This window comes from Python bivittatus, unplaced genomic scaffold (assembly GCF_059951505.1).
Source record: "Python bivittatus isolate LINGU-HERP-01145 unplaced genomic scaffold, Pbiv_v1 ctg000580_np1212, whole genome shotgun sequence".
Classification (NCBI taxonomy): domain Eukaryota; kingdom Metazoa; phylum Chordata; class Lepidosauria; order Squamata; family Pythonidae; genus Python; species Python bivittatus.
Window position 1 is genome coordinate 19819106 of NW_028277087.1, and position 288358 is coordinate 20107463.

The 288358-nt window shown below is 38.6% G+C and overlaps 6 protein-coding genes and 1 long non-coding RNA gene across 18 annotated transcripts; 4 read left to right on the forward strand and 3 right to left on the reverse strand.

Moving 5' to 3' along the window:
• The first annotated feature begins 1150 nt into the window (after positions 1-1150).
• On the forward strand, positions 1151-66608 carry LRRC9 (leucine rich repeat containing 9). The gene is made up of 32 exons (XM_088149718.1): positions 1151-1207; positions 3735-3953; positions 5687-5827; positions 6756-6819; positions 7714-7784; positions 8582-8764; positions 10686-10871; positions 11999-12207; positions 13410-13541; positions 15263-15439; positions 17925-18036; positions 19135-19249; positions 23150-23323; positions 27733-27860; positions 29951-30163; positions 32328-32447; positions 35036-35227; positions 36281-36406; positions 38705-38836; positions 39524-39701; positions 41590-41810; positions 43264-43386; positions 44917-45047; positions 46382-46490; positions 48783-48922; positions 51165-51301; positions 53209-53426; positions 54651-54719; positions 56035-56160; positions 61916-62099; positions 63333-63470; positions 66289-66608. The coding sequence occupies exons 1-31, from the start codon at positions 1151-1153 to the stop codon at positions 63449-63451; spliced, it is 4506 nt and encodes a 1501-aa protein (XP_088005844.1). The 3' UTR covers positions 63452-63470; positions 66289-66608.
• LOC112540727 (uncharacterized) lies at positions 56258-95516 on the reverse strand. 2 transcript variants are annotated; one of them, XR_015797663.1, is made up of 4 exons: positions 95137-95369; positions 94198-94331; positions 67222-73680; positions 56258-57340 (listed from the first exon to the last, which is right to left on the reverse strand). It is a non-coding gene; the product is annotated as an uncharacterized LOC112540727 (long non-coding RNA). The 2 variants fall into 2 exon arrangements; XR_003084810.2 differs by lacking the exon at positions 67222-73680 and having other exon boundaries at positions 95137-95516.
• PCNX4 (pecanex 4) lies at positions 95386-114052 on the forward strand. Of its 10 annotated transcripts, none has more exons than XM_088149727.1 (12): positions 95386-95434; positions 95995-96083; positions 98150-98877; positions 99077-99256; positions 100093-100604; positions 101696-101796; positions 103249-103371; positions 104337-104700; positions 105953-106056; positions 107620-108665; positions 111311-111497; positions 113595-114052. In XM_088149727.1, the coding sequence occupies exons 3-12, from the start codon at positions 98186-98188 to the stop codon at positions 113844-113846; spliced, it is 3561 nt and encodes a 1186-aa protein (XP_088005853.1). In that variant the 5' UTR covers positions 95386-95434; positions 95995-96083; positions 98150-98185; the 3' UTR covers positions 113847-114052. The 10 variants fall into 10 exon arrangements, with proteins under 10 accessions (XP_088005853.1, XP_088005850.1, XP_088005848.1 ...); XM_088149722.1 differs by lacking the exon at positions 95386-95434 and adding an exon at positions 95509-95861 and having other exon boundaries at positions 97905-98877; XM_088149726.1 differs by lacking the exon at positions 95386-95434 and adding an exon at positions 95509-95861.
• A 1254-nt stretch (positions 114053-115306) lies between these two features.
• Positions 115307-132428, reverse strand: DHRS7 (dehydrogenase/reductase 7). Its single transcript, XM_007429120.4, has 7 exons — positions 132180-132428; positions 126194-126346; positions 121335-121441; positions 120705-120944; positions 119449-119571; positions 116911-117126; positions 115307-115520 (listed from the first exon to the last, which is right to left on the reverse strand). Exons 1-7 carry the CDS (start codon positions 132307-132309, stop codon positions 115485-115487), a joined length of 1005 nt encoding a protein of 334 aa, XP_007429182.1. The 5' UTR covers positions 132310-132428; the 3' UTR covers positions 115307-115484.
• A 16874-nt stretch (positions 132429-149302) lies between these two features.
• On the forward strand, positions 149303-185622 carry PPM1A (protein phosphatase, Mg2+/Mn2+ dependent 1A). 2 transcript variants are annotated; one of them, XM_007429122.4, is made up of 6 exons: positions 149303-150023; positions 168892-169745; positions 170933-171050; positions 177815-177923; positions 179053-179110; positions 182738-185619. In XM_007429122.4, exons 2-6 carry the CDS (start codon positions 168912-168914, stop codon positions 182765-182767), a joined length of 1149 nt encoding a protein of 382 aa, XP_007429184.1. In that variant the 5' UTR covers positions 149303-150023; positions 168892-168911; the 3' UTR covers positions 182768-185619. The 2 variants fall into 2 exon arrangements, with proteins under 2 accessions (XP_007429184.1, XP_025023000.1); XM_025167232.2 differs by lacking the exon at positions 149303-150023 and having other exon boundaries at positions 168896-169745; positions 182738-185622.
• Positions 185623-225575: 39953 nt separating this feature from the next.
• Positions 225576-261880, reverse strand: CUNH14orf39 (chromosome unknown C14orf39 homolog). Its single transcript, XM_088149910.1, has 18 exons — positions 261871-261880; positions 259844-259900; positions 259147-259203; positions 258345-258471; positions 251206-251295; positions 248919-249106; positions 247888-247930; positions 246272-246392; positions 242368-242480; positions 236250-236368; positions 234387-234466; positions 233747-233826; positions 233580-233641; positions 231225-231286; positions 230668-230819; positions 230407-230545; positions 226207-226264; positions 225576-225766 (listed from the first exon to the last, which is right to left on the reverse strand). Exons 1-18 carry the CDS (start codon positions 261878-261880, stop codon positions 225576-225578), a joined length of 1749 nt encoding a protein of 582 aa, XP_088006036.1.
• Positions 261881-274414: 12534 nt separating this feature from the next.
• On the forward strand, positions 274415-284569 carry SIX6 (SIX homeobox 6). Its single transcript, XM_088149930.1, has 2 exons — positions 274415-274986; positions 284392-284569. Exons 1-2 carry the CDS (start codon positions 274415-274417, stop codon positions 284567-284569), a joined length of 750 nt encoding a protein of 249 aa, XP_088006056.1.
• Positions 284570-288358: the final 3789 nt, after the last annotated feature.

Below are 288358 nucleotides of genomic sequence, written 5' to 3' on the forward strand. Positions count from 1 at the left end.
ACTCTATACAATGTGACAAGAAAGGAAGAAAAATCAAATTCTATGGCAATATTTGAATGAACTAAAGATCAAGACTGTTAGAAGTAAAAGGAAGGAATTTAAAGTTGGTTTATTTGATCAAGGTCAAAACAAGATATGTTGTTACCTCTGGCAACCCTTGATGGACTGTCTTCTGACACTAGGACTGAAAAGATGATGCTTTATAGATAAGAGATGTGATATGGGATGAAGAGATAAATGTTTGTAACCTTAGAGAGGGTGAAGAATCACTAAATCTGTTTATATCTGTTGTGGTGAAGGTTGGAAATCAATTCTTCATATTTTTCTTTTTTCTTATTCTTACTTTTCCTCTTCTCTCTCTTTTTTCTTTTTTCTTGCACTCCTCCTTTTCTTTTAACTTTAGTTTGTATTAGATTTTAGTAGTATATGTATGTATTAGATTTTAGTAGTATAATCAAAATTATATATATACATTCATATATATTCATATATATATATATATATATGAATGAATATATAATTTTGATTATACTACTAAAATCTAACATGAATGAATGAATGAATGAATGAATGAATGAATGAATGAATGAATGAAAAGTCAGTTGTGGGGAACAATGTTTACTCTCCTGGTAAATGGGTATTTTGTGGTTGCTATCTCTCACCTTGGCAAATATTTTGTGAATAGGCACTCTTTATGTGGAAGCCATTTGCTGAGAGCACCATGACATTATCTTAAAATTCTGAAAGTGCCTACTCATCCTAAAGGGTTGGAAATCCCTGAACTGGGCTATGCATTTGCTAGTTTAAGATTGGCTCTAGAGCAGTATTTTCTAACCTTGGTAACTTCTTGATGTGTGTGGTCTTCAATATCTTGAATTCTTCAACAACTATGGCAATTACTGAGAATTCTGGGAGTTGAAATCCATGTATCTGAAAGTTGCCAAGGATGGGAAACACTGCTTTAGAGTTCTGAAATGCTCTAGAGCTTGGGATCTGGTATCTTAAAGTTTATCTTTTACCATTTGTGTCCTCTCATATTCTCCATTAACAGCTGAGTCCTGGATTTATAACTCGTTTCTTAGCAAGTTATTGCATTTTTATTCTTATCTCTAGCTGTGAACTATGTCTGTTAAGCTGAAATGCTCAGAAAATGATACAGAGTGAATCTCAAAACCAGATTGCTTCTGATGAAATAATTAAAGAATTGGTAAGTTTTAGCATGTCTTTAAAAACCTCTTTGATAGTCTAAATATTTGGAAATACATAAGAGCAGTCAAATAAAATGACATACAATAATTACCTTCCCCTCTGATCTTACAGCTGGGCCTAAAAATGTCATATTTGTCTCCTCTGATATCATATCCCTTCAATTCACTGTTCAGAATTTGTGTAAGGTTATTAAATATTTATTTTTCAGTGTTGTACATGAACCAAACCTTTAATTATGGCAGGTTAAAATGAATTGTATATATTACATACAGGCTTTATTGGCAGTACAAGGGAAGCAAATTAACTCTTGTCATTATTGCTACATACACTGCCTATCTTTCTTTGTTGTTCTTTATTGTTTAATAGGATTATTTGGCACCTTTTACAATATGCAATATATATTTTAATTGATTATCGCCCTTGTAGTTTGCACTTGCATGTATAGGAGGAATGTTCCTTGTTACTGTATAATCTGTAAAGGGGGCAGTCTTTAGGAATATAAAATCAAGAAATCCTAAGAATACTTTTCAGGGCTGTATGCAAATAGGATAGGTTTATTAGTGGATATTTTTATGAGGACTATACAGAAGCTGCAAGTTCAACTATTGAAGTCTTTAGGGAGACTGTGGTGGACTATCTGCTTTCATTCTTCCTTGTAAGCATCCCTCTGTCATTGTGAGGAGCAGGATACTCAACTGAATACTTCACTGGTCTTAAGCAGGCCGTGATCATGATATTCATTTCACTAATGTCATTACCCTGTTTCCGATAAACACGTGTTCTCTACCTGTGCTTGCATGGCATGCTAAATGTGGTTAATTCTATAAACTGATTAAGGTAATGATTGATGAGCATATGGTGTGAACACATTACTTTTGAAAATTGTGATTATTTTTTATTAACATATCAGGTCATCATGAATAAATATGGTTTTCCAGATTTATTTCTTAAGTATAAAATGTTAATGGGCTGACATGCTGTGTTTGATCTATGGATGTGAGTTTTAATAGGGGCTTCAATGTTGTCTTTTTTGCTTTAATTATTTTTGATAATTTTATTGTGTTTTTATTGTTTGCCACTCAGGAGTTCCTTTTGGTAGATGGGTGGCCATATAAACTTTTAAATACATACATACATACATACATACATACATACATACATACATACATACATAAAATGGTGATAGACAGCAAAGGAGGACTTCATGCCTGTTGTGAAATAAACAGAAGCATATAGTTGCTGGAAACAGGACTTTGGCTTCCTAGAGTAGGGTAGTTCTTGCTATGTTCTACTCTCCCTCCTTGGGAAGTTGCAAGGGTGCAATGTTATTGAGGTTTAGTTTCCTTTAGTTTCATAATATTTGAATTTATTTACAAACTGGTATGCCTTCAGCATTCCAAGAAAGACTGTTTCTTTCTTACATAGCTCCAAATGCAGTTTGAACCCTGTCATATTTGAAAATCGTTCCATATGTTTCCTTTTATAAACACATAGCTTACCCTTTCCTTCAGGTTATAGATAGTGGTGATAAGTATTTTTCTTTTAAATTGACCAAGGATGGAAGGGCCAGGTGTATTTGCTCTACTACTCTGGCTTAGTTCACACATCATACAAAACCATTGTTTAACTATGGCTTATTGATGAAACCATAATAAGATAAATTTGCACAATGTTTTATACCATATACTATAGTTTACAAATCATAATGACTGAGTTCAAACATTGCACTAAGCATGTGAGATTTATTTTGTTTTTACTTAATTGAGTTGTGTAAACCTACCCACTGATTCACTTCCCTCCAAATTCCTGCAAATCCCGGAAGTAATAGCAGCAAGGATCTTTGGCACAATTCTCCCCCTGTGCAGTTTTACTACTTATTCCTATGTTTTACTGCTCATGATTTAGTTTAGCTATCACATGACTATAAGGGCAGATGGCAAAGCCTTGTATAATATAAATGAGATTTTCTCAACTAAAGTGAAAATCATTGAGATGCATGTGAAAAATCATTGAGATGCACGTGTGTGACGGAATGGAATTATGAAGGCCAAACTCAGGGAGGGAAACATGCTCTTTCGTCTCCTGAGGGGTGAGGAAGAGATAAGAGGATGAGGTTGGCACCTCCCTGAGGAATTCACTCTGTTTTGACTGGCTGACTTTGGGAACTGAGGTTTCAGTCTGGGAGGATTCTTGCTAGAGGTTGTAGCTAATAAACATTGCTGAACTGGATCTACATGGTCTCCTGGAGTTCCTTGGGCTAGGCCTGACAACGTGGTCCTTGCAGTCTTGGAAGCCAAAAGGGATGCAGACTGGACTTCCAGTTGGTAAATTGCAGTGTAAAAGACTAGTTTTTAAAAAGTCAAGTCAGTGAAGTAAGCAACTTAAGGGCTCCCTGCATTTAGTATTGGATCAAAATAAATACTTACGTAGTTCCTCTGGATATTTCAATCTAGTTTGAATTTACTACTAGTTTTCTCTCTTAATCATGAAGAAAAACATTAACAATCTTTATCTGTTTCTTCCAGTGTACGAGTAATGGATTATCTTATGAAAGAATTGAGCAAGAAGGAACTTCAGCAAAAAGCTTGGAGATGTTTTTCTCTGGCTACCCCAGAATAGTAGGCCTGTCTCATTTCCCCAATTTAACAAGACTGACTCTCGTTAGACAGAACATCCAGTGGATTTCTGATTTAGAGAATTGTCCGTTTCTTAAAGAGTTATGGATAGCTGAATGCTGTTTGACAGTAAGTATGACTTAGAGGTTAGCATTTTAATCTCCAGTGGATCAGGAAGTCTTCATTTAATTTGTACTCTTCTGCAACTTTTTCTGAGTTGAAGATTGCACTAAATCTTTGGGTGGTACACCCAGGACTGTGCTAGAAAAAGTAGTATGTGAACAAGAAGAGATTTTATTTCTTTTTCATTTATTTTTATTCATTATTTTTTTCCATTTTGAGGTAAACATTGGTTGAAAACTAGAATGTTTTGGATTAAGTACAAAAGTACTTGAGAGCAGGCCTGGCTTCTGAAGAATACAATTGTCTAATGAGGCTCTACTTCCTGATTCTATTCATCTTCTGCTTTGGGTTCCTGCTAAGTTATGCCACATGAACTTTTCATGTTTTTTCACAAATTCTAGTGGAGATATTGTTATTCATAACACACCCCACAACCATTTTTCCACCCAGTTTTTTTATTATTATTGTTGTTGTCTTTTTGCCATCCCAGTGTTGTACCCGATTGAGCAATCTGGTGTCATGATACTCTTTACTATTTGCTCATCCACTGTGTGTTCTCATCAATTTTTTCTCCCAGCTTGAAAAAAACCTCAGTGTTCTTCAAACTGTTCTCTATGTTGGTGGTTATAACATCTTCATTGCAGCTGATAATTACACTGGGCTTGGCAGCACCAGTATTTTCCTAGCAGCAAAGCCTAGGACTAGGATTTCTAAGACACACCAAACACCTTCTAATAGCCTCAGTGAAAACACCAACTCTCTTAATTTTACTTAACACTAGTTATAGTCAAAAACATTACTTTCTAGACATGTATTTAATAATTCCCCCCTTCTGTCACGTTAACAATTAAGATATGGTTGCAATATGGGGTGTCCAAAATATTTTGTCACAGAATGTTCTGACTCAAAAGCAGGCCATTCCAACCTTAGCGTGGGCCTTTCCAAGATTAGAATGTTCTAGGACATAGTATTTTGCACAACATATTAATGAATTTATAGGCCTCACCTAAGTATTTTTTGGACAGAATATAGCCCTGAAGCTTCAGCTTGTATACTTAGATTTCAAGTCTGACAGCAGTCTCAGCAAAGGAAAGAGAAGTGTTGCCAAAGTAAAAACTCTCAACCCATTTCTCATCCACAAATTTGCCTTTCAGCTCATACCTCACCCTCAGTGTAGAAATTGATGCTGTCCAGCTACCTGTTCAGCCTTTGCTGATCTTGAAAAGCAGGGCCAGATCTGATTAGAACTTGGATGGAAAACCACTAGCAAATCCTAATTGCTTGAAGAAGGGAGCATTGAACTATTTCTGTATTGTTGCCAAGAAAATTACATGGATGTATCTGAATTTTTCAGAAATCAAACTTGACTCAGGAAAGACTAACTTCTCCCTTGTTTCAGATTTATATTTGCACATTAGAATCCTGAATTGCAGACCTACTGCAACATTAAGACATTTTGAAAGCAATAATAGTTCATTTTAAGTGGTTAAAGGTCTTTACATTATCCCAGAAGTATTTGGAAAAGCCCAGGTCTGTGTATATGGGGAGAAGGGGGACTCTGAGAAAATAGTGGTTTGTTTATGTTCATCTAATGAGTTGCATGACAGTGGAATTAAAACTTCATGTGCCCAGGTTCAGATGACACTGTGTCAGTGTGGTTAAGGCATTTCCCCTTAACTCCAGTTCAATTTTCTGGAAATTCTGCAGTTTCCTCATTTGTGACTTTAATTTCTTTGCAGAAAATTGCTGGCTTGGAAAAATGTGTTCTTTTGCAAAAACTTTACCTGTATTGCAATATGATTTCAATTATTGAAAATCTGGAGATGCTAAGAAAGCTGGAGGTACTTTGGCTTAACGGGAATCAGATTAAAGAAATAAAGGTAAGATTGGGTTTTGCGGGGCTATTGATTCTCATCTGTCTCTTCTTTGTAGGGTTAGGCAAGTGGGAGAAAAGATAATTTAAAGATTGTGTAGGAAGCAGTAGAACAGCTTGTCCACTTTATTCCACTCACACCAAAAGCATTTTCTGATCAGAATATTTAGCAACAATACATACATAATCTCAGCAATACTAATCTCTTAAGTATCCTAGTTATACAGTTGATTAGTTACATTTTCCAATCAACTAATAATTGTAAAAAACCCTGATTCTTCCTTCCCTTCCCTTTTTTTCTCTTCCTTGTTTTTCTTTTTTTCCCCTCTTCCTTCTGAAGGAATGAAGAATGGTGAACCAGAAGATAAAATCAACATTAAAGTTACCTATTCTAAAACAAGTTAATAAAATAACCACCCAACCAAATATTAAAATAATATTCATTTGAAAAGGATACTCTAAAAGGATCTTGTTCTGGAGTAGAAATAACTCTGCAAGTGTCTGGATGAACCTAGGATGTCTTCCATTGTAATTTAAAACAGCATAAAAGCTAGCTGTACTTTTTCTTCAGAGAGAGTTCCACAATTGCAATGCTATTAGCCATGCTAAAGGAAGAAAATTATTAGGAATCTGCTAAATAAAATAGCTGTAAAAGGCCTGCTGTCCACAGATTTGACAATGGTTGTAGGCTGAATATAGTTTGTCTTACTTCTGAGGAAACACGTTGAAAATTAGACAAAATACAGCTTAGTTTAAAATTGTTTTCTAAAATAATTTGCTTTATGCAACATAATCTAATGTATGTCTGGTTTGAAGAATAGCTAAAATTAACTTATAAAATCTTACTATTCCTTGATCATTCACCCACAACATTTATTAAGGGTTTGCAATGTTCTATGATTCTAAATACAATATTCTACTGTATTTTTTTGCAGGGGCTGACCTCATTGGTGAGACTGAAGGAACTCAATCTTGCAGAAAACAATATTAGTAAAATTGGTACAAGATACATTGTATTTTGCATATTTTGCATATCATTAATGGGGCAAACAATAGTGAATAACTTTTCTACCTTGGAGCCCTTCTCTTGCACAGTGGCTTGTCATTTAGTGTGAAACTTTTGTGTTCCATGCTATGTAGTGGTACAACTAAGATTTTAGACCTTAGGCTAAATGGTCTTATCTAAGTGGGATTTCTTCAAGTGATTGTTCTATTACCAGGGAATAAGTTCCATTTTGTTACACATTTTTTTCAATATGTACAAATAATAAGCATAACAGGAACTATGACCATTCTGGATCAGAGGTGTCATATTTCTGAATATTATTAGCATTAATGGGTGTAGAGAGTAAGGAAGATGACTGGCAACAGATCTTGCATATCTCTGTCAAGGTCATCTTCCTTACTGTCTACATCAGGAGAGGGCTTTTGCCTTCAGGTCTGCCTATGAACTTCCAGAGGCAGCTGGTTGGCTGTTGTGGAAAACAGAATGCTAGATTGGCAGGCTGATCCAATATGTTTTTGAAAAAGATTTGTCCCTGTATGGACAAATTTATTTTTCTATAGAAATTGTTCTATTGCAGTTGCTTGAATGCTATTACAGTTTACTAGAAATCCTTGAAAGAAAAAAAAGGCCTCTCGAATCAAACTCTGTTCCTAATTCTTCCATGGATATGTCCATGCAGTTTTCTTGGCAACAATATAGAATTTATGAGACCATCTTCTTCCCTGGGATTTTTTCAAACTTCCCAATCTAGCCTATAGCCTTGGGTTTCCAGGTGTCCTTCTATCTAACCACTAACCAGATCTCACCCTGCTTAGCTTTTTGAAGAGCAACCAAGATTAGAACAGAGGGAAAAGTTCATGAATGATTTTGTTCCTTTTCTATTTTAGGAAACTGCTTGGATCCAAGTGAAAGCATAGAAAAATTAAATTTATCTGGGAACAGAATATGCTCATTTAAGGTAATTGCTGTCTTCTCATTCATCCCCTGGACCCAATTGCCACCTATTCCTGATAGGAGCTCTGAGTCCAGAAGGATCCGTATATTGTACACTGGTTCTGTTTGGGGTAGTGCAACCCCATACAGAACAAGAAATGGAAGACTACCTATGTAGTCTTGTTGGGATGTTGACTACCTCAATCTAGGTAGTCTTTATTATTTTTATAGATAACTCAAGGTGGCGAACATACTTAATACTCCTTCCTCCTCCTATTATCCCCACATTTTCTCCTATTTTCCTATTATAATCCCCAATTTTTTCCTGTTTTCTTAAGGCATGAAAGCCGGCTGGGTGACTTTGAGCCAGTCTCTCACTCTCAGCCCAACTCACCTCACAGGGTTGTTATTGTGGGGAAAATAGGAGGAGGAAGAAGTATAACTTGAGTTATTTACAAAAATAATAAAGGTGGGATAAAAAAAGGATGTTGACTACCTCAGTCTACAAAAATATAGCTGGGTTTAAAATGTGTGTGGAATGATTAAAAAGATGGAATGGGTGGTGGTATAGTTCTTTAAATTAGAATTGCTAGGAATGGAATCCAAGACCTTTTACATGCATAGCAGATTCTGTGTCATTAAGTTAAGATCATTCTGTTACCCTAATGCTGCAATATAGAGAAAGGTTATTTGGGGCTAAGAAAGCTTAACATTGGACTATTTAAGTTTGTTTTTATTCCTAACTTCCTGTAAGTTTTCTCTGAATGGTGAAGCCCAGAGTAGTTCTGGAGATTAAAAGTTTCACTTTTTTCTTTTGCAAAGGAAATTACCAATTTGGCAAGGTTACCTCGTTTAACAGACCTGTGTTTGAATGACCCCCAGTATCAAGCCAACCCTGTTTGTCACCTTTGCAATTACGCAACACATGTGCTATATCACATTCCTTTGCTTCAAAGGCTTGACACCTATGATGTATCTTCTAAACAAATCAAAGAGCTGGCAGAGGTGAGTGCAAATATAAAAATCAAAACTGAAAGGGGTTACTATTAGCAAATTATATTAGTGTTCCATCATATGAGTAAAAAAGAAAAATTGCATGTTTTCTCTTCTTTGTATATTATGATCATCCACATCTTAACACTTACTGGCTGAAAAGTAGGAATTTTCTGCATGTGAGATGATGAAAAATGCCAGCTGCCTATGAGTTATAGTATTAGAAATAATATAATTGTAGAAGTTAATGCTCAATTATTTTTTAAATTAATAAACTATTTCCTCAGTTAATTATAAGTTTACTTGATTACCCAACTTGTAGTTTAATCATAACTTCGAATAGGGCAGAAGAGTTCTTTGCCAGCTGAGAGTAGCTATGTTAATGGGGCAATCCCTATTGCTAATGCAGAAAGCCTACAGAAATAACTACCTCCTGGGCTACATCTTAAATATTGCCTGGATTCAGTAATGAAGAGCAGGAAAGTGAACCACCTGAGGTTATTTCAGACTAAATATTAGCCAATTCTCTGGTTTGGGGCTTAGTATTTAACTTGTTCTTGAAGAGCTGTGCTATTCCTGAAAGGTCAGGTTCATGGTTTTCAAGTGTCTCCCATAATGTACACTACCAGATGTTGGTGATGGAAAAGAGCGTATTGTGCAAGTATTTTTCCTATGCTAACTGAATGTTCTAGTGTCTGTCTGATCCCAGAGGAATTATCCATCCATGTCTTGGTTTCATCACCTTGAAATTATTGCTGAATGCTTTAGCGGGGAGAAATTTAATAAATAAATAAAAATATATATAGGCTATTTTTGAAGAGTGTGCGGCAATCTTTAATTGCCAAAAATGAAACAAATTGGCTGCTAACAAGTGCACAGCACCACTCCAATATTTAAAAATCTGCACTGCATGCAAGTTGTTTTCCAGATTCAATTTAAGATGTTACTTCTGACTTCTAAAGCTGCAAACAGCTTAGAACTTGCCTTTTGGAAGGATGCCTGTTTCATTATGTACTTGTAATATTCCAAGGAAATGAATCTGTCCTAATATTAAGATCTGCAAGAGAAGTCCTTTCCAGTGACTGCCATTTGCAGAAGTTAGTTTATTAGGCTATATGTGAAAAAACATTACTCCTTATTTGCAAAATGTTTTTTTCCCATAAGGCTGAGAGAGTGGAGATTAATCTTATCTCTGACTCTCTCAGGTTTTTGAGAAGAAAGGTGCATTGCTTTAATTTTCCCTGCTTTTTAAAAACAAACCCATAGAGAGGAAAGGGGGAAAAAACTAATAAAATATTTTGGAAATTACTCAAGATGTTGTCTTAGCAACCTTGTGGATATGTGTCATAGCAAATAACCTTACTTTACTTGTTACTTTTTCTTTAAATGATCCCACTGCACATCTTGCTGAAATGCAAGGGTTTTTTATATTGGATCAGAAGGAAATTAGCCTCCATGCCACTGAACCATGGATGGGCTAAGCATATTGCCTTTCAAAAGTCTCATCTCTCTTAACATCTATCCATCCTTCACCTTAGAATATCAAGACCCTGCCCCTGTTCTGTAAATTGATATATTTATCTATAATAATGTTAGTCTACTATTCATTAACAGTTCTTGATATCATTTTATGGGGCTGCTCACTGTAGAAGCATTGGAAGACAACCTAGACAAGAGCCGATTATTTACACTAAGGAATGGTGTAAAAGCACTACTATTTTGTAGGAATGGGCCCGCTGAAGGTAGAGAATGTAGAGAAGGGACATTCAACTGCTTTCCTGTAAGAGGCTGTTCTATATCTTGTTCACCTTGTTCAAACTTTGGGACTATAATCCAAGAATGGCATGATGATATTTTAGAATTGTAATTTATTATTGTATCCTTAAATGCTAGCATTCAGCTCCTTTCTGATTTTCCCTTTTATCTTTTAAAGACAACAGTGATGAAAAAAGTGATGTACTACAATATGCGAATCAAGAGTGTTCATAGACAACTGAATGAGGAACTTGAAAAGCTAAAAGAAAGAAAGTGCAAACTACAGAAATTGCCAGAAGATCGCATTAAACATTTCAGCTGCAACATGAAACATGTAAGAAAGGCAGATCCTGGCATCAGCAGAGTAAATTCTGCTGTTGGAATCCTGCCATTGAACCTTCAAGTGCCTGCCCACAATCCATTCTTAGACTTTCAGTAATTCCAGTTATGGCAGCAATTATACTAGGCACGTCTTTCCTTCAGTAATGAATCTTTCTTCCTTAAAAAGCTGTAACTTGGTAGAATACAGGCTTTGCGCCCAGAAAGTTCCAGATTCAATCCCAGGCTGAAGATTTCATGAAAGGGAAGTTATTTATAGACAAACCCAGTTTGATGACTTGAGGTGTTTAATAAAATCAATAATAAAAATTGTACTTAATATTATTATTAAGCAATAATAATATATTTAATATTAAATAAATGATTAATAAAAGCATACATAATATTTTGAGCAAATTGTTAAGTCTTCCTGATTTAATATTGAACTCCAAACACAACCCAAAGGAATAGAATTTGGAGTGTTTCTGAAACATACTTGGGCTTTGCAATTGGTCAGTAAATCAGTACATCTGAATGGTATGTTTAGCATGCCTTTAAAATAAAACCCATGCTTAGCCTTGGCAAATTATTTTTTTCCAGAAAAAGTATCCATATGGAGGCCCAACACAGATCAAAACCACAGTATAAAACAGGAAAGGGGGGTTAATTCTTTTCATTCCTATGCTTGCTATTTCCTTACTGGCCTCTCTACTCCCATTGCTGATTGCTCTTAAAAGTCCAGTTTGTTTTTGTGGAAGCAGATACTTGGGAATGGGCATTTTTGTGTGGAAACTGTATTTGAAGGAAAAGGTTATATCTGTCTCTCTGTACTCTGCATCACAATCTACAACATGACCTTACATGACTATTTTTTCTGAAAAATTAAGTGATGAATATTAGATATAGTTTTAGAAATGTGTGCCTATAAGATAATTTTGCTCTAAGTGTTGTTGTGTTTTCTTTTTCATTGTGGAATAACATCATTATTTGTATTTTCTTATTTATGCAATGGTGTGCAGCTAAACACGTACTGGGTTTTTTACTTGTCATATTTTTGCACATTATTTTATTTATACTATTTGGACTTTAGCTTTTCATTAAAAATGTTCATATCCTGCTTCATAGATTTCAGCCAAACTCTGATGCATTTTGTTGCTTTTTGTCTTAAAACAGGTAGAATGTGAACTGACAGAACTTCAAGCATGTGGTAGAATACGAGCTAGTAACGTTTCTTCAGGCTGGAACTTTGAATATGAAAAATCAGATGGGGAATTTGAGAGCCCAGATGAGGCCCCAGAGGACTCCAGTCTGGAGCAGCAATTTCTTCATAAATTAGATGCCCTCAAAAGAAGAATAAATTTCTGGAACAAGAAACTGCAGGAGTATGTACATCTTGTGAAAGGTGCAAGGGCTGCTGTTTGAACGAGTAGGTTTGGGACTTGAAGACACTGAGTTCATTGCTTGAGATAAGATCCACTTTGGGTTTGGGGTTTGCATGCTGGTCCTCAGTTCCTTCACATTTGCCTGTCCTCTGGAAGAGCCAGATAGGATGCTCTTCTGTATTTATGGGAAATACTACTCTATTGTGAAAGAATTTGTAGCAAGGTGAGAATAATTCAGAAAATCCATAAAGTGCATAGCAAGAGGACTTGAAAGGCTATTTGTTATAAATTCAGTACATAATAGCTAGAACCTAAATGAGAAAGTTGAATTGTTTAATTGCTGTATTTTTTTAAAAAGTGCTCAATATTTAAATTTGTTTTAATTGAGCAAAACTCTTTCATCAGTTGAGCACTTTAAAAAGTATTCCTAATTGGAAGGATAGCAGGGTTGTTGTTTTTTTACATTAATGGTCTTAATGTCACTTTTTTGGATTCATAGATGTCAGGTGCCCTCTAGGGGGAAAAAAACATTCCTTCTTTTGCCTTTTGTGAAATAGTTTCTGCTGGGACATTAATGTGCATTATCAAAGCAAAAATACTGTATTTACCTGAAAGGAAAGTGGGTATTTCCCCAAATAATTTACCTTTATAATGGCAGGGCTCTCTTCCATTAGCTGAATATGGGCAATGGAAGTGATGAAGGAGGTTGTCTAATTTCAAGGATGCATGAATTGTCTTAAATTCAGGATCACATTCCTGTCAGGTAACAAGGATACATTCTAGCTGGGAGTAACTTTGAACTTTTGATAAGTCCAGGATTTCTTTAAGCAGCATCTTTAACATTCTTATAACATTACGCATTAAAAAAGAGGCCTTGTGTTTATTATTTATTATAGCAACTTTACACCCATTAGCCAAAACAATGGAGTGCAGGTACAGATTTAGTTCTTGCAGAGCACCTGACAGAATTTGAATACTGGTTGCTTTTGCATTGTATCTGTTTAAATTAAATAAGACAGATACATGTATTTCTGTAGATTAAATTTGGAAAAATCAGAAAAAAATAACTTCATTAGGACCACCCTGAGCTTCTGCATAATCATAAAACTTGCTATGCAGCTCTTCAAATCATTGCCCTTTTCTGTACTTTGCCATTCACTGTGAATCTTCAGCTAAGGTGTATCCTGTGTGTTATATTGCAGAATTGAAACTATTTATCAAGCAGAAGTCAAGAAGAAGAAGAAAATCAGCAATTTAGCAGTACAATTTTTGCTTACTGAACTGGAAACGGTGGGAAACACACGATTTGAAGAAGGCTCACCAAATGACGTTTGGTACAGTTGTTTTGCAATGTTCTAAAACTTTATTGTTTAGTAGGTTGGTCCTTTCCCAACCCCAAGCCCCATTTATTTATTTTGAGTATGTTGTTATCTTACTATAACAATCTTCAATCTTGCAGTGTTATAATGGCTTCAAGTAAGCACCAGGACTAGAAGGGGTCGAGGCCACTGGCTGTAGAGCTTATCAACATGCACTCATGATATATCTAAATGCTATTGCCTGTCTGAAGGCATGGAAACTGACAGCAAGTCAGTGTAGGCAATAAGAAAGGTAATAGCCCAGTGATTTGTAAAAGACAACTTCCTATGTTCCATATACAATCTTGGCAGCTGGAACATCACAACAGCTTATTATTTAGGGAAACAGGAAGGTCATTTGTATAGGAAACAGAAGGGAGGAAAGTTAGATAGGATAAAGGAAAACAAATTGGTGATTAATGCAGATTAAACAGATACTCTTGGTCAGTCAAAAAGCAAATAAAGGAATTGTGAACTGCCTTAAATACCATTTTGGAGTAAAAAGCAGGACATAAATCAATATACTCTCTTTCCTTGAACTCTGTAAGCCACTCAGTCTAGCTAACACTAAAGAGAGACTCACATATTGTTACCATAAAGTTGCTTAACTATGTGGGAAAACACTGATTCCTAAAAGAGAAGAGAAGCCCCATTCAGGAGAAAGCAGAAAAAAATGTGCAGCCTTGTACAATATATATGTGTACAGGAAATCCCTCCAATAATGCAATAAAACAATAAGTTGTATTGCTACTGTTCTCAACCAACCAACATGCCTCCTCTCTGCTGTGGCTCCCTCAATAAACGTTAACCTACCAAATACTCTACAGGTTGTCATTCAACCCCCCACTACCACCACCACATAGGCATCACAGTCACAATACTGAGTTACCTCTACCACAGTCTGTGCTTGGAACACTTTTATATAATAATGATGGATTTTAAAACACAGAAAAGTTATATTTTTTGCAAAATGAGATTTGAATTAGAAGTAATACAAGTTTTTTTTGGGGGGGTCAATATACTAAACTTTGGAATTCTGATTTGTTTTAATAGGGCCACCCAGCACTTTTTGTTAGGGAGGATATAAAAAAAAGTTTTCCAAGAACTTCTTCAGATAATATGAATGGAAATAATTACTAGGTCAGTTCATTGAAAGGAAAGCAGGCTTTTCTTAGAAAACTGGGACGGAAAAAGTGTATATAGTAGAATATCTCAGGTCCAGTCTCCAGCATCTTCAGAAGGTTTGCCAGGATTACTTTTCAACTCTGAAAGTTAATGTCAGTCATTGTAATCAGTATTACATGTTACATGTTATTAGATGAACTAATGGTCTGACTTGCTGGAAGGCAGCTTTCACAATTATCATGTTTTGTGCTCAAATCTGTTATATTCAAAATAAAGGAATATAAATTTAGTGTAAGGTAGTGATAAAATTTGAAAGCAAATTTGAAAGTAAATTTCAGTTTCTTTCTCCCCTCTCCACCTCACACAGATTATTTTTAGGGAAAATAGTGAGGAATCCTACTACTGTTTTTATCTGAAAATAAGACTGTCTTCAAAATGGAGAGATTGTCTTAGATTTGCTGTAGTGTGATAAATGGAGGCAGATTATTCTTTTATTTTGTCTAATCTATTTGGGGAGGGCAGCTTCCTATTGGGTAATTATAATGACTCAAAATCCTCTTTCTTAACCACAGGTTTAATTCATGCTATGAATTAATTTTATCCCGATTTTGTGCCTGGGACTTCAAAGTATATGGCATTACTGGAGTGAAAGTAAATCGTGTCATTAGGGTGCACAACCGGATTTTGAGGCTGAATTTTGAGGAGAAATTCCAAAACTTTTTGGATAAAGAAGATTTAAATGAGTCCATGTGAGTCGATTTTAAAGAAAATTCATCCAAAAAATATATATAATTAACTGGACTTCAGTTCTTTGTAGCTTTTACTGTGTTATCTGGCTAACAAACTTATCCATCTGAAAAATGAGTTCAACAGATTGCAGCGAACCTACTGTAAGGATGGATTCAATCCAATCAATATTATTAAATGTGAGAGCAGGAATATATTGTGATTTTATGAGATGTGTGGTTATTTTAGGGGTCTTGTGGGGCTTGAAATTTAGGTGGTTTTTATTTTTCATTATTGTGAATCACCCAGAGTTCTATGATTGGGGCAGTATTAAAAATTGCAATAAGCAAAGATATATAAATACAATTTTGCTAAGTGCAAACAAGGATTATCCTAAACCAGGATCTGAGATAATTTGAAGTAGGTTTACCTGGTTACCCAGTAATCTTGTTCATATTAATACTTATACCATAATCAAGCATTTCAGCAATTAAAGCGAATTATGAGATGGAGTGGGAATTTATGTGGGAAAAAGGGAGGGAGTGCAACCCCAGCATCCTCCAGTCTCAATCATCTTACCACAGTTGGGGGGTGAAAAAGGAAGGGTTCCTATTATCTCATCAGAGTCAAATAGTACATATTGAAGAAATTATGGTGTTACCTGTCAGAAACACTGATGTAACATTGTTCTTCATTGGCATACTGCTGCTCATCAACCCAGTTTGATAGACTTGATGAATCTGCTAAGTAAATTAATGAAAATGAGCAGTAGAGGTATGAGAATACCCAATGCATGGATATATGTCCAATCAGTGTATTTATAAAGCCTTGAGGCACTTGATAGAGTTAACAATTTATTATTACATTAGCATGGACCACAACTTAGTTGCTGCCTCATCAAGTGCAGGGGCTATGATCCTTAAAAGCTTATATGATAAGTTAGTTACTTCTCTGTATTTGGGAGACAGTATTAAAAAGTTTACTACAAAAGAAGAGATTTTTAGTGTTGGGAGAATTAAGGGATTTCTGCATTAGCATAGAAAAATAAGATAAAAACAAGCAATCTGTAAAAGAAATATTAAAATATACAAGGTAGGATAAAACTAAAAAAAATCAGTTTTTTAAAAAAATTAAAAAATACTCAAAAGACATCCAACTGTTGCCAGATGAATTTCTCAAGGGGAGCATTTTAAACCTGGAATGCCACAACTGAAAAGGTCCTTTCCCACCAAACCTCTTGTCATATCAGGTGATGGGGGAATCTGGAGAAAAAACACTAAAGGTGTTCCTTAAGAAAAAAATGCTTAAGTTCTTATTATGTATTATGTGCATCTTTATATGAAGGTGTCATGATGCATGCTTCTAAAAATGAAATATGAAGCTTTGGGCAGGAACAATTCTGAACAGAGAAATGATGAGGGAATGAATGTTTAAACTTTTCCCTAAACAGTGTTTCCTGGCTAAACATCCATCAAGTTGCTTCTCATTCAAAATGAAGGTTCCAATTATGTTTGTTTCATTTTGATATTGTTAGCAGATAGCACACGTGAATTACAGTGATATTTATTACTATACAGGCTTAGTGCAAAGTATATTTACAATCATTCTAGTGACCAAATAGTTATGTACCTAGTGACCAGGCATCTATATAAGTGTGTACACTAACAGAATTCTCCTAAAAGTACACTAACTGAATTCAACAATTCAAACTTCTGTCCTTAATTCTCCTTTGTGATTCAAAATGCTAGCTGCTCCTTTCTCCCTCCTCCCACCCTCATCTATAGCATGTCATAGAAATCCTAATATCTTTTCCTGCCTTACCAGAGTTGACTATTTTCTCTCCTTCTTAACCCACTCTTGCTCATTTTTCTAGCATCAGAACCACCTGGTTTTTGCTTTGCCACCATTTAGTCCTGCACTCTCCTTTCTGTCACCTCTTTGGTCTTTCTCCTTGGTCTTCAGTTGCCTCAGGCTTCTTCCCAGTTTCTTCTTCTCTCCTGTGGATCATCTAGTTCCTAGCTCCTCCAGTCACTGTTCCTCTGGCCCACATCTTACACATTTGCCTCTCACTCTAGCAGTGTCTCTTGTCAAACCAGGTGGTTCAGGTGTTGGAAGAGGCTCTGTGGGGTGGTAAAAGCTGTCTTTGCTTTTGAGTGGGCTTCCAGTGGAATTTCCCAGTATCTTTTTGTTAAGTCCAAGGAAGGCAAATATTTGGCTCCACCTAGGAGGGAAGTAGTAATGATGGCTTTATCAGTACTTATTAGCCATGATAACACCTTCCAGGTATACTTGTAATATACTTCTTGTGGATCAGAAAGTTGGAGCAAACAGGGAATGTCATAATCTGTAGGAGGCCTTGGTATGAGACAGGATAATAAATTAGTTAGACCTTGGTCTTATCCTGCAGAATAACTCTGTGAGTCAGGGAATTAATTATTATGTCCCATACAAAAATTATTTTTTAAATGTATTTGTTCTTTCTCGTCCTGTCTCCCTTTTTCCCTTCAGAAACTTCAGGAAGATGTTGGAGTACCTCTTCTATGTATCTCCCCTTGAAATGCCCTTGAAGAAAAAACAATTAATCCAAATTCTGGAAGAAGGCTTTCAGGAAGCAAAAACAGTAAGTTTCAAAACAGCAGGACCTAACTCTCTTTTTTCCCTGTTTATGACCTGTTATCACAGCATTTTAGAAAAAGATGTCCAAATTATAATCATCACATTCAGAAATGCACCATGATATAGTGCAGATAAGAGACTCATCAATAATTAGCTGATCTTTTCTGTATTAGAAAGAAATAAAACACCTTCCTATAGGGAAGGAATAGTAATATTATTGAATAATAACATTACTCCAACATGCTTCTTAGCTTTTTAGGTGTTTTTTTTTTATATTGGATAACATTCACTTTATTTATGAAATGGTAGGTCTTAAGGAAGATTGTGCCTTATCACAATTCTTGAGGATTCTTATTACTTATTTTTAAAACAATTATGCCTCCAGGAAATACCAGTTTGGTACATTAAGAAAAGCAGATTTTTGTAGCCTGAATAAATTATGCAAATCCATGTTTTTAAACATTTGTCTTATGATGGTTAAAGAAATGCACAAGACTAAGCATGCACCCAAGGTATTCCTCTCTTTATGTGCAATTACAGAAAAGTTTGTTCAGCCATCTGTGAGCAGCATAAATGCTAGAAACCTGCTCCTTAAGAAAAAGGAAGAAAAATGCTGATTCTAAAGGAAGTGAATTTGTTAGCCAATAGTAAATCTTTTTCTGTGTATTGTCGAAGGCTTTCACGGCCGGCATACGATGGCTGGTGGGGGTCTTCCGGGCTGTCTTCCGGGGCACAGAGAGAACTGCTCCTGTCTGTGCTCCTGCACTCTGAAGATGCCGGTCACAGGTGCTGGCGAAACGTTAGGAAACAAAACTTCAAGAACACAGCCACACAGCCCGGAAGACCCACACCAGCCACCAAATCTTTTTCTGTTTTCCCACAGAAGTGTTATAAACAGAAAGATCACAATCTGTAATCTAACATTTCTCATAGTTTTCTTTTCTCATCCACCCTTCTGTTGTGCTTGCTTATGTGTTCCACGTGCTCATATACTTGCTAATTTTTAAACCATTAATTAAATATTTAGAGAGAGCTTTGTGAGGCAGTGACACTGATCAGACTTGTGGGCTGTTGAATTTTTTGTTTTATTTTGTTATTTTAGGAACATGAAGTCATTCTACTCTCGAACAGTCTAAGTATCTGTGAACATCCAAGAATTGAATACCTGCAAAAACAATCCCGAAGTAAAGGAGATTTTGAGGAGTCGTTCAGATATGGTAATGTTAAAGAAGTTGCCATATGGATTTAAACATAGTTTTAATAGTCATTTATTTAAACTAAATAAATAAATAGAAGGATCCAACACCCAGCATAGATTCAGTTATCAGTGCAAGTGGTACACAGACTTTGATACTGATGGAGCACCCAGTGGTCACTTATTCTTCAAGTGGAAGGTTACAACCTAATAACATAAGAGAGCCAGTTTGGTGTAGTGGTTAATGTGCTAGACTATAAACCAGCAGACTGTGAGTTCTAGTCTTCTGTTAGGCATGAGAGCCTACTGGGTGGCCTTAGGCCAATCACTTTCTCTCCGCTCATGGGATGGTTGTTGTGGGGAAAATGGGAGGCAGGAGCATTATTTACACCACCTGGAGTTGTACAAAATAAAGATGGGATATAAATCTAATAATAAATGAATCAAATAAGAAGAGACCCATTGATCGGGTCACAGGTCTGTATCATATAGTGGCCACCTAGATGCATGTGGGAAGGTCACAAGTCTGAACTGATGGGTGATACCCACTTTCCAGTGTTGTTCACTCATTAAGTCATGTCCAATTCTTTGTGACCCCATGAACCGTATCGCAGCAGGCCTTCCTGTCCTTCACTGCCTCCCTGAGTTTGCTCAGTTTCATGCTCATTGCTTCAGTGATGCTATATAACCATCTCGTCCTCTGCCGTTCCCTTCTCCTTTTGCCTTCAATCTTTCCCAGCATCAGGGTCTTTTCCAAAGAGTCCTCTCTTCGCATTAGGTGACTGAAGTATCTGAGCTTGAGCTTCAGTATCAATCCTTCCAATGAGCAATCAGGGTTGATTTCCTTTAAGATTGACTGGTTTGACGTCCTAGCAGTCCAGGGGACTCTTAAGAGTCTCCTCCAGCACCACAGTTCAAAAGCATCAATTCTTCAGCGCTCAGCCTTCTTTATGGTCCAGTTCTCACAGCCATACATTACTACTGGAAAAACCATAGCTTTGATTATGCGGATCTTTGTCGGCAAGGTGATGTCTCTGCTTTTTAATATGCTGTCTAGGTTTGCCATAGCTTTCCTCCCAAGGAGCAAGCATCTTTTAATTTCATGGCTGTAGTCTTCTGTGGTGATCTTGGAACCCAAATAAATGAAATCTGTTACTGCTTCCATTTCTACCCCTTCTATTTGCCAGGAATTGATGGGTCCAGATGCCATGATCTTAGTTTTTTTAATGTTGAGTTTCAAGCCAGCTTTTGCACTCTCCTCTTTCACCCTCATCAAGAGGCTCTTTAGTTCTTCTTCACTTTCTGCCATTAGGGTGGTATCATCTGCATATCTGAGGTTGTTGATGTTTGTCCCTGCAATCTTAATTCCAGCTTGTGATTCTTCCAGCCTGGCATTTCTCATGATGTACTCTGCATGTAAGTTAAATAAGCAGGGTGACAGTATACAGCCTTGTCGTACTCCTTTCCCTATTTTGAACCAATTGGTTGTTCCATGACCAGTTCTAACTGTTGCTTCTTGGCTCACATACAGATTTCTCAGGAGACACGTAAGGTGGTCTGGTAGTCCCATCTCTTTAAGAATTTGCCACGGTTTGTTGTGATCCACACAATCGAAGGCTTTTGCATAGTCAATGAAGCAGAAGTAGATGTTTTTCTGGAACTCTTGTGCTTTCTCCATGATCCAGCGAATGTTGGCAATTTGATCTCTAGTTCCTTTGCTTCCCAGCAATTAGTATTGAAAGCATGGCACTTGTGCTTCAGGAGATAGTAAACCGCCATCAATACAGATAGTCCTTGCTTAATGATGATAATTGGGACTGGAATTTCTGTTGCTAAGTGATGCAATCATAAAGCATGACATCATGTGACTGCCCCGCTTAGCAACAGCAGTCTGGGCAGTTCCCAGTTACTGCCATTAAGTGAATCACCATGGCTTGTTAAGCGAGGACCTCAGGTGATCACGACTTCCGACTTTTTGCCAGCTTCACCATTGACTTTGCTTCTGAGAAGCTGGCAGGGAAGGTCCCAAATCATGATCATGTGACCCTGGGACGCTGTCATGGTCGGAAATCCGGGCCAGTTGTTGAATGTCTGGATCATGTGACTATGGGGGCACTGCAACAGGTGAAACTTTTAGGACTGGTTGTAAGTACCACTTGTTCAGTGCCATCACAAGTTCAGGCAGTTGCTGAATGAGTGGTCATTAACTGAGGACCACCTGTATGGCAGCCATTAATCCTCCATGAATCTCCATGAACACCATCCAATTTGGTTGTCATTAGCACGACTGCTGATAGTGAATCTCAGAGTTTAACTATTGAAAAAAATTACTTCCCTCTGTGAATCCTGAATTTCCCTGCATTTAGTTTCCGTGAATGACCTCAAATTCTAACATGAGGAAGGAGGGTTTTTTTTTTCTTTCCCTCGTTTTAAACTGAAATACCCCAGTTGTTGCTGGTAATACATGTTGATTGCCCTCCCCTCTTTTGGGAGGCATTTTTCTAGTTCTCACATATCCTTCTTAAGATGCAAATGGCCAGAGCTGAACATAATTCCTCCAGGCATATGGGCCAGATGGTTCAATGAGCTCTGCTGGCTAATGTTGGTTAATATGTTTTTTGTAGTTGGATTATGTGTGTGGCTTCAGCATCATGGTTATGGTTTCATTGTTGCTGTTTTTAACTTGTACACCTCCTAGAATCAATTTTTTGAGACAGGCAGCCATATAAATTGTTTCACCATAGCTAAGGCAAAAATCTATGAAGAATGGCTGTATTAAGACAAAGAGAAGAAGAAAGATCAAGCAGGAACGTGGAGTAGAGTTGCACAATGGGACGTGAACTTTTCCAAAAGATTTTTTTTTTTTAAGAACAAACCCATCGGCCTTGCATGGTGTCTAAGCAGAATCCAAGTTCATCTTTCAGGAGCCATGTAGCTGAGTAGCCCTGCAGACAAGTTGTGCAATTTTGGGGGGCTGAGGGCTGTACTATGTCTTGGGTGATCTGCCTGTGCCCACATTCCCAAAAAGTAGGCGAAGACAGGGCAAGGAAGTAGGTGGCAACAGAAGAAAAGTGAACTATATTCAGTTCAATGCAATTAAATTAAATAAATTAAAATTATGGGTCCCTGTGTATTTAATGATTTTCATCTTTTGCCAGCTCAGGGGCCACCTCCAAGGTTTTAGTCTCATATGTGGCTTCTGGACCTTAGCTTATGTATCTATGATATAGAGTGATTGTATGCCTATAAATACCCCGAATCAGAATTTATTGCTGAATAATAATAATAATATATTATTATTATTATTATTATTATTATTGTTATAGATTGCAGAATCTATTATTATTATTACCTATATTAGGCAATAATATATGAATGGCCATACAATACTGGGTTTACTTGGAGTTCTCTGAGCTTGGTTGTTTTCTTGCAAACGTTTCATTACCTGGCTAGGTAACATCTTCAGTGCACTGAAGATGTTACCTAGCTAGGTAATGAAATGTTTGCAAGAAAACAACCAAGCTCAGAGAACTCCAAGGACTCCACAGTTCAACCCTGAGCTACACACATTGGCTTCTATTAGTACTGGGTTTAGCAAGGTGACTACACATTTATGGCCTCATGTATTCCAACTGAGTCTATTCTTTTGAAAGTCCATATTGATTTCTGTCCAAGTTAACAGTTTGAGTTATGGTGTTATTTTGGCAACACTGGATACTGTGTTACCAAAACACTGGATTTCACATATTAATGCTAAAATATGTGTGGACTGTTAATAACATTTTGACTGAAGTAGGGAGCTGGAATTTTTTTAAACACTTTTTTATTATGTGGTTTGAGTGTTCATTCCATTTGTTTGGAACTCTCCATTAGAATTCCAATTGACTGAATTCATAAATAAGACTCTTTATTCATTTCCCAGGGAAACTTGTAATTGCAAAAGTCTTTCTTGGACATAGTGCTGAAGCCCTTGACACAGATTCAATCACCCCAGCCTGCTATCCTGGGATCGATACTGTATACAGGCCTCGCAGATCATCTCAAAACAGCACTCATACGTCCACCAACGGGACTGTGGAACCAGACAAAGCCAAACGTGAGTTAGTGGCTGCAGCTGAAGTTCCATCTCTACAGCTTTCTCAAGTTTTGATACTGAGAATTAATAACAAACATGATTGATGTATCTCTCTCCACTAATCCAGCATTTTATGAGTAAGCTCAACAGTTAAGGTCAGAAGGCATTTCGAGGGGCAAATTGCTATTTGCAAATATTTCTGTGATTGTTGTGTATGTGTGTAGAATGCAAACCCAGACAAAGCTGAGGAGTAATATCAGAAAGTAGTATCTTAACTGCAGATGAGAAAAATAATATGTGGTATAGTGCTGAATTTTTATCTTTCTTTTCATATAATTTACATATGATTTTGTACAAACCTATTGCAGCCCTTAAAAACCCTGATTATGTCCTAAGAATTAAGCTAAGGTTTAAGGCATCCATATCATCTTTGAAAACCACTCCAACACAAAAAGATTTGTATATTCTAATAATCTGTTTATATTAGGAGCCAAGCTCTTCCAAGGCAAAAAAAACCCTTGCTCACTCTGTACTAAACATTAAGAATTAAGAATACAGTGGTACCTCGAGTTACAAACGCCCCTCCTTACGAATTTTTCGAGATACGACCAGCTCCGGCCCCAAAAATTTACCTCAACTTGCGAACTCCGCCTTGAGTTACGAACCGGATCCGTGGCCATTTTCCCTGCTGCCACACGGTCACGGCTTCCTGTGGGTGAGATCGCGGTAGCAAGGAGACATTCGGTGAGACTTGTGGTGTGTTCTGTGACGTTTGGAAGGTGTTTGGTGTGCTTGTCAGCATGGCTCCAAAGAAAATGCGGAGCAGGCTTGGCAAGAATAAGGCTTTGAAGAAAAAAGTGACGATCGAACTTAAGAAGGACATTATAGAAAAGCACGATCGTGGTATTCGTGTGACTGATCTGGCCTTGGAGTACAAGATGGCGAAGTCGACCATCTTGACTATTTTCATGTTTTTGTGGTTTAAAAATAAAATGCATATGTTTCAGAACTGTTTAACCATATGTATTTACATTGAACCTTATGGGGGAAATTTGCCTCGTGGTGCGACCAAATTCGGAGGGCGGATTAGCTGTATTTACATTGAACCTTATGGGGAAATTGCCTCGTGGTGCGACCAAATTCGGAGGGCGGAACGGATTAACCGTATTTACATTGAACCTTATGGGAAAATTTACCTCGAGTTGCGACCAACTCGAATTGCAATCAGAGTCACGGAACAGATTAAGTTCGTAACTAGAGGTACCACTGTATTAACTGTTAAATACTCCTCATGTTTCTAGTCCTTATCCTTAGACCTACTAAGATAGATTTGATAGTTATGTACAATGTTTAGGTTTATTAAAATCTCTTTCTAGTGACTAGTATTCAGTGCCTCCGAACTCAGCATGACTAGAATGAATTATATCAAGTTTAGAAAATTGTATTCTGAATTAGCATAATTATTGCAGAATTCAGATGTATCAGGTACCTAAAAAGACTTCTTTTACTTCTGCTACAAGTATGTAATTTGGCTTCTAGTTTGCATGATTCAGCAGCATCAGGATTGCAGTAAAAGTCCAGGACCAGCAGGAGGTATGAATGAAAAAAGTCACCTGAGATTTTTTGTATGACTGAACTGATTTGGGACTATCCAGTAGAAGAACCCTAAATCTATATGCATGCTGAAATTTACTTTTCAGACTTTTGCAGTACTATATAATGATAAGGGGGGGAAATGCACAAAGATACGTAAGTAAGTGGATCCTCGGAAAGTGTGCCTTTTCTGTTGTATCCCCTGCCCTATGGAACACCATCCCCCTGGAGATCCGACAGGCCCCACCCTTTTAACCTTCTGGAGAGCACTCAAGACCTGACTCTTCTCCCAGGCACTGGGATAGGGTAAGGTCATAGCAGGAGGAGAATGTGATGGGTTGCATAAGTGTTGTGTGGTTGCGATGCCAGGTTTTTCTGTTTTTCATGTTTCTGATTTTCCTGTTTGTGTTTTGGCTGTATATATTGCTTTTATTGTTGGTTTGTAAGCTGCCCAGAGTTTGGTTTTAAGATGGGCAGCTATATAAATGTTTTAAATAAATAAATAGCATACGTTTTGTGCAGAATATACTGTACATATTGTGGGAAAATAGGCACAGAAGGGAGATTACTTTTCACTGGAATTGAAATGAAAAATATATGAAAATGAAAAATATGGAAACTTTAGGCTTTTCATTGCAAAAATTGAATGCAAAAGTGCAAACAGGGAAATATGTAGAAAAATGCAAACATTAGAAGTATATGTGAATATTTGCATACTTTTTTTTTGCTAGATTTGTAAATAATGGGGCTGTTGGCAACACAGAATTTGTGGTTGGATATATAAGAATTCTGGCAGATTAAAAAAATCACCCATCAGCACAGTTGTTGCAATCTTCATGTAGTTCTGTAAAGAACATCTTGTGAATGGAATGTCTGGTGTGATAGAACCTTATGGATGTACTGTATGCCAAGATAGTCCACAGAAGTAGAAAGTTGTTCTCCAGAATCCTGAATGCAAAACTGGGATTGTTGCAAAGAGAAAAATTGTGGATTAGAATTATATAATGTGCTTCATCTGATTACTGAACTAACCCTTTTCTGTGTTGGCACAATATGTTAAATCATTAATTAACCAAGTGGGCTAGGTCCACACAACTTGCTAACCTTTAAATCAAGTTTAAAACTAACCAAGTTTATTTGTAATTATACACATGCAGCCACCAGGTTTTTAACATACCTGGCTGGTTTTTCATGCTGAAAGTATATAAAGGAGCTCTAAAGAACCAGAATGCCTCAAATCACAGTTTCGATACGATGATGGACATTCAGGTATATAAAGTCTTAGAAATCATTATTATTTATGAGTTGGAGAACTTGGCAGTGGAATCAACAATGTACAATAGTTTCTGGGACTCTCCAGTTCTCTCAGTAATAGATAAGTGCCCCTCATTTTACTAGTTTCTACACTTTGTGGCTAAAGATTTATTACTAAAGGAATATGAAAACAGCACCACAAATTTCCCCAAAGATTTGAAAAGATAATAACTTCTCTTCCTCCCTAAAAAGAAAGGCGTGAATAACCACCAGATGGCATTCTAATCACACATATGCATGCTGAATTCAAACTGAGACACAAAAAGGCATTTACAGTATATTTTCAGCCCAGTCTTCAGTGTTCTGCAGTTTGATCATAGTTATGGAAGAGGATGCCAGACTAAGCAGTCCAGAATTGGCCTACTGTTGGCAGCATTTAAGAGAAGAGATGGAAGCAGGCTTTAATATGGAAATGGTTCACCAAGATTTTTTTTTCAAGTATTGGTTCTGTCATGGCATGGTGGTTCATGTTTTACTCTGGCAGTAAAATACCTTGAGTGAGCACCAAGAAGACCTTTGGAATCCTGGATACTGGACCTTTAGAGCAGCAGTGCTCTGCAGGGGTGGCCTGATATATAGGAGTTCTAGAGAAAGTAACTCTTAGGGTAATTTGCAATAGATTAGCAAGGATTTCTGAATTCCTATAGCAAGAGGTGGGGGAGGGGTGTCCCATAAATTAGGCTGCCGAAGTTCTTGGGGAAAAGTAGGATTAAGTACAGTGGTACCTCTACTTACGAACGCCCCTACTTACGAAATTTTCGAGATACAACCAGCTCCGGCCCCAAAAATTTACATCTACTTACAAACTCGTCTCTACTTACGAACCGGATCCGCAGCCATTTTCCCTGCTGCCATGTGGTTGCGGCTTCCTGTGGGCGAGATCACGGTAGCAAGGAGACGTTTGGTGAGGCTTGTGGTGTGTTTTGTGGCGTTTGGAAGGTTTTTGTGGCGTTTGGAAGGTTTTTGAGGTTTAAAAATAAAATGCATATGTTTCAGAACTGTTTAGCCGTATTTACATTGAACCTTATGGGGGAAATTTACCTCGGGGTGCGACCAAATTCGGAGGGCAGATTAGCCGTATTTACATTGAACCTTATGGGGAAATTTGCCTCGTGGTGCGACCAAATTCGGAGGGCGGAACGGATTAACCGTATTTACATTGAACCTTATGGGAAACACTACCTCGACTTGAGACCAACTCGAGTTGCAACCAGAGTCACGGAACAGATTAAGTTCGTAACTAGAGGTACCACTGTATATGCACTAAAGAATTACTTAGCTCACCTCTTGTGTGGTGAGCTTCAAAATTTTGAAACAAATTCTGAAGCTTAGCATGCATCCCAAGGCATTCTGTTTCTTAATTTTACCTGTATGTCAATGATTACCCCTCCCAGCCAGAAATTTTTATCTGGAAGATCTTTGAATTCTAGTAAAAAATATCCACACTAGCCCTGTTCTAAGTTACGTTGTCTGTATAAAAGTAAAATCAAACAAGAGAACCATTATTGTCTCCTTTTCCTTAGCTTCTGAAACATGTTCTTCTGTGGAATACAAGAATTGTGACTGTAGCCTCCGACAGTGTGAATGGTTTGTGTTTGATCATGAGGTTGTTTTGCCAGAGTACATCATTGAATTTGAGTACATCACACAGGTAAGGACTGCCTATTAGTTAGCAGTTCACTAATTATGATTTCACTTATAGAATTAATTAGATTAACTCTGATTCTGCAGTGATATGTAGTCAGATGAAATAGAGAATTTTCTTCCAAAGAACCTCACCTTGATGCTGGAGAAAATCGCTTTAATTTAATAAAGAATTATTTTCCAGGCTGCAGGCAGATAGTAAATTATTCAGAAAGATAGTGATAAATGTCAGAAACGGAGTTGATTACAGAGTGAATACTTACGTTTCTATTATCAGTATTCATAGGTTTTGTATTGCAATCTTATTATAACACTTTAAAAACTTATAAATTTTCTTTGAGAAAGATGATCAAAACACAAAAATAAAGAAGCTGCATATCAAAAGATATGATTCCCCTTCCAACATCTTTTAGTGACATTGTTCTTTCTCCAGTATCAAAACATTACTGTTTGCTTGCTTGATTTCTTCTCTTAATTTATCTCCTATCTTTCCAATCCAAACTAATTAAGTCAAATAAATATCAAAAGAGAAGTTGTTTAATAATATATGGTTACTATAACGTAAAAGGTGGCCTGAGTCCCTTTTATGAGAAGATGAAGTTTAAAGGGGCATGTTGATGCTTGGTTTCATTTATAGAGTATTTGGAATCTAGTGGTTATCGTGGGGAAACAATTAGCAAAAATAAAGAGAAATAAGAACTTTATTTAAACAAGCCAAGAGTACAAGATTGTTGGACTAGATGCTCCCTTGGTTTAATCCAGCAAGGCTTTTATTAGATTTCCTGTGGAAGACCCATTGATTATGGATTATGAACTGTTACAATTTGCTCTTGTTTTAATTTTGTTTGTTGTCTTTTGGCAAAAAAGAATAAGAATTTTGATAAAAAGAGATTAAATTAAAAATACTGATTGAACTAGGATAGGTTCAACTTCGGTTCCTTGTTAACCCTGTTTCATAAAACCAAAGCCAGTCTTAAATATGGACATTTCTTCCTGGAGTTCACTGAACCTCCAATGGTAGAGCAGAAAGATGGAGATAAATAATAAAGATAAATGCAACTTGTGCAGCTATGCTCACTGTAACTATGATTAAAATTAGACAGGGTTCCTTTAACTTTGAAGCTAAAACCTGTTTCAAGCTATCATTTTAGAACCCTGTTAAGGGGATCATTTTTAACTGTGATGAACATTAGCACTAACATTCTGCTAAATTGAGGCTAAAGAGGAAAGTGTTGGGAGGATATTGACAAATTAATAACAAATTAATAATGTTCATTGCATTTACACAACAGACCTAATCTGATTACTGAATAAACCCATGTACTGTGTGAATGCAACCACTGTGTTCACATCAGCTAACAATGTTTCTTGCTATTGGGAAGAAGAGCAATTTCTAACCTGGAATTTGTAATTCCAGAATTAATCCTACGCTGCTACTTCTCCCTTCTAAATAACTTTCAGAGTATAGGAACCATACATTTCTAAGCTGTGCATTGAGACAGACTAATCTAGTGCAAGAGGAACTGAACCTCACCTTGACAAATTACAAAGTCTTCTTGTACCTTAAAAAGTAAACGTTTATTATGGAATACCATTCTGTTGACTATAGTCCACTTTTCAAGAAGTATAGGGTATGTCCTAAGTGAGAAAGTATGATATGTACATACACATATATCATTACAAACATTCTCAGGTTAATAATCCATGCATTTTATGGTAAAAGGGACTGCATGAAAATGTGTACCTTCATGAATGCATTCCTCTCAAGTGCCACAAGACTTTCTATGATTTAGTTGCAAATATTTACAAAATTGTATGACTGTTGATTTCCCTTCATTCCTTGAAGGAGGAAGGAAATTCATTATTTTGTCCCCTTGCAATATATACAGTATTCTATATTATAGATGTACAGTAAAGAAAAATTCAAATATGTTAGTGGTTCTGAGCTTTTATTTTTTGTTCCTAGACTAATGTGAAAACAATTCATTTTGAAAGTACAGTTTTTCCTTCCACCAAATATTATATTGAAGTATATTGGTTGTGTCTCTGTTGTTTTAATTACTGAGAAAGAAAAACCTTTTCTGGTATTTTGTGCAGGTCAAAGTGGAGGCTTTGTTCTCCTCGCTCAGCAATGTGATTGGGGAGGATGGAAGGCGAAATTCGGCAGGCTTTGTGTTTTCTCGGGATCTGCAACGTGATGATGAAGTTTTAAGCATGGAGCCGATAATTAAGCCCAAGCCCAAAATTATTTGCTTGGATGAAAAAACTGTGTTGGCAGTCTCAAAGGCCAACGTTTATAGTCAGATTGTTGTGAGTAGCTTCTTTCATGTGCCTTGCTACAGAATGAAAATTAGGTTCTGCCTTTCCCCACTGCTGAGTTGAAGGTTATCCACTGCCCTGAATAGGCAGAAAAGCATACAGTATTGACATTAAATTTGCCGTCTCTGTGACTACTCCGTATCCTGTTTGTATTGCTTCTATTCCCAATCACTGCCAATCACCTGATTTCCCTCCAAGGTAGTAGGTGAGAAAGGCTAACTGATTTTATTTATTTTGAGATGCCTTTGGAAGGAATATGGAGAAAATGCTTTTTTAACATCAATACAACTGACAACTTAAGTCTGTCTCATGTATGGGCTGGGGATAAGATGAAGGAAATGTCATGGGGATTTTGTAGAATAAATATGTTCGTGTCATGTTTAGATACACAGGAGAAAAGGCCCACAGCCTCACAAGAAAACAATATAATACATTAGTCTAATTTCTTACAATACTGCCTGTCTCTGCTGAACCCATAAGATCTGACAGAGTAGGCATGTTTGGGAGCCTTCCAGGAAACAGTGTCAACTAGTGGGACCCAAGGAATATAGTTTCTCTATTGCAGTGCTCACCCTATAAGAACATCATTCCCCCTGAGGTCTGGATGCTTCTGTCTTTACACAAGGCCCTAAAGACCTGGCTCTTTCCCTGAGCATTGGGCTAGATTGTGGGATGAACCCATGTATAGTAGAGTGTAGAACTCTTGTTCAGGATATGTATTGATTAGTCTGTTGCCTTCTGTTGTTATTTTTGTTACTTCATTTTCCTGTTTTTTATGCTCTGATGGTATATTGTATTGCATTGTATTTTTAATTCCTTGTTTTAATGTTTCTTCAAATTGTAAATTGCCCATAGTCGCTCTTACAAACTGGGCAGCAATATCAGTCAATCAATCAAACAAATAAATAAATATTATAGTACCAGCAGCCAGGATATTTTTCAACACCATGATATGGGTTGTGTAGTTCTGGCCCACCAATAGAAGAGACCAGGCTTTTTTGAAAGTAAAATGAGATCTGGAGAACTCTCATCTCAGTAAGCAGATCTTACCTCCTAAGCTACTGTTCTCTTTTACTCTTTTACTATTACTTTTATAATCATTTTACTAATGACTGGAGTTTCAATATCAGAAGTGAACCTAACAGAAAAACATGTGGAGGAAAGAGTTCCATGGAAAAGGGATTGTTTAGCTCATTCCACCCACATGAAAGATTTGCAATAGAAGGATAAAGTACAAAGAAATGTGTTTTCCCAAACTCAAGCTTATTATTGTCTTCAGTGTGTCACAAATCACAAAAAAATTTGGAAGTAAGATTGAAGAAGAATTGTTCTTTAAGACTTCAGACTTGGTTTTGATTACATCATGTTCAGAAACTATGTAATAAAGGCAAAACACTCTTTATTAAGAATCTGAGGCAAGCATAAAGGTAGAATTGGTTCAAGTAAGCCTGCCTTTCTACCTATATTATGTGGTCTGGACTTTAACTCCAATAGTAGCTTTGGTCACTTAAATCATAGCGGTAGAGGGATTGTTATCTTGGGTCTTTTTAAGAACACTGAATGCTTGTTAGGAAATTACCATCTTTCATGAGTTGAATATTTCCAACTGAGAGGCAATGTCTTAAAATTAAAATGCTGGTTTTGAAAATACATCAAGAAAACTGTTCCAGGAATGCATAAAACTTTATTAGAATTATATTATTGAAAAGAGCTAGCTCTTTAAACATAAATCATTTCACATGTTGAAATGAAAGATAGCATTTTTAAGAGATGGGAGAGTTATTTAATAAATCATAATTCTTACTTCAATAGTTAATAATCACTATGGCTGTGCAAACAATTAAAAGGGAGGGATTGTAAAGTGCTTTGATATAAGCAAAACACTATTCCTGAAGCATTAAAGCAGCTACATCCTCCAGAGCATAGCTGCTTTGAAGACTTTCTCCGGCTGCCTGCATGTGTGTTGCATGCACAGCTGTTTCGCTACTTTCTGCATGTCCAAGCATGCACAAATGTGTAGTCCCCAGGGAAACTTTTAAAGCAGCTGTGCCAAGATTTTCAGACAAGGTGGCTCTGAAAGCTTTGCACAGCACTCAACCATCATCCCATAAATACTAAAAATCAGTAAACAATCTCCATTTTTCTACTAATACAGGTTCTGAATCTACACGGAAACCGGCTTAGCAAACTCCGAGACATCTCCAGACTCACTGGCCTTCGCAAGCTTATTGTCAGTTTTAATGAATTCACTTGCTTAGATGATGTTTACCACCTGGTAAGAGAATTTTTTTTTTTTTTTGCTTCATAAAAAATACATTTAAGGCTCAGGTAAATGCCTCTCTCTATTTTGGAAGGCAAAATGATGGAGGCATTTCAGTAGTTTGGGGGGAGGGAAATGGGGATGAAAAGGTGATAGCAGTACCAAGGAATCTTTTTGCTTATTTTTCCCCAAACGTCTTCTGAAGAAAAAACAGCAACATGATTTCATGTATTTACAAGTAACCTCTGGGGAAGAAAAATTGCTTTTGCTGAGTGATATTCTGGAGTATGCTCCCAAATTGGGACAAGGATATGGTGTTTGGTTCAAGTAATATAATTATCTGCAATGTAACTAAAACAAATCTGGCCAAAAGTTGCCTAATACAGGCTTTTGCCTTAAGGGCCAGCATTTGTTTTCTATAGCTTTCATATCTTGAGCTACAAGCCTAATGTTGCATTAGCTCAGTCTGGTGAAAGTTTCCTTTCATTTTAATGGCCCTGACAGTTTTCTGGAGGCCTGCAATAAAAATGCAGTATTATAGCTCCAGTGTAAATTGTAAGAATCCTTTTATAACAATTCCCAGCATAGCTCATTCATAATAAGTTAGCATGCAACACTGATTTAGCACCTCATCTTCCCCTGTCACTTGAAAGGTCAGAAATTTCTGCTTCCACTTATATTTAGAATAACCTTATCCAAATCTGAATGAACTATGGTTAAATAGTTGGTAGCAACAAGCAACTTCATGAGGAGCAGACTGAAATTGGCTTATTTTAAGAATTAACTATGAGTTTGGATATCGCAATATTCTGTGGTCAAAAGTAGAAGCAGCTGAGCTCCTTTCAGTCATGCTGGAGAAGAGAGGAGAATGCATGAACCCAAGGCCTCACAGGCTTATAGAGGCAACTGATGGCCTTTAATGTTGTCGTCAGCGATAAAAGTCAAGAAACCAGTATCCATTTACTGCATTTGGCTGTACCATTTTCCTCATTCGGTTATAAAAATTGAGCAATGCTAAACATTCTTGATGGCAAAACCCATGTAGAAAAACAAAGCAGTTTCACAAAATATATATTTACCTGAAAGAAAGACAATGCCAAATTTAAAACTGTTCCATCAAAAAGGATGAATAGACAAATTACAAATGCAGACAAAATCCTACATAATACCTAGCTTGTCAAACTAGGTATCAATTCCAGATAAATCCAATCTTGGAGATTTGTCTCCCACCACTCAGTAAATGAATGCATGTGATGTACTTGTATATACATATTTTTGATTACCTGCTATCAAGTCAGTGTTGACTTTTAGCTACTATGCAGATAGACTTTCTCCAAGGTGATCTGTCCCCAGCTTGGTTCTTCAGAGCTTCAATGGTGCACCTATCACTGCTGTAATCAAGTCCAGCCATCTTACTGCTGGTCATCCTCTCCTCTTTCCTTCTACATTTCCCAGCATTATAGATTTCTTAAGAGACTTGGGACTTTGCATATATGCATAAGCATATATGAATATCTGCATATATACTGTACATGCAGGAAAGCATACTTCAAAAAAAAAGGAGGAGCAAGGCCAGAACAAAAATAATAAATCACAGTCATAAAATGTAAGGATTGGGAGGGACTATGGAGATCATCTAGTCCAATTCCCTATTTAGTTCAGGAATCCGTTTCTGTAGCATCCCTGACAGATGGATCATCTCTGTTTAAACACCTCTAGCAAAAAGAATCCAGTAATTCCTGAAGGTGAGAGCCAGTTTGGTGTAGTAGTTAAAGCATGGGTAGAAACTGGAGGACTGTGAGTTCTATTCCTGCAGTAGGCATGAAGCCAGCTGGATGACCTTGGGCCAGTCACTTTCTCTCAGCCCTAGGAAGGAGGCAATGGCAAATCACTTCTGAAAAACCTTGCCAAGAAAACTGCAGGGACTAGTCCAGGCAGTCACCAGAAGTCAAAAAGTGACTTGAAGGCACACACACACACAAAAAAAACCCACCTTCCTAAAGGCAGTCTGTTCCACTGTTGATCAGTTCTTATTGTTAGAAATTTTGTTCTGATGTCCACTTGCAGTCTACTTTCTTCTAATTTATACCCATTGTTTCTTGCCCTGTTTTCTGGAACAACTCTGCCTTATCTTTTATATGACTGTCTTATACAGTCTTATACTTACTTCACATACTTAAAGATAGCTGTTGTGTCTCCTAGCAATCTACTCTTCTCTAGACTAAATATTCACTCAACATTTTCCTCCAGCCTCTTGATTAACTGAATAAATAACTAGTTATTAAAATTAATTGCCAGTAAAGTAAGATAGCTAATTTACAAAATTAATTGCTACTTATCTGCATTGTAGCACAGACAGATATTATACGCAAACAACATTCCTCTCTATTCTTGTAGCAGAAATAGCAGGAAAGAAGGATAAAAAATCATGATGGAGATGGGCTAAAAGAAAGGGTAGGAACACTGGGAAGGAAATTAAAATGGAGAATAGAAGAGATGAGGGGAAGTGGTGACAGGAAGAGAGGGAAATAAAAGAGATGGAAGCTTTGTTTGTTCATGACAAAAAGTTAAATTCACCATCTCCTTTGAATACTGCATTATAGCCCAACCTGGAATATTTTGATGCCAGCCATAACCATGTCATAACCCTTGAAGGCATTAGAGGATTAAACAAACTGAAGTATTTGGACTTGAGCTGGAATCAGCTGAAAAAGGCAGGGGAAGAAATCAGTGTCTTACGTAAACATACACCAATGGTGCTCAGCTTGGATATCAGGCATAATCCATGGCATAAGGTACACTTCGATCAGCTGTAGTTATTATTATGTTACATGTAAATCTGCTCTGATTAGAGTTTGTTTATTGGATTTCAAGGCTACCCAGTTCCAAAGAGACTAGGTGGCTTACAATATTTTAAAAAATTAATTTAAAGAAACATGACCTCATAGGCAAAAGCATGTAATAACACTCCCTGCCCCCCAAATTGACAGGGGCTCCCCAAATACCCTAACCCCAAGTCTGGGAACAGAGCCAGGTCTTAAGAGATTTTTGGAACAATTGAAGGATTAGAGCCACGTGTATCTTGGTGGTGGGGGAGTGCTATTCCAGAGAACAGGGGCCGTGACACAGATGATCACTTCCTTGGTCCCACAAGATAACATCTTCTCATTGTCACAAGTATGGTACAATCATTTCTGGTTCTTCTGTCTGTTATTCATTCTGTAAGTATTAGACAGAACAGATGTCTTAAAAAATCTTCTGCAATTGGAAATATCCAGTGCATGAATCATAAAGCAGAGGATTTGCATCCCAGCAATATATAGCTCTTTAAAAAGAAGCTTGAGTTGGTCCAACTTGTGATGTTATCTGTTTCTATCATGAAGTACAGGTGTGAATAGATTACAGGACACATGCAGCACTCTACCCTTTGTTGGTAATTTTAAACTGCACAATTTTTGTCTTGTTTAAAATAATGTAAGACTAAAATAGGTGTATCAAACCTGTAGCAGTGAGTGTTTCAGCTCCATCCACTTCTGAAAGATGAAACATTTTAAATGTGTGGTTCCGGAAGTTGTTTTTCTTATGAAACTGCCAAAGAGGCATTCAAAGTAGTGTAATATAGAAGCAGAGAAGAACTGCAACCTGAAATCAAAATGAAAATGAAACAGTGTTGAAGACTTTTTAAAAGATTTTGGTGTAGGGAGGGCCATAGAGCAGTAGGAAGAGAGAAGGGAAGAGAAGCAGGCTGTGGAGATAGCCAAGAGCTGATTACTCCTGGCAGAGGTGATTACTGAATAGTTTGAAATTAGAGCAGCATCATCCCGTTCCCTGATTTTCTTCTCCCAAAGCCAGCCTCTGTGCGCCTGAGTGTGATTGGTCAGTTGAGAGCTCTGACACACCTTGATGGAATGTTGATTACTGAGGAAGAGGCAGCAGCTGCTATTCAATTTATAACAGACTCCAGAATCACCCAGGTTTGATGGTTCTTTGTTTCTTAAAATGATAATTTTACACTGATCAGCTATACATTATAGGCAACTTGAAATCTAGTCTTACAGTGGGGCAAAAAAGTATTTAGTCAGCCACCAATTGTGCAAGTTCTCCCACTTAAAAAGATGAGAGAGGCCTGTAATTTTCCTCATAGGTATACCTCAACTATGAGAGACAAAATGGGGGGGGGAAATCCAGAAAATCACATTATCTGATTTTTAAAGAATTTATTTGCAAATCATGGTGGAAAATAAGTATTTGGTCAATATCAAAAGTTCATCTCAGTACTTTGTTATATATCCTTTGCTGGCAATGACAGAGGTCAAACGTTTTCTGTAAGTCTTCACAAGGTTTTCACACACTGTTGCAGGTATTCTGGCCCATTCCTCCATGCAGATCTCCTCTAGAGCAGTGATGTTTTGGGGCTGTCGCTGGGCAACACGGACTTTCAACTCCCTCCAAAGGTTTTCCACGGGGTTGAGATCTGGAGACTGGCTAGGCCACTCCAGGACCTTGAAATGCTTCTTACGAAGCCACTCCTTCGTTGCCCAGGCGGTGTGTTTGGGATCATTGTCATGCTGAAAGACCCAGCCACATTACATCTTCAATGCCCTTGCTGATGGAAGGAGGTGTTCACTCAAAATCTCATGATACATGGCCCCATTCATTCTTTCCTTTACACAGATCAGTCATCCTGGTCCCTTTGCAGAAAAACAGCCCCAAAGCATGATGTTTCCACCCCCATGCTTCACAGTAGGTATGGTGTTCTTTGGATGCAACTCAGCATTCTCTCTCCTCCAAACACAACGAGTTGAGACCAAAACATTCTACTTTGGTTTCATCTGACCATATGACATTCTCCCAGTCCTCTTCTGGATCATCCAAATGCTCTCTAGCAAACTTCAGACAGGCCCAGACATGTACTGGCTTAAGCAGGGGCACACGTCTGGCACTGCAGGATTTGAGTCCCTGGCAGCATAGTGTGTTACTGATGGTAGCCTTTGTTACTTTGGTCCCAGCTCTCTGCAGGTCATTCACTAGGTCCCCCCATGTGGTTCTGGGATTTTTGCTCACCATTCTTGTGATCATTTTGACCCCACAGGTTGAGATCTTGCGTGGAGCCCCAGATCAAGGGAGATTATCAGTGGTCTTGTATGTCTTCCATTTTCTAATGATTGCTCCCACAGTTGATTTCTTCACACCAAGCTGCTTGCCTATTGCAGATTCGGTCTTCCCAGCCTGGTGCAGGTCTACAATTTTGTTTCTGGTGTCCTTCAACAGCTCTTTGGTCTTGGCCATAGTGGAGCTTGGAGTGTGACTGTTTGAGGTTGTGGACAGGTTCTTTTATACTGATAACAAGGTCAAACAGGTGCCATTACTACAGGTAATGAGTGGAGGACAGAGGAGCCTCTTAAAGAAGTAGTTATAGGTCTGTGAGAGCCAGACATCTTGCTTGTTTGTAGGTGACCAAATACTTATTTTCCACCATGATTTGCAAATAAATTCTTTAAAAATCAGACAATGTGATTTTCTGGATTTTTTTCCCCCATTTTGTCTCTCATAGTTGAGGTATACTTATGAGGAAAATTACAGGCCTCTCTCATCTTTTGAAGTGGGAGAACTTGCACAATTGGTGGCTGACTAAATACTTTTTTGCCCCGCTGTAAGTGTATCATTGTCATTGCTATTTTTAAAAATGTAGGGGTTTTTTTTACTACATCCTAGAAAACATAATGTAATGTGCCCTGAGCTTTATTTTGATGGAGTAGCAGTTAATTGGCATTCTTCTCAGTGTTGTTTGAAATAATACGTTGGTATCACATATTTAGTAATTCTGTTGCTCACTCAGAGTTCACATTCACATTACTTTGCACTTCAACCTTGTGTAATTTTTGTAGGAATGTTAATTACTTTATGGACATTCATTTTTGGAGTCAGGCACAAAATAATAACCTGTTTCAGATAATTACTGCCTTTTAGAGTCTGTATATAGGACTACCATTTATATTATCTCAAAACTGTGAGCTACATTACTGTAGAATGCAGCAATAACCCTTTGAGATAAAGGGAGATGAGGTTCATAGGTGGAGAGTTTTATTCCACTTCACAGATAGAATTGAAGGCAGAGTTAGCAGTGCATGTATAGAATGCGCTTTAATGCAAAAAAAAAAAAAAAGCCACTGGAAATTACAAAAGTGGGTAATCTTATAATTAGAATGTGTAAAATATGCTTTCATTTTACATTTAATGTACCATTTAATCTGATTGTCTTTATTCTCCAGATGTCTCTGATAGAATATTCTCGGACAGATCAGGGGAAGCTGCATGTCCTTAGCATCCTGCCTTATGCCAAAATCTTGAGTCAGATAAGCAAGAAGAAAGTGGATGTATTTCAGAGCAACTGGCATTCTAGTGTAAGGGGTGTGGAGGGGAAGTGGGAACTCCACTACACAGTGACTCACTTTTCATTTTCATTACAACAGCTTTGTTGTTAATATTCCTATCTCTCCTGCTCCTCGTCCCCAGTTTCCATTACTTGGAAGAATTTTACACTCACACCATCATCTTTTTCAGGATGCCACATCTTTTGCTCTTATGTTCACTTTTGCTCTTATGTTCACTTATTACATTTGCTTCTTTACTTGTAATTTTTGTTTGTTTAATACACATATATCCCTCACTTCCTCCCTCCCAGAAGCTCCAGCAAAGTGCATATGTGTTACTTTCCATTCTCCATTCCCCTATTATTAGACTGAAAAAAAAAATGACTAACTTGTGGGTCTTCCTCAGCCAATGCCCAACATTTGAATGATTATATTACATTGGCTGTTTCCTACTCTGCTGTCCTCTAACTTGCTGGAAGCCCAGAGAGAAGCTGGTGTCAAAATTAAGAGGAGGGGGAGATGAAAGGAACCAATGAAGAAGGCAGACTGGGAGAGAATGGCTGCAGTGGAGGCTGGCTAGTGATCAGAGGGAAGGGGATATGCCTACACCATCCAACATACCCAAAGCAGCCCCCCACCCCTTTATTTCTCCTTATATTATAGTTGCTTAATGTTTATAACAGAAGGAGTTGCATGTGGCTCTTTTCCCCCAAACAGATTACTGTATTAGACCTGGATGGCCAGCATCTCTGCAAAATCAGTGGGTTAGAACAATTAGAGAATTTGCGATGGGCATCATTTGGCAACAATAATCTCACTAAAATAGAAGGTTTGGATCGTTGCCTTAATTTGGAGGAACTCACATTAGATGGAAACTGCATTGTAAACCTTGAAGGTAATGAATTTCTGTTTTCAATTCTGTATAGCCATACTTTCGGGATATACATAGACCAGACTTTGCTTCTAGATGGCTTTTGCCTGAAGACTTTTTCCAGCTGCAGTTTATATATCAATGTTTCCCTATTTTTGAAAACATCTCTAGCACTGCTGCATACATTTCTTGTTTGGACTATAGGTAATCCTCGACTTACAACCACAATAGGGAATGGAAAATTCATTGTTAAGCAGTGCAATCATTAAGTGAGGCATCACGTGACTACACCTGATTTTATGACATTTTTTGCAGTGGTCATTAAGTAAATCACATGGTCATTAAGCGAATCACACAGTCATTAAGTTCCCCATTGATTTTCCTTGTTGGAAGGGATTTGCAACAGGGAAGGTTGCAAATGGTGATCACATGACTCTGGATGCTGCAGTTGGTTGCCAAGTGCCTGAATTTTGATCAGGTAACTGCAGGGATGTTGCAGCAGTTGTAAGTGTGAGGACCGGTCGTAACTCACTTTTTTCAGCACTGTCGTAACTTCAAAGAGTTGCTAAACAAATGGTCGTAAGTCGAGGACTACCTGTATATGATATCTTTCTTTGGCGGAATGGGGGGTGGCATCTGAAGCATGATGTAAATGGTGCTGTTTTGAAAAGTGGTATCCAACAACTTAAACTGGTGTGAAATGTAGCAACACTTTGCTTTTGGAGAACTATGTATGAATCATAATAGTTTATTGCTATTTAACCCACAGTGGCAATTTAAATACTTCCAAAAACAATTCAGAACTTTAAAACAATGTAAGATTTGAGTCCACGTGAACTTGTCCTTCATCATGTAATCTTGCTCTATCATTTTCAACCAATCTAGTTATCTGGACAGTTTATTTTATGCTTCTTCCTTCACATGAAATTTGAGGTAGGCTCCTACTCTTCTTATTTGGACCTTGTCAATGTGATACAATCATACTAATCTGGAACAAGGAACAAATCTGTCAAAACTTTCAGGACACAGAATCTTTTCAGTGGCTGCACAGAGATGAAATTTCCTGCCACCAGAACTGGATTCACAACTTTTGTTCACCTTAGGGTTAAAGTAACAATTCTTGTACCAGGGACTACTCTGCATAAGGAGGTCTAGGAACATAAAAAGATGTTTAACTATATAGCAAATTAAAATTAAACTATTAAATTGTAAGACATATATGCTTATAGTGATTACCCTCCTCTCATACCTCACTTGATTTGCATACTTAAAATTAACTGAGTAACGTCTGAATTGGATCTGTTCTCTCATACAGATGCTTTTCCATGAATACACATTCATCTCATATACAGAGGAGGTAGAAAGAGAGGGAGGAAAAGGGGGGGGGCGGAATCTGTTAGTAATGGGCAAATGCAGCTGAGGGGACGGAGTTAATTGGAAAGTGGTTTGCTCATAGCTCATAAATCACAAGTTAGGCTCATGCCCTAGCAACTCATGGGAATCACATATTACAGAATTTCCACTGTGTTGCAGTGTGTGCCCTATTTTGTCTGACATTTTGGCCTTAAATTAGTTTCAGTGCCTGATTCTTTTTTATTGGTTTCATTATTGCATTTTATTTTGCTGAGATATCTCTCTCCATGTGTGTGTGTGTGTGTGTGTATGAGATAACATTTTATATGTTTTAATACATAGGCAACTTAAAGGTGTTTTGGATGCAAACATAGTCTGTAAATACAAGTAGACTATAAACATTTGTTTTGGGGTATTAGTTGACCTGGAACAGCAGAGCAGATGATCTGAAATTGTGGACCAACATGATTCCTTGTTTATCTGCTCTACCAGCTGTGATATTTTTCTCTTGCTGTTTCCTGCCTGTTCTTCAGAAGGGCTGCTCTTTTCCTTTCCTCAGGCATTTCAAAACTCTCCAAACTCATGCGACTGAGTGTCAACAACAATCACCTCACCAGCCTGGAGAGAAATGTTTTTGATAACCTGTCACACCTCCATTACCTCTCCCTTGAAAACAACCGGATCACATCATTAGTAGGTTTACAAAAGGCCTATGCACTCATTGAACTCTACATAAGCAACAACTATGTGTCCTCAAACCAAGAAATATATCAATTAAAGGTAACATTTGTATGTTAAAGTAAAGATGTTGCTCCTTTAACCCATGAACAAAAATCACACTAGTGTGCTGCACAGCTTATTCTTACCTGGCATCCTACAAATGCATTAAGAATGCAGAATTTGGGGACAGCATGCTGATTGAGAATTAGGAAAATAGTAGCCCCAACGCATCTAAGAATGCATTAATGTACAGAAGCCTGATACTGCCTAAAAATGGGGTTGTGAGCTTAGGAGAATAAAGTCCTGTTCAACTAATGAAAAATTAACAGCCTGCGCAATTATTATTTAACAAATAATAGTTCATTAAATGTGAGTTTAATGTGGCATACTTGCTTTAAATTATAGCACTCTGGCCTTATATTTATTGAGGTGCAAGGGTTTGTTTTTTTTCCCATCCACTTTTTCCCTTTACATTTTTCCTTTTACATTTTCTCACCCATTAACCAGAAAGGAAAAAATTAAGGACATCAACTTCAGTGGAAGTTTGTTGGCAGAATAATATTTGGATCCAACAGTTCCAAAGCATCTCCCAATCTCTCTCTCTCTCTCTCTCTCTCTCTCTCTCTCTCTCAATCTATCAATTTGATATGGCCGCCCATATCACAAGAAGTGACTGGGTGGCATACAACAAAAAAATATAAAAACAATAAACATGTCACACACAGTCATATTAAAAAAAAAGTTTATACACACACACACACACAAGGTCTGATCAGCAATGAAGCCATCTTAAGATCTCACTGGTCCCCTGAGACCCCCAGTTCTGATGACAAGGCCAGGTCTTGAGAGACTTCCAGAAAATAAGGAGGAGTGGAGCTGACCTCACTTTGTGGGGGAGTATGTTCCATAAGGCAGAGAAGACCCCACCTCCTTGGGCCCACCAAGTATAGTTCCATGAGAGATGGGACCCACAGCATGCCTGTCTTGCTAGATCTGATGGGGCAAGCAGATGTAATCGGGGAGAGGTGGTCCCTGAAATAACCCAGCCCCATGCCATGAAGGGTTTTAAAGGTCAAAAACAGCACCTTCAGCATGCTTGAATGTGAATATGCTTCGGTGTTCATTTCTTAACCTCTTTTAATTATTTTCAGAGCACTAAAAGTACATGGCAGCAATGGTTTCCACTAGGGTAATAAATCATATGTCTGCCTGTAAAGAAAGAATTATTATCAGGATTCAGTGTTTTTCCTAGAAATACAGATTGCTCCCTAAATAAACAGCTATGGTCTGTGTAGATGCCAAGGAGATATTAACCATCTCTGTTTTAAAACATGAATGTGCTTAAGATATTTTGAGGCATAAAAATGTACGAGAATTCCAAATTTCCATATAAACTCTTTTACCATAAACAGTAATCCTTATTACACATAATCCACCTTGAAAGCATTATCTCAGGATTCTTCCTTTTCTTTAATTGCTTGTTTAATTTAGAGTTGATTTACTTGCTTCCTAGGGGCTAAACAATCTGGCCATACTGGACTTTTATGGAAATCTGATTGTTTGGAAGCAAGAAAACTACCGCCTTTTTGTCATTTTTCATATTCCTTCTCTGAAAGCCTTAGACGGTGTTGCTGTGGTAAGTTTCAAATGCCTAGTTTGAAAGGGAAGGAGAGAGGGAGGAGAATGAGTAGATAGATGGACAGACAGACAGATATGAATAAATGTATATATATTCTCTTACAAGTAATAATAACACTGTATGATGGAACTAAAATACATGTGGAAATAAATGGGAATGCTTCAGTATAGAACAGGGAATAAGATGAGGATGTATGATGTTCCCTTGGTTGAATAATATATTTATGGACAAGTAAATGGCTTATTAGAGGTACGCTGGTTGCTGTCAAGCCCACGTAGCTGGGCAAGATCAAGGAAGCAAGAATACACAGATTTCAGTAAGATATCTTTAATGCTAGTCTGGAGTAAATACTGTATAGAATCTTGAAATCTGTAAGAGGAATCTGCTAGCTTCATTTATAGTGACTTAGTTAAGACTGAGTCTCTTTGAATTATTTGAAATGCTTCTCCCCAAATTTCTTTCTGTTGGGCTAAATTCCTGCCCACTCTGGGGGATGCTGCTGCTCTCACATTTGGGAACATAAACATACCTGTATTTTTGTTGGCAGATGATGCTGGCTGAAAGCCAGAATGATTTGCAGGAAATGTTAGATTGTATGATGCAATGAAAACTATGGATTTGAAAAATAATGTATCTTTTGCTCTTGTCAGGGAACTGAATTAAATGATTGCTAGTTATGTATAGATGGTAAAAAAAAACCCTGAAAAAGTAGATAAATTTGTGTACCTTGGTTTATTAAAATGGGAAAACAGATAAGAAAAAATTTAAGATGTGCAAATGTTGGTAGAAAGGTTGTGGGTAGCATATTACAAAGAATAAATATGTGTTGAAAGAAACAAAAAAAATGATTATTTTTACCGACTTTGTTACATGGAAATGAGACTAGGTATCTCAAGAGAAACAGTACATAACAGTAAATTGAATGCAATGAGAATGGAGTACTTAAGAAGTGGCCATGGTAAAATAAGATGAGATAGAGTCATGAATGAATAACTGCTGAATGAAAGTGGTTTCAAGACAAAAGTGAATGACCAGAATGAAGAAAATATGTTGACATGGTACAATCATATAAAGATAATGAAGATGATTGAATTGCATAATAAATAAATGAAGGAATACTGAATGGGTCTACAGGAATGGGAAGACCAAGAAACAAATGTTTGAATGGAGTTGATGAGATTCTGAAAGAGAGATAGGTGAGAAGTTTATAGAAGAGGAGTCAGTATATGAAGGGCTACATGGGTATAGTGGAAGCTATAGACAAAAACTATGGCGAGTTATATGAATTGTGCTGGTAACCATTCATCCCAGTTTTGAAGAGCATCTCTTTAACTCCCTTATTCAAGTCATTGATAAAAATCTTGAACAGCACAAAGCCCAAGACAGAGCCTAATGGCATGGTACTCCAATAAATATTTCCCTCCACCTGAAGTGAAGCCATTAATCATCACTCCTGGGGGTAGTCATTCAATCACATTTAATATTACATATATTTTCAGTTTACATGTCTAAATGCCATTAATATAGGAAGCAACTGAAGCAGAAAATGCCAAAGATCAATTTGGTGGCAAACTTAATGCTGATATGGTGGCAGAAAGACTGGGCCATTCAAACTTCAGCAAAATGCAAGAATTAAACTGGACAGCCTCGATGATCAGGTGAGTTGTTTTCAGATACTAAAGTGGAAATGACTTTATGGTGATTCATCTTTCTGTATCATCAGAGTTACTGTTCTATATTAATATTATGTTTAATTATTACATTTTTATCCTGATATCCCCCAAGAAAGTAAGGAAGCATAGGTGGTTCTCGTTTCTTCCTAAACCCTTTTTAGCCTGTGAGGTAGATTAGGCTGAGAAATAGGGGCATGTCTCAGTTATATGTTAAGACTGAGCTGAGATGTAAACTGAGTTTAAAAATGCACTTTACTCCTAATACTTACTTGTTCTACTCTCTTAAAATATATTTGTGCAACAGTATCTGAAAGTTCCTAGGAAAACATATCTGCTAACCAACTGCTCTAGGGTGTTATTTTTTGGAAGAACTTGGAGAAAGTTGAATCCCTCCCTTTATTCCACTTTAGACCCCTTGATGCTGCTGTCTAAATTCACATCTACACAAAGTAGCAGAATCATTGTGAATAAATACCCAGGCTGTTGTGAAAAGTAGCAGGGCTTGGATTATTTCCTCTGAGTTGTAATTACCTTGAAGCGAGGTCTGCTCTAAATTCTCTGGAGCAGTTTGAAAGTATTTAGTATTCTATTTGCCCCATTGAAGATTATTAGCAAGGCATGAACGGGGAGATAGCCCCCTCTCTTATGCTAAGATTTGATGCAGTCAGAAGCACTTATTTTGAACATGCAGATCCTTATTAGGATTAATAACTCTGGACAGATGCATGAACATAAAAAGGTGTTCTGTGACATACTGTACAATATCAGTTCATTGGTCCATCTAACTTAACGTTCTCTCCACCAAAGGTTGGGAACCTGGGGAAATCTCTTTCCATTCATGTATCAGTGGGGATGTGGAATCGGGATAGCTAATAGCAGTGGGTGATCAGAACTATAGGATTTTTAGAAAGGAATGTACTTCAAAGAAAAATTAATCATTTTCTTGCTATGCATTGAAATCCCATTTAAAAATCTCCACCCCCCCACCCCTGGTGCTTCAGAAGGAGGAGAAATGATTACAGAACTCAGAGTACATGCTTTGCATGCAGGAGATTCTAAAATCTCCAGGTGAACAGCAGTACTAATGTGATTGTCCTGGGACACTGCAGCACTCCTACCAGTCAAGTTAGACAATTCTAGATTAGATGAACAAATAATTACAATGGCAGAAGATGTTTCCTATAATCCTAATGCATTAGATCTGCAGAAAAGGAAATAAAAGATTTATATATGTGCTCCTTTAAAGTCTGCCTCGGGAAAAAAGCATCACGTTTAATTTACCACCTCTTTCCCCTAAATGCCCTTTTTGTCTGACTCAGAATGGTAGATCTTATGCCAGCAGACCAGTTTAAAAACATCACCAGTGTGAATTTACAGAACAATAATCTTACCTCTTTCAGTGGCTTGATCTTCCTACCTAATGTCAAGGTGAGTTTCCTATCATGCATAGTAGATATTCTTACAGTACTGATCATGAGATATGTTAGGACCACTTTATATTAATGTTACAATGACTATTTCTTCATACAGCTTATTTATTACCTTATTTATTGATTTTCAGCAATATTGGCTGTCAAAAAATACATATTTACACTTAAATGCCACAAAACATACTGGGAATACATGGAAATATTCACAGTATTTGCTTCAAGCTTCCTCTAGAAAGAAGGGAGAAGGAGAGAGAACTGCTGGTGGACTCAGGAGCAGGCTCTTGTCTAAGCTGTTAGTCTGCATAGACGATACATTCAATCATCTGTACAGTGTTTTGATCCTAATAACGACAGACATCATCTAGATGTGCATGAAATTAATATCACTAAGCTGGATGTACACTACTGGCAATGGCAAACAGCAGGCCATTTTGGGTCCAAAGTATGCTTTCCACTATGAAGCATCTATGCATCTGTGGAAGACTTTTATTTGAGTAGATCATTTATGATGGTAGAACCGAGAAGAGAGAATTGTCATAAGTTTCTTTCTCTGCATCCCTCTGTGATATATATTAAATCAGACTGAGAAATTTCAAACTGAATACTGTAAACATTATGGTGACCAAGTGACCTAATTCCTAAAAGTCTGTATCTGTTAAGTTCTAACATCCTCATTCCTCTCACAACCAATATTGGTATAATAATATTCATTATTAGAGTTTTTAAGATTTTGACCAAGTTATGTATATGAAAATGTCTCCTATTTTTAGCTGTCTTTTTTTCAAAGTTAGTACAATTTGCAGAAATTCCAACATTGAAGATGTAATGCAAAATAATCTGAATAATTCAGATAACACTATTTAGTAGATAAGAAAGTCTTTACAAAAAAATAGATGTCAGAAAGATGGATTGTTGATAGTATACTGTAGAAAAGGCTATCCTGGTGGGGTATATTTATGCAAAAAATCCAAAACTGATAGTTGGGTAAAACCTTTATTGAGATCAACCAAACTGGCACAAAAGAACATGTAATCTTTTCATGTTCTCCATAACTTTGCCTCACTCATCATTTTACTAAAGACATAGAAAATAAATGAAGGATACTTCTGAAAATTGCGTCAGTTGTAGCTGTTCCTTCTAAAAGGTGTAGTGTGCTGTGTTAATTTGCCTAAAATGGTAGAAAGCCCAACTATGTGGGAAACGTTTTCTAGATAGCAAGAATACAACACTTCTACTGATGTATGATATCCATATACACTGGAACTGATAAAAAGAAATTGAAAATAAAATGCAATATATTGTTCCTATTATTGTTTACCAGACCCACAAACACCTGTCATAGGCCACAGATATGCACATTTCATTTTTTTTTTAAATTTCACTTAGGTTCTATTCCTGCTACAATGAAAATAGAATGCTTCAATTTTGAGTTCTCAGGTGAACTCTCCTACAAGCACCTTTCACAGGACCGTCCCTCATTCTCTTCAGCAATAAAACTGTCCTATCCTTAACTAGTTCCTAAGGCTTTTTGGAGTAGGGGATGTGTGATAGTCCAAGCTGTGTATGATGGGGATGCATTCCCACAACCTGATTTTATGTTAGAGAGATATACTCTGGTAGGCACGTGTTTGTGTCACTTCTGTCATCTATAAAACATAATACTGATCATCCTGAGATGGATTGTAAAACTGAATTCTATAAAGATTGTAAAAGGTTTTGTTATCTGAACATCAGGTTTCCCAGGGCAGTAATAAACTAGGCTAAAACTCTCAAAAGATTTAGACACGATGGCTAAGAACTAAATCTTTATTGTAATTCTGGAACGGTAGCCATTTATAAATAGTTGATGGTCACTGAGCAAGCTCAAGACTGATAAAGAATTTATACACCCACCTACACCAGTTGAGTGCTCTCTTTCCCCATGTCTCCCCTCGTGTAATGAAATTGTTGCCTTTTCTCACACATATTAGTGACTGGTGCATGTTTACTTTTGTGCTGTAAGGATCCTTTACCACTAACAGATAAATATAGTTGTGGGCTCCAAGTTCTCCCTGGCATCCTTTAGATGTTGTAGGTTGCAACTCTTGCCGTTCCCATCTAGCATGTTAATGTGGGAAGGGTGTTTTTGAGACAGCCACTGCAAGACAAATCAGGGCATAAATGTGAGTCATCCTTATTCCCTTTTGTACTCTTAAGTCTCCACATACCGTAGTTAGTTATTAGCCCTATTGCTGATTATCTAAACTGAGTAGAATTCACTTGATGACCTACAATTCCATTTTTCATGCAGGTTCTCTGCCTCAATTATAATCACATTGAGTCGATCCTCCCTAGACAAAAGCCTTCAAATCACTTAACAAACAGACAGTTGCTATATCAGAAGGTGGTGTCCAGTGGATATGGACAGCAAGGGACGTCCAGAGGCAGCAGGTATACAGTTTTAATAACAGCAACAGAAAGAATGGGCAGTGTGCTTGGAGAGAAGTGAACCCTAACTGGAACCAGTCTCCAAATAAAACATTTCCACTCTAGGGTCAGCTCTGGGAGAAAAACCACGTTGTGAGCTTCTAGCAGGAAATTGCTGAGCATAGAACTGGTTCACTGGTCCCCCATGAACATTCCTTCAATCCCATCTACATCTGGAGTAGTATTATGTATTTTACCTTACTTACTTTCTCTAAGGAGGTCTGGATGATGCATAAGCAATGTGCAAAAGCTGTTTTGAGCTCAAAACACTTCCCATTAATTGAAGCGGTCTGTTTTGAATGTGAAATGGCTGTTTCAAACTCAGAATAGGGCATTTCAAATTCAAGCCACCCACTGTTTTATCCTCACAGGCACCTCTGTGAAGTAAGTAAAGTTTGAGAATTAGTGATTGACTTAAAGTTTCATGGCTGGCAGGGTGCTGCAATTGTTTGCCCTAGTACTGGCTTGACATCTCATTAATTTCTTGTTGAATTAATTGGTAATTGATAAACACATTAAAAGTCATGCCGAACAATGTTTAATGTTTAAACAAAGCGTTAAGAAGTAGACTCTTACTTGAACCATGAGGGGAAGAGTTAGTGTGATAACCCAAGCCAGTATTCAGTTTGCTGCTATGTGGATCACATCTCTAACAAAGAAGAATTTGCCATGATTCCTGTTTCTGTTTTATGTTTGTCTTTATCTGCAGTTCATTTTCCTGAAGAAGAGCCTGGAAAATTGTTGCTAGCTACACAGTAGATATCTGAATATGTTTTCTGGTCAATGATCTGTTGATGGAATGGGGAGTAGTAGCATTAGTAGTAGTGATTTTATTTATTATTTAGCATGTGATGATAATTAAGTGCAGTACAAACATAGAATCATACAAGATTATAACCTGCTGCATTACATTATACTATCACAATAAAAAGTAAGGAATCTCTAAACTAAAAGACCCATGACATATTATAACTTCAGCATTTGCACATTCAAATTAAAATATCAAGTTTTTTAGAAACAAATTAATAGGGTCCTAAGAAAAACAGTTTTACTTCTTTATTATGTTCATATTCCAAGCATAATTATAGAGGGAAGAGGGAATAGCCTTGAGGGACAGGAGGAAGAGCCGCTACCAAGACAACAGTCAGATAAAAGAGAACTGAGTCCAGGGCAGGAATGTAATCTGAGTAAATGTCTCAGACAAGACTCTTCCTACTTCTCATGAAGATAAAAGGGGAGGGAGCGCATTTGAACTTGCAAGATTCTGTTATTATAGCTTTACAATAAAAATAATGCTGACCTACATGACATTGGATTCCTAGTTTGATCTGCCTTGAAGGGCTGATATAATTCTTGTGGGCATTGATTCCAAGTCAAGCTAGTAAGAAAAGACTCTCAATTGTGATGTGGCTATTCTAGTTAAGTAGGAGAACCAATTGACCCTGACCCAATAATGAGATGAGTCATTGCAGGTCTTTCAAATTACTGGGTTTGCTAATATCCAGGACATGATATATCAACATGAGCTATTTATACTGTCTTCTTTCATAAATACTCAGCCAACATGAGACTAAAAAAAGGTAGGAGTGAAATGGAGAAGGTCCAGAATAATATGAACAGCGGCATTTAGAGTATGAATCAACAGGCTGCTACAGTATATCAAGCATAATACATCAGAGCATGAACCAACTGCTTGGTCATCTCAGCCAAGAGAAATTGGCTATGTCATTAAGATGTTGGGATTCATGACAATGGAATGAAACCCTTAGATTTAAATTAGAGGAGAGGCTAGCTCTGGATGCTCCTCCTACATTCTCAATTCTTGTTTTGTTAAGAACTCAGTTTCCTATACCTAAACCACCATAGTTAGAAACCCTAGCGTGCACTGCGCAAGCTCTTCCAAATATACAGTACTGTGCAAAAGTTTTAGGGAGGTGTGAAAAAATGCTGTAAAGTAAGAATGCTTTCAAAAATATGTATTATAATTGTTTATGTTTATCAATTTACAAAATGCATGGATTTTCATGTCATTGCTTAAAGTTCAGGTTTAGATCGTTGCCTGGCTTCCAACAATATAACAAGATGTCCTTTCGCATACAGTCTTTTAAAAGCCTACCATAGGTGCTGAAGACCTTTGCAGAAATTTATTTTCACATTCAGTTTTGTTGAGCTATTCTTCCTGACTCAGATCCTGTTTTCATTTTAGGGATGCAGGATTCAGCGAAAGTTTGTCTCCAATAATGGAGAGTTTAGAAGTTCTCCATTTGGGCTATAATGGAATTACAAGTTTGGCCTTGTTACAGATTAGTAGGCTAAAAAATCTGAAGTTTTTGTTTTTACAGGGTAAGTAGCAATAGTTAGTTCAATATCATTATCATTTATCTATAGTTGCCTTTTGCAGAAAACCAAGAATTCTTATAGGGTGGTGCATGGAATAGGCCTTGGCTGTCTAGTACTTTAAAGAGGAACATTTTGCACTACAACAGTATATTTCAAATACCAAATGAAACTATGATCCCCAATAGTAATCCCTAAGGAGGACCACCATTAGATCAAATAATCATGTACATATAGGCACCATATCATAAAGCCTAAATCACTAATCGAGATAATGTATTTCATCAAATAGGTTCCTTTATGATGCTATTATGGCATAACATCACAAACAGGTTGGTTAAAAAGAAGCCTCTACCACCCACTATCTTCCTTTTGAGAAATTAAAAATATCCTTTCAAAGAAACAATACTGTATTGAAAATGTGTGGTTTTGATACTAAGTTCAGTTAATGAAGTTCAAGGAAAAAGAAAAGACTTTCCCCCCCAAAGCCTTAGTATTATTTTATCCCATGCTATCTCTGATAAAAAGGCTTTGCAGACTTTTTAAAGCAGTACTAAAGTTAGCAAAAACTGTAAATGGGGAGAGGAGTGGAAGGAGTTCTACCTCTTCTGATCCAACTGAATGTAATACAGAATTTTTATGATTGGATCTCCTGTGGTCTTTCCTTTGTCAAAATAGATTTTGGGGGGGGGGTGTAGATTTTATATTAGGATTGAGGCACGAGTGAAGAACAACTCTTAAACTTTGTGCTGATTCCACACATGAATCTCTTAAAAGCTATTCCCTGTGGGGAAAAGCATATTTTCTCCCCCCACCCAGCTAAAGCTGATTTGAAGAGTTTAAGCAGGGACGTGGAGGTGAAATGTGCATTACTGCCTTGGTACTCCTGCACCCTTAAAAAGAGGATATTGCAGTCATGGAATTACCACATCATGTTTAGCTAGTTCTACCAGTAGTGTGAAAAAAATATATCATCTGCTTGGTAGCCTTTGCCCAGGAAAACTTTTCAATTCTTCCAGCAGAAGTATGACTCAAGGGAGATGCCAGTTTTTTGTTATTTATTCATTTATTCAAGTTGTGTAGCCTCCCATCTTGTAATAGAGATTCTGGCAGCTAACATAACATAACCCCCCCCCTCAAACTACAAAATAAACAATAATATATTAAATAATTTTATTAAATAATTAGTATTAAATATTAAAGAGAGCCAGTTTGGTGGTGTGGTTAAGGCACCAGGCTAGAAACTGGAGACTGAGTTCTAGTCCGTCCTTAGGCACAAAGCCAGCTGGGTGACCTTGGGACAGTCACTTTCTCTCAGCTCTGGGAAGGAGGCAATGGCAAACCACTTCCAAAATCTTGCCGAGAAAACTGCAGGAACTTGTCCAGGGAGTCACCAGGAGTAAACGCTGACAGGGAGGGAGGGACACCCTTGTCCCTCATGACATTATGGGCTTCCCATCATGGAAAGCCAAGCTGATTAACTTGTGGCATTAATTGTTCACACATTAGACTAAGCCAGTGTTGTTATAACTATGGTTTGTTGAGTAAATCATACTTTATTAGTAGCCTGGATTCAGCATAATAGTAAGCCATCAGCTGCTGAGTTCATATGATACACTAACTCCAAAACAAGCAAATCATGATATGACAGTATATTTCACAGGAATATAAACATGATCTGATTGCAGATCAAATAAATTCCATATTCATTCAGAGATACTTCGTAGAGAGAAGTATTAAATACCATGATGGTTGGAGTTGTGGGTATCCATTATAAGACCTGATATTCAGTGGTATGGTTTTGGCTGGGTGAAGAGGGTGTAGCTATTCTGAAATATTTGTCCTTTTAATTACTTTCAGTTGTCTGTTTGTCCATTGCATCCCTATCCACTTTTGATTTTGGTGTTTAACAGGAAATGAAATCAGCCACATTGAAGGGCTTGAAGGCCTGCAGATTCTTCAGGAATTGGTGCTGGATCATAATAAAATTAAAGTTATCAGTGAGAATTCCTTTGGCAAACAGAGCTCCCTGCTGGCTCTTCATCTGGAGGAGAATCGCCTGCGTGAACTCAACAATTTGCTTCCCTTGGGAAAACTACAGAAACTTTTCCTTGGTCTCAACAGAATTCAGGTACAGTAGGTCTTATACTTGGCCTTTCCAACCTGAGGTCTTCCAAATATGTTTGAGCTCCTTGAATTCTTGGCCAGTATATCTGCTGAGTGGAAATTTTGGGAGTTGTACTTCCATTACATCTGTAGAGCATTAGGTTGGAGAAGGTTGATTGGAGTAGAACCAATGTCTCAAGTGATGGTTTCCTCATTCCTTTACTGCAACAGAGAGTAGGTCAGCTGGAAATCATAAGAACAGAAAGGACTATAACAGAAATCAGAATTTGAGACCTTAAAACCAGAAAAAAAAATTGTGCAACTCTGGGTAAAAGATTATACACGGATGCTCCACAAATTGCATCTGGCCCACCATCACTATTCTCTTTTGGTCCTAGTACTTTTTTGGAAATAGCACATAAATCTTTGGCACTTCTGGGGTTTCTTCTTCATTCAGGTTGAGTTGTAGTACCTTAAAGCACCTTTATCAGTGCATTCCCTGTCTAATATGCATATACACATATGCCATGTTGTGTGACTTTGTGGACATGTATTTTCTACAGAAAAGCTATATAGGTAGTCCTTGATTAGTAATTGGGACCGGAATTTCCATCACTAAGTGATGCAGTCGTAAAGTGCTATGTCACGTGACTGCATCATTTAGCAACGGCAATCCAGACATTCCCCGTTGCTGTTGTTAAGTGAGGATAGTAGGTTGTTAAGCGAGTTCCAGATGGCTTGCAAGAAACCCAGCAGGCAGGTATGTTGTGGCCAATGGTGGCTGCTGCTGGGCGGACAAGGGTGTGTGAGTGGCCTGCACGTTGTGAGTGCAGCTGGGCTGGGGGAGGGTGCACAGGTGGCTCACAAGGTGTGACGTGGCTGATGCAGTGCAGGGCAGGCTGTGCAAGTGGCCTGAGAGGTGTGGTGTGAGTGTAGCAGAGCTGGGCATGGCTGCTGCTGGGAGCAGGAGGGTGCGCAAATGGCCTACACAGCTGGGCCAGGGTTGGCTGCTGCCAGATGGGGGAGGGTGCGACTTGCGGCCTTCCCTGCTGGCTTCCCTATTGATTTTGTTTGTGGGAAGCCAGCAGGGAAGGTCGCAAATGGTGAACATGTGGCCATAGGATGCTGCAACTGTCATAAATGTGAGCCAGTTGCCAAACACCCAGATTGTGATCATGTCACCATGGGAGTGCTGGGATGGCCAGAACTTTGAGGACCAGTCATAATTTATTTTTTATTTTGGGGGCAGGAATTAGCAGAACTTGAAAAACTTGAACATCTTCCTTGTATTAAAGAACTTTCAATATATGGAAATCCAGTGAGTATACTATTTTGCACAGTTACATCACTTAAGTTTACTCTTCCCTCTGTTTCATTCCTCTAAATATTCATAATGTCTCTATTTAGAAAATGCTGTACAGCATGCTGCATTAAGAATAAAGCAGCTTTCAGTGTCTACCACTTACCATAAAATGTTATGAATTTATTCAAGATATTAAGCACAATATCTGAATAAGTAGAAGTCTTCCCAGTGAATAGTCAATACATTCTTGGGAAACCATGAAAATGAGTTGAATGCAAGCAGGCAAACTATAATATTCCCCAAATGTCAGAATTGAAAAAAATGCTTCATTGCCCAGGCACATTAATATGTTTATGTTCAGCAGATTTCTGTTGTTGCTTTATTTTTTACTTAGTGTTGTTTTGTATTCAGTGGTTTTGAAGTTCTTTTTCAGTATTTACTGTTTTAATCCTCTGCTTTGAGATGTGTTTGAGTATCTTTTTGAATTGTTTACTTTATTGTTAAACTTTTTGTATAATTTTTAGGTAAGCCACTTTATAGATTTCATTCAGAACTGAGTTATAATTACCCCCAAAGTATATATATATTAAATAAACATTGCAGGACTTGAAGTCAGATTTCAGAGAGAATGTGGACTACAATTTATTTTTTCTTTGTATGATCCCAGGAAATTGCTTTAAGAAATTGCAGAGAGATCCTGCATTCGTGCACTCCATGCTTCAAAGTATGTTTTTGGAATTGAATCCGAAGCATTCACAGCCCTAATAATTCCTATTATCACTTGATTGCAGTATTCAGCTGTACACTTACACTGGTTTCAGTAGGTTGGGGTTGCAGCAAAACTAGGCACTGAAAGTTTTCTAATTTTATTTTTTTATTTTTGGGGAATATATTTGGTGCAGAACAAAAGCAGCAGTTTTAAGTCTTATCATGTTCTCTCTCCTTTCTTATCACCTTTCTGCTGAGCATAACATTGAATTGTATAATGCTTCCCTTGTACTAAGCAGACTCAGTGCTCATCATTGCTCTCTTTACCATTATAGCTTCTCTTTCAAAATGAGAATTGCTGCACAACTCATTTAAAAATGTATGTGATTTGTTATAAGACTGCATGCTTGTCTTTTAAAGTTATGAAAACAGATTCCCTTTTCAAATTTGTTACATCTGACTTTACCCTTTGTTAGTGTTAGAGGCGTTAACTTTGTTCTATCGGTCTTCACCTTCAATTAAGTCTAGGAATTGACCTGAACCTTTGGAAAAGATGTGGATATGGAGAACCTGATGCTTTAGTGCTTGGATTAACTTTTTGCATCCTCTTTTCCTGTCCTAGGTATCACGTAAGATTTGCCATCGCCCCCTCCTTGTATTTCGCTTGCCTAACCTTCAGATTTTGGACGGAGTGACAGTTAGCCCAGAAGAGAGGGCAAGGGCTGAATTCCATTTGCTAGAACAGCAAGTAAAGCATGGTTATTATAATTAAGTTTGGTTTGGGCCTGTCTTCTTCTCCCTCCCTCCCTCCCTCCCTCCCTCCCTTCCTTCCCATATTTTTGACACACAGCATGTGGGTTGCCATGTTTCATCAAGAGTTTAAAGCTGACATCCATGACAGTTCAGAAATAGGGATTGCAATTGTCTATTTAACAATACTATCTTAAGCTATCTTGCTCCAAAGATTGTTGTTATACCCCCTGGGTCCCTGTTACCTGCTCAGAAATGATCATCATTATGTGCTCATTGACCTGAAATAACATTTTCTGATGAAGCCTGGCAAGGTCAGCTTGTTCCATTTTACTTTCCTGAAGCACTAAATGACTTTGAATGTATACTTGTGACTCACTTTTATTTTGAAGGAATCCATACTTGCTGATACCTTGTCACCTTGAGGCAACCAAGTGAGTCCTGCTGTGCTTAATTCACAGATAGCAAATAAAAACAGGGAGTGATTTCCAACAGACATAATTGGGGAAGGGAGTTAAAAAGCAAGGGAATGGTGTGTAAGGTTAAGAGATTGGATGGGTGAGACTTTGAGAGGCAAAGACGTAAGTGTAAACAAGAGAGGAATATAAACTATTTATTTATTCATTCATTTATTTATTTATCAATCACATATGTATAGCTGCCCATATCACATGATGACTCTGGGTTGCGTACATAATAAAACAGAACACATAAAAACCATTAAAATCACAATTTAAATTAAAAGAAAAAGAAAAGAAAAAAAATGGCAGCAAAACATACAGAGAGGGCATCAGTTAACCATCATACAACCATCTAACATGCTCCACTCTATCATGGGATAAACTTATCCTTGTCACTTTAATATATGTTCAAATTCTTACCTTGGATCTGAAATCTCACACTTGTTTATAAGTGTGTACAACATAACCTGGGTATAACCACATCTTATTTTTTCCAATAAATAAATCAAAAAGTCTATGTGCTCCAGTTACATTTTTAGTCCATATCTATGTGCATTATCTATAGGAACAGTTAGCCTTACACCTGCAAAGGTCTGGTGAATTAAAATTTGTAAGAGATTCTTGATCCGTTGAAAGTCAGTTGGCCTTGACCTCATCAGTGTCTGGATTAGAGACCATCTGGGAATTCTGTGGATGGATGCCATCTTGAGTGGCATCCTGGAAAAAAGATAGAATGTAAACTTAATGAAGCACTTAGAATTATACTTGCCATGATTCTGCTTAATCACAGGCCTTAGTAACACAGATAAATTTATGGCACTTCTATAGGGACTTTGATACTACTCGCAGATCAGAGCCATGTCCCTGTGATCCCATGCCATGATTGGCTTGAGCTGCACTGCAGTACAGTTCAAATTGCAAACCTGTGTTGCAACTTATGATGGAATTCCACTGGGCTTGTAGTTGGGCCATTTCATCACTTGTGGGAATTTCCACAAGTCCCCACCTCCAGGTTCCTTGCTGTCCTCTTTCCCCACAGCTGCTGACATAGTAACCCAGTGCATAGTGGACATCAGGGTAGCTTTGAGCTGCATTTTTTTTTTTTTTTACTTTTCTGCTGCAGAAACAACTGTTGCACAAGGAAAGGATAGAGATGGGGACAGTCATAGTGCCTTGTCCAGAGGCCACTTTTGGTATTCTTTTTCTGATCAGCTGAAAGGAATGCTGGTTAGCTCTGGAGAGCTCATTCTTGAATTCTCATCATGGCTTTGTGAGGGCAGTCACAGGCCATTGTAAGACTAGCTCTGAAGGTTTGGGTAGTGTTTGGGATGAGAGTGGCTGTGTGAGAAGTGCTTCAACATACTGGGAACTTTAGTATCCTTTCCTTTTCCTTTTTTTCCTTTTTTATGAGCCAGCCCTTAACAATTCCCAGTGATAGAGGGGAAAGTGTATATATAATACTTGGTTGAATTCTTAGTGGCCAGTAAGACTAATACAATTTTCAGTGGAAAAGAAAATCTAGTATTCTGGGTCGCAGCTCACTGTTTCTATTATTAGGAGAAGAAGAATTAATTTGAAAATTGACAAAATGTTTTATATTTGCATCTTGACTCTTAAGCTGCAGATTTTTTTTCCCTTGGAGCATAATATCTAAGCTTTGAATATTTAGTTGTTATTTCAAATTGCTATAGAGAAAAGGATATACCCTCTACAAATTGGGCCATTAGAATATTGAAAAGCACATGTTCCATATCAACTGCCTTTTTAGATCTGGAGATGACTCTATTTAGGCCCGCCTGCAGGCAGCCTTTTAATATTTAACAGTACCTTAGGTTAGACCCATTCCCTTCTGTGATCTTAACTCATACTAGAACCTTGATTTGTGATGTCTTAAGCTTCACTGTTACATACATGTCATAGTAGGCAAAATTTCTGCCATGTTTCTAATAGGTGAGGCATGTTTCTTTATATGCACAAAAACTGGTTTTGTCACTTGAAGATAAACTGCTTGTGAATTCAATTATTGTGTCTTGTAAATGCTCTAATTCTAATCTAAACTGTGTTTTATACACTGGATATCACTTAAAATTAAATGATAGGACAATATTAGTGCAGCTAAGAAGAAAGTGCAAAGGCTTCCCACTTTTTAGTGGGATCTTCTGTTTTTCAGGAAGCTTGAATGAAGATGTTCTACTTAGTTAGTTATAATAGAACTGAGGCATTTTCTTGTTAGGCTGCCAAAGTAGAACAGTTCCTCAGTTTTCTTTGTGACACTCAAGTTTTCTTCCCTAAGAGCTTGTAAAAAGTTAATAAGAAAAATCTTTTTATTGTTCCTTTTAAAATAATCTGGTCACATGAAATTTCATATGGAAAATGTCACATGAAATTTCACATGGAAAAAGTAACTTAATTAGCCCCTTATTTTATATCAGTTTTATTGGGTGAGCCATATACTTGAAATTTAAGGAAGAATATTCAAGTGTTACACTCGCTCAGTAGGAACAAAAATATTATAAAAAATCAAATAATTTAAAAGAATATTACATTTATTTAATAATTCCCCCCAAACGATCCTGAAACAATCCATTTCATTCTATCTTATGGCTAGGTAGTCTCAAGTGCTTTCTTCTGCTGGGGACAAATTATATATATGTATTCTGGTTGTGGTTCTGGGCTCCTCTTGTAAAATGGAAATTCTACTCCTTGGAGAAACAAAGGTAGGGTGGCAGAAATGGGAGCATTACACAAACGGGTATCATCTGCCATTTTCAGTTTGATCTACTTCCAGAATGGTGTCACAAGGATATCCTCCATTTGAGTCACAGCAGATTCCTCAGTCCCACATCTCCAACCAAATTGTTCTTGTGCACTACTGTGGCCCTTTCCACACAATTCATGTGGATTGTGGTTTATCATTATTGTAGCCCAACTTTTATGGGATGTAGGCATAGACCACTTCTAACAGGATTTTCAGATTTTAAAAGATCTTTTAAAGGGTGTCAGTGAGAGAAAGGGAAACATCCAGTGTTGAAGATAAGAGCATGAAGCAGTGGGCTGAAACTGAAGAGTAACTGCTGTCAACTGAAGAAGAGATACTGTCAAAACCTACTGGGGTCAGAACACAGAATTAAGCTGTTAGTGCTTGCTAATGTTTATGGGGAAAGGGCCACAACTCATTGGTAAACTGGATGTTTTCCGTGCAGAAGATTCCAGGTTCTGCCCCAGCCAGGTAGGCTGGAAAAGTCATCATTTGCCTGAAATATCTAGAGAGCTGATGCCAGTTGGATTTAGATGGATTAAAAGTCCAGTTTTCTGCTGTATAAGTCCCTGTCTGCAGCAGAAACACTAGTACCCTAATGAGGGTTTCCATCTACTTGCATGGGACTATTGTCAAAGGCTAACCCCAGCAAATTTTAAATAGATTTGGAATTGGTTCCTGGATTGGAAGGTAATTGATTTCAAGGTAACTGAATTATCTTCTGAGTTAAGGGAGTTCATCTATTTCTACATGAGTATTTTAGTTCAAGTTGTCTAATAACCTGTTGTGGAGCTGGCTTTTAAACTGATTTAGCTAATTTAAAAATTCATATGCTACACCTCAGAAGAAATAAAATAAATTATGGGAATTTGCCTGAAGGAAGACAAGATTAATTCATTGAGATCTAGGGCAGAATATGGGAAAAGTGAGAAGTTTGGTTTTTTTACAGTGAGCACTGAAGCAAACTTGAAGTTTTCAGATCTTGCAGTGAAATCCCATAAGAGAAAATGTTGCTAATCCAAAAATATAGAAAATGAAAGCCCAATCAGATTTTTTGAAAATGTGTTAAAAATAATAAAAATTAATTCTCACTGTCTTGGATTAGACATCAATCTTAAAAGAATATCAGCTCCTTGAAGATATTTGAAATCATCATCTTAAGGTTTTTTCAGAATGTGAAAAGGCACCCAAGTAGTCAGAAGTATACAATGTCATACAAAACAGTAACATCTGGTTTTAATAATCCTTAAAAGCTTACTGGAACAGATGCAGTGTACATTAAAAAAAAAAAAAGTTGCAGAAGATATGACCACAGGGCCTTGATGGATAGCTTTATAGAACAGAGACCATCACTAAGAAGGCTACTCTGCATCCTGAAAATAATATATGGTCCTGGTTCCCAGTTGAGAAGTAACTGAATCAGTAGAGTTGTGTTCTTGGACTCTGCTTATCAAAGGAGTCCCCAACAAGATGATTAATAATTGCAATAAATAATCATTCTGCATGTCAGTTTTTTCTACTCTGATTTTTTTTTTTGAAATACACAGCCATGCATACCCTCAGTTTGAGTGTTTACATGACATAACAAACCATTTTGGCACATAACATAAAGTGAGGGTATACCCTTGAACAGGTCACAGATTATACTACAGTTGTCATGCGCTGCAGGCAGGCAGATTTGGAAAGGTTACCAGGAGAATTAAACATCTTAGACCTCAACAACACGGGTGTGCACGTGCGCCTTTGAGTCAGTTTTTTTTACTCCTGGTGACTGCCTGGACAAGTCCCTGAAGTGTTTTTTGCAAGATTTCAGAAGTGTTTTGCCTTCTTCCTAGGGCTGAGAGTGACTGGCCTAAGGTCACCCAGCTGGCTTCATGACTAAGGAGGGACTAGAACTCACGGTTTCCCAGTTTCTAGCTTGGTGCTTTAACCACTAGACCAAACTGGCTCTCAGTTGGGTGTAGTGGAGAAAATAACAAAATGGAGACTACATCCTCTCCCCCCACCCCAGTTCATCTCTTTGCCTAATCCCATCAGACCCAAATTGACCCTTTTTGCCCACCCCCCATGATAAAGCTCCTGTAGTGCCATCTAAACCAAATAATAGAAATCTCCTCACCAGCTCACAGCCCAGCCCAAGGGCAGCCCTACCAAGGGAATTGCAACTTTGAGAATCTCCAAGAATATCCTCCATCAGCTGAGGACCTCAACATTCCATCTCCTTAATAATGAACTTTCTCAACTCTGCTGCCCTCCTAAAAGGCCCATTTTGCCTAACAAAAGAACTACTGTAACCCCAGGTACGCCGGCAAGGACATGCCTAGCTTCCCCAAACTGGCCAGCAAATCAGATCCCTAGGATTTCCCACCTTGTAGCCCTCAACTTCTGTATAAATCATCTTCCATTGTTTGGGGTCTTTCTTTCTTGTAGAGCAGGCACCCACTGATCAAGTATGGGCCTATAGCATTTTTTTTCTTTGTAGCATCTCTAAGACTGGGAGATTATACTTTATTGCTTCTTATATCCTCATGTAGGTCCTTCCTTCTGCCAGTTCTCCAATAGATTCTGGATTTCCTGGGCTGTCATCTTCTTTCCCCAAAGCATGTTCCTTGAAGATTGCCAATGTGAGTCTTACGGGAGCTGTCAGCCATGCATATGCGACTGACTTTGCTTTTCCCTATACTACTGATGAAGTGAATGGAAGTGAGACTAACAAAAGTAAGTATAAATTGACTGTTATGCTGCATTTCATGCAGTATATCAAAAGTGTTGGCTCTAGTCAATGATTTTTCATGGATTTGGGCAGTTCACTATGGCGGTGTTGGATAGCTTTGGACTATGCAATGGAAACATCAGGTGGTAAATGTGATGGGTTGAGGGTTGAAGTAGGAGCTGTCTGTCAAATGTAAGGTAGCTGCTGGAGTGGGAACCTAATTGCCCAAAGTTCTTAGCTCGATCATCAGGGCAGGAGTTAAACAAGTACAAGCAACCTACCCAATGCAATAGTTGCATGGACAGCTAGAGTCTTGTACAGATGAGATGAGAACGCATGCCCCTCCAATCCTCTGTGGTCACTGATCCAGGTTCAGTTGCTTACTTGACTCAAAATGTCTATAGCATATTAGCAATTTAGAATTAGTAATAATTACATTCATTTAACACATTATGTTTTTTTGTTCTTTTATTGTTTTCTCCTCTCTTTTCATTATGTAAACTGCCCAGAATCATTTTGGAGTCCAGCAGCCTTCTGAATGAAATTATTACATAAGTAAACACATTATTTTGTATTATCAACAAGGACCAGGTGCTTTATGATAACGCAGCTTAAAAAGTACAAGTTCCATCTATGAGCATATGACTTAAATAGAAGACTACCGTAATGGAAAGAAGAGAGAGCCAGCTTAGTGTAGTGGTGAACGCACCAGGCTAGAAACCTAGAGACTAGGAGTTCTAATCCCGCCTTGGACACAAAGCCAGCTGGGTGACCTTGGGCCAGTCACTCTCAGCCCTAGGAAGAAGAGGGCAATGGCAAACCACTTCTGAAATCTTGCCAAGAAAACTGCAGGGACTAGTCCAGGCAGTCACCAGGAGTCAACACTGACTTGAAGGCACCAAAAAAAAAAGGAGGGGAGGGGAGAGAGGGGAGGGGAGAGGAGAGGAGAGGAGAGGAGAGGCAATGAAGATGGAACTGGCATATCTGGCTGCACAAAGGTAGATGACTATGAAATGGTGTAGTGGACATCCAATTTGTGGGAGCCAATTTGTGGCAGCCTTAAGAAGAGAGGTAGTGAGAGAACAGAAGTGGGAAAATAATTATATAAATCTGTAGCTGTCTGACTTGCAGTAAGCTGTGTATAATTCACTTCAGTTTATACATTTTTATCTTGCTTATCCTAAATAAAAAAAATTATCAACATTTGGAGAGTGCCAATTTTACAATTTAATTTTCAGGTAGGAAACCAAAGAACACAGCACTGGGATTGTGTAATTCTCGGAGCATTCATGCTGAATTAGCCATGAGGCAAGCCAAAGGTACATCAGCTAACTTTACAAGCCATGGGACCTCATAGTTCATCCTTGCTGAATAATGTAAGTCTATTTCATCCATATTAACGATTTCAGCAGCTCTCTTCTGACAATTAAGAATAGTACTATAGGTTGCCAGTTTTTTAGTTGTCTTACCTGCTTTATCTCTCTATTCCTCCAAATAATTGAACATAATAATTATTCTTCCATTTATATTCTTAGCAATCTTGTGGGGTAGATTACATTGAGAGATCATGATTGACTTCAAGTTACCCAGGAGGTTTTCTGGCAAAGCAGGACATTGAAATTGAGTATCTCTGGTTCTGGTCTAACATTTTAGCCACTGCAGGTAATCCTCAGGTTATGACCCTAATTGGGACTGGAATTTCCATCACTAACAAAGTGGTTGTTAAGCAAAACATAACGTGACCGCTTAGCAGTGGACGTTCCAGCAGTCCCAATTCCAGTTGTTAGGTGAGAACTGCAGAGTTCTTAGGCGAGGACCTTACATGACTGCAACTTGCAGCCTCCTGCTGGCTTCCCTATCAACTTTGCTTGTCAGAAGCTGGCTGGGAAGGTTGCAAATGGTGATCATGTCTCCGTCTCCTGCAGTTCTGACCCTGATCCAAGCCATTCTTGGTTTGGTCCTTCCCAGCCCTGAGCCTCAGTTCTTCCAAGGCAAGGGACGCTTTCAGGGGATCACTGAGCCACAAGAGGCCAATTTGCTTCTCCTGCCCTGTGTGAACTGCCTCTCCTTCAACTACCCCCACCCATCTCCCCTCCATCTCTGCCCTTTGGCCACCCTGCACAGCATGGCTGAGATGAAGATGCAGCTGTATTCTGCCACCACTGCCACTGGCACCCCCAGCAGACCTTCCTCCCTGCCTTCCTCAGTGCTGTCATCTTCTTCCTCCTCTTCCTCCTCAGCATCACCTCCCCTCCCCTCCCCTCTGCTGGGCTTGCTGATGCAGGCCAGCCTCAAGCCCTATGGTGCGGGAGCTCTGTCAGCACTGGGCTCAGAGGCAGTGGTGAGGGATAGGGCACCAGTGAAGGGTAGGGGGGAGTGGAGGGAGGTGAAGTGGAGGCAGTTCATGCAGGGCAGAACATGACCGCAGGATGCTGCGATGGTGGTAAATGCAGGTCACCAAGCGCCTGAATTTTGATCATGTGACCACGGGGACATTGCCACAGCCGGAACTCTGAGGACTGGATGTAAGTCCATTTTTTCAGCACCATCATACCTTTGAACAGTCACTGAATTAATGGTTGTAACCTGAGGACTACCTGTGCAAAATATGGGGTCCTATGTATTTCTGCACCTAAATCTTTATGTTCTACTTCTTCTATATATGATGTATTGAAAAGCTACTCTTATCTGAGGTGTAGTAGGCATGAAATCAAATTCTCTTTGCTAATTCTGAGTTTTCAGCTTCATAGATTTCCTTGTTCAGTTACACTGAATTTGAGGATAGCTGATACAATTCATTTGCAGGATAAACAGGTCCACTACTAGTCTACTGTATTTCATAGTTTCTCTTTCAAGAGTTAAGGGAGACATTGATGTATTGATTTGATTTGATTTGATTTGATTTGATTTGATTTGATTTGTATCCCACCTTTTGTACAGGAACTTAAGATGGTTTTCCCTCCTATTTTTTCCCAAAACAATAACCCTGTGAGGTAGATTGGGCTGAGAGAATAAGTGGCCCAAAATCACCCGTTGAGTCCTATGGCTGAGGATGGACTAGAACCTGCGTCTCTATGCTCCTAGTCTATCACTGTAACCACTACATCATACAGTACCACATTCCACCACACTGTCAAGTATAGCAAGACATCTGGTCTCTCTTGAGAGAGAAGCTATAAAATGTGTTGGCCATGTTTTCTCTCCAAAGAAGGAAAGGGTTTTGTCCCTGGGAGAAGAAATTGTTAGGGGAAGGCAAGGACCTCATTCAGAGATGATCCTGATAAGGATTCTCCTTATAGGAAGAGTTGTTGTTGAAACCAAAGAAATTGGCAAGAGGTACAGATGATTGCAGACATCTTTAATGGAAATTGTAGATGCCTTGATCCACAGAACTAATTAATTCTTACTTGGAAGAGCTGATTTCCTGGCAAATGTTGACCCTTTTTGTAATATCTTAACATACCTTTTCTTTTCTTTTTTTCCCTATCCAGTTACCTTTCTTCTCCCTTATTTCCTGTCAGTGTTGTTCTTCCATTTTTCTTTCCTTCCCAATACAGCTTCTACTTCCTCTCTTCCCATCTCCACCTAGTTTTCTTTTTCCTGTTGCTGCTGGGAGGAGGAACAGGAATGTTTGTGTGTTTTTGCAGGAGTGGTTGGTGTGTAAGAGGAAGAGTGGTTAGTTTAAAAAGTGGGGGAAGAAACAGGATTTCTTATTTTATAAGCAGTTAATTTTAATCAGTAATTAATTCAGTGAATTTTTCCTCTGCTCTTTTTATGAAGAATGAATTGTGGCAGATACCCAGACATGTTTATGCACAGACAGATATGATACATGAAGACATTTATTGGGGAGGGAACTCATTTCAAATGGAGTTGGCAATCCTAGGTAAAGGAGGTGGGAAACTAGTCATTGCACAGAATTTTGGTTTCTTTATACCTTTTAAAAAATCCCTTTTGGTGGGATTGTCTTAATTTCCAAGTTATCCTTCCATGTAAATATAGCATGTAAGGTATCTGAGGCTTTGGCTATGCCCAATGACCTCACCCAACTGCCCCATTTCCCATCCATTGCCACAGGCTGATGTGACTTTTGGAGAAAGAAGCTGCTTTCCATAATTTAACAACTGCACCATAGAAATTCTTTTCAGTTAAAGCTGTTCTCATTTCACTTTTCTCCTTTTTACTTTCTTTCAGGATATCGGACAGTAGCAAATCTGGATCAAAAGAAGGTTCAATAATTATAGGAGCAAATGGACCTTATTCTTGACATCAATATAAAAGTTTTTCTTCCATCTTGAAAGAATTTCACATGTGCCCATACTTCAGTCACACATTTTTGCAAATTTAGACTAAAACAAATGAACTATCAGAGTTTCTTATGGTTGGTGATATAGGGTTATTTTATTTTGTTTTTTATTCAGAACTTAACACGTCATCTTGAATCAAACACCATTTTCAGATTTAAAGAATCCATGGCAGTAGATTTCCCCATTTTTAAATGCAAAACAACTGACATCAGGAGGAATGCTCTTTGTCAACTCAAATGCCTTACATCTCAGTGTTGGGAAAATATATGGATTTGCTAATAATTTTACTTCTTTAAAAAGAAAAACATTTTAGGAGAGTAGCTTTAAACAGGCTAACTCTAGGAAGGTAACATGTTAAGTTGCTAAGACTACTCAGAATACAACAGAAAAGTCTTGTTAGTACTTTAAAGACATATTTATTAGGAGGTAAGCTGTTATGGAATAGAATCTCCCTCCATCAGATTCACATTTTTTATATTCTGTCTAATCTTGCTATTTGCTGTCTGTCTGTCTATCTCTTTCTCTATAGCTTCAGGTAATACTCAGGGCAGCTGAAGAAATCTATTTTAGTCTACAAAAGCTTATTCCACAACCAATTGTTCTGTCTTTAAAATGCCACAATACTTTTTCATTTGGCTGCAGTGAAATTATAGAAATGTCCCTCTGGAAATTACCATAGACAATGTGAGTGCCAGAATGAGGAACGCTGGTATACATGAAAAAAATAATACCTGATCTTTGTGTGCAATTTGAACTTCCACCCAACTATACTATAAATCAGTTTTATTTGTTAATGGAAAGGAAAAAGTCCACCACAAACCATGATTGTTCCAGTTGTAATATTCTGCTGCTGATAGAAATGTTCTCTATTTCATTGTATTAGCAGGTTGCTTTCTTTCTCGTGTCACCATATGCTGTTCCCTGTATTATGTAGGTTTGGGTAGAAATCACATTCTGTTATGTGTTGAGCAGGAAAACAAGAGATCAGTAATTACAAAGTTAAGGTGTTACAGAGTGAGCTGACTGAATGATTTTTAAAAATACTTTTGAGAAATAGTAATTATACAGAATAAAATATAATGTTCCAATCAATTCCTATTATATATGCAGTTGAGAAGAGTTGGAAGATGTCCATGTACCATATGTTGAAATCTTATCTGTGGATTAAATCAAAGCAATATGATCTCTAAACAGAAAGCTTATATGGAATGATTACTATAAAACAGCAACATCTCCAGACATAATGCCTCAAATGCATCATGTTTGGCATTTCACAAAAGAAAAAATATGTTCATTTGTTTTAGGGAACGTGAAGAAAGAGCTCACATGTCTGTCACAGGATGGAGCCTGGCAGCAAAGCAAAGCAAAATCACCTGTCAAAGGGTGCACTGCCACACTGGAAATGATTCTGTGGGTGGGTTCACACAACATTAAACCCTAACTCAGTTTGACAAAAAATACTTGTGGAATTTTCACAGATCGAGTTCACACAACAGGCTGAACTAAAAAATGTCCAGTTCCATTTTTGCCAAGTTTAGCATGTTCCAGTTACATCTGGGTAAGAAGAAAAGGTTTGAGGTAGAGGAATGTTTGAATGTAAGCTGCTTCCAATCAGTTTGGTGAGTCAAGGACAAGTTACACCTGTGGGCACCTTTATATTTATACTTGATCATAGCCAAAAGAACTAATGGAATATATCTTTATATCAGGAATCCCGATATGAGGGAACATTTGACAACCAGTAGGCAGACAAAGAGCTAAGCAATTTGCCCCTCTCCACATGGCTTGTTGCTCTGTCAATTCCTGTGGGTTATATATATTTAAAATATTCTCTTGTGCACTATACACCTAGGCCATAAGTCTCAGTCCAGTACATCGTGTTGGTTATTTATTTACTAGTGTTCAAGGGTGGGGTGTGTAGAGCCCATCAATGCTGACATCTGCCCAAAAGCCTCCAGAGCAGGCAGTTTCTTCCTGTGAGCCTCCAGTTTAAAATGCCACTGTGACTGGGATTCTATGCCAGATCTTGGGATCTTCTGGGAAATTAAAATGATAGCTCTCAGGAACCCCTGGGTGGTTGATACTGTTCCCCCTGTCAGAAAAGCCCAAGGAAGTCCATTTTGTCCAAAGCACCCTCAGAACCAAGTATGTTTAAAAACATTTGTGTATTCACATGTTTATTCTTAAAATGTCATTTATTTAATGCCTTAAATAAAACAGTTATGACTTTTCTTCATTACAAATGTACAGTTATATTACTCTTCAAATACTTGAGAATAATTACAATAAAATACAACACTTTCTGTTAAGAATTAAAAGGAACTAAACAGTTGCTGACCCACTTTCAAAATCTGGCAGCTCATGCTGCTACACTTTTATTTTCAGTATTAATGGAAGGTGGAAAATGGAAGAACTGAACCATAATTATCTCTAATACATGTTTTAAAAATCTTTAAGTTGGCCTTTCCATCAATAATCATTTTTATCTAGAGCTACATGCTACCTCAATAAAATACGTACTGATAAATAAAGGGAGATTTTGACAAAATGTAAATTCACACAAGTGGCCCTTTCTGCTGAAAGTTATGTGCCAAAGCATCATTCAACCCCTAAAATAGCCAGCTACAGATCATGGAATTTCAAATCTGGAAATCAGAGTTGAGAAAGGTGGCATTAGTTACAAGGAAAGAGAGAAGCCATAGTTTTTAATATGAGCAGACCCCTTTAATGATGAAAAGGTTTATTCAAAAAGATCCATTGTCAGTAATTTCCTTTGGCATATGAAAATGTGTTTTTCCCAATATTCTATTTATTGATTTAACTTTTTATTTACTGAATTTATTTACCTTTCCATTAAAAAAAAACTCAAGGCAAAATGTACTCAGGACACAATACAAAACATTCGTCATGAATAATTTGTCCAGTGCAAACATGTGCTTTACCTGTCAAAGAGAAAAGGACAGAACTATCAACTATTTTCCTTAACCAGGGCTTTCCATGGATGGGATACAAAGCCTGCTGTCTGTCAGAATGGAATTAAATCAGAATGGAATTAAACTCAAATGTGCTGCCCTGCATTTATTGGGCTTCAGCTCCCATTGTTCCCAGAACATGTATCCACATTGGGGATAATGTGGATTATAGTCCCAATAAGTCTGGAAAGCTCACTTGGTGATGTAAGGGAACATGAGTGCCAGCAATGGTTGGGGAACAGGTACTGTAATAGGCAAAAGAGAAGCACTTCTCAATTCCCTTTGTTCCCCAATGTTCTTGTTTCTATCTGGACTCAACAAGAATGCATCCAGCTGGGTGAAGGTAGTAGGTAACTCCCAAAGGGAGGCATCTGCAAGGGGGAAAAAATCAAGCTGTGCAAGAGGGAGTTTGCTCCCTGAGTCTCCTCTGTTAAATGTCAGCCCCATATTCAAAGCCAACATTAATTTTATCTTCATTTTCTTCATCACAAATGAAGATACATAAAAAGCAGTTCTCAAAGCACAGGTACAAGTACTGGAGAAAAATGATCCCAGGATGCATTCCTGACTCTTGGTTGATGTTAATGCTGTGTGTTAAGCTGTTTTTTCCATTATATTGTAGAATAGATGGTTGAGTTTAAATCTGATCATTGTTCTCATTTGTGTTCATTTGAAAACTTGTTAAAATAACTTACTAAACTTTATTAAATAAGATAGATAGATAGATAGATAGATAGATAGATAGATAGATAGATAGATAGATAGATAGAGATTGAAAGGTAGCAAAAAAGATTCAGAATTGATGATGTGCTGCTCATACAATGCGTAATTTGAATGGTTACTTTTTTAAAAAAAATGTGTTCAGTTTTTACTGTGGCACATTGGTCCCTTAGACATTCACCACTTTATGATTGTGAACCAATACAGAACTTTCAACCATACTGGTCTAGAACTGTTTCCAGAAGCTTTTTCAAAATGTTTCACCATCATTTAATTCTTCTAAAAGAATGTCACTTTCCCTGTGTCAGGATCACCATTGCTTTCTTGACACATTTGCATAAAAGGAATTAAATAATGGTTGGTGAAGTTGCTTGCATGTAGTATGATAGAGATTTGGCCATAATCACACTATGTCTAGCACTTGGCTCATAGATGTTTAATGAGATGGAAACTGACAGTTTTTTCTTGAACTGCTCATTGTTGCAAATGACTTGTGTGTATTTAAGTATTTTTCTTGTTTATATTTTCTTGTTTATATTCTTGTTTCTTTCTCTTCTATTAGCAGGAGAATTCTTAATGGAAAACAAATATTTGTTTTCAAAATAATAGTAGATGGAATGGGTCTGAAAGGTATTTCACAGTTTCTAATTTAAAAAATATACATAATCTAATTAATATTGATTTGGAATGTTTCCATTATAAAGCCCAAGGTTTTTACGTATTACTAATACGTAGTAGTTACATAGTGAAAACAAAGAACAAAAGATGGTCCTCCCCCCAGAAAACACTGGGCAGCAACAAAGCACACCCATTCCTTGGACAAGGCTACTCCCACCCTAGCCCAAAGCCAGGTCTTCATGGCCCTCCAAAACACCAGCAGGGTGGGGGCCACCCAGATCTCAGGGGGAACCTCATTCTAGAGGGCAGATGCTGTGACAGGCATTTAATTTTGAAAGCAAAGGTGACAAACATTCAGTCCAAGTGTAAGTGTGGAGGCTAATAGACTGTTCAAATCCTCCTTCAGCCATTTTGTTGCGGGAGATTTATTCTGTAACATCATACTGTACTGCTCTTCTGTCTGGTGGAATTCTTAGAGTGGTTTATAGTATGTATCTGCTTTAAGATTATTTTTAATAATGAAGAATAGATTAGAAACATTTACAAAGAAATGCATGTGAAATAACAAGCAATAGAGACAAGTAGTACAATTCTCCCTAGCATAGTATATAAGTAAACTAAGCATATTCAAAGGCTGAATTTGTCTAGTCCACCTTTAGCCATGAAAGTTCACTGAATGACTTTGGGCCAGTTTCTCTCTCTCAGCTCAACCAACCTGATAGGGTTGTTGTAGGAAAAAACAGGAGGAAGGAGCACTGTATTTGCTACCTTGAGTTCCTGAATGAAAAGCAGAACATAAATCTAATAAATGAATGGGTAAATAAGTACTCTGCACTAGATAAATGTCTGCAGGCAGGGCCATTCATAAGGATCTGCTGCCTGTGGACAGCACCAAAATACCATAGTGGCAGGGTTCAGAGATGTGCCACTGAGGAAGATGTACATGACTGAGTTCACTCTTATGTTACCCAGACTCATTAAAAGATCCTTCATCTCAGGCTTCTGAGAGTCAAGGCTCTATTTGCTTTTGCAATGAAAGCCCACTCCACTTATGCTAAACCACTTCAATTGTTGGCATAGCGGCTATTCAAATCCTACTCTGGAAGATATATACTGTGGAATGAGTTAGTAGTACCCTGCACTATCTAGATGGGATGAGGAGAATGCAACTCCTCCAGATGATTTGTTAATCTAGCTCAGGAGCAAGCAAAATTTTTTGGTTTGGGCAGCACCCACTGGAGGTTTCAGAGGGCATGGCTGGTAACTTGACATAACATCAGTGGAGTGGGTGGGCCCAATTTTTTAGCCTCTTTCTTTTGGCAAGGTTTAAGGCATGTAATATGAACCTTCAGTTTCTACAAGACTTAAGGATCCATTTTTCCCCAAACGAAAAAGTGTGAAAAAATTAAGGCTGGACCATAATAGGTTCTGGGAGTTGCAAATAGAGATTCTTTAGGGGAGATTCTATAGATTATAAGTTGCCTAGGTTGACCTAGCCCATTTTATCTACTTTGCACAGCAGCAGCTCAGGTAGAGGGCTTTGCTGTCATCTGCCACTTGGTCCTCTCTTGCACCTAGACAGACCAGGGGGTTGTACAGGCAAAACATCTGCTCTCTCCCCTGAGATGCCATCTCTCTATAATCATCCTTACATCATTTTCCCTGGATGATGCCTTTTCTGTACCATGAACTGCCAGGAAAAGGTCAAGGCCACCCCCCAACACAAAAGGGCCCCAAATTCATTGTTTGATTTTTTTTTTAATCTGCAGAGTCTCATCCTCCTCCCTCTCTTACAAAAGTACCAGAATGGCCTGCCACTCTGTTTCTCAAATATCTATGCTCTTCTTTTAAGCAAAAGAAAAAAGGGAAGAAAAAAATGCCAGGGCATGGCTGGCATTGGGGAGTTGGGACAGAGAGCCCTGGGAAGAGAGAAATAGAGGGAGAAAGAAACTGGGAGGTGAGTGCCAAAGAGTATATGTATCTTATCCAGGGTCTCAGTAACCCTGACCAGCAACATCACTGTTTGATACCACCAACCTTTTTTAGTGAAACTTAGCAAGTACCTACTCCATTATGTAACAGCCTTGCATTCAAGACCTTATAGCAGGGATCAGATCCCGGAAGGGTATTTGTTAGGGTGGTTAGCCAATCCATAAACTAAATTCCATCTCACTAGCAGCAAGATACAGCACTGACCAACTAGTCAGAATGAATGCTTGTGATAAGCAGACCCAAGGCAAAATCAGAGTTGATCTTTTATTATTTTTAAATGAATAAAATAGAATTAACATGAATATAGCATGAATATAGGCCAATTCTGAATTATTTCAGTATTTTTATTAAAAATGGCAGATCAGACTTTCAGAGACAGATTCACATATGGCTGACAAAGAATATCATAATCCACATATCCAAATGTCCCTGTGCAAGGTCTTACACTTGTACAACTGGTCACAAAATAACACCATTTACTGGTAATAACTAGTCTGAGAGGAGACAGATGGCTATCTAAACTTAGTATGTTCTATAGGACAAACTTACTATGATCTATGTATTAGCTGAGAAATCATTCCATGCTATCAGAAAGTTTTTCAAATATTGTGTCATTATAGACAGGGTGGCATTATTTTATACAATTTAATGTGTACTCATCTTTTAAAAGCACTTTTCTGTTGAAGCAAACCAGCTTACAAAGGCACAAACCAGCCATTCAAATAGGAAACAAAGATAAAATAATAAAGAAGCAAAATCTTTTAAAATCCAAGGGATTGACCAAAGTCATACACAATCACTATAGCAACAACAGTACAGCAACAATAACAGCAGAAGGTCTTAAACATATTATCTGAATTATAAAAATTTCCTCGACTGTCAAGAACATTTCCCAAGCAAGGGACCATCACCGAAAAGTCTCTCATTGGCCGCCACTTGCCTTTATCTCACATGGCTTCTGGCACAAATCTTAAATTCTGGAAAAAGAGATAATAATATGCTGAGAATGTGTCTCTTGCATGTGTAGAGATCTGCAGACAGTTTGAAAAGATCAGGCTTGACCAGCCTCTTCTAGAAATAACCACGCTAGCTAGCTAAGTGAGCTGGCTACAGGCTGCCATTTTCTCTTTAATCGCTTATCCTTTGGAAGCTCTTGCTTGCTTTTAAGCTTTGTGTAATCCCTGGTGATAATTTTCTTTTACAATAAGAGGCATTTTCCTTATCTTACAACAGATCTGCTGTACAAATCTCTTCACTGAACAGAATTAGCTGCCTCCCCTCTTGCTTTGGAATGATTTACTAATACATTTTTGCTCTTTGGGATGCATAGATGTGTGTGTGTGTGTGTGTGTGTGTGTACATAAAACACACAGATACCATCTATATATAACCTGATAATCAGAAAGACTGTTTTATCTTAAACCCGATCAAAAATCAATCTCAAACTAAGCAATTTGCATTTCCATCTCCTATTCTAACAGAAGCTATACAATACCTTTTAAAAAGTGAAGTTGCTTTACAAATCCCTATAGTTAAAAGCAATTAGTTATCAAATGACCAATATTGTTAAAAGATGTCATAGACATCTACAAATTGCCACATGTTCATGTCACATGACCAAAGAAGCCTTGGCATCTCTTTCTTAAATGGCATCTTGCCACTATGGGACTTCCAAATGTGTTATCCGGTATATCATAGAGAACTGGCCAGAGTCAAAATTAGTACTGAGACTATAAAAAAAGGCTCTTTCATTTCTGATCCATAGAGAAAAAAGAAATATACAGCACTACCCCGTCTATTTTTATAATTTGTAATATTTGTTTTAAAAGTGCCTTTTTAAGCTTAAAATAAAAAATTAAAATGCAACTTCTGTCAAACTATCAGGAAGACTATAAGGGTATCCACTTGTTAAAGATACATCACAAATGTGATGCACGTTGATATTTAACAACACATACTACAAATCTAAATGCTTAAAGACACAGAAGGAAGTGCAAAAAATTATCCTATTTACCAGGATGCTTAGTGCCTGCATTGTCATTTGTTCCTAACAGCTGTATGACACCAAAATAACAAAATATTCACGATGGCATCATGATGTAAAACATGCCCTTTTGAACTTGCATCATACATGTATGTACAGGACAGAGTTTGCATCACAATGGCACAATGCACGTTTCATCATTTGCCACCACTTCCCCACAACACCTATGATGCCATCAGCAAATCTCTACAGCTATGCATTTACTTATTTACTTATTTATATCTACTTCTTTACCAAAGCTGATTCCAAATCAAATACTGTCTTAAAAATAGAATTTATAAAATTATATTAATTTACAGATTAGTATTTTATTCTGAAAAAGAATATAATACTAACCCTGTACCTTTTAAACAACCTTGTCAAAAAAAACAAAAGCAAAGCCATTCTGAGAAGAAATACTTTTCCATGCTTATAACTATTCAATACAAACTCTGTATTTTTGGCATTTCTCACTAGTCCTTATGATTCAACATGCTCCAAATTTCAGACATTTATCTTAACTTAATACTATGCAATTACAGTACATGTAGTACACAATAAGAGTAAAACATTCAAAATTCTAATTCTTTTCATGTATTTCTTCACAACATAGTTATTATTTATTAATTTATCCACACAGAAATATTTTGCAAGTCATATTTTGCATTACTGAGATTTAATTAAAACTCTGTAAAAAAATAGCTGATAGTTTTTAACACTTTTCTTTTTTGAAATCTAATGTTGAAAATAAGATGAGGATATTATTTAAACAGTGAAAACACATCTTTATTCAGTGCTAAATGTGTAAAGCAACACAAGCATTTAGTTTGGGCTTTTCTGGCCAGTCTTTTATTTAAAACAACTTGCTGAGTGGCCCAATTTTTACATTTTCCAAACTATGTTTTTATGTGTGCTTTGCCAATTTGTGCAAAAACAAGGGGAACATATCAGCACCTATCAATTGCGTTAAGTTCCCAGTTCTTTCAGATTTCTTCCCACCAATTTATCTGAAAAACAAGTATTTGCAAACACGGGTAGCCTCATTTCTTATATCCTTTCATTTTTCATGAAGTGTTTTCAAAAGACTTCAATCAACCTTAATGGTGCATTTTTAGTTAAGGAAACAGAATGGAAGAGAAGTCAATTTAAGCTCCCTGATGAACAAGTGTCTACAGAAAGTGGAGGAGGGAGAACCGTAAATGGGTTTAGCAAACACAGGCAAGATAAGCAATATGCCGTGAGCAGAGCACTCAGGGAACCAGGCATACAATAGAAGCCGTAAAATACTGCAGAGCCTTTTTAAACTACAGACAATTGGAACAATAGGCTGAGCCTAGACATCTGTGTTAAACTGTGAGGAGGAAGGTGAAAAGGAAGCTGCAGTTCTGTAAAAGGGGGCTTAAAAACAGAATGGAGGAGCTTAAAACAGGAATCAAATAAATGTGGGGTAGTTGACTGGGCTAGAAATCAAAATTGGCATATTTTGTAGTTTAATTCGCTTTGTAAGGAATTGTCTTTAAAAAAAAAGAGATAAAGGTATTATTTCAAGTGGTTCCCTTTATCCTTTCTCTGGAATAAATAACCCTGTTTTTATAGTCACCATTTCCTCCTGCAGTGTTTCCCAGAATTATTAGGCAATGTTGCTTTTGCAGAAATGAAATTGTTTAGCTATATAAGCACACTGGGTGGTGGCACTGCCCAAAGGATAATGACATAAGCATTAAAAGGCTAAAGGACAGGACATGGTCCAGGAAGAATGTCTCCTGCACAAGCTCGTATTTCTGTGAGACTTGCACAGGAGAACTCTCACTGTACTGTGCCCTCTGCTCAGTTAGTGAAATCTCTTTGCGACAACTCAGGTCTTGTTAGCAAAAGCAATGCAGGTAGTCCTTGACTTATGACCACAATTGGGACTAGAACTTCCATTGCTAAGCAACAGTCATTAAGTTGGTCACACCTGAATTTACAACCTTTTTTGCCATGGTTATTAAGCAAATCATTGCAGTTGTTAAGTAAATCACAGAGTTAAGTGAACCTGGCTTTCCTCATTTGCCTTTGCTTGTTGAAAGCCCCCTGGAAAGGTTGCAAATGGCGATCGCATGACTCTGGGATGCTGCAACCATCGTAAATACATGCCAGTTGCCAAGCACCTGAATTTTAATCACGTGACCGCAGGGACGCTCTGACAGTCATAAGTGCAAGGACTAGTCGTCACTTTTTTCAGTGCCATAACTTCGAATGGTCATTAAATGAATGGTTGTAAGTCAAGGACTACCTGTACCTAGACTCTGAAATACTAAAAGGCCAGCAGGAATGCTTCACTATTAGGCAAAATGAGAGCCATCTCGTGCAGCAAATTTTGGGATGTGCCTGAGAGAGAATAAGTAGTCTACCACGCACAGCCAATCCATTTGTTTTTTCCATATGGGCTGAAAGTGGGGATATCGTTTTATTTACCAACAACAACAAACTGATGTGGGCTTCCTCTAAAGACCCAATATTTGATGGGACACCTTCCTGATACAGGCTTCCATTCTGTGGCATTTATTTAAAAAACACTAAATATGTCCCATGGCTTTTTAAAGGCCGACATAAATGTGATGTGGCAACCATGTTTATTGTTGTTTATGGAGAGCCAGCCTTACCATTAGATAAACCAAGTCAGCTGTCTTAGCAGGTTTTTATTCTTGTCTTGACTATGTATTTGCTGCCAAGTATAGGGAAAGAGCCATTTGTGACATTTACTGCCTCAGCTGCCAAAACAACTTACTTGGTCTTGGATGTTATATACCATGACTTTGCGAGGAGGGGCTCCATTAGCTGCTGTGCATCAAGCAGCAAAATCCTGAGTTGGCCCTTGGTGCTGAAGAAGACCTAATTTTAAGAAGACCTGAAGAAAGAGTGTATTAGTGCAGTCTAAATGTAATTCTCACTCAGCCTGCAAGGACAACAATATAAATACAGACATACAGCTGAGTAGTGCCAGAAGCAAGGACTATGGGAAAGTAGCAGGTTTATTCTCCTTTGCCTGCATAAATATCAAAAGACTGATAGATAATTTAGATTTCTCCGCCTAACTCAAAGACTCTGGGTTTCAAGTAGTAGTGGGGAGAGTGATAAAATAAACCTGTCAACATCTTGGCGGCTTTTTTTACTGGATACCTTGATTGTAAAATAATTCTGTACTACAACTGTCTTGGTAGTTGCTGTATTATCATTTGACTATTAGGAAAAATTTAGGATCTATCAAATCTTTTATGTACTTCCCCATTGCTTTCACTCCATTGCTTTCATTCTTTGGAATTCATTTTTTACATGAATAGGGCGTGTGTGTGCAACTATTCCCATCAGCCCCCAGGTGAACTTTCCTTTAGCTGATTGGAATGGTAGGAATATTTTTACCAACACATCTGGAGGACACTATTCTGCTTATATGTTTTAACCAGGTTTTAAATTATTTTAAATTTACTGAGTTTTGTATTATTATGCTTGTTCTTCCATGCCATAGGGATATAAAAATGGAGAACAAACTGAAAAAGTAAATTATTTAATAAAACTGTTTGTCTCATTTTTTTAAAAAATTGCTTTATATTTGATACTGCTTTACTAAGTTTACTATTTTGCTATATGCTACTACACACTGCAAAACTGAAAACTTTCATACAAGTTAAAATGATGATGATGTATTAAACTTACTGGACTTGAGACCACTATTTTGCAAACAACTACCCTACTTGGAACAGCATATACTTTAGAGCAATAGAGCTATTGTAGGGGAGATGGGTGGGAGAGAAATCCAATAAATAAAATAAATAAATAAATAAATACCTCCATAGGTCCTTGCCTAGAACCTGAATCACCTGGTCAACACCTAGTCAATTAGACTGTGATATTCAATCAGATCATCATCATCGCAGTACTTGGATAGTGTCTTGATCTCTGTTTCGATTGACATTTATTTATTTTATTTAGCAAATTTATATAGCCATCCATCTCACGAAACATGATATGGCTCTATGTCAGCTGAGCCCATATCTTCTTGCTTACATGGTACTGCAATTGTTTTTATTCCACCTGACATAGGGAGATAGCCCTTTCCACTAGCTTAATGCAAAGACAAAGTACATGAGGATCGGTAGGGAAAGTATTAAAATGTACAAATACAGCCCTCATTATTCTTTTAATGTATATGTCGGCAAGACAAGGAATTAAAAACGAAAATCATTGTAACTCCAAAAGAACATCTGATTCACATCTATAGAAAGCATGTTTCCTGTCTTTATCCTGTGTGATCCGTAAAGAAGGATTTTCTCTGAAACAATTAATTTGGTGGCCCAAACCATTTTTAAATCTAAGGAGATTTAAAGAAGGGGGACGGAATAAAATAAAACCACTCATCTTCTTGGTGTCCTTGTAGGCCTGATTGCAAAATAATTCCATCACATCCCTGTTGTGCTAACTGCAATGTGGTACTGTATGTAATTGGATTATTAAGACAAATGGAAGATGCAAGAAATCTACAACCTTCTTTACATTAATGTCCACTTCTTTTATTTTTCTTTCATTACTTTCTCCTCAAAAGCTCCAAACACCTTATGATTAAAAGAAACAAAAAGAATATGGGAGGCATGGTAATTAAAAATTGAACTCCTAAATATTTCAACTTGAAAGTGAAAAACGTAGCAAATATGCCATGTCCTGTAAGGAGGGGGAAAGTGGAGCACAAGAAGACTATTAATGCAACTTTCCTTTGTGTCTAGCAGCAATGAACAGATGGTGTACAATCATATAAAAATCATGTACTGGAAGACTTTCCTTGGCAGTCTGGATGTCAAGACTAGTTGTAGACAGTATCAAGATGGAAGAGTGGACACAGTCAGGAGGACCCAAAAGAAAGCCAGGGACTCATGCCAATCATGAGGACAACTGATGTCCAGACAAGGACTTGTCTCAATATAGAAATCTTGATCGAGTAACTTAAATAGCCATTGTTAATCTATAATCTAGGACCTAGTATTGCTATGAAAGATCATTCAAGTGGTAACTCCCCATTAAAAGCAGACAAGACTTTTTTGTTCTACTCCTTTCCTGGTGACTTCTTTTTTAATTTGCTGAGACATATCTGCTACTATATCACAAGACATAATTTAATAAATTAACAATGCAATCCATATGTGATGTAGGTCCCAGGTAAATATACCCAGAAAAGAAATCTAAATATCCCATGAATATAAGGAGAAGCTATGAAAAGTCTTCCTGTTTATTCTTGTGCTAATCACGGTTCTAGCCTTATCACTGGCAGTAATTTTGTACCCCATCTCAGCATTGAGTGTGACTGAATGGACTGAATTATTTCTAACGCCAATACCTCAGAATTAGCTCTATTAAGACGAGGCTGGGTACCCAGGATAGGAAGTACACTGAAACACATATAGACACTTTTTCTCTCTTACGTATTCTAAAAACAAAACATTTCACTCAGTTATAAGAATGAATGAAACTTTTTTAAAGAAACAGCTATCAGAAATAAGGGAAGTATATATAATAGTTCAAGTGTAGTAAAAAGAGTATTATGAAACTGAGGGGAAAAAACAGCAGTTTTGAAAATGAGACTGCATTCAACCTTTACAAAGATTAACATATGTCTTTAAAAAATCAGTATAATCATGAATAGCCATTCTCCTATCTTGTATTAATCCATGTATGACTTATTTTTTCATTTAATTATTGTACAGTGCTGTTATACATTTTTTCATTTTGTGAAGAGGATGATGGAACATAAAAATATAAGAACAGTAAGGTAACATTAATAGTAATAGTGGCTCTGAAGAATAATTTCCAGATCCTTTTTCATCTCACCACAAGGCTAGAAATAATAGATCCCCTGCAATAAGGAATGACTTGTTAGCAGCAGGAGAACCATGCTTCTGAGATTCCTGGAAGTTCCCATAGTTTTGCAAGATGATATTCTCCTCGAAAAATTGACCAAATACAACAGCCAGATGTAGAACAAGATAAAAATAGATCTAACTCATCTAGAACTTAAGTAGTAAAATTTACTATTCAGAATATTACAACAATCAATTGCCATTTCTGATAATTCCACTAACTTTAGAAAGCATGACAATGATTTACCAGTGAATCCCTTGCGAAGCTGAAATGTGATTCTAATCCACTAAGGCATGGCAGTTGTAAAGTATGAAAGAAGAATGCCTATTTTTCCTCGGAAGAGAGCATCACTACAGGCTATCATCTAAATATAACTGTAATAAAACTGTAAATCAAGTGATGATTATCTTGATTAGTGGAATCTCAATCCAGAAAAACTTTTATTGAAGACTGATTGAAATTAATTAGGACTTACAGAATTATGTACCATTGATTCAGTGAAAATGGGAGAAGCCAGTTAGTTAGCTCAAACATTTAGAAATTTAAAAAGTTAAAGCCAGCATATTGAATTGGGTCCAGTTAATAGACTAATTCCCCCACTAGAAGGTGGTTGGCTGCCTGATTTGATTTTATTTGCATCCCATTTTTTGTTGTAGACGCTCAAGGCAGCATTCATAACCTAACTACCCTGTCTTGTATATTGAGTTGAGAGATAGCAACTGACTCAAAGTAGTCTAGTGAATATTTATGCAGTGCTGAAGTAAATACTGGTAGTTCAGGTTCAACAGTACAACCCGAACCTGGATCTCCCTAGTTTTAGGCCAACTTTTTAATTACTATACCACATTTCCTAAAGCTAAAGCAATGACAATTACATATCCTGTTCTATACCTTCAGATTATTACAAATTGAAACCTACTTGAGGCTACAACAATACCGACAATTTTTATACCTTTTCTACTCCTGTTTTGGTTAACACTAGCATAATGAAAAATTCTGGAGAATTTAAAAACTTGCCCATAACTTTAGTAAATTAAAGGGTTTCCAAAGCTAACACTAGAAAAAAATTGAACAGAAAGATTAATGAACAAAATTTAAAATAAAAAATTTAAAAACTCATAAATATGCTAGTGGGAACAAGTTCTCCCAAATAAAGTGTAAGTTCGTAGATTCAGCATTTGATGAATTAGTTTTTATTGTATTGAATGTGATTCCCACTGTTATATGGAATTACAATGTATGGTTTGTTTTTAAATTGATCTGTATTTGCTTTTAATCCCAAATGACATATTTGGGAAGTTGCATGCTGTTCAGAATCCATTGATTGGAACAGCCTATAAACCCTGCAAAAATCAAATAAACAAATTGGGAAAGGACGCCACTAATTTCATAATGCAAGACAATTGCTTGGACAGAAAAGTGTGGTATAATGATAATTTTCAGCACAAAAGACTGGTATGCTAAGAAATTAGAACTATTTTCTATTTGAATAGTTAGATTTTCCATTACAAGGTGGTCCCAAACCCAACTGGATCAGAGTATTAATGTGAGTTAAACTAGTTCTATTTCATTCCTATTATTGTTGCTGACACTGGATGGCTAACACAACCTTTCTATAGATAATCTCAATTTTTTCAGGGAAAACATCTAGCAGAATTGGGTCCAGGTTTGTATAAACTATAGTGGTCTCAGATACTTTTCTCCAGAATTCCTTAATGCTGGGAAAATAGTCTGCGTAGAACAAAAGATTCTCTGTGCATGCAATACATAATTTTAAAAGTGAATGAATATAATGTGAAAAGCTCTGTTTTTGTATTAAAGACACAATATAAACTGTACAGTAGTTTCTCTTCTATATAGTGGGTATCAGCACCAAAATGCTCAGCATTGTGGGGGGGGTGCGCGCGCACATGTGCGCGCGCATTCAGGCCTCTTTTCTGTTGTTATCTTCATCTTAAAAAAAAAACAGTGTTCTGCAAGGCTTGTAATAACATTATAATGAGGCCACTCTGCACACAAAAACTGTCCAATTCTATCCAAGACAATCTTCTAGATTCATCAAGATAGACAATCACCCCTTTCACTCATGCTGTAATAGGAAGATTTTAAGCAATACCTTTTGATTGGAGTTGGACTTGGAGAGCGGAGAGGAGAAAAAAACCTGCCATGACTTAGCTGGGAGCCTTATTTGAAATGCAATGAGACTGAGAAAAGGAAAGTGCAATTTCCCTTGTGGGCTTGTTGGAGAAAAGAATGAGGCATTTGTTCCAGTATTCTTAATTGTTTCTGATTGCTGTTTGTGTAGCTCTTTCACTTTTCAAACCTGAAAATCACCTTCAAGTGTTCCACCAGTTCCTTTCATGTGCACTGCCTATTTTTATATATATACAGCAAATAATTTGCCCATTACAACAGCAGAGGTGTGTTATCTGGCCTTTAAATTTCAGTTTATTTAATTTAAACAGGATTTAAATAAAAGCGGGAGGGGATGGCGAGTGCTAAGTGGTGCAGAAAATACAAGAGGAATTAAGGTGACAGGCTTAACTTGCCAGTAAATATGCCTTGCCAATTGTTGTCCAGGAATGACTTTGGAGAAGACAGATGTGAATTTTCCAGTAATGAAGGTACTTGATGACTGCACCTGAGGATTTAGCTATTGGCCCAGCCTTCAAATGTTCACTGCATAGCAGTCATAACCAACATCCGGGATTGTACCCTATGTTAAGTAGAAGAAAGAACCACCATAGTTGTTCTCGTTATATTTATAACCTGCCTATCTGCTTAATATAACTACTCCTCGACCTGGCTTACACTGCTAAAACAAAATACAAGGGGGAAAAAACAATGATGGTAGAATCAGTATAACTGAAATCAATTAAAATAAATATCATTAGAACCAACCAAAAATTTAATAAAAAATATGCATTTTTGCCATTTTCCCGAATACTGGGGAAGGGGGGGGGGCGATCATTCTGATGCCTCAAAGCCACTCAGAAGACCTGTTCCCACATCCCAAACAGATGAGCCTGTGGCAGTGGAGACATCTTCCAAATGTCTAAGTGATCAACCACGAGAGGTAGATGATCCCTCAGGCCCAAAGTCATTCAGGGTTTTAAACACCTGGTAGGCAATAGGCAACCAGTCTATAACTTTTAATGTGTTTGCACCAGTGAGCACACTGGCTACCGTATTTTGCACCAGCTGCAATTTTGGGATACAACAGTACAGTAACCCCAAGTACAGTGTACTGCAATAGCCAATCTGGTATTCAATGTATCATTTTTCCTTCTGCCTGTTTTTGCAATACAGTAGTTCTTCAGGGCAATCGTGGCTTCCATATGCAGCCAGGAAAAATGTAACATTTTACTTTTTTATTAGAAGGAGTTTCCCTTACAGGGACAGGCAGAAGTACTCTGGGTAAGGGAACAGTACTCCTTTTGATTGCAACATACTGCTGAGAGGAAACATATAAATGTAGACAGACTTCCTCTGTAATGTACAGTAGTCAGAGCCTGCAAAGAGTTAATCGCTTGGCAAGAATGGTGCAGATTTTTTTCAAGGCAATTAAAACTATAAAGAAATGGAGGCATAAATATATACAACATCAAATAACAAGTAATATTGAACTTTAAAAAACATATGACAGCAATCCCAACCTTTAATTATGCTACTATAAAGCATTAAAATATGGTATTCTACTAGTAATTTCTACTATTCCCACAGTAAGCATAATTAGAGGTTGCTCCTCACGCTCATATATTACATGCAGCTGATAGTGTGGTTTATTTGTCACATGGCTACCTAGAAATAATTATTTCTTAAAAGATTCTACCCTTACAGTGCGTCATAAATGAAATGTAGATTCCACCTTGGGAGCTCCAATTGGTTCAGCAGACTCCTGCCAAGATTTTGGCATAATTTGCTGGCTCACTTCTGCCAAGGTTTTGACACATATGTGGTTCAATTCTCTATCAGTTTCATAATTTTGCTTCTAGATTCAGTACAAGTTCAACTTTGACTTCTAAAACTCTAGACAGTATGAAATCAGGGTATCTCAGAAACTGTATCCTCCCAGGTCAGTTGGCCCAAGACCTTAATTTCATTTCAGAGGCCTTCCTCTAGACCAGTGTTTTTCAACCTCAATTACTTTAAGATGCATGGACCAACTCCTAGCAATTCTGGGAGGTTAGTTCGTAAAAGAGCTATGTCAACAGCAGTGCTAAGAATCTATAATGGTTTCCCCAAAAAGATCTTCAAGTCTTGGGCCTTTAATTTCCTATTTAGAGAAGCAGTGAAGGCTATAGTTTATGTAGGCACTTTTAGGAACTTGATTTCATCACTTAACTCTTATCTTCTTGTTTAGATTCCTGAAAATGTGTTATTGTATTGTAAGCTATCTTTTATAGAACAGCCCAAATATAACTGAAATAGTAAGTTACTGTTTGTTATTATTATTACAGCTTGCAATAAAATTCAAATAAATAATTATTAAACCAATATGTATTAAAAAAGCAAATCCATACAAGTGATAAAAAAATAATACCAGAATAAAAAAATGGACAAAAGTGGAAAAACATTAAACCTTTGGATTTTTAAGAAGTTTTTGCTTAGTACCAGAAAATCATCACAGTGAGGGCCATCAGAGTCTCCAAGGGAAGAGCTTTTCCCCACAGCTTTTCCCAGTTGCTATCCTTCTGATGCAGGAGAACTCAGAAAAGGGCCTTTAGTGAATAAAATAAGATTCTTCATACATAAACTGATTCTTTAGGTAAATAATTACAATGACATAGCCCCAGAGCTTTTGGTAGCTAAGGGGAAGAACAAGCAGAGACATATATCCATTCAAAATACAAATGCTAATTAGATGGCCAGCCACATCTTCTTTGAAGCTGGCAAAGGGAATCATATTGTCTACCATACTGACATGCAAGAAGCTAACTTGGGGAGACCAAATAGACCACATAGTAATACATAGGCTTGTCCTTCAATGCTTCATTGACATTGTCCTGTTATGGTCCCCAGCATCCAAGCCAGAGTAATATATTCAAAAATAGGTTGCTGCCCAAAGGAGCTGACAGCTTAAAGTAGACTATTATGAAAGAATAAATGAGTTCTCCATTACAGGTAGTCCTTGGTTAATGACAGCAATTGGGACCAGAATTTCCACTGCTAAGTGATGTGGTCGTAAAGCGCAACATCACATGACTGTGCCACTTAGCAACAATTCTGGCATTTCTGGTTGCCATTGTTAAGTGAATCCCATGCCGTTGTTAAGCAAGGATGTCATGTGGTTGCCATTTGTGACCTCCTCTGACTTCCTCATTGACTTTGCTCATAGGAAGCTGGCAAAGATGCTCCTTGTAAGGAGTCCTAGCAGAGGAGATGGAAGAATGTTAAATCAAACCCGAGAGAAGGATTTGTAGTGTTTAGGATAGTTCCAGAATGATGAGACATTTGACTGGCAAGAGAGTATGATTAGATTCAAGTTACAGGGCCCAAGAACTAAATTCAACTCATTTTGCCATATCCAGGTTTCCTACTTCAGTACTGTAGAATTCAGACTTGATCATAGCTCATGGATAGATTAAGCCATAGGCTCAGTAGTGAAAGAAGATGGGACAAAGAGGAATATGGGAAAATATGATTACAGATATTTAATTATTATTCCCAACAGAAACCAAGTGTAAAGGATGTAGGCTAAAGCCATTCTGGTTTTAAAAGAAGAGAAATAACATTAACCAAACAGAATAGATTAACAAAGAATATCTATTCTTGCTTTATATAATCTCTCCTTAAAAGATAATCAGAATACTGATAACCAGATTTGCCAGTAGGAGGAAAAGAAAAAGAAAGGTTGTGGATGAAATGATGGCATTTGGCCACAAGAGGACACTGGACAGCAGTTTAAATCAAACCTCTTGATAAGAAATCTTGCTGAAAATAGCACCAACAAAGAAGAGATTATGTTACAATAATGATTAAAAATAATCTCGTAACAACAAGCTCTTCTCTCGGCTTTCCTTTTGATGACAACAGCACTTCCTTCTAATTAAAAAAATCGGCCTTCAGAAATATACCATGAGATTAAGACATATTAGTTTGTTGAGTTCTAATGCTCTTTAAGATTCCTTCAGCGCTAGCTCTTTTTTTAGGTATTTGATAATGTGGAGTGTGGCATTTTGTTGGCTCGCTGTGGGGCAAAGCAGAAAGATGAGGGAGAGTTGAAAATGTTTCCTACTGCTTTTCAGGTTTGGAAAATAAATTGCAAACTGAAATCAGCATGTGTTGTAGGTATATTCCTTGTAAAATAGGATGTACAGGAGCCAGTCTGGTGTTGTGGTTAAGGCATCAGGCTAGAAACCAGGAGACTGGGAGTTCTAGTCCCACCTTAGGCGTGAAGCCAACAGGGTGACGTTGGGCCAGTCACTCTCTCTCAGTCCTAGGAAGGAGGCGATGGCAAACCACTTCCGAAAAACTTTGCCAAGAAAACTGCAGGGACTAGTCCAGGCAGTCATCAGGCGTCAATACTGACTCACGCGTGCGCACACACATACACCTCTTGCAGCACCAAAGGCCATATCAGCCTCTGAACAGCATGTTGGGAGGGGAAACAAAGAAACAGAAAAATATTTTTAAATGGGTGAGAAATGAAATTAAGTTACACGCAGAGATATATTTTTACAGCAACCTTTTCCTTTCACTTCTTAATTGATTTCCAAGTTTAAAATAAATTTAAGATGTGAGCCAAATATCCTAAAAGCAAAGTGTGATATCTAAATACACAGAGTTCTCAGACACAGAGGGGGCTACAGGATGAGGCAAAGAGAGGTGGTGGCGGCAGAAGGAGGCTCTGTAGCTGGAGGTAACAGAGCTAGGAAGACTTTAGGGACCACAGTTGACTCTCATAAGCAGCCTCTGGGCTGCAGGCTGTACACCTTTATCATTAAATGTTTTGATGTGTATGAAGGAGATCTCTAGCCCTCTAGTTGAAGCATGAGTTCATCTATATGTAAAGTAAAGAGAGTGAGACACGTTATGCACTGAAATGCTGTTGCCACCTCTAATTATATGCAAACTCATCCCCACCCACATTTGCTAATTCCTTTAAACAATTGGGTCCTACTGAAAATGTTGCAGTGTGCAATACTCCAGCTTGCCAGATAAGGCTTTTAAAAATAATAATAATTTATTAAACTTGTATGCCACCCAACTCTCAATGACTCTGGACAGCTCACAACAAAGAAAGAAATTACAATAAAATCAATAAAACAAAAGATAAAAAGATGGTTAAGTGTGACAGATCCAATGGAATGAAGTGAGGGGTCTCACTCTCCCTCACCGAAGACGTGGGTGAAGAGCCAGGATGCTCCATTTATCTCTCTTTCCCTATCACAACAATCCACCAGTATGCCTTGGCCAGTGAAAAATAAATTGTACCTGGGCTAGTTTTGGATTATCTCTTCCAGATACTGTATGTCTTTTCTTGTGCCACTGTTCATCCAGATGATATTGGTCACTTGAAATTTCTCCTATGTCCCATTTAATGACAACCATAAAAGGAAATGTAAGAATGGTATCATGTCAATGGACAGAGGTCAGTGTCCTCCATTTTCAGATCATGCCTACTCTGCTCCAAAGTAAAGACCAAACCAATGGTGTGTCCACTTACATATGTTGGTGCCTGTGGCATATGGGTTTTACTGGCTTGGTGTGGCTGCTGTTCTGCTGGCATGAATAAAAGGGAAAAGCATTCAATTTTGGCCTTTAAGGGCAGCTGCACTGTCACAAGGACTGATGAGCTCATCTGGCTACTAGCCAAGGCTGTTGTGGTGAGATTTTTAGACAGCAGTCTCATTGGTCCAGCCTGGTATATATAGGTACTGGGGACTAGAGCCCTGGGGGGAACCCCCCTCCTCAGTTGCTGGGGGACATCCTCTTGGTCTGACTAAAAATTGGAGAGAGAGAAAGAGAGGAGAGGAAAAGTCTGTGCATGAAATGAACCGAGTGGCTGGAGAGAAAGGTTGGAGAAATAAATGCGCAGCGCAGTTGTTGGTTCCTGATCGGGAAGAGAGAAGAAAGGTCAAGGGGTGGCTTCCCTGGAAGAATGGAAGTGAAGACCCAGAGGAATGGGAGCTCCACCCAAGAATGGGAAGGAGGGACCTGGCTGGCTGCAGGTGACAGCTTCACCCAAGACCCCACAGGGGAAGAAGGGGATTGGCTGTTGGCAGAGGAGTCTTGGTCTCTGGAGAAGGACTAGGCAGAAGACCCTGAGAGAGGTTCTTCCCCCAACAGAGAAGCAGTAAGCGTTCAGCTGAGCAGAAGAAAGTCAAGCCATGCTGAGCATACTATAGGTAGTCCTCACTTAATGACCCTAATTGGGACCAGCAACTCCATCACTAAGCAATGCTGTCATTAAGTGAAACATCACATGACCGCTCCACTTAGCAACAGCAGTTAGGTCAATCCCAGTTGCTGTCACTGAGTGAATCCCACATGGGAATCCGTTAGGAACGGATCACCCAGATCCAAGCCATTCTTGGAAGATGGTAAGGGACTACCTCCACTTCAATTCCTCCTACCCACCTACCTCCCCCCATCTCTGCCCTTTTAGCTCCCCGCCTACCCACCACCAACAGCTGCCTCTACCGCCCGGTAATGCCTGCCACCACGCCCACCGCACTGCGTGCCACTACTGGGTGGGGCCTTCTTTCATGCCAGGCAGAGCCTTCTTTTGCACGCCAGCCAGAACCTCCTTTTGTGTGCCGGCCAGGTCCTTCATTCACACCAGTGCAACTGGGGCCTTTTTTCATGCCAGCCTTCTTTCACATGACAGCTGGATCCTTCTTTTGCAAAAGGAGATCCTGGCTGGCGCACGAAAAAAGGACCCAGCCAGTAGTGGCGCATGGTGCGACATACGCACACATGCATAGCTCTCATTCACTGGCCTGCAGGACATTTCCACGGTGCCTTCCCCATGCGTGGCCGGGATGGTTTGCCCAGAGGAAGGGAGGCAGGCAAAGATGATGATGGTCAGGTGGGGGAGCCATGGCGGGGGATGTTCATAAATCCAGGCAGGCCCAAATTTTGTTCACGTGACCGTGGGGGCACTCGCCAGCTGGAACTTCAATAACTCCCATCATTCAGCGCTGTCAAATGGTTGTTAAACAAGGACTACCTGTACAGTAAATTCCAGCCTATTCTTTTCTTTTCACTTTCTCTCTTCAAGCCCAGAAATGGGAGAGAGAAATGGAGAGAAAGGGGAAGGAAGCAGGAGAGAAAGAGGGGGATAGTCTCTGGGACTCTGGGAGGGAGACTTAGGCGGAAACCTGGACACCTGGTGAAACCCGTGTTGTATACACCTGTTGTAAATACCTTCTGTAAATAACATCACTGTATATAGTAAAAAACATAAAAGCCTCCATTGTCTGGCTTTTCTGCGTCAATTGCCACCCTTGCAAAACAATATACCTCCAATTCAAGAAAGAACCCCATCATTTTGTGACAGGGCCACAATTACTTTTGTCAAGTCCATGCTTGCTGTGGATTCTCTAAGTACCCTGGACCTCCATCTCAGGGCATGGAAATTAAAGTCACCTAGGACCAGAGCTGAGTGAAGAAAAGCAGCCAAAGCAGCAGGCAAACAGGAGGAAGCAAGGAGATTGAATGCGGATTTCCAAAGAGCAGCAAGGAAAGACAAAGAAGTTTACTGGGACCAGAGCTGCAACCAGCTAGAAGAGGACTGCATTAAGGGCCACATCAGGAATGCATTTGTGCAAGTCAAAAGGATTCGAACACCATTTACTGCTCATAAAAGCATCATAAAAAACAAGCAAGAGAAAGAACTGTCTGACCAACAAGATATCAAGAACAGATGGCAAGAATATACAGAAGAGCTATATGACAGCAGAAAAGAGGCCCAGCTTCCTACGCATGAGGAGGAAAGGGAAGCAGAAATAGAACCAGCCATCCTTCAGGAAGAAGTTGTGTGGGCAATGAGCCAACTGCCAAACAACAAACAGGTGTTGATATCATCCCCACAGAATTGCTGTGGCCTGTACCACCCATAACCATCACAGCCTTGTGCCAGAAAGTTTGGGAAATGAAGGATTGGAAACGATCAGTGTTCATTCCATTGCCAAAAGAGGGTGACTCCAAGGACTGCTCCAATTACTGCACAATTCCCCTCATCCCTCACACAAGCAAGATTCTCCTTAAGATCATACAACAACATCTAGCACCAACCATCAAAAGAGAATTACCAGGTTTTCAAGCTGGCTGCAGAAGGAGTCATGGCACTTGTGACCATATTGCAAATCTATGCAGGATCATGGAAAAATCTCAAGAATATTAGAAGAACATCTACATCTGCTTTATTGACTACAAGAAAGCCTTTGATTGTGTTGATCATGAAAAGCTGTGGAGAGCCCTAGAAGATCTGGGAGTGCCAACACATCTGGTCAAGTTGGTGCAGTCACTGTACACAAATCAGGAAGCCACTGTGCAAACACCATATGGAGACACTGATTGGTTCAAGATAGAGAAAGGAGTAGGGCAAGGTTGCATTTTTTCACCTTTCTTATTCAACCTGTATGCTGAAGTGATCATGAGGAAGCTGAAACTTGAAGAATCAACAATCAGAGTAAAGATTGGAAGAAGGAACATCAACAATCTTTGATATGTTGATGGCACAACTCTCCTCTCAGAAACCAAAGAAGGCCTGAAACATATGATCAAAAGGATTAAAGAAAGTGAGAAATTTGACCTCTTCTTGAATATCAAAAAGACCAAGCTCATGACCACTGCAAGGAATGGAAATGTCAAATTAGCAATTGATGGTGAAGAGATCGAATGCATGCAAGAATTCACTTTCCTAGGATCGCAGATTGATCAAAGCAGTGAACGCAGTCCAGAAATAAAGCATTGAATCACACTAGTTTGCACAGCAATGATGAGCATGAATTGAATATGGAAAAACAAAGACATCACCCTGGCCACTAAAGGCAGATTAGTCTGCACTATCGTGTTTCCCATAGCTACCTATGGTTGCGAAAGTTGGACCATGAAAAAACTAGATAGGAGGAAAATCGACTCATTCAAGCTGTGGTATTGGAGAAGGCTCCTGCACATTCCTTGGACAGCAAAGGTGACAAACAAGCAAGTTCTGGAGTACATAAAACCTGATATATCACTGGAAGGCAAAATCATAAAATTCCGCCTTACTTATTTCGGCCATGTCATGTGATCAAACTCACTGGAAAAGGCAGTTATGCTCGGAATAGTCAGCAGTAAAAGAAAACAAGGCCATTAAAAAACACATAAAATAACTGAAAGAAGCTGTACAAGATCGGAAAATGTAGAGAGAGCAGGTCCATAGAATCACCAAGAATCGGACACAATTAAACTGATAGCATCATCCTCAGGACCAGAAGCCTCAGGGCAGCTAGGTGGTGGGTACACGAGCATTAGCCCAAGGTTCCAGAGGTCCTTCGACCCTGCCAGAGGCCACATTTGATCATGGCTACCCCTCCTCCCTCACATCATGCCACAGGATCTGAGACCCAGGACAGATTTCTGTTAGGATTACCATACTGTGTCCTTTTAACTTTCTAATTTTCTAGCCCCTATGAAAAAAAAGTGGATTTCAAGCGTAGTTTTCAAATGTGAAACATATCTTCAATATATGAATCAAGCTTCACAATGATTTCTCAGTGCTAAAAGGAATGATCACAATATAGCAGAATTAGTATTTTTTCAAAAGCTTTGAGCATGGGTGAACCCTTGGAGTACAAACTTATATCTTGGATATTTTACATAATTTTGTACTTGCATTCCAATATCTCATCCTTCAAGGTGAATTCTGATGTCTTTATACTTGCCTAGAGTCCCTATGACAACACTGAAACCGATGCTACCTTAAACTGTTTCTTTGAAACCCTGCACAAAACTCACATTTTTCATATAGCCTTTGACTCTGTTTGGAGAGGGCTGTTTTAGACTAAGCACTTCAAGGCAGAGATCTAACTGTCTTTTCCCCCTTTTTTCCCTATATTACTCTGAAAAGGAAGTCTTCACTGTTGCTCAAAAGAAAAAAAAGATAATTGGATGTGAAACAAAATGTCAGACTGATTCCTTGCTTTCATGCAATTCTTTAGCATGTGATTGCCTCATTTTTAGAGAATCACTTGAGTGTACCTAAAATTATGTTAGCAATACCCCATATACCATATACTTTTGAAGAGATTCAATATGAAGCTCTAGATTAAAAATTACATAACTGCATGCTCTTTGATGCAAATGAGGCCAAACTGGGAGCAAAAAGAGAGACTTTAACATTCAGAAATAGGAGATGAATAGTACATGATTAGATGGACATTGCTTGCTCCATTATTAAAAATAAATCAGTTCTTTTGTTCTGATGAACCTTCTGCTCTATTTGCAGGGAATTATATTAGCAACAGAAACTGTAAGAATCTGTCCAAATAAATTAAGTAAAGCTAGGCAATAAAATAATGAAGGCCCATTTAAAACCTCACTTGGACAACAACAAACAAAATTCTCTATTTTTCAGTTATGAGAAACAGTTAAAAACTAATCACAGCTTTAAACTGGAAAGCAGTGTATTAATCCAATTAAATTTTCTAACACATCTAAATTATTTATATAGGATATGAAATACTATATAATAATCTGTAAACTCTAATCTTGATACTCCAACAGAAATCAGTATTTCCCAAACTTCCAATGGCAAAGGAACATTATTTTCCAAAATTAAAATCTGCATATACAGTACAGTCTTAAGACTAGTTTCATGCACTGCAATAGCAAGTTTCTGAATAGATTATTTTAATTTGAGACCATGGTTGCCAGTTCTGGATGCCACATTTTAAGAACACTGTTGGACTGGAGTGAGCCTAAAAGAATAACCAGGAGAGCATGATGCCTGGAAATTACATTCTTCAAGAAGCAATAGAAAAAGGTAGGTATTTTTAGCCTGAATAAGAGAAATGAAATGCAATAAATAGTTCTCAAATCTCTGCAGATGGGCACTAATTCATTGGAGACTAGATGGCAATCTGCCACAGATGCTGTAGTTGCAAGAACCCTGCACTGAGGTATTTTCAACCTCTAAAATTTTGTAATTCCAAGTAAAATTATCAGATCTGGGCTGCAAAGATAACAGCAAATTTCATTTGCTCTTTTTGCTGCCATTCTGTAGTCACCTAGATTTTTGCAGCTCACATCTGATAGCCTAAGTCCATTTCATAAGGCATGGCTATAGATATAGTTCTTAATTAGATGGAAGCAGCTATCAACATTGGCTTATTCAAAGGGGAAACGGGGGGAGAGCCTTTCAGGATGACAGGTAATTTTGCTGCCTTTTTAATTTAGCTGCAGAAGAATCTGTCAGCTGAGGTTGCAGTGCAAGCAGGTCATGCAGAAAGAGAATGATCCCAAACATATCCTAACCATTGCTGTATTTCCCCTACAATATCACATTTTCTTGAAAAATATCTTGCAATCTGTAATATTAATTTGACATATCTAACAAGTACCCTTTTGAGACTTTGTGCCAGTTATTTACCGGGATGCAATGCTCCAAGTAGACCACAGGATGGTGCTATTTGCTACATTCTTGTGATCTGCATTTTCCTTTTAAGAAGCTGTTTTATTGCCATCTGGACAGTCTTGGAATTTATCCTCTTCCTCTTTGAATGACTGCATTTTGAAACATAAACTTTTTAAGTTTAAACTTTTACAATGTATTGGTTTTTTTAAAAAATATAATAAAGTTTGATTAGGTTTATCTCTAATGAGATTGATCTATTTCCCATGGAGGAAAGGAAGGGTTCAACCACCTAGTCACAGGACTCCATGCTATGCACATAGCCAGAAGGTTCCGGTATTGAAAATAATTTGCATTTTTACTTTTTAATTGCCAGTTAGGCAGCATAGGTTGCGAGAGCCCCATCTCACACACTGGATTTAGGAAGTGGATGTTAAGTGAAACGTCTCACGGAAGATAGGTGATGGTAGTAGGAACTACCAAGCCACTTCTCCAAAACAGAAGGCGGGGTCAGAGCGTGAAGACCCAGAAAAGATGCTGAGATCTACCACCTTCCATCCTATGGGCTCAGCCTGTCCAATTGCAGTGTGTGACACTGATCCCAGTTACAGAGTGTTTGGGTTTCAGTTAATGCAGCTAAAGTTGGTGCAACAGCTAACAGAGTCGCTGAGAGGCACCGAAATTAAATAAACTCAACTACTGAATCTAAACGGAGCAATTACTTTTTCACACTAGTACACTATGTACTGGATGACTTTGTTTACACCGAACTAAAACAAGCACCAAACGTTGGTGGTGTTCATGCAGACCTTCTTTAGGTAGGACTCTGATAACGTTCAGCGGGCAAAGATATGCAAAACTTCAGAAAATCCCCAAAGGGGCAAACGCTTTCTCACAACCCTGCAGGTTGCCACGCGCTTCCTAGGAGCAGGGCCCACTGAACTCAAGGCTACATACATTTGAGGAAGCATCTTCAGGACCGCAAGGCTAATGGCCTTCAAAACGCCACAGCCGTCTTCGGGGTTCCGGATTCCTGGAGTTTCTCCGGTAGGAAAGCGAGCCGAGAGGGGAGGCGTCTGAGCGCGGCCGAGGGAGACATTTTCCCACTCGGCGCTACCACCTCCTCTCTCCCCCTTCCGAGCCAGCGGGCCATACAGCAAAACCGCCCTCGCCGCCTTCTCGCTCCAGCAGGGGGAGTGGGCGAGCGGAGGCCATGGCTGCGCTGAGGGGAGGCGGGGGGGAGGAGAAGACGCAGGTACGTATGGCGCCCGTCCGTTCGGGACCTCCTCCTTGTTCCTCTCCGCACCCCCGCTTTTGTTCCCGCAAGCAGGAAGGGGGAAGACATGGCGCCGGCCGTGAGGAGAAGCGGGGCGAGCGAGAGCAGCCGCGGGTCCTGCCCAGCCAGCCTGGAGACGCGGCTGCGCGGCTCTGGCTGAGCCGTCCTGTCTCGCTTTCCCGTCTCCCTGGCCGAGGCTTGGCCTTCTCCTCCTCTCTTCCCTCCGGGCGCGCTCGCCTCGCGCCAGTCCCCCGCCGCACAAAGCAGCTCGGCGGGAGGGAGGCGCTCGCTGGACGCCGGCGTTTGGCTCTGGCGCAGCCTCCCGCTGCCTTGGCCTGCCTTGGCGTAATGGGCATTTTCCCTGTCGTCGCCGGAATCGAGTGTGTGTGTGCGCGCATTTATACGTGTGCGTAATTATGCATTCACTTAGAAGGGGGAAGGAAAGCCCTTGTTTGTTGTTGCTCCTGCAGTTGCCAAGTGAGGAGAGGCGAGCTGAGCTGATTTTTTTTGTAGTTGAGTTTTGTGCTTCTTATTTTTAGGCCACTGGGAGTTTTTGACCAGTTATTGTGTGCCTGAAAGCCCCAGACAGCCCGCAAGTCGTTGCAACAACTCTGAAATGTAAAGACAGGTATGTGATTCCTGCCGACATCGGTTAGGTTTGTAGATGTGAAAAGAGTGAAGTGATGTTGCCACTTCTGGAATCAGCTCCTGAGTTGTGCTTTTAAGTAAGAGTTGGATGTCCCAGTATAAGCCAATGATGAAAACATTGAGTGACACTTTCTGCATATCTTGAAGGCACTAGTGCAAACATATTCCTATTTTCTGATTAGCTGGCAACAATAGGGCATGCTGTAAATAAAAACTTGGTTTTGACCAATGCAACATAGATTTAAATCTCCACAAACCTTCATATACAGGTATGATACACTGATAGATGCTATAAATCTCAGGTTGAAGGCGATCTGTGAAGGTCTGCATAGGCCAACAGTCCATTTTCTTACTTCAACATGAGTACAAAATAATTTAATATGTGACTGATTTTGCTGTCTATACAATTAACCATGTTGGCGTTTTTTCTGTTCTATTAGATAAACAGTTATATTTATTTTATATCCCAGCCTTTTTGTCAAGGATGCCTTTATCTTCACCATGAAGGATGGCTAGGCTCTGTGAAATCCATGGCTGAATGAAGACTTGAAAATGTATTTATAGATGTAGTCTGATTTTCCAACAATAAGAAAATTTTCCACATCACAGTAACTCTAAATTTAGCAAGCATTCTTGTGCCAACGTAATTTGATCCAAAAGTTTATCTTGAGGCGGATAACCCACAACTCTTTCAGATGCCAGAACATGGCTTCAGGGGCACACTGAACCCATATTCATGTGGATATTTGTCCATCCATATGTATGAGTTTTAATACATAGATCTGTTTACAACTCCACTATATGTTACACCCTTACATGTGCATAGGAGCTCACATTTTAAAAAAAGTGTCCTCATGCAGGGAAACAGGTTAGAAAGGCTCAGGTTTTGTTGCTATGCCAGTGGGAAAAGGAACCATTTTCAGCTGCTTCCTTGAAGGGGAGGCCAAATTGATTGTTAGTTGGTTGATCAGCAGGACAAGTGAAATTGGAGTAAGTGCAGGGTGTGAGGGTCTGTTGTAGTGGAGAATGAGTCAGGATTAGAGATGTGCAAAACATTTTGAATTTGAAATATTTTAGGCTTGAAACACTCTATTTTGAAACAATTATTTTGAGTTTCAGGTGAATTGTTCTAGCCTTATCAGAAGAATTCTGACACTATTTCAACCATTTTCATATTATTCCAAGCTTAAAACGGTCTTGAGTTCAGAATGGGTCAAAACGGGGCTGGAACATCTCCAGTAAAGGCACAGTAGCTATTTTCAAGCTTGTACCATTTCAGATTTCAAACATTTCACACTTCACAACTAAGGACAAGACACAAAGAACCTGGAGGATCAGTAGAGACTTGGGTGGTTTGGGGGGCACATTACATGTCCATGAGTGCCATATTGCTGATCCCTGAATCAAGCAGACCATGAAAAACTCATCAGGGATTGAGGTGTCCGGCAGGGAGAGAAATTGTTTAAAGTATGTGTTCCCCTGAGAGTCAGTTTAATTATATATATATATGTGTGTGTGTGTGTGTGTGTGTGTGTGTGTATGTAGTAATTAATTAATATTATTTTGTTACTTGCTAAGAAAACCAGTATTCCAAAGCGCATTTATTAAGAAAGTCTTACGTTTCTAGTTTTTATAGGTTTTAAATGGTAAATCACATTAAATATTATAGTAGAAAGCTCTGGAATTGTGTTTCACTTTTTTTACTAACAGACAATTGAAAATAGGGGTGCATATTTATTGGAACAAGGTAATCAAGGTTTAAAGAGTAGCTATCTTGATGATTCTTACTTTATTGCTACAGAAAACAGAAGAAAAGGCAGATCTCAAGAAAATATAATGCGTAATCTGGTATGAAAAAGCCCAGTTTGGGAAAGGCAATATAGTAGAAGTCCATTGGCTTTTTAAAGAGTGAGTTACAGAGGCTCTGGAGTTTAAAGTGATGTATGCATTTACAGTACTTCTGAAAAACACTGCTTTATTGGTAATATTTGGAAAAATGCACTTTTAGTAAAATTGCTTTCTTTTTTTGTTCTCTTTCCTCTTTAGAAAAATGAGATTCAGCCAAAATTTGAGTAAATAAGTATGGGCCCAGATGTGCCTCTGTTGAATGACCACAAGCAAGAATTCCTCTTAAAGCGATTTCCACAGACTGTTTTGGGTGGCCCTCAATTTAAGTTAGGATACTGTGCACCTTCTTACATCTATTTGAATCAGATTCTTCTCTTCTTGATACCATGGGTTCTAGGTGGAATTGGGACGCTTATGTATCAGCTAAGTGTTTTGCAAGACTATTGCACCGCTGCACTTTCTGGAGGACTAATGCTTGTTGCAGCTATTACTGTTCAGGGAATAAACTTGTATGCCAGGCAAAAAACTGCACCCATAGAAAGAATGCACGTCCACAATATACTAATGGAGGAAGATGAGTGGGAGTTTTCTAGCTGTATAGGTTTGGAGACAATCAAATTTATTATTCCAGGCAAAAAATACGTAATTAACATATTTTTTCACTCACTTCTTGCTGGAGTACTATGTGGCTTAGGAACTTGGTACTTGCTGCCAAGCAGAATTGCCTCCTTGTACGGAGATAATATTGGAACAACTATGGTGATCTTCATATTTGGATGGTTGACAGTGTGCATTGGCGAATATTCCTTAATTGTTAATACTGCTTCAGAGACTGCTACTTATCAACCACTGGACACTTATGAAATTGTTCCTCTTATGAGACCATTCTACATTTTTGTCTTCATTGCAGTGGATCTTGCTTACAGGTAAAAATATACAAACACTGTCTGCAAAATAATGACTATCTTGTGCTTTTAAAGGATATTAATCTAGCTCTGTAACAACCTTTCTGATGCACTTGGGTTTATTTATAGATACAATGAAGTGGTGGCAGAACCATATTGAAATACAGGGTTCCCATTTTTTTCTGTTCCAGAAATAATATCCTTTTCCACTTTCATTTAGATTTGTTGCTGATGTTCCAGTTTTAAAGTTGGTCAATCAGGTTATGCACATCATATTTTTGTCTTTGCCTCTCTTATGGACTTTGGGGATTCTGCCTCCATTGGATGCACTTTTTCTCTGGGGAATGGAACAAGTGTTGGAACTTGGTCTAGGAGGCTCGCCTATGTCAAGTAATGTAAGGTAAACATTTTACATTAATTCAGTATTTCCAGATGGGTAAGCATGTTAGCAACAATTTAAAAAATCTCGTAATATCTCAAATGTGAAAATATTTATTCTGGTATAAGTTTTCATGGACTGTGACCAGTTCATAGTTGTATAATTACTGAGGGGCAGAACAAGCCATTAGTGAAATCAGATAAAATTGCCTGCATTTTATTTTCTTGTGATTTCAGTGGTTATACTCTACACATAAGCATTATTCAGCCTCTTACAAATATCATCCTGAATAGACTTAACACTTCATTTGTCTGATGAAGTTTCCACAAAATATTATTAAAGGTGCATAAGATTCTTTATAAAACACTGTAATTCAGTTATAGACATCCTATACCTTCTCAGATAAATGCAGGTATCCTGGCTTGTCCTGAGTCCTATACTGTAGAATATTTCCTAATAGAGTATTTGAATAGTCAAACCAATTACCGTGGGAGGTATAAACTTCTACTTTGCTGGTTATGTTCCTGCAGAAACTGGAAGCCATCTATTGTGGATGCTGTAATTTGGATCCCTGTTTGAATAAAGAATTATACCAATCCTTTTCAATTCTGTAATTGTATGTGGGCTGCTAAGGTGTCTTCTGAATACTTTAGTATTATTAAACCTGCAAGCCTTTGCTTAATCTATATCTTCAGTACTATATAGCAGGATGTGACTGCATTATGTATAATGAGCAGAGTGTCATAGAAAGAGAAGCTGAGTCTCAGATTTAGTTGAAGTGGGAAGAAAATGAGTGAAAATAGGTGAACTGTTGGTACAAATTCTTCCTTTCAAACATATTTTTTCCCTTATTACAGGCTGGTAGCAATGTTTATCATTTCTTTGGGAACAGCTATTGCATCTTACTTCATCCCTAACACGCTTGGTGTGGTTCTGTTCATGACTGGATTTGGATTTATACTGAGTCTTAATCTAAATGAGATTGGATTAACCTTCAAGTACGCTATGATCAGCTGTTTAGCTTCCAGCAAGTTTAAAAACACATCTTCCTGTAGAACACAGTTTGTATGGAAGGAATTAATTTTCTATTTCATTGTATTGACTTTTGCTCTCCTGGAAGCTGGCTTGTTGCACTCCTTCCTTGGTTTTCAGACATTTTCCAAAACTAGCATCCAAGCTGTTATTAGTTACATATTAATAGTATTGCTTCTTGCTATGTGGATTCTCAGAGAGATTCAAACAGTGTATTTGTTTGGATTGTTCCGAAATCCCTTTTATCCAAAAGATCTAATGACAATGAATGTATCTGGAAAGAAGGAAAAGAATCTCAAGAAAATTGGTATATTAAGAAAGATTTTACTAACTTTAGGTAAGAAAACACAGTTTCCTCTATTATATAAGTGCATGAAATGTAAAATACATTTTGTGAAATGTGTTGAGAGGGGTATATACGTATTAATAGAGCAAGGGAAAAATGGTGATGGTCAGATCAGAAACTGAGTAAAAGCTCTATTTCTGAACTTCAGTGCTGTTTCATAAACTGATTTCCTTTCCCACCTTAAAACTTAATAGTTTTAAGTTTAATATTAACATTAAATGGTTAATAGCTGAGAGAGACTGAGGGTTTGCCTAAAAAACTTTGATTGTGAAGGGGCAAGCAGGTTATGCACCATAATTTATCATATGCAAACAGACGATATACATTCTGAGGCATTTCACATGTGGCATTCAGAAAATTATATTGGCCATTAGACAATGCTAGTATTATAGTTCATGCAAAAATACCAAGTTGTATGAAATACATTGGGTCATCTGACATCTCATTTATTAACCATGAAAAGGAAAATTGTTATCAAACATCTAACTATATTGCTCAATTCTTAAAATGTTCTGGTTTCCTCAGTCTACTGCTTTTCAAATGTTAGTGGTAGAATAATACTCTGAAGTTATATCACGTTTGGAGCTAAGATGTATTTGATCTGCATGTTGAATTTAGATTGTGACTCAACACTGCTTTCTGAAATTGAAAACTCCAAGTACTGAAATGATTGTGGGACATTTGATTGCTGCTAAGACCTCTCACAACAGTTTAGAATACTGCATGCCAGAGAGAATTTTCAGTATTCCCTCTTCCAAAGTACGTACTGCATCAGAAAACATCCACTAGAGAGCGTCACTTTTATTTATTTGGCAGTTTATACATATTCCACTGTTGCATCAATAAATGACATTTGTAAGAAAATAAGAACATAAGAAAACTTTATAAATTATTCGATCTTGTATTCACTTGCTTCCTTTTTTTTATCTTCCCAGAGAATTCCAAAGAGAGTACAAAATTAGAAAAAATAAAAATCAGAGGATTGTGCAAAAACTGCATATAGCTATTTATGCAGTTGAAGGTTTTGTACATAGTTCTTTGTATAACAGAAACATTGTTGTACTTTTTTTTTGTAATTTCAGTGTCACCATTTGCTATGATAGCATTTCTTTCCATAGACAATTCTCTGCATCATCTGTCATCCATTTATATTTCCATTGGACTTTCAAGAAGCTTTAGAATGGTAAATTTCAAATATTTTATGCTTTTTGTAAAATAACCCAAGACCTTGCAAAGAAACCATTTAACTCGTTAAATAAAAGAATATAACTCACTCTAATAAGAAATTAGTACTTGATCCGATGAAACTGAAATAGTAGAGAATGTTTTTTTCTATATGCTAGGCCCAGTTTTAAATTTAGACATCTCTAATTAAAGGGTTTTGGGGAGCATTACTAGGTAAATTATTGTTTGGCCTCGAACATGGCACTTTCTTGCTTCTGACACTAACACAGAAGTAAGGATGTGTTGTTAGGATTACTGTGTAGGAGCTTTCAGTATTTGATAAACATTGATACAATAAAATTCTGTTAACAGCCAAGGCTCACTGTACTCAGCCCAGTGAATTACTGTTTTAATGCAATATATTCAGATGTATACCACAACAGGTAGCAATACCTAGCTGAACTTGGCTGAATTTGGATTCTAAACAGGGTCATCTCTGATTAGTAGTTGGATGGGAGAAACCACTTAGGATTTTAAAGGCTGTTAGTTAGATGGGGAAATTTAAAAATATACAAGTAATCCTCAGTTAACAACAATTCATTCAGCAACTGTTCACATTTATGACAGAGCTGAATGAAGAGACTTACAGCCAGTCCTTGAAGTTGCAGCCATCACAGTGTCCCTGCAATCATGTGATCACAATTTGGGCACTTGGCATATAGCTCACAATTACAATGGTCGCAGCATTCCATGGTCATGTGATCACCATTTGTGACCTTCACTGCTGGCTTCCAACAAGTAAAGTCAGTGGGAAAGCTGGCAGGGGATTGCAAATGGCAATTACATGGCGTCGCGCCTAACAACTGCAACTGGAACTGCTATTGTAAGTTGGCACAGTCACATGACATTGCGCTTTATGATCTCATTGCTTAGGAACAGAGTTCCCAGTCCCAATTCCTGTTGTTAATTGAGGGCTACCTGTATTGGAATAAGCCAATGATGATGATATCTATAACTCAATGAATGCGTCCATGAAAAACGCAATGGTTTCATAGATATCAATTAACAACAGGAATTTTGAGGGAGACTCTGTGTTATGTGAATCTGTGTACATTCTGTGTCTGCAGGATTGTATCCCAAATTTCCTATACATTTCTTTTAGTCTGTTCCCAGAGTATTTTCTTGTTCTTGTTAAGAATATGAAGTGTCACATTTTGAAGTCAGAAACTGAAATGAAGACCATAAAATGTGGTAAAATGAAAAGAATTGTAAAGTAATATTGTTACCCCCTCTATTCTATTCTTTTGTCTTCGATGCTGGCTTTGCATGAGATGCAAGATTGTGGTGAGGCCAGTAAGTTTTAGGCATTATTGTTCTGAAAAAAGGATATGTGGTTGATCAGTCATGAACGGTAAAGTGTATCTTATAACTCTATAATGAAGCTACAAAAGTACTTTAATCTCTATTTTAGGTGTGGCAAGATACAGAGCATGCTCTGTTGGATATGGTGGTGGTGTCTACAGTGCAGTTGCTGGTGTTCACTACTGATCTGTGGTGGAACAAAAGCATTGATACAGGAATTAGACTCTTGTTGGTAAAACTGCTTTTATTTATAATATTTTATTTCTGCAGGTTTAACTCCCATTTGAGAAAGAAACTAGAGCCAAGGTGACAGCTATACTAGAACTTACTAGGTCAAACATCTATTTTTAAAAAATTACAGTTGTGGAATGCAATCCACTAACATGATTTCATTAGCAAATGTAGGTTTTGTTGGCTGATTTTGATGATAGATGATTCTCTTCTAGAGTCCCAAGTTATTTGCAGTCTTCTCTGGAATAAATTTTGAGAGCATGCTGCAAATTATAGGGATAGAAAAGGAGACAAAGCCTGTTGTGCTACCAGAAAGAAAATGGCATGATTTTTAATTTCATTCAGATTTGAAATAAATGTAAGAGTAGTAAAGCTGATTTTTAAAAGCCTGCCCTTTAAATTGTTTGCTGAAAAAGATAAATCTGCTGCCTAAAGTCAAGGGGTGAATGGTTCGAGTATACTTCTAATTGTCCTGATATCAGTGAAAATGTCCTGTCCTCCATAACCACCTGAGCAAGGCCTCAAAAGATTATCTTTGAAATTGGGCAGATTCATGTGGGTGTGGATAATTGATAAGGTATTCAAGTCTTGGGCCACCCACATCTTAAGTTTAAGACTCTCATTTTGAATTGAACTCTACGACATATTGACAAGCAGGATATCTGGCATATGTTCTGATTTGCCCACTTCAGTTAATCTGATAAAAGCCTTCTGATTTTTCAAAAGCAGTCTCACATCATTCTCTATTGGCACAGTTAATTTCCTTTTTCTACCCTCCCTTCAAAATCAATTCAGATTCTTCAATAGGAGTTCAGAAAGCTTGCTTTACTAATACAAGTTCAAGGGACTTGTATTACATAGCAAGGGAGTTGTTTCATGGACACTCCAAACACTTTATTAAAATGAAATCCCATGAACAAGCGTATTAATAAAGGAAAAACATTATTGCTATTTCTCTCTCACTAGGTTGGAATTATTCGGAGTCGGCTATTTCAGTTTGTTTCAAAATTGCAATTTGCAATCACTGTTCTCTTGACATCGTGGACAGAAAAAAAACAACGCCGGAAATCCACAACTACTCTGATTACACTGAACATTGTTTTTTTTCCAGTTGTACTGGCCCTCATAGTGCTCTCTTCATTGCTGTCTTCTCCCTTGCTATCACTTTTTAGTCTCCCAATATTTTTGATTGGCTTTCCCAGACCAGTCCGAAGCTGGCCAGGGCCTGTGGGCATAATGGCCTGCGTAGGTCCTGATGCTGTATATTATCAACAGATGATTCCAAGTTTGAGGACTGCACTGCAATCTGCATTCTCAACAGGCAGTTTAGGTAAGTTATCTAAAAAAATTGACTAAACACAACAGGACTGATTTACAGGCTGTTGTATGGTAATCTCATAGATGTAGGAAATTATTTGCTGATATAATAGATACAATAGAAATTTTGATATCATAGAAATTAAAATAAAATTTCTTTCTATAATTCAAAACTGATGCTTTGGTTTGCTTTTGGTTATATCAGATCTCTGTTCCATGAACTCAAGGTGGCCTACATAGTATTCCCTCATCCAGTTTAATCCCTGCAACAAAGTTCTAAGGGTAGTTTGGCTGAGTGATAGCAATTAGCCCAAAGTTCACCCAGTGCAGCTGAATGTAGATGATGGATTTGATTCTGTGCTGATTGGGGAGAGGAGAAAGAGAGAGGTGTTTGAAATGTGCTGAGGGAAATAAAGTATTAAAAACATTTTTTTAAAAAGTGTTCTTTAATGGGACTCTTGACTAGGTATTCTTAGCAGGATATCGCTTTATATTTTCAGGCTGAGCATATTTTATCAGTTTAGGCAGCAGTGTAGAATTAAGATTTTTTCTTCTAAAAGTAGTAGCAAGAGAATGCACTCTTCTTGCTCAGCAGGCCTGAAAAGGGTATTTAAAAATTTAATGACATAAAAGCAAGTTTCTTGAATTCATTTTTAGGGTATTCTGAAACTGAATTTTCAGCTATGCTAGTTAATATAATTGGGGCATGACTGGAAATTTACTAATGCAGTGATACACCCTAAACCTCTGCAGGTATATCAAAGAAAAGGAATTGATGTAAGAAGCATGTTACGTATAATAGTGGGATTTTATTTTAATAATATATTTGCAATTAATATTTTGCAGAAAATTGGAAAGCTTTGTTAAATTCCAGCTAAGATACCTGGAAATTATGTAGCTATTAAAATGTCATTAATTCTTCTGTCACTAGTGATGGAAAGGTTTCAGGAACAGTGTTTTTATCATTATAAGGTTCTATTTGTGTTATAAAACCACCTCATTTATTAAAATTTCTAAGCAGAAAAAAACTGAAAAAATTGCAAACTATGTTAATAGCCATGTATCTAGAATTCATCTCTATAAGCCTCATATAGTGATTTGAAAAGTGAAGCCATAATGCAGTCTAGTTTGTTTATATACCACTTTTCCAATTACTGTCATTAACATTATATGATTAACTCTTATTAAAATGTAGACAATGTGAATCAAAATAAATATCTTTGAGTAAAAACCTGATCCTTACTTTGGGATTTTTATTTCCAAAGGTTTCTGTTCACCTGGATCCCACTACTTGTGCCGATTTCAAGACAGACTAGTATGGATCCTTGTTTTAGAAAGAGGCTACACTTACTGCTGTCTTAATATCAAGGTAACTAGTATTAAAGCAGCATGTGCTGTTCTGCTGTAGTTCCTTTATATAGTAGTAGAAATCATCATACTTCTTAAATGTATAACATGTATGACCTAGCTTCCTACTATAATTGAAGAAAAAAGTTGAAAATAAAAGTTCACTTGATTCACTTAAAAGCTATTTAGTCAGAAACAACCATTTTTGCTGGCCTCCATTTATAGCTGTGATATGGTTACAATTGCTTGTTTAGCAATTATCACTGTACTCCACACCACTCCTCTATATTTTTAATTGTTGTTACCGGGTAAATAATAATATAGAGTTGCTATGTATTTTCATTCTTAGAGATCCTAGTCAGGGTTAGATTGTAGTTTGATGGGACAAACTAAGCCTGCAGTTCCAATTCTTGACTTCTCTGTGTAAGACTAAGAAAATTCCTATCTAGTAGCTGTTCTACAGGACTTCGGTCAATCCATACAAGCCTTTCTCAATGTGGTTCCTCCAACTATCTTGGATTACAACACCCATTCTCCTGGACCAGCAAAGCCAATGAGTTGTAATCAGCAAATATGTATAGTACTAGTTTGGGAAGGTTAGTATAGGCAACACTTGACGTGGATGAATCAGTACTCTGACTCAGTATGAGGCTGTTTCCATGAGCCTTATAGCACTGTTTAAGCTTTACTTGGAGAAATAAAGGAGAGGAAGATAAAAAAGAAGCTTTCTTCTCTCTTATTTTTCCTTCCCCACCCCTTCCAGCTAGGCTTTCCTTCTGCTGTGTTATATAAAATGAAGAAATCAGATATGGAGCTAGTTACAAATTATAATCGTTTGTATTTTAGCTCTTGCAATCCCATTTCTCTGCTGAAAATGCCAGAGATACAATTAATTATAAACACATTCTGAAAGTCAACATGAATAATCCATAGAAGTGCAAGAATATTATCCAACATTGCTGGCTGATATTCATAATTGTCCCATATAAGTTGATACCGAGATACTTTTTAAAGTTGTGCACACTCTGAAAATGATTTGGAATCATTTAAACATCACTTTATTTTTAATTAGCAGATTCCTTAAAACAGCAGCACCTTTTTCAGGTTTAAGCAGAATCCTGAAAAAGTTGGAGTATTTTAATGAATAGCAGAAAGGAGCTGTGTTTGTACAAGGACTGGAATGCTTTTTCCAAATCATTTTTTAATTATGCACTACCATAGTTATCACTGTATGATAATCACTAGTACAAATCTTTCTGCTGTTGTGGGTTTAAATGCAAAACAAAGAAGGAAATGGAAAAAGAACATGATGTGTTAGTATGGCTCATATGGATAGTATTGTTGGCTGATCAGGAACGTGATATTTTCTTCTCCATCTTCTTGCATATTGTTTTCATTCTTCTAATTCCAGGTTGTTGCAATACCCAAATCAAGTAGTGCTATAAATAGTAGTATCCTCAATATTATGATTTGGTATGTATCTGTAAATTGGTATGCATTCAACCAGTATCTGAACCAGTGTGTTGCTAGGTGTCTATAAAAGTACTTGAAACACTTTGGGTGATTTTTTTTTCTTTTAATCCAGGGTTTAGAATTGCAGGAAACGTCCTGTCATACTGCTGAAGCTCACAGAATTGATGATATTTTTGCGATGGCCTTTGAACATGAGGAATGTAGTCAGATTTTCTCTCTCAACCATCATTTTGGAAATATTTTAACACCTTGTGCTGTTCTTCCTGTGAAACTCTACTCAGATGCCAGAAATATCTTGTCTGGAATAATTGATTCCCCTGAAAATCGGAAGCAGTTGAAAGAAGACTTCATAAAAGTTCTCTTGTGGATGCTAATCCGTTACTGCTATAAGAAGTCAAAAACACCTAGGACTCTTGAAAAGATGTCTAAATCCCAGCAGGAGTACTCTTCAGCAGAACCATCTGAAGTTTTAAACAAGGCAGTAGAAAGACCAGGTTCATGGAAAGATGAAGATGGCCTCAGTGTGGAATCAACAGAGGAGTGGACTGATGATAGCAATCTCTTTGATGCTGAACCCAGCAAAAAAACATTCAAAACAAATGTCACAGTATCACAAGGTGGTTCACCAAGACCTTTCTATTCTCTTCCGGGCTCAGTGGAAATACACACTACAGATGATGAAATAGCCAGTGTAAATAAACTCTATAAAACTGTTGTTCTTGGTCTTCCTGCTGTAGATGCTGGAAAACAGTGGGGAATTATGGATTTATCCCCCATTAAATTCAGTAACTTCTATTCTGAGCTGTTAAGCATTCCTGAAGAATGGAGAACTGCACCATTATCTGTTGCCAAATTCCATGAGATGAAACAGAAGTTTCCAGTAGAGTGGTATCATTTTTTACTTCGCCAGCTAGACCTATTTCATTTGAAAGAAAATCCTTTGAATTTACTTGAAGATCTTATTAAAGACACTGCTTTGAAGGATTTATATGTCCAGAGTGCTTTATCCTGTTATATTGCAATGTTTGGATTAGATGATACTGTTGTTTCTCCTGGTCATATTTTCAGAGCCTACAATGGAAGCCTTCCGTGGTCAGTCTGTTTGGACTGGTTAATAGGAAAGCAGGAGTTATATCAGCTAACACTAAAAACGTTCAGGTAATTAAGATAAGAATAATATTCTGGATATGAAACAGGTATGTGCCATATATCTGTATTCATATAAAAAGCAGCAAAAGTCAAGTTGTCTCTTGGTGTCTTCATGGACACAACTATGCAGTTTACAGTTTTTCAGCCTGGTATTTCTGGAGATCCCCCATCTGAATAATAATCAGGATCATCCTCAACTCTGGTAAGCATCTAAGTCTAGACAAGGCCAGGTAGATGCTGCCACCTGAAGAAACATATATCCTACATATCATTCTGTAATCATTTAACTACTTTAAAATATGTACAAGCCTGTCATATTCATAATATGACCTGTGATGTAACTGTTTTTTGGCGTAACCGGTTAATAACCATTTTTATTGAAGCAAAGACTTTGGGGGCAAGAGTCTGCTTCAGTAGCTTTCAATCTTGGAGATATATTAATGTTTGTTAAAAGAATTTGATTGGCATTTGCAAAGATTGCTAGTTTGTATAGTAGTTCAGCCAAGCTACTGGTCATTTGTTGAGCCTTGTGTTAAAGAGGTTGACCTTAGAACATCCCATGCCTCCATGGCTTCCTGAAGCATCTTATTGTCAAAAGAAAACCAAACATTATTTATCCATCTTATAATTCACTCCTAATTTATTCATTCCAGTAGGACTCCATAGGGAATACCAACATTTAGATTCCTCCACAGTGAAAACTGTCCATTTATTTTTATTCTTTCCATTTTCCTTTTTCCATGATCATGTTGTATAACAGGACTTCTGTTAAGCTGAGCAAGGATCCTTAACGCATGATTTTGTCAAGACCCTTTTAAAAGCACAAATGCACATTGTCTACTGAATCATCCCTATTCTTATACTAAAGTTTCTCATCCTCAGCATCTTTAAGATGTATGGACATCAACCCCCATAATTCCCCAGCCAGCACAGAAATATTAGCTTAAGCACAAGTATCTGTTTTGTATCTTTTACAGTGAACTTTGCAGAGAAACTAAAATTTATTATATCAATCTCCTTATCTTTCAAAATTCTAAAATTTTATATAACATAATTAACCTTACTGTTTTCCTGTTTCTAATACATTTAATTTGTAGTGGCAAATTGAGATGTTGCTCTGGGGGCTGATCTGGGAGTGAGGTGTTTCTGGATCATGAATTATGATTTGGCTATCCCTGTTAGTCTGTCAGAGGCCAAAGGGCTAAAGTTGAGAGTGCACATCCCAAAAAGATTCCATGCATAGCATTTCTATGCTAATAAAGCCCTCACAAATTTTGAAGAATGTCCTTAGTAAGCAACAACAGAAGGCGTGTGGAATGGAGAGACTGGTATTTCAGGTATATCATCTCTGAATAAGCCCCACAGGAAGAATAGAAAGGGGCATTCTGAAAGTGGTATTGCTCAGTATGTCAAAAAAAGGTAAATTGTCAAACTAAAAGCTTCAAAACAGGACAGAGAGCAGTACCATATGCTACAGATAGTTCAGTGTTGGTGAATGTGCTTCATTTTTAAAAGAATTATCTTTAAGGGATCAGTTTCTGTAATATTGTAGCAGAAGAGCTATTGCCCTTGTAATGGAATGTCACTAATGTGTTCCTGACTTTCTCAGTGACAAAGCTTTCTCATATTCTTGGATCAAGAAAATAAACTTGCTGCATAAGAGGCAGTACTTGCTTGTGCACACCCACAATTAGGAGGCAGATAATTGTGTATGTGACACCCAGTGCAATATGCAAACATCAGCAGATCCATAGATGTGGATTGTCTCAAACTCACCCACTGAAATTCAGTGAAACATTATTACTGCCATCACTTTTAAATTATACATGAGCATCATTTGGCAATGGACTACCTTACTCATCCACTCCACAGGCTATTGCTGTCCAGACATTTTGTTTGCAATAATGGTAGACATATATACCTCCTGACAGCATTAATTTTGTGCCAGTATTGAAGGAGGGTGAAATTTTTGAGATGTTTGGTATGGTGTGAAATTGCTAGAAAAACACACAGGTTCAAAAGCAATTTTAAATTTTGCTTTGATGTGCTTAGATTAGCAAATAAAGTACCATGCCCAACCAGATGAGTATGTGCTATCTGATAAATGCTTAGTGAAAAATTAGAGCTAAGTCAACATATTGGAAGGAAGTTAACAATGATCTGATTTATGTATTGCATTAAGCTATGGCAGTCAGTTAAGCCATAATTAGTGAGTTTCTATATCATGCTAAGGCATATGTCATAATTTACAAACCTCTATAGCTTCAGTTTGCTAAAGGCAAATCAACAAATCTGATTGTACCTTTGAAATTACTGGCCAAATGAAAGCAAAGTTTATCATCATAAGGCTGAAAATAGAAATTATTGGGAGGTTATGATCTTAATATAAAGAAATAGGATTTGAAATAGCATGAACTGAGTAGTAGTTTGGAGGCTGTATGACTGCCTTCATGATTCTTGCAACATATGCCCCCAATCCCATATAATGGAGGTAACTATCAGATTGATAAATGGTCTATGAAGTTGATAGGTAAACCTAGTATTGTAGATCTGCCAACCACTTATATATTGTTACAGAGGCTATTCTCCAGGTATGTTTCTAGAATTATTCTGAGATTTTCATTATGTATTTCTTTGTGTTACGTGTTTATCAGATATACAGTGAAGTTTATGATTGATAAAGCAAGCCTGGGTCCAGTTGAAGACTTTAAAGAGCTGCTAAATTATCTTGAAGAATATGAAAATAACTGGTACATTGGTTTGGTGTCTGAAAAGGAATGGCCACAAGCTGTTTTACAAGAAAAGCCGTATCTCTTTTCTTTGGGGCATGACCCAGATATGGTAAGTGGCAAGAGGTTCCTGACTTAAAGTGGATTTTTCACTGGTATGTCACTATTTCATTATTGAATTTAATGGCAATTCTTAAATATGTTTTCTGTTGTTTGTCAAGTACATGAGTTATGGGTGTTTTGTTTATTTATTTAATTAATTAATTAATTAATTTGTATGCTGTCCATCTCCCCCAGAGGGTGATCCTAGTCCTCTGCTGGTATAGCTCAAAAAAGCCTTCAGGAATCAGTGGCATATTAATTAATTAGTTAATTAAATGTTTTAATTATGGATTTAGATGGTAACCCTAAACATCAGTGAAGGACTTGTTTCTGGAAAAATCTGCATATAATTACCATATTTTTCCATCAATAAGACGCCCCCATGTACAAGACGCCCCCCACTTTTCCAACCCAAAATTAAGAAATCAATATTTTAAAGATAGTGCAGAACACATTTTTATTTAGTAATTAGGTAACATTTACCTGATACACTCGGTGGGAGGAGGTCCAAACCGTCTCTCTGCAGCTCTGTTTACATGCTCATTTGCATAACTGATTACATTCAATCACGAGTGAAACTGCCGATAGTTTGTCTCTGCAAACAGACTTCCTCCAATTGGTTTGTTCAGCATCAGCTGACATCAGTTACATAAGGCTCGTGATTGGAGGAAGTCTGTTTGCAGAGACAGTATGGGCAGTTTCACTCGTGATTGGAGGCTCGTGATTGGAGGAAGCCTGTTTGCAGAGACAAGCTATTTCACTCGTGATTGGAGGCTAGCAATAGGAGGAAGCCTGTTTGCAGAGACAAAGTATGGGCAGTTTTGCAACTGCGCAGTTCTCTCCTCGGCTTACTTCCTTGCATGAGACGCCCTTCAATTTTTAGCGTAAGGATTTCAGAAAAAAGTATCATCTTATAGTCGGAAAAATACGGTAGTTTATTAATAAGTTCCATAACAAAACAGCTTAAGACCTGTCTCATTAAAAATCTACCTGGTAATTAAGATCTGCATAGCTGATTGTGACATTCCTTCTTGTGGAAGCCTAGAGAAAAGCTGTTCTTTTGTGTCGCTTCCAAACTTCAGAATTTACCTTCGTAGTTGATGTCCATTTGCCTTGTTTTCAGAAAATGTATTAAGACATATTTTGGGTATCTTTTTAGGGTTTATGGTTTCATTGTATGAATATTGTTCAATTAATTCCTGCACATAATCTTTTAAAACAGAGATGCACAACTTTTTCTTGACTGAAAACTTTACCTGTTCTTTGGAGCAGTGTTTCTCAACCTTAGATATGTGGACTTCAACTCCCAGAATTCCCCAGCCAGCATAAGTTAAGTCCACATATCTTAAAATTGCTAAGGTTGAGAAACTGCTTTGGAGGGTTGTATTTTTTTAAAAAAGTGGGATCATGACATACTAAAATGGATTATATATATGTAATATGATTACTCTCTAGCCATGTTTTAATATTACCGCTATCATATTCAAAATTACAGTTTGGTAACAATTGAGAGACTTGTAGGGGCCCCATCCAAGGCTTCTGTGTATGGCCTGGAGCCTCAGGCTGGTCATCTCTGTTACAAAAGCAATATAATAATAATTTGGAAGCAAGGAATAAAATGATTGACATAGACAGATGATATGCATCCAGAGAGAAAAAAACAATGTAGAATAACAAAATCTTACAAGGGCTCACCAGCTGCCCAACCTGAGGCCTGGGGCAATCACCCAGTTTCAGTGGCTTTTGGAACAACATCATCATCAGGATGGGGGCCATACAGATTTCTGGGGGAATGCTGTTCCAGAGGCACCATGACCTAGAAGGCACACCTCTAAGGTCTCACTAGATGACATTTTTTAATTGAAGCGTCAACTGAATCTGCTGAATTGTACCGGATGGGATTCAGAGTCTTCTTCCATTGACCCATACATTAATACAACTTAAATCGGTTATGCTTTCAGTGGGTCTAGACTGACTATATCTCGATCCAACACTATTTTCACAATACACGTGGCCCAGATTTTTACTACCGAAGAAAAACAAAAATCTGACTTCTCTGCAGCGCTCAAAGACAAGATGACTTTTTGTGCTCATCTTTATCTTTCAGGGAGTTTATACTGGCAGGATACTCACCCTTCAGGAATTCCTAGTACAAGTGGGAAAACTGAATGATGAAGCTATCAGAGGACAGTGGGGAAATCTGTCGTGGGAGCTGCTTTATGCCACAAATGATGATGAGGAACGCTATAGCATCCAGGCACACCCTGTACTCCTAAGGAACCTGACCATACAAGCAGCAGATCCTCCACTTGGCTATCCTGTTTATTCCTCTGAACCTCTTCATATGCCCTTCCTGTAGTTCCCACAATTAGGCCACTTGTGTTTCAGTCGCAGTGGGGGCACTTCTTTGGAGAGGGATTTTGAGCATGTATTGTTTAGCATCAGGCTGACAATGGGAGACTTAATGCAGGCAATAAGATAATTAATTATGTATTTTAATGATGTATATTGTGTGTTTTTATATAAAATCCCCCAAATCATTACCAATAGTGTATTGGCAAGTAATTTCCACAGGGATGTAAGTTAGTTTATGTACCTTAAACCATAGTTTTGTATTTTACTGTAAAACTAAGGCTATTTTAATTATTGTTATAGCACAAGTTTTTTTTTCACTTGCTACATTGTATATTTGTATTATGAAAGGGATACTTGAAAAATATTTAATGTCTGTTCAATCTTGAAAAAGAAACATTTGCTAAGAATTACAAATTGAATATTAGGGGAAAGAAATGTCATGGTTCAAGAAGATTGGACAGGTGGAAGAGTTTCCAGTATGATTGTGCAACCCAGAGACAAAGAGACTTGCAACCATGCTCCTACTTAGAAACAAATCCTACCTGCTTATGAGGAAAAAAATGGAGGTCAACAGAAGAAGGCAATGAGGCTACACAAAAAAGCAGGCCAGCTCACAATGGAAGACAGATATACTACCTGACAGATCAGTCATTAAGTTCATTGGTGTGAGGGGTTTGACAAAGCAGATTTACCATCCTCATAGGGCTATATTGCTTGCAGGAGAGGTAATATAAAAGGTGTATTTATTCTCCTCTGTCAGAGTGACAAAGCATTCTGTTCACCTGCAGTTGGTAGAACTGTAAATCATATAGTGTAACTCCAATCATCAACATTAGAGTTTTAGTATTTTAGTGTTGAGTTGGAAATAGCAGATGAGAGTTCTGATTCTCTCAAGTTATTAAGTTATTAAGTAGCTATCCTCTGAAAGTTTCTTTTAAGTGAGTAACTAAAGGCTTCAAAACAATGACTGAGTTCATATGTTATACTAAGCTATTTACTAAGTGAACAGAATCACCATGGTTCATATAGCACATGAAGAATGTGGCTGGGTCTTGCTTGTGGCCCATTACCATCCATTTTCCCATCCCCAGTCCCTCTCCTGACTACATGGGGCCAAAAATATTGCTCTTTTTGCATTTCAGAAGGGAGGGGTTTAACTGGGTAAAATAAACACTTTAAACATTATAGAGGCTTAAGGCATCCATAGGACCCCTGAACATGGATCCTGGCCAATCCACCGTAGGAGTACAGTCCCCGACGTGCTGTGGAAAGCCTGTATGGGTCTCAAGCCAATGGAAGCTGCATGTTCCTGCAGTAAGTCCTAACCAAACCATGTTATAGGTTGGTGTTTATATAAGCCCAGCCAGTATTTGAGGAGATGGGTTGGAAGAAAGTTAGGTTTGAATCATCATCTTGGTGTATATGTTGAAAAGAGTGCCATGAACAGCCAACAAGTAAAGGAACTTTCTTTGGGTAGCTGCAAAGTCAGAAGCTTTATACAGGTACACAAGTCATTGTACATTTTAGCATCCTTTCTTGCCAAAGTGTTTGCAAAAGAAAACTATAAACTTTTAAAGCAGAGGTTCTTCTCTTTTCCTTATGCTGGTTCAGGTTCAAAAGAATGCTGGGCTGCTCGTTTTCCTTAGGAAGACTTTTTGTAATAAGAAACATCAGCATCCTGTAAGAAACGATACATGCTACTTAGGCAAGGCTATTCAAATAAAGGAAGTAAGATACTTGGAATGCTTCAATCACATGCATAGGATAAGATGTTACTAAATCCTGTGATGGAAGGATCATGTCTGGTTTTAATGCCCTATCTGACATCTTGGCTCTGATAAGCTATGAACTTGGCTTTGGAAATTTCCAGATATACATTGGGGCAACTGACACAACACTTGGGAATCTGGTTTGCCTTGATTTCGCAATTGTACTACGGAAAACATTCAGATAACAACCATCTGTTTACATCAGAAAGTGGTAATATTTTCCTTTATGCTTTGAAATGCCTTCCCAACAGAGCTGAAAAGAACAAAAGTCTCTAGGAGTTAAGTGGCATCTAAGCTTAATAAATAATAATTAGGTACAAATATGTCAAGTAGAATAAATGCATCACTTTCACTATCCACAATCTAAATGAACAAGATGGATGAATAAAATAGCTTGACTCTGGATTTGAAGGCTGATGGTTTGATCTGTAATGGAGCTCCTGAATACGTTCTCCTGTCACTTATCCACAGCTGAAAGAAAAATGAAACCCACCACTGCTGGAAGATGGGGGAATCTCCAGTGCTTTACAGAATAGACAGGACCAAAAACATAGTCTATTCTCTTTCTCCCTCTCTCTTCCTTTCTCCTTCTCTCTCTTTCTCTCTCCTTCCCTCTCTCCCATTTTGTAGCTTTCTGAGGATTTTAAGGGAAAAACTGCATAAAGGGAAAATATGCTAATTCTACCCCCTCAAAGCCCTCAAGTATTCCAAAAATTAGAATTGAGTCCCAGCCCCAAGCATTGTTAGAATGCAGTTCTCCATATTTTGGGCAATGCCCAGTGCAGCCCTCAAGCAATTAGCAGTTGTACACATCTGCACTGTAGCCTCTGAGAAAGCCAAAGATCTGGAACTGGAGCAAGAGGACATGACCTGGAATATACATAGAAGCATATTATGTGTACAGCTTTAAGATTGTGAATATAATATTCAAAGTAGGAATCTTTGCATTTGGCTTGCCATAAATGTCCAGTCCAAAATAAACAGACGTGTACATTATATCTTGCAAGAACAAATAAATACATGCCTGGGGGGTGGGATTTAAAAATCAAGATTGCAGCCACAACTGCACAATCAAAGTGCAGAGTTTTTACTCTATCTATGGATGCCCGTGCAAAAAGTAGAGTTGCAGTCACCCCCAAAAGGGTGTATAGAACCAAAATATCAATATCTTGTAAGGAGACTTAAACTTGGAGATTTAACATTTGGCATCCTGCATAGCATATAGCCTTCTCAAATCAGCCAATTTAGTAGGTTTAAGTGATACCAGGATAGGATATAGATACTATTTGAAGAACATACCACTCCATGCTTGAAGTTCTCTATCCGCTTCTTTCCCATGCGGTTCAACAGCCACCATGCCCAGGTGGGCGCATATTCCCACACATAACAAATTGCCAAGTAGGGATGGTCACTGATCCAGGCTTCATTCACATCGTTAGCCATGCTAACCAGAGTTAAGCGAACACAGCGGTGAGTTGTCATTTTGTGAGATTGGTCACCAACATTTTTATTAACCTGGTAGTTGGGTGGGTACACAATAGAAAATTACAGAAAGTCAAAATGTGCTACAAGAGTGTCTTTGCCAGGCAAATTAAGCTCTGTGCCCCTATTTAAAAATAAGCTGCTTGGCATTATAGAACTTCTAATGAAGATCCCCTCCCCCACTTTGCCATTATAAGAAAAAAATAAAACCCAAAATAAGAACAACAACACAATTTCAGGTTACACATTAGGAGTAGAAATGCTGTAGCTCTTCAGATATGACATGAATGGGACATTTGGAGAGCAAGGGCACACTTCTAATATTTGAGAGAAATCAAAGGTCACAGGAGATAGGACAATATCACACCCACAAAATTTTACCTTTCCTGCCTGTTTTGAGATTACGTTTACTTAAAACTATGTTAAGCCTATTTAGCAGTCATTTGGGGATTTAAAAAAAGAGTTTAGAAGCTGTACACAGTCCTGGAACTGCAGATTTCCCACTCTGAGATTACTGGAGTTCCAGTCCAATACTGATGGTTAATCCTTGATCAGCAGTCTACTGACTATGACTGATGGGAACTGGACTCCAACAAGATCTAAAGAGCACTGAAGATGTTACCTAGCCAGGTAATGAAACGTTTGCAAGAAAAGAACCAAGCTCAGAGAACCCCAAGGACTCCAAAGTTCTAGAGTCACATGTTCCCAAATCTTATTTTAGCTTTTAGTAAACATGCCATGATATAGAAACTCTTCTTTCAAAATCACGACCATACTCAATTTTAAAATCAAAGAGGGACTTGGAGAATCTCCAGGTAATTAGGTATCATTCTTATATTTACCACATGAAGGGAGTATTACTTTCATGAGGAAACTGTACACATGTAATACCAGCAGGTCATTTCCTCTGGCATTAAGACAACTGGGGCAAAGGTAGCTATCTTGAAGCAGAAGCAGACGTCTTATGCAGAAGTCTTTCCCCATCCTATTCACAGAGATCTGGGTTCATATTTACTGAGTTCTCTGTTTGTCCTTCCCTCCCTCCCTCCCTCCTGATACATACCATCAGAGAATAGTTTAAAAGACAAACAATGCCAGTTGAGTTTCTGAGTATTTGAGGCAGAGAAAAGAAGCTTTTTCTCTGATCATTGATCATTTTCTTTGATCAAACAACTTCAAAACACAATCTTAACAGTAAATTTGTTAGCTTCAACATGCTTGATTTTGTGTTTTATAATTGAATATTTGTCTCTCAGCTGATACTGGTATAGGGCATTACCCTGGATGTACAGTCTATGGCTTTGTCAGAAGATGAGAAAATAACACATGAGAGAACACTGTGGAAGGCAGCAATAAACAAGGGCTGCTTGTGTGAAGGCTACTGTCTGTGATACTTTAAAAAATAAAACATAGTACAGTACCCAAATATAGTTTGGACAGTAGCATTACAGCCACAGTAGACTCCTGAGAGCTGTGCTTCAATACATCAGAATACTGGCCCATGAAAAGACAGACTAGACTAGCCTTCTTTTATATTCACTAGCTTTTCTATACATAAATGTGTATATTTTAATCTAATGTTTAAAAATTTTGTGATAATGTTTTTAATAATTTTTTATCTTTTTATAATGCTAGTTTTTATTCCCTTGTTATTTTATTTAATTGTTGTATGTCACCCAGAGTCGCTTTGTGAGATGGGCAGCTATATATACGTGACATATAAATAAAAAAAATAAAAAATAAGGAAAGAGACTCTGAAGCTGGGCTTGATCCTGGTGACTACATGGACATGACCATGTAGTTTTCTTACTAGCAATATGGAAGTATTTTATCAATGCCTTCTTCTGGAATTTTTTTTATTATTATTTCCCAATTTAGCTTACAGCCTCTTAGTATTTCCTGATGGTCTTCCATCCAAGAACTATCTTGCACATTCTCCCTTGAAACCTCATGAAATCTCAGGCAAGAAGGCAATTGCTTGAGACTTCAACTATGTCTTTAAAAAACATGTTTCAGTATTTTAATTAATTTGGAGGATCTACTGGTGTTGATGGCATCCTGGCACCAGAGGGCGTAGGGAATGCCAGGGTGCCATTGATTGAATCCAGTTCCATGGGCATCCCTTTCCTGTTAACAAGCATTTAACAGTGCAGGTGCCTCAAGGCAGGTAAAGCACTGGCCTTAGCAAACAACTGCAATCACAGCTTAGGGGCCCAGGCTAGGCCTGTCTTGCATTGCCATCAGCAATCAAGGGACAGGGCAATCATTAACCGAGGCAGATTTCATTTCTTTTCATTCGTAACTCTTTATGATCCCAGAGTTCATTGTCCTTTAAATCATTTCAACCATTCCTACCTTTGAAACTTCTTCAGTAAAGACATTTTGGATGATCTGTGACTGGACAGGCCCTGGGCAGATGGTGATTATACTTATTTCAGGATAGTCAGAAATCTCAGGCCGAAGAGAGTTAAAGAAGCCCTAGGAAAGAACAGTAGTAGCTCTGTTAGAAGGGTCTCCACATCATACCTCAACCTCAAACAGAATAAATTATCATGCACCTCAAGGACTATAACTGTACATAGCTGTAATTATAAACAAGTAACCTACAATATTGCAAAGTTTTTGTTATCTAGTATTAAGGCTTCAGTAGGGGATCCATATGATTTGAGATGGATTGCTACATAAGCTTAGTTGTGTTTATTTTGATTTTCTATTTTTCTTCTTTTATCTGTTTTATTTCCTGGGTAAAGACTGTAATAAAATCGACCTACACATGTAAAACAGGTGCAGGGTTTTCATCACATGGCGGTGGCAGCCATCTTCTTTTTTGAACCCCATGCTGTGGATCCCCTTGATGGCAAGTACCAATATCGTCCAGGTTAGCAACAAGAAAGCCGGTTGGTTGTACTCAGGGAGCCAGATTTGGCTTAGGTTCACCATAATTAGCTTACAAAAATCCAACTAATCACTAGATGGCAGCAAAAAAAAAATACCATTTTCGATATTTCTGGTATCTTGTAGTCATTGAACACAGCTGCAGTCCAAATATGGCAACCCCACTCTGGAACCTCCAGATGCCAATCCTTAAATTACAGACTTCCACATTATTATAGCTACTGAATCGTGGTCAAATGTAATTGAGATAGTAATACAACTGCTGCTTAGTACTTCAATCTATATAGCCCAGCGTTTTTTAATGTGTGACATCTTTACTGGATAAATATACAGTTATGCAAAAACAAGCAAATGTGACCCCGTCATAACTTTCTGTATATATTTGAATGTCATAATGTGAACAACTGCCCAGATATGAATGCAACATAGCCCAGGAGAAGCATGGAACTGATACTGGGGCCTCTTCTCTTAACCAAATCCTCTTGGCCTAAGCAAGCCTTAACAGTAGTACACAGGGCCTTTCAAATCTCAGCAAGTTCTCTATTTGCAATTACTATAATCCTAAAACATAGCCATCCCCAACATGCCATCCCACAAATGTATTGGGACTGCAGTTTCCCGAATGCTGGCTGGGGCGGTTCTGGGAGTTGCACTCCCGACACATCCTGAGACTGCGGGAACACCACTTGTCCAAGGCAGCTGGAAAAGAGCCTTACCCGCAGAGCGTGTTTGCTGGCACAATACCCAGTCGCCAAGGGAGCTCCCATGACACCCATCACGCTGTTCATCGTGACAATCTTCCCCTGTTTCCTCTGGATCATGTGGTCCAGGACAAATTTGGTTAAGGAGACTGTGCCAAGATAATTGAGTTCCATTATAGCGTTATAAACGTCAATATTTGTATCTACAAAAAGAGAACGCTGAGAACGTCCGCCGTTGTTCACCAAAATGTCAATCTTTTGTGAGAGAGGAAATGAAGGGAAAGAGAAATTAGTCAGTTATAATATTGCTTCTTGTCGGTATCAATAATTGAAGTGACTATGGACTCAGAATGCAAGAAATCAGCTAGTTTCATGAGCCCAAATAACTGTCTTGTGTTTGAATTTCTGAAGCGTCAGCTCTTTATGTGCTTTCAAAATCAGCGGCTGGGATATCTGAAAGGGCTTCTCGCTTCCATGCTCCCTCTTGAAAAACAGAACATATTGAACCCTTTAAAAAGGGTAACTGCATTCCAAAACTAAAGCACATGATCCTGTGATGCCAATTTTTCATCCCAGTACAGATTGCCCCCAGGACATATGTGCTTCTTGCCCTGCTCTGCTTTTCATTCAAAGAATGAAACTTACCCTTCCAAAATGCTGAAGAACAGTCTTTGTGGCAGATTCATGAGATCCCCTGTCAGTCAAATCAAGTGGCAAAATGAGGATATCTTTATCACTTAGGCTGCTGATCTCTAAAGGGAAAATGAGAAAAACAAAATGTCTTTTAGAAATGATGGATCTTCCCACCCCTCACCTCCCAAGTAAGCACAACTCAACATGCAGCAGGAAGTCTGCATATGACTACCGCGCCTAAGGTTCTCCTCTCCTCTTCCCCTTGTGACGTTCAATTTTTCAGGCACTTCTGCCTCTTCATGATCTGATGGACATGATTTGGCCTGGCTTGTCAGACAGTAAGTGCTTCTTTGAGTTCTTTTCAGCTCATGTTTCTCTCATTTGTGACTGTATCTAATCCCCTTATCTTTTGTTGGCTCCCTTTTCCAATTGTGTTCCATTTTTCCCAGCATCACAGTCTCTCCAATGACTTCCCTTTGCATTATGTGCCCAAAATATTTAAGCTTAAGCTTTATTATTTGTGTTTCCAGTGAACACTCTAGTACTGATTTGTTCTTCTTGCAACCTAGGTACTCTCACCCATTTTCTCTAGCACCAGAGTTTAAAAGTCCAGCTTTCATAGCCTTATGTTGCAAGTTGGAAAACCATGCCCTTGACAGTACATACCTTTGTTGTTAGTGTAATTTCTTTGACTAACTAGCTAATATGTCACATTAGCATAGCATGTACTGTTACTGGTGCCCTCCAGGATTTAATTCAAATATATTTTTCAGCCCTTCAGAACATGGTATGTGTAATACCAGGATGGAGAAACCTGCATTCTGATTGCATATGACCCTTGGCCTATTTTTAAAACCATTTTGCAAGAAATGGGTTCTGAGATCCAGCAAGAGATCCATCCCTTCCGGGCTGCTTGGAAGGAACTGCATGGTGTTAGAAAAGAAAAAATATGGCATCTGAAAGAGAATGTGGGTGTGTGATCACTTTTGGCTCTTGGCCAGGCCGCTGAGGAATGTGACTCTCTGTATGAAAAACCAAACTGTATCCCTGCTATCAGAAGGCAAAAACAACTTCTGGAGCTGCTTTTCTCAGCCTACTGCCCAATGGGGTCATGTGACTGAGGAGAGGAGGAACTGCGGTCCAACACATCCGAAGGGCAGGAGATTGGGGAAATACCCCTTCTCTGTACAGCTTCATGTGTTATATATTGTTATATAGCCGCCACTTACCTATGAGAAGAATATAAGATTAAGGAGACTTTCGGTAAGCTCTCCACGTTCTAATTTAAGCAAGGTAAGGAAAGCACGCAGAGCTGGGTTTCTGCAATTCTTTACTGGCAGTGGCCTATGTTTGTGTGTATGCACGCGTGGGAAGCATCAGGTGGGACTGCATATGTCCCCTCTGAGCCCATGCCTGGAAGGGGGGAGGGGGGGCTTAGAATGGAACGATCAGCAACAGGCAGAGTTGCTGTCTACTGCCCCCACCCCACCCCAGGGATGATTAGGGGACTTTTTTTTCCTCCACACCCCTCAGGCAGATCCACTCCATTTTGGGCACTGAACTTCCTTTTACCAGCTTCTCCTAACATACCAAATTTATTCCCATTTTGTTGAGTTTTCAGAGAATTATCACACGGACACTCCACTGGGTTGGAAAGAACCCAAAAAAATTTTAGGACATTTTTAATGTATGTTTCTATTTTAATTATTTATGGATTTTAGCCATTGTTGGAGGGATTGTGTTTTTTCCTTTTTTGTTATTGTGAGCCACCCAGAGTCACCCGTTGGGGGAGATGGGCGGCATACAAGTTTAATAATTAATAAATAAATAAATAAATAAATAAATAAATAAATAAAAATAAAGAATAAAAAGTGTAACACACCAGACTTGAATACCACAAGAAAAAGAAAGAGTTAAGTGACAAGATCAATCACACTTTTCTAATTTTTAACATCAATAAACTGTTCTGCAGGAATACTGGTTAACTTGTTAAGAAGGTAACATGTATCTTCTGACTGCTGAATTATGTATTCCAAGTTTACATGTTATTATGCACTGTCAAATGTTCTTTTTTTTTAATAGTAACGATTTACAACAATACAAACTAATACAAACTAAAAAAAGAAAAAAGAAAAAGAAAAAATAGAAGGCGCAGAACAGAACAAAAGAGAAAAAATAGAAAGAAAAATAGAAAAGAAAGAAAAAATAATATAATAAAGGAAAAAAAAGAAATATATAAAGAAGTAATTTCCCCCTTCATCACAAGTATAAAGAATTTTAGTAACTTATCACCTAGTCTTAAAATACAACAAATTATCTCTTCTTCCTACATCCCATCTCAAATCCTTAAAACCTCGTCATTTCAGTCCTGATGTTAGCAAAAGTCCATTAAGGGCTACTAGAGATAACAACATATCTATTTTAACCTTGATGAAATAAACCAACTTTATATTCCTTCCTTTTACTTCTAACAATCTTAATCTTTAGTCCCTTCAAATAGTGTCCTAGAACTTGATTTCTTTTCATTTTTTCTTTGTCCCTTCTCACAAAATTCTTCAAAGCTTTAACAAGTCTCTTGTAAATACAATATAAAAAAATTATCCAGGTCACTCTCTTGGTTTGTTATTTGTATATTCCTTTTAATTATTAAGACATCAGCCAGTTTCTTTTGTATGTCCAGAGTAACACATTTTTCCATGTCACTTTTATAGCCTGTCATTTTTAAATCCACTTTCAAATCAGTTTCAATCATGTCAGGTAATACTTGTTCCTTTTCCATAGCATCTTTTAAACACAGTCTGTCTATAGAGGCAGACACTCTTATGCCCTGTCAAATGTTCTATCAAAATTAATTCCATATAAATATTGATTTGGATTACAGCCATAGGTGGGCAGGAAGATAAATAGATAACTAGCAAGCCAGCAAAACAGCAAGTCTTTTTCTACTTCTCTGCTTAAATTAGCCACGCAAATAGAACTAAAAATGTATTAAATATTGCCACTAACAGGATTTCTTTAGAAGTACAGTTACAAATGGACCTTTTATAGTGGAATGTATATGATGACAATTTCATGGAGAATCCAAATACTGTTATTCTTTTATCATCAGCACATTTATGTGTGTGTGTGTGTGTACACACGCACGCGCAAAGTATATAGTGACTGGTCCAAGGTCATCCAGTAAACTTCCATAGCTGGGGATAGACCTGGCGTTACTCCAGAATTTTACCTCCTTTTTTCCTACATTTTGCTTCATAGTGATAGCCTATTTAAGGCAGAAAAACCCAGAGTAGAAGTAGCACATATCTCTAAAGTAGTTGTATAGAAAACTCTGCTTTCTGGCCAAGGAATGTTCTGATGTTCCCTGGAATATTTTGGTTTTTTCCTAGAACATGCCAACCTGCCCATTCTGGGGGTTGTCCACAATTTTCCAGAGGTAAATCTTCTAAAACAGTGTGAATTATTTCCTGTTCTAGAAGTTTTACTTCCAAAATATTACAAACCACCTCTGAACAACCAAACTGGCACACTCTGGGAAAAAGAACAGACTATTCCAAGGAACATTCTACACCTAGAACAGAGAGTTTTGCACATTCCTGCTTTAAAGAGCTAGACTATTTTTGCTGGTAAGGTTCAAAATTAAAATTTTGAGGGGGAGAAGACCTTTAAGGGTGGGTCCAACTTGCATATGAGCAAAACCTGGATGTTCCGTTTTTCCCAGGATTTGGGGGGAAGGCTAGATTCCCTTTCTCTTCCTCTCAGTCTATTTTAAAGCTTACTCTGCTATTTTCATATCTCACTTTAGTGGCAGTAGAATGTGGGCACCCACATGTCACGGAGAGGCATCTGTGGGGTGTGACTTGACAACATGTGGTTTCATAGCAACTTTATTTAGAAGCAGGTGTGCAAGGCTCCCTCCAAACTGAAACTAAAAAGGCATCATCAAAGGCACTAGATGCTCTAATGGCTCCAAGCAGTGAACATTACTTGACAAATCTGAAAGTTAATGCTGTATGAGCTTCTGAGGTTTATGGATTTCTGTTTTTTAGTGAAATTTTAGTGATTTTGAAATGCTATAGATTCATCTGACCCTTTGTTTCCAACAGCAACACATTAGAATGCAAGAGTCATGGATGAAATATGATGGCATCTGTTAATGATTAAATCACTTGCCATAAGTCAAGCAAGAATAATTAATCTGGCTTCTTTCAGGAGCTGAACAAATATAACGTGCAACATGAGTTTTGCAAGATAGCCTTATCACTCAACGTTTGACCTAGATACTACCCATTAGCATGAATTTAGAAGCACTGAATCAATAAACTGCTGCTTGACATCAAAATGCCACTGCTGGAGGGGGGTGAAACTCTCCTCTCTGTCCCACTTGGCTATATATTAAGTTAGGGGAGGGAAGCTGGATAAGCTAAACACCTATGCAACTGCAGCCCAACTCAACCAATCTAAGGCATAAGCAATACTGGAATGACAAAGCAATCCCATTGGCAATTAGTCGCCCACTAATAATTCAATTTTTCCTAATCTAGTCAGGATGATAGCTTCTACAATTCTCATGTTTATCTGGCACCAGTATTAAAGTGGTTTGCTGTTGCTTTCTTCCAGAATACTTTTCCACTTTCCATTCTAGCCTACTGCCTTGGGATTCTTGGTAGCCTCTCATTCAAGTACTAGACCATGCCTTCTTAAACCAGGCAAGGTCAGACAGATGCTGCAGAAACTTAACTGGAATTAGCGCAGCTCTTTAAAAATATGCCAACAGGGGCACACTCATTTTTGTTCTGTAATGTTATTTGTAAATCTTGCAACCTACTTAAGAAAAAAATGCATATATAAACTTGTAGAATAGCCCCTACCAAGACACTTCTTTTTCACCCTCTCCAGTTCATTCTCTCTTCTTGCTGATAGCACAAGCCATGAGCCAATCTTGGCCAGCTGGTAGGCTAACTCTTCTCCAATTCCACTGGAGGCACCAGTCACCCAGACAACTTTCCTAGGCAGTTCTTTTTCTGTGGGAGGAAAAAAAACACCAAAAAAGATAGTAAGAATAGGTTTTCAATGGCAACTTTGGAGAATATGTGCAAGCAAGACACTATTTTTAGCCATGGTTAGGGTTTATTTATTTAAATCTTATTTAAATCTATTTATATGGCCACCCATTTCACTAATGCAACTCTAGGTTGCTAACAAAAGTTAAAAAATACAATATAAATATTAAACCAAAGATAGCAGACTCTTAAGATATTTGAAAACCAGTAAATGTATTATATCATACCCTTTCCTGCACTAAACTCCACAAAAGCTTCAATCATAAGAAATGTATGTGTGTTTAAAGTGCCACCATCCTTTCTTGTCTTGAACATACTCAGAGCTGAACTTCAAGGCTGCTGAGGCATGACCCAGGCCAATTTATCATTAGGCAACAGAAGAAAGTAAACTCTCAAACTACAAGGTAGTTTACAGAAAACAATCTCCCTAAGGACGTCATTGACTTTAACTGTGTATCATTTGCCCAAACATAAATCCCCAAGGACTTTGCTGTGTCAACAGAAAGAACCACATTGTCAAAATTTGCAGGCAACGAAGCAAACGAGACTCTGCCAAATGTCTGTCTATGTCTTTAGCAACAAGTTACTAGGCAGATATATGCTCTGGAATACATAAGTTTATTCTGAAAACAGAAGGCCTCTCTGGAGCTTTCACAGCACATAATGGAGATAATCTTGTTTTTGCTATTGCTCAGAAGGATATAATAAAGATAAACTTTGTTTTAAACAAAGATAGAAACATAAGGAAGGTCATGCTGGATCAAGCCACACTTCTATCTTTTCCAAAGTTTCCCACAATGGCAATTAGATGCCAATGGGAAATCCCCATGCATGACATGAATGAAATAGTGTTCTTGTTCCTAGTGACTAATATTCATATTGCCAGAGATACTGGAGGTAATATATTGCCATTCTAACTAATCTTCTTCTAATCCTTGAGAGGAAGACTGCCACAACATATTTTGGTAGCAAATCCCATTCTTCAACTAAATATTAAATGAAGTACTTTCTTTTGTCCAGAATCCCCACTGTTCAGTTTCTTTGAATTACTCTGCATTCTAGAGTAATGAAATAGAAACACATCTGTTTATTCATTTTCAAATTTAGCATTCTTTTATTGTAGTGCCTGTTACTTTTTTTTCGGATAAACATAAAAGTCCTTCTTCACATAATAGCAGAGTTGTTCTAGGCTCTGATCGTTCTGCTTGCCCTTTCTTACACCATTTAGAACTCTACAACATCCCTTTTTTTAGGGAAGCTGATCAAAACTGTAAAGTCTCCAACCTGAGCCTTCTAGTTATGCTAGGCTACAAATCTGAACATTCCCAGCCAGCAAGGCCAAACCCCAAAACATCTAGAAAACACCACACTGGAGAAGGCTGCTGTACAAAGGTGTAACCAATCTCAACAATCTTCTTTTGACTCAAAATAGCCAGAAAATGGAATGTTGTTTACATAAGAATACTGGCCATCTAGTGCAGCATTTTGAGTCACATGGGGGGTTAACTGAATGCATGTGGGAATAGCTCCCTTCCACTGTTATTTGCCAGCAACTAGTGTTGAGTGGTGCCTGTAATACAGAAGATAATAAGCAGTCATCAATATAGCAACCATTGATAATCTGAACCTCCAGGAACCTATTCAGTCTCCTTTTAACATCATCTAAAGTGGCTGTCATTACTGTAACTGTTGGTAAGGAATTTCACAATTTATCTACAATGCTGTGTAGAAAAAGGGAAATAATTTTCTTCTGCTGGATCTGGATCTCCCTGCGGTTAGTGTCAATGGTTGACCCCAAGTTCTAACAATAGACTCCACAAAAACGTAAAACTATAAGAACTGTATTTGTCTTTAATATGTCACAACTCTTTGTCATCTTGAACACATTCAGCGCTGAAGTTCTGTGAGAGAAAAACTTCTCCCTCGCCATGTTATCTATGGTCATGCACAACTGTTTGTTTGTTTATTGGATTGTTAAGGCTGCCCAACACCAAAAAGACTCTGGGCATCTTACAATATTTCCAAAGCATAAGTTAAAAACAGAGCTAAAAACCACACGATTGCCTAGACAAAAACAGCACTCCCAACATCCAAGAAAGACTCAACAGGGGCTCCACAGACACTCTAACCCTAGGCCTGGGAACAGAATCAGATCTTAAGAGGCTTCCAGAACCCTTGGAAAGTGGGAGCTGGGCATATCTCTGGGGTTCTGGATGCGGTTCCAGAGGGCAGGGGCAGTGACAGAGAAGGCATGCTTCCTCAGTCCCACAAGATGACCTTAATATGCAAGTTGTTAATAAATCAGGTGTTAGTTTCAGCTTATTGGTTTTATGGATTTTACAAATGATTTTCTCATCTTTTATGGGAGTTTTTTTTTTCCTTTGTATTTTATTGCACTGCATTTACTACTGTTAACACTTTTCAATGAAAGGTCTGATAGACAATTAATATGCATGTATATATATTTATATATTAACATGTATAAATCCATCCATCCATATCCTACCAGTCATAACAGTAAGCCTTTTTCGGATGTTTTCATACGATATCAACGCCTAGCCACTCTGACTGGTTTGGGTGTTGCATCACTTGAGGAGAATGTTCTACAGCAGTAACTATGTGCTGTGCAGATAAGAATACCAAAGCAGATAATTCATCTGCAGAGACCATGTGCAATTGCAAATAAAGGAAGAGTATACTACAACATAATGGAAACCATTTCTTCATCTTGGAAGTGTTCCTCGTTGTGCCAGGGCAGAACTATACTATTCCATATAACCACTTGACATCCACTTTAGAGCTGCTTCTTTTAAAAAATAAAGCAATGGTGTATCAACACAATATTGAAAACAAGAATAGTATAATAAAGAACAAAGAAAGAAAAACTAACAGGATGAAAAAAATAAGAAAACATACTTTGGGAAATGATGTATTTTATGGGGAGAAGAGAGATTATGTTGTATTTAGAGATGGTGATAAGCTATTAAAATTGTTTCTACTTGCTGGGATGAAGGGAAAATTACTACTTTTTTTTCTCCTTTTTTTCTTTTTTTTTTCTGATCCACACTCCCCCACTTCTTTTTCTTTTGTATTTTTTTCTGTTTGTATTTTTTGTAGTTTGTATTGGCTTTTAATCTTTTCATTTATAATTCTTAATAAAATTAGTTTTTGTCTTTTTTTTTTTTAAAGGGAATTTATGTATTTAGTCAGGGAAAGTATGCAATGCATTCCATCGGCCAGGGACTTGCATTTGGTGAGTCTCAGGAGGTGGGCCTTCTCTGCTGTGGCTCCCTTCCTATGGAACATTCTCCCCCCTGAAGTTAAGTTTGCCCCTTCCCTGCTGTATTTTAGGAAGTCCTCAAGACCTGGTTATGTCATCAGGCCTAGAGGTCTTTGGGAACTGGAGACATTCTTAGATGGCTCCACTATGATTGATATTCTGCTCTCTCTGTGAGGTTTGTATATTTTAAAATCTAAAATTTTTAAAAACGTTGATAATGTTTTTATTTTAACAATCACTTTTTATCTTTTTAAAATGATTTTTATCCATTTGTTATTTTATTTAATTGTTGTACGCCGCCCAGAGTCACTTTGTGTGAGATGGGTGGCTATATAAATGTGATATATAATAAATAATTTAACCAAATTATAAGTACATCTCTAACTATAATTTTTTAAATAGCCATGTTTAATATTTCTATTCAAAAAGACATTTATGTAGATACAGATATTCTAGGAGGAATTACTTTGTTGATAAAACTAAGAAATATAAAAGCCTTTCTCTGTGCAACAGTCTAAATGAGATTGGAAAAGCCATAGATTGGTTCATTTATCAACTAAGCCACCATCAGGCTTTCTTTGGTTTTGGCTTGATGTGCTCCATGAACTCAACCAACTCTTATTGTTCAGCAAACCAAAGCTTAGCACGAGGTCTGAACTGGGTTGAACTATTATTGATAATCTTAAAACAGCTGGAAGTTAGAAATCCTTGATGACCTACCTCAAGGATCTCAAGGATCTTCTGATGTAGCATCTACCCTTCATGGAGTATCATGGCATCCTAATTAGCAACTACTGACAGGCTTACTTTCCATGAATTTATCCAAGCCCTTTCTAAAATTATTGATTAGCGGTCATCACTACAAGAGAGGAGGCTGCTTCTTTTATCCTGCATCTAAGTTTCTTTGGACCACTTGGATGGCTACTGCTAGAGAAAAAGTCCTGGACTGAGCAGAACAATTTATTCTGTATATGCTACATAATTTCTGAAGCACAGATAGTTAACTGGCTACATCTACCCAAAACTAAATGAGCCTCGAGTTTTTGTTTCCTGTGTAGACTACAGGAACTGGTTAGGAGTAGAAATGGGAATTTGCTAGTTACCGAGCTCCTTGTGAGAGCAGGTTATCTGCATGCAAATTGGTGGATCACAAGTTTAATGGATCATTAGTTCCATTATTATTATTACAGGACAGTTTCTGGGCAGCTTACAATTTAAAACAAAGCAACAGTACAAAGAATACAGTATACAATATAAAATATACAAGATTAGTATCTATCTGAACGACACACCATATATACAGGAAACTGTATTAAAACTGCTGTTAACATTAATAACATGGATATTAGAACCCTTGCAATCCACTAGCATTCAGCTAGACATCTGACATGGGCCTGATCAATCTCTTCTGCTCAGTTTCCACAAGTATGATGGGTCAAGGACAGTTTCTAGATATGGTAAATGCAGCTGTGTATTCTAGATACCAGGCTGAAAACCTACACATATTTACTTGGGACTAGGAAGCAATACCTGAAAACATGTTCTGGTAAGTAATACCTACAAAAGAGAGGGCTTGCACACACAGATCTCCAGAAGAGCTGTGACTATAACTTCCAGATTGCAGCCAACATGGCCAGTGCCTGACTGACTACCAGCTCTGGGCCACAAACCCCAGATGACCTTGGGAGCCTATCTTTACTGACATCTTGTAGTCAGGCATTTTGTAGCGCAGATCTGGTAACCCTGGGCTTCACTAGGGAGTTTTTATTTTACCTTTGTTACATTTCCATACTACTCTTCTTCCCAGAAAATCCCAGAACAGCTTGTAAGAGAATAAAAAGTTTGCCATCGCAATAAAACTAAAAATGCTCAAAAAACATAAAACAAAATTCATTTGGAATTCAGTTTTTCTAGAAAGAAAGAAAGAAAGAAAGAAAGAAAGAGAGAGAGAGAGAGAGAGAGAGAGAGAGAGAGAGAGAGAGAGAGAGAGAGAGAAAGAAAGAAAGAAAGAAAGAAAGAAAGAAAGAAAGAAAGAAAGAAAGAAAGAAAGAAAGAAAGAAAGAAAGAAAGAAAGAAAGAAAAAGAAAGAAAAGCAATTTGGCTATGTGATCCGATAAATGTTTGCGTGACAGACCTGTTTTTAAACGGTCAGAAACTGTGATCCCGACATCCGGAAAGCACCAAGTTGACGAAGGCTTTCAACTTAACATTTTAACAAATCTCGCAGCATCCCCATAATTTCAGCGGGCTGTTAACACTCTGCTGTGTCGATGTGTTTGTCGCGGGGAGAGCGGGCAGTCAACTCGCATTTGCCCGGGCCGTGAGACGGCCGCTCCCTCCCTCGCCCCACTTCTCTTTCACCCCTTTTGCTAACTACTGCAATCGAGGGGCCGCGCGCAGCCCTGGAGAAGTCGTGCCACGTCCCCGTGAGGGAGGGAGGAGGAAGGAAGGAGAAACTGCAAGCAGAAAAGCGAAAAAGTTGAGCGCGTATCCAGCCAGAGAGAAGTGACTTACCAGGCTTCTTGCCCCACCATTCTGCCCACTGCACGGTGAGATCGCTGTCAGCTCGGATCCAGCGTATTATCTGCAAGATTATGTAGGCTATGATGCAGCCTACCGCTATGCACTGATAGCAGATCTCCATGGCGCGCAGAGAAGGCAGGAGCGCGGCAGGAACACCCGACTGTCCCTTCTTATAATGGGCAGGCTTTCCCTTTTCGCCCGCAGCTACAGGCAGGGAGTGGCCGCTGGCTTCGGGCGGGCTCCTTGCCCGGGTTAGAACGACTTTACGGGGGTGGAGTTTGTTTTCCCCGCCTCCCCTGAGGTATTTAACGTGTGGCCTTTACAGTCCCCACCACTTTGTTTCCAAGAGTTTCCTCACAATTTCCATTTTGCAAAGGGGTAGGGTAGCCTGGGCTTTTTGGCCATAGGGATATAGGCTGGAACGTTTCTGGCATGCCGTTCCGTTGCCCAAAATAGCAGTCAGATCTATAAACATCAGCCAATAGATGTTCTTGCCACTGAACTATTTTGTTGGATAGGATTCAGTGTTCAAGCCTATAAAGGTCTTTTCGAACCTTGAGCTTGTCTTCTGAAGTGTTGGCAATCTCCCTTCTCCCCACAGCCCCAGCTTTGTGTTGTTTGCAAACTCAATGGGCATCTCTTCTATCCCTTCATCCAAGTCATTTATGAAAATGTGGAAAAGCATTGGGCCCAGGACAGAACACTGGCATATCCCACTGGGTACCTCCCTCTGTTGTTTCTTCAGTTCCTGGCTCTAATCATCCCCCAGTGTTCTGTCAATCTACTATAGTAGGCCAGAATCTGGTTAAGCCACACTTACTGCTCTCAAACTCTCTTAAGAACATAAACAGTGCCCGGCTGGATCACACACCTGGCCTATCTAGTCCAGCAGTCTGTTCTCACACTGGCCAACCAACTGCCCATTAGTTTCCCAGCAGATGGCCTTCACAGGAAGTAACACTCTCACAAAGTTAATAGCGACTGATCCCCATGACTTCCATGAATTGGCCCAACCCTTTTTTGAACCCAGCCAAGCTGATAGCCAGCACCGCCTTCTGATCCTCTTGCTTCTCTGGGTTACATGCTTTCCCTTGTGTCATATATAATATTTTGCAAATGGGGCATGGCTTAGCTTCAGTTGAAGATGGTATGCTGAATATCTTGCTTGTCCTTCAACCTGCTTGTTTTAGTTATTATGAACTGCTTATCTACACTGAATTACCTTCTAAAGCAATTAAGAAATGCAAAATGTCCAGGAGAAAACTTCACAATAAACTAAAGGGATCAAATCATACATGAAAGAGCTAAAAACAGATAACTAGCAGTCCTCTTCCAGTGGAGAAGAAGATGAGGCCAAAGTGTGGCCTACAGTCTCTGAGTTATCACTCCAAAGAGGATTCTAATACTATCAAGCATTTACTTAAAGAATTTAAATGGGACCTGAAGCTGAGATTTATCTTCAATAAAAGAAGATTTAGCAGGTATGCCTGAAAAATTAATAAACAGTTTAAAAACTTATCAAGGAGGACCTCCAGAATAGATATGGCAAACTGAAGACGGCTCTGCGAAAGCAAAGCTGACAACCAAAGCAAAGACCAAGGAACTAGTCAGTAGATCGGTTCTTTGGAACCTCTCTGGATAAGGAAAGAATAGGAGATTGCCCATGTGTGCTCTGGATAGCTGCTCCTCGCAAGAAGACTGCAGGGCAGCAGTTTTCCGTGGGTTTGAGCACCAGGAGACAATGGGATTAGCCATCTTGCTCGCAACAGAGACTTTTACAGGACACTAAGTTCACAAACCTCACTTTCTAATCACTTTTGGAAATTGCTCATTAACTACTTCCAAGCTATTAGAGACCTTCAGAATGACAAGCTTAAAAACTCCAGGTGAGTCTGCCTTCAATCCTGAAAGAACATTTTAATCCTAAATTTAAGAATTTAAAGAATCTGAAATAAAGAACAAAAAGCTAAATAAGATTTTGATCTTAGAAAGTTATAAATGAACTAAGGGTCCAGATAAAATTGGAATATTGAAACTTTTACAATAAGATTTTGGAATTAATTATAAAGAACAAACAACTTCTCGGGGGAAATAGATTATGTTTTGGGTTTTACAAGACATAAAAAAGATAAGCAATTTCATGATTTCAAAAACTGGACACTAGAGGGGACTAAAGGTAGAGGATTTACAAGCCTGTAAAATGTTGCAAAATGTGGTAACAATAAAAATACTGAAGGAGACTTTTGAAGAATAGAATGAGAAAATAGTAGCCACAATATCAACAATGTAAGTAGATGTTATTGAAGAAATGACAGATGTAGAACTAATTTTATCTGACAAGATGGAGATGGTATTGAAAATGGATTTACAACTGACAGGCCAAGAGAATGACTTAGAAAAGGATGTTTCACTGGATCTACAAAAGAAACTGGCTGAGGTTTTAAAATTTAAAAGGGAAATACAAATGACAAACCAAGAGAGTGACCTAGATAATTTCTCCTATTGAATTGAAGAACTCTGTGAGATAGAACAAAGAAATCAAACCGTATGACAATATTTGAATGAACTTAAGATTCAGAGGGTTAGAAGTAAAAGGAAGGAATATAAAGTTGGTTTATTTGATCAAGGTTAAAACAATATATGTTGATACTTTGGGCAACCCTTTATGGACTTTCTGCTGATATCAAGACTGAAAAGATTATGTTTTATGGATTTGTTTATAGATAAGAGATGTGATATGGGATGAAAGTAAATGTTTATAATCTTAGAGGGGGTGAAAAGTCACTAAATTTGTTTATACTTGTGATCAATTCAATTCAATTCTTGTTTTGACCACAGGTTGTAACAAATAAGGTAAAACCTGCACAAAAGTGGCCATACATTGATAAATACATTAAAATATACAAAAATCAGTAAAACATTAAAACAGTGTTATTACAACCAGTAAAATATTAGAAAACATTAGGAACATTTGATAAAAATATTCTCCCTGTTTAGCAGCAGCGGGTGCAAAGCTTGCTAATTTTCATAGTAGTGTCTCCTTGTCTAAATTTATTATATATTCAATTTTAAATGAATCAGGCCAAAATAATTTTCTTATCAAAAGGAGCTCTAGAAATTTTCCACGTGCTGAAGCAGAAATAGGGCAGTACATTAGATAATGGGTAAAATCTTCTATACTTTCCTTGCAACAAGGGCAGAATTGCATATTATATGGGATATTGTGAAATCAGCCCTCTCTAGTTCCTGATACCATTTGCTGGAATTGTAGTCTTGTAAATGCTTCCTGGAGGGATGGCACTGTAACACACTTCAGATAATGTTCGCATTTGATTTTGGTTTTATTGAGTGCATACCAAGGGGCAATTTTATTTTGTGATAATTTAAACAAATTTCTTTGGACAAAGACACCCAGCACCCTGTTTTTAAATAATAGACTACTATTGGCGTTATTTGAGTTCAGAAAGAATTCTGGGGAAAAACAAAAGGTATGCATATGATTGGATAAAAATGTAAACCAACTGGTGTGAGAAGGAATGGTGTGAGAAGAAATTCATTTGCTCCAGGAGGCACCACTTAACAAGTCGGGGATCAGGTAGTTCGAAGAGTCTAGCCCAATAATTAAATGCACTTACAAGTATTCTAGCTTTAACTGGTCATGTATCAGTTTCTGCATAGAGAAAGGGGATAGGAGTACCATTGGGTACACCTAAAACCATTCTAAGGAGCTTTGTTTGAAAGAATTCCATATCATAAAGGGTAGAAATTCCCCATAACTCTACTGCATACGAAAAGTAAGGAACTAACTTGGCTTTTAAAAGAGTTAGGATTGGAGGAATTTGTCTACCACTTGTACGCCAAAACTTTATTATTCCTACCAAAGCTTTCTCAGTTTTTATTTTTTGGGCCCGATAGTGAGAACACCAGCTGCCTGAAGCATTAAAAAGGATGCCCTAGTATCTGTAAAAGAGAACTTGCTCTATGTTATATTCCCCAATTCTCCATTTGTGTCTTTTCCTTTTCTCTCCAAATACCACCACCTTTGATTTTTCCGCATTCACAGTTAGACAATTTAAGGAGCAATAGTTATCCAAAGCTCTTAATTGTCTGCGTAAGCCTATCTGAGAATGGGATATAAGCAATAAATCATCTGCCTAAAGCAATATGGACAAGTTCCTATTTCCCACCTTTACTGGAAAAAAAATTTCTCTACTCAGGGCTGGAACAATATCATTAATAAATAATTAAATAATAACGGTGCAAGCACACATCCTTGTTTTACTCCTTTAAAAGTCTTGATATTATTGTCAGATGCCCTACTGGGGTGAACCTAACCTGAATTTGAGTATTTATATATAAAGCCATGATCAAAATTAATAACCTTCTATCCAAATTCAACTGATCTAGTTTAATTCATAGTTTTTTCTATCAACAGAATCAAAAGCTGCACAAAAATCCACAAAGACAACATAGAGTTTCCTGTGGGCATGTTTTACATACTTATTTATCAGATGATCCAATAAAAAACCATTTTTATTGTTGAATAACCTGCTCTGAACCATGCCTGTTCCTCTGCAAGCATATTGTTATTGATGGCTCAGTCCTCTAATTTATTAGCTAGATGTTTTGCATAAATTTTAGCTGTACTATTAATTAGACTAATTGGTCTATAGCTCTCTGGGTGGCTATGATCACCTTTTTTGTATATTGGGATCACTTTGCTTGTATTCCAACCCTGGGGAAGTTGGCCAGAGGAATTAATGTCATTAAAGAGTTTAGCCAAAATAGGCTTCCACCAGACAATATTAGCTTTTAATAAATCACCAGGGATATAGTCTTCTCCAGGGGCTTTGCCTCATGGCAAAGCCAGGATCAGATATTCAATTTCTTTTAAAGAAACGGGGGGCCAGGGTGTAGCATCACAAAGTTTTAGATTAATTGGGGAATTAACTGAAGTGGGATGGGAAACAAACAATCTAGTATAATGGTTCTCCCATTCCTCTTTGGACACTCTAGCCTCTAAGATGTTCTTATTTTCTCCCAAACTGGCATTTACCAATTTCCAGAATAATGTTGTTTCTTTAGAATCTATGGCAGTTAGGAGAGAGTGCCAAAGACTCATTTGGTATAATGTCTTCTTGTGCTTTAGAAGTTTATATTCCCTTTTCTTCCTAAGCAGTTCCATAATTACCCATGGGGCACAGCTATATTTTGCTCTCCATGCCAAATTCCTAACTACACAACATGCTGTTCTATATTCTATATCAAACCAGCAGCTAGGTTGTTGGTGAATTGAACTTAATTTAGAGGTGTCCTGCCTTAATTCTGGTTTTAAGTTGTCAACTATTTGTTGATAGTGGCTCAGGATAACAGGAGAATTGAATCAGCATTAATCAATTTACGTTGAATATCTGCCAGATGGTTTGAATGATGTATTGTAGTGATTTTATCAGCTAAATTTACAGACCATTTAATTCTTTTTTGGCCTGAAAGTTTTAGTGCAGGCATGTGATCATTATGTATTTTCAACATTCCACTATCTTCTAAGCCAGTATATTGGAATGTGATAGGTTGGTGATCACTAAAACCTTGTGGAATAACCTCCATGTTTTGAAATTTTCCTATTTTGGCAGAGGGGATACATACACAGTCAATTATTGATGTTCCATTTGTCAATAAATACGTAAAATTACCTAGATAATCTCTAGGGAAAGAGCCATGCAGAATTTGAAAAATCCATTTGTAAAGTAAATTTAGAAGTTTAAGCCCTGCCAGGTTTGCTTTAGAGTCCTTCAGTGTATGAGGGAAAGAAAGGTAAACTTCATCAATGTTTTGCTATTTTGTGTTTATCCCCCATTCTTGCATTAAAATCACCCACAATGATAATAGTATCTAGTGTGAATTTGTCCTCTAGAACATCAATTGTATTTTCAAGAGTAGTCCAGTGGTCCTGATTTTGAGATTTAGCACCTCTAGGAGACATATAAACATTTAATAGTATTAGGGCAATCTTATTTGTTATCATAAATCTCACTATAAGGAAAGAGGGATTACAGTCCAGGTTTATTTGCACTCCCTCCAGATTCCACTTCCTATTTCACAAGACAGCCAAACCCCCCAAAGGGCGGCCCATGGAATGTAATTTCCTTGCTGGAATGACCCATGATCTGAAACCAGCTAAATAAATTGTATCAGACTGGTTTTCTGGGATCTAAGTTTCTTGCAAGCATACTATGTCATTATAATTTTAGTAACTTTATGAAATGCTTGTCAGTAGTTTGAGCATTCCATCCTGCTACAGTGGGGCAAAAAAGTATTTAGTCAGCCACCAATTGTGCAAGTTCTCCCACTTAAAAAGATGAGAGAGCCCTGTAATTTTCATCATAGGTATACCTCAACTATGAGAGACAAAATGGGGGGAAAAATACAGAAAATCACATTGTCTGATTTTTAAAGAATTTATTTGCAAATCATGGTGGAAAATAAGTATTTGGTCACCTACAAACAAGCAAGATGTCTGGCTCTCACAGACCTGTAACTACTTCTTTAAGAGGCTCCTCTGTCCTCCACTCGTTACCTGTAGTAATGGCACCTGTTTGACCTTGTTATCAGTATAAAAGACACCTGTCCACAACCTCAAACAGTCACACTCCAAACTCCACTATGGCCAAGACCAAAGAGCTGTCGGAGGACACCAGAAACAAAATTGTAGACCTGCACCAGTCTGGGAAGACTGAATCTGCAATAGGCAAGCAGCTTGGTGTGAAGAAATCAACTGTGGGAGCAATAATTAGAAAATGGAAGACATACAAGACCACTGATAATCTCCCTCGATCTGGGGCTCCATGCAAGATCTCACTCTGTGGGGTCAAAATGATCACAAGAACGGTGAGCAAAAATCCCAGAACCACATGGGGGGACCTAGTGAATGACCTGCAGAGAGCTGGGACCAAAGTAACAAAGGCTACCATCAGTAACACACTACGCCGCCAGGGACTCAAATCCTGCAGTGCCAGATGTGTCCCCCTGCTTAAGCCAGTACATGTCCGGGCCCGTCTGAAGTTTGCTAGAGAGCATTTGGATGATCCAGAAGAGGATTGGGAGAATGTCATATGGTCAGATGAAACCAAAGTAGAACGTTTTGGTCTAAACTCAACTCGTCGTGTTTGGAGGAGAGAGGATGCTGAGTTGCATCCAAAGAACACCATACCTACTGTGAAGCATGGGGGTGGAAACATCATGCTTTGGGGCTGTTTTTCTGCAAAGGGACCAGGACGACTGATCCGTGTAAAGGAAAGAATGAATGGGGCCATGTATTGTGAGATTTTGAGTGAACACCTCCTTCCATCAGCAAGGGCATTGAAGATGAAACATGGCTGGGTCTTTCAGCATGACAATGATCCCAAACACACCGCCCGGGCAACGAAGGAGTGGCTTCGTAAGAATGGGCCAAAATACCAGCAACAATGTGTGAAAACCTTGTGAAGACTTACAGAAAACGTTTGACCTCTGTTATTGCCAACAAAGGATATATAACAAAGTATTGAGATGAACTTTTGATATTGACGCTCATCTTTTTAAGTGGGAGAACTTGCACAATTGGTGGCTGACTAAATACATTTTTGCCCCACTGTATATTCTACACTAGGATGGATAAGCTACATACAGATCCCTGACTTAGTTGTCATTTGTTATATTCAGTCCTCTTGTTGTTTATAAAACCAGAATGGTATTTCTCATTTATAACTTGTGCATTATTAGTATAAGTTTAATTTAATCTGCAGGCAGGTTTGTTTTTATTTATTTCTGACTACCAGTAATTTCGTATCTTGGAGTAGGATTAGCCATTGGATCTGGGCATGGTGTTATTTCATCTGAGATATTTAGTCTGACCACATTTGTTTGCTTATTAAATCCAAGGGAAATATTTGGATCTCCTGCCTGCTGGATACCATTGTAACTGGATCTTGGAAAATTAAATACAGATGGATGCAGGTGTCCTAGATCTCTATGGCAAGGGGCTATATTATTTGCTGTCCCTTGAGGAGGGAAGGGATTGTATATTGTTTTCGTATAGGGGGTTAATCTCCACTATTACCTGAATTTGTTTCCCTGTTGAGATTGTAAGATCAATATTATCTTTCTGAAGAGGATGTTCATTATGTTTTTGGCTACATTGTCCCAAGTTACAGGTCTTACCTTTGTTCTCCTCCCCTTCTTCCTCTTTTACATTTGCTACTGTTTCATGAATTGATCCCTCCTTTTCAGAGCTTTTAAGGTTAGGAAGGAATGTAATTATATATGGTGATTGTACCTGTTTATTAATCAACTCTTCTCTTAACAAGGACAATTTAACTAAGATATGATTTTGTTCCATGGGGGGAAATCATTAAAAGTATTTATAAATTCTATTTCTTCAGGTAAGAAATTCCTGTCTGCTATTGGATTGTATAAATTAGGTTTAACTAGAGGGGTTACAGACATATTCTTAAAACTTCTAGTTACTCCAAGCCCTCTTGCCTGAAGAAAATATTTAAATTGATAAACCATTTGTGCCATACTAACAGAGTCAAAAGTTACCAGCACCCTAGCTGTCACACCACTGTAGTACAAGTATTCCACCTTTGAAATATCATCTGAAACAAGTCTAAGTGAGGTGAAAGTTTGAAGTAAATGCACTAAATCCAATGTTTGTTCTGTCTGTGAGAGGAAGCCTCTAGGTTTTGGGAAGCTGATAAATGCCAGCTTAGCATTCATTAGTTGCAAGTACCACCTTCTATATGGAACTTTTTTCTTAGTCCTCAGGAGAATGGAGTTTGCTGAGCTATTTGCTAGATGATTTTGTTCAATAATAGAGTCCTCAGCAGTTATTAGACCTTACTGGATTTGAAGGCCTGCATTGGTCATTTCAACCTTATTAGAGTCCTTACTTGCTTCATTGGGTACTTTATTTGCTTCTTCTTCCAGGGTGGCTTTTTAGTTGGTCTGTTGTTTCTTTTGTCAGCTATTCCCAAAATTTTAAATAGATTATTATATTTAAATTTAGAAGCCTGTTTGGGAATAGCAGTACTCTTCCAGTTCTTACTTTTCCTTACTTGATTTTCTGTTTGTGCCTTCATTTTCCTTTTCTTGGTTTTCACCTGGGGCTTTACTTTGTTTTTTCTCTTTTTATTTGTAAAATGAGTCTGGATTTGGGAATAGTTGTGCATTAGTGAATTATCATCAAATACTGTGTTTTTCTGTGGTCCAATCTCATTTGAGACTAATTTGATAAGGGTTGTCAATAGATCATTTGAAGTAGATAGAAATTCTTTCAGTAGTAGTAAATCAGATGACCACTTCATGGCAAATTTGATAAAAGCCTCACGTTGTTCTGCTAAGGTTTCTGTAATCTTTTGCAAACAGGAATCCTGTGAACCTCTCAAATAAGTTGCCTCATTTACCAATAAGGGTTCCCAAACCATGTGGTAGGAAGGTGTTGAAGTTGTCTTGGTAAGGGGCTTTGTTGTTACAGATTGAATCTTTATTAAAGATGGTTGTGTGCTATTGTCCATGTGTTTTTCCTGTAGTCTCAGAGTTTAGCTGTCTCTCAGCAATAGCTATTTCCTCAGCAATATTTAGAATATTGGAGGTCCTGTTATCTATAATGTTGGTGGTATCTATCCAAGAGCAATAAGGACTGAAAGACCATTCACATGGCATGTTGTTTTCCTTTCCATTTTCTTTCGTATCACTGCCCTGGTCATGAGAGTTTATTGGGGTTACACCCCTGGAGAAAAGTCAGTAATTCTTGACTGTTTTTGAGATTGCCCTGGTCATGAGAGTTTATTGGGGTTACACCCCTGGAGAAAAGTCAGTAATTCTTGACTGTTTTTGAGATTTAATGTACACATCCACATCTTCAGTTACTGGACATAACCTGCTTTGTTTATAACCTTCTCTAGTGAGAACCATTATTTTAGTACCTGAGCTTTTCCTTCAGCTCAGTTTGTAAACTGCTTTCAATAAGTGCTTGCAGAAGCTCTACAAAGAGGGGCTATTACTTTAAGAGCATAGTTTGAAATTGCAAACTCTCTCTTTACAATATTCCTCAGACACTAACTAGTTTAGATAGCAAACTTCACAACCTTCCAATTTCTTTATATCCAGTTGTAATCTTCAAATGGAGTGTTAGAGCCCGCACATTTTAGTATAACCTTCAGGACGCCAATACAGCACCTTAACTAGGTTTATTTCCAGGGATTTCAGATAATTTACATGACTTTCTATTTCTTTTACTCTGTCCTCCCTCTGAGCAACCCAAGATAAAGTTTCATAAGTACAGTGGTACCTCGGTTCACGAACTTAATTCGTTCCACGACTCTGGTTGCGACCCGAATTGGTTGCGACCCGAATCAAATTTTCCCATAGGGTTCAGTGTAAATACGGTTAATCTGTTCTGACCCCTCTGAATTTGGTCGCCAACCGATTTTGGTTGCGACCCGAATCAAATTTTCCCATAAGGTTCAATGTAATTACGGTTAATCCGTTCTGAACCATATGTTTTTTTTTTTAAACCACAAAAATATGACACAAAGTACAGTACGAAGAGAGAGAACGCTAACCTTGCTTGACGCAACTTCTGGTGTGGAGGACAGGAAGGCGGGTGGGGAGGTGGTTATTGCTTGGACAGAGAGTCCCCCTCCCTACAGGAAGCCACGATCACGTGTCACGGGAGAGAAAATGGCCGCGGATCCTGTTCGTCACCTGATCCGGCGTTCGCAAACGGAAGCAAAATTTTGCGAACAGAGCTGTTCGTGACCCAAATTGGTCGTGAACAGAAGCGTTCGTGACCCGAGGTACCACTGTACTTTGCTTTAGAGATTATGCTCCAAAAGGGGGTAACTATAATAAAACTTGAGACTCAAAAGCTCACATAAACTCTGGCTGTTTCATCCTCCACATCCCCTCGAAGTCTCCATGGTTCCCTCATGGAAATCACTTCTTTATATATTTTCTCTTTATTATATTTTTATTTTTCTCCTTTTTTTTTCTGTACTTTTTATTTCTTTTTATTCTTTCTTTAAGTTTCGTTTGCATTAGGTTTTACTATTGTAATCAAAATTCTTATAAAAAATTCTCCTCACACCCTACGGGTGGTATGTGTCTTCCTCAATCTTGGGTCCTCTACCAGAGGCCTGGGAGTTTGAGGGTTCTATGCAGTATCTTAGCTGTTCCTAGCACTGCACTCTTCTGGACAGAGAACTCTGATGTTGCTCCTGGGATCTCTTGGAGCCACTCTCCCAGTTTAGGAGTCACAGCCCCAAGTGCTCCTACCACCACTGGGACCACTTTGCCCTTTACTTTCCACATCCTTTCTATTTCCTCCTTCAGGCCCTGGTACTTCTCCAGCTTCTTATACTCCTTCTTCCTGATGTTGCTGTCACCTGGCACTGCTACATCTATCACCACTGCTGTCTTCTGGTCCTTGTCTACTACCATGATGTCTGGTTGCTTGGCCAGTATTGCCTGTCCATCTGGAAGTCTCACAGGATCTAACCCGTTATTCTCCACAACCTTCTGTGGAATCTCCCATCTGGACTTGGGGGGGTGTAGCCCATACACTGTGCAGATGTTCCTGTACACAATGCCAACTACTTGGTTGTGCCGTTCAGTATGTACTGTTCCTGCCTGCATCTTACACCCTGCCATTATGTGTTGGACTGTCTCTGAGGCCTCTTTGTACAATCTGCACCTTGGGTCCTGTCTAGCGTGGTAGACTCCTCTTCTATGGATCTGGTGCTTAGTGTCTGTTCTTGTGCTGCTATGATCAGTCCCTCAGTGCTGTCTTTTACTCCTGCCCTTTCCAGCCACTGATAGGATTTCCCAATGTCAGCCACCTCAGCTATCTGTCGATGGTACATCCCATGCAGGGACTTATCTTGCCATGGAACTTCCTCCATTTGAACTTCCTCCCATATCTGCTGCTGCCTCAGGCATTCTCTCAGCAGCTCATCTTTGGGTGATGTACTCCTGGATGCTCTGGGTTTCGTCCAGGACAGTGGCTTTGACACTCATCAGACCCCACCCGCCCTCTTTGCAGCTGGTGTACAATCTCTGGCTGTTGGACTTGGGGTGGAAACCTCTGTACATTGTGAGGAGCTTCCGGGTCTTCACATTGGCAGACTCCATGTCCTCCTTTGGCCAGCTCACTATACCGGCAGGGTATCTGATGACTGGCAGGGCATACATGTTGATGGCATGGATCTTGTTTTTCCCATTGAGCTGGCTCTTCAGGACCTGTCTTATCCTTTGGTGGTACTTGGATGTTTCTGTCTTCCTTGCCTTCTCATCATAGTTCCCATGTGACTGTAGGATACCAAGTTATTTGTAGCTGGTCTCTATGTCTGTTATGTGGCCCAATGGTAGTTCCACCCCATCACTCTTAACTACCTTTCCTCCTTTTACTATCATCCTGCCACACTTCTCCAGTCCAAATGACATCCCAATGTCCTCACTGTAGATCTGTGCCAGGTGGATCAGTGAGTCGATGTCTTGTTCACTCTTAGCATACAGCTTGATGTCATCCATGTAGAGGAGGTGGCTAACGGTGATTCCACTCTTGAATTTCTACCTGTATCCAGTCTTTGTGATTTTTCTGGCTGAGGGGGTTTAAGCCTAGGCAGAACAGCAGCAGGGACAGTGTATCACCTTGGTATATGCCACACTTAATGGCCACTTGTGCGAGCTGTCTTGGGTTGAATTCCAGTGGTCTTCCAAAGTCCCACTGAGTTGAGGAAGGTCCTTAGTGTGCTGTTGACTTTGTATAGCGCCAAGCATTCACAGATCCATGTGTGTGGCATTGAGTCACAGGCTTTCCAGTAGTCAACCCAGGCTGTGCTCAGATTGGTCTGCCTAGACCTTGAGTCTTGGGCAACTGCTCTATCTATGAGCAACTGGTGTTTTGAGCCTCTGGTGGTGTTCCCAATGCCCTTCTGAGCTGTGCTCATGTACTGGCCTATATGGTCTTGTACCTTGGTGCTAGGATGCTTGATAGAACTTTCCATGTTGTGGGGAGGCAGGTTATTGGCCAGTAGTTGGATGGTGCTGTTCTCTTGTGAGGGTCTTTCATGATCAGCACCGTCCTTCCTTGTGTTAGCCAGTCTGGGTGGGAGCCCGCTGCTAGCAGCTGGTTCATCTGTGCTTCTAGGTATTCATGTACTGCTGTTAGTTTCTTTAGCCAGTAGGTGTGGATCATGTCCAGGCCAGGTGCTGTCCAGTTCTTCATGTTCTTGACCCACTGTTGGATATCTGCTACTGTGATGGTGACTGGTTCCTATTCTGGGAGATTGCTGTGGTCTGCTTTCAGGTCCTGCAGCCACTTTGCACTGGTGTTATGTGTCTTCTCTTTCTCCCATGTGTTCTTCCAGTACTGTTCAGTTTCTGTTGCTGGTGGCTCTGCAGTTACTGTGTGGTTGCACTGCAGTTGGGAGTACACTTTGGACGGTTCTTTGGAGAACAGGGCATTTATCTTCTTGGCCTCTGCTTCTCTAGTTTATCTCCTTAGCCTGGCAGCCAATGCTGTGAGCCTTTGTTTAGCAGTCTCTAGGGCTTCAGATGGAGTCAGGCCCATATAGATTTTCAGTAGCTGAGTCTTATCCTTAATCTCCAAGCCCTTCTGTAGTTCCACCAGCTGACTAACTTCTCTCCGAGTTGCCTTGATCTTTGCCTCCAATCTCATTTTCCAGGGGAGGGGGGTATGTACTGCTGTTCTTCTTGATCGTGTAGCCAAGCATTTCTAGGATTACAGTGGCTATAACATATACCAGTTCATTGGTTTGAGTTATGGTGGTAGTAGGGATTGTCTGGAGGGCTCTATTGGCATCTTCTAGCATATTATCCAATGGTACTTCTCCACTGAGCCTTGGTAATCGCTCTCAAGGGTTGACTGTAGCTAGTTTATCCATGATCTTATGCCTCATATCAGCTGCTGTGCTCTGTAATGGAGGGGGTGGCAGTGACATTCCAGCTTCAGGTGTTGACTGCAAATTCAGTTGTTCTGAATTGAGGTCTGCTTGAGTCCAGGTTGTAATGTGGAATTGCTCTATCTCAAGTTGTGAAAGCAGCTTCCTCTTCACTATGTTGAAGCGCTGGGCAACTAGATGTTTCTCAGTTAGTGTAGATGTAGGTCTTCTGTCTATCCATAGTTCCCTCATACATTTCATATATCCCATTAGGTCTACTGTTGTAGTAGCATTCCATCAATTCCAAGTTCTCTTGTCTCATCCATGTATAGTTTGTTCCAGTAGTCCACTTATCATCAGATTGTCCTGGTTCCCCAATGTCTGATGCAGACCTTGTTAATCTGGGTGACATCCGAGCCGGCATGACTCTCTTAGTTCGTGTCACTCTCATATTTGAGGTAGGCAGGTGAAGCGTTAGGGAGTCTTTGCCCAAGGACCCCTACTGGTAATGTGTGTTTGTGTGTGTGTGTGTATTAATATATATATATATAAAAGCTAAAAATGCTTCTAGCATAAACAAGACTGAGAAAGACATTATGGATGTTGAAATGTCTCACACATTGAAGACTGTAACAGACAAAGTAATCTCCACATAAGAGGCATCAGTGAAAAAGCTGAGAATGATTACATGATAGATTATATAGTAATGAAATTTAATTATCTTTTCCTAGATCTACAGTTTTCTGAAAAGGACATGGTACATGCACATAGAGTCCAAAATTTAGGGTTGCAAAATTTTAAACATCAAGGGATATTATAATTATGTTTCTAAATGTCCTAGAAATAAAACTCAGAAGCCTGCAAGCTGAAGGAAATAAACTGGGGAGTTTATTTCTCTCTCTTTCTCTCTCTCTCTTCATCTCTGCCCCTGGCGAAGTAAATGATGCCGTGGACACCTTATCCCAGTGTCTAGAGGCTGTGTGGGACTGGATGGGGAACAGGCTTCAACTGAATCCTGGCAAGACTGAATGGCTTTGGGTTTGGGGTCCTGCTGGTTCTGGGACTATACCATTGTGATGGAAAAATAATAAAGTTGGAAACTCTCCCCACCCTTCCCCTTGCCTCTCCTGCAACAAACTCTTTACCCCCCCCCTTGCCTTTCCTGCAAATTCTTTCCCCCATTTCCCTCTGCCGTTTCTTGTCCCCCCCCCCCGCACATGCACATGTAAAACAGAATCAGTCCCAAGCTATGGCATGACCCAAGGATGACCATGTTTCTGCTGCTGAAATTGCCCTCTTAACGCTATCACACTGAAACAATGGGAGGCCCAGCAGGGGCAACCCCGATAAGGAAATCCTTTAAAGCCCAATGATCATTGCAATAAACATGGTTCTTCTCCTCAGCATTGTGCTCCTGTCTTTGGCAAAAATTCCACACCACCATCTTTGGTGCTGGATGGGGCAGCATTGCCCCAGACAGACCCAGTGTGCAATTTGGGGGTCCTCCTAGACTCATGATTCCTGCTCGAAGAGCAGGTGGCAGTTGTGGCTAGGAGAGCATTTGCACAACTCCGTGTTGTGCCAATTGCACCCTTTCCTGCCTCGGGAGGCTCTGCTCACAGTCACTCATGCCCTAGTCACCTCCAGATTGGACTATTGCAATGCACTCTACATAGGGCTGCCCTTGAAGAGTATCCAGAAGCTTCAACTAGTGCAGAATGTGGTGCTGCGGGCAGTTATGTGTGCTCCTAGAAGAACACATATTACACCTCTGCTTCATGAGCTGCATTGGCTTCCAGGTCCAATTCAAGGTGCTGGTTTTGACCTTTAAAGCCCTTCATGGCATGGGGCAGAGTTATCTGAGGGACCGCCTCTCCCTGATTACCTCAGCCCATCCCATTAGATCTGGTAGGGAAGATATGCTACACATTCCATTAGCCAGAGACTTGCATTTGCTGGGTCCCAGGAGGCGGGCCTTCTCTGCCATGGCTCCCTCCTGAAGTTAGGCTTACTCTTTGCCTGCTGTCATTTTGGAAGTCCCTCAAGACCTGGCTGTGTCATCAGGCTTGGGGGCCTTTGGGAACTGGAGGCATTCTTGGATGGCTCCACTATAATTCATATTCTGCTCTCTCCATGGGATTTGTATATTTTAAAACCTATTTTTTTTAATATTTGTGATAGTTAGGGGACCTATAATGGCCCTAAGGAAATTTGACTGGATGTGTTCATAGATTGTAAAATGAGAGGGTGGACCTATTTGAATACCATACTTCAATTATGCAATTGCTTTGGCCTGAAAGAGTTTAAGTATGGCCAGGCAAATTTACCTCCTTGTGTCCAGTAGAATCTTAAGATGGCCTTGGCGCTCTTTCGTGGTTTTGAAACAACATAGCCAGTTTGGGCTGTAATTTTCCTATTATTTTGAAAGACAACTCCTAGATATTTATATGGGTTAACTTGTTCAATTGTGTTATTTTTAATCAACCATTTGTATTTCTGTCTATTTAAAGAAACTAACATTTCGGTTTTACCATAATTAACAGTTACATACTCATCTTTACAATAGGCTTATCAGAGTTTTCAGTGCACACCTCATGCCAACTTGTGTTTGAGAGAGTATTATTTCATCATCTACATACATCAACATTGGGTCTTCTATCAGCTAGTTTAGGGGCATGAATATCTGTTGAATGAAGTGTTTACATTAAGGAATGTATATAAATATTGAACAGCAATGGGGCTAATACACATCCCTGTTTCACACCTCTGGATGTCTTAAATTAGAAAGCTCCCCCTGCTAACTACATCTGACTCTTAGGCCTGTCTTCTCACATAGCTTCTTGGCCTTTTGGCTAAGATCATGTGTCGAAAATTGCCTGTAAACGTTCTTCCGTGCATACCACCACATCTAATATAACAGGCAGTAAAGAACAGCAAACTCCCGGCTGCTGTTTTCCTTGTGCGAGGCTGACACAATAGCATTAATAATGGAAATGATGAGGCTGGTTGTACAGGATCTCATTCATTCTCTCTCCGACCTAATTTTTCCCTCAGTCCTGAAAAACTGCAGGCCCAGGAGGAAATCAGGGTGACGTAATAACAAACAGCCAAAGATCTCCTCCTCCAAATCCGCCCCATATCATCTCTTCCTTCTTCCTCCCTCCGTCGGCCTCAGCATCCGGGTTCTCAGTGCGCTACACCAAAGTAGGAGTAAGAATAATAAGAGTAAGAATAATAGAAGCAAGCAGTAGTTGACTCTTTGCTGCCTGAGAGAGACTCTCAGTCTCTCACTCAAAAGAGCATAAAGAAACGTTAACAACTCCCGCGCGCACCACCTTCCTTCGACGGCCTTTCGACGCGACGCACGCGCACTAAACCTAACCTGAGCTCGCCCTCGGGCTCCTCGAAGTCCCCCAACCTCGCGCGCCGAGGGTGGCTTTGCTGCGCGTGCGCCATCTTCGCTCTCTTGTTAGTCCGCCCGCCAGGAGGAATTGAGCGGCGTGGGGCGGGGGGAGAAGAAGGAGAAAGGGGGAGGAAAAGAAGCGGGGTGTCGTGGGAGGCTGAGCGTGCAGGCTGCCGCGAGGACGAGGACGCCGCCGTGAGAAGGAAAGACCGCGGGGAGTGGGAGTGGGGGAAGAGAAGCTGGAGGAAGAGTGAAGGGAGCGGGCAGGCAGGCAGGAGAGATGAGCGCTCGGTTCCTTAGGAGCAACGAGGAGGAGCAGCAGGAGCAGCCCCAGCCTCTGCGGCCGTGGTTGTCGTCGCCGTCTCTGCCGTGCGAATGAACTGAGGCAAAGTCGCCTTCGCCGGCTCGGCTCGGCCCGGCCCACCCAGTCCTAGCCTTCCGACCCCGTTCTGGTAGCCTTCTCTCCTTCTGGCCCGCCTCGACTGAAAGGTAAGCCGCTTACGGTGGCAGAGGTCGTGCGAGGGCCTGGGAGGAGGTAGAGGCCGCCGCCGCCGCCGCCGCCGCCGCCGCCGCCGCCTGGGAACTCGGGGCCTAGAAGCGGGACAAGCGAGAGCGACGACCTGCTTGTGCATGTGGGTGGGGTGGGGGGAAATCATTGTAATACCAGAAAGACCGTCCCTACCCCGCTACCAGCTGGCGTTTGGGAGAGAAGGGATTGATGGAAACTAGCTAAGGGAATTTGATACGTCAGGGCAGCTTACGCTGCTTTTTTGTTGAGGTGGTGCCGGCGGCTTCTCTTCTCCCCCGTAGAATTGTATTATTGTTCACCTTAATTGCGCTGTTGCTGTTCCTTAATCACTGGATTGATATTGTTTTGATCCATGCATTGCATTGTCTTTGGTGATTTATTGCTCTATGCAGACTTTAATAAAGTAGCAAACTAAAAGACAGTTCCTAGGATGTCCGCATAAGGGGAGACAGCAGAAAAGATGAGGAAGTTAAGGAATAGAGTGACAGGTACAACACGCCTGCCTTCAGTTTGGGGTGGGTTTCTTTCTGCTCGGTCCCACCCCTTCCTGCTTGTATTTGAAACAGAAAAGTATATAGTTGATAAGGCATGCTGTAGTGATCTAAAAGAAAAATTTAAAATCCAGCCAGGCATTATCTTGGTTAAGACCAGACAAATATGCACAAACTGTTAGTATGTGTATGTGTGGTATATATGGCTTTATGTATATTAAAAATCATAGGTCCAGAATATATTTTAAAATGTGTAGAGGTATAATACATGGAGGGCAGCTTTGCAGATATTGTAATTGCGTAGGTTTTTAAAATGTGTTTTAGAGGTACATATACTTTAGAAATATATGTCTAAAGCATAACACATAACACATAAAGTAACACACAAATATAGTATATCTTACAGAACTTATAAATGTATTCAAGGGAGGTTCACTTAGAAGAAAAGCCTGTTCCATTTTATTGTAATATATTTCCAGGTGTATTTTATATAAATTATTTACAATGTTTTTCCTACATGTGTTGTAGAAAGTTCTTAAATGAGTTTAGACCCTCTTTGTTTTAGATCTGATTTCTGTGTGTTCATTGTTCTTGTCAGCTCAGTCCAGTGATGATGTAGCATGATGTTGTTTCTTTCTCTGGAGAGACAGTAGTGGGCGAAGAACTCATTGTCTGTCAAGCTTTATTAAGAATGATTAAAAGCATACATTCCCCTCCTGCTGCAAGTGTTCTGTCAATCAGAGAGATATGACTATTTATAAGATTCCATACTTTTCTGCTTGTTCTACTTTAATGGGTAAATATACAATATTTATAAAGCAGTCTGCCTTAATTATTACCTTATGCTTCCTAATTGTGTAGCTATTACTGCCTCTTTTTAAAAAATGATGGGAGGGGAACTGTACAAAACAAAAAAAAGTGTAAATGAATTTCCTCTTAATGTTATTTGGCATAGTCAATAGACGCTGTAGGCATCATTTTTTCAGGGGACTGAGCATGCCCAATGAGATATAATTTATTATTATATTCTTTAAAAGCCTGCAAGGTGCTCTTGTTTTAGCAGCAATTCTGTAATTTAAGATATATGTTACTATGGCTTTGTCTAGTCTCTACTAAGGTAGTTTATATTTTAGTCACTTTTATAATAATGCAACCCAAGCACATTTGCATGCATTTAATATATATTGTGTTCATGTAACTTTATGCATTGAGGAGAAAGAAAAAGTCATATTGGCACCCTGATTTATGGAGGTACTGCTTCATGTTCTCAACCCTGGATTTGATTATATATAGTTCCTATACTTTAAATACTGTCTTAGCTTTAAAAACTGGAAGATTTTTAAGAAGTTGAGATAGCTGGAGTGCTGAATTATGCAGTTTTGCACTTCTACACCTTGATTATAGAATCTACACAATTCTGGTGCTGATAATTTAAAATAAAGATATTTATATATTTTTTTCATAATGGGGTAGGCTTCTGAATGAGTTTTGGTATCAGGGTTTAGGCTTGTGATAGAAAATATTATCTAAATGTATGTGCTGCCTACTGAAGAAAGTCTAGGCGGCTTACAATATATTTTATTTATTTATTTATTTATTTATCCAATTTATATGGCTACCCATCTTAACAAGTGACTCTGGGCAGTGAACAGAATTAAAATAAAATAAAAACAATAACAAACATTATAAAGGTTAAAATACAAGGAGCAGAGAAACAACAACCCAGATTGTGAAGACAGCTAAGAAGCAGGTCCCTGCGCACATTTAGGTCCCCAGGCCCAGCCCAGGCACAGAACCATGTCTTTAGGTGTTACAAAAGGCCAGCAGAGTCGGGGCCATCCTGATCTCCGAAGGAGAATTAAAGATATATTAAAGAGATATATTAAAACATATATCACAATATATCAGATAAAAAAAATAAAATCTTATTACTTCTAATTAAGGCCTACTTATCCAAATGCTTTCTGAATGAGAACTGTCTTCACCATTTTCCTAAAAAAAAGTGTGGAGATTGACCTGATCTCATGGGCATGCTGTTGGCAGGAGTAGGGGGTGGGCAACAGCTGAGAATGCAGTTTTTCAGGTCCCAGCTCCCCCATGATTCCTCAGAAGGTGGGTACCTGAAGCATCCTTTCTCTCAGAACTGGTAGGATGAGTGTAGTCTGCTTGGAAAAGATAGTTGTGAAGATGGCAAGAGAGCCAATTTGGTGTAGTGGGTAAAGGTGCCAAACTAGATCCCAGGAGACTGTGAGTTCTAGTCCTCCCTTAGGTATGAAAACTGCCTGGGTGACTTTGGGCCAGTCACTGACTCTCAGCCCAACCCACCTCACAAGATTGTTGTTGTAGGGAAAAAAGGAAGTAGGAACATTATGTATTTTACTTTGAACTGTACAAAATAAAGATGGAATACTGGTACTAATAATAGTAAGGGGCCAAGCTATATACAGCTTTCCCTCATCAATGGTTTGAATTGGGCCTGGAAGCTTATTAGCAGCCAGTGCGGCTCTGGCAAAATAAGTGTTATGCTAACTAGTGCTGGTCAACATACTATACAGGCAGCTGCCTTTTCTGCCGAGTGCAGCTCCCATAAAAGCAGTTTATAGTAATCTAACTAATAAATATGACATTGGCATGTTTTCAGCAAGTAGCAAGTTGAAGTAATTATTGTTTTACATGTGATGTAGATTAATTTTAGAGGTTTGTGAAAGAATAATATGTGGCTTATTGAGGAATGACTATAAATGTTAATATTTATGCTTGAAAAAGGAAGCATCTATTTTAGAAAGTGATTGGTTTAAATTATACCTTAATCTGCTGCAGAGAAACATTTCCTTAACATATTTGTGATCTGAGCTAACAAGTAATCAGATTTATTTATTTAAACAACTTCTTTCCCAAAGGGATTATTTATTATAATAGTAACACAATTGCGACCTAGCATTTTTTTTCCAGAATCTTCAGCCAGCGCTGCAGTGCCTGTGCAGATAAAAGCATTGTCAAGTTCAAAGAATGAAGATTTCAAACCTCTTGAGTCTTGGCTATCTAGAGCCTGGAAAAAAACAGCAGACTTATTAGAATGGAATAGTTTTCTTTCCATTCTCCTTAACAAAACAGTAAATAGTAGGAATAACTTTTTGAAAGCATAATCTGGAGGAAAAGTATTATATGACAATACAATGTAGCTAGGTAATTTTTCTCCGGGACAGTTTTGTTTTTTTCAAAAGCCAGATGGGAGGAATATTTATATGTGCAGATGATAGCTAGAGGCTAATTCTAACCATGGCAGAATAGTACTTTCTACCCATTGGAGCAGGATTGTCTTTAGTGCAACATCATTTCTGGCAAATTCCACTTCAACACTTTAAAATCTTACATGTTTTTCATAATCCTGTTATGAAACAATTTGGCAATCAAGATCTACTGATTTTTACTCCATGATATAGATTTAATATAAAAGATCCTAAGTGATAGTTGGTATGTGAGGATGGTTTGCCTCCTTTTTTAACTTCTCAATATAGTATAGCCAGAGAGGAAAAGGTTCCCATTTTACAGATAAGGAACTGAAGTTGACAGTAGTGACTTCCTTGAAAGTAGCATACAGTAGATCCTCAGTGTAACATATTAATGGGAGGAGAGGTGTTCATTAAAGCGGAATGTCTGTTAAACCTGCAGGGGATTTTATGCATATGTAAAATTGGAATGGGATTTTATGCATTTGTAAAAGCCTTAAATACAGATTCTGTCCATTGTACTGGAAATCTAGTAGTTTATGAACACCATTAAATAGGGGGACTAATGATTTTATCAGATCTAAAATCAACTCTCTCCCTAATTACCATAACTTATTCAGGCTCTCACACAATTTTTTAGATGTGCGCCCAAGACCATCCATGTGGCTGTAATGTTAAAAAAGTTCTAACAGAATAAATTTTCAGAGCAAAACCAGGTTTGTGGCACTTTAAATTTGGCTGTGGCTGCATAAACCACCCAGAGTCACTCCATAGTGAAATGGGTGGTAACAAATTTGAAATATAAATAAATAAATAATTTAGCCTGGATGTGTTATCTTGGAAATAATATAGGAAATACTTAAACGTAGAAATTTGAAATGAGCAGAATCTGTTCTCATCTGGTTTTTGTTTATGGAGATTTGTCTGCTCACACAAGTAGCATAAAGCGTTTGGGTCAGGCGTTCACAAAAGTTAACTATGTTTTATTTATGTCTTGTTACTGGAAATAATTAGTGACAGTTGCAGATCCTATGGGGGATACAGATTTTCACCCCTCACTGTAATCTTTAGGATTTACAGAATAGACATGTTAGCACATAGTGCTAAGCTGTACTTATCCATGATGTGTGGCCTAGACAACATGGAGTACCATTGCTGGCAGCTGTATTCACCTTTCTCTGGCTGATTTCTCAGCCACTTTTGCTGTGACTGGTGATATATCACTTTCTGTTTTTTAAAAACATAACTTCAGTCGTATGGTGTTCAATCAGGTTGTGGTTAAATGCTGGATGTGGAAATCCTAATCTTTCTCCCACCCCTTTGTTTCATCAAAGAGCTTTGCAATATGGGGTGAAAAATGGAATCAGAAATGCCGCCACTGAAGTAGTTTTGCTTTTCAGCCGCTTTTATTACCTATATGCCCAGAGACAAGAATGAAGAGTTAACTGTTGATTAACGCATGTCCAGATGACATACAAAGCCATGGTTAAGATAACTTAAAAACAAGTTAGAATTTTAGATTCTGCCAACCAGATTGGTGTTTTTCAGTGATGGGATCACACTTGCATTACCCACTCAGATAGGTAGTGGTAATGAAACAACTGCATGATTTTTGTGTTACTTCATGTTTTGAGTGTGTAACATTTCAAAACACTTAAATCAGTCTAGTTTACATTCAGAGCAGGGACATTTTGAATTTAAAGATTTTTCATACCACTACTGAACAATATTGCCAAAGGCCTATGGAAACTCTAGTCAACCACTGGTCTGTTTATTCTCTCAACACTTTTTAAGACATCCAGTCCCTTGAACCATATGAGATCATAAGACCTTTGCATATGAAAGAATCACAGAAAACCTATTTTGACATTTATTTTCTGAATTAGATAATTGTACATAGAATCTTAGTATGGTATCATATAATTCCTTAAATAATTGTGTTGGCATAGCTTGCAGTCTTGAAGCATGTATGCGTGCATGCATAAATAAATCCTACAGGAAAAAACCTAGGTGACAAATCATGAAGGCAATTCTCTATAGTTCGTCACACATAATAAATAATAATAGTCTAGTACAGCAATCCTCAGCCTGATGCTCCCATGTCTGTTGGACTACATGTGGATGTTTTTATGTGTCTCGTTAATACAATGTTCAAATGCTATTTGTAGTGTTATCAACTTGTTTACTAAAAGGCTTTTATTAGTACTTTAATACTAGAAATAAAAAAATCTAAAATAATCATTCTAGTATTTCTTAATGTGTTATATATATTAAGTCATGTTTGGCTTAAAAAACTGTGAATTTTAGAGATGCAAAGATCTTCCAGATATCCTGCTCCATATATGCACTAAAGAATGGAATATGCATACAGTGTGAAGTAAAATGATTTGCTATGCTGTATTACATTTAATTTGTAATCTTGTCCTATTTTAGTAATATTGGTTATGCAGCACTTAGGGTTGTATTGATATAGTTGATTCCATAATTTAAAAAAAACAAGATGTCTGATAACTAAGTTCCCACCCAATTCATTGTTGTGTGGCAATTTTACTGTGTAATGCTATGGTAAGATGCATAAATCAATAGCACATGCTTTGTCTGTATGAAGAATAGAGTCTGTTCATTATCTTCATACAGTACCACAGTTACTTCATAATGCCAGTATAGTGACTCTAAATATTTAGTAAAATGTTCATAAAGTTTGGCTGTAAGTTGCAACATTTATGTATAGCTCCTGCCAAGTTTAAAAAGTGTTTTCGATGTCCCCAGGTAATGTTATATTACAGCTCCATCAGTTCCAGACACCATGATTAATGGTGAGGTTTGATGAGATTTCAATCACAATTTTTGGGGACCTAAAGTTAGAAAATAATGTGTTAAGGTAGTAAGGTAAAAGGCTGTTTTTTTCTATCGAGGATAAGGTATAAACTTACAAATGAACTCTACTGCATTTGCTTTTTGGTTATTTTATTTTATTTTAGTTATTCAATTTATATGGCTACCCATCTCTCTGGGCAGCTAATAACAATGAAGAAACAGCAAACAAACAAAAAAAATGAACAATCCCAAAATACAGAACAATCAGCAACCAAGATAAAAACAATGATAAAATACAACAAATCAGTACAAATACAATTCAACAAAACTACTTTATAGGCTCCAACAGACACTCCAGCCCCCAAACCCAGGAACACAACCATGTCTCAAGGGCTTTGTGAAAGGCCAACAGGGTCAGGAACAATCTGATTCCCAGCAGGATGGTGCTCCACAGGTAGGCACTGCAATAGAAAAGGCTTTCTTCCTGGGTTCCATCAGAAGGCAATATTTAATGCGTGGGACCTATATCATGCCTCTCCTGCTGGATCTTTTGGGACAGGTAGACATGATTCGGGAGAGGCAGTCTTGCAAATAACCTTATCACTGATTGTTTTCAAATAGTAGTGGGGTTTTGGGTCTCAATTTGAAGCAAGTCTAACATGAAGTATCTGTACTTGCTTTTCAATAATATAAATGTACTTTGAATGACACAATTTCAGAGATAAAACTAAATACATAGAATCTAATTTTGTGGAGAAGATACTGAGATCTCCCCTTGCATGGTTATACCATCTACTTGTATTTTTTTTTAATATTTTATTATTTGTTATTTTCTCGTGGTTTTAAATTGTCATGAGGCTTTTTCCAGGGCTCAGTGGATGCTGGAAAGACAGAAAATACATTTTGATATATATTTCAGACATATAGGATTACCTCATATAAAAGTGGCTGCTAACAAATGGCTATTTCAAAAGGATATGTAAACATGTAAATAATTAAGAGTTGTTTTCGCACAGCAATATGCAGAATATTCAAGATGGCCTGGGAAAGAAGTCTTTTGCCTTGTTATTTTCAGCTGCATTACCTCAAAATTGATTTGCTTGCCCTTGTACCCTTGGGCAAAGACCCCCTAACACTTCACCTGCCTACGTCAGATACGACAGTGACACAAACTAAGAGAGTCATGCCAGCTCAGTCGTCACCCAGATTAACAAGGTCTGTGCCAGATGTTGGGGAACCAGGACAATCTGACGACAAATGAGCTACTGAAACAAACCATACATGGACGAGACAAGAGAACCTGGAATTGATGGAATGCTACAACAACAGTAGACCTAACGAGGGGATATATGAGGCAAGAAAACCTGGAATTGATGGAATGCTCCTACAACAGTAGACCTAATGAGAGGGGATATATGAAACATATGAGGGAACTATGGATGGACAGAAGACCTACATCCACACCAACTGAGAAACAGCTAGTTACCCAACGCTCCAACATAGTGAAGAGGAAGCTGCTCTCACAATTTGAGATAAACCAACTACACATTATATCCTGGACTCAAGAAGACCCGGAAGAACAACTGGATGTGCAGCCAACACCTGAAGCTGGAATGTCACTGCTGCCCCCGCCATTACAGAGCACAACAGCTGATATGAGGCATAAGATGATGGATAAACTAGCTACAGTCAACCCTTGAGACCAATTACCAAGGCTCAGCTAGGAGATGCCAATGAACTGGTATATGCTATAGCCACTGTAATCCTAGAAATGCTTAGCTACACGATCAAGAAGAACAGCAGTACATAACCACCACCACCCGGAAAATGAGGTTGGAGGCTAAGATCAAGGCAACTTAGAGAGAAGTTAGTCAGCTGGTGAAACTACAGAAGAATGTGGGGATTAAGGATAAGACTCGGCTACTGAAAAAATACAAGGGCTTGACTCCATCTGAAGCCCTAGAGACTGCTAAACAAAGGCTCACAGCACTGGGTGCCAGGCTAAGGAGATACACTAGAGAAGCAGAGGCCAAGAAGATAAATGCCCTGTTCTCCAAAGAACCATCTAGGATGTACTCCCAGCTGCAGTGCAACCACACAGTAACTGCAGAGCCACCAGCAACAGAAACTGAACAGTACTGGAAGAACATATGGGAGAAAGAGAAGACACATAACACCAGTGCAAAGTGGCTGCAGGACCTGAGAACAGACCACAACAATCTCCCAGAATAGGAACCAGTCACCATCACAGTAGCAGACATCCAACAGCGGGTCAAGAACATGAAGAACTGGACAGCACCTGGCTTAGACATGATCCACATCTACTGGCTAAAGAAACTAACAGCAGTGCATAAACGCCTAGAAGCACAGATGAACCAGCTGCTAGCAGCGGGCTCCCACCCAGACTGGCTAACCCAAGGAAGGACAGTGCTGATCATGAAAGGCCCCCACAAGGGAACAGCACCGTCCAACTACCGGCCAATGATCTGCCTCCCAACAACACGGAAAGTCCTGTTAGGCATCATAGCCACCAAGCTATAGGACCACATGGGCCAGTACATGAGCACAGTTCAGAAAGGCATTGGGAACAACACCAGAGGCTCAAAACACCATTTCATAGATAGAGCAGTCACCAAAGACTCAAGGTCTAGACTGACCAATCTGAGCACAGAGAGGGAAGGTAGTTAAGACTGATGGGGTGGAACTACCAATGGGCCACATAGCAGACATAGAGACCAGCTATAGTCACATGAGAACCACAATGAGGAGGCAAGGAAGACAGCAACATCCAAGTACCACCAAAGGATAAGACAGGTCCTGAAGAACAAGATCCATGCAATCAACACGTACACCCTGCCAGTCATCAGGTGCACGGCCAGTATAGTGAGCTGGCCAAAGGAGGACATGGAGGTTGCTGATGTAAAGGCCCAGCAGCTCCTCACAATGTACAGAGGTTTCCACCCCAAGTCCACCACCCAGAGACTGTGCACCAGCCAGAAAGAGGGCAGGTGGGGTCTGGTGAGTGTCAAAGCCACTGTCCTGGATGAAACCCAGAGCATCCAGGAGTACATTAGTAAGATGGCACCCAAATATGAGCTGCTGAGAGAATGCCTGAGACAGCAGCAGACATGGGAGGAAGTTCAAGCAGGAAGTGCCATGGTAAGACAAGCCCCTACATGGGATATACCATGGACAGATAGCTGAGGTGGCTGACATTGGGAAATCCTGTCAGTGGCTGGAAAAGGCTGGACTAAAAGACAGCACTAAGGAACTGATCATAGCAGCACAAGGACAGGCTCTAAGCACCAGATCCATAGAAGCAGAGGTCTACCACGCTAGACAGGACCCAAGTACAGACAGTGCAAAGAGGCCTCAGAGATGTAGGCAGGAACAGCATACACTGAACAGCACGACCAAGTAACTGGCATTGTGTACAGGAACATCTGCACAGTGTATAGGTTAGACCCTCCCAAACCCAAATGGGAGATTCCACAGAAGGTCATGGAGAATAACAGGGCTAAGATCCTGTGGGACTTCCAGATCCAGACAGACAGGTAGGTACTAGCCAGTCAACCAGACATCATGGTAGTAGACAAGGACCAGAAGACAGCAGTGATGATAGATGTAGTGGTGCCAGGTGACAACAGTATCAGGAAGAAGGAGTATGAGAAGCCGGAGAAGTACCAGGGCCTGAAGGAAGAACTAGAGAGGATGTGGAAAGTAAAGGGCAAAGTGGTCCCAGTGGTGGTAGGAGCACTTGGGGCTGTGACTCCTAAGCTGGGAGAGTGGCCTCGACAGATTCCAGGAACAACATCAAAGTTCTCTGTCCAGAAGAGTGCAGTGCTAGGAACTGCTAAGATACTAAGATACACAGGACCCTCAAATTTCCAGGCCTCTGGACCCAAGATTGAGGAAGACACATATCATCCATAGGAGTGAGAGGGGGTTATTATGTATAATTTTTATCAATGACCAATTACTTTCAATGTAATAAATTTCCTTCTCCATGTTTGCAAATTTAGTTTGAGTAGATGTCTATGTAAATAAAAAAGTTAATATAAGCTATCATGAATTGGATTACTCACTGTTTCAGTCAAATATCAGACTTTGGTTTTCAGTTTGATATCAACCTTAAAGTTTAGACAAATAGTCCAACATTCATAATATGACAATTCTTGCTTGCATAGTAATAATAATTGGCTCCCAGATTCTGATTCTAATTCTGGTAGCTTTCAGAACTGAGCTAAGTAGTTGCTGTTAGAGAGATATTGGAGCTGGGAGACATCACTATAATTTGGTTTCAATACAGTTCATATTCAAAAAAATAAATCTCCAAGAAAGGACATTTTGCTTTCCAACTTCCATATGAGCTTGAATGGCTTTGTAGAATATCCTTCAGTTTTCTTGGCATGATGCAGAAGTAATTTGCCGTTTGCCTTCTTCTGGAATGGTGTTTTACTTTCCTGTGTAGGCAGTGATCCTGGGCTTCCTGATGGTCTTCCATTCAAGTACTAACAAAGGCCAACTCTCTTTAACTTTTTAGATCAGCCAAAGTTAATTTTATTTCTGTTTCAAATTATAAATGAATGGAGTAGTTGGTTTCATGCTTTCTTTTAAATTTTATTTTATTTTATTTTTTGTAGAATGGCTTATAGATGCAGAAAAATTCACTTAGCCCAATAGCAGTTTTGTTGTTTGAACTTCAAAATTAGATAGTTACATTTGTTTTCATTAACTTAGTTTTAATGAATGTAGAATTCCAGGGAGTAGAATTCATTGTCTTGTGGGATAACTGCTGCAGTTTTCAGGGTGATGATTAAAAAAGCTCTTACTGGGTTGGATTATTATGAAGATTTTTAAAAGCGTCTTGTTGCATTTAGAAAGTAATGGACAGCCCTGTTTGCAGATTGGGACTTTCCAAATTCTTCCAGCCACTGTAGTTTTCAAAATAGCATTCCTTGGGAGATGAATTCCACTGCCACTGGCAACATGAGTTGACAGAATTCACACTCCTCTTTCAGGGTAAGGAAGTGCATCTCAGTTCATACAAGGTACCTTTTGTTCCAAACCACTTTTATAAATCAAGCATGAAATAAAATAATAGTAGTGGTTTTCAGATAATTTAATGACTGCCAGTAAGAATATTAGACAATATTGTTTATCAATGGAATATAAGTAACAATCAGGTTAATTATAGAATATTAGAATCAGTAATGGACTTCCTTGTTCATTTGTTCCTAGTAAAGGCATACTTGAAATGATTGTCTCTACTGTATATGCTCTGGGTAATACCAACCAGTGAGTTAATCTTCTGTAATTCTTACTTAAGTCAAGATTTCCTTAAGTTAATTGTGCAGCGTGAAAAAATACAGAATGTTAGTTGATCTGAAATACAGAATATTACTTGACCTGAAAGTAAAGGCATGTAAATACACACACACACACACACACACACACATGTATATTGTAGTTTATCGCTTAAGAGTAGTGGACTAAGGCAGAGACATGTTATTTTTGAGTTGCACTTAATTTTGCATGGCATGATGAGATCTGTCCTACAAAAATAGGTGGGCCACTTTTGTTTTTCCTTAATTATTTTAATTTAAATATTTATTATTTTACTATCTACAGGTAGTTCTCAATTTATGGCCATTTGTTTAATGACCATTCAAAATTACAGTGGCACTGAAAAAAGTGATTTACGACCAGTCCTCACACTTATGACTATCACAGTGCCCCACAGTCACATGAACAAAATTTGGGCGCTTGGCAACCAGCATGTATTTACAATGGTTGCAGCACCCTGGGGTCATCTGAACACCATTTGCGACCTTCCCAGGGGCTTCCAACAAGCAAAGTCAATGGAGGAAACTGGATTTGCTTAACGACCGCATGATTCGCTTAAAGACCGTGGTGATTTGCTTAATGACCTTGGCAAAAAAGGTCATAAAATCAGGCACGACTCATTTAATGACCACATCTCTTAGCAACAGAAGTTCCAGTCCTGATTATGGTCATAAGTCAAGTATTACCTTTTGTCATTTCTCTCACAAGAACAAAGTTCATCCCTCCCCCATTAAACATTTGTTTTTTTCTTTATCAGTAGAGGCTTTCTTTATCAATGGAGGTTAAGCAGTGACATTTAAACTCCATTTTCAGTGTTCTAGCTTCCTTTCTATTAATAAAGGAAGAATTTTAAGTAACAATTTCAGAGTGAATGGAGCTGAATACCTGCAGGTTTCTTTTTCATTGTTTTGGAGGTGGAATATTTAAAATGAAATATGGGTCCCATAAATTTTGAAAGAGACTTTGTCCTTTTAACATCTCTCCCCCCCCCAATTAAAAATACAAAAGAAATCCATAAAGATGGAGCCATCCATTCTGTGTCTCCAGGAAAAAGTGTTGGTATGGGTTGCACTTTTGTATCTAGATTAAGGCCTGAGGCATTGGATCCGGATCACCATTCAGTCTGGAACTACTTCAGCAAAATCTTGTCAGATAATAAATTGATTATCCATGCTGCCCTAAGTTCCTTGAAGTGAAGACAGGACAAAGATACATATATTAAGAAATCATGACTGGCACCAAGAATGGATTCCTGTCTTATTTCCACATTTCTTCTATAATAGGCAGGCAGCCCATGAACCACATATGTGCCCTAACTGAGCCCCCAATCACACTCTGTATCATGCTGCCAAATGCAGTGGCAAAATGGCCACCTTCTGCAGCAAAATTATTAAGGTTTATTTTGCCAAAGGAAGCATGAAAATGGATGTGTTGAGTATTTGCAAAGCAAATTGAACCCATTTCCACCCCCTCCAAATATGCCACAGATCCCTCTTGATGATGTTATTGTATCACCAAATATACTCTTTTTCAAAAGAAGGATTAACCACTTAAACTTTTAATGTTGAGCTAAAGATATGTGAGATGACATTCTGTTCATTTTCCCTGCCGCCCCACAAACAGTTATTGAAGCAGAACAATGAGAACAATGACATAATTTCTACATTTTAAAGGCATTTATACATGTAAAATTTTGTATTCAATAGCAATCTGTTAAACAGGAAAGGATAAAAAAAAAGATATGATTTTGACTTTCTGGAAGTAGACACAAAATTAACAGTAAGGAGAGTTCTTTTTTTGTTTCACTGTTAAGAGAATAGTAGCATGTAGATGTATTTTTGATGAATTCCCTGCAGTTTACTCATAATTCCCGGAAGATTTGCCAAATCTCTAGAAGCTAAAGTAGATGTGAAGTAACAGATACGTCAGTGAGTCTTGACAGCTAATTTTTGCCTCTAAAAGCACCTTTTAATTCTTTTTTTTAAAACATCCTTAAACTTTAAGCTGTGTCAAGTTTAATTTCTAAATAAATTAAGAAAAGAAATTTAAATCTTTGCATTAAATAATACAACTTAGGTCTGTAGTTTCTTATTAGAATGGAATTGAATTCATCTGGCAAACTTTGAATTAAATATTGCTTTTTCATGTGAAAATCATGATGAAAGAGGTTTCTGAGATTAAACATTATGAATCATGAAAATTATATTGTATATTTATTATTGTGATCTATTTGAGTCATTTTTTTTATTCCCTTCTGAACCATATGTGTTTTACATAGAATAGTAGTTTAATTCTTTAGAACCAGTTTTTAGATCACTGAAGGTGTTGTGGATAACACCCCTACTGCCACATTCTATGTTAGCTGCAACTTCTAAATCATCTTCAACAGCAGACCCACATAGAGTGGACTATAGTAATTCCAGTGGGAAATGATGTTGGGTGGGGGGTGGACTCCTGTGATTAAGCCATATTTGACCAAGAAACTGTTGGATCAGTCATGTCTGTCTATCTTCCCTGCATGTCACTGTCACTTGAAACCTGAGTGATACAGGTAATCCAAGGTTGTGCAACAGCTCCTTTGGGAGAAGAGCAGTCCCATCTAGATTGGAAATTTATCAAATTTTCAGATCTACAAGCCACAATCAATGCAGCTTTCAAGTTCTATGCAGCAAGGAAAATTTGAGATATTTTTCAGATACTTTCCAGTTCTGTACTGTGGTTAGTTGAACTAGAGCACAAATCATCACGATTTGTGAAAAAGAGGCAGAATCCACAGAAAGGAAGACCCAGAACCAAAGACTCCAGTCACCTCGTTTCAAGCTCCAGATAAAACAGAGATTGGGTTGATTTGAGGCACTAATCCTGCACTGGCATCTGAGGCACCATATCATGAGAATACTGCATTGATTAGAAATAAAGCATTTAATTCTTGAGCTATTTTGAGCTAAAGTATATCTGATTTCTGTTAAGCCTTGCAACTAGCCTGCAAATAATTGGTTCACTTGCTTATGTATGTGTTTGCACTGTTTTATATCTAGTTTTGTAAGGGCAATTTAACTTTCCACTGGTGGTTCATGTTAATTTACAAAACCTGTCTAAAACTTTTTTTTTTTTTTAACTTTATGCACTGAAATAATTCTATATTCTCAGTGGAGTCCAAACATATATTATCATTACATTGCTCACATTCTTTCCAACGCTTCTCTCATCTTCTTCCACAGCTTTCTTCCCTACAAATGTTTTTCACAAAGCTACTGCCACCTCAGGCTTTATTAAACTATGTGAGGAGTTTGTTTTCAACCACCATGTACATGATTTTTCATTTACTTATATTGATCTACCCCATTTGGAGAGATGTCACAGTAACTCTTCACTGTCCCTTTTTGTTACAACATTTTTTAATTAATTGGTGTTCGTAAGACTTGGTCATTCCTAACTCCAGATGATTTATGTATACATTAAAAAGTGCATGTTTTTCCAAAAACCTCATTGTTTATACAGTGGTACCTCGGGATACGAACTTAATCCGTTCCGTGACTCTGGGCGTATCCCGAGTTGGTCGTAACCCGAAGGAAATTTCCCCATAGGGTTCAATGTAAATCTGGTTAATCCGTTCCGCCCTCTGAATTTGGTCGCACCCCAAGGCAAATTTCCCCATAGGGTTCAATGTAAATCCGGTTAATCCGTTCCGCCCTCTGCCCGAATTTGGTCGCAACCCGAGGCAATTTCCCATAAGGTTCAATGTAATTACCGTTAATCCGTTCTGGCGTCCACGGACCACACGGAAAGCGGCCGGGCGCGGCGTGGTGCGGCGCGAAAATGGCCGGGCGCGGCGCGGCGTGAAAACGGCCCGGCGCGGCGCGAAAACGGCCCGGCCCGGCGCGGCCCGGTGCGAAAACAGCCCGGCGCGGCGCGAAAACGGCCGCGGACCACGCGGCAGGGCCGGAAAAACAGCCGCGGACCACGTGGCACGGGCGGAAAAATGGCCGTGGACCACGTGGCACGGGCAGAAAATGGCCGCGGACCACGTGGCACGGGCGGAAAATGGCTCGTACCCCGAGGCGGAGTTCGCAAACCGAGGTAAAATTTTGGGGCCAGAGCTGGTCGTAACCCAAAAAATTCGCAAGCAGAGGCGTTCGTATCCCGAGGTATCACTGTATTCTGCCATTATGAGGGCTCCCCATTTATTTATATTCTCTATTTTTTGTTTAACTGGATGCTGGCCTGTAAGAGGACCTCTCCTCTTAAACTTATGACTTCTAAGGTAACTTTGATGATAAAGTTGTTACAAACCTTTTGAAAGTAAACAGTGGCTATGTTTTCATAACATACTAAATCATACTTTCATTTTGCTAACAGTGTTTTCTGAACTCAACCTCATTTATGAGGTTGTGGTTAAGGAGATGTACCATAACCAAATTTGTAATTAGGGCTTCTTGTGTTTTACCCATGATCCAGCAAAGATGAAAATGAATAATAGCCTTTGCCACTAGAGAGATAATCAAAAGATACAAGTCCTTTTGCACAACTTAGAAAGTTTTTAATTGATAATGAAATCATAACATGCAATGTATATTGTTGGATGTATTTGCCAGAGTATGTTAATCATAAAATAGTTAAGTGATGAATGCCCTGCTACAAATAGCAGGAACATTTGCTAAGTCTTCACATAAATGGCACAGCTTACAAACCATTTCTTGTGGTTGGTTAATGATTAAATGACTCAATGCAGGATTATATTCCTTCCAACTAATATTTTTAGCTCTAACTTATGGTTTTGGAGCAGATAACATTTCAGTCCTTTGAAAACTTGATTTCTAATTTTTGGTGTAGCAGCCTGGTTTTAAAAAAATGTTGTTACAGCATTTTTCTACAAATGTATTTGAGGTTTCTGGGGCTAAATAACAACATTTTCTCATAACCCCATATGAGGCTCCTTAAGTTGGAGCTCATATGACTGTGGTTCTGTCCTTAAGTCAAATTTGTATGTAAGCCAGAACAGTATTGTTGTATAATACTGTATAAGTAGTATTGTGTAATTAACTCGAACCATTGTGTATTTAACTCGAGTCATTGTGTATTTAACTTGAATTTTGCTAAAGTAGGCTCTGTTCTTAACTATGGGTTGTCTGTAAACCAGGTATTCTTAACCCAGGGCTCTTTTACTTCAGTTGCTTTTATAGCTTTTAATGCTGTTTTGATGTTATTCTAGATTCTGTTTTTATATTATGTTAGCCACCTAGATTCACTATAGGAAAATGGGCAATGTTACATACTCAGGTTTCTCTAGAATGACCAGCCTATGAGATAGCTTGAGCTATCAGTGAATGATGTCCCAGAGTCACTGAGGGAGCTTCCCAGATCATTGACCCCAGCATCTTAACTGCTGAATCGCCAGTCCTCTGTTACATTGGCTTCCCAGCCTCTAGTGCCATCTACCAGAGTATCTAGACTAGGAGTATAGAAGTGAATCTGGTCTGATGGGCCAGGTTAAGGCCCCTACGTAGCCTGCTAGGCTGGACAATGCCAATTGCTAGGCTTTGGGAAGGGAAGTGTTTTGCTTTAATCTGTTTCTATGACAATATGAATTTCTCGTTCAAAGAACAAGCCTTTCTATAGGAAATTACATTTCCATCTCCTACAGGAGTTTTTCTCTCTGAAATTCTATAGGAACAGACATTCACCTGTCTGAAAGACTCTCTTCTGCCTCATAAAGATGTAATAATGTGTTGGAATAGGACCAGGGAGACCTGGATTCCATTTATTCCATCATGGAATCAGTCAGTATTTCTCAGAATGGTTGTTTCATTGAATGGCTGTTAAGGAGATAAAATGAAGGGAAGTAAGTTCTGCTTACAAGAAATAATCAAACTCCTATTCTGCTTTACTGAGACCTCACCTGTAGCATTGTCTATGTACCAAGGGTTTAGAAAGAACATTGATACTTGAAATGTGTTCAGAAGAGATAACGTAAGGCAGTGAGAGGCTTGCAGATCAAAACCTGTAAGGAAAGATTGAGAAAATGTGGTAAACAGTAATTAAAAAATAGCATTCAACTATTCGAAGATTTTATTTATATTCTGTTACTGTATAGGCTGGGACCATGAATTATTCAGAATTACAAGGAAAAAAGAGTTTGACTAAATATTAGGAGGAAAATTCTAATGAAGAGATTGTTATGAAAGGTAAATGGATTGTTTTTCATCAGGGACCTTTCAGCAGAAAGTGTTACAGAAAGGGGCTATAAAAATCATAGTTTATTACTATTGGCATGTTATTAGAATAGACTGTCTTCTTCAGTCTAGCATTCTCCCAGTGTTTTGTACTACATCATTCATCATCATTGTCTATGCTGGTAGGGGCTGCTGGGAATTATAGACCAGAATACCAAGGAAAGCTGAAGTCTGTGCTAATCCTAATATCAATCAGTTAAGTTGATTTTTCTTTCCAGCTGTGAATATTCAGGCACATTAAAGATCCATAAGGTCTACTTGCTATGTGGATACCATATTTGATCTAGTTAAATCTGGATTTGTTTTTTAGTATACAAATAAATATATGAAAATATTATTGTACAATACAACAAAGGATTCAAGGACCATTGTTTATTTCTGAATAGTTTGAACAGTGGTTTGCTTTATTTACATTAATTGCAGGTATTTTGTTAAAAGACGCATAAGTAAAATATAAACCGTTTCCTTGCATAGCAACGGTTTAAATATTTGTAAAAATATACAACGCATGCCTAAGGCAGAAGTCCATAAATCCACAAAAGTAAAATAGTTGAGCTCCAGGTTAAAGCTGACATTGTGTGTTTCAACATATTTTGTATAGGACTGCAGTTCTGTTTTGAGGATCCTTTTCTCTGATCATTATATTTAACCTTTGGCTAAATTATTAACTTTCTGTTGATAGTTTAACAGCAGATATTTTTGTCTCCATAGATTTGGAAGAACAGTACATCATGGGAGCTTTTTTAGACAAGCCAAAGATGGAGAAGCACAATGCCCAAGGGCAGGGCAATGGACTACGTTATGGGTTAAGTAGCATGCAAGGTTGGCGAGTTGAGATGGAAGATGCACATACAGCTGTGATTGGTCTGCCAAATGGACTTGATGGATGGTCTTTTTTTGCTGTGTATGATGGACATGCTGGATCCCAAGTTGCCAAATACTGCTGTGAGCATTTATTAGATCACATCACAAGCAATCATGATTTTAAAGGATGTGGTGCTTCACCATCTGTGGAAAGTGTAAAGACTGGAATCAGAACAGGTTTTCTGCAAATTGATGAACAAATGAGGCTACTCTCAGAAAAGAAACATGGTGCAGACAGAAGCGGGTCAACAGCTGTGGGAGTCTTGATTTCTCCCCAGCACACTTATTTTATCAACTGTGGAGACTCTAGAGGTTTACTTTGTAGGAACACAAAGGTTTATTTCTTTACACAGGATCACAAACCAAATAATCCACTGGAGAAGGAACGTATACAGAATGCAGGTGGTTCAGTAATGATTCAGCGTGTGAATGGATCTCTAGCTGTATCTAGAGCACTTGGGGACTTTGATTACAAATGTGTTCATGGGAAAGGCCCCACAGAGCAGCTTGTCTCTCCAGAACCTGAAGTGTATGAAATTGAGAGATCGGAAGAAGAGGATCAGTTCATCATATTGGCTTGTGATGGTATCTGGGATGTTATGGGAAATGAAGAGCTGTGTGAATTTGTCAGATCAAGGCTTGAAGTCACTGATGATCTTGAAAGAGTTTGTAATGAGATAGTTGACACCTGCTTGTACAAGGTAGCCAGAAATTCCAAAGGAAATACACTTTTATTACATTAGGAGTTTTACGTGGGGGTAAAAATCTATATATGCTTTATAAATTAGTCTTGGAAAAAGTCCCTTTGTAGTACATGTAGAATGTAGAAAAGAGCATTTTGCCAGTTAATGCTTGGTCTGATTGCTTTTATTCTGTTACTGATTAAAACTATTCAGTGCTGATAATGAATGTGCATACTTAAAATTGCACTTATTTTGCTGCTATATTGCTGAATTTGCATTTTTGTATACTTTTTACAACATAGAAAAATATAGATAGCTAATTTATAGAGCCAATTTGAATATTACTTTTCATTTTATTTTGTAATATTTTACAGCACTTTTTTTAAGGATAAGGATGCAAAGGTCTTACCTATATGATAGATCATCAGGATTCTGAACCAGTTCAGTCTGTTTACTTTTTTTTTTTTTAATCTAATAGCCTTGGGAAGCTACAAGTTTAGGCGAGGATTGCTGGTAGGTGCAGAGATATTTAACCTCTATGTTCTGCTGAATTTCTACCAAATGTTATAGATCTTTCACCATTTGCTTTATTATTTCACAAAAAGTAAAATAGTTATAATTTCTATGTCTTTCAAAAAAATATAATCTATATGGTATAAGATATAGAGTTTGAGTAGAAATATTAGCTTAATAATTAGAAGAAGCCTGAGTTAAGCTCAATCCAGGGAAAAGGATTGAGCTTAAACCAAGCTGCTTCTAATTATTAATTTATTCATTGTTTCTAACTAGCTTATCTTAATAACCACCAGGGACTTTTTTTGACTTAAGTTTAAAAAATCAGAAAGGTATATATCATTTCTCCTAATTGTAAGTTAGGTCTAAATGAGTTTTTAAGTGAAATCAAATACTGTAGAACAGTGTTCTCTTTCATAGCTTTGATTAAGAACTTAGGAACTCAGTATGGAAGAAAAGGGTACTTTGATTGAGTTCCTTAAGGTTTACTTTTTTTTTTTTTAAGTAGTTTATATTTTAAACTAATGTGTGTGGAATCAGAACTGGAGAAGTGTGCTATAAGCAGATTGCTTCCCCGTCTTCCCAACTTACATATAAAGTTATAAGCATGAAGATAAAATTGACAGAATTACAAATAATGTGCTCAGAAATGTTCAAAAATAGCTGAAATTTCTTCTTCCTTCCCTTTTCAGGGTAGCCGAGACAACATGAGTGTGATACTGATCTGTTTTCCAAATGCACCAAAGGTATTGCCAGATGCAGTGAAGAGAGAGACAGAGCTGGACAAGTTCCTGGAAAGCAGAGTAGAAGGTGGCTCTTTAAGAAAAAAATAAGTAATTTAATTTTAAACAAAACCTGAACAGCCAAGTTCCAATGTTTGGTTTTTTCAATTAAATCCTTAAGTGCCATGGGATATTTATGACACATATCACTTCAAGGTACCTTTGTTGCCTTTTGGTGCATGTGTAAGTATATCCTATCAAAATATGTGTCCTTGACTGTTCTGCTTACAATAGTAAAACACAGATACAACATTTTTATCAGAACCATTGTCAGCAATAAATGTAGGTTCCAAATAATTTCTAGTTGATGTTGCTTAAGAGCATTTAGCCATCTTAGTAGAATTACATTTAACAGAGTATCCGTTAAATATATGTATCAATATCTGTTACAGCTGTGTAATAATTTCAAGACACTACAGTCATAGTCTTGTAACTTGATATTCATAAAATAGTGTACAATAGAATCCAACACCTATTTTGGTTTAAATCATGCATTAAGAGGTGCGTGTCAATCTCTTCTATATAGTGCCTTTGAATATGTGCAGTGCAATCCTGTGCTTATATACATGGATGTTAAGTATGTTCAAAAGTACACTTTTATTCAGATTACAAGTTGTAAGCAACACTAATATGGACAAATGTGCATTTCTCAGAAAATGAAAACTCTGTGAATATTAGATTTAGTCAGAATTCATCAAACCTATAAAATAGATGTAATGATGAAATTGTATTATGAATGTAAATTAATTTATACCTTGAGGCCATGGAGTTATGAATATGACTAGTAGATTTTGTCTGCTGTATTAACATTTGAGTTAAACATCTCATGCACTTTTTTATGTTATAAAAGCTATGTCAGACATCTTAAAATTCTCTCTCAGTGAAGGACCAACGAGTCAGTGTGCTACAATGGCTGGGAGACTAAGGTAGAAATCAGGGAGCCTCTGGTTCCAGTCTCATCTTTATCATTACCTCACTAGATGGCTTAGGCAAAACACATTTTCTTGAATCTCTCCCTCCCATTGTCAAGAGGGGAACATAATACTGCCATACGTGACAGGGTGATTATAAAAATTACATCAAGATAATGTTTATGAAGTGCTTTGAACTCTTGAAAACACTATATGGTAGTATTAAATGTAATATTTAAAGCACATCTACTTTACACTGGAGGAAATTCAGATAGTGGGTGCTAATACTTCATTTTTTCTAAAGAATCACAGTCTTTGCTTATAAGATATATTGCAAATATAGTAAGTTAATGTAATTGATAACAGTAATTAAAAAGAAGCATTATATGGTGACAACTTAGTGAAGCTTGTTTATACCTTATCTGGATAATGGGAGATAAGTAGACATTGGGCAGTTTTCTTTACCTTGAGATAAAATTGTGTTCAGTGTCTGGGTTCCAAGAGTTACACATTGTCTAAACATCCTTCCAGTGAAGGCCTTATTCTTCCTAAAAGGTTGCTTCTAAAGTTTGGAATGTTGATTTTGACATGCACATAATTAAAACAATATGACTTAGTTATGACTCAGCTAGAAAACTGTGTTTGGGTATGTTTCGGTGAACTTTGTTTGCTTTGCCCTTCATCTCTCTCTCAGAACCCCATCAAGTTCTTGTGGAACTTAGTTCCATGGAACTTAGTTGGAAAAACTCTATGTTAGATCATACACGCACGCACGCGCGCACACATTGTGACTGTCATCCGAAGGGCGACATGAGCATTTTGTAGTGTTTTGAAGCTTCCCATTTAGTCTTCCACAAAACATCCTCTCTTTGAAATTGTTCTGAGTTCAAAAGTAGTTCTATGGATTTGGAAAGGAGTAACTGCCAAAGAAAACTGTTTGTGAATTACAGGCAGTATTTCCTGCTTTCTAACTTCAGGAATCATTGAAGTACAATTTAGAATATATTGGAGCAGTTTTTGAACTGGAAACGTAAAATTTCAAATATGCACTGAACTGGTTTATCTGCCCCTCATGGTCTATTAAAGAAATAATTATTCTGGTTAATAGCTATGTTCTCTTTTGCACAATTCTTGGGAAAATAAAACTGTGTGGTACAAGAAATGATGTAGCTGCTGAATCATCCAGTTATGTGCTTAATATACTATTTCTACTAAGATGCTAGAATTACAACTTTAAAAGATGGACATTAAAATTTAAAATTACCATGTTTAACATAAATATATAAGCAATACTATATTATAGTGCTCAGATTGAAATAAAATTGAAGCTTTTAAAATAATTCAAAATAGATGTTCAATAACAGGAAAATGAGCAATAAGATTAGATGTGGCCTTTTTTTCAGGATGACCAAACTTTAAAAAAAAGTTAATTTTAAGATTCATATTTGTTTATTTTTATGAAAAGGCTGCTTTGTTGGTTGGGTTAGGCTACTATAATATATAGTATATTATTATAGCTTAATTCTGTGTTCTAGTCAATTTTATATTTACGTTGAATACATTGAACTGTAGTTATGTAACAAAGAATATTTATGCCACTCCCACTTTAATATTAGGTGCAGATCCTTGAAAGTATATTTCAAAATGTTTTTCGGATATTACAGATAGTAGGGCTAGCCTAGTAGAATGCAGTCCCTCAAACATAACTGAGATTGTGATCCTCAAGCTTCTTCTCCCAGTACGAATTTCATTCAGTTTAGTGGGATTCTCAGGTGTAGTATTTCAAGGGTTACACGGGAAAACCATGTTTTGAAATGTTTTGCAATGCATATAACATTAAGTAATTTCATTATTTAAACATGTATTTCATTGATGTTTATTGACTTAAGTATGCTGTAGTACCCATCTTCATTAAAACAGAACTATTGAGATATATAGATTTTCTCTTACCGAGAAAAAGGTATAAGCAAATTTCTGGATGCCATTAAGTTCTTGTTCTTCCCAAACCTTTTAAAACTACAATGCCCTTTTAGTTATGGTAGTGTGAACTGCACTTCCAAGCTTCATATGTCCTTCAGTGATCTTCCTGTGCCACATTTGAGAAAGTGTTTTAAGTTAACAAAAAGCAGCTGCAAGTTACTATAACATGAAGACCAATAAATTAGTTACATTTATGCCATAAATTATTTGTGATTGTGCATATATATCTATTTAGTACAAATGTATTTTAATGGAAAATGTATTTCAAATGTACTACAGCTTTAGGCTATGGAATTGTGTAGTTTAGGTAAATTGAAATCCCTTTATTTTTGTACAAAAGATAACATAGCATTAGAATGGTGTAGCCAATACCAGATGTTCACAATTCACAATAAAAATACTTTATAAAACAATTTTGAGATCTTTGTTCTTTATTTGGTGTTCAGTAGTAGAAATCTTTGCTTTAAATAGTTGGTGAAATACAAATTCTGGCCCTAATATTTCACCTTTAAAATATACTCAGTCTCAAAGAAGTCCAGCATTTGCATCAAGATATTGTCCAGGATCCAAGAAAGTGTAATTAGATTCCCCTATCCCACCCCACCCCAAAATAAGCTCCCTAGGCCACAACAATGGACTTTAAAAACTTGATGTCCATGTCAGTTGTACTTTGGGAGAAGGAAGTCAGTGATTTCATTGCATTAGCATAAATGCCTGAAATATAGTCTTATAATCATCTCTTCAGGTCCTGGCCATTATAAAATATTACTATTTTGGACTTGGGAGGATTGTTGTAAAGTTACACAACTACTTAAACTTTCTAGTATGCTATATATTAACCTACAGATGGGGCTAGAATGTTTTTGAAAAGTTAGTGTCATATACTCCAGAATTATTTCAGCAGTTGTGTTTTTGTTTCAAAATGTTTTTATATAGATCAAAGTTGTAAATATCTCTTGTTTTATTTTGGGTGGAATGTTGATACAGGTAGTCCCTGGGTTAAGAACACCCAGGATACAGACAACCCATAGTTAAAGAACAGAGCCTATTGTAGCAAAATTCAAGTTAAATACACAATGATTCGAGTTAAATAACACAATGTTTCATTATACAATACTACTTATACAATATTATACAATAATACTGTTCTGGCTGACATTACGAATTTGACTTAAGGACAGACCTTGGGAACAGAACTTGTTCTTTAACTGGGGACTACCTCTATTGTATACCTGTTTGGGAAACCACAGAAATTTTCATAAAATCTTAATATACTATTTCTTGGCTAAAATATGTTGATTTCAAGCTATTCCATTATTACTAATAAAAATTCATTTGATATTATCTATAGTTACACGCCAAATCATAAACACCCCTGGTCTGATTGTATGTCTCTGTGACTCCCTCTGTTAATAACTTCTGACAAATTTGAGTGTATATGTACTACTTATGTGTAGTTGTTTACAGATTCAAAATAAGAAAACTGACTATGGCAGGTGCAGAGTTTTAGACACCCAGTTGATTCTCTTCTAGATTTCTTTATTGTAAAATTGTTAATAAGGCCCATAAAGGTGGTTGACTCATTAGGGCTACAGTTGTTAGCCAGGTGAAGATAATTCCATTTGACATCTCAGGGTGTGATTGTTGTTCTCTCTACTTTCAATATCTGAGCATTTGAAAATGAAGATAATTTACTCTTACAAAATAGAGGAAGGTTATTTAAAAAAAAAGCCTCTAAATCAGTGTTTCTCAGACTTGGCAACTTTTAAGATGTTAAAATGGCTGGCTGGGGAATTCTGGGAGTTAAAGTTGCCAGGCTTGAGAAACACTGCTCTAAATGCTTCTAGCTAGCAATTTCAGCTGTCAGAAACATTATTAAGAAATAGAAGTTACATGGAACTGTTACTGGAAGTGAAGGCAAGATCTGAAAAACCAAAACAAATTTTTGCTAGAGCTGCTTCAAAACTGATAAGATGTACAAAACAGAATTGACAGAGCCTGCGAACAACTGCTGAAAAGTGAAGCTGTCATTGGAGTAGTTGCCCACAGGTCCACTGAACAGTGTTGCTAATATAGTAGTGATCTGCAGGGGAGAGTTGTCAGGTGAAAACATTTTCTCTAACCACATTACAAAAGTTATAGACTAAAGTATGCAAAAGATCAGTGTGAAATGTTTTTGAGCAAAGTGCTTTGGACTGATGAAACACACAACTGTTCTGCCACAACCGTAGATGATACATTTGTAGAAAAAAGCATTGGGGGGGGGGAACACCTTGCCATCTGTTAAGCATGAGAGTAGCTTTATTATGATTTTAAGTTGTATGGATATAAGTGGCACAGGAAATAATATGCAAGTGGAAGGAACAATGGGTTCAAGTGAAAAGCAATATATTCTAGAAGAAAATGTCCCACAGAGTGAACAAAATGAAGCTGAAAAGAGGTTGGATATGTCAGCAAAACAATGATCCAAAATATATCTCCAAATCAGCCATGCAAATACTTACAGGAAAGAATGCTAAAGGTTTCGGCATGGTTCCAGACTTGAATATTACTCAAAATCTTTGAGGAGATCTCAAACATGCAGTATGTGCAAGGAGACCTGGGAATTTTGTTGAGTTAAAGTTTTGCAAGGAAGAGTGGGAAGAAATTGCAAAAGCAAAAGTAAACTGACCACAGAAAATATTTAGAAGCTGTTATTTCTGCCAAAGGGGGTACTGACGGAAAGGAAATCCAAACTTCTGCACTTGCCACTTACTGTTTTCTTATTTTGTGAACAACTGGACATGAATAGTTTGTACACATTCATATTTACAGAAACCTTTGCATATCTTATTTGCAAATAAAAATTGTAATCCTTTTAATGGTTTGTATCAATTATTGTCCTTCATCCAGAATAAACAGCTGCCAGCAGAACTGCAGCCTTCGGTTTTCCCCAAATCTGCTCTCAAGACTCAAGGAAATCTCTAGAAAAGATATACAGTATTGCTGGGGTGGGATGGAGGGTGGATGTGCATCCAGTTAAAGAATCCCTAACTGGTTATCTGGGAAACACTGAGCTGACATCTTAGAGGACCAGCTACCATTTAGTGGAGACAATACTGGGAAAGACAGATTTTAAAAAAAACTTTTATAATTTTTCTTGAAGTGATTTTCTGAATATTGAAGCAGAAGAGCAGAAATTATTTTAATTAAGTTACGCATGTTCTGAAATCTAGGCATCTGAAATATGCAGTTTCTCAGTTATTGATGGAAAATAGATTGAAAACTTAACAAGTCTTACATAATGGTGTTCCAATATTGTTTAAACTGTATTGAAGGTGTTGTAGTTAAAATCAGTTTCTAGGTGGTTCATACATTTAATGCAATGAGACTAAGCGTTTGTATGAATTTGAGATTCTTATCCATGTAACTTTCATCATTTTGTAATTCTTTTTTTCCAAGTTGGTATGTACTGAACTGTATTAAATTGCCTTTTGATATTTTAGTTTATAAACAAGTCTTTAGTTTATAAAACAGCCTCCAATCACTGCTGGGATTTGAATTTCATTGACTAAAAATGTTAATTGAGTGTATCAGTAAAGAACTCTCTTTTCCTCTGGTAATTCCGAACATCATCATCTCAGTATTCAGGGGCGCTAGAGTACTGATATTTTTAAATAATGATTTAATAAATATATTATAAGCTTCCATCTGTTTCTGTATGAAAGATAAGCAGAAACAGAAGGGATGTTCTGAAAAGATAGAACATCCAACAGTTTCATTTCTGCTCCAATTTGCTAGGATGAAAGAGTCATGAAAAAGGCAGTACTTTTGTAATCTTAAACTTTCTTTGATTAAATGTTGCAATGTTTTCCAATTGTAATTGAACTGAATTTACAAAGAAGATACTTCTGATTCCCAGAGATCATAAAGAAGCAGGGTGAAGGAGTACCAGACTTAGTCCACGTCATGCGTACATTGCAAACAGAGAGCATCCCAAATCTTCCACCAGGGGGTGAATTGGCAAGCAAGTGAGTTTGCACCAGTGTAAATATGCTTTTGAGTTTAAATAAAGTATACTTTTCATTAAACCTGTCTTAAGGGTGATAGAGTATTTTCAAAAACATCAGTAATCACTACCTCTTTCAAATTTTATTAAAAATAATGAAACAGAGGCACGTGCAAAACTAATATAAAGACGTGCAAAACGTTTCACGTTTAAAATGCCCCCTTTTGACTTTGAAATGAGCATGAAACAATTGTTCTGAGTATGTGCCAGAGCGTTTCAGGTATTTTGGGTGTGTTTCAAGCTTGAAACAATGTATTTCTAACTTGAGGCAGAGCTCTTTCAAGGTTGAAGCGCCTTCCCAAAGCTCAAAATCACCTGTTTTTTTACTTGAAATGGGGTTTTGAACCTGAAATACATTTTGTTGAGTTAAAATGGATTTAATTCAAAACATTGACTTAGAACAGATTGAATCCTGCTCTGTTGCATACTAAATGCTAAAAATAAAAGGCATCTGTGCCAGCTGAAGAAAGATTGATTTTTAGGAAGGCATAACCTAAATATTAATATTTAAGATTGTTAAAATTTAATTTATAAATGGTCTCATTCAAAATAAAATGGATTAATGGCTTCCAAGATTATATTGTCTAAGGAGTATGATTTTTAAAAATAAAATACTTTCTGCTTCTTGTGACGTTTACATCAAAAAGTGGTGTGAAGTTAAAATATTCCCTGAGGCAATTAGTAGAACCTTTGGCATAATATCTGACTTGGTTACTAGTTTATTTTTGAGTTCAGTTAGTGTGTGGCATGAAGACAATTTAATGTCTTGTTTAAGCTAGTTTGCTTGGTCTTCCCATTACTGTTTTTAGGTTAGCAAATAGCTCCACAGTTTGTTTTTTGTTCTGTTTTGTTTCTTAAGGGTGTATTCTTCTTTTATGCTAGTATTATGGAATATAGGATGCCACCTTGATTTCCATTTGGCTCAAATGTGTATAATTTTGGTAATAAACTTGTAGACATTATTAGTAATGATAATGATCAGCTGCATCTTTTACAATCTTTCTGTTCAAAAACTTTTTAAAATCATGGTTGACTTCTAGGAATAGCTGTTTTTTTAAAATTGCGTTTTGTTTTTTCTTTACCTGGTTTAGACGGAGTGTGATTGAAGCCATTTATAACAGACTGAATCCTTATCGGAATGATGAAACTGTGAGTATTGGCACTATCTAGCCAGCTTTTCCTTATTAATCCATTTTACTGAATCTGGTTGAAAGATTACTTGTCAGTCTTTAATTTTACTTGGTTAGTTTGTTTGTTTGCTTGTTGGTTTCTTAAATTTGTATGCCGCCCATCTCCCCCCAACAGGTGACTCTGGGCGGCTCAGTTAAAATCAGAAACCCCCTCAACAATTAAAAATGGCCCATAAATAGTTAAAATAAATTAATCCATTAAAATTCAAATATCGACAACAAACCCTGTACATAAATACTAAAAACATTCAAGATGACGGATGATATAAGTAATATCCAGATTTTATTCTTGATGTTGAGAGTATTTAGTATGAATATAGTTATTCATTTGAATTCACAGCTATAAATAAATTAATATAAATATAGTAATATGTGATCACTGTATCTTTAGGTGCTGGTTGTGGTATTAGAATCTGTTATATCATGTTACAGTGTTGCTCCTGAGTATATATATGTATATGCAATGCATATACATATACATACCTCCTGGCTGCCCAGAGTCATTGGGAGTCGGGCGGCCAACAAATTAATTAATTAATTAATTGAATGCAGGCAATAGTATTTTGACATGCAATGTAGTCTTGAGAACCTGCATGGGATATCATGACCATGCGTAAAGGTCACCCTTGGTTTCCTAGTAGCATACTGGCCAAAATTTATTTATTTATTTACTTGCTTACTTTACATTGCTTATAGCTTGCCCCAATTCCAAAGGACTCTGAGTGGCATATAACATCAAACAAAAACTGATAATAAATAACTAAGTATCAGAACAAAAAAATAACCACAGAGAGTGAAAATAAGACTCCCAAACCTAGGGCTGTTGTTACTATTAGGAAGCAATGTTGCATGAAGCATGAGTACAGCTAAAACTGGTAAACTACACTATACCTTTCTTTATGAAAAAGTACAGTGGGGCAAAAAGTATTTAGTCAGCCACCAATTGTGCAAGTTCTCCCACTTAAAAAGATGAGAGAGGCCTGTAATTTTCATCATAGGTATACCTCAACTATGAGAGACAAAATGGGGGAAAAAATCCAGAAAATCACATTGTCTGATTTTTAAAGAATTTATTTGCAAATCATGGTGGAAAATAAGTATTTGGTCACCTACAAACAAGCAAGATGTCTGGCTCTCACAGACCTATAACTACTTCTTTAAGAGGCTCCTCTGTCCTCCACTCATTACCTGTAGTAATGGCACCTGTTTGACCTTGTTATCAGTATAAAAGACACCTGTCCACAACCTCAAACAGTTACACTCCAAACTCCACTATGGCCAAGACCAAAGAGCTGTTGAAGGACACCAGAAACAAAATTGTAGACCTGCACCAGGCTGGGAAGACTGAATCTGCAATAGGCAAGCAGTTTGGTGTGAAAAAATCAACTGTGGGAGCAATAATTAGAAAATGGAAGACATACAAGACCACTGATAATCTCCCTTGATCTGGGGCTCCATGCAAGATCTCACCCCGTGGGGTCAAAATGATCACAAGAACAGTGAGCAAAAATCCCAGAACCACACGGGGGGACCTAGTGAATGACCTGCAGAGAGCTGGGACCAAAGTAACAAAGGCTACCATCAGTAACACACTATGCTGCCAGGGACTTAAATCCTGCAGTGCCAGACGTGTCCCCCTGCTTAAGCCAGTACATGTCCGGGCCCGTCTGAAGTTTGCTAGAGAGCATTTGGATGATCCAGAAGAGGATTGGGAGAATGTCATATGGTCAGATGAAACCAAAGTAGAACGTTTTGGTCTAAACTCAACTCGTCGTGTTTGGAGGAGAGAGAATGCTGAGTTGCATCCAAAGAACACCATACCTACTGTGAAGCATGGGGGTGGAAACATGCTTTGGGGCTGTTTTTCTGCAAAGGGACCAGGATGACTGATCCGTGTAAAGAAAAGAATGAATGGGGCCATGTATCGTGAGATTTTGAGTGAACACCTCCTTCCATCAGCAAGGGCATTGAAGATGAAACGTGGCTGGGTCTTTCAGCATGACAATGATCCCAAACACACTGCCCGGGCAACGGAGTGGCTTCGTAAGAAGCATTTCAAGGTCCTGGAGTGGCCTAGCCAGTCTCCAGATCTCAACCCCATGGAAAACCTTTGGAGGGAGTTGAAAGTCCGTGTTGCCCAGTGACAGCCCCAAAACATCACTGCTCTAGAGGAGATCTGCATGGAGGAATGGGCCAAAATACCAGCAACAGTGTGTGAAAACCTTGTGAAGACTTACAGAAAATGTTTGACCTCTGTCATTGCCAACAAAGGACATATAACAAAGTATTGAGATGAACTTTTGATATTGACCGAATACTTATTTTCCACCATGATTTGCAAATAAATTCTTTAAAAATCAGACAATGTGATTTTCTGGATTTTTTCCCCCATTTTGTCTCTCATAGTTGAGGTATACCTATGATGAAAATTACAGGCCTCTCTCATCTTTTTAAGTGGGACAACTTGCACAATTGGTGGCTGACTAAATACTTTTTTGCCCCACTGTATATTTAGCACAAATTATCGCATTTAAATTATTTTTTAAAATGAAAGCAGAAGAATAGAGATTTGGGGTCTCCAGGCTTAGTGTAACTCTTTGAATTAGTGTTACATGCACACTAATTCAGAGATATGACAGTAATTAGATTGAAAGTGGGGTCATTGTGCATATTTATCCAGATGTTACTTCAGTTAAAGTGTTTTAAGAATGTTCATGGCTTTTTCTACTCTACCCAGTACTGACAGTAAAAAACTTACTAAACTGATAGTTCTACTTTTACTTTTTTGTACTTTCCTTATGAGGAAAAACTAAGATATAAGTTCCAGCTATTCATAATTCATACATTTATCTAATTGAGTAGTATCATGTTCTGAAATAGGCATACTACTCTGTGAGCACATAGTATATTAAATAAGTTTAAAATTAATGTAAGTAAGTAATTGGAAAAAATTGAAGTAAGCAATTTCCTAGGACCCCCCTCCCCACCTCCTGTGTATCTATTGTATTGTTACAATATAGTACAATGGTAGTATTCTGGTGAAAGCTGGATCTCCCAGCTAGCCTCACTCTATATGTTCATATAACTAACATGTAGTCTTTTAGTATTTTATTTAACATTTGAATATGAGAAAGTGAAGGACTTGAGTGACAATAAGAAAATATCTGTTCTTATTTAAATAGTTTAGAAAGTAAGTAAAATGATGTGAGCATAGATCATATTTGGATCTTAAATGTGAATATATATTCCATTAATTTCACTAAAAGATTCTTTTCACTGTGTTTAAGGTTAATAATGTACTAAACTGAAATATTATGGAAGACCCCATCACTTTTAGGTTAAATGACCAGCTATAATTCACAACAACAGAAAATACTTTGCTTTGAAATTAATTAAGTGTGACGTTTGCTCTCAACAACTTTCTCTCATATGTCTTGTTAAATATATAATTTGTCCCAGAGTACAGAAAAGAAAATCACAATCCTAAAATTATGGACATATCTACCCTTTTTAGTCTGGATTATCCAGAAATTGCTGTAATTTTGGGCGCTCCAGACTTTAAAGGGTTCCTTCTCTTTTCTTTAAGGACTCTACATCAACTGATGATATGTGGTAAAATGCCATCTAAGCTGTGGAATTAGCACCGATTCTCCTAATGGAAAACTCACCCAACCAACAATGATCCTTCTTAGCATCAGCTTCAAACTTGCTTGAAGGGAAGTGATGTTGGTAATAGTGAATACATCAGAAAACAGCAGTTCAACACTTAACCCAGGAATTGTCTCCTTTTTTTTGTGAAGCAAACTTCTGTAAAAGTGATACTGAAACTATAACGCTGTAAATTGGACTTCAAGCAATTTTTATGTTGTATGATTTTGTTTTGTAAAGTGCAGTTGTGGTTGTCCAGAATGCTTATTTCATAATGAGCTGTTTTACATCACTTAAACGTAAATGAAAGGCTTGGTTTGCTATTTAATGCAACAGTAATCTAGCTCTTTCTATTCGTATTTGTGCTTCTGGATTGCTGGAAGTAGCGACCTAGCCAGCAGATTACTCAGGAGGTGCATGAAAATTTTGTAAAGGAAATTTGATACAAAGGCAGATTATTGTAACTGTAGTATGGAAAATAACTGGAATGCAGTTCATTTTCCTTCAGACTTTAATTGTTTCTTCATCTTAAAATCGTGGATTTAAAAGTCCCACTGAAATATGTGGAAGATTTCAGCAAAAGAAGAAAAGTTCACCAACTTTACAAGATGACTATTAAAATAGATCATGGGAGCTAAAATACTTTGATAAATTGCACCTTTTTTAGAGAAAATCTTTACCTTCAATTAACTATCAGTTATGTAAGAGATGGTATCTTTCTATATTTAGTAGGAACATGCACCATATTATTAGCCTGACTGGCTGGATTGGCTGCTGTTCCAAGTAAAAATACTTTTAATTCCATTTTATCAATAAAGCTTGATTTAACAAGAAATTTAACAATAAATGTGTAACTCTTTCTCTTTCCTTTTGTCTTCTGAAATGTTCATAAATAAGATGTCATGCTGATAAATATTTTTATTAAACAGTTGCCCATTTATGAAATGGGAAGAACTCTTGATTGTGCCCAAGGCACAAATGGAGCTTATTTTCTAATTGTGGGCATAATATGCTTTGAGAAACAGAATGATCTTGTTACATGAGTTTTATTTCAAGATTTTAGTTTGATAGTATTATATTAGTATATACTTGCTTCTTGTTAATGAAAATTAATTTGTCAGAGCCTGACAATCTTACTTTTTTATGGTGTGTTTTTTATCACCCCATTGACTTAACAGTAGGCGTGATTTGAAGTACATAGATTCAGAATATTTAATCATTGAGTTTAATTTGCCTTTTTAAAAAAAAAGATGAAAGTAATAAAACTAATTTGACTTGAACTTTCTCCTACTGAAAACAAATTGATTATGTGTTTGCAGAACTACTGTTTTATGCACCTTGTATTTTCTTTTTGTTTTTTCAGTTGAGGGTATTGTATGATCTTTATGTATATTTCTTTAATATTTCAGTCAACTTGTGCCCCTCCAAAGGAAAATCAACAAAATATATAGATAGTAGCAATGTAGCTAGCATTTTTTAAAAGGTGTAAAACATGCCTTTTTATAGGAAGCAATGTACAACTCACATTTCTATATCTCTCTTTCCCTAGTTTTCAGATATACATTTGTTTGTATATAGAGCCTTAAAACTATTGCAGAGTTAGGAAATGTTGAAAAAGTAATGTCTAAGGTTTATTATTATTATAACCGCAAAAATTTCATTTCTCTTGTTTGGTTATTTAATATCACTGTATTCAGTTTCTACCCTTTTGAAGCATGAATGAAGAAAACATAAGCACTATTTGTATTTATAAATTTAGAGCAGCATTAGGTAAAGAAGCAGTCCTTCACCCTACCTACAATTAAATGCTTAAAATACAGTTTTGTTGAGTTCAGACAATAAAAATGTCAAGTATAACTTGAGACTATATTTGAACTACTACTCAGTTAAAAAGATTGGATTGGATTTAGAGTTAGAAACCAATAACCAATAATCAGCTCATGTTATATATGTGTATATTGAAGTATACACATATATAAAGGTGGCAAAATCTCAGACCAGAAACAAGTCTTTAAAATTTTCAAATGGAAAGCCATATGTTTAATAATATCAAATGTAGTGACATAGCACATGTTTAAAATTTGGTAAAGGTGCACCGTCTTAAAGAAACATGAGGTGAGTTACTCTGCTGTTGCTTACTATTGCTCTTAAAAGTAAGAGTTGGGGAGAAAAAAGGCACAGCGGTTGTAGATTAGCCTACCTATGTTTGGCCCTTTAATGTGGTCAAGGCACTGTGTTACTAGGCTTTCTTAATACATGGCAATTTTATGTATTAATCAAAATGAGATTAAATTCATATAATCAGTAAATTACAAATTTTAGTAAGGTTGCTTATTCTTGTTCGTCAATCTGCAAAAAATAAAACCTTTATTTTTTTTCATTTTTGCAACTCTTTTAAATGCTAGAAATGTCTAAACACCTCAGGGACAGTCCAGCATAGTTTAAAGAATTGTGTGCTATTTATTTCCCTAGCCAGAGGTGAAGGAGTGGATGCCTGTCTGCTGATGAAATAAAATAAAATGATGGTCCCAACTTTTGCCTTTTCTTTATATGCATATTGTTCTCTATATTTTTCTGAATGTTTGATTGCATTAGACTTCTGTTATAGTTTAAATTGAATGGAGACTTTTGAGAACTGCTACATGTAAGGTAATTCTGCATTAAGTAGCCTTAAACATTTATACTCCCTCATTCCTTATGTTGCTCTGTGTGTGTGTGTGTGTGTGTTTCATAAGTCATTGTGTAAAGTCATTATTAAACTAAGTATGATTTGGTTCCACATTTTGTGGTTTATAAAAACTTTGGTGCCTATTCATATATCAAGTACCCCCAAGTTTCTCCTTATTTTAGCACATTTCATATTCTTCTGGGGAAACTGAGCCAGTGTGGAGACATTCCTTCCTCATCATGGGTCACTTGCAAATTTCCCTAGTTTTTCATGACTGCCCTCAAATGAAATAAGGATTGGAGGTGTAGTCTTTTGCTTAACTCATGTTTCTGGTTATTTCAGCAGGTGCTAGCACTCTACTGAGGTGACCCACTGTCTGTAAATAGGGGGGAGTGTAATAAGTTTCACAATCTCTTGACTAGTTTCTTTTTCAAGCAGAGTTATGGGGAAAAGAAAATTTGTGGCTTGTCAACAGCCTGATGCATGTTCCTCACAAAAATCATATAAGGAAAGTAGATCATATGGCTTGTCATGTCAAGGGGTACGGAAGCCATAAGGACAAGAAACACAATAAACTATAATCTCCATAAATCCAGCATCATCTCTCTGACTTGGAATGGCATCATGTGGTGATTTGAAAATAGCTGTGCTGTTCTGTGATCAATTTATGCTAAACAAAGACTCACTTAGATTCAGAGGGTTTTTTCCACTAATAATTTCTCCTTCAAAGTGACAGTAACGTGTTATATAGTATTTGTGTATTAGACACAAATATTCATGTATTAGAGGGAACTCGAGGTAGAACTGTGGTGATGGTCCAAATGTTTTTGTAACATTTCACTCAATCTCTACTATATAAATATTTGCTTTAATCTTTTTATCTTGTACTTCCTTGAAGAACTTTAAGCCACATGTTCATATTTTCTTAATTAATTTTCACAAATAGCCCTGTAGGGTTTTTTGATCTGCGCTCAGTCATTACCGACTGCAGTGACTGCTTGGACGAGTCCTTGCAGTTTTCAAGGCAAGGTGTTTCGGAAGTGGTTTGCCAGTGCTTCCTTCCTAGAGCAGAGCCCAGCTGGTGAGCGCAGGAGGCGGGGTTTCCGTTGCTTCGCACCCTTTTCGGGCACGCACGGTTTTTCGCGCTTACCGGCAACTGCTCCCGGCTCCTTTTTGCAAGGCGCCGCCAGCATTTTTCCTCCCACCGGAGTGAGAGTACCCATTTATCTACTTACGTGAGTTTTCGAACTGTTGGGTTGACAGGAACTGGGGAGGAAACAGGAGCTCACCCTGTTAACGCGAAGGCTGGACTCGAACCGCTGAAGCGGCGACCATTTCTGGTCCAAAGACAAACGGATTTGAATCTTTCTTTTCCTATTCCACTACATCACATTGTCTTATTGCTTTGATTTCTCTTAGTTTATATTAGGCCTAAACGTCTGTGGTGTATAGGTAGGCTAGTGGAAATGCAGATTGATGTATTATGGTTGTTCCAGATTCCAGTGGATTCTAGGGTCAATGTGCGTACAAGCCACAGAACCTCTGGCAGCAACTGAAGTGTACTAAGACTACATAGTATTCACTTTAAAAGGTACTTAAGCAGGCAATTTTCTCAAGCAGTAAAAAAAACCAAAAAAATGTGAGGACCTTTGTGGAGTTTATAATCAAGCTGGTGCAACAAGAAAAATTACCTTAATAAGCTATTTTTAAAAAAATGTTTTGCAATTTGATGTAGTATTTTCTGTGTGCCAATCTGTCATGGAAGACAGGTGTATTGCATATAGAAACTGGCTTGCAGAGTGCTGTAGTCATGAGACACTTAAACTATCTGGTAGTTTATTCATTCATTCAATTAATATGGCACCCACTCATGTGTAATTCACAATCATTAACAAAAATAGCAGATTAAAAAGAACAAACATATACCCAGGTAATAACAGTTTAATAGAAAATACACAAGATGATCTCACCAAATGACCTGGCCCAGTGCCCAGGGGAAGAGCCAGGTCTTTGCTGTTCTGTAAAAAACCAGAGGGTCAGGACTGTCCTAATCTTTGGTGGTACAATGTTCCATTGGGCAGGCAGTGCAACACAGAAGGCATGCTTCCTGAATTCTATCAGGTGACATTGTTTAACTGAAAGGACCTGGAGCATGCCTCCCTCTCTAATCTTAGCGGGAGGGCAGAGATAATTTGAGACAATCCCACAAAGAAGCTCTTCTTCTGCCATGAAGAACTTTAGGGTCCCTAAAGATCAAATGGGTTCATTTCTTTATTAGCCAGTTTCAGTCATGGTATGAGATGATACATTATATGGAAGATAGCTGACCTCTAAATGATGGGGAAATAGTTAAGAAATGGGGGAAGAATTATCCTTGCAAGGCATAACTCCATGAAGCTTTGACGCAAATGGCTTCTAAGAAAACTTGTGTGGTGGTCTGGTAGACAGAATCTTCCTATCCTTCTGGAATAATGCTAGGCAGAACAATGTCCCTATTATAGACCATATAATAATAATATAATATAATATGTGTTATGTTCTTATGTTATATATACAGTGAGGCAAAAAAGTATTTAGTCAGCCACCAATTGTGCAAGTTCTCCCACTTAAAAAGATGAGAGAGGCCAGTAATTTTCATCATAGGTATTCCTCAACTATGAGAGACAAAATGGGGGGAAAAAAATCCAGAAAATCACATGGCTATCACATGTGGGAAGCGTTCACCTGGGTGGGGAACCATGGTGGCTGCGGGTCTGAAAAGGAGGCAACAAAGACAGCGAGGTGCTTCTGCTTCAGCAGCAATGGCTGGGCACAAAAGGCGAAAGGTCAGTGGGGGACCTGGAAGAGAACGCAGCTTGGCAAATGAATGCTTACTGGGGCAGGCTAGGGCAGCTGAAGCTTCCATGCATGGTTGTGGCTTCACTCTGCACTGTGGCTCAGGGGTTTCTTGCAGCCCCAGAGCCAGGGTGCACCAAGAAGCCCCTGAACCATAGCACGGCAAGCAGCCCCAGAGCTGTGTGATTCTGGGGCTGCTTGCCACCCCACAAGGCTGGGTAGAGGGCAGCCAAAGGGGCAGAGATGGGAGGGTAGATAGGCAGATGGGTAGAGTTGGAGGCAGTCCCTTACTTTACTGAGGCTTGGTACTGGGAGGAACCAAGCCCAGAATGGCTTGGATTGGGATGGGTCCTTGGCTAAAGACTGGCAGAATTTGCTTAATGATGGTAACGGAGTGCTGGGATTGCTGTTGCTAAGCAATGCAATCACATGATGTCTCACTTTACGACTGCATTGCTTAGTGACAGATTGCAGGTCCAATTGTGGTCGTAAGTCGAAGACTACCTGTACTTGGATCTCTCACCTTAGCCTAACAGACTGTATGAGACTTAGTTGGCTTCCTGCAGCCAAATCAGTGGCCTGCCTTGAGGATCAGGTCTTACAAGCTATGTAAAAGAGCTCTGTAAAATGGTTTTGTGACAAATAAAACTTCCAACACTCACAAGTAGGCTCAAGACACCAATTTGGCTTGAAGTTTCAATGAAGCAAAAGTAGGATTTGCTTTCTGAGAATCTTCTGCTCAGAACTACAAAATATTCAGCAAAGCATACTATCCTCACATACTGGCAAAACAAATATAATTGTTTTGCACTGGTTGTTAAACTACATTCTGCAGAACATCAGTGTTCTTGGATGATTTGAAGACTTCCATAAGCACCTCCAAAGTGTTTGAACATTAGTGTATCTTCAAAATGTGGATTTTCAGCATTCTCTGCAACTATGATGAAATACTGAAATAGGCTGAATGCTATGCTATTTCAAAGACCTCTTTAACAAATCTCACTCCAGACACTGATGAAATATGTTGTCATATGCCAGCTCACAAATCCCATAATATATTAATTGTAAGAGGAAATAAAATCATTGTGTTTTATTTCAATATTCTATTTTTCCCCTTAATTTGATTCTATTTGAAAGAATTTAATCATAGGTGTTCCTCATTAATATATATATATTAATATATGTATGTATGTTTGGTGTTCCATTATCTTGAAAAGTAAGAAACTCTGGTCTATTCCATTTGGACCATTACGTTCCACATTACCACATTAATTGATAATTAATTCTGGATATTATTCTGCTGGAGCTTTTATAGATCTAGAGTCCTAAAGGAATAATAATTGGCTTGAATATGCTGATTAATGAAATTAAGTAGCCCTTTGGTGAAATTGTCCACTTCATGGTGCAGTAAGAATTGAGTAAACTGTAGAGAACTGTAGTCACAACATGTCAAATCACACAGATAGAAAGATATGTATGTTTCTAATAACTAATATTAAGAAATGATGTGGATCACAACTGTAAAACTAGGGAACAGAGCGGGCAGTAGGGAAAAGTGGAATCACATAGCTGTGCATCTGCCCACAGAGCAGCTACTGAGCATGTTATTTCTAGACCCAATTCATGCCATTCTGGAAATTTTCAAAGAGAGATGAAGGAGAAAGTAGACTGTTGGCAGGGCAAATTAAAAAGTGCAGCAGTTTGTCAGTTTAGCCAGACCAATTCTTTATTTCAAAGGCTGGAAAATCCCATATTCTAGCTGTGTGCATATGCAAGACAGAAAGTGTAGACCTAGCTTAGGCTAAAGTACTCAGGGGACTCAGCCTTCCAGAAGGCCCTCAAAACATAGTTTTTTCACCAGTCTTGGGGATCCCAGGGAGAACCTGTAAGGTGGCTGTATGAGATTAAGTGATAGTTGTTCTCTTGCTTTCTTGGGTTTTATCTGTTTATTTTATTTATTTTTTATCATTTTTAGATTGTTATGGAGTTGTTAACTGTTAGGTTGTATGCTGCCCAGAGTCACGTGCTTGTGAGATGGGTGGCTGTATAAATATACTAAACAAATAAAGAAGAACCATTGCTCACAGGTTTATGGACAACCTTCAGCAAAAGAAGGAGGAATGTGGGCTATTCCTCATCTTTTTATACATGGATAGATGTCCTTATTGCACAGATCAGCCTTCCCCAATCTGACCCATCCAGAGGCTTTGGGAACTTCCGGCTCAGAGAAGCCAGCATAGATGAACCCTGTCTCTTCCCTTCAAGTTCTTCCTGGACCAGAACTAGAAATCTAGGATCAGACTAACAAAGAGTTGTTTGGGGACATCGCTTAGGAAAGGGCAAAGTTTTGTACCAGCCAGTTTCACTGAATGACCCTGAAGTGTAGTATTTAGGTGAGAGACTAGAAATGGCACCCCATCCCTTTCTTCCATAGCACACATAATTTCAGGTTTTTTAGTCGTGTTTGCCCTCACTCACTTACTTCCTACATTATAAAGACACCCATGGCCACCCTAACTGAATGCCCTTGCTTTCTAGCTCACAGGGACCAAAACTGTGTGCCATGTCTTTCTTAAGCACAACATGTAGTTGTGTGATACACCCTATGTTCTCCCTCCTAACAGTAAAGAAGCTGTTTCTGCCTGCAGGCATGTTCTATTCACCCTAACAGTGGGTGTTTGGCATGAAAAGATGGGCTATACCCTTATCCATAGGAACAAAGTCCAAAGAGTAGGCAGAAGCTAAATCATGTGCCAATACCTATCATTATTATCTTATTTTTGTATCAGGCAAGGCAGAGTGAATTTCAGCAGTTAATTGTGTGCTTGGGCAAACCACTAGAACTGGACCTGGCTTTCTGTAAGACTTCCCTCCAGTGTAACTATTGTCACCGTCTGCTATTTATTTACTTATTTAGTCATTGATTAGTTAGAGTCACCTGGGGAAGTAAGGGGGGTGGGATTGAGGCTGGGGAGCGTGAAATCCTTTGTGGACTGGCCACATTCCATTTCCCTTCCCTTTGTGCCCGATTTCTGGCAGAGGTAATGGGACGGCAAGCTTCTGGAGATTTCTACAAAGAAGTGTTAAGGATGAGTCCTGGTTGCATAGAGCTGGCAGAAGTGAATTAAACTGTTGCACCTGGTGCTGTTAATTGCATGTTTGAAAGAGTTGGTAGGAAGGAGGGGAAAATCAGTTTTAAAAAATGGACAAAAAGCCAGGTGATTATTTGGGAATGCAGTGTGGTGACACCTGATGTAGCAGAACAAAGATCCTATCCTAGGAGCCTGAGTTCCCCACAACTTACCACCTTTGCTTTTCTTTCTCATTCTTTCCTGCAAAATCTCTCTTCTTGATTTCTACAGACTTTTTCTTTAATATAGGTAAAGATTTTAAAAACACAAGACCTTAGAGATTTTGCTTTTCTTCTGTCGCCAACCAGCAGGTTAATTGCTTCATTCTGTAAATGTATGATCTGTTAATGAGATAGATAAAAACAATAAGTGGAAAATCAGTTAATTGTAACTATAAGTGAGTGCAAAAAGTTATCAAAATAACGCATTCCCTACATGTGTCCTGTTTGCAGTAGGATGTTCAACCAAAAATCTACAGTGCCCTATCTCAAAAACATTTTGCGAAATAGCTTAGGCCAGTGTTGTCCAAACTTGGCCACTTTAAGATGAGTGGCTGGGGAATTCTGGGAGTTGAAGTCCACTCATTTTAAAGTGGCCAAGTTTGGACAACACTGGCTTAGGCAGTCTTTTTTGAAATCCAAAATGTTTTGACTTCTGCAGCCACAATGTATTTGATGGACTATGATGCACAATAGAGAGCCAGTTTGGTGTAGCAGTTAAGACATCAGGCTAGAAACCGGGAGACCGGGAGTTCTAGTCCCGCCTAGGCACAAATCCCGTGGGGTGACCTTGAGCCAGTCTCTCTCTCAGGCCTAGGAAGGAGGCAATGGCAAACCACTTCTGAAAAACCTTACCAAGAAAACTGCACGGACTTGTCCAGGCAGTCTCCGAGAATTGGACAAGATTGAACAGATTAAAAAAAAAAAAAGAGGCACAATAGGCTCCACTACATATCTATGAACAGTCAAGGCTGCTCCATTGGGTGGAACAAATGTCCAAGGAAAAGACAGGTTAAAGCGCTCAGGGGAAGATGGGAACAAAAAGAAAATGGTTCAGAGACAAATCTCACACTTGCTTTCCTGCCTGGAAGAAATAAGTCAGCAACTCATTTGCCTTTAGAACAAAATGAATTGGGTCAATGGCGAAGCCTTCCGGCTTGGAACCCTCCAGGCGTGTTGCAACGCAGCTTCCAGAGTTCTCGGCCACTAGGGCCACTGCAGCCTGGAATTCTGGGAGTTGTATTCTAGCACATCTGAAAGGCACCAGGATAGGAAGGAGTAGTCCAGGAGGCGGAAGCCAACCAACTGAAGAGGAATTAAAAAGCACAACTCAACAAGTTGATTGGAATTTGCCAGATTTTGCCAGATAAATCCTGTGCTGAAGACCTTTGGCTCTGCAAATTTCTTCAGCTATTTCCTACTTCCATCCCCTCTCCATCTTTGAACCTTTGAAAGCATAGAACTTTCTAATAATAGAAAGAAAGCTCACAAAAAGCTTTCACTTTTGCTGTTTTTCAATATTTAATGTGAGGAGAAAAAGATGTCAGCATGTCTGGCTGACCTTCTATCCCTCCCCTCTCCCTCCATATTATTATTTAGTTCTTGTCATGCTCAATTACTCTGTGTAGTCATTAAGGTGACACAAATGCAAACACACAGCACCCAGCTTTGTTCTCCTGGAGGCAAGGGATCTAATGTCAGTAGGGCACAATCCTATTCACATTCAGAGGGATGCATTAAATCTTTTTACTTGGAGGGTTGTCAGCAAAAGCCAAGCTGCCTGCTATCAGAAACACTGAGCGTTGCTCAGTCCCTTACGAAGTTTTTAGGATGTGCATTGATACAGAATGGATTGTTGCTAACCCTCCAAGGCATCCCTGTTGAGGTCAGGAACTGCTGATTTGTTAAACAGCCATCAGGAGAACAAATTAAAGAACCTCATATTTTCAGTATCCATTTAAAAATAAAGGAATAGGATGGCCTGTGTTCATTATATTGTATTACTAATATGTGCCTGTTTTCCTAATGTGCCTGGGAGGGCCTCTGCTCCATATATCGCCTCAAATAATGCCAATATGATTAAATGCCAGTACAACTGCAGAGCTACTGAAAAGGAAAGACAACTCTCAATTACATAGCACGGCCATCCTAAAAGCAATGTAATGCAGAAGTGAGTGATTTCTGCCTTCAGATATTCCTGTTAATCTCAACATAGCTTCACCTGTGTCTTAAAGCCTTAACAGTAAACCGAACTGAAAGATTGTTGTATGATGACTTCTTGTTAGACCTGAGGGGGAAAGGAATTGATATCTGTGCAATTCATATTGGTAGGGAGACAGGACAAGAGTTGTACTATTAAAGGAACATTCAGCAAATTTTGGCCTAGCTGGAATGTATAATGGAATGTATCATCCAGTCTCAGTTACCTTTCGACAAGATGTCCTCTACTGCCCGTGCACTTTCATTCTCTCCCTGGTTTAATCTATTCTACTAAATCAGACCACTGATACAGCTAATTCAAGATTGTCTGCACTGGTTAGCCACAGTCCTTCAGAGTTTCATAGAAAGATGTTTCCCAAGCCTATCCTAAGACTGTTGAATTTAAAGCAGGTGTTTTACACTAGCCTAAGAAGACCAGGAGGGGAGATGGGAGCAAACAGAGGTCTGTCCATTTTCCTTACTTGCCACTGATTCTGTACTTGGAGAGAGCCAATTTACACCTCTGAGGAGGAGCAGGGCCCTCTGGAGTTCAGCAGGTGACCTTCTCCTGAATTTTTGGCTATGTAGGTGCCTCATGATGTTGGTGTTGGTTCATTTGGGATCCATCAGTAGCTTCAGATTATATCCTTGGGCTGCATATTACAAGTTGCATTTCACTGCCTTTGGTATATCATGCTATACTTTGTCCTTTGGAATATGTAGAAAGTCTTGCATGACCCAAGGATATTCTCCAGGTTACTCTACCTATATTTATGATTTTAGCAAATCCTGGGGAATCTGCATATGCAAAGTATAGATCTAAAGACCAGCCATTACATACAGACCTCTGGTCAGAACATGTCTGTTAGGGAGGATTCTAGATTCTAGACAAAGCAAGGAAGGAACCATGTGATGATTTCAGTTCAGGAATGATATATTACCTCTGTTCAAGACAAGACTGGATTCCTACTCACAATAGCAATAATGTTTAGGCCATCTGGCAGAACAATAAGCTTTGCTTTTCCAGAAATAAAGGCACAGCCAATTAAAACAGTTAATAACTTGGTGTCCTTGAGATTTTTTTTAATGGGAAGTGATATAGTTTTTAAATGAACGACCACCAGAAAGGGAGGAGTTGAGCAATTTCACTATACTTGCAAACCCATGACTCTTAGAAAAACATCGACATAATGCTGACTGTTTACACCTGGAGGGAATACAGCTCTGTTCCATATCTATTTCCAATTAATGCACCAGATTTCTATTCATAGTACATACAAAGTACTAATGGTTAAAAATGAAATAGTTAAAACACCAGCTAAAGTTTTTTGTCCTCAGAGGCAGAAACTTCTTTGGCAAACAAAGAAGTACAGCAATTGATTTGATGTCAGTACAAAAAGCAAGTGAAGGATGCTGGGCTAATTGCTGTTTTGATATGGTAACTTGAGTATTTTATCTGTTCAGTTGTCTCGTCTCCTTTTTTTGGAATAAATTGGGGAAAGGTTTTCCAACATAGTTTAATTAAGCTTTTGCTATAATTCATGATAGTTCTTCAAGCAGCAGTGAACATTACATATAGAAAGAGGCCATTCTATATTTTGGGGGGTATTTCTGTGCCCCTTGTGCACTAGTAGTTAGTTACCCAATAACCTTCTACCTTGAATAAACTCTCTTATCAGACTGTTGTGATTTACTTAAAGCAGGAGCTCAACTGGAAATATTTTTGTTCAAAGGCTGCATCTAATAGATACATATTGTTAGCACAGGATTCAGGATTATTTTATAAGATCAGTGGAAATGTGCTGTAAAGTGTGCAGTTGTCAAAAACAACACCAAGTGCCACTACACCTTGGTAAACAGAGCAGCAACCATGAAGGTAATTCAACAATTGCATATAGGGCACTTCTTTATTCAGAGCAAGAAACAACCATTGGAATATTAAGTTATTACGGTGTTTCTGCTCTCACCTTTCCATAGCTTTGACTTTGGCATCCTTCAGGCAATCAGTGGTTGTTTCTTGTGTAATCAGGGATTCTGACTCACAGGGATGCACCATCAATAGTGATTATTTCCATCTCAGCTATCCCATTGTAGAAGTTGAGCCTAACACACTTTGTTGCCCAGCATCTGAGGAGTTTTGGCAACCAAGACAGTAAAAGTTATATCTTCTATTTGTGTAGTTGACTATGCAGCAATACAGTTGTAGAAATGAAGCATATGGTTTAGAACAGTGTTTTTCAAACATGGCAACTTTAAGATGTGTGGACTTCAACTCCCAGAATTCCCCAGCCAGCATGCTGGCTGGGGAATTCTGGGAATTGAAGTCCACACATCTTAAAGTTGCCAAGTTTGAAAAACACTGGTTTAGATGGACAAAATCCCATCCATTTATAGTTTGAAAAGCTCAGGTCTAAGAGTGTTTCTGCCAGTCCAAATAGACAGGAGTGGGCTAGGCAGACAAGAGTAAAGGCACCTTCTTTTGTTCTTATCACCTCATCATTCAATGCAGGAAAAAGATGGAGGCCAAGCTGTGATTCTGATCATTTTGTACCCATAAACATAGACTGCATTTTTGTTTTGTACTCTGGGACACTTTATGATAAGAAGGAACTCCTACTAATAGAAGGTGCCTAATATTTTTAGTAAGATGATACAGCAGTGGGCAAGATTTTCCCACTTCCATCCCTCTGTATCCCTGTGTGAAGAAGACTTCAACTTCTACAGTCACCTCAGGGGAAAGTAACCCCATGGATTCATGAGCTGAAGCAGGAGCCTTGGGGGCGGGGGCAGTGTGTGACAAAAAAGTCAAGATGGCAGTCATGATGACATAATTGAAGCCCTGGTCTGTTTTTAATGTGTGAAGCAGCTATCTGGACCTTTTTTATTCCCACCCTCCCACACCCCATAGATATCCTTGGGCTGAAGACAATAACATTCTATGTTTGATGTCTGTTCAAGTTAGATGGTGAGGGGTTCAAGACAAATACCTTGTTTACCTTCATGTTTGTTCCAACAGGAAAAATCTGGCTTCTATCTGCAATGCAGTTACAAAACTTGTGGCGGGACTGATCTAAGGAATGAAGAGAGCATTTATTGGCAATGTTCAGGAAGTTAGTTAACAGAAAAACTTTTAAGGAAAATTTTGAGCATTTTTGTTAAAAAAATTGAATACTGGGAGGTGTACATGGAAATTTACATGGAAATTGAAAGTAATCATGCATGGTTTTATACATGTCAGTTTAGGTAAAACACTCTTTTAGAGAGCCTCTTGACACCTTGCTCTGAAGTGTCGTTTTTCCACATAGTTCAACCAGAGCACAATACTGAAAATGTTCTTTGGAACTGCAGAGGTTCCCAACTTTGCAAGCCTCAAGGACCATGGGAACCTGTGGGAATGCTTCATCTGCTGCAAAAGACCTGCACGGCTCTCCTTTCCACAGCGGTGTCTTGAAAAAATGGGTGGAGCTTTGATCACACCATCATGACCACCAACTTAATATTTTTTTTACTATATTGCGGACACCTCTGTCTTTTTATGTGGTGTGATTTTGAAATGCCTCTGGCTGACTCTTCCCCAACTTCATCTCCTCCAATTTTCAACCACCAGGAATTATGTGAGCTGAAAGCCAGATCATCAGAAGATCTGAAGAAATTAGGTTGGAGAAATCTACTGTGGCTCAAGATCAGACAATCAGACTGGTTCAATTTGGACTAACTTTTGCTGCTTTCTTCAATGCTTGGAATAACAGATGTGATCTTCCTCCCTTCTCCTATATATAATGTTCTCCCTATATAGACTGTATTCTATATGTGTACTGAGATTGCCCTCATTTGTACCCTCTTGGGGGGATGTACTTTTCTGTAGGGTCATAGTGGTAGATTTTCCTATTCTGCAGACAAATGCAATGATCTCCAACAACTGGTTATACTTGACAAACAGATTTGCAACTGAACACTAGGAGGCTCCAGTACCTCGTCTGAAGGTCAAATGAAGCTGCAGATCGAAAATATTTCCTGTACCGAAACAAATAGACAAGCCTTGCAACCAGAGATTTTGACAAATCCAGGGCAAGTCTGAGATGTCAATCCAGCCAAATTCATGGGATTTTTTGATTAGCTAAGAAGATATACAGCAGCCTGCTCCAATCCAGCAGTCTCCATCTGTGTTGGATTTCAATTCTTATACACCTCAATCAGTGTGGCCACTATGGCAAGTTGAAATCCACCCACTCGGGAGAGCACCAGGTTGGAAAAATTGATGTACTTAATTTTAGGATGCTTGCTTGCTTTTTTTTTTAATTCTAAAATTGTTTTTAAAAAGAACAACACTAACCTTGTATAGAGATGCTACTTACACGTCCATAACCAACCTCTAAAATTCAGAACTTGGAACAATGTGTTATCAAATACTATCTGAAGGTTGAGTGATGGCAACTGGACTTCTTTTCTTTTGGTTTGGTGTGTTTCAGCGGTTGTCCAAGCAGCTTCTTCAGTCTAGAAAGTTGGCTGGGGGGGACCCCATAAAGGTCTTCCAGGGTGGCTGCGTTTCTCACTAACATGATTTATTTTTTTATGATTTATGGGGTCCCCCCTAACCAGCAAAACATATCAAATCAAAAGAAAAGAAGTCCAGTTGCCATCACTCAATTCCACCTGGATGACTGAGAATCTTCATCAACATGTCAAATACTAATGACTTCTGGCTCTTCTATTGGTGGCATCTGAGTGTTAAGGAGTAGAACAGCTGCCTTAAGCCTCTGCATGGCATAAGGCACCCACCTTACTCCTTAAATTCCCCCAAGCCCCCAAATGCTAAAAAGGGGAAGGGGAGGAGTGCAATGCCCTATTTGTGGGGCTGACCTTGATGATAAAGCGAAAGCGTCCCGTAGTATACTATACAGTTACACCGTGTGGTCTGGATGGGTGGGAATTCTAGGAGCTTTGTAGTGCAAAGACACCCGGAAGGCAACAAGTTAGGAAAGGTTGGATGAAATACAGTATGTACCTATCAGTCATTCCTCTCCATCCTTCTCCCTCACCTATCTCCTTGTTTTAAAAAGCAAACAATGAAAGTGGCAGGTTTTATTTGTTTGCTTGCAAACACTGCATTTGTTTTTCTACATTGCTTATAACTGGAGAATCTCTCCCAAATTTCAGAATAGATTGCTCTTGATGTAGTTCATTTTCTTAGGATCGACTAGTTTAACTGCAGAATCAGACAATAAATGATCCTATTATAAGCATTTTGAAAATACATTTAAATTCTATTTTTTAAAATCATCTAAGCAAGAAGGTGTGATAATGATCCCAAAATACTTTATGTAAATATGTGTTGGCTTTACCCACAGTTTTACTGAGTAACTGTCAATTTCAGTGTTATGTGAAGAAAAAAGAAATCCCTATTCCACTTTTTGCAAACTGTTCATAATTTTAAAAAGTTTTGTCGTTTCCCCACCTATTCCTTCTCCCTTCCAATGTTTAGGCATCTACAGCAGGGCAAGGGAGGCAAATGACAAAATATGTATTGTGACCTTACAAACCACACCCCATGACTTAGTTACTTGCATTGACTTTGGACATGGTGATGCGACATTTATTTCATCATTTTTATTATTGTAGTTTGTACCAAATCCTTATGTTCCAAGTCATTTTCTTTATAAACAGAAATCTCAAATGTCTGTCCAAGAGTTACAAACTTGCGGCCTGGACTCCAGCTCCTATCATCCATGACTGTTGCCTGGGTTGGTTGGGGCTGATGGCAGTTGAATTCATAACAACTAAAGGTTGACCATTTTTTGCATGCTGGCTGGGGAATTCTGGGAGTTGAAGTTCACACATCTTAAAGTTGCTGAGATAGAGAAACACTGGTATATGGAGCTTCTTTGTTACTGAAGGGTAACGTGCCTTTTAGGGTTTTTAGTGCACTTTTCATCTGTTTTACATCCAGGGGCATCTGCAGAGGAAGGTCAAAAAAGTTGAGATAGTAATTACATAATCAAACCCCCACCTCTTTTTACATCTGTTGCAAAACACATGTAAGAAAGGGGTGGGGTTCCAATGGCTGTCACAGCCACCATCTTGACTTTTTTGACCCACCCACATGGACATCCCTGTTGCCATCTCAAGATGGAGAGAAACTGAGCCATCAGTTTTCAGCAATGATGTCACGGGAACTGCACAGGCTGCAGAATTCTGGGCGTTGAAGTCCACTCATCTTAAAGTGGCCAAGTTTGGACAACACTGCCCTAAGCCTTGATTTGGCTATACTGTAACTTTAAGGAGTTGCAGGATTCATTGGTAGAGCTGTTTCCTCAGCATATGCCACCATCCAGCATTACCAATGGACATGAAAGAAACCAGGGCCAGATTAAAGTCATTGGAGAGCCTAGACACTTCTCATCTGTAGGGCTTTCGGTGGATGCAGTTTTATAGTTATATCCATGTCTATGGACAGATGGATGATCAAAATGATCTTGAATAATTTTTGGATACTAAAACATTATATGAGACACTATGATACATTTGTCAAAGTACGTTCTGATCTATTGGTCACTAGCATCAGTAGTGTCCATGGGGACGTGTGTATAAAAAAAGTCAAGTTGGTGATCCAAGCAGTGCAAGCCCACTCTTTTTCTCTCTCTGTGTGCGATGTCAATGTATGCCCAAAAGAAGCAGGTCTTCAATCACTCTGCCATGACTGCCATCTTGACTTTCTAACCCAACCCCCTGCAGATGTCACCAGCTGTCATTTCCAGAATGGATAATCCATGTTACATCAGAATAATTAATTTAGAGAATGTTTTAGGAGCACATGGAATAAATAGAATTTTTCATCCAGAGTTGAGATGTGTAATGACCAAATATTACACTATGTAACAGGCCTTAAGAGCTGATTTGATCACTATGCTGACTGTAGTGTTCTTCTCTTTTGTTATTACAAATAAAAATGAAGACAATTTAATATTGTTACATATGTATGTTTTTGCAATAATCATTGCATACAAAAGGAATATATAATTGAAGTGGCAAGACTAAGACTGCTTGGTTGTTGTTTTAGGTTAAATTAGAAGAACATTTAGTCCCTTAGCCATACTCTCTGTAGAGGATGAACTTCCTTCCTTCCTTCCTTCCTTCCTTCCTTCCTTCCTTCCTTCCTTCCTTCCTTCCTTCCTTCCTTCCTTCCTTCCTTCCTTCCTTCCTTCCCATACAAATTTAAAAGCTGACATCTTTTTTTTCATAATTCCATTGCATAATATGGCCCTGAAGAGATCTCCACCGACAGTAAAGCTTTTCCCACCAACTTCAATTGAAGGAGTGCTCTATGTTGATGAGCAGAAATTTCCTTGAATCAATGCCTTCCAATGATTTGGTGTGAAAGGGCAGGATTCATGTGGGTAAGAACCAGATCTTGACAAGCAAATGGGGACTAAACAACTACGCAAAATCACAAAATTCTTCATGCAAGATTTGATGGAGCATTCTGCATAAAAAGGTGGAAGAGGTATAAATTTTCCCATGATCAATTCACTGGATTCAACAGAACTTTTTAGTTTTCCTAAAATTTTAGTTTTCTAACGTTTCCTTGGTTTTCAGTCCCCTCAAACAAATGAAGTGGCTTTGTATGGTATGGTGTCAGGCCATTGGTTTATGTAGCCCAATATTGTTCACAGAAACTGGCAGTAGCTCTCCTTGATGTTTCCCCATCATTCTTTTGGAATGCCTCTGGGAATGAATCTGGGAGCTTACATGTGCAAAGTTGTATATTTGGACAGTCAACTCTGATCTTGGGGAAGTAGTTTAATTTATTTTGGAACTAGATCAACTGGCAGTAGAGACTTCCACAATTCAGTTGTGTTTGCTGTGATTTCCCTCCCCTACTGTCTTTGCGTTTGGCTTTGATTGCAAACACTAATCTGCTGGAATCCACCTTTTTAGCATTATATGAAAGACTAACATTTTGCTTACTCATTTTTATCCAGCTTCTTGGAAAACATTAATGTTGTGACCCATTGCCTGAAAGTACTCATCCTTTCACTGAAAACAGTTAATTAGGAATTGAGCTTTGAGCTTAATTTTGCCAAAGTCACCCAGTATTGTTTTGGGCCATGTGACTGTGTCTTGATTAATCAAAACTTTATCTCACAAAAGTTATAGCTTTTCTTTTCAGCTGATGACATAATCTTTTTAATTGGTGTCAGGAAGCCTACTTATGAGAGAACCATGGAAAACTCCTATAGGTTATAATTTTACTTGGCTGCATTCACAGGGGAGTGAATGAGACAAGCTTTAAGAATGTACTAGAGACTCATTACATCCCACTCAGTTGTCAACACAAAAGCCCTCGCTTTTCAAGACAGAGGATTAGCAATGGGAAATTCTGTTTGCTGTAACTTCACTCCCTGAACTATTAACCTTTTTAGCAAAACTGGCGAAAAATGAATGTCAGCTAAACCTCCCTGGCAGAGAAGTAGTTGGGGATCAAGAAAGAAGTAATACATTTTATCTGGGTTTTTTTTTTTACCTTTTTTTATAGAGATCTAGGAAGCCAGCAATCTCTTAAACTGGGGAATCAATATAGTTCCACTGAATGAATTGTATCTAGAAGACTTGTGTTTGAACATGTACCTCTACAGTGGTTTTATTCTGTAATCTCCTGTCCCTCAATCCTAAATAAGCCACCTGAATTTGTCCTATCCCAGAAATGTGACCACCAGAATATCTAACCATCACTGTTAAACCAGTTGCAATAAAACAACGTAAAATGAAATGTATGAACAATAAAAATAGCAACAAAGAAAATCTAGAAGCACCAGTTTTTTCATTATGTATTTTATTTTTATATCATTCTTTCTCCAGGACAGCCCAGAGCAGTTTATTACTGGACATGGGTGGAGAGGGGCTCTTAATAAAACCAACAATGATGAAAGAAAATGAACACAAAACATAAAAATAAAGTTAATTTTAAAAAACAGAAAAGCAAGATAAATAAGAGTGAAGCTTAAAGGTATTGTGATCTTGGAGTAGTTGTTGCCCCTTCAATGCCTGGGTGAACAGACATGGCTTCAATTGTTTTCTGGAAGAAGATAGGGTGGGGACAACCAAACAGTTCCCAGGAATTTTTGTAATTTGGGCACTGTCAATAAGAGGCCTTATTTCTGGCCACTGTGTTGTGAATCAAACCCACGGGTAGGATCATGAGTAGTTTCCTCAACCAGTTAGAATGCACTGGGGGGAGGGATTTTAAAGTACCTGAGTCCTGAGTTGTTAAGGAATTTGTAGCCCAATGGCACACCTTAAATTGGTCCTGGCAACATATAGGTGCAGCACTTTCCGGACTGGGTATTACACAACCCCATTTAGCTGTCCCCCTCATTTAATTGTTTTGTACTGCTTGTAGCTTACATACTATCTTCAAAGCTATCCCTGTGTAGAATGCACTATGGTGATCCAATCAAGGGGACAGTAGGACATGGATCAATGAGTTCAAACTCTTTCCAACAAATTGAAATTGAATATAAGCCCTCCTTGTCACTGAGTGCATTTTTAGTGATAGATTGGATTCAAGCTATGCACCTATTCCTTTAGAAGAAGTGCTACCCCATTCAGCCCAGGCTAGCTTCCAAATTTTCCATGTTTGAGAACTACCCTTCCACAGTATATCTATCTTATATGCATTCAGCTTTAGTGTGTTGGCCTTCATCCAACCTATCATAATCTCAGGGTGGCTATCAAGCATCTGCACAACCTGCTCTGATTCAGGTGGAAAAGAAAGATAGAGCTCATTGTCATCAGCATACTGATGATCCTGAACACCAAAACTCTGGATAACAACCTCACTGCCTCATGTTGACACTGAATAGCAGGGGAGTAAGAATAGAACCATGTGTGGCCCCACAACACAAGTCCGTAGGGCCAAGCAGAAATTTCCCAGCTGCTACTTTTGCTGATGATCCTACACAAAGAAATAGAACTATTGGAACACAGCGCCTCCAGTTCCCAACCTACTGGGCCGCTCTAGCATAGTCACTGCTGAGAAAAGCAGGAGAATCAACATAATAGGACTTCCCATGTCTCCTTCCTGCTGAAGGTCATCATAGCAGGGCAACCATGACTGCTGCTGTGCTGTCTCTGTTCTGTTCAAAGCTTAGGCATTTAGAGGCTTCATTACCTTAGTCATAAATTAGCAAAAGCAGTAGCTAAGAAAGAGATAAGATAGAGCCCGAGGGTGGTAGATTAGGCAGAATTACACATGCAGTTAATATCATTGTTGTTGCCTGCAGTCTGTTGCAGCATGCCTTAAAATCTGATGGTTGAAGAAGGCCAAAGCAAGAATGCTTGTTGTAGTGCAGAGGGAAGTCCAGTAATCTAGATCTGATGAAGTCCGGAAGAACTAGTCCTAGGATCAAACCAAAGATCAGTGTGTGGAATAAGGTGTTGGGAGAAAGCAGGAACATGAAACCAAAACAACACAGGTGAGGAAGCAGGAATTTTTGCTTAAGCCAGGAGCAAGGTCTGGCAGATGCTGCTATATAGCCAGTATTTCTAGCTTTGATCAATTAGAGGAGTTTAAATCCTTTCCTCTGAAAGAGTCACAGAGATCTCCACTGCTCAACTCTTTTTAACTGGCATTGTATTTATGAACTTGGCACCCACCCAACGTCAGTATCTGACTCTGATAATAGAATCAGAGTCAACATCCATCTGCTCTGAGTCTAGGTCATTAGTCCCAGGAACTGTCTTACATGCTTGCCTGTCTGCTGAGTCTGCTGAGTTACAGGCTGACCATCCATTAGATTCTTGTCTCCAGCTTCAGAGTCTGAGGAATCTATAACACTATCCAGGCGTGAAGCTAATCTGAAATGGGTCTAGACAATTGGCTTCTTCCATGTGTGTTTATAGCTGGATGGCCATTCCAGCACCTTGTCAGAAACTAAATATTTGCAAATGGATGGTAGATGTTGAAAACTCAAAAATGGATTCTTTATTTGCTTAATGAAGATAAAGACAGAAACTCAAGCAAAGATCTATTGAATCAACCGCTATTTAATTTCCCTATGAAAAGCCAAGAAGGTAAATCAGATTTCTGAGGGTAAGATATTCCAAAGTCAAGACCCTAACCCCAATATAACCCACCCTTATATTTATGGTAGTGCAGGATAAACAGTGGTCATGTTCTATTTCATTGCAAACATTTCTCTGTTTGAAGGCATCTTGAATTGAAGTGCTGCCTAGTCCAAATTTGGTTTAAAATTAAAGAAGTGTAAGAAGAGAGAGTACAAAGTGTCCTTAAAGTTGACTGTCATCAGGATAGCAAACTAAACAGGAACACAATTCATCAAATAAGTCTTCTCCAATAAGTTGGGGGACATTGTATTTCTATTTTATAGCAATAATTGCTAGATTTCCAGCTATCCAGATAACTTTTAAGTAAACCTTTGTTTTCCTTTGCGGTACTATTTGAAGGATATGTAAGCAGTCCTTTTAGCACTCAAATACGTTGACTCCAGTTGTGTACAGCCTAGCAATGCCCTTCAACTTTTATCATGGCCATTATATTTCTTAGAAAGTGTCTGTCCAGGGACTTGATTGGACTGGAACATTTAGATTTTATCCAAAAAACTCCAGTGAAAACAACAGCCGGTGGGAGAGAGGGATTGGCAACTGTTTCTGCATTATTAACCAAAGTAGCTTGCCCATCTTAGACATTTTGACTTGTATAAGATCTGGGGTACAATTTGTTGTTTTGCCTAAAGGGAGCAAAATAGTTCAAGTTTTGAGACTGCTATATTCCAGAGGCTTTTAAAAATAGACTGCACTAGACTAGACTAAGGTAGAGGACTCCATCATCATGCTTGCCTTGAAAGCAAGAAATCCCAAGTATTAAGTTACCCAAAAGGAACATGACCCAAAAATGAAAACACTTCCTTTCCCAGAGAGATAAATAAACCTGATCTACCTGCATCAGTTTATTCTCAGTTAAATTAAGATGGCTCTCCAATTTTGAAGGTAAATTTTTTAGGGGGAGGGGGAAGAGGGAACTCATCTTCATTTCAGCGAAAGATATTTTACAGAGGAAGGCAAGAGGAGACAATTTGTTCAACCTAGTCATATTTAAGAAGCAATGGAGGGAACAGCAAATGCTCTGATGAGCTGCTTCTCTAAACAGCAAATTGAACCAAGACAGCAGGGCCTTCGAAAGGAGGAAGACAAAGATTGCCGGCTTGAAGGCCGTGGCATAAAGATGAAGGAAGGGAGGAAACCTTGATCCAGTGTTTTTCAACCCTGGTAACTTTAAGATGTGTGGACTTCGACTCCCTGAATTCCCAAGTTGCCAAGGCTGAAAAACACTGCTAGCTGTGGAGTTCTGGGAGTCATACTTCACACATCTTAAAGTTACCAGAGTTGACAAACCCTGCCTTGAGCTGTCTTCCAGCCAGCCTTGTTGGAACCCAGCCAATAGCCAACCTGAAATGCACTTCTTGGAGGCTCCTGGTTCAATAGCAACAGCGACTGACCAGGGACTCTCTGAACCTCAGTGAGAGGCAAATAAATGGAGAGATGTCCTCTGAGCAGAGTTAATTATGGGTGCCGACTGAAAGACAAGGTCACAGGAGTCCCGCAATCACAAGGATAAAAGAAGAGCCAACCTCCGGCTTCGTTGCGGTAGAGGAACATGCAGCAGTTGCCAGTCACCTAGCAACAAGTCTCCTCCCCCTGCTGCGCTGTTTAATTCCTAGATTTCCTCCTCCGGATGTTGGCCTCTTTCCCTGACACAATGCATTATGCTACTGGCTTGCAGGAAACAGAAATCCACTGTACGCAGCCCTCCCATCTCTATTGACTGCTTGCTCCTTTTCTTTGGAAACCACAAAAGAGCCTCGCACGAAGCTCTGAAAGGGGGAAAGAAAAGCACGCCAGAGAAAACATTTGTTTCTAATTGAGATTGAATGAAAAGGATGTTCTTTTTAAAATTTTGCCTTATTGAGGCCACATTCTCCCACCTCCTCTCAGCCCACATCTCCCCATGCTGGACCATGTTAAACACTGCAAACACTTAAAACCGGACATTTTCTTTTCCCATTGCAACATATAACAGTACACATGTACACACACACACACATCCATGCACATATGCTGTTTTCATAATAGCACAGCTGCGGCTGCCTCTGACAGCCAGTTAAAAACCGTTCCGTGTTTCAGAGCATGCCTAAGTCAGTTGTGTAGTGGGTTTAAATGCGTCTTGGTGTCACATCAGGGTTCCTCAACCTCTGAACCTATCCCAGCTCACAGGGTCATCTAAGAACAGCATAAACTTCTTGTCCAGCTTTCAGAGATCTTCTTGCAGGCCTTTCTTTCACCCAAGAAAAGTTTATGTAAAGCTCCAGTTGGTTTGCTTCCTTGTTTGTTTATAGAGCATCACTTTTTGAAGATGCTCAAAAATACTTCCTATTGCATTTTGTGGGTCTGGGCATACTGGGCAGAGTAGTATGAACTGTAACAAGTCAAGCTGCAAGGGACAAGCAATGACATTTTAAATGTTCCCTTTTATTACTGAGGAAAGAAAAAGTAAAAAAAAATAATAATCCTTTAAAGTTGAAAATTGGGAGCCAAGTACCTGACGTGTTTGTTTTCTGTTTATAGCATTCAAACATGTTACTTTGCACCCGTGGCCTAAAATGCTACACTTATCCTGCCTGTCTGGCATTACAGTATACCTCCCTGTTATGACACATATCTGGGTGAGGATTCTGAGGCTTACAGGAAATGAGCTATTAACTGTGTTCAGAAAGGGTATTTAACTTGTCCAGGTTTTTAGCAGCCACTTGAGTGTGAATGAGCATGATCGGGAATGGGGAGGAGAGATGAACAAGATTGGGATCATTAATGGTGTTAACATTTTTCTCACCAACTAGATCTACTGTTGTGTGTGTGTCTGTGTGCCTTTGAGTCAATATTTACTCCTGGTGGCTGCCTGGACTAATCCCTGCAGTTTTCTTGGCAAGAAGTGGTTTGCCATTGCCTTCTTCCCAGGGCTGAGACAGAGGCCCAAAGTCACCCAGTTGGTTTCATGCCTAAGATGGGGCTAGAACTCATGGTCTCCTGGTTTCTACCCTGCTGCCTTCACCGCTATACCAAACTGGCCCAATTGTAGTTTCACAAAAATATCCACCATCAGGGAGAACAACAGCTTCCACCTGTCTCTTATTTTGGTAACAAACTGATCTGGTATAAGGCTGTTTGCTTGTAATGGGGTGAGAACTTACTTTCACACTCTCTACTCTTTATGTCAGCTTCAAGAAAAACAAACACGCTATCCTAAAATTTGTTGTCTACATTACTAATACCTATCAGGCTCCTGGGATAGAGTTGCAACTCGCTTCTGAAATTTTTGTCCTGATTTGAAAAAGTACTAGTTAGTGACAATTATGTGCACATGGCAATCAACATCTGTAAAGCTAAAATATAAGTCTTCTGCTTCATGGGTAGCAGATTTGTATTTATCAAGATTTAAGATCTCTTGAAGCCCTACAATTCAAATTCTTAAGATCTATACTTCAAGCAGCTCAGAATATATCTGGCTTTATGACATTTGGCATTTGGGCTAGCTTCTCTTATGACCCATATGAAGTTATGCTGCCTTAGATTCTGATCCAGACTGATTTTTAATGAGAGATCTCTTACCTCCTTGACCCTGTTGGATGGTAATCAATGATCTTGGGAAAAAGGAATTGAATTAGATCTCAGAAGTTATGGTTTATTAACCCAATATTTGGTTTCATTGGGACTTGAGGGAACAAGTTCTGTTGTGCTGTCCTTCCAGGGGTTGGTGCTTAAACTTCATACTCTCTTAATGGAATTGTTCTGACAAGTCAGATGAGGAGGAAGTGCTATTAACAGTCCAGGCTTTCCAACTGTCCCAATTATATGGCACTCTTCCTGAGTCACTGAAAAGACTAATTAATTTAGCATAGCCTTGGGAATATTGCTTTCTTGTTACTTTTTATTTTGTATTTGTATATACTCTTTTTGGGATATGTGTATTGCTTTTTATGATAGCTGGTGTATGACTACAATAAAGCTTAAGTACGCTACTTTAGGCAAGGTGATTGGCTTTCTCCAGCTCTCTGCTTTCTCCCTTTGATATATCACCAACCAGCAGGAAAGCATCCACCAATGAGGCAGTGCAACAGGAATGCAGAGGATGTGACTGATTATGTGCCACCAAGTTGGTATCAACTCTTAGTGATCACATAGATAGATTTTTCTCCAGGACAATGTTTCCCAACCTGTTCCTTCAGGTTTTCCAACAGTGGACCCAAGTCCTTCCACCTTGCTGCTGATTGTTTTTTTCTTCTTTTTCCTTCCATTTTCCCAGCACTATAGACTTTTCAAGAAAGCTAGATCTTTGCATAATGGGCCAAAATATGTTAATTTGAGCCTGGTCATTTGTTCCTCTAGTGAGAACTCTGTACTGAATTGTTCTATGACTGCTTTGTTTTCTTGGCTCCGTGATATTCTCAGGAGTCTTATTCAAAGACTTTTGAACTTTGGAAAAAACCAAAGTTCAAAAATGTTGATACTCTTTCTATCCTGCTTCTTCAAAGTTCAACTTTTGTTTCCATAGAGTGTCACTGGGAAAACAATTGCCTGCATGATTCTGATCTTTGAAAGACATCATGGTATCTGAATATATCTTTTCCAAGGGCTTCATTGCTATTCTACCAAGTGCTACTCTGTGGCATATTTCTTGACTGCTGGTTTCTTTACAGTTCATAGTCCATCATAAAAGACAGAAGCTATCCACCACTTATCTTCATTTCCAATCAATTCTAAGGATCGTTGCTGAACCTGTTGTTATTAGTTTGATCTTCTTTATATTTAAGCTTAGTCCCATATTTTCATTTCATTCCTTAAACTTCCATTACAAGAGCTTGCAAATCATTTACATGCTTGGCTATCAGAATATCATCACATAGAGCAGATCCCTGATCAATTCATTTCTCTTTCGGTCCTCCAATGTTTTCTACTTAAGGTTAGCCAAGAAAGGGCAAACTACTTGTCCATATAAGGTCCATACCCAACTGATCTGCTTCCCAAGGTAGATGGGATGCAGGGAAATTCTTTTCAGCAAGAATCCAAGGCTGTTCTATGAAACTGAATGATGGGAGATTCAGGAATAAGTTCTTCATACAGTACCTAGCTAATCTATGGCATTTGCTAATGCTAAATTGAATAAAAAGTTCACGAAGGATAAAGCTACTATTCCTGTTGACCATAATGACTTCCAGAATCAGAGTGTGGAATCAAAGCGCAGGACTCAAATGCAAAATAATCAAGGCTTCACCGCAGTGTTTATTAGACAGTGTGCACTGGAAGGGACCCCACCAAAAGTTAGTGGGAGACACTCTCCTGCAGGCAAAATGGATACCCTGATATTTATACATTTATACAAGAAGGGGAAGGGAAAAGAATGTATACACATACATATTCATGTGATGATGCAGGCATACATCAGTATCCAATAGATCTCAAGTCACTTTCTGCCCCCCTTCTTATCTCATCCTCCTTCGAGACAGATGCCTTGTATATTTGCCCTTCTTTTTGTCTGCTATCTTCAAGGAAACAATAGCCTTACTAAGAGGAAGAAACAAGTTGGTTCAAGGTGCCAAAGGCCAGGAAGAACTGCGAGACAGATGCCTTGTATATCAGGATGTTTGTGACAAGGCTTTGAGATGAGGCTTTTCTTTACAACCAGCCTGCATGTTCCTTTATATTTCAATTTTATTAAGACGCTCCCATTCATCTGAGGCTTCTGAAAACATACTTCTACTCCTTCACCCAAAGATGTATTTTCCTCATAAGAGATAGGATGTTTGTCAACTCTAGTTGCTGGGAAACATGAGTGGAAGGACAATGTGGCTTCTCAGCGATCAGAGTACAAGAGTAAACAGGCCTTTCGTTTGATTCATCAGGGATTCAATTGGATTTTCCCTATGTTCTTATACTAAAACTTTTGGCTTCTGTATAATATTATCTGATACTGTAATTCCCTTACAACATTTACAAGAACTGGGGAAACCTAGATTCAAGTCACTATTTGGTTATGTAATTTACAAGCTGGTTCAGACATTGCATTGTTATGGCTGAAGTGATCATATTCGTATATGGTGTAAAGCAATACAACATGATTTATAGTCCATGTGATTACATCCTGCACTTAGTGAAAACTCAACAAAGTACACTGCCATTTAGTGTGGTGTGTGAATCCATCTGGTCATTCTTTGCCAACCCTAGAGGGGCACTGTGAAGATTAAATAGGACAAGAAAGAACCACGTGTAATAATTGGTGATCCCAAATGTATTCTTGGTTTTTAAACAAATGGATTTAAATCTTTGGGGGAGTGAAAACTTTTGTTCATTGAATTAGGTAATCCTAATTGCATTATGGACACTTATGTTTTTGGTAATATGCATATTAATACAATCAATTGAAAGGCAGCTAAATAACTATAGTTTTTCCATAATAATTTCAACAACTAAACCAGGGCAACCATCCTGGGGCCCCAGAGCCACACATGGCCCTGAATCTCTTTTTGTGTCACTTTTAGAATTTCCTGCAACTATATTAATGAATTTCAGCAGTACCATTGCCGAGAATTCATGGTGCAGTTTTGAGAGAGGATACAATTGAAAACTGTAGTGTTAAGATCTAAAATAGGCTTAATAAAACAAGAAAAAAGAACTCTCCAAGTGAGAAGAAATATGAAATTCTGCCCCTGTTAAGATAACTCCACCCAGTTTGCATGTCAGCCAATGCTGGCCCTCCCTATATTAAATGTGGTTCCCCTGCCACCCAAATGCTGCTCTCTACAAGTGAAACAGTTGAAATTGACTACATTTCAAGAAAAAGGAGGGACCATCTTAGTTTAGGGGAGGGGATGCTTCTTCTAAAAAAATGCAATTCTTTGGTCATGCCCAGATACTGGCTTTCCTTTATCAGGAACATAATGAAACCATCAAGAAGTTTAATTCAATTAGACTTATTTTTCCTCCAGCTAATGACTGTGACACATTTATTGTGTAATGGGATAATTCGTTGATGCTTCTTGTCCTTTGGCATCTTATTAAATCTACATTTTTCCATCTTATCAAAAACACAATTAGGTAATTAGGAACTGGAAAGGGGATATCCTTGGAATCCAGAAAATGGATAAACTGAATCAATGAGAAACTTGCTATTATTATTGTAAAAGTCTCCTGGCTGATAAACCTTTGAGGAACAATAGCAACCACATAACAACAGGGTTCACATACTGGCTATGTCATTGGGTGGTTTGCGTGGTTTTACTTTGTTGTTTATATCCAGGCATTGTGATTTGAAACCATTTGACCAAAACAAATATGTGGTAGCAAAGAATACCTATATTGTTTTGTACTCTTGATATATCAGTGGTGAAGGATTACATCTCTAAGAACATTCTAGAAGTTGGCAAAGCTCTCATTTGTACTCTACAATCTTTTGCTCTATTTTTCAATTGCTGCTTTTAACATTTAAAATATTTTGCTTATTTCTGCGGCTGTTTTATATTTTCTATCTGTATTTTAGTGCAATTTCTTAATATTTATTGTGAGCCACCAAGAAGAGGTAGACTAGAAATATTTTAAATAAAATCCTTCTGTTCTGTATAAACTACTAATAGCAACAGAATTCAACATGTTATTCCTGTTCACAAGAAATGTGATGCCTTAGCCCAGTCCTTATATTCTGCAAAACAATTAGTTCTTGTTGGTATGTAAACTCTGAGGAGATACATTCAGATGGCATTGGCTGATTCCAGAAAGATGCTTAAATTTTAAGGAAGAGAGTGGGAAACACGTGCCACTGTATTTCAAAGTACTCCTCTTTCGCCTCACAATATATTTACCAGCCAGTTGGGGCAGTAGTCAAAGAGCTGACTGGCATGACCAACTGCCCTGCATGAGTGCAAGCCACTGACCATTTCTCAAAGGTAGGGATGCACAACGTGGTCCTCTACCTGTTCCCAGCCCATCAGAAGGCAAACTTCGCCCCTCTTTTTTACATCAAAAGTAGGGTTTTCTGACTTGTGATGGCTCAAGTGCTGCCCAGTGCAGCTGCTTGACTTTATTTCATTGTAGGCAAACATCTCCACTCCAGTCAGTTACTATATGCTATCAAAGGAATGCCCCGTCCCTTCCAGTTTGTGGTTGCTGCCCTCTATGGCCATTTTTTAAATAAATTCACCAGTGGAAAGAGTTTTCCCGCTTTCCTCTTCTAATCTATGTGATAGAAAAAAATGATAAAATCCAGTTTAGGTGGCATGAAGAAGAAAGGAAATCCAGCAATCAGCAGCTGTCAATAATGCAGTCTGAAAAGAACATCAGGCCATCACTGTGGCCAAAGCAGAGGAAGGGGCTGAAATCCAGAAAAGGATGAACAGTCTTCATTTTCAGCACAGGAGTCCAGCAGCTTAAGTCTGCAGTATGGAAAACTTCCAAAGTGAGAAGAGCATAATCGCTATCCTAACTACCTCATATTGAGGTTTACTAATGAGGAAATGCTTTCTGGAAATCCCCTTTTGCCTTAACAAAGTTTTGAATAAAGTATGTCTCAAAACACACACTCACATGCACACGCACACACATTTTTGCTCAGCCTTCTGCAGTTATACCTGCTTTCCTTTTCCCTTCTTCCCAGAGTTTCCCTTTTGCTTTTATTCTTATACTATTGGTCTAATTGAGACACAGTGGTAGGTGTCAGGTTCGGTCAGCACGAGGCTTCAGGGAAGCACGGGGCTGCAGGGAAGCTCGCAACCAGACCACGCGGAATCCACCGGCGGTAGCTAGCGGAGAAAAGAGGAACCGAAAGCGCCGCTAATTAACGAGCCACCTGCGTCCAGCTAAACAGGAAAACCACAGCGGAAGCTTTTAACTATGAACTGATAACGGCGCGAGCATGCAAGGAACGGGGCCGCAGGGCAGCGAAACAAGATCGCAACGCAGCACAGAACCCGCGGGTCTGCACGTAGCAGGGAGGGACCAACCCAGCCGGAGGGGGACTGGCAATCAAGGACAATGGACTCTGACAGACCCTGCCATATGAACGATCAGGGGGGACATTGGGGGGCCTAATAGCCCACAGCCGCAACGCGATCACGAGGCGGGAAAAAGCGCGGGAAGGGGGGAATATAACAAGTGATGCAATTGTACCAAGCCAGTCGGGAGCAGTCCTGCTCCAACCCAGCCCGGAGGGGGCCATCCACCCGTGCACCTACGCCTCCCGCAAATTCACCGAGACGGAGAGGAGGTGGATGGTGTGGGAGAAAGAGGCATACGCGGTCAAGTGGGCGCTGGCCACGTGGAGGCATCTACTGGAGGGGGCAACTGAACCGTTCGAGGTGTGGACGGACCATAAGAACCTCGAGGCCCTGAAGACCCCGCGTAAGCTATCCCCCAAACAGGCACGGTGGTCCCAATACTTCGGGAGGTTCAGGTTCACACTGAAACACATCCCCGGGAAGCGCAACTTCCTAGCGGATGGACTGTCTCGCATGCCCCAACACGCCAGCCTACGGGAGGAGATCGTGGACTCCGTCATCCCCGCCAGCAGGCTGGCTGCAAAGGCGGTGACCCGAAGCCAGACCAAGGGGGAGCGACGGGACGCAGCGCCTGAAGTAAGGCAAGGGTTCACGGAGGCGGCGGAGCGGGACGCTTGGCTCAAGCAGAACCGAGAGGCGCTAACCGGCCAAGAGGGGTTGTGGTGGCACGAAGGAAAGCTGTACGTGCCCGAGGGTTGCCGACGGGAGGTCATGGAGAGAGCCCACGACAGCCGGAGCGCGGGGCATTACGGCTTCGTAAAGACACTCCACTTAATCCGGCGGCAGTTTTGGTGGCCCACGCTCCGGAAGGACGTGGAGGCGTACTCGGGGGGTTGCCCGGTGTGCGCAACAGCGAAAGGAGCCAAAGGCAAACCTAGAGGCCTACTCCAGTCGGTAGCGGAACCCGATGGCCCATGGCAAGAGGTCGCCATGGACTTCATAGTGGAGCTCCCGGAGAGTAAGGGGAAGACCGCCATTTGGGTGGTCACGGACTTATTCTCCAAACAAGCGCACTTTGTAGCGTGCCGGCGAGTCCCCATGGCCGAGGGGCTGGCGAGACTGTTCGTGCAACATGTCTACCGACTCCACGGCGCACCTCGACGTATCGTCAGCGATCGGGGCGGCAACTTCATCACGCGGTTCTGGCGGGAGTTCCTGAAGCGGGTGGGGACGAAACAAGCCCTATCCTCCGCAGCGCACCCGCAGAAGGACGGAGCCACGGAACGCCTGAACGGGGGGCTCGAACAGTACCTGCGCTGCTACGTGGGGCACCAACAGGACGATTGGGCGGAGCTACTACCATTCGCGGAGGTGGCATACAACAACGCCGTCCACAAGAGTACCGGGTTCTCTCCGTTCAAAGTAGCCACCGGGAGAGATTTCGTCCCCATGCCGGAGCTGCCTCAGCCGGAATCCCAGATCAACTCCCTGGACGCCTGGTTCGCCCAAATCGACGAGACCCGGCGAGCGGCGCACGCGGCATTGCAAAGAGCCAAAGCCGACTACAAGAAGCACGCGGACCGCAAGAGGCTCCCCGAGGAAAAGTGGAAAGTGGGGGACCAGGTGTATCTGTCAACCAAAAACCTAAAGACGCACCAGGCATCGAAAAAACTCAGCCCGAGGTTTGTGGGGCCGTTCCCCATTTCGGAGGTCATCAATCCGGTGACCGTCAGGCTGACGCTCCCGAAAAGCCTCGGGAAGATCCACCCGGTGTTCCATTGCAGCCTGCTAAAGTTGCACCAGCCGGGGAACGCCTGGCACAAGGCGGAGGGAGTACCACCACCCATCATGGTCGGGGGGGAGCAGCATTTCGAAATCAACCGGATACTGGACGCCCGGAGGCACAAGGGGCAGACCCAGCTCCTAGTGCAATGGAAACATTTCCCCAAGTCCCACAGCGAATGGGTGAGTAAAACCCACATAAGGGCGCCGGACCTAGTGCGGGACTTTTACAGTAAATACCCCGGGAAGCCGAAATAGGACCGAGGGGGGGGAGTTGTCTTCAGGGGGGCGGCATGTCAGGTTCGGTCAGCACGAGGCTTCAGGGAAGCACGGGGCTGCAGGGAAGCTCGCAACCAGACCACGCGGAATCCACCGGCGGTAGCTAGCGGGGAAAAGAGGAACCGAAAGCGCCGCTAATTAACGAGCCACCTGCGTCCAGCTAAACAGGAAAACCACAGCGGAAGCTTTTAACTATGAACTGATAACGGCGCGAGCATGCAAGGAACGGGGCCGCAGGGCAGCGAAACAAGATCGCAACGCAGCACAGAACCCGCGGGTCTGCACGTAGCAGGGAGGGACCAACCCAGCCGGAGGGGGACTGGCAATCAAGGACAATGGACTCTGACCGACCCTGCCATATGAACGATCAGGGGGGACATTGGGGGGCCTAATAGCCCACAGCCGCAACGCGATCACGAGGCGGGAAAAAGCGCGGGAAGGGGGGAATATAACAAGTGATGCAATTGTACCAAGCCAGTCCTGGCTTTGCTTGTGACTACTACGTTACGCATGAGAAAACCTTCTTTGTGAACCACACGTGTCACGAGAGTTTCTCTGTCGAACGGGGCAAATCTTACAGTAGGTACCAGCTTGCACTCCTTCATACTCTCAAGCAATGTACCCTAGAATATGCACAATCTAAGTTCTTTTTAGTGTCAAATCCTTCACTGCAAAAGCATAGTATGGAAACTTCTGAACATAAAAGTGAAATCTTTCCTGTTTGCTTCCTTCCTCGTCTGGAATACATAAATATCTGTGCTCTTGTTTTCCAGTTTTCCTTTCTAAGCTCTCTGTTCTATCTCTTCTGTTGCCCAGTCCCATGTCTTGAGTATTATGATTCTGCTATGCTGTGGTCACCAAACTTTAACATTGCGAGCTTCTTCCATTCCTTTGTTTAGCAACATTAACCCCCTTGCTTCTGTCAGTTTCTTTGTCTTTCTACTTTCTGGTTCTAACTAGTGTAGCAGCTGCTAGTCCAGAATTTACTAGGCTACTTAACTTTTCTATTCTTTATAAAAATCAGACATTGAATAACATTGTACAGCCCATAATAAAACTCTAATTTGTTTCAAGTGTTGATCTGTATTCCATTACTAAAATCCCATTGACAAAAGTGTAAAGCACAACTTCCATCAGCAACATGAATCTAGCTTCAATTTAGGATACAAATCTATATTTTCGTCTGCCAATCAGTTATACATATTCATCTGCATGTCAAATGTTTTACTGTATGTGATTGAGATGTGGTAACATCTCATAACCATGCCTTAAGATTCAAACAAACTGAAACAGTACAGAGAAGGTCAACAATGACTAAACAATGATCAGGTGACTAAAAATTAAATCCCATGAAGGTAGAGTGAAGAAACTAAACATTTTTAGCTTTGAGAAGACTGAGGTGGAATATGATACTTAAGATTGTCAGAAAGAATAAAGTTGACCCTTTGCTCTTCCAGAGCGCAGGATATGAAATGATAAATTTAAGGAAGAATCTGATTCAGAAAAATCTTTCTCCTGTAATAATAATTGCAGGTCAATAGTGGAACCAATTACCCATCATGAGCTTTTCTTCACTGGAATTGTCAAGTAGAAGATAAACAGCCATCTACCAGGGGTACTTTAATTGCACTCCTGCCCTGAGCAGAGGTTTGGGATTGATGGCCTTACTGTCACCTTCCGACTCTAGAATTCTATGACTATTTCCCCACTAGATACTTACAATTATATCATCTACAGTCATCCAACCATTGTTGTGCCGGTTCAGTAGCAACAAGGATAGGCTTTATATTGCCTTAGTGATAGCTGGGTGACATCTTTCTCACTGCTTAAAGTGCTACTCATCCTGAGGTTCGCAGAAAACTACCAGCATGAAATCTGTTACCACCATTTCTGATCTTTGTCCTACTTCTATTCCTTTTGTTCTGACTCACTGTCTAATTGTGCTGTTGCAATTTATATGTGCAGTGCATAATTAGCAAGACAATATATTTATTTGGCTTTCCTGTCACTAACTGATAGGAAAAACATTTTCCAATCATGAAAATGCAACAAGAATGTGGAAGCTCGGCTGCAGGACTCCATTATCTCTAGGCTACTCCCTATGCCCTTCCTCCCACCTTCTGTTGTAATCCATGTTGAATAAATTGAAACAAAAAGCAAAAATAGATCCTAGTCATGAAGGGAGGTGAATCATAAGTAGTAGTTATTATTTAGGATCCCAACACCTCCCCACCTTCCTTGCTTTTCTTTATATAGGCAGCAAATGCTGACTTCCAAATTCCTCTGTGTTCTTTTCAGGAGACAATGGGAGAAAAGGGTAAGATTGTCCTTTTATTCCACTATTATGCTATTTCACACAATTTCATTATGTTCCACATGACATGATGTCCAGCTTTTTAGGGATACAAGATGTGGAGGCATGATACAGTACAATCAAAAGCAGTTACAGTGTCTCTTGGTACTGAAACTATGAATACCAGGAAAACAAAGTTGGGACTGGAGTCCTTGATGTTCTCTGAGCTTGGTTGTTTTCTTGCAGAGTTTGTTACCCAACTAGGTAACATCTTCAGTGCTAGAAGGGAGTGGGGTTTGCTCTCTGTTTATATACAGTGGCTTGCCCTGTCAGTGTCAGTGGGGATGTGGTTTTCTCCTTGGTAGTTCCTTAATCAGGCTGTTGTTTACTGCTTGATGGTCTGAGTTAATCCTTGTGTTAATCCCTGTTTATCTGGGTGTTGATTGCTGGCAAGGAGGTGTTCTGATTTTTTTGTTTCCTTTTTGGCTTTTTATTGTCTTTTTTGAATGGTGTGTAAATGTTATTTATCTCTAGATGCCTGTTGATGGCTGACTTATCTGAATACCAAGCTTCCAGGAATTCCCTTGCATTTTTCGATTTAACTTGGTCTAAGATGCTGACAGTTTCCCAGCTGAAACTATGGTTGAGTCTGTCCATATGTTGTGAGATTAAGGAGTTTTTGTGTCTCCTGACTGCTAGTTGGTGTTCATGGATGTGCTCTGCTAGCCTTCTGCCTCTCTGTCCTACACAGTGGCTGCTACAGTCCTTACACTGTATGTTGTAGATGACTCCTGTTTTTTTCTTCTTGGGCTACTGGGTCTTTTGGTTTGCTTAAGATGTTTTGGAGGGCTTTAGTTGGTTTGTGTGCTATGGTAGTTGTAATAGTATGTTGGTTGTTTCTGAGATATTTCAGATGTATAGCAGTGTTATCCTTTTCACAGCTTGCATTGGTTGTGCTGTAGTGAGTTGAGTGGTCAGGCACTTTTTATAAAGTTCTGTGGATATCCATTTTGTTGGAAGATGTTGTATAGGTGGTCTGTTTCCTTTTTCTGCTGTTCTGGGTTGCTGCAGTACATTTGTACTCATCTGAATAATGTTCTTACACAGCTCCTCTTGTGGGAGGTTGGGTTGTTAGTTTGGTGATGGAGCACTTGGTTAGTGTGGGTTGTTTTTCGATAGACTTGTATTTCAAATTTTCTGTCATGTCCTCTGCTGATGTGGATATCCAGGAAGGGTAATGTGTTGTTATTTTCTACTTCCCTCATGAATTTTATTCCTTTGAAGAGGTTGTTGATTGTTTCATGAGTCTTCTCTAGTTGTGTCAGGCCTAGCCCAAGGAACTCCAAGAGACTATGTAAATTCAGTCCAGCAATGTTTATTAGCTACAACCTCTAGCAAGAATCTTCCCAGACTGAAACCCCAGTTCCCAAGTAATGCCAGCCACAACATTGTGAATTCCTCAGGGAGGTGCCAGTCTCATCCTCTTATCTCTCCCTCTCGCCTCAGGAGATGAAAGGAAATGTTTTTCTCCCTGAGTCTGGCCTTCATAATTCCATTCCATCACAAGTTGTTCCTTTTTTATTATGACAAAGGTGTTGTCTACATACCAGATCCATACTTTTGGTTGTATGCATGGGAGCACTACAGTTTCTAAATCTGCATTACAATCTCTGCTATGAATCCTGAGAGTGGTGATCCCATGGGTGTTCCTCTGATTTGCTGGTATATTTGCCCATCAGAGTTGGGAGTCCATCCAAATCTCTGCCTGTCCCTTATCTTGGAGGAGGAGATATGATAATCAGATCCAGAGGGCTTTTTATTCTTGTACTTTCATCCTGATGCCTGCATGTCTACCCAAAGTCAAGGTTTCAATGTACAGTGAGCTCTAAGGAATTGGCAGGCCCAGAAAGCACTGGAGAAATGGGCATTTATTGCAATTATGGTGGGCTAACCCTATTTAAGAGACGATTCTCATACGATTCTCAGATAATGTGACTAATAACCTTGTCTAAGCAAAACCCTAGCACAGATTATTCAATCATTTCAAAGGAGATTAGCATTTTCTTTGTGACACCAGAAAGCCAGAATCTATTGGCTTTGACCTGCCTATATACAGGCCTCCCATCTGAAAGCAAAGTTACTTGCTGGAATTCTCATATATAACTGAAAATGTATTTCTAATAAATCTTATTAAACTCAGAAAGTAAGAATGCTTAGTGCAGTCTAGCAATCTTGCTCAAACAAATAAATTCTGAAAGAAACAGTTCTTGAGGAACAATCCAATAATTTTAGTAGTCAGAAAAGCTAAGAGAATTGGTTCTAGAAAAATCCTAAGTCTGGAACCTTCTGAATACACTCTGTACACATGAAATCTTCATATACAAATAAGAAAATGACACAAAGTTTCAATGGGTGTTTTGGGGTTTCATGCATCCCACAAGGGGTCTATCACTACATTATAGCCACCATCACAAAATCTGAAAAAAGTCTATTATGATAGGAATGGCTGCCACAAAACACACATTTCATGGAAAACAAAATAGTAAGGATAAAAAAGCAGAATCTTGCTCAGGAATATTTTCAGTGTTGATCCATATTCTGTTGCTAAAAACAAAATAGGGTAAAAGACAAAAGTCCTGCTCAGGAACCAGAATAAAAATCAGATGTTGGATCCAAGTCCCAAATTATAAAATTAATCCTCTGAGACTACATTAAGATGATCTCCCCTAAATTAATTTTCCCATATCCTTTGAAAATACAAAGAATGTATCCATTCCTCACCACAAACACAGAAAAAAAAATAAATCTTTTTTTTCTCATGATTTCCATTTATTATTTTTCCCCCTCCCAATAACCTCCCCCTCAAACTATCTTAATAAGCAATGGCAGGTCCCCTTTCTTTTAGATGAGGGATATTAGAGCCAAGTGCCAGCCTACAAAATCAACTTCATTTCCTAAGACTGGCACTTGCCTTTGTAGCACATTATAGCCTTATGATTTTTTTAGAAAATCATTTTAGTGATGTTTTATTAAGTAAGGAAAAGATGGGGAGGGCTAGAAGTAGTTACATACTCCCTGGTACCTGCATACACAATAGCAAGACATAAGACATAAGGTTAGTTGGCTTGGTCTAATTTGTGAGATCCAGCTGCTATATTTTTTCAAGGGGATGAGGTGCCTCTCTGCTCAGCATTTGGTGAGTTGTGGCGAGCAGCATACTTATGGGGCAGAAGGACAGCAGTACAACCTCCCCTCCCCCAATGGCCCTTGGCTATATCAATCCAGAAGTGCCAGTGACTAAGCAGGAGGTGGGACACTCCCCTCTGCTGCCTTCTGCCTGGAGAACCAAGAGAGAGGGTGATCTCTCCACCCTCACCCAGCAGGGAGTCATCTTTTATCGCATTGATCCAATTACTACCACCTCCCACTGTTTAGTTGTCTTGCTCCTTATCTGCTTAGGAACTGATTGTTGTCTATATTATACAGCAGCACTGCCCCAAGGATTTCTTAATTAATTTACTGGACTTATATGCTGCTCCACTCATAACTGACTCTATAAGCCTTGAAAATTTTTCTGAAGAAAAATTGAGGAAGAATGATATGAACAATATGAAATTGTTGTATGCCGCCCAGAGTCACTTATTTGTAAGATGGGTGGCGATATACATTTGACAAATAAATAAATAAATAACCTTTCCAAAGGTGAATTGTTGGGCATACTTAAAAAAGAGCATCAACTTCACATTAAATCAACAAAGATAATCGGAGTATTATGCCAAAAGGCATTTCCTGGCAAAATGTTAATGTCAGAACACAGAGTGATATGTCTGGAAACAGAACTGCTCTCTGTAGACAACCTGGGTATGAGTCAGAGAACATTAGACTGAATGCTATTCACCAAGAACAGAGACTTGATAACATGTGACTTGTGTCAACTCTGGAGATGTCAAGAGATATACCCTAAAAGAAGCCAAGATGAAAGAAAAAAAAAGTTTCTAAATGAGCCATTCAGCCTTGAAGGCAAGCAGCTGGCAACATCTCAATTTCTGAAAAAAATAGGAAATCCAGGTGCCCTCTGAAGTTCCTTCATTATTGACTGAAATCAAAAGGGAAGAGAATATGAATGTACATCAGCACACTCTGTAGATGGTCTCTGTAAAATTAAGACTATGTCCCCGTCACTATCCACAAGGCCTAAATGTATCAGTTATTTGCTGATGATCAGTACGTGGATGGATGGATGGATGGATGAGCTGACAGAACATTGATTTTGTGTCAAAAATAATACCTGTGATGAGTGTGGGAAAGCAATTAAACCAACTGCATAGCCAGTTTTTGGATTTCTGGGTGTTTTTTCATAAATTATTTGGGACTTACAGATTTTAGAGACCATATTCTACTGTGATAGTTATGTTCAAACAAGATTATCTGTTTGATATCAAACAGTAAATTGCATAGCAATTGCATTACATACTATGGAACACATGTCTTGAACCATAGTCAGGCCTTATTTATTTATTTGCCTTTCATTGCCAAGATCTCTAGGTAGTTCTCATGCTGATTAAAATATTTTGACCTAGGAATGGCTATTTTTCTGTGGCTTGTGATAGGGATTTTTTTTTAAACTGGTAGCTGATGTGGGGGTGGAATGTTGAGAGGAAAGAAGAAATTATAAGCACAGAACTAAACAAAGAAGACTGACAGCAGCTGCTTAACTATCAAATCTGCCTAACAAGTCTTTTTTTTTTTATCTTCACTATGGGGATCTGATTGATTGATTGATTGATTGATTGATTGATTGATTGATTGTATGGCCACCCATTTCATAAAAAATGACTCTGGGCAGCGTACAACAATCCAATAAAACAACACATATAAAACACTCAGTATAAAAATATAAGAATCAATATTAAAAGATAAATAACATAAAAACAAAATATACAAACCCTAGACAAAGAGAGAATAAGAATAGCCACCTCAGCAATGGAGCCATCTAAGCATGTCTCCCAGTTCCCTGGGAGCCCCAGGCCTGGTGACATAACTAGGTCTTGAGGGATTTTCAGAACATCAAAAGAGATGGAGCTAATATAATTTCAGGTGGAAGAATGTTCCATAAGGTGGGCAGCACGACAGAGAAGGCCCGGCCCCTGGGGCTGACCAAATGTACCGTACATCCCTAGCTGATGGTACCCACAGCATGCCTTCTCTGCCAAATCTAATGGGGCAGGTTGATGTAATGGGGAGAGGCAGTCTCTCAGATAACCTGGTCCCATGCCATGAATGGCTTTAAAGGTTAAAACCAGCACCTTGAATTGGACCCGGAAGCAAACTGGCAGCCAATGCAATTCGCGGAGCAGAGGTATAACATAACCGTGAGTATCTTATCCCGGTGCCTGGAGGCTGTGAGGGTCTGAATGGGGAACAACAGGTTTCAGCTGAAGCCTTGCAAGAATGAGTGGCTCTGGGTGAACATAATTGCCCACACTGCTGCATTCTGTACCAGCTGAAGTTTCCAGATACTCTTCAAGGGCAGCCCCATGTACAGTAGAGCACATTACAGTAGTCCAATCTGGAGGTAACTAGGGCATGAGTGACTGTAAGCAGGGCCTGCTGATCCAGGAACAGGCAATTTGGCACACAAGACAAAGATGTGCAAAGGCCTTCCTAGCCACAACTGCCACCTGCTCTTTGAGCAGGAGTCGTGAGTCTAGGAAGACCCCCAAATTGCACACTGGGTCTGTGCAGGGCAATGCCATCCCATCCAGCACCAAAGATAGCATAGTCCCAGAACCAGCAGGACCTCAAAACCCAGAGCCACTCATTCTTGCAAGGCTTCAGCTGAAACCTGTTGTTCCCCATTCAGACCCTCACAGCCTCCAGGCACCAGGTTAAGATACTCATGGCATTGCTTAATTCACATGGGGTAGAGATATATAACTGAGTATCATCACCATACTGATGATACATCACCCCATGGCAACAGATGAACTCACCTAGTGGCCTCATGTAGATGTTAAAGGGGAGAGCACTGAACCCTGTGGCACCCCACATAATAGAGGCCAAGGGAGGAACCTCTCCTCCCCAATCATCATCAACTGGAATCACCCCAAAGGAAGGAGGTGAACCAGCATAACACTGTGCTGCCCACCCCCAATCCACTGAGCCGATCCAGAAGGATACCATGGTCAATGGTATCAAAAGCCACTGAGAGGTCATGTAGGGCAAGGATGGATGCACAACCCCCATCCTGCCCATGCCAGAGATTATCCAAAACACATTGCTAATGCTGTTGAACTTGTAATCCTGTAAATATTACTGTTACAATGTTGGCTTTGTTCGGTTATTAAGATTTGGTTGCAAGTATACTTCTCATGCTATTATATCTGGTTAATGCTTATCTCTCAGCAGCATTTAAAAATGCAAAAATTGTGGATGGTCTCTTGAGCTTTGCTTTGTATATGATTTTGTGAAGCAAGTGGACTATCAGAAAAATTGGCCAAGGACATTTTTTTTAAAAGTCAAATCATTAAGAAAACATAATAGGAATGAAAGTATGATTTCTGTCTGTCTCTTTGGTTTTGATTTGTAGGCCAGGCTTATTTGTCTTCAGACAAATGATTGGGAACTGATGCCTGTACTCCAAATTGGGAGCACAAGCATCAATTCCTAATCACAATGACACCAAAATTCCAAAATGTCATATAAGCACTACTCATTTTTTCGCTACCCATTTTGACTAGCATTGTAAAGTTACATGCCAGTGCATAAGGTGCAGAGTTTGCATTACAATATCCCAATACATTTTTTGTAACTTGTTCTGCCCCTCCCCTCAAAACCCATGACTGGAAGATATGCTATTTAAAGGAAATATTACAGATGTGTGTTGATTTCTTTGTCCCATAATCTGTTGGCTAATTGGATCATTTTTTGTTATCTTAAAAATAGGCCAGTTCATAGAAGCAGTTTTAATGTCTCTTCTCTCCAGATGTGAAGAAATGTGGAGTTTTAATATGGCGATATAAAATTTATTTCAATCTAAGTTGCTTTATACTATAACATTTTAGAAGAATCTATGTTCTAAAATATTGAAACCAATATTTTGTTTATAGTTAAAATATATAACAATGTAACAATATAATCTTATATATAACAATATAAGGGGGAAGGATATATAAACAAAGGGAAGCACTCTTGCTATTATTAATTATAAAGGCTTTACCAAAGCTGCTTTTATATTTCTGGTGTCATTACAGAAACTAACAGTTCATTCCTTTGTCACCATCAGCAAACCTGTTGAAGAGGCTAAAATGCAAATTTAGGTTTAGAAGCTTACACTGTATGCCCCCACAATAAAATGTATTACACATTTAAATAAATAGAATCAATGTCTTTAACCTTTTAACATAGAGCCATTTAAAAATTGAAAAAGAATCAGATGAAAACATCTCTCCATGGATAAAAATATTTATATTCTCTTTCTTTCATTGTTTTTCTTGTTTTATGTAGAATATTAAAACACAGTTAAGGATAAATTCAGAAAAGTGAAAATGACTTTCTGTTTTCTGAGGCAGATTGAAAACCTTTTAGAGAGGATTGTTCAGATGATCCAAAAGCAAAGGGAAAATTAAAGTCATCTTTCCCATCTTGAGAAACCTGAGCAGAAGAGGGTGTTGGAAATGCAAATGCAAATGAGTCTTCATTGTCCATTTTCCCAAAGAAATCTCCTTGAACAGAATAATACTCTGAATTAACATTTGATACAATATATATCAATAGCATATGAACATTAATTATATTTCCATTATTAAAATAAACAAAAACAAAAGAGAACACGTTAATAATAGCATTGGATCTGAAATTCTCCAGAACATATTATGAATGCAGATGGAGTTCTTTTTAAATATTTTTTTTAGAAGGATAAAGTCATTGACTGGCTACATATATACTGTACATACAGTACATACATACATATATATATACGTATATATATTCTCTCTGTATGTGTGTATATATACACATACATACACACACAGAAGATAGATAGATAGATAGATAGATAGATAGATAGATAGATAGATAGATAGATAGATAGATAGATAGAATATTCTGTAATTCATGAATCAACAAAAGCTAGTCAAAACATATTTCTACTGTGAAAACTTACCAATATCTTTGTGTGGGGAAGTTGGATTTATATTTCCAGTAGAGCAGCTTTCATCTAACTGAAAGATAACGTGAATTCATTAGAAAATGGCACAATAGGCATAATTGTGGGCAATTATGATAAGCAATGAGATAAGAACACAGTCAATACTAAACTGGTCACTGGCACACTCAATATTACCAAGGAAGAACTCATTAGCTTTATTCATGGTGGTGTGGGGGTTTGCCATTGGGGGTGTGTGTCGCAGCATCACAGAGTTAGAGAACCTCTGTAACAGAAATTATCCTTGTTAAATGTGTTTAATACCTCTCTAACAAAGACCATCAGCACCGCTTATGGAAACAGATCTGTAGTTAATTATGCACTGTGTGAAAAAAGTGGTTCCTTTTCTCTGACCTGAAATTCAGCTTAATGAGATGGCACCATATTCTAATTTTTTTCTAACCATATTCTATGCACCAGCAATAATTATGTACACATCTATCATAGCCTTTGTTTTTTTCATCTTTTTTCTAAACCTTTGATTGATTGATTGATTGATTGATTGATTGATTAGGTGTCATCAAGTTGTTGTTGACTCTTAGTGACCACGTAGATTTTCTCCATGACAATCTGTCCCTAACTTGGTCTTTCAGGTCTTCCAACAGAGCACTTGGGAGGATGCTATTCAGATGTTTTAGGAATTTCTTGACTTCTTCTTTACCAGGACTCCAGATCACAAAAGTGTCATCCGCATACCAGAGCCAGGTGGATGGCTTTAAGGGTTGGGTATCCAATGCCCTTTGTTCAAATTTCTTCATGTAGAAATTGGCTATGCCTGAGCAAAATTGGCTCCCCATGGCAACTCCCTCCGTTTGCTCATAAAATTCATTGTTATAATGGATGTAGCTGGTTGTGAGGCAGTGATGGAAGAGGTTGGTGATGTCTTCAGGAAATACTTTCTTAATACAGTATATAGCAATATCTCCTTGATCGGCACTTTGGTAAAGAGTGAGACCACATCATAACTAATCAATCTATCACTAGGATTGAGTATATTGAGTTTCTCAATGAAGTGAGTTGAGTCCTTGCAACTGCACATTGGATTAACACCAGTGCATTTTTGTGATCTGGAGTCATGGTGAAGAAGAACTCCACCCTAATATTCAGTTTAAGATGGAAGAGCATAAGGATGACAAAGTTGCATTCTTGGACATTCTGGTCATTTGGAAAGGAAATCAACAACTAGGACACACGGCATATTGTAAGCCAACACATACTGTATGGATTGCTATCTACATAAAAGTTCCAACCATTATCCCCACCAGAACAAAAACATCATCAAAACTCTTAGTGACCATGCCACATGCATCTTTGAGACCAAAAGATTAGCAGTTGAATTATCTTGATAATGCTCTACGAGCTAATGGGTACTCTGCTGGTGAGATCAGGCAGGCAATGCAATGTAACAACTATAAAAACACATCTAAAGACAAACCACTTCCAATAGGAAACACAACCTGAAACAACTTAGAAGCCAACAAAGAAGATTCAAAACATCATTCAATCTCCCAAGAATGGCAGAAATCCACTTGCATCATCTACCACATCCCCTGCAGTTATGGACAGGTGTATATTGGAACCACAAAACACAGTATTTATACTCAGTTAAAAGAACATGAGAGACATTGCTGCCTAGGATAACCTGAAAAATCAGCAGTAGAGGAATATGCTCAGCTTCATATTGAACATAAGATCAATTTGATGACACATAAGTACTGGCAGCCACATCAAACTACCATGTGCATAGAGAGGCCATTGAGATCCATAAACATTTCAACAACTTCAATAGAAAGGAGGAGAGTTTGAAAATCAGTAAAGCATGGGTCCTAGCTTTATGCCATGTCAAGATTAAATAGTCCTTATCTAATCAAAAAGAATCTGCAGCAGCCTCACCAGAAAGAATACCCAGCAGTATCCTGCTCAGAAACAGTCCAGTCAGGAACCAGCTCTCTTGGAATTCTCCACATTAAACCAATCAGATGTCCACCTACAAAGGACTCAGTCAGTCCTGGCTCAAAGAGCAGTACTCTTGGAATTTCTTCAAAATAGACCATTTGGATTAGGAACCAATCAGGAGCCAACTTTCTTGGACTCCCGTGACATGGACCAATCCGAGATCAGCTTGCCAGGTTCAAATACAAGAACCCAGTCACCCCATTTCAGTTGTCTTTGCAGGGCAGCCAAAAGCACAGAGATGTGGGGGAGATAGGCAGGTGGGGGGAGTTGAAGCGCATGCTGCGGTTGTAAATGCGGGCAGGCTGTCAAGTGCTTGAATTTTGATCACATGACCGTGGGGGCACTGCAACGGTTGTAATTTCAATGACCAGTCGTAATTACCATTAATTCAGCACCATTGTAACTTCAAACAGTCACTGAATGAATGGTCTTAAGTGAGGACTACCTGTATTTTGGTTAGATTTGATCAGTATTGCACTGGAGTTTACTCAGAAAGAAGAACACTGCTTTTAATTACAGAAGACAGAGAAAAGTGGATACACGCACACATACACACACACACACACTCTATCATCGCTATTCTTTTTGCAATAGAAGTGAAAAAAAAACCTATTTATACACAGCTTTCCCCCAAACACCCAGATTTTGTGCATACTTTTCATGAATGCAATGATTTTTTAATGAATTTTTCCAGCAAAGAATAATCTGCAGTAGCTGACACTATCCATGCTGCAACAGAATCTGCTGGAATGGTTCAGAGAATTTCCACATATATTTTACACCCTTACTCTCATATCAGGTGCAATTTTTATTATTACTATTTATATAGTTGCCTAGACATTTTTTGGTGTGGTTTTGACAATGCATTGTTCTTCTGACAAATAGTTTATTTAAATTATTTTGAAAAGCACAAGTTACAGTTCAGCATGACACAATGCTAAATTTCAAGAGACAAACTGGTAATTTATACTTGTGTGGTGAATTTAACAGACAATTCAGTCTATATTGACATAATGGACAGGAAGACAGCTGGCCACACAGATTAATCATGAATCAAGCATGACAATCCAAGAACAACCCTACCCTTTTAGCTTTCCGGAAGGCTATGAAGACCTGGCTCTTCCCCCAAGTGTTGGGCTAGGATGGGGGTTGAGTCAGGACCCTTGGTCTGATTGGTCTGGCACCCGGTAGTTTTGTTTTATTTCTGTTTTTAACAGTTCTTGTGAGCCGCCTAGGATCATTATATGAGATAGGCCATATAATTCAATACATAAATAAATAAACAAGGATGTCAAAGAATAAATATGGCACGTCTATTAGTTGTGGTTGTGATCACTAGAGAAGAGACTGGATGTTAATAATATAAAAAGGAGTTTGCTGTATTTTTGCTATATATAATATCTGTAGTTAAAGCCAATATAAATGTGACATACAATTGCATCTCTTCCCCTTGTGAATAGTAAATGTTATAGAAATAATTTTGAATAGATCCCTTGCACTCCTGATTGCAGCATTTAAGATAAAACGGTTTTCCATTCAAAATAAACAAAAGCCAAAACCCAGAGGAAAAAGACACCAAATTACATATAATGTTGTATGCACTTTGATTCCAACTGATCTTAAAGACAGATTTCTTCATAAGGTATTCCAGAGAAAAGACAACTGGTATTTTGTAATAAACTATTCACAGGTTATCCATACTAGATATAAGTACTAGATCCACATGTCTGTCAAGATTGCAAAAGCAAACTCTACCTTATTTTTCAGTGCCAGTTTGTTTCTATAGCCAGCCTACTAGACACATTTCAATTAGTTGGATATCCAAAATTGTTGGAGCAGTTCTTTTGCTGCTAAATCTTTGTAAACCATTTTGATTATTACGTACAAAACTATTATAATTCTTGGAAAAATATTTCCATTTTTGCATTCCAGAACATCATTACTGTAGTATATTATAATCAGATTATCATATTCTTACTTGATTATATATGCAAGTTAGCATTACTGTTTATGCTATGTTTATGTTCCTGATTTGACTGTACTTATTATATCCTAGTTTTCTTCCATATAACTCCAGGTGCTGATCATGGTTATCTTTCCCCTCTTTTATCCAAGAATAGTCAAGCAGGGATTTTGATCACGTGACCATGGGGGCACTGCACCCTAAAAAAATAGCTATGTGAACTGAACATGTATTATTACCTGATCTGATGAACTCTCAGCTCCAAATGCAGAAAAATCAAAGAAATTAAATCCAGGAGACTGTGACTTTGAGATAAACCCAGTAAGAAAAGAAAAACCAGGTGACTTGATCACCAATCCTTCACTTTCTGGTGGAAATCTAGTATAATGAAACAAAAGAAAATAGAAGTATTAAACGGAAGTTGAAAATCATTCTTCTTGAGGATCCTGAAGAAAGGCAAAATTCAATACAGTAATAAACTTTGAATTAACAGTGCTTACAGTTCAAATGGAGTTCTCATCCCACTAGAGTCAGGTGTCTTTGGAATTATGTTAGGCTCTGGAATTATTAGCCCTGGGGTTGCTTTAGCATCTTTCTCTCTTGTTGAAGAATAATGTCCAGTAGAGTTAATAGAAATTTCTGCCTGCCTATCCTGTTTAAGAGAAGTAAGGTATATGGTATTTAAAGAAACCACAACCACAAAAATATTCAGGGCCTTTGAAAATTTCCATAAGCTAAACAATCACTTTTTGGAGCAATAATATAAAAATTATGGGATATAAATTTATAAGATCAATACATAGATGATGGAGTAAGAACTGAAGTGTTCTTCAGACACAAATCTACACATGTACTACAGACATGAATGAAATTGTTAATCTTCTGTGCAGGTATCTTATTTGAAGAGCATTTTCTCAAGCAACTGTTTTCCAAAAAAAGTACCATGTAAGGAATTTAAAGCCCCTGACATCAACTCACTTAACATTAGCATATATCTGATTTTCAAAATTATTGAAAATCATTTAATAGAACAATATAACAAAAAAGTTAAACTAACCTGAGATATAACTGCAGAATCCATTGATTTGTTTCCCTTTTGTTTGTAGTCAGCCTTTTTTCCTGCAACAGAAAATTATATTTAATAAAAATCAAGATGCATATGGCATAGCATTAGTGATTATACTAGTACAGCATTGGAGAAGGAAAATGTATGCTGCTGTATTCCAATCACGTAGCTGTATATCAGCCTGTAGTATCAATGTCAAAAAGGTTGTAAGATACAGTGATCAGAATACCAAATAATAATCCATCACTTGATTTACTTCCCTGAAAGTTGCCTTGTGGACCCATGGGATATACAGCACCTAGAAGAGGTATCCCAAACAGTCAATAAAAAAAGAATGTGTGAACAGTACTGAGAGAGGGAGAGGCAAAATACTCCAATGGCCAGCTTAATAACTTGGGGATCTGATGTGGGATATAACATAGTGAAGAACCAAGCATAGTAGGCTCAATTGAGGAGGAAAAAAAGAAGACCTGACTTTACCCAGATAAGTCATTCATACTTAATTCATTTCTTGCCTCACTCTAATTTGTGCAGTGCTACAGTTCACCAGTGCAGTATAGTGGTAAAGGTGTTAGATTGGAATCACTGAGATTCAGACTCATGTTTCCATTTTATCATGGCATTCAGTGGGTAACTCTGCACCAGTCAGTCAGTCTCTCAACCCACTCTCTCTTGCCGGATTGTTGAGGGGATACAATGAAGGGAGACCCCTAAGTATGTCATCTTGAGCAACCAAAAGAATGGTGGGATATACAGATAGTACCCAGTTTAAAAATGAGTTCCATTCCCAAGGTCTGTTCTTAAGTCAAATTTGTACATAAGCTGGAACAGTATTATTGTATAATACTGTATAAATAGTATTGTGTAATTTACTCGAACCATTTTGTATTTATCTCAAATTTTGTGTATTTAACTCAAATTTTGCTACAATAGACTCCTTTCTTAACTATGGGTCATCCATAAACCAGATGTTCTTAACCTGGGAATGTAATTCCAATGTAATAATAACAACAGGATGTAGTGATTAGGGCTATGCAAATCCTTTGAAATATATCTCTCAGAACATACCGGCCTTGCATCCAAAGTATGAGGATACAACCAGAAGCAGCTTCCAAAACTGTTCTGTAAGCTTGGAAAAAGACAAATTGCTTTAACAGTTCAAAAAAGTCATGTATTCCAAAGAACCTCTTTTGACAGATTTGCACAGCCCTAATAGTGGTGCTTGCTTGTTCCTGATTAAACAGGTATAATCCATATAAATGAGGTATACCACATCTTGTGTGTAATTAATAGAGTAAACAATAAAATATACAACAGTAGGTGTACAAAATAGCAGTTATGGGGGATCCTAACAATTGTTAACTTTGGCATAATAGCACATACAAACCACAAATTTATTTATTTATTTATTTATTTATTACATTTGTATAACACTCAGTTCCCAGCAACTTTTCAGTCTTTCTAAATCAAAAATTGCTCTCTCACTGTCTCTCGCTCTCTTTTTGCAGTAATTCACATATTAAGTTTATGTTTAAAAAATGCTTTTCATTCCCTTTCTTCTCCCCTACAATTATTTAGCATGACCTAGGATGCAATATCCAGTCAACCACTAGATGGCACAAAGACATATATACAGTTCTGCTTCCATCTATTCTTCCTCCAGATATTTGCAACCCATATTTCATAGCTAATTTAGAGCAAAATCTAATGCTGAAAAATTAGGCTTTTCTTCACAAATGAGAGTTTCTCACTACATCCCTGCCCTCTGAAACCACTCATACCTCAAATCAAAATCTTTATTATGGTCATTGACTAGGATAAAATAATGTAAAAAGATAAATAATCTAATCTGTAAGGTACACAAAAATAGATTACAACTATTGACACAGAACTAATACTAAAATCTATTTAATAAGCAAAAAAGTAATTAATATAAATGATACTAATATTAAGACTTTGTGTAATATGATATACTATAATATTGTTAATATATAAAATGTTTATATATTGGAATAAGAGTAATAAAATATATTAATTTTTTGTCCTATACTAAAGTTTATAATAAAAACTAAAAGATTAAACAACTGGGGATAAAAACAGTAATACAAATGTATAAATATGATTTTATCTGGTCTAGTTATCAAATTAAATATTATTTACACTCACAGACCAAAACAAAATATGAAATCACTTATATTACTTCAAATCTGCTACAGTGAGTCTCCCAATCTTCCAAAATAATATGGAGAGTGAAGGATTTTCATCTCTCTTCTGATAAAACCTATTTTATCAAAGAGCTAATAGTAAACTGCAATATATAGAATGCATATTTTAGTAAGATTTTACCTTTTGTATTTTCAGTCTTAAAACACTGTTTAGTGAGTGTGTTCTTCTGATTAGCTAATAATCTGAAACAATTCAGAGAATGATTAATTTATATCAGCAGAATTATCTTCATATAAAATTCATAATCTACATTTTATTAATGAAAATTGGATGACTTGAAAAGTTACCTGAATGATATTTCTTTGGGAGCATTTGTTATAGATGAAACTGTTTCTACAACATTGGTTTCTGAATTGTCATCACATTTCTAAAACAAAAAATACATATTTCAAATTAAGAGGAATACAAAATTCTGATATAAGACCCATTTATTCTCCTAAAACCCTAGAAATAGTGTTCAAGTGATTTTTTTTCCTCCCTGCCACTATATTCCTTCTAATTTACCTTTTTTGTTGGAAGGAAAACTATTGTAGTGAAATCCCTATTTGTTTAAAAGCTTATTTGTTTTTATTTATTTTATTTTTAATATATGTTAAACATATTACACAGAACATTGAATGCTTGGGTCTTGTATACTGTGGCAACATATCTTTTAAGTCACCTAACTAAGTAAAGCTTCTTCCTGTTTTTCCCATGAAATTGTGTGCTGTAAGAGGAAATAAAATGTCAGTAGGTCTAAAGGATTTCATACAATAGACAGTTCTGCACATATTAAGCTTGGGCAAAAAGAATCTTGGTAGAATAAAAACAGAATAGATTCCTGACCTCTGTGAAACTATCTTTGGATGCACCATGCTATTTTTAAATACATTTTATTGTGCTGAACTAATGAATGCATGAAACTCATTCTGCTTTTTATTTGCATACCTGATTTTCACTTTCCATATGGTTGAAATACACACTAGTCACCGTTGAATATCCTGCCAGATCCTCTTTCTTTTCTGCACCTGTATTATTTAAGATTATGAACTCTATATTATTTAGCTGATTCTCACATAGAAAAAAAGAAAACTGACATCAAAAGGGTAATCATATAGTAATAGTCATCCTACAGTATCAAACATGAAGGACTTGGGAAAAAGTGTATGCAGTATTTAAAATTTCTAGATCCTAAATATTATTACCTATGAAGGAGAAGGTTAAAATATTTGAATAAGGGCTTTCCCTACTTGCACCTAACCACAATACAAACTTATTCTGGCAACATCTTTTTTTTTGGCCATGTTTCCAGGCTTAAGTTTTCTTTAGCTGAAACAGTGTTAAAGCAGTGTTTTTCCCCTTATTCCAACATGTAACCTCAGGTATAACATCTGTTAGGAGGGAAGTCAAGTGTCTGCACTGACTCAAGGCAGAGGCTGCAGAGGTAGGACATGGATTTCATGCTGGTACAGTTTTGTGCTGAGCTTTTGCAAACATCCAGCCAGTGTAGGGACTGGCAACAGAGGACACTATGGGTAGTTCAGTGAGGTCCAGAACAAGAGAAAGAGAGATATAAAGGGTAACCTGGCCAGCATTCTATTGCAATAATTCAGATGTGAGAAATCAGAGCATGAATCAGCTGCTGTGCCATCTCAGCTGTGAAGAACAGATGGATTCTGTGAACATTCATCAAATGAAAATTACAAATGTTGGTTATACTGATAGAAGGTTTTAAGAAAAGTTCTGTGTCAGTTTAGATTTCTAGTTTCCTCACCAGCAACAAGCCCTGCAGCTGGCAGCCCTGAAAACAGAATGGGTGGTGATGGGACAATCAGAAGGAAATAAAACAGTCTTGTCCGTGTTCAGTTTGAGATGGTGATGACAAATCCAGTCTAAAACCCTGCCAGGCTCTTGGAAGGGTATGCCTACAAAGGTTGTGATGTTTCTGTCTTGTAAGAGGAGAAATTGTGCAAGACAGAGCCCTATGTGCTCAGAGCAGCACTTTGTATCTCCCCCTTGAAGGGGAAAGATGGCACATGACTGAAGCCTGCCACAATTATGCCTTTTTGTGAGCCAATATGAGCATCAACAGGCATGTCTGTCATGGCTAATGTTGGTAAAAGAACTTTAAGCCCTTGAATGGCAGATGGACTATTCTAGAAAGCTAGATTATGTCTATGGACCAGATATTTCCCATCTCTACTTTAAAAAATATCACCAGAGAAAACAGAGTCAAGTCAGTTGTGTTCAGCTAACAGGTTCCAGGTTGACTGATATGGAAACACCTATATTTCCTGCAACAAAGATATCAAACTATGCAGGGAAAAAACTTGATATATTCTATAATATTCCGATGTGTTTAATAAGTCATATCACAGTTTATATATATGCTATGGGGATGATGGCACACATATAGCAATAATATCCAGCGCATAGTCTAGAGTCTATGTATTTAATTTGTATACTGCTTGACTCCCAGAGACTGTACTATTTCTTGTTCTGATGCTGCTGTTAAAAATCAAAGGAAATATATTGCAAGTCCAGTACTATAGTATGTATCAATGCTCTTTTGGTAAAAGGTTTTGTTTCCTTCTATAATTTTTTTTTTAACCAGGTTTGATATTTTTAAGGTAATTTCCCTCATTATACTTAGTACAATGTGATGCATATATGCTTTTCTACAAAATCTTGTTTGTGACAGCTGAGTATTCATACAGAGATTATGAACTGCAGTTTATTGTGAACATCAGTAGCACATTTATTTTCATTGATCCCAAAATCTCACAACTAAATCTCTAAATATTTTGTTACCTGTATCTCTGATCTGAAACAGTGGTTTCAGAGTTGGTACACTTTGGACTAATTTCTGAAAAATGCTAGGTAGATGCAATGGTTTATATGTCTGTCCTTTCTCATTCTCTTTGAACAAGCTGAAAGAAAGTTTCACAGTTAAATCAGGCAATATTTTTCCAAAATGAAAGAAACATGGATATGCCTGAAACAGGGTTTTGAAATGAAAGATAAGGTCATTAAAAGAATGCACAATCTAATGTCCTCTCTGGATAATGTCTATCAATTTGTTTAATAGAAATATGAGAAGAGTGGAAAACATACCAAATTATTACAGAGTTATTGACCTACCTATGAATAAAACTGTTAACACAATCTTTTCTTTTTTTGAAAAACAAGTATATTATTGCTATGTTTTTTAAAACTTTGTAGCATATAATTCCCCTTCATGGATCACTGCCTTGTCGTGGCGAAGGGGCTTGCGTAACTCAGTGAAGCCATGAGCTATACCGTGCAGGGCCACCCAAGACGGACAGGTCATGACAGAGAGTTCTGACAAAATGTGGTCCACTGGAGAAGGAAATGGCAACCCACTCCAGTATCCTTGCCAAGAAAACCCCATGGACAATGTTAAAAGGCTAAAAGATATGATGCCGGAAGATGAGCCCCTCAGGTCGGAAGGTGTCCAATATGCTACTGGGGAAGAGCGGAGGGCATTTCCAAGTAGCTCCAGAAAGAGTGAAGCGGCTGGGCCAAAGCCAAAAGGACGTTCAGCTGTGGATGTATCTGGAAGCGAAAAGAAGGTCCGATGCTGTAAAGAACAATACTGTATAGGTACCTGGAATGTAAGATCTATGAACCAAGGCAAGCTGGATGTGGTCAAACATGAGATGACAAGATTGAACGTCGACATCTTGGGAATCAGCGAACTGAAATGGACGGGAATGGGTGAATTTAATTCGGGTGACCATTATATCTACTACTGTGGGCAAGAAACCCTTAGAAGAAATGGAGTTGCACTCATAGTGAATAAGAGAGTGGGAAAGGCAGTAATGGGGTACAACCTCAAAAACGACAGAATGATCTCAGTGCGTATCCAAGGCAAACCATTCAATATCACAGTCATCCAAGTCTATGCCCCAACCACTGATGCTGAAGAAGCTGAAGTTGACCGCTTCTATGAAGACCTACAACACCTTCTAGAACTAGCACCAAAAAGATGTCCTTTTCATCATAGGGGATTGGAATGCTAAAGTAGGAAGTCAAGGAGTAATCGGAATAACAGGCAAATTTGGCCTTGGAGTACAAAATGAAGCAGGGCAAAGGCTAATAGAGTTCTGTCAAGAGAACAAGCTAGTCATAGCAAACACTCTTTTCCAACAACACAAGAGACGACTCTACACATGGACATCACCAGATGGTCAATACCGAAACCAGATTGATTATATACTTTGCAGCCAAAGATGGAGAAGCTCTATACAGACAGCAAAAACAAGACCAGGAGCTGACTGTGGCTCAGATCATGAGCTTCTTACTGCAAAATTTAGGCTTAAATTGAAGAATGTAGGGAAAACCACTAGACCACTCAGGTATGACTTAGATCATATTCCTTGTGAGTACACAGTGAAGGTGATGAATAGATTTAGAGGATTAGATTTGGTAGACAGAGTGCCTGAAGAACTATGGACGGAGGTCCGTAACATTGTACAGGAGGCAGCAACTAAAACCATCCCAAAGAAAAAGAAATGCAAGAAAGCAAAATGGCTGTCTGATGAGGCTTTACAAATAGCTGTGGAAAGAAGGAATGCGAAAAGCAAGGGTGAAAGGGAAAGATATAAGCAACTGAATGCAGATTTCCAGAGAATAGCAAGGAGAGATAAGAAGGCCTTCTTAAATGAACAATGCAAAGAAATTGAGGAAAACAATAGAATGGGGAAGACTAGAGATCTCTTCAAGAAAATTGGAGATATGAAAGGAACGTTTAGTGCAAAGATGGGCATGATAAAGGACAAAAAAGGCAGGGACCTAACAGAAGCAGAAGAGATTAAGAAGAGGTGGCAAGAATACACAGAAGAACTATACAAGAAAGATCTTAATGTCCCTGATGTCCACGCTGGTGTGATCACTGACCTTGAGCCAGACATCCTAGAGAGTGAAGTCAAGTGGGCCTTAGGAAGCATTGCTAACAACAAAGCTAGTGGAGATGACAGGATTCCAGCTGAGTTATTTAAAATACTAAAAGATGATGGTGTTAAAGTGCTGCACTCAATATGCCAGCAAGTTTGGAAAACGCAACAGTGGCCACGGGATTGGAAAAGGTCAGTTTACGGTCCAATTCCAAAGAAGGGCAACGCCAAAGAATGCTCAAACTATCGCACAATTGCACTCATTTCACATGCTAGCAAGGTTATGCTCAAAATCCTACAAGCTAGGCTTCAGCAATATATGAACCGAGAACTACCGGATGTACAAGCTGGGTTTCGAAGAGGCAGAGGAACTAGAGATCAAATCGCCAACATTCGCTGGATCATGGAGAAAGCACGAGAGTTCCAGAAAAATATCTACTTCTGCTTCATTGACTATGCAAAAGCCTTTGATTGTGTGGATCACAACAAACTGTGGCAAATTCTTAAAGAGATGGGAATACCAGACCACCTTACCTGTCTCCTGAGAAATCTGTATGCGGGCCAAGAAGCAACAGTTAGAACCGGTCATGGAACAACCGATTGGTTCAAAATAGGGAAAGGTGTACGACAAGGCTGTATACTGTCACCCTGCTTATTTAACCTATATGCAGAGTACATCATGAGAAATGCCAGGCTGGAAGAATCACAAGCCGGAATTAAGATTGCAGGGAGAATCATCAACAACCTCAGATATGCGGACGATACCACCCTAATGGCAGAAAGTGAAGAAGAACTAAAGAGCCTCTTGATGAGGGTGAAAGAGGAGAGTGCAAAAGCTGGCTTGAAACTCAACATTAAAAAAACTAAGATCATGGCATCTGGACCCATCAATTCCTGGCAAATAGAAGGGGTAGAAATGGAAGCAGTAACAGACTTCATTTATTTGGGCTCCAAGATCACCGCAGACGGAGACTGCAGCCATGAAATTAAAAGACGCTTGCTCCTTGGGAGGAAAGCTATGGCAAGCCTAGATAGCATATTAAAAAGCAGAGACGTCACCTTGCCGACAAAGATCCGCATAGTCAAAGCTATGGTTTTTCCAGTAGTAATGTATGGCTGTGAGAGCTGGACCATAAAAAGGCCGAGCGCCGAAGAATTGATGCCTTTGAACTGTGGTGCTGGAGAAGACTCTTAAGAGTTCCCTGGACTGCTAGGAGGTCAAACCAGTCAATCTTAAAGGAAATCAACCCTGATTGCTCATTGGAAGGATCGATAATGAAGCTCAAGCTCAGATATTTTGGCCACCTAATGCGAAGAGAGATCTCTTTGGAGAAGACCCTGATGCTGGGAAAGATTGAAGGCAAAAGGAGAAGAGGACGGCAGAGGATGAGATGGTTAGATAGCATCACTGAAGCAATGAGCATGAAACTGACCAAACTCAGGGAGGCAGTGAAGGACAGGAAGGCCTGGCGCAATATGGTTCATGGGGTCACGAAGAGTCGGACACGACTTAACGACTAAACAACAACAACAAAGCATATAATTGCTTTTAATTCTGACCATGAAGATAATCCATAGATGATTCAACTAAAATTACACAATATAAATTAAAACCTTTCTAAATACTGGAAGAATTGTATTTATTACATATCTCTAAGTGTTTTACAAATCAATTCTTAAAACTATTAGCAATAAATATCATAATATTGTTAACACTTTAAAAATAGGTAAAAGTTAAATAGCCCACTGCCAGTTGGATAAGAAACAAGACATAGATGTTAATCTCCAAAGTCCTGTAAGCAAAGCCATGTTTTCATTGCCTTCTGAAAAATGATTGAAGTGAAGCTAATCAGATTTTAGAGCAAGAGCAGCTATGTTGCTTCTGGATCACTAGCCCCTTCACTTCCTAACCTGAGGGATCCCATGACATCCCCTCTCAAGCAGAAAGGACAGGCTGGCCAGAATCAGTTTGGAAGAGATAGTCCCATAAATATCCTGGGCCCTTACTTTGTAAGGATTTATAGGTTAAACTAGCATTCTAAATTGTACTCAGACCTATTGGATGGCAATGCAATACCTGCAGATGGTTATATAGCCGAATCAGCATGCAAGTTGCTGTATTTTGCACCAATTGCAATTCCTGGGAAACTCACCCAAAAATCTTTCACAGTTAATCCCACTCTTGGTTTATTATCCATATTTCCTAAAATCTATAACTTATGCAACATAAGAAATCTATTCAATTTATGTTTCAAGTTGTCATGTTTGTTATCATGAAATACTGAAAAACAAAAATACATCTTTCATTGGATCAATGGGAAATAGCTGACTGACACAATAACAAAAAATCCTACATTGATGAGAGTGGAAACCACTGATGGCAGACTCTTACAGTCTGGACAGATTTCTAAATGTAAACCTGTCTTCACCTCACAATTTTTTATTATCAGGAATGCTTGCAAGTCTATTGTTCCTTTATATGTTTTCATAGTACTGACAGGGCAAGCTACTGTATATAGACAGAGAGCAAACCCCACTCTCTTCTAGCACTGAAGATGTTACCTAGCCAGGTAATGAAACATCTGCAAGAAAATAACTTAGCTCAGAGAACTCCAAGGACTCCACAATATCCAAATTAGAATGTGGCACATTAATAACTTTGACTGTACCAACTACCATGGTTTCAATGCCAGTGCTTATCCCCACTTTACTAAAGTATCTTTATTCCTACAGCACCACAGATACAGGATTTATCAGTTCAGTTATTGACAAGAAAATCCTCAGTTCTGATTGGACCTTTTGAGAGAAGGGGATGAGATAATTCCTGCGGATTTGTCTGACGACTCATTTTTCTTCACACCAATAAATTAAGTTGGGAGGTTTTACTAAATGGAGAGCAGGCTTGTATCTCCAATGAGAGAAGGCATATGTAAGACAGACTGTATTTTGTCATGTCAGCACAAAGGAATGTATTCTGTTCATAGTGGAACTCAATTAAGACCATCACTGGGGACTGAATCAAATATGTTCTCCAGCTGCGGCCTACAGTGAGAATCTGGATAATTAAACTGATCTGGGGAGAAAGATAATGTGCTGGATATAGTCCACAACATCAGGGTTCATTACATACTCAGGGTAATCTCTGATCCTACCAAATATATGTAGGATTCCTACAAATTATTTTCCACTGTTGACATTACAGTTACATATCAAACTTCTAGAATTACAAAACTTGGGGAACACTTTTGGAATCTGGGGCTTATAATATAAGGTCTGTGAGATAATTGAAAAGTAGGGTTGTGCACAACTTTGTATTTGAAAATCAAAAGGTACTTCAGAAAATGCAGGGCTGCAAATGTAAGTAGCCAACAGCAACTTCTTAAAGCAGCCATGCCTTTTCCCAGGATCACACAGCTGCCCTTTTATACTTTTTAGGCAATGTAAGATGACTCCATCCCATTCTTAGATAATCACTGCAAGAGGCTCATTTTCTCACTAGGGATAGATAGTAGAATAGTATGGAATAAACCTCTCTGCACCAGGAAATTTATATGTAAATATTAAACTGAAAATGCACTTAAACCTGTTAGAACAGAAATCTGTTCTGCAAAGTGGTAAGTAAAGCAGATACAATGTATTGTCGAAGGCTTTCACGGCCGTCATACGATGGCTGGTGTGGGTCTTCTGGGCTGTGTGGCCATGGTCTTGAAGTTTTGTTTCCTAACGTTTCGCCAGCACCTGTGACCGGCATCTTCAGAGTGCAGGAGGACAGACAGGAGCAGTTCTCTCTGAAGATGCCGGTCACAGGTGCTGGCGAAACGTTAGGAAACAAAACTTCAAGACCACGGCCACACAGCCCGGAAGACCCACACCAGCCATCTAAAGCAGATACAATTTGTAATACTCTATGAATCTGTAATGCGGGTAGGTTTCTGTACAAGAGAGATTTCAGCATTCTGTAACTTCTTTACAACTCATGTTTCAGTGTGATGAATTGGATTTTAAAATGCCACCTTTCATCGAAGTCCTTCCTTCTTTCTTTATTTTTTGGTCTTTCCTCTATCACATTAGAATCTTCTTCTATCTCTTCAGAATGTTTTTGATCTTCTGAAGCATTGCCCAGATGCTAAAAGGAAAAATGCAGTTATTGTATGCAAATATTTGTGTTTTTTACTGTACATTATCTTTCCTGTAATGTAGCTTTCATAAGGAATCTATGTACATACAAAAGATTCTTTGATTATCCTTTTAAGCATGGAAAGTTCACGTTTATGTTCTATCTTTATTAATTCAAACAGTACCTTTCTATTTTAACAAAATGCTAAAGTATACAAATAATAAAAATGTATTGAAAATAATTACAATAATTCTCTGATTTTTCCATTTTCTTCCTACTCTAAAATCTGCTCTTGAGACTTGAAGAATTCCTTGAACACAGAACAGAAATATGGGGAGGGGAGCTTTTTCCCACTGCAAATGAAGAATTCTTCCTTTTATGGAAAGACAATTTAGGATCCAACTCATTAATTTCATAAAACCAGAAATAAAAACAAATGTCAGCTACACAAATAAAATGTAATAAATGTGGAGATTATAGAAAATATGGCAGGAAAAAAATAGGATTCCATCATCAGCTTTGAAAAGGTCTTCAAAGGGATTTTGGGCCATGTTTGAACTAAAATTGTCAACAAAATAAATTACTAGCAGTTCCAAAATGTCAGAAGTTATATATATAGTCATGAGAAAAGGTAAGTACAGCCCCTGCAATTTTTTTTTCTTTTTTAACATATGTGGATGTATCAATATGTTATCTTCATTCGAACAGTATATAAAGGTGATATAATTTTTTTAAAAAACTATGAAAATTGACTTTGCAATTAAAAAAAAATTAACAAATATGCCATTTACTTCTGTGGAAAAAGTAAGTACACCCTTGGCTCTAATACCTGAAATTGCCCTCTTTGGCAGAAACAAGTAAGCGTTTCTTATAACTACCAGTCTCTGACATTGACTGGAAATTTTTTTCCACTCCTCTATGCAGATTTTTTTTTCCAGCTGCATGATGTTTGAAGGGTTTCTTGCACGCATAGCCCGTTTCAAATCACCCCACAGCATCTCAATGGGATTTAGATCTGGGCTTTGACTTCCTGTGTATGGTTTGCTAACAGCACAGTGGCAGATAGGAAAGCACTCCAGAGGGTTACCACCACTGCCCAGAGGATCATTGGTTGCCCTCTCCCCTCTTTGGAAGAACTTTATAGTTCCCGCTGCCTTAAGAAGGCTCAAAACATTCTTAAGGATCCATCCCACCCGGGACATTCTTTTTTTGAACTATTACCATCTGGCAGACAGTACAGGATAATGAAAACAAGGACGAATAGGCTGAAGAATAGCTTCTATCTTAAAGCTGCAACTATACTGAATTCTATCGTATAGTGCAGTATCAATGCAGCATCAGGGGTTGTGCAATATGGAATGTGAAGGTTGTGTTTTATGTGTTTTATGTGTGTTATGTGTTTTATGTGTTCTATGGTTTTTATATTTTTAAAGCTGCACTGGGGTGGCATTTAATTTCATTGTACAAGTAGTACAATGACAATAAAGATTACTACTACTACATTTCTTTCTACCATTAGCTTCTTTCTAATGGTACTCATGCACTTTGACATCAATGGTGAGAGCTACCTGTAGGTCATGTGATGAAATTCTGGGGTTCTTCAAGACTTCATTTGGCATCTTGTGTTCTGCCCTTGGCTGAACTTGCTGGGACAGCCTGGCCTGAGCAAGCTGGCATTTGTGGATATCTTCTCCATTTGTAGGTGATCTTCCAGACAGTGGAATGACTGATGTCCAATTGTTTGGTGATCTTTTTAAATCCCTTCCCAGACTCATAGACATCTACAAGCTTTTTCTGAGGCCCTCAGAGAGCATTTTCAATCTAGGCATGATGATACCACAAACTTCAACAAAGAGCAAATCAAAACTAAATGTCTAAGATTTAAATAAGACAGGTTCCTTGCAGATCCTCTTTAACAATGTTCTAATCATTTGCACCTGATCTGCTGCGCCTGATTCCAATTTTAGGTATTTGAGGTAGTGATAACTGTAGGGGTGTACTTACTTTTTCCACATGCAAAATTTGCATTTATGTTTATTTAAATTACAAAATGGATTACTAAATGTAAATGGCGCATATTTGTTATATTATATCCCCTTTATCAATATTGCTGGAATGAAGATAAAATATTTGTATGTGGAAATATGTGGAAAAAGTCAAAAATTTCAGTGGGATGTTCTTTTTCACATGACCATAAGTAGAAAATGAAATTGGAAAAACCATTTAGGAAATAAATGTTCATATTAAAGACTACATAGACTGGGAAAATACATGTTCTAATTTGACAAAAAGCTAAAATGACTAAATAAACCATTGATTATAGTTTTCGCTTCTTTTTGTAGGCTGCTAAGAGTCACGTGGTTTGAGTTGCCATATAAATGCTTTAATAAATAAATGCAAATGTTAGATTACTGTGCCATAGAGAAGTATGTGTTTAAAAAATGTCCTTTTAAATTTTTCTTGGCCATTGTGCAGATTGAAATCACTTTGTTCAACTTGTATCAGGATAGTAATGTTGAGTTCTACCATCTGACAATTAATCTATTTCTAAAACTTTTTAGCTGGAATGTCTTTTGCTGTTATTGCTGTTTATTTTGTGATACAACATGCTTGTCAGATCTTTATAAAGAACAAAAATATTTCAAAGGGAATGAAAATTAGAATTCTACTTCTTTTCCATGCAGGAAATGAAGTCTTTCTTCCTATCCTTCTTTTTTTGGGCACATGGGCTGGTGGATAGCAGAAAATGGAGCATCATCCTTGGACTACTGAAAATGAAAATGAACAAAAATACAGAGACAATGGGTTTAGGAACCACACTCAGTGCTATATCAGTTCATAGGGAAATCCCATTTTTCTTCTTAAAATAAGATTTTATATTCTAACATAATTTATGTATTCTAATACAGGTGGTTCTCATTTAATGACCACTTGTTCAGCAACCCTTCGAACTTATGGCAGTGCTGAATGAGTAGTAGTTATGACTGGTCCTTGTACTTATGTCAGTTGCAATGTCCCGCAGTCATGTAATTGCCATTTGCAACCTCGTTTGTCAGCTTCCTACAAGCAAAGTCAATGGGGAAGCCAGCAGGAGGTTGCAAATGGTGACCATGTGACATCCTCGCTTAACAACCCACAGTGATTCACTTAACAACGGCAACCAGAACTGCTGGAATTTCCATTGCTAAACAGAGCATTCATGTGACGTAGTGCTTTACAACCACATCGCTTAGCAATAAAAATTCTGGTCCCAATTACCATTGTTAAATGAGGACTACCTGTAATGTATTCTAATAACAACAGTAAGAATACATAATTAATAATTGCAGAATCTTCCCTGTTGTGTTCCAGCCAGTGAAACAGTAATTGGAGGTCTAAATCCAATGACATTGACTCTTCAGAACTTCAAAACTTATTGACCATAAGAGGAGAGTGGGACATAGACAGTTAAGGATTTAGTGTTTGTCACTCTGTTTTATCTCTAAGAGATTGCTAATCTGAAGTCACTTCTTTCTGCCTTACTTTCCAGGCACACATGCACAAACCACATAGTCTATGACTTTTCTCCTGGCAGGATTAGTTAGCTAGGTGCTAGGCTTTACTTATCCCTGTAATTTATTTTTTATAAATAAATTTCCTTTCTATTATAGTTATAAAACCTACTTCATTAATCATTGCTTAAGTTAGATTCCCACTCTCAGAAACAATTCATACACAGAACAGTCCAATCTCCAATAATACTTATCCACTGTGATCTAATGCAATGACATGTTCACACAGACTGCAACATAAGCACTTACCTCTTTGAAGTAATTCATTTTCTTTTCTAGCTCTTCTGCAGTTTTGACAAGTTCAACTGATTGCTGTTTGAGAGCTGCTGCATAAGTAAGAGTTTCCTTTGTGTTCTGCCTCAGAGAAGCACTTTCATATGTTAAGGAATCAATAAAACACACACATTTAACAATCAAATAAAAAGCTAAAAGGAATGACAATTCTGCTCATAGTTATAAAGTGCTCACTTTTATTTAAATACCTGAAATCAATGAACTGATTCTCCCTAATTTGGGTAGCTTTATTCTTCAGTTTGTGATGAACATGTTGATAAATCATTTGCTATTAGCCCAAAAAAGTATACAGCATAAGACACATAGTTAAAAAATGCTAACTTGTAATTAACATGAAACAAACCATGTTAATTCCATATAGCATTTTAATTATTGAAGTTGACCTCCAACAATTGGTCCTAGTATTTCAACCTGAACTGAGGATTAGGGCTACAGTCTAGTGCAGTGATGGCGAACCTTTTGGGCTCAGCGTGTCAAAAATTTGGAAAATGCCTAACTTGACTCTGCTGGCATGTCACCCGCTCGCCCCCAAACAAAAGAGAAACAATTCTTTACATATTCATTTATTCAAAAAAACCACAGTCCAATTATGTGTGGTGCTATGTATTATATAAAGAAACATCAAATAATTACAAAAATGAAATACGAGTAGAACAAATTCAGTTTCTTTGGTAACTCAAACAGGGAGAATAGTTGTTGTCGGGTGTTGGTGAATGCTGGTGTGTCACCCAAAATGTTGTGGCATGTCATCTTTGACACACATGTCATTGGTTTGCCATCCCTGGTCTAGTGGCTACAGTATAGTTTGTATATTAAATGGTCCAAGTTTTTGAAATTATTGCACAAAATTTTGAAAAGATAAAGCTCTGTTGGCTTCTATAAATCTGTGCTAGCTTCTATAAATCTGAGACCAAGTTAATTATGTCATGGTGAATGTTAATTACATTTCAAATAAAACATGATATAAAATTTCCTTAATGTATTCAATACATGTACACTGGTATTATTCCATGATAGAATGGAATCCAGAAGTAAAACAAATTATTCTACTCTTCTGTACTTGCTCCTCAAATCTCAAAACTGGTCTACTGAACTGGGGGAGCTACTGGAGCAAAACTAGAAATACATATAGGGACAGAGGTGAAGAAGAGTGAAGGGAATTCCTTACATGAGCAAAAGTCCATTTTTGAACATAGACCATAACAGTTATCCCAATTTGCTTTACATTCTATTCTGAAATGTTAAGATGTATTATTATGCATAACAAAAGGATAACAGTATACTTTTAGTATTTCTAAAAATAATATAAAGCAAATTATAGTATTTTATTGAGCTAAATAGAGCAATTTTAAGCCAAATTTAAACTAGTTTCCTATTTCTTTATATGGTATCTTTATTACAACTACATATCCTGAATATATGAACATTGTCCACAGCTTCTATTTTGTCATTCTAATTTAGTTAGCATCACAAAATACATAATTGCTACATGTGTATTTCAACTGAAGTTAAGATCTTGCAGCTATCATGATAGAATCAATAGGGAAAAAAAGAGTCAAATGAATGGATACATATGCGATGCCCATGAAGAAAGTGACTGAAAAGGACCAGGTTCTGGAAAAAAGATGGTAATGAATTAATTTCATAACTGTTCTGCACTTATAAAACAGAAATCTCAAAACTGTTCTGTATCTTATTGAATAGGAAGAAAGGAAAACACTCCAAGTCACTGGATTCTATTGTACTGTTATTAACAGTAATATTTGTAGTATTAATTAATTTACTTATTTGTGATTTTGCTCAGATAGCAGCTTTAGTGAGTGGGTGGGGGTTATTGCCTTTGTTATTGCTATCAGGAGTCAGAAATCCTTTCTATTGTATTACAAAACATTCAGAAGGCTACCATCATATGAACACCAATCTACCTTCTGTGCACTTCTGTCATAATAGCCAGATTTAAGCAACACAATATTCATGATATTCTGGTATACATCTTTTCAATCACAGTTGTCCAATCTCCTCTTTTATTAAGAGAATGTTTTTTTTTCTTTGAACGTTCATTCAGTACATGAAGTTAAACTCAGATATTTTATGATCTCAGGACAATTCTACTTCATACCAATTCTGTCCCCTTTACAGGTAACCTTTTTACTTTTTTTGGCATATTATTTTTGGAAGATGTGCATAGGTATATTGACACATATTTACAAATCCGGTAGTATTTTGGGAAAAAATGTAAATTTATAAACCCAAATGAGCAGTGCTAGAAGAAAATGTTTATGAACTGAATATGTAGAGATGAATTATATGAGAATGAAAAATTAATTAATCCATGTATGAAATACAGTATTAATCCATACATGAAATATAATATTGTTTTAAAAAAGCAAACAGTAAAGAATTAATCATAATATGACAGATTGTTATATAATGCAATCTTTATCAATAGCTTTTAATTGCAGGGAAAAATGCCATTTTGAGTATGCCCCTAAAGAAAAAGTATTCTGAAACAATAATTTAACTTTTACATATATTTTTAACTCATAATTTAAGGACTCTGAATAACTGAAATTAAAATGACATTATTGAAAGCATATTTTACTGTGAAGATCTATCACTTCAGCTTCTTTCTGTTTAAGTAGTATGGAATGTTGTTGAACTCGATCTTGAATTTCTTCATATTCTTTTCTTTCATGATAATATTCTTGAGCAATTGTAGTTTCTAAATATTTCGCTTGGTGCTGCCTGAAAACTTCTTGATACTGATTCATATAATCCTGGTACATTTTTCTTTTAAAACAAGAAAATACAGTTATCTTTCACTGGTAATTAATTGTATTTTCAAAACATTATCACATTTTACAATATACATTCAATTCAGCTGAGGTTTTGCAAAAATATTAACACCATATGCTATTATATAATTATCTGTGAACATTTCTGATGACTTGTATATTACTAATAAATAATATTACTATTAGCCAGCTCTTAAGGTGCCATTAAACTGTTGTGGCATCCTATTAGCAATTGTCCATGAAAATACACTTTTTATTGTCCTCAATTGCACTTTTCACTTTTATTTAGTAATGAATAGAATTACTAAAATTATCAATATTTTATGGAATTATTCATAACCATCTCTAAGCATTTAACAAAATATGGCTGGCAGATCAATGGATATTAAATAGAGCAAGTTAAAATGCTTAGATATCTGGGCATTGCTCTTCAGGTCTCATATTCCAGAAAGGCACAGTTTATGCAGGTTGTAATACAGTCTGCCAAAAGATGTATGGCTGTAATTTCCAGGTTCTTTTTCCATAATGGGAATTTGTATATCGCCTCTTCAATTAGCATTTTTCAGGGTCAAGCAAGATATTATACAATGCACAAGCCTGCATCTACAACAATTTTTCCCTTTTGCTGGCAGTTCAGTCTAAATTATTGAGGATTATCTTTGGGGCCCTCATTTTGTCTCCAACTGCAGGCAGATCTCAGTTCAGCAGAAATCCAAGTTTGGATAAGATCACTTACTGGCTCAAACTGGCATCTTCCCCTACTCCAGATGATGCTATTAGATAATTTTTACTTAACTTGGAAGGAGAAATAACATTACAAAATATTGCCCTATATTACAGTCCTGAATTCTTTGGGTTTTCCCAAAGCTAGAGGATTTGGCAAAAAGCAAATAATGGATATTGATTTGCAAAGATAAAATGCTAAAATCTTATTTTGCTTTGAGAAGAGGAACTTAAGTAATTTTTTTGTCCCCAATTAGCTGGGGACAAAACTATCCAACCAATTTTACTACTGCAAAGTATCACAGAGCCTTTACTCTACCACATTTTAACATGCTGCCTTCAGCCAGTGAATTAACTTTTTTTTTTTTTTTTTTAATCTGCGCTCAGTTGTTACCGACTCTGCAGTAACTGCTTGGACGAGTCCTTGCAGTTTTCAAGGCAATTGTTTTGGAAGTGGTTTGCCAGAGCCTCCTTCTTAGAGCAGAGCCCAGCTGGTGAGCGCAGGAGGCGGGGTTTCTGTTGCTTCACGCCCTTTTTGGGCGCGTGCGGTTTTTCGCGCTTACCGGCAACTGCTCCCGACTCCTTTTTTGCAAGGCGCCACCAGCATTTTTCCTCCCACCGGAGTGAGAGTACCCATTTATCTACTCATGTGAGTTTTCGAACTGTTGGGTTTACAGGAACTGGGGAGGAAACAGGAGCTCACCCTGTTTTAATGCGAAGGCTGGACTCGAACCGCTGAAGCGTCGACCATTTCTGGCCGGCAACTTTCAGCGTCATTAAGCTGCTGCGCCACCGCATTAACTTTACAGAGAAGCTTTGTCCCCATCATTCAGGAGCATTTGAAACCATAAGCCATATGTTGCTGTACTGTCAATTATATGATGAAATTAATCACCTGTATTTAATTTGACTTCTAAATTAAGTTCCCTGCAGACCAAATAAATTCTGTATTTAATTTCTTCTCACAGACTATAATGATGAGGTCACCTTTAAAACTGCCAGATATTGTTTCAGGGTTTATAATATTAGAAACATGGCAATCATTCCATCTGACTAGAAATAAATTATGTAATTTAGCAATTCTATCTAATCTATTTTTTATTTTATAGCACTCATTTTATAACTGTTTTATATGTTTTCAGAGAAGTTTTATAATTCATTGATTCAGTCTTAAGTATTCAATCTTTTAACACTATAGTACGTATATTTTATTGTCAATTTTATTTTCCCTAATTTAATAAAAATATATCTTTCCATCTGAGCTCTGTAAATCCTATTACAAAACTATATACTATACCATTCTGGTTAGTGAACATAATACAGATATTTAAGTCATAATATTAAATGTAGTTTTATAATGTCTTTGCATACTTGTCTTTTTCTGTTGCTTCTTGGTAATTCTGAAGTTCTCTCTGTAAATATTCTTCATGTTTTTTCAAAATAATATACGTTGGTTTCCAGCTAGATCAGTAAGTTTGAAATTATAATAATTATCTATTTGTTAAAATACCATACTTTAAGAATCACCCAAATAACAAAGCCGTAATTCTGGGGAAGCAAGATTCTTTTAATTTTATTTATACTTTCTATTCCTACCAGCAGTAAGATATTGTAACATAAAGACATTGCAGCAATGCACTCTAAGTAAGACAAAAATTGGAGTTATATCTTGGTATTGTGTAAACCTTAATTAGCTATTTGATTTTTAAAAATAGGTTGTAATATGATGTAGTGAACTACTATCTTATTGGTTTAACAGCACCAATGTTTACTTAGTCATTCAGTATTTGCCTTACAACATTGGAGAGTGAATTGTATTGGTTATCTGTGGCAATCTGAGAAAATTCATTGGTTTATTTTATGTATTTCATCCACTTCCTTTAAAAAATATCTACCCTTACTTTTATCACAAAATGAAAATCACATTTATCCAAAAATTGACCCTTAATTTTCTTTCAAAAAGTTGGGTAATAGAAACAAAGTTATAAATGCAGATAAAAATCCTGTGCAATTTTGAGTCAGACTGGCAGAAGGTCCCCCAGCAACTGAGGAGGGAGGCATCCCCCCAGAGCTGTAGTTCCCAACACTATATATAAAGCTAGAACAATGGGACTGCTGTTTCTACACCTCCCTGCAACAGCCCTGGCTAGCAGCCAGGTCAGCTCATCAGCCCACATGACAGTGCAGCTGCCCTTCAAGGCCAGAATGAGCTTCTTCTCCCCTTTTCTCTGTTTGCTGACTCATGCAAGCACAATAGCAGATGGATGGATGGACGGACGGACAGACAGACAGACAGACAGACAGACAGACAGACAGACAGATAGATAGATAGATAGATACACACACACACACAAACACACAATCCCTCCAATTTTTTGGTTTTAGTAGTGTTCATATTTGTGGAGTTCTTGGTGCTCTCTGAGCATTACCTGCCTTCATTACCTAACTAGCTAACATCATCAGTGCTAGTGAGCATGGGGTTTGCTCCCTAGTGTTGGTGGGTGTGTGGTTTTCTCCTTGGTAGTTCCTTGATTAGGGTGTTGTTTTCTGCTTGTTTGTTTGATGTTAATCCCTGCTTAACTGGGTGTAGGCTGCTGGAGAGGATCTGTTCTAGTCTTCGTGTTTTACTCTTAGCTTTTTTATTGTCCTTTTTGAATGGTATGTAAATATGGTTTATATCTATGTGTCTATTGATGGCTGATTTGTCTGAATGCCAAGCTTCCAGGAATTCCCTAGCATTTTTGGATTTAGCTTGGTCTGTGAGGTTGACAGTTTCCCAGTTGAAAACATGGTTGAATCTGTCCATATGTTGTGAGATTAAGGAGTTTTCATCATGTGTTCTGACTGCTAGTTGGTGTTCATGGATGCGCTCTGCTAGTCTTCCGCCTGTCTGTCCTACATAGTGGCTGCTACAGTCCTTACATTGTATATTATAGATGACTCCTGGTTTTTCTTTTGGGGCTGCTGGGTCTTTTGGTGTACTTAGGATGTTTTGGAGGGCTTTAGTTGGTTTGTTCGCTATGGTGATGCCATGTGGTTGTAATAGTCTGTTGGTTGTTTCTGAGATGTTTCTGATGTATAGCAGTGTTATCCTTTTCATAGCTTGTGTTGGTTGTGCGGTAGTGAGTTGTGTGGTCAGGCACTTTTTATAAAGTTGCATAAAGTTTTTATTTATTTTATTTATTATTAAATTTGTATCCCACCCATCTCCCCCAATGGGTGACTCTGGGCGGCTCACAATTAAAATCAAAAACCCATAAACAATTAAAATATACCATAAATAATTAAAATTAATTAATCCATTAAAAATCAACTGTAAAAACAAACCCTATACATAAATACTAAAAACATTCATGATGATGGGGGGCAAAATCAATTACCCTACAAGCCACCTCCACTGGTGCAAGCCCCCACCGGCCCCCAGGCCTTCTGGCATAGCCAGGATTTCACACCTTTCCTGAAGGCCATGAGAGTGGGGGCACACCACACCTCAGGAGGTTGGTTGTTCCACAGAGCGGGGGCCATAGCAGAAAAGACCTTCTTCCTAGATCCCACCAGTCGAAATTCCCTGACTGGTGGGGTATGCAACATGCCCCTTCTGCCAGACCAAGTGGGGTGGGCTGATATAACAGGGGCAAGATTTTGCTGGAAGATGTTGTAACAGGATCCGTATCCTTTTTTCTGGTGTTCTGGGTTGCTGCAGTGCATTTGTACTCATCTGAATAATGTTCTTACACAGCTCCTCTTGTGGGAGGTTGGGTTATTAGTTTGGTAATGGAGCACTTGGTTAGTGCGGGTTGTTTTTCAATAGACTTGCGTTTCTAATTTGCCTCATTTCCTCTGCTGATGAGGATATCCAGGAAGGGTAATGTGTTGTTGCTTTCTTCTTCCCCTTGTGAATTTTATTCCTTTGAAGATGTTGTTGATTGTTTCAACATTCAGACAAATCAGCCATCAATAGAAACCTAGAGATAAACCACATTTACACACCATTCAAAAGAGACAATAAAAAAGCTAAGAAGGAAACAAAAAGACCAGAACACATCCTCTCCAGCAGCCAACACCCAGATAAGCAGGGATTAACACCAGACAAACAATCAAACAGAAAACAATTCCTTAATCAAGGAGAAAATCACCCCCCCCCAACAACACTGGCAGGGCAAGCTACTACATGTAAACAGGGAGTAAACCCCACACTCACTACCACTATCATGTTACCTTCTCAGGTAATGAAACATCTGCAAGCAAACAATCAAGCTCAGAAAGCACCAAGGACTCCACAGTTCAACCCTAAACTACATATATTCTCTTTTATTGGAAAGTTCATATTTATTTATTTAGAAAATGTATAAGGCCATTCATTTTAAGAAAATAACACTCTGGGTGGCTAATGCTATAAAACCAAAATAAAACAATTAAAAATACAATTAAAAGCAAACCTAATAAATATAAAGGCTAAGGCATCTACAGGTAGTCCTCAACTTATGACCACAATTGGGACCAGAATTTCCATCGTTAAGCAATGCAGTCGTAAAGCGAGACATCACGTGACCACATCACTTAGCGACTACAATCCTGGCACTCCCTGTTGCCATTAACCGAGAATTGTGGGTCGTTAAGTGAGTACTCACCCCAATCCAAGCCATTCAGGGCTTGGTCCCTCCCATCCCTGAACCTCAGTAAGGTAAGGGACTGCCTCCAACTCCCCCCACCTGCATATCTCCCCCATCTCTGCCCTTTTGGCTGCCCTGCATCCTGTCTTGTGAGGTGGCAAGTAACCCAAGAACTGCATGGCTCTGGGGCTGGTTGCCATGCCCCAGGAAGCTCCAGCCACCCCAGCCCAGTCCCAAACACAGTTGTCCTTGCCACCCTGCACTCCAAGACCCCTGCCACCCTGTGCTCTGCTGCCCCAGCTGACCTTTGCCATCTTCTTGCTACCACTGCTGATGAGGTGTGCCCGGCCTGGCTGCTGGGCCAGGCTAGGGCTGGGCTTCACTCTGCAAAAAAAAAAAAAAGCCAAGAGTAGCCCCTGAGCTGTGGCATGCCAAAAAGCCCCTTTGCCTTTGGTGCTTTTGGTTTTTTGTCGGGGGGGGGGACATGAAGCCCAGCCCCGTCCTGGAGCCTTTTGCAAAAGGGATTTTTAGCATGCTACAGCTCTGGGGCCGCTTTGGGGGGTTTTTTGGGTTTTTTTGCAGTGCGAAGCCCAGCCCCAGCTTGGTCTAGCAGCCAAGCCAGGCATACCTCATCAGCAGTGAGAGCAAGAAGACACCAAAGGTCAGCTGGGGTGGCAGAATGCAAAGCGGCATAAGGCCAAAAGGGCATAGATGGGGGGGGAGATAGGCAGATGGGGAGAATTGAAGCACCCCGATGGTCATAAGTGCAGGCAGGCCAACAAGCACCCGAATTTTGCTCACATGACTGCAGGGGCATTGCAATGGCTGTAACTTCGGGCAAGGGTCATAAGTCCCTTTGTTCAGCACCGTCGTAATTTCGAACAGTTGCTGAATGAATGGTCATAAGTCAAGGACTACCTGTAACAAACAACTCACAGTCCCAAAGGCACATCTATTGGGCTCTGTTAAAAACCCAGCCCTAATACCTGAGGGAAAAGAAAGCTAACAGGGTCATGCCATCCAGTTCTCAAGGGAGAGGTTGTTCCATTGGGCAGGCATTGTGACAGAGAAGGCCCATCTCCTGAGTCCCACAGGATGTCACTGTATTCACTGAGGGGTCCCAGTGCATCTGGTGGGATGGGCAGAAACAACAGGCAGCCCCACAAGTAACCTGCACCTTGAAATGCACCTGGAAGCTTATCGGAAGCCAATGCAGCTCACGTAGTAGCAGTGTTACATGGGCAAAGCTAGGTGCACTTAATATCAGTGCATTGTGGATCAGCTGACCAAATGCTATTCAAGGGCAATCCCATGTAGACCATGTTGCAGTAATCCAAGTGGGAAGTGACTAAGGCATGAGTGAATATGAGCAGAGCCTCCCAATCCAGGGATGGGTATAGCAAGACAGATTTGTGCAAAGTCCCTCCTAGCCACAGCTTCCAGCTGCTCCTTAAGCAGCAGTTATGAGTCCAGGAGGACCCCCAATTGTGCACCAATTCTGTTTGGCAGGAATGCTATCCCATCTAGGGTTATTGATGGAACAGTTCTAGAAACAGTGCCTCCTCCCCAAAACCCAGAGATATCAGCCTTGCAAGGATTGAGTTACAACCTGTTCTTCCCCATCCAGACCCTCACCACATCCAGGCACTGAGTAAGCACCTCTGTAGCATCATTTGTACAGCCTGGGATGAAGATCTATAATAGAGTATCATCAGCATATCAATAATACCTCACACTGTGCTGACAGATGACTTCACCCGAGCAGCTTCATGTACATGCTAAACAGGAGTAAAAAGAGAGTCCAGCCCTGAGGCACCCAGGCAGCAAGGGCCTAGGGCTAGAACCCTCCCCCCAAACCCACTGGAATAGGCCCCAGAGGAAGGAGAACTACCACAAAATGTATCTCCTACTCTCAACCCACTAAGCCAGTCCAGAAGGATATCGTGATTGATGATAGCAAAAGCTGCTGAAAGATCCAGAAGGGCAAGGATAACTGCACCAGCCCCATCCTGAGCCTCCAGAGATCATCCACAAGCTCAACAAATGCTATTTCAGTGCTACAACCCAACCCGAAATCTGACTGGAAAGGGTCTCTGACTGGCTTCTTGAGGAGGAGATGGACAATTGTCTCCTTCAAAGTAGAGCATATTTGGAATACTGTATGTGATTTGCTTGCCGTTAATTCAAGTTCAGTTTTGTTTCCAACCTTTATATTTACTGTATTTTTTCCTAAAAGAATTCAAGTTCCATTTTTGTTGCACACACAGGGTTTTAAAACTGTGGTTCTATTATTACATATCTTAGTTTCTTTAATTTTCCAGTTTTCCTTTCCTTTTACTTACAATATGGTGCTCTTGCAGCACCTGTTAACACTATTGGAGTAATTACTTTGGAACTCCATCATAATGCATTTCCTGTCTGATTCTTGAATATGTTTTTGACCCCATAATCTTTTCAGATATTTGTTGATAGTTGTCTACTTGTAGATAGAAGACTGGAATTTTATCTTTTGCTCATTAAGAATTATAGTGGTGATGCATCTCTGAATGACAAGTTGAATTATATCAATTTACTATTTTCCTTATTTAGCTTTAACTGCCTGAATCCTGATTATGCCTCCAATATTGCAAACATTCCGCAAAGGAAAATTGTTCTAGCCCTTTGATCATGTGAGTTACATTATGACTGCTGTGGGTCTTCCGGGCTGTGTGGCTGTGTTCTGGAAGTTTTGTTTCCTAACGTTTCGCCAGCACCTGTGACCGGCATCTTCAGAGTGCAGGAGCACAGACAGGAGCAGTTCTCTCTGTGCTCAGGGTGAAGTGACCCTTCTGTGGGTATTTATAGAGATCTGGGGGGGGAAGGGGGGGATGGGGGTGTGTGTGGGGGGTTGGGTTACTGAGTGGCTGCTTGTTTTGGTGTCAGCATCTGTGTATCTTCCTGGGGATTAGGCAGGGTTTTTTCTTCTATTGAATTGTTAATGAGGGGCTGCTGGGGGTGATTAGCAAGTTCATTGTGTGAACTGTTCACATGTCCTGGTGGTTGAGCTGAGTTCGTTGACCTTTTGCAGGCTGTATTTTTCAGGATTGGTAGCCAGGTTTTGTTGATTTTTAGACTCTCCTCTTTTTTATTGAAACTGTGCTGGTGTTTGTGAATCTCAATGGCTTCCCGGTATAGCCTGGTATAGTGGCTGTTGGTGTTGTCCAGTATCTCTGTGTTTTCAAATAGGATTTTGTGTCCAGTGTACTTGAGAGCATGTTCAGCTACTGCAGATTTTTCTGGTTGCTGTAGTCTGCAGTGCCTTTCGTGTTCTTTTATCCTGGTATCCTGGTATCCCCCCTCAGATCTCTATAAATACCCACAAAAGGGTCACATCACCCTGGGCACAGAGAGAACTGCTCCTGTCTGGCTCCTGCACTCTGAAGATGCTGGTCACAGATGCTGGTGAAACGTTAGGAAACAAAACTTCCAGAACACGACCACACAGCCTGGAAGACCCACACCAGTCATCGCATGCCGGCCGTGAAAGCCTTGACAATACATTGAGTTACATTACTTTGCATATTTTCCAGCTTTATATAATCTCCTTGGGGTATAATCTAGAAGCAACTTCTAGATTAAGAAGTGCACCAGAGATGACATCATCACATAAATGCCATGACTTACATATTTGCAACAGATGTTGTGACACTATAACATAATTGCAGCATTTGTGTGATGATATCATTGATCATGTGGCATTATTTTGAGATCACCACTGTGTATTATAGACAATCCTTATTACTGATTTTTTTAATGGTTTTGAGAATCTTTCTGGTGAAGAGAGGGATAAGGTAAAAAGAAAAAGAGGGGAATAAAATGGCTTATATAAATAAATATAAGTATATACCATGTACTTACATGTTACAGCTCTCTTTATTGCTATTATTTTGTCTATACAAGCTAAGAATTGCCTCCTCACTTTTATTTATCTCTTCCTGTAGCTGGCAGATTTCACCTTTTTTTCCCAAAATATTTGCAGTATATACTGAAAGAAAAAAAATATTTTGTATGTCTTGTATATAAAGAATTTAAGATTGGAACAACCACTGTACTACATGATATAGATATAAGCATCTGTTCCCAACTACAGTGACACCAAAATGACAAAACTTATCTTGTGATGTTATGATGCTAGTTCTGCCCTTTCATCTTTGTATCATGATGTCACATGCAGGTGTGTAAGGGAGAGAATTTGCATTGTTACATTGCAATGCAAGTTTCATCATTTAGCCCCTTTTCCCCCCCATGGATGCCTGTGATTACAGAAATGGATCCAGGAATCCACACAACTAAAGCTAAAATATACACAAATATTTGCTGCATTTTAGAGTTTCTGCATTCATTTCAATAAAGACAACAAATATTTATATACTTATTTATAAATACAATCAATAAAATAAATATATGAATAAAATACTCAGCCACATAACCATTTTTTTCTTATTAGAAAGAAAATGGATCTTGGAGAAATAGATAAATATAATTAATGTGATAACAGAACTAAGATATTGGGAGGCAGAAATGAATCAAATTGAAATGCAATATATTCAGGAAACTCAGTCTGCAAAAGTAAAAATAAAAATAAATCCATGAATTGAACCATGGCATGATTTTTGCTATAGTATTACATCCTTTTTAAATATTCATAAAAGCTACTCACGCTGCACCTGTTGTTTTTCATATTCTTTAGAGTATGATGCTTGTTCAAGCTGAAAAACTGAACAAGATATATACATATTTTGTTTTGATATAAGTCAAATTTAAATGTAAAGCGAAATATGCATTTTCAGACAGAGTTTGGTCAATTTTTATTCCTATTCTACATGTATTTAAGTAGTTGATTCATAGTATGTGATTTTCCCTACTGTTTACTCCAGCACTAATTCTGCATCTCCAAGTTACTTTTCCTATTACAGTTTACAGTTATTTTTCCTGTACAATTTACAGCTTCACCTTGTAACCATCCATTTAAATAACCCGGAAGGTAAAATAAAAGAAATGGGAGTAGGAAAGCAAGATGAAAATGAAAAGGAATAGAAGAGTTCAGGGCTAACAGATCTGGGCTGCAAATATCTGAATGATCTTTAGCTGTAACTCTGTTCTGCTCCAAAAAAACATGGCTCTGTTTTTTTGCTATGTAAGATGATTTCTTAAACCATTGTCTGTACCAAGAAACACTTTAGTAAGACTATAATCAGTGGCATTTCTATATAATGTCACATCCTCCCTGAAAGAGGTGTACATAAGGATCATCTGTACAATTAATTCAGATAATCAAAACAACTTTGAATAACTAAAATAAAAAGTTAGGAATTTCCTTTAGTGACTATTTTTAAGGATGAAACTTTCCAATATACCAAGTTGTAGCAGCAGCTTATCCAGATTGCTTAAGAAAGTATCAGCCATTTTGCAACCTAAATTTAAAAGCAAGAAAATAAAATTATAAACTCACAATTGCAGAGAATCACCAAAAAATATCTATTAGTTTTTTCATTGTTTGTTGGTTTATACTAATTCCTATATTCAAAGATATTCATTAATAATTGTTACCATAATTATGACCAATGTAAGTTTTTATGAGGGGAGTAATTTACAGAACAGGGAAAAATGGAGGTCTTAAAGTTGCAAAGAAAGGAACTAAAGAGAAATACAGAAGTTAGAAAGCTGAAAATCAGACCTGACAGGAAGGCTCCAGAAGAAAGTGATAACAAATATTGAGATATCTAGGATAATGACTTTTTGTCTATATATTAAATAATTTGCTGAAAGTTACAGAAGATTTATGATATAAGCAGCAGCTGGATGATCTCAGGGAGAGCTAAGCTGATCTGTAGGCACACTATCAAAGTTCTGACCCCTGAAAATATCTACCATACTCTGAATGAAATCTTCCCCACTGTGATGTGTATCAATAGGTAAAATTAATAAATAATAATCTATATAGCTGAATTTAATTGTTCTAAATATAGATGTGGATCTCATGCTTGGTTGTTTAATATGTTTCGATCTCCAAATGTCCAAACAACTCCAAATCTCTAAACAACTATTCAGAGTGTCTAACCTGAAACAAATTACATGCTTTAGACTTTTGTTCCAAATGTGGCTTTTCAAGTTGGAGGGGATGCTGTTTTAAAAAAAAACAGCCAGCACCTGCCTATATCACAACAAGGAGTTAAATTAATGGCCAGATAGAAGAAAAGGACAGTTCATGCTGCCAGCCTTAGTAGTATATCCAGGCCTAGGGTATGGGTGTCTGTGGAGCTCCTGTTGAGTCTTTTTTTTTTTTAGGCTGGAAATGTTGTTTTAGTTGTGTTTTCAACTTATGTATTGCACATATTGTAAGCTGCCCAGAGTCTTTCTGGAATTGGGCAGCCTTAACAAATCTAATAAATAATAATACTATATTGTTGCTGTATTTTAAAAAAAAGCTTTGCTAAATGGAAGATATCATTTGTGGATTCTGTGAATGTTGTGCTGTGCTTTAATTTGCAAGCAGATAATGCAAAGTGTGCTTGGCTGCACTAGTTTGGTTCAAACACAAGTATTGCTAACTTTGCTAACATTGTATAAAAGAACAGACTGTTAGTACTTTGCTGGATTTAGTTGGCTTGTTGAATTTTGATGTGCATGTACAATCTGTGTATGATTTTGTTCTCTGTTGTAGAGTTGTTTTCCATGGTATTAAGAAGCATTAACAATGACACCCCCCCCCCATTTTTTGTGGGCAGCAGCTATCCTATCTGCAAGCAAACACATCAGAAAAGAACAATACCCTTGCTTTTATATGATTTCACCTGCTAGGGAGGCTCCAAAAAACAAATGGAGAAAACAAGCTAAACTTCAACGCATCTTTTAAAAAATTCACAGAGGATGTAATTTAAAGGATGGATTTAGCTGCTCTTTCTGTCTTTTAATCTCTTGTCTGAATGAAACTGAAAGATCTCTGTCCTTTCTGGGCGGGGTGAAGTGGATTAAAATATGATAGATAACTTGAACAGATATAAACAGGTATCTTATTTTCAAAACATAGCTTTACCAAACTTTCATACAATTGGGGTGGTAGCATCAGTATGGATTACCACTACACCTACTCTTGTGGCCCTGCCTTTGGTGATAAACAAGGGAGGAAAGGCTGGTCCTGAATATCTAGTGTTACCTATGAGTAGAACACTTTAAACCTTTCAAGTTTTGTTCTGATAGAACTTAGAACACTCAAGCCATTTTTTCTTCACTTTGAGAAGGGCAGTTTCATTTTGAGCTGAAAACAAAACATTCTTTCTGTTCTGTCCACATTCTTAATCCAGACCTTCCTCTAACAATCCTGCAATGCAAGGCTGATCACTCTAGCCTCCATGGGGGTACAGCAGTAAGATCAGTGCCTCACGTTTGTGCATGACGGTTCTGTGCATAATACAATGATGTACTTAAAAACGTAATAACACAAAACGAAAACTGCAGTTAAATGTGAATGGGATAGTGAATACAATAGTACATTTTTGGTCTATCCTGAAATTACTGCCCAATTACTTTTTGCAGTTTAGTATTATCATAGATACAAGAAAAATACATCATCTATCCTCTATATCCATCTGAAGCCTGTGGAAAATTCTTAAGCCCCCATCACTGAGGTGTTATCTAAATTAGGTAGCAGCTAGTTCATGAGCAGGTAAGTGTGGGGCAAGCCAAACATCGGAAGGTGGGTCAGCAGGACCAGTGCACTTAGAGATCGCTTCCCACAACTAGGTCACCTCTCCTCTGCTGTATCTCTCCAGGCTTAGTCTCTGAACTTCTGGCTAGTATGAGGTACCTTTGGTGAGGCAATCTTTCTACCCTTTTACCCTTCCAAGCATACTGTTGAGCAAAAAGGTACCCCATCTTTTGCCCCTGCCTGGATATGTCTGGTCCCCACTCATGGGTCCATATGCCAAGTGCCCTCTGAAAAGCTGCTCTCCTAGAATTAGAAAAAAATTATAACCAGTTCACAGACCAAACCAACTAGATTGCACCCTTGCTTTATTATATCTCTTAACTGCCTACTTAGCCATCTTTTTTTTCTTTATTTGTCTTTCCACATGGGAAAAGGGTTTCAGCATCCCCTAAGCCTATCTGTTTTGAACCAGTTCCTTTAACAACATGATCTGCAGGCATCAGCAACTAGATTTAGCTTCACACCTTGAAAAGAAAAAAACAAAAAGCTGCGCTGGTTGATTTCTGCATACTGAGACATAGCAGCAAACTATAGTAATTATTTTTCTGACTAATAGCAAACTTTTGTATAGACTAGACTGTGTTCCAATGCCTCTTTCTTATTTAGTGATAATTACTTTTTATTTGTCTGTATATCCTGCTTTTTATACATGAGCTTAAGGTGGGGTACCTAGGGCTCCCTCATATTTTTCCCCTCAACAATGTGACTCAAGATCTGGTCAGTCTCATTTCTCCTTCCCAAAGCTTGTTTGTTTTTAATTGTGTAAATAAATTAACAGAAAATTGAAAAAGGGAAAATATTTGTACACAAACTAATTATTCAAATATTGGGGGGGGGGTGAGATGGTGTTGCAGCGGCTTTTTCCCTTACTTCAATATCCTACTTTAATATCCTACTAACTTCACTCCCCACAATGTCCCCAGAATTTTTTAAAAAATGGAAAAGCTGATGTGAGAAGCAATTTTGTGGCTCTAAAGTAGCTTCCACCTATCACACTTGTACAGTGCAGCCTGTTCCAGCTTCTCCTCATGGCTTCTATTTGCCATTTTCCTCAGCCAGACTCTTCAGAAGTTTTTCTCCCGCCTTTTCCTCTCCCCTGAGAGGAACTTAACTGTGGATGGGAAGGAAAGCATTTAAGGGAGGAGCCCTGGAAGCACTGAGGACTATCACAGCAATGGAGAAGGAAATCCACATATTTTGGGCAAATTTTCCCCCTCACTTCAATCCCTGAAGGCTTCTCAGCTTCTGAAGAGGGAAGCCAGGAGTCCTCAGGGTCTGACATAGCAACAGTTCTGTGATTGGCTGCTGGGCCTTTAACTCTATCCAATAAGATTCAGTAACTGCTCCTTTTGGAGCAGTTGGACTTTTGGAAAAACAGTTGGGTTGGGGGCAGGGAAAGATCAGGGTGTTCCTTATTACTTGTCATTTCCTAAAATTACCAGGCCATAAATCAAAAAGATCTATTTTGGATTTCAGAATAGAGTAAAAGCCTAAGTAGATATTTCTATTAGTTTCTATATCTGTTTTATTTGATGGTGTGTTTCCCAATTTTGTATAGGTAGTCCTTGTTTAGCAACCACAATTGAGACTGGCAACTTGTTTGTTAAGCAAAGCAGTCACAAAGTGAAACTGTAACTGTGCTGATGATCTTACTTCAGTTTTCCTTTGCTTTACAGACCTGTGAAGATCATAAATGCAAGGATTGATCATAAAGTTATTTTTTCATCACTGTCGTACCTGTGAACAGTCGTTAAATGAGGCAGTTGCTAAACAAGGACTACCTGTATCTTATTTGAGTTCTGCTTTGTGGATACCAATCCCATGAACAAATATGCAATTGGGAACAGTTAATAAATTACTGAACCAACAATCCTGCCAAATCAGGGTGGTGCCCCATCAGCGAAGAGACTGGCAAAGGAAATTAAGGAGCCTTGTCCTGCTGGTTGTTAAAGCTTTACATTGATTCTGACATGACCACCTCAGCATATGATACCAAATATGGGAAATTAAACATGCTGTTTCTGCTAGTGTCATAAGAATAATCAACTGGATGATTGCAATGTGTTCTACTTGGGGCTACCCTCGAAGAGCATTCAAAAGTTCAGTTGCTCCAGAGTACAGCAGCTCAAGCAATGATGGCCATGCCTTGGTATGTCCATGTAACATCTTTACTTTGTTAGAAAGTAGTTACTAAAGAGCTGAACTAATACCATTTTAGAAAGGCAGTTAGTGTTTCACCATTGTGGAGAAGCCAGAAGGTCACAAAGACAGATAAGAAAGGAATGAGAAGAAACCTCATTCTAAAAGAAACCTCTGTTGCTTCTAGCAACAGAGATAAGGCATGCCAATTAGAAAGTGAGAAATCAGGCCATACCTTATTTGGAAAGTTAAATTTGAGAATTCTAGAATTAGGCATGCACAAATTAGTTGTTTTTACCTGATTATTAAAGGGAGTTACACCCTTTGCACGGCGCCAGCCACACTCAATGTTCAATGTTCTTGCCTTGTGTGCTAAATCATTTGTTTTAATTCTGAATTACAATGTTTGGTGTTTGACATGAGCAAGGAATGAACCATAGGGAATAAATTTGTCCAACAACTTTGACAGAAAGTTGCACTGGTTACCAGTTCACTTCAAGGTGCTGTTTGTCACCTTTAAAGTCCTTTATGGTTCAAGGTCTGGATATCTGGGATCGCTTTCTCCCAGTAGTACCTGCGTTCCCAATAAGTTTGGGTGGGCACACTCCAGTTCATTCTCTCAGGAGCTGCTTTTTTCAGTTGTAATGTAATGCTTTTTTCAGTTTTCAAGTGTAGACCACTTGGTCTGGACTAGCTTGCCTCCAGACATCAGAATGCCCCCTTCCCTCTGGGTTTTTAGAAAGTCTGTTGAAACGTGGCAGTTCCATCAGCTCCCAGGGGCTGGAATGTTAAAACTGCTCCCTCTGGTGAAGAATGGGGTTTTGATTTTTGATCCTTTGATTGTGGAATTCCTGTCTGTTTGCTTGCTTCTTTTTCTTTTTCTATGGATATGTTCTATTATTATTTATATTGCTTTGTTTAATTTTTCATTTTATATCTGAATTTATCAAGATGGGAATTGTACTTCACCCAGAGTCAGCTTTAGTTGGAGTGGCTTAAAAGCCTTGTAAATAAATAAAGTAGTACTTGAGACAGTGAAAGCACGCTGAATTGCCTTGCTTCCCCAACACACTCTCCCTAATGCAGTACTTTCAAAGAAAGGCAATCAAGATACTCCATCTGCTGGAGAATTTGTGCAGCATAACTGCAAAGAAATATATTAATAGCCAATACACCATATTGGTGTATATATAAGTATTATATATATATATATATATATATATATATATATATATAATATAAGTATTTGGGTGCAGTTTTTTTTCCTTATTCTATAAACATTATTCTGTTTATGTTAGTAAAATATAATTTGGCATTTAGGCAGAAGCTTGCAAATACTTTACAATAATAACATGATTAGAAAATTATTTTGTGCTAAACCGCTGTATTTGGGAAAGGCAGTAAACTATAAATCCCATTATCACAATGGTTTAACATTTCCTGCAGTTTTTTGATAAGATATTTCATTTTATTATATTATTGTTGTATTTTAACACTTTTACTCTAGAAGGGAATGAAAGCTGCTCAGAGTCCTGTTGGGTTGGAGCAGCATATAAGCCCCAGTAAATAATTCATTTTTCATAAAGAACCAAATGAGACACAGATTGTTTGATTGCTGGACTGGGAAGAAGAAACCAAATGAGATATGAGATGGCTCAGGGTATCTTTGAAAAAGACTGCAAGTGTATATAGGAGTGTACCACAGTGTAACATTCCATTATACAAGACTTATTTGTGATTTTATGTAACTAGAATGAAAACCTATTGAAGCCAGATCAATATCTTTTGTTGTCTTAAGATACTGTATTTTATAACTAAAAGAACAAATCTGGAATATAGTACCATGCTGTATTATACATGAATCCTTCTATTGGATTGGTTGTACAGGTTTGTTGTTATTATACATTAGGTAGCACTTACGGTCAATGACAGTTTTTATAGTGAAAGTTCTGCACAATTATAAGAGATCCCAAGGTGTTACATGCTGTTTTGTTGGCTCATGTTTGTTTTGCTATCTCAGGCAATCTCTGATTGCGTGTGCAATTAAACTGGACCCAAGTACAAATACAGAAATTTGAGAAACTATAATCTGTAGTTACTCAGACATTATGTATTGAATTAGATAACTAATTACGATTATTTAAGTGCATGTCCAAGTGGTAAACTATTATTTTTCTGAAGCTAGGATAACATTTACTCTTTTAACTGATATTTGATTCATTGGTCTCCTCCTATAATAATTTTTTGTTTTTGCTTTTTTGAATAGTTATTATTTGGTTTATTTTACAGGTGGGTTCATTTATTATTTTTGAGGAGGCTCTTTTTGTTTGATTTTTTTATTGTTACCTGCCCACAGCCTTTGGGAATGAGCAGCATACAAATAAAGTTTGTGTATGTGTTTGTGTGTATGTGTATATGTGTGTGTCTGTGTGTTGATGGTTACCCTGACAATAGAACATCTATAGCATGGCTTTGAAAAGAAAAACAGTCAAGCAGAGAGACAGGTAATTACCATCCAAGGTTGCATATGAATTACAAATAATATATAGCAAATTCATTGTGGAACTGCTTATAACAACAGCAATGTTGTAAATATTATTAACAAAGAAGACCAACTGATTGGCCAATCATAAATTGCTTTGAGTTGTCAAATACTGCTTATGCTGATTAAATAATGATTATCAAATACAACCAAATAATAATGATTAATGATTATCAATACACAACCAAGGAATAACAAATATTCTTATATTTACAATATACTCACATATAAGCCCATCCATGGATAAACTGACCCTTGAATTTTTAACTAAAATACCGTGAAAAATGCACCACATGTGAATAAGCCAACCATCAAAATGTTCATATTTTTTTAATTTTCACAATTGGTTTATCTGTGAGTGGATCATGGATCATCCATTTTTCATGGTATTTTGGTTAAAAATTTGAGGGTCAGCTTATCTGCGGATGGACTTATCCATGAGTATATATGGGATATACGGGTATTTTTAAAAAGTACTACCATACTGTATATACTCGCAGATAAGCCCATCGATGGATAAGCCAAACCCAATCTTTCTGGTGTTTTTCAAGGTTATAACAGTTTTTCTTTCTTAAGACAGACATAAAAAATCCCTTCTAGTTACTGGGGAAGAGTATTAAAAATTTCATGTGTATATTGAGAGAGTTCCACATCCAGAAGAAAGGACAAGAAAAGATAATCAATCAAGAATATTTAAAAAATACAAGAAAATAATGACTATTGGTTTTACTGAAGAAAGGAAATACCAAGAATATGCACATTATTAAACCATTGCTTTAATGCCATTCTTAAAATCTGAAGAGTGACTGTCTTTCCAGTTACATAAAATTATCCTCTTTGCAGTACTCCAAGCTCAGTAAAGCCAAAGCTCTTCATAATATGAAAAATTCCATATTTTGCAAATATAATTCAACATCACATTGAGATCCTTAAATATAATACTTCTTTCCAAAATTATGTTAACATATGTATTAATTTGACACAAAAACAACACTATAATAGAACAAGACTGAATCACATGAGTTAAAGAACCTTCACATTTCTTACATTGCCAGTATAAAAAGTTTAAACATTCTTTGGGCCCAAATAATATTTTCTGATGAATTAGTTTTACTTTTAAATCATATTTCATATTTTTTAATACCTGGACCCATTCACTTTCCAAAACTGGATATTTCAATTATTCCTTCCACAAATCAGATTAAATATATAGGTAATACTAACTTTAATTTCACTATAAAACTGGTTAACATTCAAGGGTAGCATCTCTTAGAGAAGCTAAAATTACAGATACCTGGGAGGCTGCTAAAGTAGGTAGACCAAACTGTTTAGTTAATATATGTTTTAGTTGTATATATTGCCAGGTGTATGTTGAAGGCAATTTAAAGTGTCAACCTTGTATGTTATGCAAATACTTAACACAACCACTAGGCCTAGGCATTCCAACAGAACATCTTCCCTGCTATTTTCAGATTTGAGTTATATCACAATGTCAGCCTCACATGTGATTCAGGATCACATTGTAACCATTTATCTATTAATAACCAAGTATACTTAGAGGTTTTCAAAGCCTCTTCTAGGGTGCTACATAGTTGATCCATTACCACTACATTGACAATCTTTCACAAAAGGGGAGACCAGCCATTAGTTACCTAAGACTTCAGGTTCCAGAATTGGCCTCCCAGCAAGGGACACATCACCACTTCCTCCAGGTCTGCTGGCAGCATCCTCTCACATCGTGAGGTATAACATATCCATGCAATGCAATCTCTTTTATTTCACCATTTCTTTGAAAGAAAATCTGTCACCTCATTTTTTAGTTCTTCCCACCATGACCTATCCCATGCTGATGGCAAATCAGATACAACTAGATAGAGCTAGTCTTGGGTTTTTTTGTTTTTTTGTTTTTGCTCTAGCAATGCCTATTTGTTTGTATTGTTTCTTTGTGAGGCATGAATAGAAAATAAGGCTGTTTATGAGTTGCTGGCTGAAACATAGCAGCAAGGAAGAGTATGGAAGGATTATACAGCAGGTACAAGTTTGCATTTACCAAACATCCCAATAAATGTCTGCCAAAGACCTTATGGATCATTTCTCTGCTCCATCTTACAGATGAATAAGGAAATGATCTTCCAAATTGCAGAGACAAGCACTTAAAGAAAAAAATGGCTGTCAATGCAGAAAACAATTTAAAGATGATATATTAAAAGTGCCTACGTGTATGCACACACTCATGCTTGAGGGATAGGTATGTCTATGTAGTCACCAGATATGAGGGGTATCTTCACACAACACTATTAGCCAAATTTGGTATGTTACATTGAAATAGACAATTTTTGTATGTTATGCAAATACTTAACACAACCACTAGGGTCTATTTAACCTAGGTAAGAGTGTTGCATAAATAGAGCCATTGTTTTCTATATTGTAGTGGCCAAACCAACAGCTCTGGGGAACCCCACACAAGAAGGCCACACTGCTTCTCCACTGCTGTGATATTCAGTGGTATATTTATGCTGGTCTATGATCATAATAAAGACTTGATTTGATCAGTGGTATACTGCTACTGAACCTGGCAGTTTCTTTTAGCTGTGTCATAACTAATAGCTGCTGCACAATCTTCTCCTACTATACCATTTTTCTGTTCTCCTTAAGTCACTTATACCACTGGTCATCTTACAGCAAGGACTTCTTACTTATATTACATTTGGATGTGCCCTGGAAAGAAATATTAGGTAGTTAAATCACGAAATTTTGAACAGGAACTGAAAGTCTTGCAGTCAATTCACTACCTCTTTGGTTGTTTCTATATGATTGAGAATAAATGATGGGCACTAAACAGCCAGTTCCAAAAAATTAATCAGATATTTCTCCCACATCATAGAAATAAATAGAATTCAAGATTCCTGACTCAAGGTAAGACCCATTTATTTTAACAGGAGACATTTAAACTTAAATTTAATTCTTTCATATAAATCAATGAGACATTTACAATCCAGTTGTATGCATGCTTACTCATGTGTAGTACATTAGAAATAACTTGTTCCTAGATAGGTATGTACTCACTTGCACCCTTAGACTGTAATAAATATAATCAAGGTTTTCTATCATCACTTGTCTTAATCAGCCTATGCAGTAAAAATTTTGCCATTGTTTTGTAAATGATCACTGTTTGTAGGTAATTATCTATACTTGCTACATATGTTTCTTTTCTCCTTGATCTATTCCTGGGTGCGCATATACCTTAATACATCTCTTAATATAAAACATTCTGTCCATTTGATGAAACAGATCACAGTCCACAAAAGCTTATGCCAAAACTTTGTTAATAAAATGTACCAAGATTTTGTTTCTGCTACAATAGACTAACATGGTTGAAGTGATATGGTGTAAGGTTACACACAAACTGTCCACAAGGGGCTTACTTCCAAGTCTTAAACTCATTTGCTTCAAAGTCCAGTTTATTGTTTTTCTAAAGTTCTGTATGTGCATTGGCTTCCTGGATAAACATATAGAAAAGAAGTTTTAGTCAGTTCAGTGGATCTAATCCCCATGGTGAGAATAAATAAACAAACAAACAAATAAATAAATAAATAAATAGCACTCCACCTTATACTATTAATTCTACTGAGGTATTTCTTAGTGCATTTCAGACTGAGATTAATTAAAATCTCCAGAATAGTATACTTCTTCAAAGTAGGGATCCTTATTAGAACTCTGAAGAACTTATGGAAGAACCTTACTGAAGATAGCATATTTCTTTGTTCTTCCTGAAAATCACCAACATCTAATCCATTCCAAATAAAATGTAATATGAATTAGTTACCCATATCTGTTAACTGAATTAACTCCAAGAATTGTAATTCATAGAATATTTGTGGGAGGTGGCAAAAGGCAATTAAAATGTTTAATTTCTTCCTGTTTCTTGTATATTCAGGCTTTGATTATTCCTTGGATGCCATGAATTTACCATACAAAAGGGGTCTATAAATCTTTTTAAGGCTATGGAACCGGAACCTGGAAATAAGCCTCCTTGCCCGCAGTTTGAAGTTTACCCCAGAATCAGTAAACATGCACAGGGCTGACATCTCTGTTTTGTTTTCAGTCCAAACACATCTGTTTTAAAGGAATCGGATCAGTGAACTGAATAGCGTGGGTCCAGCGCTTCTGCCTTCAAGAAGACTTTTCCAAAGTATGGGTTAATCCCCCAATATGCACCCTTTCGTTCTTGACTTTTCTTCTAGCTCTCCTATCGGTGTTTATGAAAATGAGCGATTCTGAAAGGCTTGCCATCCCGCTAGTTGCAAGCCTCGCATAAATGATGACAATAGCTTAGAGGGTTTTTTCCCCCCAAGTGAACGGGGTAGATCTGTGAAAATAATATCAGGCTTATCCGTCAGAATGAACGTCGGCGCATAGCCAGGCGTGCAGTAATCTGACCCGACACCTCCAAACTATCTGTGCTATGTATCCGCCGCCTGATTTGCCAGATCTTCCCGAGAAAAAGTCGCCGTTACTGAAGAAAAAGCGATGGAAGACCTCCCTCCAGCCTCAGGTTTCTCTCTCCAGATAGAGATCGCTGCACGCATCTGAAACTGGAGGTTTTTTTCACTGACAAGGGAGCACGGCAAAATGATCTCCACGAAGATTTGTTTGTTTATAATTCTCATTTCTAAGGCCGCCCAACTCACCCACGATGAGGACAGAAGTCTCCCCAAGTCTCCCACTAAGAGAGCGTCCCTTTTGAGAATTGTGGGCCCCGCAAAGGAGTAATAACCAAGGCAACGTTAGAAAAATAGAAAGTATTGCTTAAAGGCTTTGCCTGAAGTTACCATTCAATTCAATTCCAAGTATTAAGAGGTGGGTGTTAGTTTTTGAACGCTGTTCTGAGCAGGGGAAATAGGCGCCTAGGATTTTCCTTTCAGAAGAGCCTTCCCGCAACCTAAGGACCTTCAGATGTGCCGGAATACAACTCCCACAGTCCAGGCCAGCTCGGACATTAACCAGAGGATGTAGCCCAACACGTCTGGAGAGTAGCAGCCTGGCGGAGAGTGTTCTAAAATAAACCAGATTCCTTGGACAGTTTTCTCTGCATCTTCTTCCCTCTCCTCATAAAGTTGCAGCTCCGATGGTGCAAATTTGCAAATGATAATGATGATGCTTTTTTAAAAGCTTCCCTAGGCATTATAGGAAATGAATATTTATTTTTTGTTCATTTTGAGCAAGGGACGGAAAGGAAGAACAAGTCGCGGTGTACTAAATGGCAGACTATAGGGGAGGGGAGAATCAATCCTTATGACTGGGAACTGATCAATAATGTAAAAGATTCTTTGGAAGTTGCTTGTCCTGACCTACAAATGACTTCTCACTTCTTTCCCGGCTTTTCTGGGTGTTTATTCGAGGCTGCTGAAGCGCAAACGATGAGGTCTAAAATGGTGAGGTTGGGAGTTGGGCGAAAATTAAACAAGCAAATGAAGGGGGGGGGGGGGGAGAAGATGCGTCCAAGGAAGGTAACTAGCCGGGCCCTGGATGCCCGAGGAAGAGAAAAGGCCGGTTGCTTCACATATTCTTTCAGTGATTTTAAAAATAGATTTTAACGACTCAGTCAAGTTGGAAAACCTCCGTGCAGTCGGGAAGCGAACTTCAGTTGCCTGGGCTGGTTCTATCTGCTTCACGCTTGGAAGTAAATCTCATTTACACAACGCAGTTAACCCGGATACCGAATTAACCGTTTTCTGTGTTCCCACTACGAATCGAAGTATAGAGTAACTAGACGGACTGGGTTTACATAACATGCTTAAGCCACAAAAACCTAAACAAGGTTAATACAAACCAAGTTTAACATGTGTACATATAGCCAGTAGGTCTTTATTTGACCTGTTACTCATGTTGTATGAATAATACTGTACAGCCACTGAATCGTAGGACTAACTTCGGTTCAGCAAGAATTAGATCGGCTTACATTGATGCCTTCCATAACTCTGGCAAGAAAATCAGCTCTTGACTGAGGGGCCTGCTGTAAGCTAAACGCGGGGGGGGGGGTGCGCGCACGTTCATTCCCTGGTTGCCTCCTCAGTATCTGGAGGCAAAACGGCCCTCTAACATTTCAGCGATCCGCCAAAGGTTTCGAGCCTAGTCCATCCCACGCCTGTTCATTCAGAAGCAAGCGCTAGAATTCAATGTCATTTACTCTGCAATTCAGCAGGAATGGGATTCCAGACAGAGAGGAAACCTGAAAATTAAGAGAAAGAGCTTCATTCTGCGTGACAGGGGCTGCCAGGATATGCGTTTGTGTATCCACTCAGCTTGGGAAGGGACCAGGGCACAATTGCAGAGCCCTCGCTTTGGCGCGCAGGAGTTTCAAGTTCAGGCCCTGCCACTGTCAGGTGCAACCATAAATTAGTAGGTGATGAAAAGTATTTTTTTTTCCCGCCGGGGACCCTGGAGAATGCTACTTGGGCTAGAGGGACGAAAGGATTTCCTAAACTGCTACTCCCTTGCAGCGGGCAAGTTAACTGGCTGTGCTGCCTCCTCCTCTCTTATTCTCACCTTTTCTCCTACGGGATCTGCGGCGCCCCCCGTTCTGGCCCGAACCTCCCCTTTCCGGACTATTTCTTCCTGTCCGCACGCCAACGCCCCGCTCGTTTTGCTCAGCGTGCAAAGAATCCAAACTGTACTCGTCTTTCCCTCCGACCTCCCACTCCGCGATCTTTTCTCCCCAAATCCCCCTGGCTGAGCGCCCTCGACCGCTGGGAGATGCAAGAGGAACGACCGACCGAAAGACCACCCTTTTCTCCCAGCCCGGTCAGGGCTCCAGTGTTGGCTAGCTTTACAGGCGTTGATTGGCAGAAGGTTGACAGTGATGGGCAGGCGCCCTTTCCATGGAAACGGAGGGGCAGCCAATCTGGCGAGGCCAATAGCAGCAAATAAGCAGCAGAAAAGACGACGACGGCGAAGAATGTGCAAAGGGGGGGGTCGTTGGTTGGGTGCATGGGGGGGGGCTTTCCCCATCCTTCCTCCCTCCTCCTCCGCTTCTTTCCCTTCTCCTCCTCCTCACACACATTTTCCTCCTCCCTCCCTCCCTCCCAAACTTCAGGCAACCGCCGGGGCGCGGGGCATTCTGCTTCCCAGCGCCCGAGCGCAGCGCGCGCGCGACGGCGGCGGTGGCGGCGGCGGCTGCAGCTGCTGCTGCGAAAGCTTCTCCAAGAGAGCGCCTGAACCGCGGTGGAAAGGGAAGGACAGAATAAAAAAAAAGAAAAGAAAAGAAAAAGAAAGCAAGGCGGGAGTGGCATTTTATTCCTTAGCTAGAGAGCCAGATCTCCGGCTTCTTGCGTCTTCGCGCCCGTCCAGAGGAAGAGCGAAGAATCGCCTCAGCTCCGCCGCAGCTCAAGATTAAGATTAAGATCAAGAGGCGGGCGCCGAAATCTAGAAGCCCGGCATTAAGGGGCCAAAGCTCTCGAGTAGCCTGAGCCGCGGCGGAGAAGAGGCGTCTCGGCCCAGGAGCCCGCCCGGTTGCCCCGGCTCCGCCCGGCCGTCTCCATGTTTCAGCTGCCGATCCTCAACTTCAGTCCGCAGCAAGTGGCCGGGGTGTGCGAGACCCTGGAGGAGAGCGGCGACGTGGAGCGCCTGGGGCGCTTCCTGTGGTCGCTGCCGGTGGCGCCGGCGGCGTGCGAGGCGCTCAACCGGAACGAGTCGGTGCTCCGCGCGCGCGCCATCGTGGCCTTCCACGGCGGCAATTACCGCGAGCTCTACCACATCCTGGAAAGCCACAAGTTCCCCAAGGAGTCCCACGCCAAGCTCCAGGCGCTCTGGCTCGAGGCGCACTACCAGGAGGCCGAGAAGCTGCGCGGCCGGCCCCTGGGCCCCGTCGACAAGTACCGGGTGCGCAAGAAGTTCCCGCTGCCCCGCACCATCTGGGACGGCGAGCAGAAGACCCACTGCTTCAAGGAGCGCACCCGGCACCTACTCCGCGAATGGTACCTGCAGGACCCTTACCCCAACCCCAGCAAAAAGCGCGAGCTGGCCCAGGCCACGGGACTCACCCCCACGCAAGTGGGCAACTGGTTCAAAAACCGGCGCCAAAGGGACCGGGCCGCCGCCGCGAAGAACAGGTCAGTAGCAAAGGCCGGGAGCGGAGGAGGCAGACGACGGGGAAGGGCGGGTAGCTCACCGCTACCCAGTCTTCATGTGCGGTGCAGGTGGCTGATTCACACAACAGCTAACTTCTAAACCTGGGTCAGCCACGTGCAATTGTTGTATGTCACGAAACACGCAGTGCCCTGAGAGGTAAATAACCTGAGGGGCTGTTTGGCACAGCTCGTTAAATCGACTGAGTCTAAGCATTATCCAGCCTCCTTTTAGGCTAGTCTTGCGTGTGGTGCAGACCCGAGTGAGACCAGCTGAAACTATTTGATTTACAAAAGTGATAACATTTTCTGTTTACAGTTTCATTAGTTCCAACCTGGAGGGGTTTCCGTGGGTCCTACTCCAGAATAAAGATGTTTAGGCAGAGCTGTAATCCTAAGCATATTTACCTGGAAGTAAGGCTGGGCTCCTAAATCCTAATCACAGGTCAGAGGAGAATTCTGCACACCTGTGATTATATTGTTACAGTTGGTTGCACAGCCAGCCAGTTGTTTAGACTGGATTTGGCATTTTTGTCCACCTATCAAGTCCTTCCCAAGGACCTGGATTGGCAGATGTGGTTGTTTAATAATATTAAAGGTATCGTTGCAGGGTGTAAGCTGTTCCAAGTAAAGCTGCCTTTTGCAATTGACTGATGGTTGTTATGATTATCATCATCATCATCATCATCATGATCTGCAAAAGGTGCTCAAAGCAGAGTCTCCTTCTTTGGAATCCTGTCCCAAAGACCTTCTCTGCTTCTACAGGAATGGGAAGCGAGGAGACAGATTAGGCTCCCTTCGTTCATAATACTGATTCACGTCAGTTTGTTGGTTTTGCAGTTTAGCTTTTACGATACAGCTGTCAACATGGAATCAGAAGGTTTGACTTTACAGGAACAATTCAAGGAAACCTGGTCTGTTGTAACTCCTGGCATTTTTATTTCACCATCATTGTTAGAGGATCGCAAAAGGCAAATGTGCTTTGGCGATCACAGCTTTTCACGGTGGACACGTATTCAGGAGTAATCAATCTAACTGCATGCTGCTCATTCATTTTCAAAGGAAATTTTGATTAATGTTGAAAGTCTTATTTCCTACTATACTAGTTTAAGGAAGGATGTTTAAAAAAGAACTTTCATGTGTAAATATCTATTAAAATCCCAATAGGGAGACATGAGTTACAAATTAATATATTGCTATCTGCTTACTTTTAACAATTTAAGATCAACTTGATATGGGATGAATATACAAAACTGAGACTTAATTAATGAAACTTCATTCCATTAAGTGTGTAAGCTTTGGAAATGGCAGTTATTTTTATATATAATGTTTTTAAGGCAATGACTTGACATAGTTGAATTACATTCTGAATCATCTTTTGGCAGCAGGTGAAGAGATGCAACTTAAAAACTGCAAAATATTTTTTTAATTAATTGATAATTCAAAGAAAATATGGCCATAGTATAATATACAGTTTTAAAGTCCAGCATAACCATATATCTACAATTATAATTTTCCCAATTATAATTTTTTTTGACATTTTTCATTTCTGATATTTATCCAACATACACTCTGAACAAAAGTAGGAATTGAAATGTAAATCATATATAGGATTCCAACTTAACTTGATTTTAAAAATGTGGCTTGCTAGGTTTAGGGTACAATCCTGTATTTGTTAGACAGATAAAGCCTTATGACATGTGTATATTCAACTGCAACAAAAGTGACTACCAACAGAATTCCAAATAATTATATCTTATGTTTTAAAGCATCTCTATTTAAACAGTTTCAGTATAAGCTTCATTCATGAAGCTTCATTCCTGTGAAGCCAGATCTATTTCTGTGGAGATAGATTGCAGCTAGGATATGCACTTTTGGGAAAAATTAACTGTGATTGTTTGTAGAATATAAGTGAGAATTTATGTGGTTAGATAATAAAATAATTTAAGGTATGCATGCCTGCATAGGAATAAATAAGAATAAACCAAGAAGGTAAGAATTTGCTTGAAAAGAAAGCCTTGCTCTAATAGGAAAGAATTTCTGATTCCATTTAGACATGTTAATTAGCACGAATGACCTCTATTTTTCAGGAGGCAAACAATGGCTCCTCATTCATGACTCTGTTGTGTCAAAGTGCAGGAATGTAAAACAATTTAGTCCTATTGACTTACACAAGACTCAGCAGCTAGGGGCTACACTAAAATACCATCTTTTCCTATATACTTCCTAGAGAAATTCCCTTTTAATCAGAGGTTTACTTCTGAATAAATGTTCAAAAGCTCAAGCAATATGAATCTTTCCAGCATTCCTCCTTGAAATCAAGTTTAAGTGGAATATGTTCTTCTTGACATGTAAGTGGTCTCATGAGAGATGGAAGGAGAAAATGTATGGGACAATTAATTTGGGGCAACACCTTTGTTTAAATTCTTGAATTTTCATTAGGATGATCAGTAAGAATTATAAAAAACATGCAGTTCTATATCTATTTACTGGCTAGCCAAATATCATTGAGTTCACCATTTCCTGAACTGCAGCCTTAAGTGGCAAGTAAATTATTTCCTTAAATCTTCTGAGACCACAAAAAGTCAGTGAAGAAAAACTGTAATGAAGACTTAGATGTTCAGTGTGGTGAGGATACCACCAAATAGGACAGAGATGAGGGCAAGACAAAGCATACAGCACACATTGTTTAACTAGATAATCATTTTAATGTTTTTGTCTTTGCCTGTTTTTTAAAGTAATTAAAACAATTACTTTTCTGTTCTGTAGATCTGGAAGTAGAACTAAAATGGGTTCTTTTCAGTCTGCTGTCTTGAAGCTATGTTCAGAAAATATTCTTCCTTTTTCTTTGGGTGTTCTGATTTTATAAATATAATTAATGTAAAGAAATGTTATGTAAAAATAAGAGTGAAAATAAAAATAAGAATAGTTTAGAAGGGTTACTTGTACAATTTAAGGGCAAGATTTTTTAAAATTTCATGGGGAGAGGGAATTGATTTACCTTCATAACAGAAAAAAAATGTCTTCTTAAATTCATACACACACATCCCAATTCAATTGTCATTTAAATACTTGGAATTGGGAAGATAAACCATAGCTTGAAATGAAGAATAAAAAATATAATGACTTCAGATAAGATGATAAGACCTCCCTCACATGCATACACATATTTTTGTTATTCCACAGTGTAATCCAGAATAGATTTGGAAATTGTAATTTCAGTAACAAATTACCCAATCAAATCGAATTACTGTAGTATTCTGTTACTTATTTGGCAGTATAAAGGTGAACATTATTTTCACTTGCATTATCCACTGCTCTTAAATTAATATTGTTACCTTCTTTGTTCTAAGAGCAGTAGTCAGGCATAACAACAATTGTAGCTTGATAAAAAACCTGAGATAATAGTAGTACTAGAAATGTATTTTATACATGTATTTTATTTCAGTCCTGAACACTTTTTTCCCTGAAAACAATTTTTACACCATTTTCTTAAATACCTTCATAGGTATATTTTTAAAAATGTGTTTCACATTTTTGCTGTAGCATATTTATTCCTCAGACATATCTATGACTTGAACTTTTACTAATACTGAATTTACATGTGGAGTGACTGTTATTTGAAAAAGAAAAAGAAGGCATCCATATTTATATATGTTCCTGTGGGACATGTGAAGCAATTATAATTGGCATAACAAAGAAAATACCATAACAGATCTCAAACTGCATTCTTCATATTTCTTCAATGTATCCTATAATAAGCCTTCTAGATCTTACTGAACTTGTCTTCTAGTATTATATAGAAATTATTTCTATCAAAAAACAAATTCTTATATTAGATCTTAACTCAAATGTATACATTCTTGAAGACCTAGTAAAATCATATAATTATATTCTTATAATTATATAATGTAACTAGAAGAGGTTAGAAAACAAAGCATTTCTAGTGTCTTACACAATATGTATAAAGTGAGAAATGCCTTCTAAAAAGAAGCAACCAAAATATTGTAACTCTACTACAACTACCAGCACAATGGAACAACCAAAACATACAGCATTTGAAGATATAATATAAATATTGGGGTAGAACCATTCAATTCTTAGAATAGCATAGCAGAAACTGTCCTGTAAAATGGGATAAGCAGGTGAAATATTTGAAAACTAGATGGGGGGACAAAATTTAATTCTTTAACACACACATAGTGATCTACATCCCTTGATATCTCCATTGATTCACAGGTTTAAAATAAGAGATATATGAGCAGTCCTCCCACCCAATCCAGTTCTCATATCCACGAGTCTCATTTACAAAGTAAGCAGCAGAGTAAGGCATAGAGAGGGGATGGGCTGTTGGAATTTATTGTTGGTGGACAACTTAATCTGGGGGGGGGATTGGGGGGTTGCATTTGACTGCTTGACTAGCTGCATATGGTGGATGACTTTGGGCTAGTCATTCTTTCTCTGCCCAGCTATCTCAGAGAGCTGTCCGTGGGGAAAAATAAGAGAAGGAAGAGGTATGTATGCTGCCTCAAGCTCCTGAATGAAAGACAGAATGTAAATCAAATAAACAGTACACCTCTAGTGTAGACACAGTTGTATCAACCACACTCCCTTCTCGATACCTCTAAACTAGCTTCTTAGTCTCAGGACACTATACCATCACTTGTATTGAAATAAATTCAGCTGTCACTCCAGTCACCTACATGATGGAGGTGTACCATCTTCTCCTTCATCTTGAGTGGCAAATGGATTTGACCCAGCCTTGTGGGGAAATACCAAACCGAGAGGTGGGTGTGGGTGGGTATTTAATAGAATTCTATGCTCAGCAATTTACTTGTACCAGAGAAGAACTATACCTAGCCAGAGAAGCCTGCAAGAATATTCTGTCTATTATTTATCCCCTTCCTCTGATTTTCAGAAGTATCCAAATTCTCAATGAAGAAATTCCCTTTTGCTATCTTGGCCTTGGATATATTTATTTTTCATACAGTGACTGATTCTTGATCCAATCAAAATGTATTGTAGAAGGAGAGAAATAAGAGCTTAATATCACCTAAGATACTTCCTTATATAAGGAAGGGTGAATATGGTGTCAGTCTTGCTTTGAGGTGAAGAAAGTAGAAAGTCTCTACCCTCTAGCTAGGGTAAAGACGATATGTGAGGAAGCAGAGAAAATGGGCATTGACAAGAACTTTATTGTGCAAGAGAAACTAGTGGGGGGGGGATGTGGGAGAATGTAAAGGTATTTTGTGATGCAAAGGTAAGTTGATAAGTTGGTGAGAATCTTTGCAAATGAGGTCTGTAAGGGATGTTACCTTTGTGAGAAACTGTGTGTACAGTATATGGGATTCCAAGAAGGACTGGCATGTATTAGAAGTCTGGGAAAATCCCTCTTCCCAAAACAAACCTCCAAAGAGTTTAGCTGGAAATACTAAGTTTACTATGGGCCACTCCCCTAACTGAGTTAAAGTGCTATCCACTCATCCTTGAGTTGGCATGAGACAACATCAGAATAACATCTACTGATCCCAATGTCATAACCTATTGTACTTTATTGTATTTGTTCCTAGGCATTGCCAAATGATGCTGTCCTGATTTGAGGGTGCCAGTCACCATAGGCTTGGTGACTGGAATTTTCTGCTTTGGTTTTGCTGCCAACCACTTTCAGCATGTCATCAGCCAGTAGGAGAACCATCCATCATTTAGGGCATTGCAGCAAAACTATGGTGACCTTATTTGAGGACTCTGGATTATTCCCCCTCAGCCCCCAGAACAGTCATCCCATTTGATCATCACCCAACCCAAATTACAATAATATGAAATAAAGAAACATATGGGAAAACACCAGAGTGGAAATAGTTGTAGAGAGGAAGAAACCAGATCCTGGTATAATTGTTCAACTAGCTGGGTCTGATAGAGCAAAATAACTAAAACCAGCTAGCTGCTGGGCATCCAAGGGTGGGCAGCAGAGGGACTAAAACTGGCAGATGCAGGGAAATTGCAAATAGGCAAACAAAAACCCAGTTCAACAGCCCTCATTATTATCCGGACATTGCAGTGAAGAAATGCAGGGCTGCTGCATCTTAAAGATAAATTTCAGGATAGTACTGAGTTCACACAAATGTGCCATTCTTAGTCCTAGATTAAAAATAGTAAGTCTGCTCTTCTCTATTTTTTTGGATGCCTGGAGAGAAGTTGAGTGTCAGAAATATGGAAGGAAGTGACAGGTATAGGAACCCAGGAAACAAAGTGCTGATGGAGGGGGTGAAGCTGGAAGAGAAATGGCTGTAGCAGAGGCTGACTAGTGACCAGAGGACGAGTCTGATGGCTACGCCTCCCGATTCTTACAGAACACATCTTCACCCCCACAAAACAGTATCTTTGTCTCCAATGGGTCACAAACGATTACAGATTTTACCCAACTTGACAGTGGAGGGATAATGTGGCTTAAGAGGAAAAACACTGCTTGTATACTAGTACTACTAATGATAATTTAAGGCTGTCCTGCTCATGAGCTGGGACAATAGGAGGTTAATGTCATGAAGCCAAGGGGGAAAATTGGTGTTGTCAGGGTATGATTGTGCCATTATAAGTACAAGTGGGATTAAGGCCAAAATCAAGTTAGTTGACTCATTAAAACATTTTATTTGGTCTTCAATCTGTTTTCCTTGACCTGGACTTTATATTATCTCAGTGTGTGTGTGTGTGTGTGTGTGTGTGTGTGTGTGTGTGCGCCTTCGAGTCAGTGTTGACTCTTGACAACTGCCTGGACAAGTCCCTGCAGTTTTCTTGACAAGGTTTTTCAGAAGTGGTTTGCCATTGCCTCCCTCCTAGGGCTGAGAGAGAGAGCAACTGGCCCAAGGTCACCCAGCTGGCTTCATGCCTAAGAAGGGAGTAGAACTCATGGTTTTGTTATAGAATGAAGTTGAGATGTTAACATACAAAGCTGTTTTATACCGGTTGCTTGCAGGGGATAATGGGAAATGCAGTACAGTACATTTGGAGGGCAAACATTGGTGAAGATTATTCTAGTTATTCTAGCACTATTATTATTTAGTGCTACAACCTTGAACTTGTGTTTGCAAATAATAGGAAGGAAACAATCCTGCCCATTGAATTTTAGTGGCTACACTCCAGATTTAAACCTGTCAAACCCAGTGTTCCTTGTCTGAGTTGTGATCATCTTTCAGTATAAATAACCAATACAGATAGAGGAATTATGGTACAGAGTCAAACAGTCACCAGCCAGAGGAATATGATAGGATCACTGGGGTCACATTTTTTTTTACAAAAAATTAGAATAATTAATTTAGAAATTGCTACCTTTTTGAGGTGATGAGCACTTATGGAATTGTAAATGCATGTTGTGGGAATTCACACAATAATTATAAAAATCGGTGTCCCCAGTCACATCCATTTACCAAAAGATAACTGATATACTGTCCCTGCCTTCACTTTTCTGACCTGGATGTTCTCTATCACCCTTTATCTTTTATTTGGACACTGTAGGCAGGCTTCCAAACTGTGGTGGAAAATATTTTTATTTTCTAATAATGTCTTTGAAGCTTATGTAAGATCCAGAGGCATTCTGATAAAGAAAGAGAATGCTGGAAAGAAAAAAAGGGATAAGGTGCAGTGAAGCTGAAATGTTAAAGACAAGGTGAAAGCAGAATGGAGGAGTCTGGCAAAAGGACAGATATTCTTATTTAAAGGAGCAAGATACCTAGATTGAGCCATAATCAATTACATGTAGCCAGATGTTTCAAAGTTCATTTTTTGAAACCTGATGTAATTTTACAATGTTTTATTTTTTAAAGATTCAATTTGCTGCCATTTAAAAAGGTTATTATTGTATTTTTTTGTAATGGGTATTTGGACTGCAATCGATTCCAAAAGGAATCAATATTTAGAATTTCTAAATATTTGCAGTAATATTTATAAACATTAATGATTAAAGCTGCAATATGAAGAGGAAGAGACAAAAAGAAAAGCTGTCAAAATGTAATTGTGTAAAATCTTAATATACGACATTCTATATATATATGACTATTCCAAAATCCTATTGTGTTCAATACATCAATGTCTAGGATAGGTATAAAATGCCAGGTTTTATTATACTTCTGCCTAAGAGTAAGTAACCTGCTGTTTGCAGACACCATAGGGCCATAGATATCTCCCATGAACTGGTCATGCTCTTCACCCCATCTGACTTTATCATGTTTTTTTAGACTCTGGAAAAAAAAAAGGAAGTGCATATATTTCCTAATCAAAGGACTAGCTTCCAGTATGATGTTTATTTCCAGGGCTAGTTGTGGTGGAACCAAAAAGCATCACATTAGTCTCTATCTCACTATACCAAAAAGCATTGCATAAAAAGCATTCCCCCAAAAGTTAAGCAAGCTTAGATCTAATTAATACTGGGATCGGAGACCACCAGGAAATCTGAGGAGCAGTGTCAATCGGTAAATAAATTTTAAAAATCCCTGAAGGAGCAGTGGCAACTATTTCCCTAATGTTGCCAAGAAAGCTACACAGATGTGTACTGGGAGTCACTGACTTTGACTGTAAAAATAAATCCTATTTGACAATAAAAATATACAGTTTGTGTATATTATCTATGTGTGGGCCAGAAAATTCAGAGAAGGTACTGGACCTTCCATGGTGATGAATTTTTGCAGCTTCCTATCTATAGCTGGGCCATGCCTGTAGTTATGTTGTAGCTGGCATTAAGAGGGGAGATACTGTGGGGACTTTTCCTAAATGGGGGGTTATGATTTTGTAGGAACCATGAAGGCAGAATGATACTAAGTGGGCCAAATGGTGGTGACACTAAGGTAGCAGTAGGGGGGGAGGGGGAGAGAATGTAGTCTTTGGGTCAGTTAAGGGGGGGAGCAGGGACTTTAAAAAAAAAAAGGAACAATTTTCTGGGCTTTTCAACATGGAGGAGCTCTCATCCAAAATATAGCTGAGTACTTGAAATGAATAGACAGGTCAATATGTTTCATTCAGTACAAACTGATTAGGTAAGATATAGTGGTAGGAGATAAAGCAGAACCTTAGCCTTTCCCACACAATCCACGCTGTGGACTTCAACGGACAAAAAACAATGGAGGGAAACAATAACGTGGACGTGGCATGGAGCCAGAAGGAAGTGTGGTGTGAGTGGACTGTTCCAATTGGGGGTCTTAACTGGGCGCTGGATCCGAGCACCGGCGCAGAATTCCGCGGGCCGGAAGAGGGGCAGGGCCGGGAGAGGGGAGCGGGGTTCGCAACGCACGAGGCAGCGAAAGGCCGGGGGGGGGGGCTGAAGGACGGCGGGGGGGGGGCTGCCCTTCGTGGCGATCGCCGCCCGAGTCACGACTGGCCTCTCTTCTCCCCTCCGTCTCGCAGGCTCCAGCAACAGGGACTCTCCTCCCAGGGTGCGGGGCGGTCGCTGCCATCGGAGGAAGAGAGCGCGGGCGAACCGCCGCTCGGCGCCGCCGCCAGTCCCGCCGCCAGCCTGTCCAGTAAAGCCGCCGCTTCCTCGGCCATCTCCATCACCTCCAGCGACAGCGAATGCGACCTGTGAGCAGGAGAAAGAGGCCCCGCCGAGCCTGCGTGGGCTACAGCGCGGGTCTGCGGACCGAGGGGCGGACGAAGAGGGGATCCGGCGAGGGCGCAGCGGTACCCCGAGGGGCGGCCACGGCCAGCCGGCGCCTGCCTCCCTCGCCGCCTTCAACCCTTTGCCTTGTCCGCTGTCCGGGGTCTCTGCGCCTGAGGAGCGCCAGGAACAGGACTCAGCCAGGCCAGGACCTGCCGAAAGAAAGACTCCGAAGCCTTGAATTCTTCAACCGGGAGATACTGGAACGTGTGGAGTCAAACGTTACGCGCGCGGGCGCACAAAGGGTGCCACCGGCGTCGCCCACTGGAATCTCTGTTTTTTCCCTCGGAATATCCGACTGCAGAGACAGCGATTTTTGTTTTGTTTTTAGTTTTCTTTTACTTTTTATATATAAATATAAATATTTTATATAATGTTTATTGACTTATTTAAATTACTCTGTTGGTAGATCGTCTTATTTGGTTACCATAATCGCTATTATTAATATTATTATTATTATATGGGGCGGTGCCTATGTGAATAACTGATACTGTATTTCATTTCCTCCCTTTGTGGAGCATGTGCAGGATCTGGTATTGTATGGAGAAGAAGGGCAGCCAAAACACAGAAGAAACAAATGAAACCAGTATAATAATATATCCGGTGAGCAAAATAAATTCTGTTATTCCCTTCCTTGTGTTAAAAATTCTTAATCTTGGAAAGAGCAGGTATTGATAGGGGGGTTAAGTAAGGATGTGAGAAAGGCAGCTAAGAACAATACCTGGCGAGGGGAATTTGCAAAACAATGGGCTGTGTTTACAGTTTACCCATGATTAACTGCCTCATCAGGTCTACTCAATTAATTCTCTTTTATGGATTCATTCAACACAAAATTATAAACTAGCCATAGAGACTGGCTTTGCAGGAACACAGTGACACTACAATGTGGATGACCAGTTCATTCAGTTATTTTATTGAGCACACAGCTGGTAGACAGTTGGTCCTTTGCACATTCAAGTAGCTCTTATTCACTTGGGTTTTTGTGGCTTGTGGCTGGAAGTTCATTTACAAAGAAAATTATTGCTCCTTGATCATTACTGGATCCTCCCTCTACTGCAGAGGATTTTATGATTTAGGGATAAAATGATCTTACCAGCCAGATTGATCCAGAGATAAAGGAGGGGAAGAAAAGAGAATGAGGGGAGAGAAATGCATTTTCATTAAAAAAAAAAAAAGCTAAGTAAATCTTTTAGCATCCTGAAAAGAGGCTACAATCCATTTTAGCACATTACTTGCAATAAGCCCCCTTAAGTCAATAGGATCTACAACTCCTAAGTAACCATGTCTAGGTTTGGACTATACAGTTGTTCTTTGCAGAAAATAAAGCAGTAGTTGTGATGATAGTCCTTTCATTTTCTGACTCTTACATCCTAATTATATGAACTAGTCATTAAGAGCAGGTTTACAAAATTAATCCTTCTAAATACTATAAAATATAGTCCATTATCTTTTCAGTATGGAAAATGATACAGAATTGCAGTTGGACTTTGTTTCCTGTAATAACTTTTCCATGGCTAAATTGTAATTGACAAAAAATTAACTGGCCAACACCAGGACCCAGGTATTTTCTGTTATTCATCTCAGGGTTTAATAGGCATAAACCTGATAACATGCATGGCCCACTTTAAAAATATACTGTATAAATATGGTATAGAATGTGATTTACTGCATACTCTTATCTATTTAGTCATACTGATCCTACGCAGTGATTCATGCTTCAGGAGCTTTTCTGTGTACTAACTGCATAGGATCAGCCCAGGGAAGCATACAATCCAATGTACATGGCAGTAGGATCCTAGATATATGTACTCAGGAAAAGGAAACAAAACTCACTCTCAGGTAGGTAAGTATAGGATTGAAGCATTACTTGTAAGCCTCTTTGAACTCTTGTAACTTCCCCCATGTAAGCATATATAGAATAGGGTTGTGCCGTTAGATATGAAGCATCAGTCTTTAAAATCAAGCTTTTCTTTTCATTCAAAGATAAAATATATTGCTGCCACCACTGCCCACCCCACAAATTACTCTGGCCAATGTTAGAAAATGATACTGATTTTATTTATTGTATTTCTGTTCTGTTTCTTTTCCTCTCCACCATGAAATTAAAATTTTAGTAGACAGAACCTGAGTGTCCCCATCCAGGCTGTGCTCTGATCCTGTGCTACTTGATCGGTACACAGGGGATGATGATCTAATACTTACCAGAGCCTTTTAATGAATGAGCATGTTTGTGAGCTGCTAGATATTTGCCTAGGTTCACAACTCCATTGAGACAAACTCCATTGACTCGAATCTAGTAAACTCCATTTACCTGAATCTGCTGTGGGTCAGATTGAGAGAAGCAGGCAGAGAGAAACTGAGCAAACACTTGCCTGGCTCTTGGACTGGATTCCCCCACTGCCTAACGGGCTGGCTTTGGTGGAAGAAAGCAAAAGGCCTTTAGCAGGAGCACCAGCTAAGCTTCTTTAGTGTGTGTGGGTTTTCCCCTTCCCCAGCTGAAGGGATTTTATACCATTATAGAGTTTGAGTACTGATCTTTAAATCACTTGAGCTGTGCTGTTTCAGTCTTGTTTTTCTGTTTTTGCAGAATAAGCTGATGGCTTACAAGTTGATTTCATTGGGAAAAGACAGGGAAGAAACGACAGGCAGGGTGCAGAGCTGGGTCTTTTAGAGAGGTTGCTGGAAAGCTATTACTTAAAATGCAGCCCTCATATACTCTAATATACCCCCACTTTACCTGGAAATAAACTCCATTATTATTCAGAGGTTTCAATTCTGTTTCTGGGGACTGAATTGCAGTGTCACTCATATTCTCCTGCTGCCCACTAGTACGCTACAGGCAAGCCAAAATGGATGTAGGCTGGTTGCCCATGCATCAGTCAGAATTTCTCTTTTCTTTTTAATTAAAAGAAATCAGAAGGAAGCAAGCTAGAAAGCAAAGACTGATTACTAGGGGGGTAAGTTGTGGTGGACGCAACGGTATTCACTTTTGACTGAACAGCGGATAGCATTACACTGCATATCTTGCTCTCCAGGCAAGGGAACTTTAAAGTCATCCTTCTGGAGTCAATCTTCAGTATCCATCCCTGTCTTAAAATCATATCTTATGTAAGGCAGCAATAATATATCTGTTGGGAGTGGATGGGAAACATGCTGAGGTTAGGCACAAGGGGAATTTAATGAAGGAATGCTCAGTTAATTATTTAGGATCTAGGTCAGCCTTTCCAACCTGGTAGCCCTCCAGTTGCCTTGGAGTTCTGCTTGTGTCATCAACAAGCAACATCTAGCCCAGCACATCAAGCTGGGGAAGGCTGATTGAGGTCATGATCATCGTAATTGTCATCATGTTATCCCACTCTTCATTGTTTAAAAGCCCAGAGCACTTTACAAGAAAAAGCAATCCTTAGAAACAATACATGACAAAATGAAGATAGGGTTCATTAAAAGAGAGAGAGAGAGAGAGAAGCAGGAGAATAGGTCATCTAAAACTGAAATTGAATAAACATGTTTTCACAAATTTTGTAGAGGATAATGTGGAGATGACCCAAATGGCCTTCCGAAGAGAGTTATATAATTGCATGTTGCTACTGAGAAAGCCCTGCTCCTGGCCACCAAAGTGTGAGCCAAACTCACTAGTGAAATCATGAGCAGGGTTTCATAACTGATTTTCATACCTGGGCCAGATGGAATTGAAGGAGGCATTCTGGGTCCTAAGCC

What these genes read in the sequence shown, in the direction of transcription:
- LRRC9 (XM_088149718.1), top strand. Translation starts at nt 1,151, where the DNA reads ATGATACAGAGTGAATCTCAAAACCAGATTGCTTCTGATGAAATAATT. An exon ending in TGAGGAGTCGTTCAGATATG is followed by an intron (nt 19,250 to 23,149) that starts GTAATGTTAAAG and finishes TTCATTTCCCAG; the next exon opens with GGAAACTTGTAATTGCAAAA. An exon ending in GAAGTTTTTGTTTTTACAGG is followed by an intron (nt 51,302 to 53,208) that starts GTAAGTAGCAAT and finishes GGTGTTTAACAG; the next exon opens with GAAATGAAATCAGCCACATT.
- PCNX4 (XM_088149728.1), top strand. Translation starts at nt 98,186, where the DNA reads ATGGGCCCAGATGTGCCTCTGTTGAATGACCACAAGCAAGAATTCCTC. An exon ending in CCTATGTCAAGTAATGTAAG is followed by an intron (nt 99,257 to 100,092) that starts GTAAACATTTTA and finishes CCCTTATTACAG; the next exon opens with GCTGGTAGCAATGTTTATCA. An exon ending in ACTGCTGTCTTAATATCAAG is followed by an intron (nt 106,057 to 107,619) that starts GTAACTAGTATT and finishes CTTTTAATCCAG; the next exon opens with GGTTTAGAATTGCAGGAAAC.
- DHRS7 (XM_007429120.4), bottom strand. Translation starts at nt 132,309, where the DNA reads ATGGAGATCTGCTATCAGTGCATAGCGGTAGGCTGCATCATAGCCTAC. An exon ending in ATGGTGGGGCAAGAAGCCTG is followed by an intron (nt 126,347 to 132,179) that starts GTAAGTCACTTC and finishes TTCCTCCCACAG; the next exon opens with AAAAAGAACTGCCTAGGAAA. An exon ending in TTCTTCAGCATTTTGGAAGG is followed by an intron (nt 120,945 to 121,334) that starts GTAAGTTTCATT and finishes CTCTCACAAAAG; the next exon opens with ATTGACATTTTGGTGAACAA.
- PPM1A (XM_007429122.4), top strand. Translation starts at nt 168,912, where the DNA reads ATGGGAGCTTTTTTAGACAAGCCAAAGATGGAGAAGCACAATGCCCAA. An exon ending in GGGGGTGAATTGGCAAGCAA is followed by an intron (nt 177,924 to 179,052) that starts GTGAGTTTGCAC and finishes TACCTGGTTTAG; the next exon opens with ACGGAGTGTGATTGAAGCCA. An exon ending in CTTATCGGAATGATGAAACT is followed by an intron (nt 179,111 to 182,737) that starts GTGAGTATTGGC and finishes CTTTTCTTTAAG; the next exon opens with GACTCTACATCAACTGATGA.
- CUNH14orf39 (XM_088149910.1), bottom strand. An exon ending in AGGAAGGACTTCGATGAAAG is followed by an intron (nt 236,369 to 242,367) that starts GTGGCATTTTAA and finishes ACTTTCTTTCAG; the next exon opens with CTTGTTCAAAGAGAATGAGA. An exon ending in ATTCTGCAGTTATATCTCAG is followed by an intron (nt 230,820 to 231,224) that starts GTTAGTTTAACT and finishes TCTCTTAAACAG; the next exon opens with GATAGGCAGGCAGAAATTTC.
- SIX6 (XM_088149930.1), top strand. Translation starts at nt 274,415, where the DNA reads ATGTTTCAGCTGCCGATCCTCAACTTCAGTCCGCAGCAAGTGGCCGGG. An exon ending in GCCGCCGCCGCGAAGAACAG is followed by an intron (nt 274,987 to 284,391) that starts GTCAGTAGCAAA and finishes TCCGTCTCGCAG; the next exon opens with GCTCCAGCAACAGGGACTCT.